This window comes from Camelus dromedarius, chromosome 18 (genome assembly GCF_036321535.1).
Source record: "Camelus dromedarius isolate mCamDro1 chromosome 18, mCamDro1.pat, whole genome shotgun sequence".
Classification (NCBI taxonomy): domain Eukaryota; kingdom Metazoa; phylum Chordata; class Mammalia; order Artiodactyla; family Camelidae; genus Camelus; species Camelus dromedarius.
Genome location: NC_087453.1, coordinates 20,777,481 through 21,036,635, shown reverse-complemented (window position 1 = coordinate 21,036,635; position 259,155 = coordinate 20,777,481). Strand labels below are relative to the sequence as shown.

At 46.8% G+C, this 259,155-nt stretch overlaps 9 protein-coding genes and 1 long non-coding RNA gene across 16 annotated transcripts; 8 read left to right on the top strand and 2 right to left on the bottom strand.

The window, feature by feature from the left end:
- Positions 1–4,811: 4,811 nt before the first annotated feature.
- BPIFB4 (BPI fold containing family B member 4) lies at positions 4,812–30,348 on the top strand. Its single transcript, XM_010982494.3, has 16 exons — positions 4,812–4,917; positions 5,859–5,921; positions 6,264–6,783; positions 7,733–7,837; positions 8,571–8,714; positions 11,054–11,117; positions 11,576–11,636; positions 12,731–12,822; positions 14,415–14,615; positions 15,960–16,013; positions 19,600–19,770; positions 22,079–22,146; positions 23,928–23,970; positions 24,641–24,704; positions 26,665–26,741; positions 30,325–30,348. Exons 1-16 carry the CDS (start codon positions 4,812–4,814, stop codon positions 30,346–30,348), a joined length of 1,857 nt encoding a protein of 618 aa, XP_010980796.1.
- Positions 30,349–50,311: 19,963 nt separating this feature from the next.
- On the top strand, positions 50,312–59,139 carry BPIFA2 (BPI fold containing family A member 2). Its single transcript, XM_031434444.2, has 7 exons — positions 50,312–50,468; positions 52,182–52,326; positions 52,923–53,030; positions 53,964–54,116; positions 56,288–56,369; positions 58,423–58,506; positions 59,053–59,139. The coding sequence occupies exons 1-7, from the start codon at positions 50,312–50,314 to the stop codon at positions 59,137–59,139; spliced, it is 816 nt and encodes a 271-aa protein (XP_031290304.2).
- Positions 59,140–68,516: 9,377 nt separating this feature from the next.
- On the top strand, positions 68,517–76,353 carry LOC105092519 (latherin). Its single transcript, XM_010984242.1, has 7 exons — positions 68,517–68,604; positions 69,779–69,908; positions 71,521–71,625; positions 72,472–72,621; positions 74,377–74,458; positions 75,098–75,161; positions 76,313–76,353. The coding sequence occupies exons 1-7, from the start codon at positions 68,517–68,519 to the stop codon at positions 76,351–76,353; spliced, it is 660 nt and encodes a 219-aa protein (XP_010982544.1).
- Positions 76,354–86,048: 9,695 nt separating this feature from the next.
- On the top strand, positions 86,049–94,800 carry BPIFA3 (BPI fold containing family A member 3). Its single transcript, XM_010982597.1, has 8 exons — positions 86,049–86,082; positions 86,254–86,392; positions 89,439–89,589; positions 91,426–91,533; positions 92,202–92,351; positions 93,483–93,567; positions 93,988–94,051; positions 94,578–94,800. The coding sequence occupies exons 2-8, from the start codon at positions 86,269–86,271 to the stop codon at positions 94,610–94,612; spliced, it is 717 nt and encodes a 238-aa protein (XP_010980899.1). The 5' UTR covers positions 86,049–86,082; positions 86,254–86,268; the 3' UTR covers positions 94,613–94,800.
- Positions 94,801–102,240: 7,440 nt separating this feature from the next.
- On the top strand, positions 102,241–106,801 carry BPIFA1 (BPI fold containing family A member 1). Its single transcript, XM_010984357.3, has 7 exons — positions 102,241–102,384; positions 102,553–102,712; positions 104,182–104,289; positions 104,613–104,762; positions 105,622–105,706; positions 106,288–106,351; positions 106,735–106,801. The coding sequence occupies exons 1-7, from the start codon at positions 102,252–102,254 to the stop codon at positions 106,770–106,772; spliced, it is 738 nt and encodes a 245-aa protein (XP_010982659.1). The 5' UTR covers positions 102,241–102,251; the 3' UTR covers positions 106,773–106,801.
- Positions 106,802–129,439: 22,638 nt separating this feature from the next.
- Positions 129,440–148,045, top strand: BPIFB1 (BPI fold containing family B member 1). The gene is made up of 15 exons (XM_010982688.3): positions 129,440–129,554; positions 132,084–132,219; positions 132,900–133,007; positions 133,944–134,093; positions 134,835–134,916; positions 136,013–136,076; positions 138,457–138,542; positions 139,562–139,741; positions 140,658–140,711; positions 141,211–141,369; positions 143,500–143,567; positions 144,462–144,507; positions 145,430–145,493; positions 146,476–146,552; positions 147,972–148,045. The coding sequence occupies exons 1-15, from the start codon at positions 129,440–129,442 to the stop codon at positions 147,999–148,001; spliced, it is 1,419 nt and encodes a 472-aa protein (XP_010980990.2). The 3' UTR covers positions 148,002–148,045.
- A 4,153-nt stretch (positions 148,046–152,198) lies between these two features.
- Positions 152,199–171,135, top strand: LOC105091289 (uncharacterized). The gene is made up of 16 exons (XM_031434406.1): positions 152,199–152,239; positions 153,717–153,840; positions 154,824–155,040; positions 156,979–157,083; positions 158,124–158,255; positions 159,087–159,171; positions 159,278–159,341; positions 159,696–159,781; positions 160,569–160,751; positions 163,055–163,108; positions 164,085–164,237; positions 165,313–165,380; positions 165,623–165,667; positions 166,056–166,116; positions 168,774–168,853; positions 170,983–171,135. The coding sequence occupies exons 2-14, from the start codon at positions 153,732–153,734 to the stop codon at positions 166,081–166,083; spliced, it is 1,329 nt and encodes a 442-aa protein (XP_031290266.1). The 5' UTR covers positions 152,199–152,239; positions 153,717–153,731; the 3' UTR covers positions 166,084–166,116; positions 168,774–168,853; positions 170,983–171,135.
- An 11,991-nt stretch (positions 171,136–183,126) lies between these two features.
- On the bottom strand, positions 183,127–230,390 carry CDK5RAP1 (CDK5 regulatory subunit associated protein 1). Of its 4 annotated transcripts, XR_004130942.2 has the most exons (15): positions 230,321–230,390; positions 227,452–227,779; positions 225,491–225,594; positions 224,958–224,992; positions 223,820–223,920; positions 222,375–222,585; positions 220,815–220,935; positions 217,149–217,379; positions 216,032–216,129; positions 215,263–215,318; positions 214,014–214,144; positions 211,586–211,735; positions 206,447–206,587; positions 201,893–202,038; positions 183,127–184,953 (listed from the first exon to the last, which is right to left on the bottom strand). XR_004130942.2 is itself a non-coding variant. In XM_031433979.2 (14 exons), the coding sequence occupies exons 2-14, from the start codon at positions 227,756–227,758 to the stop codon at positions 184,933–184,935; spliced, it is 1,707 nt and encodes a 568-aa protein (XP_031289839.1). In that variant the 5' UTR covers positions 227,759–227,779; positions 230,321–230,390; the 3' UTR covers positions 183,127–184,932. The 4 variants fall into 4 exon arrangements, 3 of the variants coding, with proteins under 3 accessions (XP_031289839.1, XP_010981193.2, XP_031289838.1); XM_031433979.2 differs by lacking the exon at positions 201,893–202,038; XM_010982891.3 differs by lacking the exon at positions 183,127–184,953 and having other exon boundaries at positions 201,775–202,038.
- Positions 230,391–230,463: 73 nt separating this feature from the next.
- On the top strand, positions 230,464–232,446 carry LOC116147392 (uncharacterized). 2 transcript variants are annotated; one of them, XR_004130943.2, is made up of 2 exons: positions 230,464–230,538; positions 230,820–232,446. It is a non-coding gene; the product is annotated as an uncharacterized LOC116147392 (long non-coding RNA). The 2 variants fall into 2 exon arrangements; XR_010376632.1 differs by having other exon boundaries at positions 230,464–230,578.
- Positions 232,447–234,925: 2,479 nt separating this feature from the next.
- SNTA1 (syntrophin alpha 1) lies at positions 234,926–257,634 on the bottom strand. Of its 3 annotated transcripts, none has more exons than XM_064475768.1 (8): positions 257,232–257,634; positions 254,237–254,422; positions 242,130–242,334; positions 239,022–239,229; positions 238,743–238,873; positions 236,514–236,742; positions 235,643–235,830; positions 234,926–235,558 (listed from the first exon to the last, which is right to left on the bottom strand). In XM_064475768.1, exons 1-8 carry the CDS (start codon positions 257,539–257,541, stop codon positions 235,447–235,449), a joined length of 1,569 nt encoding a protein of 522 aa, XP_064331838.1. In that variant the 5' UTR covers positions 257,542–257,634; the 3' UTR covers positions 234,926–235,446. The 3 variants fall into 3 exon arrangements, with proteins under 3 accessions (XP_064331838.1, XP_010981303.2, XP_064331840.1); XM_010983001.3 differs by having other exon boundaries at positions 236,546–236,742; XM_064475770.1 differs by lacking the exon at positions 257,232–257,634 and adding an exon at positions 256,882–257,178.
- Positions 257,635–259,155: the final 1,521 nt, after the last annotated feature.

The window sequence follows — 259,155 nt, the reverse complement described above, 5'->3', positions numbered from 1 at the left end:
TTTTTGCCCTCATTCCAGAGTTGTGGAGACTGAGGCACAGAGAGGTTGAGTCTTGCCCAAGGCCACATAGCTAGGAAGTGATGAAGTTAGGACTTGAAGCCAGGCCCCCTGACTCTTGACCCAGGTCCAGGCTCTGAACCTCCATACTTAAAAATGGGCGATAGAACAAGACATGCAGGAACCCCCTCCCTTGGCAGCCCCCCTGCAGGCCTGTGAGCTGATAGTTCATGAGAAGGACAAGGGCTGAATAGTGGGGCTGGTTCTGTTTCCTGGTCCTGACAGCTCCCTGCATGAGCCCCTCACATGACCCCTGGCCTGGCTGAATCACCTTCGGAGTGGGTCACCTCCCAGGGCCTGGTCCCGCCAGTGCCAGACAAAGGTGCCTTTTGGACGCTAAGCCCAGGTGATCTCCCTGGCGCCAGAGCTACACTAATCCTCTTGGGGCCGAAGTGGGCAGGCCAGTCTTATGGCCAGCAGGGCCTGGCTGGTCTCAATACAAAGGACAGGGACAGAGCCTTGGTGACTGACCTTCGTGTGTGCACCGCCCTCTACAGTTCACAGTGGTCGTTGATCCCTGACCCCCCAGTGTTGGAGAGGGGCCAGTGGGGAAGGCACAGTTGTCTTCTTTGCATTGTATTTCAATTTAAAAAGGTAATATTTTTGTTTCACAAGCATTTATGTCACACTAAGTACCAGGCAATTGGGAGCCAAAAAGGGGGATTACTGAGCCCCCATAAAGTTCCAGGCACATTCCACATGTTTCCTCTGTAATCTTCAAAACCCTGCTGGGGAAGTACGATTATGCCCATTTCTCAGATGGGCAGACTGAGGCCCTGGAGGAGAACTTTCCAGGGCTGAGAGGGCAAATGGGATGTGGGAATACAAGTGTGTGTGGTTCTTGGGGTCCCTGCCCTGGAGCCCTTCTGCGAAGACTCCACAGATGATAAGATGGTCCAGGGCCTAGACTCAAGAGCGCCTCCCACCTCCACTCCCCTCACAACTCTCACAGACTTACTGCTACACAGAGCCAACAGGGACCCAGGATGATGGGGATAAAAATGCCACCTACTGAGCACCTACTGTGTTCAGCACTTTACATGATTAAGTCACGTGACCTTTACAACATCCTTTTGAGGACAGGCTGCTCTGCTCACCATGTCAAAACCAAAGAACCAGAGGCTTGGCGAGAACTGGTAGCAACATTCGAACTCAGCGTTCAGCTCCAAATCTTGTCTCATCAGTGTACCTATCGCAGATGGGGAAATTGAGTCCCAGAGAGGGGTTGCCCAGGGGCCAGTGGTGACACTGGTGAGTTTGGCAGGACTTGACATCAGCCGTGCCTGCCTTCAGGGCCCCACAACTCCCAAGGTGTTCAGGAGAACACACATTTATTCTCAGCCCGGTTTGAAAGCAGGCCTCGGAGGGGAGAGAAACATGCCCCCTCACCCAGAGGAGTTCTCAGGTGAGCCTGGTGGGGGAAGGAGGAGATGACATCAGTTAAAAGTGGAGGTCAGACCTAGGTTGGGTCTGGGGGATGGGAAATGAGAAGGACTCAGAGAACTTTCCAACTGATGTGGAGAGTAAGAGCATTCATTCATTCATTCATTTGCTACACTGGCATCTGTGCCCATGCTGGGCTAGGAGTGGGGCACAGGCTTGCTTTGCCCAGAGGAATGCCATCATCTCAGTGTGGGCTTCAGAGGGCCCTGGGTGGTCCAGAGGAAGGGTCGGAGTTGGAGGTTGTCACAGAAAGCTTTCCAGAGCAGCTGGCGTTTCTGCACTAATGTGACCAGTGGAGTCTGGAGAAGAGTATTCTATGGCAGAGATTGCATGTGCAAAGGCCCAGAGGCAGGGAGGCTGTGGGTGGAGTGGTGATGGTAAAGGAATGAGCAGCACCATGTAAGCAGAGGAGCAGTACTGAGTGTGGAAGGCAGATCTGCCTTGAAAGCTGAGGCAGAGCTCTGGGCTAAGGTCCCAGCAGGTCTTGGAGGGGACAGTGGCTGCTCTGAGGCGTGGGAGTAGGCACTGATTGGGACAGGGCAGGATGAAACATTCTGGGGTGATGGAGATGCTCTATATTGAGATACAGGTTGGGGCTACATGCTGTATAACATTGTCAAAATTCAACAAATAAACACTTAACATTTGTGCATTTCACTGTTTATAAATTTTACATTTCAAGAAAAGAATCATAATGGCCTACAAGTTGAAATGTTTTGAGAGGAATGCACTGTTAACTACAATTTATTTTGAAAGACAGTTTTTAAAAAAGATGGGTTAGTTGATGGATAGGTATGCAATAAAGCAAGTGTAACAATGTTAAAGGGAGATGTAGCTGGTGGGTGTGAGGTGACAAGTACGTGGGTGTTCGCTGTACAGTTCTTTCAACTTCACTGTATGGGTGGACATTTCATAATGAAATATTGGGAGAAAATCTTCTTCAGGTCAAGAGAAGCCTATTGCCTTGTTCTCTTTGCACCTGCCCCAAGTTTGAAGAGTCAGATCCATATTCACCTCCCTGAATCCTCAAATCAGCCCTGTGAGACAGGTATTGTACCCATTTATCAGATGGAAACACATAATGAGAGGCACAAAAGAGGGAAGTGGCTGGCTCAGGGAGTTCAGGGTTGAACAGGATCTGAACCGGGGCCAGCTGGATGCTGAGTCCAGTCCAGGCCTGTGCGGTCTGCCCAGGCCCTCTGAAGTGTGCAGTGCCTGCTTTAGAGCTGGAAACTAGATGCTTCTGGAGGTGTTTCCACCTCCCCCATCTAGGGGCCCAGCTAGGGTCTCCAGGAATTTGCCCAGACCAGGGGATGATAAACCCCAGCTCATGTGACACCATCCGGGGCTGAACACAGCTCTCAGAATTAGCCACAAACCGCAAACTCTTGTGGTTTTGGGTCTCAACGCCCAATTTGCAGAGCAAATTTGGATTCGGATTCTGGTCTCTTGTAATTACACGGTGTTTCCCTCCCTGGGTCTGGGACCAGACTCTAGCTGCTATATAAGGCTGACCTGTGAGCAGATTCAGCCAAAAGCAGAGGGCCCAGAGAACAGGACCTCTCAAGACTGAGCTGCAGGGACCTCCCGGGGGTAAGAAGGAGATCCCTCCCTCTTGAGTGTCTGGGCAGGGGGCAGCTGAGACCTGGGGAATCAATGAGGAATATCCCAGAATGGAGACCTGCCTAGATGACCCCTCTCTGAGCATCAGTTATCTTGCCTGTAATGTGGGCGCATCAGGAGATCCTCTCAGGGATGAACTAAGGGGTTGAGTCACTCCAATTACATGGTTAAACCGAGCTGCACTCATCTTTCCCAGGGATGCTGGGAACCTTTGTTATGTCCCTGAGACCGCTCATCTGCTTGTTGATACCAGAAATCCCTCCATTGATGCCTGTCTTTTTAACTGGAGGTGGTGATCCCTCTTTGAACACAGAATTCTCTGGGCAGTGAGATTAGGATGAAGTGAGGAAGCCAGAAAAAAAAAAAAAAAACCCGACTCTTACACATATTAGTCCTTAATGTTCTAGTATAAATGAGTGCCTCTGACACTCTCCTGGGAGCAGATAGGAGTGGGGAAAGAACTTGGGGGCTTTGTGAACTTCGATAGAAGTAGGGGCAGGGGAAAGGGAAGAGGGTGCATAAATGGAGGGGCCTGAAGCCAGTAATTTCACAGTTTGGCCCCGGTGGGAGGCCATGTCCTGCTCTGATTCTCTGAGGCTGGAGAGTGGATAGACTGGGCTGGTGGAGCGAAGGAAGTAGGTGAAGGCATGGAGACAGCAAAACAAAGTTTCCTAGAGGTTGACCTGCTCATCCCCAAATGCATCCTTCACTCCTCCAATCTCATAATACTTCACACCCACTTCTTAGAGGTCTGAAATAATAGTCCCAAACAATAGCTACTGCTTATTGAGTGTCAGCTATGTCCAGGCATGATGTACTGGTGACTAGGAAGCAGGGGGTTCAAAAAGGTCAAGCTCTTGCCTAAGAACCCAGATAGCGCTGATCCAGAGCCCTTAATCTTAGCACATGATGCAGAACCATCTCCTCCAAAGAGGCGAGGAAAGGTATTTGCTGGCTGGCTGGCTGCATGGAAGTGTGACTAGATGAATGTGTTGATAGATGGATGGACTGATGGAAGGATGTGTGGATGTGTGGATGTGTGGATAAAAGGGAGGGAGGGAGAGAGGAAGGAAGGAAAGATGAATGAATATATATGACTGGCTTGCTGGATCATATATGACTGGTTGGATCATGGATGAATGATGGAGAGATGAGAAGAAGGATGGATGGATGGATGATGAATAAGAGGGGGAGAATGGATGGCTGATAAGTGGATGAATGGACAGATGGATGGATGAATGGATGGGTGAATGGAAGGATGGGTGGGTGGGTGAATAAATGAGTAGATTTCTGCAGAAATCTCTGGAGAGATTTTCCCAGAGTCTGCCTTGTAATTTGCTATTTTCATTGGCACCCTCATTACTCCTCTCTCTTCCTAAGGCTCCATTTGGGAATTCTCATCTCAGGAAGTAATAAAACATCCATGCTGTGAGACACTTTGGTTAATGGGTCTGCTCTGTGCCTCCAGATTCATTGCAGTTTGAAAAACTTGGAAAGTGGTATCAGGAATTCTGGACCTGCCTCACTGTGTGATCTTGGGTCCATTTCCCCTGTCTCTGGGCCTCAGGGTCTTGATAGGACTCTTGGTTGTATGGGTGGAGGTGCTAACTCCACTTGCTGGCCAGGGTGGTGACACGCAGCCATGGCCACATGATGCCCTGTCTCCTTAGCAGAGAAGCAGTGTCATCATGTGGACGGCATGGTGTGTGGCTGCTCTGTCCGTGGCAGCGGTGTGTGGCATCCGCCAAGAGACAAACACTGTCCTCAGGGTTACCAAGGATGTGCTGAGCAATGGTGAGTCCAGCCCTGCCGGGGGTGAGGGGTGGCATGGGGTAGGGAAGCCCAGCCAACTCTGAAGTTCCCAAGGACTCTTTTCCTCACTGGTAGATTTTACATAGGGTGGATGGCTGACTTCTGTCTGGGTCTTAGTTTCTTTGGTTACTATTTCCTGAGCACCTGCTATGTGCCCGACACCACATTGGGGACTTTATGCTTGAGGCAGTAGAAAGTAGTGATTAAGAGCTTGGGTCCTAAAGTCAGGCTTCCTGGGGTTTAGATACTGACTGTGTGACCTTAAGTCTATGACGTGAGTTCTCTGAGTCTCAGTTTTCTCATCTGCAAAGAGGGTGTAATTGTGGTCCCCATCTCAGAGGATTGATATCAGAATTAAATAAGATAATCTTTTGAAAACTTAGCACAGTTCCTGGTTCACAGAAATCCCTCAAAAGTGGGAGCTGTCATTAATCCTGCCTCCAATTCTTGGGACCTCATCTGGCAAACGAGGACACATTTCCTGCCCTACTTCCAGTCCAAGGCAATCATGAGAATAAAAAATTATGTCTTATTTCTTAAATGTAACAGGCTTCCATTTCTTTATCCATCAAATGGGGACAATAATTCTGGCCTTGACTGTTTCCCAAAAATCAGCTAGGGTAGTGCACGAGGAAGTAGGTTTTTTAAGCTGTGAAGTGTGGAGCCCTTGGAAGGGAGGATTCTGAGAAAGATTCACCCAGGTTTGGCTGAATGCTGTCGAAACCCAGATAAAGTGCTAGCAGATCAAGGCCAGCAGCTAATGAGCTCACCAGGACGTCACGGCTGGGTTGGTCTGGAGGAACCTTCTTGTTCGACCTTGGCATTTTACAGAAGGGGAAAGTGGGGCCCAGAGAGTTGAGCAATGCTCCGAAGTGGGGGCTGGAGCGGAGGAGCCCCTGCCTGACACCTCTTCTTCTCTGCAGCCATCTCGGGCACCCTGCAGCAAAGTGATGCTCTCCGCTCGGCCATGAGAGAGGTGCCCTTGGGTAAAGCTGGTGGTGATGGTGGTGGGCCTCTCCTAGGGGGTCTGCTTGGTGGAAGTGGAAGTGGAGGTGGCGGGGGAGGTGGTCTTCTGGGGGGCCTGCTTGGTGGTGGGGGCGGAGGGAGTGGTGGTGATCTGTTGGGTGGAGTTGGAGGAGGGTTACTGGGTGGCGGTAGCAGCAGTGGTGGCGGGCTCCTGGGCGGCAGTGGTGGGGGACTGCTGGGTGGTGGGAGTGGCAGTGGTGGTGGGTTGCTGGGTGGCAGTGGTGGTGGTCTCTTGGGTGGCGGTCTTTTGGGTGGCGGCCGGCACCATTATGATGACTACAGACGAGCTGAAATCTCCCGAGGTGTCGGTGGCGTTCCCTACAATGACTTCCATGTCCGAGAACCACCCCCAAAGTATACCAATGGCAAGCAGCTTGGTGGTAATTACAAGTATGGTCGCATTGAGGCTAACGACAACACCGCTCAGCTGGGGGGCAAATACCGATACGGGGAGATCCTTGAGTCTGATGGAAGCACCAGGGACCTCCGAAACAGCAACTACCGCCATGCTGAGAATGCATATGGCAGCCACAGGGACCACAGGCGGTACAGGTCAGCTGAAGGTGTGGCAACCGTGGGCAGACTTCACCGAGGGGAGCTGCAGCCAGGAGAGATCCCACCCGGTGTAGCCACTGGGGCACTGGGCCCAGGTGGTTTGCTGGGCACTGGGGGCATGCTGGCAGCTGATGGCATCCTAGCGGGCCAAGGTGGTCTGCTCGGCGGAGGTGGTCTCCTTGGTGACGGAGGACTTCTCGGAGGAGGAGGTGTCCTGGGCGTGCTCGGCGAGGGCGGCATCCTCAGCACCGTGCAGGGCATCACGGGGTAAGGAGGGGCCAGGCTCTCCCTGTCAAGCTCCCTGAGCACCTTCAGCCAGGACAGATCACCCCCAGAGGCCAGTATTTGGAAAAGGGAGGGTCTTCAGAACTCCGTAGACTTTAGGGCTTGGCTCTAGGACTGGACATCTTGAATCCCAAGTTGTATGGTTTGGGGTCTGGTCAATAAACAGTTCTGAATTTGAATCCCAGCTCAACTTTTTATATTAGTGTATGACTTTGGGCCATTCTTTTCCTCTCTGAGTCTCAGTTTTTTCATCTTTAGAAAGGTCATAGTAATATGGTCTAGGAGGAAAAAAACCCAAGGATTTAAAATCATACATGCATTATTATAATTTCAATTATGCCCAGCCTCCTCCTCAGGTTCACTATTTGATTCAGTACTTAGAACACGTACTATGTGTGGGCCGCTATGTTGGCACTAGGGACACAACCTCATGGTTAGCCAAGAAAAGACATGTCCTCATAGAGCTTGCAGGCTGGTGGGGTATATGGCTTTGACAAAGAAGCCTGGAAATAATCATACAATTACAACAGTGGTAAGAAGATAATGGAGAAATGAGGATGTGTATAGTGGGGAGATAAGAGGAGGCTTCCTGGAGGAAGAGGACCTGGAGCTGAAATCTAAAGAATGTGTAGGAGGGAACTGGGCAAAGAAGGGCAGGAACAGGCAGAAGAAATAGCATCTTTACGTGAAAAAAAAAATTCAAAGGAAATACATGGAACTGTAAACAGTGGGTCTCCAGGCAGTGGGAATTTAGGGTCATGGCATTTTGTTGCCTTTAACTTCTCTGTGTTTTTAGAACCACAGGTCTTTTTAGAGTCAGGAGGAATGAATGGGGCAAAGAAGAGGCAGGTGTAGGGAGGGCGGTCCCAGGAGAGTGGGGTGGCAGGCAGTGGTGGTGGCTGACTCTCACCGCTCTCGCCCCACCACGCAGGCTGCGCATCGTGGAGCTGACCCTCCCTCGGGTGTCCGTGCGCCTCCTGCCTGGTGTGGGCGTCTACGTGAGCTTGTACACCCGCGTGGCCATCAACGGGAAGAGGTGTGTGCCCTTGGCCCTGGGGGATCCCGGTCACATCTTGGCTGGGAGATCTTGGGCAGGTCATCTCCCCTCTTTGTCCATAATGCGGGGACTAAAAGACCTAATGCTTCACCAGCTCACGCATGGCTTATACCTTTGGACTCAGGTCATCTCCTGAGCAGTCAGCAGTGAAGGCAGCCTGTGTGGATGTTAAGATCTGGAAGGCTAGAGTCAGGGGACAGCCTGGATTCGAATCCTGACTCTCTTTTAATCTGCATGACCTTGGGCCAGTCCCCTAATGTCACTGAGCCTGAGTGTCTTCACCTGCAATGAGCATGATAAGGTGGCTGCGGCCACAGTGAGGGAAGGTGAGCAAAAGCCTCCCTGAATAGTGCCTGCCACGTGGTTGGCGCTCATTAGAGGCCCTCAGAGGGTGGAGTTTTGCATCAGTTTATCGCCATGGGACGAGGTCATATCTCCAAAGCTAGGTGATTGGGTGGTCACCTTGCAAACCAGAATTTATACATGGAGTTCATTTATTGGCCTGTTTCCAGCCTTTGAAGCTCTCGTAGACTAAGGGGAGATAGATTCATTTATAGATAACTTGAGGGACTGGGGAAACCTTCTGGTTTGGGACCCCTGGAGAGGAGAAAGCAGCACAGCAGATAGCAGGGACAGCCAGGGCAAAGCCCAAGGGGTGAGGTAGTGGTTGGGGGTTGACTCACTGCCTCCCTGGCCCCGTGATCTCCTCCAGTCTTATCGGCTTCCTGGACATCGCAGTGGAGGTGAACATCACAGCGAAGGTCCGGCTGACCATGGACCGCACGGGTTACCCACGGCTGGTCATCGAGCGATGTGACACGCTCCTCGGGGGCATCAAAGTCAAGCTGCTGCGAGGGTGAGTACCAGTGAGCAGGGGGAATGCCTTTGGGGATGGTGGAGTGGTCTGTCTTGGGCAAACCATGTGGCTAAGAGCAGAAGATCTGGAAGCAGCCTGGGGTTCAGATCTCTTCAGCTTCACTGTCCCTTGCTGTGTGACTTCAGGCAACTCTGTCGCCCTCTGTGAGCTCCACTTTCTTTATCTGTGAAATGGGGGTAATTTCTTCCCCTTTGGAATTAAGATAATGAATGTAAAATACTTAGTGAAGAATCTGGCACATTTAAAGAGTTTATGAAAACATGCCTCATGGGGTTTTGTGTCCATTTGTGCCCCAACTCCCAGGGAAACTTCCCAAATGATTCTGTTCAATATGACCTTGGTCAGGTGGTGAGTTTTTTCTATTACACACTCCCCACAAAGTGGCCAAGTCCACACCCTCACTCCAGGGAGGTCCAGGTGATGGTCTAGACGTGGGCGCATCAGGGCAGTTCAGAGCTAAGTCCCTTTCTCTTCACTCCCTGACCCGCATCCTGAGAGATGTTTGTTCTGCTTTGAGGCCCCTACTCCTTCCCCTCCTGTCTTACCAATTTCTTGGCCCAATCCCCCCAGCCCGCATCTCGTCTAAACTGAGGAATCAGAGAAATTCACTGTACAATGAGAAACCCAAATTTCTGATCCATGTGGACTTCTCTGAGTCTTTGTTTCTGCCCCAGGATGGCGGAGGCAGAGAAATCAGCTCCTGGTGTTCTGGTGAGGAGGGGGAGAGAAATACAGAAACCTCACAGGTCCTTAATTCATATTTTCATGAGGAAATCTATCGGATAGTACATGGTTCAAAAATATAAAATGATAAAAAGGCACAGATCCTTCCCACCCTGCCTCCCATCGCCCCATCCCATCGAGCTCACCATGGTGGTTTCTCAATTCTCCTTCCGATATCTTTGCACAAATGAAGCAAAGAGGAATGTAGATTCTTTCCCCATCCTCATTTTAACACAAATGGGCACATACTATAAACATCATTTTGCACTTCTCTCTCACCATTCATCTATTGGAAGAATTTTCTGTACGAAACACAGAGTGTCTTTTTGTTTTCCTTTTCACAGCTGCATAATACTCCACTGTCTGGATGGACAGTCGTTTATTTGCCCTATCCCCTTATTGGTGAACATTGTCTAATCTGCTGTAACAAATGAGGTTGCAATGAATAGCCTCTTACATATGTCCTTTTACATGTGAGCCAATGTGTCTGTTGCATAACTTCCCTGGAGGAAACAGACTGTGCCCTGAATATACACAGATTAACTTCAGACTATCCCCCAACACACATGTGCACGTGCACACACACTTGGGTAAACATGCGTGTGCATTCTCACAGGCCTTCTCATCCAAGGAGAATTAGAACCAAGACAGGGCCCCTTAAGGTGAATCCACTTACAGTGGAGACCATAATGCATAGTAACCTTGGGAGAAATGACCTAATTTGGACTGTATCTGAAGAAATTCTTTGCTTTGCACAGCATGAGACAGTCAGCTACATCCTGGGGGTGGGGGTGGGGTGCACAGACAAGGCAGAGGTGGACCGATTTGCAAGGGGTCAGGCTGTCAGTGATACTTTTGTGTTAGGATAGCCATGTTTCCCTCATATTCTCATCACTACAGAGCCTCGGGAAACAAATACCTGCATTACAAGTCTGTCCGTCCGCCCATTTATATGTCTTGTCTATGCACCAATAATCTCTTTCCTTCCTTCACTAGCTGGTTAGGAGTGTCAGTTTAGAGCTGGGTGATGCACTTAGAACTTGCTCTGGGTCACTTCTCTGGACCTCAGTTTCCTTGTCTGTAGAATGGGTCATATTTCCTAATCTTTTCAGCACCAATAACTCATTTTCCCTTGTGGACCAGTATCTCTTCTTCCCTCCCTTCCACAAACATTTACTGAGCACTGACTTTGCGCCAGATACTGTGCTAGGTGCTTGTTTTCCCTTCAGGAAGATTATGCAAAGCTGCAGCAGAAGCCCATTAGAGGGACAGATGTGCAGGAGGGAATGACATTTGCAGTTAAAAATCAGAAACACCCCAGCCTGGGCCTGGCCCTCTGGAGATCTCAAAGAGCATTTGCTTGTTTGTTGATTGAATGAATGAATAGATGAATGAGTGAATGAATGAATGAAAAGCCAAGCAATTTGCCTGGGTAGCCTGTCCAGCCATGTCTAGGGCCAATGTACACTGCCCTTCTATCCTTCAGAATGATTTTCCAGCACCCCAGGGCTCCCACTGTTCCAGCAGTTCCTGGACTAGGGCCCCGAGTGTAGACAAGCTTGGTGAGCCTCCTCGTCCCATTCCTCTCTCCCCAGGCTCCTCCCCAACCTCGTGGACAACTTAGTGAACCGAGTCCTGGCCAATGTCCTCCCGGACTTGGTAAGAACCCATCCTGGGATGGGGAGTGGGGAGCACAGACTTTCCTGAGACAGAGGGGCCACAGACTGGCCTCCATCCCTGGGGGTATGCGGGTGACCCAGAGGGATGGAGTGAGCCAGGGGGCTGGGACATGTTGTGGGGAGTCTGGGAAGGGCCCTGAAGAATGTGGGGAGGCAGACTGGGGGCGAGACAAGGAGGTGAAGCTTGAGAATCACAGTTCTGGGCTTGAATCCCAGTTCCGGCACTTCCAAGCTATGTGACATCTCATATCACCCCCTGAGTCTCAGTTTTCCCATCTGTAAAATGGGAATTGTGAGACAGCCTTCCCCATAGGGCTGTGGGGAGGACAGTGCCAAGCACAGGGATGCAGTCAGTAAACATTGGCTATTGTTACTGTGCACATCCTCCTCCCCAACTACTGCACAACACCGGAACTCAGTGACCTCTCTCCTTTATAGCTCTGCCCCATTGTGGACGTGGTGCTGGGTCTTGTCAACGACCAGCTGGGTCTCGTGGACTGTAAGTCCTTCTTGCCTTGCTTCATTCAGCCACTGTCTACTAGCACCTGATCTGGGCCCAGCCCGCAGAAGTCACTGGGGACACAGCAGTGCCTGGGAGGAGAGCCCAGTGTGGTGGAGTGCTGTGTGACTGATGCCAGGAGAGAGGGGGATACCTGGCCTTTTCTCTTGTCCCCAAACATCCCCCCAAGTCCCAGAGGGACCTCTTGGACCCCAGGGCACTATGGCTCTGGACTGGGAGTCAGGAGGCTGGATTCAAGCCCTGGCTCTGCCCTGGCAGCATGTGGACTTGGAGAGACTCTTCCCAGTTGCCTCATCTCTAAATGGGGGAGTTGGCTTCAACCACCCAGAGAAATTGGAGAGTGAATAGTAATAGATTGGCAAGTAACAGACGCCATGGAGACTCTAGAATCATGCTCCATCACCAGCCCTTAATCCAAAATTTCTGAGTGAACATCCCCTGAGGCAAGCCTGCTCCACGTAGTTGTGCAGTTGTGCACTCCATAATTCCAGGGACCTCTTTTTAAGCAGACCACAGCACAATGGTGGCACTGAGTTGTGCAGTGCACAGCCTCGACAGCTGTATAGGGCAGCCCTCTGGGATGGTGCTCCTATTTCTCTGGGACTCTAGGTAGTTTGAGGATGGCTTTCCCAGACAGGTAAAATTCTCTCCCTTTGTGTCCAGGAACAAGAGAGGAATAGTCCAGGAGGTGGGGTTGTTCCTCATAAGCAGTCAGGGAAATGCCAGATTCAGTTAAGCCTCCTGTTGTAGAACCCTAAGACTTCTTCCCTGGTGTACAGCACTTCACAGTTTACAAAGCTTATCAATATCCACCATCTCTTTGGCCCCCCAGTACAGTCTAAGGAGTTCTACTAAGCCTATTTTATAAAGGAGGAAACAGATTCAGAGAGGCACAGTGTCTTGACTGAGATCACACAGCAAGGAAGAGGCAAAGCTGGGATTCGAACCCAGAATTTTTACTCTTTCCATGGTGTCTGGAACTGGAGCCCCATCACCCCACCCTTCTCGGGGCACAAAGAGGGCGTCTGGGTTGGTGAAGGGGACCTTCCTGTGACCTCCACTTTTGTCTGCAGCTCTGATTCCTCTGGGGATATTAGGAAGCGTCCAGTATACCTTCTCCAGCCTCCCGCTTGTGACTGGGGAATTCCTGGAGCTGGACCTCAATGTGAGTGCCTGGGCTTTGGGGCTTGGGGACGTGGCCCTCTCCTCACGGGCAGAGCTGTGAGAGTCCCCCAGGCTGCTGCTGAGTGCCTGGGAAGCAGCATTTGAACAGGACCCTTTCCTGATTAGATGAGGACCTTCTAGGAGTCATGTTGGAAAATCCAATCGCAGCCAACACTTATCGAGTGCTTACTATATGCCGGGCATATCTCAGTGCTTTCTGTAGATTAATCGTATGAGGTAAGCACTTTTATTGAGGAAATTGAGGCACAGAGAGGGTAAGCCACTTGCCAAAGGTCACACAGCTAATAAATGTGAACCTGGGATCTGAACCAGGCAATCTGGCTTCTAGCTACTAGAGCTGCTGTTGTAGGCTTGGGTTTGCTGCAGAAATGAATCTGGCTAATTGCATGCTGGTAAGCATTAACAATGGGCTTTTCATGATTTATTTTTAAAAGTCCTGATTTGTAGTGTTTTGCTGATTTCCATGGTATAAGGACTCCCACCATGGCCAATTTCAAGCTACTAACATGATTCACTAAACGTGGTGTTGAGAAGAGATGCCTGGAACCAGCTCTTGTGAGCTGGTGGCATCTGGTGGCTGCCAGCTGAATGGCTCCTAACTATGCACGAACGCACACGCACACATATCTCCCCTGGGCTGCACGAACGTGAGTGTCTCCTCACCTGCTCCATCAGACACAGAGCTACGGGTACACACCCAAACCCTCATGCACACACACACCTGTGCGCACATATCTACGCACTCCTGGTATATTCATAAACACAGAGTTATTCATGAGATATTTATCAGTTACCAGCCAGTCTCTGGGCTGGGGCTGGAGGTGCAGTAGTGAACATGACAAGAGCTCTGGCCTGATGGAGCTGGCAGCCTATTGGAGGGGACAGGCCATCCAAGAACTGTTTAAACCAATGTACAACTAGAGCTCATGAGTGCTGTGAAAGAGATTCCCAGGCCATCAGAGCCTAAAGCAGGCCTGGGGAGGTCACAGAGGGCTTCCTGGTGGAGGTGACACTTGAGCTGAGGCTAGCCAGATGAGTGGGATGTAACAAAGAAGAGTGTGGGGGAGAGAACAGCATGTGGGAAGCCACCACGGTGGGAGTGCTGAGGTGGGGGCAGGGATGGACAAGGTCCTGGGGGCTGCACCGCAGAAGGCGGGGTGTTGAGGGGCAGAAGTTCCAGGGCAGACCCCATAATGCCTTGTAGGCTATGGAGAGTAGTCTGGTCTTTCAAGAGTAGGTGCTCCAGTGTGTATTGCTTGGCGAAAAACTTGCTAACTGGTTATAGCAGGGCTGAGCAGAGCAGACTCTATGTCATACATGTATTTCAAATACACGGTGCTATGTTGTGGCTTAATTATAAGTTGTCACTGCGTGGGAACTACAAGAGATGCCATCCCATCACAAAGTGAATTTATGAGGGCCACAAACCAAAGAGTCACTAAGACCCAGTGGGTTTAACCAAGGAATCCTGCCTGGAGGCAGATGCAGGGCCTCACCCCAGCCTTCAGCCTCCCTTCTCCACTCTTCTCCCTGCACCTCTCCCTGTGACCCCTTTCCTCTCTGCTTCCCCAGACCCTGGTTGGGGAGGCCGGAGGAGATCTCATTGACTATCCCCTGGGGCGGCCAGCCGTGGCCCCCAGGCAAATGCCAGAATTGCCCCCCATGGGTGACAACACCAACTCCCAACTGGCCATTTCTGCCAACTTTCTGGGCTCAGTGCTGACTCTCCTGCAGAAGCAAAGGGCACTGGATATTGACATCACCGACGGCATGGTGAGTCAGGCCCGCGGGGTGGGCTGGGCGGGCAGCACGCTGCTCCCCGTTGATCCTCCCTAGCTCCCATGGCCTTGGGGAAATGGCTCTAACACGAAAACTGCAGATACTTATCTCCAGTTCAGGGTATCGATTATGTCAGCGTTTACCAAAGTGTGCTGTCTGGGAGGGTGGTAGGTGATTCACAGACATGCCACTACGTGACATCAAAAAGTTGATCCCTATTTTACTCAATATAATTTTATTCCAATCCTTTTTTAAAAGCATAATATAATCCATATATCTGTATCTCAAAATAAATGTTTCGAATCTTTTTACTTGGTAAACACTGATGCTAAGTAATTATTAGGAGCACAAGAATAAAATATCACCGTTAGCTATGTTCCAGAGTCATTTTCTCTCCAAATTTTTCAAAAACTGTCAAGCCTTCATAAAAGTTGCAAAAGAGTATAATTAATGTCATAATATCATTCACCTAGTTTCACCAGTTACTATTTTGCTGCATTTGTATCATATCTATCTGTTCATCCATCTGTCCATCCATCCATCCATCCACCTAACCGCCTGTCTTATCCATCCATTCATCTGTTTTTGAACAATTTGAGTTTTTGGAGATTTCATGACATTTCACTCTATAAACTTCAGTGTGTATCTCATAAAAACAAGACGCTCTCCAAAAAAATCATACACATTATGTCAACCTTGATTCTACCTGGAGCATAGTCTCCTTTTGGTGCCAGTGTATCGTAAGCCTCTCTTAAACTTTTAGGCATCTTCTTAAACTCAGAGAGAACAGACCCACACCCCAACCCCCCCAGACAACAATATCCATGCAGAATGTCATGTCATTGTTTTGTTCTTATTGCATTTGGTTTTACAGCTGCCATCTCTTTCTGCCAAGTGGTACTGGCTTCCCACTTTTTAGTATTTGATATTTTAAAAAGTAAGTCACTTAAAGAAGAAATTAGGTAAATATTAGTACAGGTAGTCCAGGTATACAGCAGAGTCATGCATTTAATGGTCCCTGGGTTACGCACATGGATACGCTGATGCTCACCTTGACTTAATAAAGAATCACATTTTTAGAGGAGAAGGTCTCAGGTCTTGCCTCCTGCTCTAAAAGTCCTGTCTGGTAAGCTTAAGTGGCTGGCCAGTCCACTTTACCACAAAATGGCTACTGTGGTGGCAACCGTTAGACAGGCAAGGCCTCCCTAGGAGTCTTTAAGGAGGAGGAGATGCTCCCAGGGGTTGTCTGAGAGGGTGTAGGAGTTAAACCACTGTTAGAAAATCCTGTCTGTCTCCATAGCCTCAGGGACTCACATAACCCTTCTTCTTTTCCTGCAGTTTGAAGAGCTTCCTCCACTCACCACGTCCACACTGGGAGCCCTGATTCCCAAGGTACGGAAGGCTGATGCCTCCCCTTGTCCTCAGCCTCACACTCCCTCTAGCTGTCCCAGAATCTGGGTGGGAAGGGAAGACTCTCAGCACTCAGGTGGGGTGCTCCACCCCCGACTCCCACCTTGGGAGTACAGTGACAGAGGCTTGGATCCCAGGCCCCTGTGAGAGGAGGACACAGAGGGTTGAGGTGGAGAGAACCTGAGCTCTAGCAGGGGACTGGCCTGCACGGGTCTAATCCCAGCCTGGCCACTTCCTTGCTGTGTGTCTTTAGGCAAGAATCTTAACATCTCTGAACTTTAGTTTCCTCCTCTGTTAAGAAAGGATGCTCATACCTATTCCACACATTCATCCAGGAGGGTGAAGGAGATGAAGGTGATAAAGCATGTAAAGATGCGGACACAGGGCACCTGTGGGTACCTGGAGGCCTAGAGGGAAAGAGCCATATTTTTGGAGTAGACAGATGAGAATTTGAATTCCAGCTCAGCACATCCCAACCTCACTCCCTTAGGCAAGTGACCTCTCTGAGCCTCAGTTTTCTCATCTGGGAAACAGGGGCAAACATGCTCACCTCACAGGGTGGCTGTGGACCTAGGATTTGAACCTAGGCCCAGGGTAGGTGTTGAAGAAGTGTTAACTATTTTTGTTCTTGTTAATAGCGACAAATTCTTGAATTAAAAAAAAAAAAGAGCAACTGCACTCTTGCTGGCTTAGCGGCCACACATCGTTGGAACGAAGGCCTTTCTGATCCCAGTTCTTGTCCCAGCTCTGCTCCCAGGCCTTTTATGTTACACATGGCAGCAAAGAGCTTCCTATGTAGAAAGCATCACACAGCTGCAAAGGACTGGTTTAATTTACAGCCACGTGAGACATTTTTCATCTCCTTTCTACCTGTGCTGTCTGGTTCTGGGTTGAGTTCAAAGGAGGCGGGAAATGAGACCAAACTCAACAAATGGTCACTATCGCCCTCATGTGGTTAAAAGGTGAATGGCGGGGCACAATTACTAATGTGAACTGCGGCAGCTCCAGGGGGGCAGGTGGATCCTCAATTAGCTGGACCTTTTATTTATTGGACTACTTTTTTTTTTTAACATTTTTAATTGAGTTATAGTCATTTTACAATGTTGTGTCAAATTCCAGTGTAGAGCACAATTTTTCAGTTATACATGAACATACATACATTCATCGTCACATTCTCTTTTGCTGTGAGCCACCACAAGATCCTGTATATATTTCCCTGTGGTACACAGTACAGTCTTGTTTATCTATTCTACATTTTGAAATCCCAGTCTGTCCCTTCCCACCCCCCATCCCCCTGGCAACTACAAGTTTGTATTCTATGTCTATGAGTCTTTTTCTGTTTAGTATTTATGTTTTTTTAGATTCTGCATATGAGTGATCTCATATGATATTTTTCTTTCTCTTTCTTGCTTACTTCACTTAGAATGACATTCTCCAGCAACATCCATGTTGCTGCAAATGGCGTTGTGTTGTCGGTTTTTATGGCTGAGTAGTATTCCATTGCATAAATATACCACCTCTTCTTTATCCAGTCACCTGTTGATGGACATTTAGATTGTTTCCGTGTCTTGGCTATTGTAAATAGTGCTGCTATGAACATTGGGGTGCAGGTGTCATTTTGAAGTAGGGTTCCTTCTGGATATATGCCCAGGAGCGGGATTCCTGGGTCATATGGTAAGTCTATTCCTAGTCTTTTGAGGAATCTCCATACTGTTTTCCACAGTGGCTGCACCAAACTGCATTCCCACCAGCAGTATAGAAGGGTTCCCTTTTCTCTACAGCGTCTCCAGCATTTGTCATTTTGAATGATAGCCATTCTGACTGGTGTGAGGTGATAGCTCATTGTAGTTTTGATTTGCATTTCTCTGATAATTAGTGATATTGAGCATTTTTTCATGTGCCTGTTGATCATTTGTATGTCTTCCTTGGAGAATTGCTTGTTTAGGTCTTCTGCCCATTTGTGGATTGGGTTGTTTGTTTTTTTCTTATTAAGTCATATGAGCTGCTTATCTATTCTGGAGATCAAGCCTTTGTCGGTTTCATTTGCAAAAGTTTTCTCCCATTCCGTAGGTTGTCCTTTTGTTTTACTTATGGTTATTGGAACACTTCTTATGTGCACTGAACTTTTTGGTTCATGAAAGTTTTTAAGAATCCACCCTTTCATTTGGTTCTAGTCCTCCCCTCATCCATGAAGTCAGAAGGGACCAGCAACCCAGTTTCCAGGTGGGGAAACAGGCTCAGAGAGATCACCCAACATGGCAGCAGCACGGCTGAGCCAGAGCAGGGGCCTCCATACGGGGCTGGGTCTGCGTAGGGGGACGCAGGCGAGACACAGAGGGATGTCTCCTGGAGACCTAGGTTGGGGCAGAGTCACCAGGAGAGGTTTGAACAGAGCTAGGATGAGCATCCTGGGTCCCCTGTTGCTGTGGAGACAGAATTCACGGTGAACTCTCAGAGTCCCTGTGAAGGCAGTGTTACTAATTCTTGGAGTTTCTGCATGTAGGGGTGGAGGTGGTTGGGAAGGCAGGCCCCTTTGGGGAAGTATCCTGAAAATCTTTTTGTGCAAAGCCAAACTACAAAATCATTGATTTGTTGAAAGCCAATTTGCCAAAAGGCGAATCCACCAAGAGCTTGCTGACAGACCAAGAGCTTGTCCAAAACAGATTCACCTTGAAGGTGTTCAAGAAAGTGAAGAGGGTCTTCTTAGGACTAGGACCCACACCTCATATGGAAAAGTTTCCATTTAAATTGTTTTTTTTTTAAGTAATTTTGTGGGGTTTTTTCTCATTTATTTATGCTCATTTAATATATTCAAGAAGAGCGTTCCTGAAAATAATTTTTTTGGTAAATCCGTTATTTAGCAAATAAGGGAAGCTGGTCATTTGATGAATTGCCCCTTTAGTAAATTTACTTTGAGAGAATCAATTTGCAGCAAACTGGCTCAGATCCCACCCCCCACCCCCACTGTGGGTCTCCAGAGACCCCAGGAGATCTGGTGGGTGGGCAAGCTATGCCTTGCTCTGCACTTCACTGTGAGGCATTCCGAATTCAGCCGGAGGGGAGAGAGGTCCTGGGCTTCAGAGTCACACAGACCTGGCCTAGACTCTCAGTTCTCCAGGTGGCCTTGGAAAATTTGCTTCAGGTTTCCCTCTGAGCCTCAGTTTTCTCATCTGTAACATGAAGGGAAAATACCCTATGGAGTTGTTATGATGATTCAATGAGAGTAGGAATGTCCAGCACTGGGCCCAGTGCCCCCACCCCCACCCCAGGACCCCATCTCACTAAGTACCAGGTTTTGAGCATTTCCACGTGTCAGGCATTGAGTCTGAAGCTTTTGCTGACATGATCACATTGAATTCTCACGATAACCCTGTGTGAGAGGCTTGGAGAAGGCAGCCCCTGGTCCAAACCCCACAGTGATTGGAAGCTTTCCATGTGGTTCTTGGGACTCAAGCAAGGTAGTTGGGTCTGGAGGGATCGAATGTGGGACCCCTTGCTGTGTATTTAGACTCCCTGAGCCACCCCACCACCCAGGGCCCCACTCACCCCAGCCCGCTGCCCCCAACAGGTGTTCCAGCAGTATCCCGAGTCCCGCCCCCTCACTATCAGGATCCAGGTGCCCAACCCACCTTCAGTGACGCTGCAGAAGGACAAGGCGCTGGTGAAGGTGTTTGCCACTGCCGAGATCATGGTCTCCCAGCCCAATGACGTCGAGACCACCATCTGCCTCCTCGATGTGGTGAGTCAGGGGTGTTGTCACGAGGTCTTTCGGAGTCCGAAGACTCCTTCAAATCCCCATGGGCCCTACCACCGTGACAACGAATCTGGCTTGGGGTCCAGATGATCTGGTTCAAAACCAGTCTTTAGCACTTTTAGCTGGGTGATCTGGGGTAAGTCACTCCCCTCTCTATGCTTGATTTTCTCCTGCACCACGTGGGGACGGCGCCAGGGCATCAATGAGATGCAGAGAAGCACCTGAGATACCCTGAGGGCCCAGAAGTGTTGCTGTTATTCTCACAGGTTGTACATCATAGCGTGTGGCAAAGTAGCCTGTGGTCACTTGTTCAGCAAGATTTATTGAGCATCTGCTATGTGTTACGTTTTCTACAAGATGCTGGAGAAAAGGGAAACAAGACAGATGGTTCTGGCTTTCTTGTCCTTGGTACCTAGTACCTAGCAGGGGAAAGAGACAAACACAACGTTTTCCAGTTATTTTATAGAGGGAATCCTCTTAAAATCACATTATTCCTCTCTCAAACCCGAAACAAAAGCCAATGCCCTAACAGTGGTCCACAAAATCCTTCCAAAGCATCCCGAGGTCACCTCTCAGCTCCTCGGTGTCCCCCCAACATGCCAGGCATGGTCCCACCCAGGCCTTTGCCCATGCTCTTCCCTCTGCCTGGAATGCTCTTCCCCCAGACATCTGCGTGGCCCATCCCTCACTTCCATTAGATCTCTGCTCAGATGTCACCTCCTCAGAGAGGTCTTCCCAGACCCCCTTTCTCAAATACCTCCACCTCTCCCTCTGCCTCCCTTGCTTTACTTTGCTCACAGCCTTAATGTGACATTATTAAATGCATTTGTTTGTTAGTTCTTTACTAGGCAGAGACACAAAGTGTCTTATTCCCTTAGGGATCCCCAGAGCTTAGCACAGGATCCGGCACATAGTAGGTGCTCAGTAAATATTTGTGGAAGGAGTGTGTTAAGTTGTACGGAGTGCCAGTTCCCGTTCCATGGTTAAATCTTTAGGCTCAGACACTTAGGCTTCTGTCCCATCTGCTGTATCTGCCTAATCTCTCCTCCCAGGGCCGGAGACAAAATGAGCCACCTCTTCTCTGGGAAGTGGGTGTTCTCACCTGAAGCATGTGTGGAGTCCACTCTGGGCATTGTGGCATTGACAGATACGAGATTAAAAGGGCTGATTCTCACCCGGGAGTGGAGAGGGCTGCCCCTGATCCAGTCCCTTTTTGACTAGTCCGTGCTGTGCAGAGATTTTTTTTTCCATCAATAGCCCAAACATTTCATCTGGCTCACAACCCTGCTGTGACTCCTCTGCCCCCAGGACACAGCCCTGACTCCTCTCCAGCCCACTAGCCCTGCCTGTTCTGGCCCCATCCCTACTCCAGCCTGCAGAAGCCCTCTCACTCCTCGCTCTCCGGCCTTCTCCCTGTTCCTCTGCCAGCTTCCTTCCTGCCCCAGCACTTCTGCTCATGCTCTTCCCACTGCCTCCATCACCCTCGCACCCTCTTTTCCGTCTGGCCAAATCCTACACATCCTTCAGGCCTCAGCTCAAACGCGGTTGCTGCAGGATGATTTCCCATGCTTGTGTAGGTCCCTGCCCTATACATCCAGACCCCCTGTTTTTTCTCCGTCGTCCCAGTTATTATGAATAACATCACTGATGTCACCTGCTAATAACATCACCTGAATGTGCTGGGAGTGTCTTTTTTTTTTTTTTCATAAGATCAACTTGTTTTATTTTATTTGCAGGGAGGGGGATGGGAGGGCAGGGAAGCAAAGAGGGATCCTCCTCCAACAAGGCTTCTGCTTGGAGAGGAGGACAAGTCTAGACCTTGTGTGCCTTCTTGGTGGGGCAGGGCAGTTATGATTGACGGTGATGATACCCAATCCCATCTTCAATGGCTCATCTGAAGCAGGTCTCCCAGGCTACAGGCCACTCCCACCTGCTCTGAGACAGCCCAGAGAAACTTGGTAAACACTCCCCTGCCAACCATCAGCTTCTCGCGACAGCTGTCTTTCTGAGTGATGTTCCCTGCTTGCTGTTACCTACTTGCGAACAACAGTTAATGCAGACAACTTACGATTGCCAACTCCTTCCCTCCAGAGATGGGGAAAACCCATTACATGGTGAACACTATTGGGGGTCTTGATTTATAAAAGGTCTGACCCCAACCCCAGGGAACCACTGTTCTCGTGGTCAGTGTTGACGAAGCACCTAGCCAGTGCCCGACACGCAGCGAGCGCTCAGCCAGCCATGGCCAGAGTGCGACAGCGGTGACGTTTCATTCTCCTCCCCTTTCCTCCAGGACACAGACCTCTTGGCCATGTTTTCCGTGGAGAACGATAAGCTCATGATCGACGCCAAGCTGGACAAGTAAGGGGTTTTGCTCCCTCGGGCTCCTCTCCTCGGAAAGGCCTCTGGGGTGCTGCTGTGTCTGCTGCCAGCTCACCCGGCAACCAGGGACAGCTTGGAGGTCTCCGGGCATGGCTGTCGTGGTAGAGCCAAGGGGCTGCAAAGGGGAAAATGGGCCACTGGCGCAAGCTGGGCTGGGGCTGGAGCCATGTGCTTCTCAGATGGACCCACTGCCAACAATCACGTGGATAATGATGATGATGGTGTGGTGGTGATGTTCCAGGCTCTGCGCTGGGTACCCATATATCTTACCTGGCTTAGCCTTGTGGTGTTGGGGCTGTTAGTCTCCCATTTTAAAGAGGAGAAAACTAGGGTTAGAGAGGTGGATTTACTTACTCAAGGCCACAACTCAGTAACAGAGAGGGGCTTTGAGACAACCCAGGTCTCTCTGACCTGGAGCTACAAGGAATGGTTGGTTACAAGCACAGGTTCTGGAGCCGAGCAGTATGGGTTCAAATCCTAACGTGACCACCAGCTGGCTGTGTGACATAGGCCAAGTGACTTTGTCTCTCTGAAATTTGGTTTTTTCATCTGAAAATGGTCATAATTGTCTCTACCTCTTTGGACTTAAAATAATAAGAACTATTATTTATTGGATGCTTTCTATGTGCCAGGCATTGAGCTAAGCCTTCAGTGTGTCTTAATTCATTTAATTCTTGACATTGGCCTGTGTCTAAGTGCTACTATTACTCCAACCTCAAGATGGATGGGATTGTGTGTAAATTGTTCAGCATGTGCCTAGATCCTTGTTAGGTTTTCTTCTTACAACAAATTCTTATCAAGCCCAACAATGGGAGTTCCTCATGACGTGATGCTGATCAAAGCCATTCGGGAATTTCTTAGGCCAGACACTGAGACCTGGATGGGGAGAAAGGCCAGCCACGTGAAAAGCTGGGGTTTCCAGCAGTGAGAGCAAGGCAGGCAAACTTCCAAGGGCAGGAGAGAGCTTGGGTGTTGTAGATGGAGTGACCATGGGGAACGGAGGGATGGGAGTGGAAGTGGGGAAGGAATCCAGCATTCCACCAGAGTCTTCTCCCCTGAGAAGCCTCATTTGTTCATCTCCGGTTGGACATCAGTGGTTCCAATGGCTCTCTGCTCTGTGGGCCAGCCTGATCCGGCCTCTCTCAGGTAGGACTGTCGGTTTGCAGGTGAGATTCAGGCACAGCGAGGCTGAGGTCCTCAGAGTGCAGAGCAAGACCTCAAACCCAGGTCTCAGACCTCACTGCTCAGAATAGCCCAGTGGCCACAAGCACGGCTCAGGACGCGAGCCCAGCTCAGGACGTGAGCCCGGGCTCTCTCTCCCTAGCTCTGGGCGATGCCAAGTCCCTGGGGAGTCCCTGGTTCCTCCTCCACGGGGTTGCCAAAGGGTCAAGCGAGGTCGTGGTGATGCTCAGATGTGCGTGGCACTCACCATGCACCAGGCGGGATTCAGAGGGCTTTACTTGAATTCTCTCATTTAGTCCCTGCAGCCACCCACTCTGCAGAGGAGGGAATGGAGGCGGGGGGAGTTAAGTGCTTTGCCGAGGACACCCAGCTGTGATGTTAGCCTTGCGTATGCGGCATTGTATCTGGTTCATGGTCAGCGCTCCATACGTGGCGATCAGCTTTGTTCTTAATTAACTCCTCCAGATGGACAGAGGCCTCCGTGAGGATGTTGGTGGAGGGGCTTCTGACGGTTTATTGAAATATTTATGATTCTTAGTCAATCACTACTTGTAATGCGCTGTTTTCTTTATCTGCAGGACCAGCCTTAACCTCAGAACCTCAAACGTGGGCAATTTTGATGTAAGCACCATGCTCGGGCCCCAGAGTGAGATCTGGGAATAGCATGCCCGTGAGGCTGGCTGCGGCCTGGGTGTCTGTGAATCCCAAAGCCCTGGTTGTATCAGTGCTGTCAGGCCTCATTTTTCAGATGGAAAAACTGAGGCCCACAAACCGAGGGAGGGGCAGAGTCCAGACACACAGCTCCTTCTACTCTGCCTGTGATGCTGTCCCATTTTGACAGACTGCCCACACGGAGATCACTTGGCCCAAATCCCTCAACTCCAGGGTGGGAGGTGGTGGGGGCCCATGGAGGCTGAGCTGGGGTGGGAACCTGGAGTGTCGGCTCCAGGGCCCAAGGGCCTTCCAAGTCGCCATTGTGGTGTCAGAGGGAGCCACCATAGACCCCCTGCTTCTGGGAAGGACCTGGGCCTCCCTCTGTCCCTGCCTCACCGTGAGCCTTGGACCAGCTTGTGCCCCACTCTGGGCCTCAGCCCCCACAGCTGTACAGGTAGCAGGCAGACCAGGTGTGCCTTGAGGCTCCCAGCATCGTGGTTCCGGAGTCCAGGGGCTCTGACTGCCAGCTCCCAGATTCTCCCAGCGCAGCCTTGCCACTTCCTCTCTGACTGCAGGGCGGGGCCTCGAGGATCCTTTTGGATCTGAGCAACCGAAGCCTCTTGTCCTCCCTCTGTAGGTTGGCCTCATGGAGGTGCTGGTTGGGAAGATTTTCGATCTGGCATTCATGCCCGCGATGAACGGTGAGAGCAGGTGCCTGGGCCTCCCCGGGGGACACATGGCTGGGAGACTGGGCGGCTACTGGTTTGTTGGACATATCTGATGTGCAGCCATCCCACCTCAATAGCATTTCTGAGAACTTCATTGTAAGCTTATCTATTTCAGCCTCTGAATGCAAATGTTGCCCTGAGTCCATCAACTTCCATATTTGCTGCTTTTGCTATATTCCTTACCTCCCTCTTATTTGGCTGATTTTTCTGATTATCTATGAAAACTTCTGCTTATATATGAAAATTACATGTGTGTACATTTGAGAAAGTCCAGGACAGTTTAGAAAACAAAATATCACCTCCCAGAGGCAATAATCGCAACATCTGGGTATATTTCCTTCTAAACTCTTCTTTCTCTGTTTTTTAAAATACAGCTTAAAGTATTTCTGGGTTTATTTCTTTATATGCTCATTTTTAGTTGTGGTAAAACACACATAACATAAAATTTACCTTCTTAATCATTTTTAAGTGCACAGTTCAGTGTCATTAAGTATATTCACCTGGTTGTATTCTTGACTTATTTTTCACTGTGTATTTTTTTTACTTATACAGGGACCACATGCACACATTATTGTGAAAAGTTCAATCAGTACAGATAAAGCTGAAGTTGCTCTTACCGACAACCCCAGCCTCCTAAGCCAGAACCGGCCCCCTAGGCAGTCGCATTGTCAGTTAGAGGGTTTTCTTGCCCAAATTCATAAACAGAACAGACTGAGCATGGTGCCTCCTCTCTGTGGCTACTTGTTGAACTACGGGGCCACTGGAGGCTGGGACAGCAGCCCTGTCAGTTACCCTGTTAAGATTGGAAACCCCAGTCCCCAGCCCTCATGCTCCTCAGCCCCAACCTCTCTCTCCCCTACTTCTGCTTCCTGCAAGAGAGGATGAAGAGGGGGCAGCATCAGCTCTGTCAGCTGGGTTTACTTGGAGAGCTCTTGATGTCAAACAGACCCTTACTCTGGGAACCATCAGCAGATGAGACTGAATCTGAATCACAAGAAAGTGCTGGTCACCAAGCCCGTGCTCAGTCCCTGACAGGAAAAGGCAATGTCAGGAGCTGGGCTGGGCTGACCTGGAGCCCAAGAGCTGGAGACTCTCATCCTGGCTTGGCCACTAAGAGGTGGTATGACCTCGGTAGCTAGGCCCTTAATCTCACTATAATGCAGTTCATTCTCAAAAGTGAGAGATTGGATTAGATCCGTGATTCCCAAAATGGGTTTCATAGAAAACTAATCTTACAAGATACTCTAAGAAAAGGGTTCTGGGCCAAGCAAGTTTGGGAAATGCTGAATATATTCCTCTGGGGGTAGATTCACAATGCCCTTAGCTTTCTGAAAAATCCTGCTGGAGTCAGGAAGTCTGTTCAGTCTGACTCAATCCTGTTTCCCCACCTGCCCTTTTCTGCCTCCCTTTCTTGTTTCCTCTCTTCCTTCTTTCTTTCTAGAATATTCATCAGCAGCTCCGCTTAGGCTCTGACAATCTAAACCCCACAGTACCTCCCATGGCGGTCACCTTGAGGCCCCCATGCATCCTTCCATGCCCTCATTCTGCAAACCTCTGTCTCCTCTTCTGTGCCCGGCCCAAGGCTATAGGGACACAGTCTTTTCCTGAAGAAACTCACAATCTGGTGGCGGTGACAGATGTGGAGATAGAGAATTAATATTTTGTGATTTCTGGAATGGAGTTGTTCAAGAAGAGTGGCAGGAGCCCAGAGCTGCTTGGCCTAGGGTGGAGGATGCCTCACAGAGGTGACATCCAGAATCTCAGGCAAGGCTCAGAACTCAGCGGGCGGGCCAGGGCGAGAGAGTGTGCTCCTGGCAGGAGGAACTGCCAGGCATGAAAGAAATGGTTAGTCTTCCTGAAAATACAGGTGGTTTCCTGGAAGGCTGATGCTTCTTGGCCACACTGACTGTACCTGATCATTTTTTCCCCACAGCCGTGCTGGGCTCTGGCGTCCCTCTCCCCAAAATCCTCAACATCGACTTCAGCAATGCAGACATCGACGTCTTAGAGGTAAGGGGAGATAGAATCTCAGTTCTGCTTTCCTAGCCAGCCCCAGACATGGGGAGGAGAAAGACAAGGGAAGAGAAGAGTGGGACCACAGCCACAGGGGCCTCTTCCTTCAAAAGATGGGGCTCAGGGAACATGAAACAAAGCTGCTCAAGAGACTTAAGTGAAGCTTTTCACACCACACTCTCATTTAGTCCTCAAGACAGATATCATTGCCCCCACCTCACAGATGGGAATACTGAGGCTCAGAGCAGTAAGGGGTCTGCCCAAAGTGGAAGTGTGACATAGTTCATTGGAAAAACTTTGATTGAGCACCTACTCTGTGCCAGAAAACATCCAAAGGACAGGGGACATGTCAGTGAACAAAACATGCACGATCCTGGCCCTTGCAAAGCTCGCCCAGCCAGTGGGGAGAGATGGGCCTTTGGGTAAATATTCCTGAAATAACCACTAATTATAATCATGGCTGGTGCCTTGAAATTCAAATAGAGGGAGTTTTGTTCCCACTACAAAAAAACACATATGCTGAGTGTTTGAAATTTGGAAAATACAGAAAAGATTAAACAAACACATGTTTATCCTCCTAGATTTATTTGCAACTCAGAAATGACCACTTAGAACATTTTGCTGTTTTCATTCTAATATTTCTGGAATTCTCTTTTTCATATTCTTTATCATTATAGGTTATTACAAGATATTGAATATAGTTCCCTGTGCTGAACAGTAGGACTTGTTGTTTATCTGTTTTATATATAGTTGTTAGTATCTGCAAATTCCAAACTCCTAATTTATCCCTCCCCCACCCCTTTCCCCCCTGGCATCACTTATATGTGGAATCTAAAAAAATATGGCACAAATTTACGAAACAGAAACAGACTCACAGACATAGAAAACAAGCTTATGGTTACCTGGAGTTTTATTTTCAAACATGGCTTCGATCAGGGGCTCCATCAGTAGAGTGTCGGAGTTAAAGAGTGAGGGCACTGGAGCCCAATGGCCAAGGTTCAAATCCTGACTCTGCCAGTTTCCAGCTGAGTGACACTGGGCAAGCTACTTAACTTCTCTGAGTCTCAGTTCCTCCTCTGTAAAAAGGGGCTAATCATAGTAACTACATATAGGGCTGTGTTTAGGATAAAAGGAGATTCTGTGTGTAAAGTGCCTTATACAGCACTTCCCTGGTACGTAGTAAGCATTTTAGAAGCGTCCATTATTATCAGTGTCGTCATTGCAATAAAGAAGGCTGTAGTAAACATCCTAGCACCCAGAGCTGCTTCTGGCTTGGATTTAGTTCCTTAGAACATACTCCTGGAACTGGAATGAATGGGCTTTTGCTCCAGATTGACAATTTTCTTTTCAAAAGGTGGCATCTATTTGCAAAGCCACCAGCCGTGTGCAGAGAACCCAACTCCTTACACTCAGATCAGGCTTGGGCCTCAGTCCAGGGGGTGGGCCCCCACCACCTTAGGGGAGCTGTCAAGGGAGGTGGCAGTGACCTTGGATGGGCAATGTGGGCAAGGGTCAGATGCAAGCTTTGGGACAGTCCCCAGGGGTACCCACCCTGGTCCCTTCTCTTGAGCACCTGCAGGACCTCAGTACCACTCTGGCCTCAGTTTCCTCATCTGAAAATGAGGAACAACACTACCCATGTCGTGGAGTTTATGGTGAGAGATTAAAAGAGATATAGCATTTTAGTGTTAACTGTTACTGACTTTTTAAAAAGGGTTAGGAAATGTGACCAGGATTGGCATAAATTTATCATCACCATCATCATCATCACTGTTTCTGCCATTTACTGAGCATGTGCAGTGCCCCCTACACTGTTTTATATGCCTTGGGGCCTTACCACAGCTCCGGCTGATGTTTGCCCTCACATCACAGGTGAAGGACCTGAGTATCAGAGAAGGTAGGCCACTTGCCCAAGGTCACCCAGCTAGAGAGATGTAGGGTTTGCACTGAGATAATGGAGGCAGCTCAAACCAGTGGTTCTCAACCAGGGCTGTATTGCAACCAATCTCCTCAACCTGAAGGGATTTTTTAAATTAGTGGGGATGAATCTTACTCTGCTGAATAATCATTCTCTGCTTCAGTATTTCCTATCGAAAAACGTTTTATTTTATAATAAATGACTTAATTTTTATTTCTTCTTTATATTCCAGTGAGTGAATTTATATACTGTTTTTTTAAAATATGTGTGTAAGTAGACTGTATAAGTATGAATTTTGTTTCAGAATAATAAAAGAAATAATACAAGAACTTATAATAAAATGTAAAATGGGGTGTTGGGTCTGAAAGGTGGAGAACCACTGGTTTAAAGAAAGACTCAGGAAAAATAAAGACTCAGAGGGTCTTGAAAGCCCTCTGCAAATGGTACCTATTCTTATTATTATATGAGTCTAGCCATTTATTTTAACTTTTTATTTTGAAATAATTTTAGACTTTAAAAAATTGCAATAATAGTACAGAGAGATCCAGAATACTCTTCATTCAACTTCCTCTAATGTTAGCATCTGATACAGCCAGAGCACAATGATCAAAACCAGGAAATTAACCTTGATACAAAGCAATTAACTGCTCAACAGGCCTCATCTATCAGGCTTCCCACTAATGTCCTTTGTCTGGTTCAGGATCCTGGATCCTACTTTCCCTTTGGTTGTCATGGCCCCTTGGTGTCCTCCAGTCTGTGACAGTTCCTCAATTTTCCTTGTATTTTATGATCTTGACATTCCTGATGAGTCTGGCCCATTTTGTGGGATGTCCCTCAATCTGGATTTGACTGATAGTTTCTCATGGTTAAATTTGGATTATGTATTTCCAGCAAGAACTCCACCGAAGTGATGCTCTGTCCTTCTCAGTGTGCCACGATGGCGCACCTGATGTTAGAATCTGATTATGAGAGATGTTCACTTTGATCTTGTGGTTAAGGTGGTTCCTGCCAGGTTTCTCCAACAAGTTACTATTTTTCCCTTCGTAACTAATAAATATCTCATGGGGAGATACTTTAAGCCTATGCAAATATCCTGTTTCCCATCATACTCTCCCCCACTAATTTTGGCATTCACTAATGGTCCTTGCCTGCAACAGTTATTACCATTGTGTTTGCCCAGTGGTGATTTTCTATTTCTGCAATTCCTTTTACATTTATTAGTTGGAATTCTGCTGTAAGGAAAAAATGCATTTATCTATTTACTCAATTTTTTATATCAGTACAGACTCATGAGTATTGATTTCGTTCTGTGGACTAAGTCTACTACTTTTACTATTTATTTTGTTGTAGATATTTGTAATTATGAACAGTGGATTTTGGAAGAATGCGGAGAGGGGCTCAGGCCTGCTTCTTTTGTTTTGGAAAAGAAGGAAATGAGGGGCAGGAAGGGAAGTGTCTTGCCCAAGATCCCCTAAACAGGGCAAGATAATGACATGGCCAGGACAATTCTCAGAATGCTTTAACCCCAGTTGTCCCCACTGTTGAGAGTTACCACTTCCCAGAAATGTGACTTGCCTGAACCAAAGGCAGGCGACTGTCTGTTGAGGCTGCAGCCAGGAGCCACACCACCCCCTAACTGGGTTTTCTGTTCTGCCTTCTAAGGACCTTCTGGTGCTGAGCGCCTGAACGACAGAAGCAGAGATGCTGCCACAGCCCCGGAAGGAGCCAGAACCAGCCCTGGAAAGGCTCGGCCTGACACAGTCCACAGCTCCAAGTCCCTTCAGCCCTCACAACAGGTCCCTCCCCACCCCTCCAATCCTCTTCTCAACTGGAACCCCACCCCCTGCCCCCTGAGAAAGGACCCAGCCATTTCCCCTGTTGACAAACAATCCCATCCGGCTCAGGGAAGGAGGTCACCTGGAAGACTGAGGCCTCTCGGACCCTGTGCCGGACCCCAAGTCGCATACTTCACACTTTCAATAAAAAATTCTACTTTCCCTGCAGCTGGGGTGAATCTCCACAAAGGACTCTTCCTCAGGGTTTGGGTGTTTCTTTCCTTCAAGACTTTGCTGGGAGCATCTGGCAGATGGAGCTACAGCTGCACAAATTGAAAGATGTCAGACATCTCTGAGGACCCTGCAACAAGCAGGAGGGGCCTTAATCAGTTCTCACTGCCTCTTCAATGCTCAGCTTGGCTGATCCCTCATGCCTCAGTCCCCGCCCCCCAAAATTCCTCAGCACATGGGGAGGGCCAGGACTCAGGAGCAGCAAATTCAAAATCGTCAGACTGACAGCACACTGCAGAGAGGCTTTCAGCCTAACTTCCATGTGCCGAGATGACAAGGGTCTCCTATCCTCTCCCAGCTTTCAGTTGCCCTTCCTTGCCCCTTCCTTTCTATGTTCCCAGCATGTGACTCATCCAGGCCCAGAAGTGTAGATGGTGTATCTCAAGTTCCAGGGGAGAGATGAAAGGGGCAAAATAAGATACCCTCCTGCCCCATCCCCCTGAGAGCTCATGTTTGTTGGATGCTTGCTACCTGCTAAGCCCTGCATGGAGGCTGTGGGACTTGATCTCATTTAACCTCATGAGAGCACCATGAGGTAGGTCCCAGGATGGTCTGTATTTTGCATGTGGGGAAACTGGGGCACCAAGAAATGCAGTGACTTGCCCGAGATCACACAGCTACAAAGTGTCAGAGCTGAGGTTTGAACCTGATGATTTAGCTCTAGGGTCCATGCCCTCTCCACTTACCACACTGCCTTTGTTCATCAGTTGCAGGGGGAAAACCTGAATTTGGTCCCCAAGCTGTGCAGTTGACACAGCAAAGAGAGCATAGAGAGTTAAGCACCAGCATTTCAATATGCTTCTCCCAAGAAGAGGGGCACATCATTTCCGCTCACATTTCATTGGCCAAATCAGGTCATATGATCCTGCCTGACCTTAAGGGGTAGGGAAGTGTGATCCTTTCCTATGTTCAGCAAGAAAGAGAAACCAGGTATATTGTGAGCATGGTAAGGTTTTCCACACTCCCCGGTCCTCCTGGGTAGGGGAGACTGGAGATGTAGCTGAGAGTTAGTGAGGATCCTGTTGCCATAGAGATTCTGCAGAAATCTAAGGCACCTCCTGCCTTCAGGTCCAAGCTGGGGAGGCACAGATGCAGCAGCAACCCAGAAAATGAGCAAGGAAGCTCCCTAATCAGTTCTTTATAAGCACGCCCTTGGTTTCTAGAAATAAAGCCCAATGACTGTACATGCAAAGAAACCTAGACCCTGGCCATGTATTGTCCACTCAGAGTAACTGCTCCCCAGTTGCCACACCAAGGCTCCCAGAAACCCTGTCTGCCAGACAGTGAGGGAAACAGCCAGTCTCTTTACATTAAAAATAATCAGACAGCATTCTACAGAGAGGTTCCCCTGCCACAAGACAGCTTTATACATCATCAGTCTCAACTCTGGCATCAGGAGGTCATTAAAGAGCAAGAATTTTGAGGGGAAGTGTATAGCTCAGTGGTAGAGCACATGCTTAGCATGCACTAAGTCCTAGGTTTGATTCCCAGTATCTCTGTTAAAAAAAAAATAGGAAAAAACCCTAATTACCATCCCCCCAAAAAAGCAAGAATTTTGGAGTCAAGAGAATGGGATTCAAATTCCAATCCTGTCACTTGGTTGACTTGGCAAGGCCCTTAGACTTCAGTTCTCTCATCTGTAAAATGGGTAGTAATAATAATAATAATAATAATATAACAATAATAATAATAACAACACTCTAAGGTGAGTGTGAGGCTATTTAAATGAGATCATTTTTTCCTGAGGTGCTTAGCACTGAGCGTGACCACTGTAAGTGCTTCATGTGTGCTTGCTGTGGTTACAGCTATTTTCTAAAGTGTGAGGCTTTGGGACCCCTTGCCTCTGTTGACCTAGAACAAACAGACTGCCATTTCTTTAGCAAAATTCAGAATCAGCAGGAATTTGAGGTCTACAACCATGGTGAGCTATGTGCAAGTCTCCCCAAAGCAAGGGGAGGAGATCGCTATTACAGAGGGGAAAGGAAGCTAGGCCGGCTCTAGTAAACAGAGTCCATGCTTTTCATTGCCTGACTTCTTGCCAGGAGTCTTTCTTCTTGTTGTTGATTCTGCTATTGTTGTGGGATCTGAGAGCTCCCCCTTCTGGTCTCCCAACTCTATTTAATTGAGGTTTCTGTTTATTAACTTTTTACACCTCTGATCAGAGCTAAACTGAGGACAAGGAGGGGCATTTGGCATTTTGGGAAGAGAATGCCCAAGGGATCCTTCCCAGAGCAAGGCAGGGGCTGTTCCCCCAAACAGCTCCACATCTATATTCAGAGCCACAGAGCACATTTAGAGTAGTTTTAACAGAATTATGTGATCCTCAGCTTCTAGCCTTGAGAGGGCACAGAAGTCCCTTATACACAATTAAGACACTTTTCCTCCCAGTGATTTTTAAAAATACTTGCCTTTTTATTTTTGTTTGTTTTTGTTTTATCTTTCACTTAAATTTCAGGGAGCTAAACTATTGAGTTTATTCCCAATAGTTTATGGTAATTCAATAGTCTGTTGGGTATATTCCTGGCTGCATCATTCATTCATTCATCCATTCATTCACTAAGTGGCTACTAATTCTGCCCTCCTGAGAGTTATATCCTAGTCCACAAGACACTTTTTTTTTTTTAAACTTTTGGGTGGGGAGCTGGTTGTTTATTTATTTATTTATTTTTAAATGGAAGTATTGGGGATTGAACTCGGGACCTTGTGCATGCTAAGCACATGCTGTACTACTGAGCTATACACCGCCCCTAGACCTCTAATAATAAGATCGAAGAAAACAAGAAGTAAATTAGTATACAAAAGCTCTTTTGAGATTGTATTGAGGGTTATAAAGGGAATAAACAGGGACAAATATCAGGGAGGGGAGAGGGAGGGGAAGGCACCGTTGGGTTGTCAGGGAAGGCCTCTCTGAGGAGGAAATACATCATCAGAGACCCGTCTAGGGGTTTTCACAGTGTATCACCCTTCTTTTCCCCAGCATCCAGGGTCTCTCTCTCCTCGTCTCCTTGGTAACACCTAGCTCCCGGGAGGGGAAAGGGGAACTCAGAGAGAAGTGGGGTGGGACTTCCTGTCCAGCCGCCTTGGGAAGGGCTAGTGGGGAGGAAGTCCCGCCTTAGAGGGCGGTGCCTGAGGAGGGTAACCGGAACTTGATTCCTAGGACCGTGATTGGTTATGGCTATTCTGTTCTTGCTTCCAGTGTTCTACCTCCCTCCTGTAAATCCTCATGAATTCACCCATTTGTTTCTATTTTTACCTCCACCTTGGTCTTACTCCCATCATGGTTCCTCCGGACCACTGCTCCAGCCTCCTCACTGGCCTCCCTTCTTCCAGTCTTGCACCTACTATCCATTCTCTACTCAGCGGCCAGAAGGCTGTGTTTTTAAAACTGCACATCCAATCACCTCCCTTCTCTCCTTCAAGATCTTCTATGGGCTTTTCATGGCACCCAGAGCAAAATCCAGATCCCTCACCACTGCCCACAAAGTCCTGCAGGGAGGTGGACAAAGAAGGAGAGCTGTCCTGGACAAATTTCCGGATAGTCATCACAGCCTGTCTCGGGCCACCTCTGCCTCCCTCTGGGTTTCTCACCAAAGCTGGGTCCCAAGCCGGAGGCAGGAAGGAGTTAGGAGTGCCCCCCGTCAAGCAGGAAGGGTAGCCTATATCCCCCCTGTGGGGCTAGGGAGGATCTGACTCATTTGTGAGCCCTCTTGCTGCTTCCCTGGGAGTTCTCCTTGATTATGGTAAAAGCCAGAGATGATGACCAGAAAGAGCCCTGCCCTTTGAACCCCTGAGACCTGGGTTCAAATGTCACTCCAGCTACCAGCTTGCTGGTGACCTTATACCAGCCCCACCCTCTCTCTGGGCCCCTCTTCTCCTGCCTGTAAAACATGCACAATCTAAAGTTCTCTCCCTCAATAATGATGTTTGGGAAATGAGACGGGGAAGAGACCAGAGGCCAGAAGGGCCCCTGGCAAAACCCTGGCCACTGCAGGTCCTTCTCATGGTGGCATCTTCTAATGTCTCCTTTGCTGTCAGTTGCAGAGACCCAGCTGTCCTCCTATCGCTAGGATCAGCTTGAGACCCCTGCCAGGACTACAGTTAGGATGTTTAAGCCCTGGAGAGTCCCTGTGGAGCTCTCTGACCCCATCTGGAGAAACTGTCGTCTACCCACCAATGATCTCCCACAGCCAAACCACAAACAGTCCTTCGTTAGAGCTTGGGTGTGGATTTGCTCGAAACTGGTCAGATGAAACAACTCTCCAGAATGGGTGTTGACTGAGGCCAAAAAGCCTGAGAACCAAACCAAAGGAGTGATGCTCTAATGAGGGAAGGACAGGCAATGAACATCCCTCCCCACTGAGGCAGTTGGCCTGGTTTACAGCTTAGGGTCTGAGTATTACTGAGGACCACTGAAGCTGAGGACATGTCCAGCCAATAGGATGATGGCATTCCAGTGAGGCGCATAAGCCCGGCTGAAGGATTGGCTTCAGGCTTTTGGGACTCAGAGTGAACGAGTGCTGCTGTGAAGCTGCCTGTGACCCTCTAACCCTGCCTCCACCGTTCCCACTCCTCTGCACTCTGCTTTCCTCTCCTGCATAAGTTTTGCTCCAAAGCAATTTTTCAGTGTATAAGGTACATTTCAGGTCTTCCTGTTAAAGAAAAAATTGAAGAATAAGATAATACACATTTGGAATTCCAGAACGTCAGAATCCTGGCCTCAGAGACCCTTAGAATCCCAGGACCTTCCCAGTGGGTGGGAATGAGCAGGAATGTCGGGCCAGCTGGTCCTGCATAACTGAAGCCCTGAACCCTTTCTTTGCATGACACTGTCATGATCTGGTGTATGTTTCACGGAGTGGGTGGCTCCTGTTGTGGCACTTTGGTGTGACAGTGATGGGCACAGGCTTTGGAGGAGGTAGACCAGAGTGCAAATCCTGCCCTTCCCATGGACTCTGAACCTCAGTTTTCTCTTCTGCAAAATGGGAGTGAGAATAACACCTACCTTACATGGTAATCCTGAGAAAATGCATGAGGAAAGTCTAGGTGCAGAGCCAAAGACAGTGTATCAAACTGGTTCCACTGATGGATGGTCCAAAAACTACGAGGCAGAGGGGGAAACTTGTGCAGAGATGTGGAGGGAAACCTCAAGAGGCTGTGAGAAACCCCCCTCCTTGCTTCATTCCTGCTCTTCAGAGCCCCCACTATCAAAGGGCTGGACATTGTGTGAGTTTCAGCTGCACCCCGACTGCTGCCCCAACCAGTGCTCCCACCCTCCTGGCTGTGGCTGAAGGAGTAACAAAAGGGGAGGCAGGTGGAGGCATGGAGGGGCAGTTCCCACATGGTACCACAAGATGGAGCCATGATCCTGCTAATCCATGTTTCTCACTCTATGAAGATAATTTGTATAAAGCAGCATTTTTTCAGGCAAGTGCTATGCTGAACCCTTGGCTTTCGTAATCTCGTTTAATCTTTAAAGCCATCCCTCAAAGTCAGTATCATTCACTCCATCTTAAAGATGGGGAAACTGAGGCTCAGAGAAGTGATATGACTAAATGTGTGGGCTGGGAGTCAGAACTCTAGGCTCAAATTCTAGTTCTTCAGCCTCCTGGGACACTTAACCTCTCCATGCCTCAGTCTTCCCACTTGAAAATGGGCTTAATAATAGCTGTAACAGTTAGTTATTATTACAGTAACTGAAAATAGTTAATAGACCTTAGCTGTTTGTTGATTTTTATCCTAGGTCCAGCCCTGTGCTGTGCTGCTTACGTGGCCCATCTCACGTGGGCCCCATGACCACCCTAGGAGGTGGCTGTTAATATTCGTGTTTTGTAGATGAGGCTGAGAGAGGTCTGCTGCCTGGCCCACTTCCACACAGCTAGAAGGAGGCAGAGTGAATTTGAACCCAGGTCTTCTGGCAGAGAGCAGGAGGAATTGGAGGAGGCAGGGGTGCTTAGGGCCTCAGGGAGGAGAGATGCCCTGGGTTCTTGTCCTGGCCCAGCACTTCCCTGCCATGTCCCTGCTGAGTCCCCGCTGGTACCACAAGGAATTGGGATTCCTGAAGCTGGGCTTCTTCACTACCCCCTGGTGCTATGACTCTGCCCTGGGGGGAAACTCAAGGGGAGGAAGCCAAAAGACCATATCCTGGAGGTGCCAGACTGGGGCACGGGGAACCCTCAGTGAGGGGAGGGTCCCAAGCCTCCAGGTGTCTCTCCACACAAAGTGACCCCAGAGCCCGGTCCTCTCTAGGCCTCCCTTGAGCCCCCGGCCTGAAGACACCCTGACTGTGGTGGCTCATGGGGCCCTCCTGGCCAGTGACACACATGACAGCAATGGTTTTCTCAGCCTCCTTTTGCCAGAACCATCTCTGTGAACAACTGGAGGGTCCCTGTGGGCCTGGAGGAAAGTCACGTTGAGCCAGATGGGGGGACAAAAAAAGAGAGAAGAGGAAAGTGGCTCAGCCTTTGGCTCTCCCCGAAGTCTCTGCGGGGCGCCCCGCACCAGGTGTACCTCCTCTGCTCCAGAACCAGTGAGCCTGAGGGGACCTCCAGTGGTCCCCTTGCCAAAGGACCCACGGTGGGAGGCTCTCAGGAGTCGCCCTCACCACGACATTCATTTTTTCAGGTCACATCTGACATAAGTCTGATTTATGCAAATCTGAAGTGTCCCGCAAAATACGAATGAAGTTTCACGTTGCACAGTTAATTTTCCTTTTTGTTAAGAATGCACAACAAACCTACAGCCAGCATAGTACTCAACGGTGAAAAACTCAAAAGCTTCCCACTAAAATCTGGGACAAGACAAGGATGCCCACTATCACCACTCCTATTCAACATAGTCCTGGAAGTCCTAGCCACAGCAGTCAGGCAAGAGAAAGAAATAAAAGGGATCCAAATTGGAAAAGAAGAGGTAAAAGTGTCATTATATGCTGATGACATGTTACTATATATAGAAAACCCTAAAAGGTCCACACAAAAGCTACTAGAGCTGATTGAAGAATTCAGCAAGGTAGCAGATTACAAAATTAACGTTCAAAAATCAGTTGCATTTATTTACACTAACGATAAATCAACAGAAGAAGAAAGTAAAGAAACAATCCCCTTTAAAATAGCACCCAAAGTAATAAAATATCTGGGAATAAATCTAACCAAGGAGGTGAAAGAATTATACACAGAAAACTATAAACCATTGATGAAGGAAATTAAAGAAGGCTTTAAAAAATGGAAAGATATTCCATGCTCTTGGATTGGAAGAATCAATATTGTTAAAATGGTCACACTGCCCAAGGCAATCTACAGATTTAATGCAATCCCTATCCAATTACCCAGGACATATTTCACAGAACTAGGAAAAAATCATAATAAAATTCATATGGAACCATCAAAGACCTAGAATTGCCAAAGCATTACTGAAGAGAAAGAAAGAGGCTGGAGGAATAACTCTCCCAGACTTCAGACAATACTATAGAGCTACAGTCATCAAGACAGCATGGTATTGGTACCAAAACAGACATATAGACCAATGGAACAGAATAGAGAGCCCAGAAGTGAACCCACAAACTTTTGGTCAACTCATCTTTGACAAAGGAGGCAAGAATATACACTGGAATAAAGACAGTCTCTTCAGCAAATGGTGTTGGGAAAACTGGACAGCAGCATGTAAAACAATGAAGCTAGAACACTCCCTTACACCATATACAAAAATCAACTCAAAATGGATTAAAGACTTAAACATAAGACAAGATACAATAAACCTCCTAGAAGAAAACATAGGCAAAACATTATCTGACATACATTTCAAAAATTTTCTCCTAGAAGAAATAAAAGCAAGAGTAAACAAATGGGACCTAATTAAACTTACAAGCTTCCACACAGCAAAGGAAACCAGAAATAAAACAAGAAGAAAACCTACGGAATGGGAGAAAATTTTTGCAAGTGAAACCGACAAAGGCTTGATCTCCAGAATAGATAAGCAGCTCATACACTCAATAAGAAAAAAATAAACAACCCAATCCAAAAATGGGCAGAAGACCTAAACAAGCAATTCTCCAAGGAAGACATACAAATGATCAAAAGGCACATGAAAAAATGCTCAATATCACTAATTATCAGAGAAATGCAAATCAAAACTACAATGAGGTATCACCTCACACCAGTCAGAATGGCCGTCATTCAAAAATCCACAAATGACAAATGCTGGAGAGGCTGTGGAGAAAGGGGAACCCTCCTACACTGCTGGTGGGAATGCAGTTTGGTGCAGCCACTATGGAAAACAGTGTGGAGATTCCTCAAAAGACTAGGAATAGACTTACCGTATGACCCAGGAATCCCACTTCTGGGCTTGTATCCAGAAGGAAATCTACTTCAGGATGACACCTGCACCCCAGTGTTCATAGCAGCACTATTTACAATAGCCAAAACATGGAAACAGCCTAAATGTCCATCAACAGGTGACTGGATAAAGAAGAGGTGGTATATTTATACAATGGAATACTACTCAGCCATAAAAACCGACAACATAATGCCATTTGCAGCAACATGGATGCTCCTGGAGAATGTCATTCTAAGTGAAGTAAGCCAGAGAGAGAAAGAAAAATACCATATGAGATCGCTCATATGTGGAATCTAAAAAACAAAAACAAAAACAAACAAACAAACAAAAACAAAGTGTAAATAAAGGACAGAAATAGACTCACAGACAGAGAATACAGACTTGTGGTTACCAGGGGGGTGGAGGGTGGGAAGGGATAGACTGGGATTTCAAAATTGTAGAATAGACTACACTGTATAGCACAGGGAAATATACACAAAATGTTATGATAACTCACAGAGAAAAAAATGTGACAATGAGTGTGTATATGTCCATGAATAACTGAAAAATTGTGCTGAACACTGGAATTTGACACAACATTGTAAAATGATTATAAATCAATAAAAAATGTTAAAAAAAAAAAAAAAGAATGCACAACAGAACAGGCCACAGGCTCTCTGTCTTAAGGAGAAATCAAGGTCCCTCCCTTGACGTCATATCCCCTACATCTCCCTCCTTCCCTCCCTCCCCATCACAGCCAGGTTCCTAGGAGCTGGGCTTCTCAGCCTTGAACATGCACACAACTCCCTTGGGCTCTTGTTAAAATGCAGATTTTGGTGGGTTGGTCTGGGCCGAGGCCTGAGAGTCTGCATTTCCCACAAGCTCCCCGGAGAGGCTGATGCTACTGGTCCACAGGTCAGCACTTGAGCAGCCTGGGACATGTTCACCCCTTCACCCACCCAGTTTCACTGGTCACCCTACCAACCCAGCATTCACTAGGCCTTCAACAATCTCCACGTGGAAGAAACCAGTAGACCCTTGTCACCCTCATGTTGCTTGACCACAGGGTAGACATCACTTCCTTCTGCTTGAAACCAGTCCTTCCCTTGGCCATACTCCCCTGCTATCCTCCTGCCTCGCCGACAGTTTGGCCTCTGCCTTCTTTGCAGGAAGAATGTCTTCATATTGGCCAATCGGTGTATTCTTCACCCCAGCCACTGTGATTGGCTCAGAGCTCAGCACGTAACCCAGCTGGGCCAATGGGGATCAGCCCTAGGCTTTTGAAGCGATATCAGGAAAGTGATAACCCTCCTTCTGCTAGGGTTGTCAAGAGACAGTGTGGGCCTGGAGCTGCTGGTGGCACTTCCGTGGCCCGTTGGGGAGAGTCAGTTTGAGAATGAAGATAGTGAAGAAGAAAGCAGAGCCAAGTCACAGAGAGAAACATAGCCCTGAAACTTTCCTTTGAGCACCGGGATTCAGCCATGCCTGAAACCCATAAACCTTCAAGTTAACAGGAGCTAAAGACTCCTTTTGACACTTAGGTTAGGTTGGATTGTGTTTTCCATTACAAACAATCCAAACAATCTTAACAGGTGCAATTAAACACATTTCAGCTCATTCTGCGTAAGCCATAGTAGGAAACAAGAGATGAATCTTAGACCTTGACCTTCCAGAGATGACAATCCTGTGTGTGTGTGTGTAGAAAAGGATGAGACCCATTCAAAAAACACAAGGCAGAAAGTAACAAGGGCCAGCAGGCTGGATCAATGAGGGCTTTGTAGAAGAGGCGCCGGGAAGGATGGGGAGATTTGCAGGGTGTGACATCCTCAGCCCTGGTTCCGGGCACTGGGAGGAGGTGGTGCAAAGCAGATCCAGGAAGCCAGAGAGGATGTCCTGGGATGGCCCAGAAGAGACAGGAGAGCCTGAGAGTGGTGGTGAGGGTAGAACCCCCAAGACGGGTCCCATGAGGAAAGGTAGAGAGTTCTGCTATTTTCTCCCCACTTTCCTCCCCTTTGAATTCAGGGGCCATAACATGAGACTCCAGGACTCTTCTTATTCTCCTTTTTATTCAGTGCATCCCCAGTCCCTCCCAGCCAGATTCAGCACCTGCTTTCAGAGAGGAGGTTCCGAGAGCTGACTTGCCTTGCCTGAAATCACAGCCTGTAAGAAGTAGGGTCAGGAAAGAGACCCTGTCCTGTCTCCCACCCTTAATCCTTCCCCTGGGCTCAGCTATCTTTTCTGAGCACTTACCACATGCCAGGCATGGGGCTAATAGGCTTAAATCTTATCTACTCCCCATACCAACTTTAGCAAATGCACTCTCATGAGCTCTACTTTGCAAATGAGGAATGGAGGCTCAGAGAGTTGATGTAACTTGCCCAGGGTCACACAGCTAGAAAGCAGCAGGGCAGGACTCCCACTGAAGTTTGGCCAATTATCAAAAGCCCCTGTGAGACAGATATACTCAGAGCTATGTTTGGGGATTCTGCCAATGTCTTTCAAATTATCTGTCTCCGACTACACTGTAATGTCATATCATTTCTCCTTTCAAGTCCCAAAGTGCTCAGTTCAACCTAATTCAGTGTTTATGAAAGGCCTTCATCAGGACCAGGCTCTGTGCCAGGGACAGCAGCCAAGGCAGCAAGAGGGAAAATTCTGACCAGTTGCATGAAGTTTTCAATGAACAGAACAACTTCAAGAACATTCCCTGCTTTGGGGAAAGTAATTGGTGGTATGTACGTTTGCCTCTACTCACAGAGGGTGGGTACACATGCACAGGAGTGCTCTTTGGGGCCCAGAGCTTGGCATGGGGCAGGGCTGGAACAGAAGTGCCACAAATACGTGATGAATGAATGGATGATGGGATGAGTGGGTAGATGGAAGGATGGGAGGATGGAAGGATGGATGGAATTCTTCTGGCTGGAATCTATTCAACCAGTTGGTCAAACTGTTGATTAACTTGTTCTTTTCACTTTAATTCAGCATTGTGTTTATTGGGACCTACCACAAGCCAGGCCCTAGAAGGCTGCTGCTGGGGACACAAAGATGGCAGAGCCCCAACCTGGCAGAGGGGAAAGGGCTAATATACATTCTTTAATCAACAAACCTTTATGGAGTGCCCCCTCTGACACAGAACAGAGGCTGGATGATGCTAGAGAAACCGAGAAGAGTCAGAGTGCTTCCTACCCTTGAAGGGCTCACACAGTCCGAGAGGGATGCCAATTACTAAGATGTAAATGACAGTGTAATGTAAGGGCTCAGAGCATGGGCTCTGGGACAAGTCTACCTAGGCTCAAATCTGAGCTCACCCACTTACTAGGTGTATTACCTCTCTGTGCCTCAGTTTCCTTGTGTCTAAAATGGGGATAAAATTGTACTTTCCTCTGATTGTTTGGAGGAGTAAACCATGAGGTCATGTTTCCTACCAGTCATGATCTGCTCGCAGTGGCTTATCTACTGCCCTGGACTGTGGCCCATCTCTGGGACAAGGACCAAGATCCATTCCTCTTTGACTCTAATACAGGGCTTGGCACTCAGGCAGTGCCCAATAAATGGTTTTTGAATGGACAAGCGGTCCCAGCACAAAACTAATGAGTGAGTGAATGAATGAATGAATGAATGAAGGGATAGATGGGTGGATGAGGGGTCTGGTTCACTTTAGCAGGAGGGATCTGGAACATGACACAGGGAGAAGAGAGACAAGGGGTCAAATTCTGGGAGGTCAGCTAAGGCCAGGGAGGGACTCAGGAACCACTCATGTTAAGGGGCTTCTGACCTCATTCTTTTGCCCATTCATTAATGCATTCATTCAGACAGTCAGTCAGTGCCATTTAGCCGAGCCGGGTCCTGAGAGGTGATGTGGTCCCTGCCCTCAGCGATCTGGTCTGATGGGACATAGCTGACCTCCCTCTCCTGCTCCCTCTCTTTCTTCTCTCCTCTCTCCTTCCTCCCTCCCACGAACATTTGATTCCTACTCTAGTTCGGATCCTATTCCAGCTCTGAGGGACCCCAGATGAAAAAAGATAAGGTGCCCAGACTTCAAGGGACTCAGGGAAGAAGGCAGACCCATTGAACATTCCTCCCAACTGTGTGTTGAATCTTCTCTGGGAGATCTGGGCAAAGTGCTCAGGGAACACTTCCAGGGGGAGAAAGGAGGACCACAGCCTGGGGTGGAGGGCTATGAGACCCCCTGTGCATCCATCTGTCCCTAAGAAGTTCCTCATTTTCTAAGGGCTGGCACCTGGGGAAGCTGTTTAACCCAAAAGATGGTCTTGACACAGAGCCCAGGGTTTAGGAAAGTTTGTGAGCTGAAAAAACAAAACGCGTTACCTACAAAATCAGAAAAATGTCAAAATTGCTGAAAGTTTAATTAAAGGTCTTCAGGCTGTAACACTGACAACTTTATTCATTGTTATATTTAGCAGTCGTGAAAATGACAATATGTTTGAAAACATTTGTTACTTTGATCTTTCATATTTGCCAAGAATTCCCAAGGAGGCAGTTCAAGTGTAAGAAACTGGGGCTTATTGTAACTTGGATGAATTATTCCTACCTGACTGATTTCAAAAGCAAAATGGCCATCCTTTCAAAGGCTTTTTTAATAGCAAAATAAAGAAATTACATTTAGCAGATGGGAGCTGGTTGCACTTCCTTACATTTGCCTTCGTGTGGGGAAGGGGCCGGGAGGGGGAGCCTGTGGGCAGAGCCTGGGAGCTGAGTGGGAGCCCTGAGCCTCAGCCAGTCCTGCCCCCATCTCTGTGCAATCTCAGCCCCACCCTCGCCCTTTCTGGCCTCAGTAGCCCGGATAATCTAGAATCTTTCTGACCAGGAGGCCATATTTGGAAAAATATACAAGCTCAGAGCTTAAGGGATGGGTCAGTGGGACCAGGAAGCTGCCATGGCTAGGGATTAGCAGTCACTCAGAGGGTAGGATGCCCCTGGCCTGGGATAACTAATCCTTAATGCCTTGCTAGAGATTCTCAATGAGAAATTCATCCCACAACCCTCGAGGCTGGGGCCTTTGTCCCTGAAAGGCAAATACCTTCCATGCAAAAGGACTGCGTGTGCCCTGGAGAGGGAGGAGGAGGCTGACACACAGGAGGTGCTGTCCTCGCTTCTCTTTCCAGGATGAACAGACTAGCCAGCCCTGGCCTCAGATGGCCTTTTAGGGTACCATCCTCCCCACCCTCCACCAGCACCCTTTGTGTGTCCCCCACAGCCAGGCCCTGCAGGGTTCTGACAGTGTTTATTTGGGCAGGAAGGGGCACCAAGAACCCCTGCGCTGTGTTGGCCCCAGAAAGCACCATCACAGCGAACTGGAGAAGCCTTGAGCCTGGCAGTAGTGCCCAGAATCGAGAAACAACAGACCCAGAGAGGCCACAGCTGGGGCAGAAGCCTGCCTGGCGGCCAAGCCCACACTCCCAGCCCCAGCGCAGACCTCACTTCACCAGAACAAGGAGGGGCCGGAAAGGAGGGGCGGGTCGTACTGCAGCTACAGGGCCAATGTCTGGGGAAAGGCAGATGGCGCAGGCAGGGAAAGTGCTTGAAAACAGAGCAACGTGGCTCTCCCTCGAGGAAAGTCACCTATGGGCAAGGTCCCGGACCTGTGTATAACAACAACAACAAAAACAACAACAACAACAACTCAGTGAACATGTATGAACAGCTATTGTTACAAGGCATTGTTAAGACACTGGGGACACAGCAGGGGACCAAACAGAAGAAATCCCTGCCTCATGGGGCTCCCATTCCAGTGGAAGAGCAGGAAGAGCACATCTTTATGGGCTGCTCACCCAGGGTTATACATGTCAACTTCTGTACCCTTCAGACCAGTCCTGTGAGGTAGGTACACTCATTGTGCCCATTTTACAGGTGAGTAAACTGAGTCTGAGAAGGTAAGGTCACAGGGCCAGTAAGTGACAGAGCTAGGATTTGAACCCAGGCCTGTCATGCTTTTAAGGACTGCACACATTGCTCCTTGTCACCCTCCCAATTTTCCTGGGCTCCTAAATGCTGTGCTAGGTCAGCACTCACTGCTATTTGTTACAGTAATAATAATGATGATGATCGCTATTATTCATGGAGCACCTTCTCCAACGAGGACTGAGCTGGGCTCTCTACTGACCTTTCCTCATTTAGTTCCCCCAGTAACTCTTCTGAGGTACTTAGAACTCTTTCTCTCTAATTCTCATTTTCACACACACACACATTCTAATTCTCACATTCTAATTCTCATTTTATGGTGGAAAAAAAGAGATCTCACAGAGGTTGGGGCACTTGCCTGCTGTCACACAGCCAACAAGAGGAAAGGCTGGGATGCACATCCAAGGCGGACTCCAAGAGCAAGCTCATAGTACTGTTAGAAATAAAATGCATTGATTTTAAACCATATACATTTTAATTAATCAGCAATAAAGAAAAATACTTCTGTAGACTGTAATGAATATTTGTTGAGCATCTACTGTGTGCAAGGTCCTAGGGCTGGTGCCCTGTGGTCTGGACCCTCATGGCCCCAGAGAGGGTGCGGTTATCACTCTGCCCAAGGATCTGGTGGGATTCTTGCTCAGAGCAAGAGTGTCGGGTGCTCCAGCTGGTAGGAATGCAGCAAGTCGGCCCCAAACTTCCTTGACTACCTCTCAGAGCCCCAAGGGGTTGGCTGTCTAACTGGGAACCTCTCTTCATTTTGTAGTTGGAGACCCTGGGAGAAAACAAGCATCTTGCTTGGAATCACAAAACAGGTTATTAGCAGAGCCAGGACTGGAACGCAGACAGCAGTCTCCTCCTCCAACCCCCTCCACCAGGCAGGGCCCAGAGTTCAGCCCTCCATGAACATGTGGTGCTCCTGTGCCCATCACTGGCTGGAGGGACCTTGAGAGATCGCCTGGTCCCGCACTGGCAAACGTGCTCCCCTCCTGAATTTGTGGCAGACATCACTCACCTGTCATTCACTCCCAGCCCGGAGCTGCCTCCAGGGGCTTCCCGGTAGAACCTCCATCCAGTCCCTGCAATCAGTCATACTATAGTTCGCAGACCTCCCTAACTCGGCCCCAGATGGGAAACAGAGGCTCGGTGAGGAACCGCACCTCCCGAGGGTTATACAGCAGCAGCCGACGGAGTTAGAACTGTGGACACCGCTATCCTGGAGGCCTGAGTCCGTTTTCTCTCATCTGGTCCCTACTGCACACACAAATAAGAAATGCAGTTGCCATTAATTAAGCATTAAGGGCATTGGATGCTTAATCTTCTCATTTAATCTTCTCTGTAACCCTGTGGAGCAGGGCCAGGTCTACAGATGGTAGAATTGAGGCAGAGAGGAGTGAACGGACCAGAAACCAGCAATCATTATCATCGTCATCCTCCTCATTGTTACGGTGTGTCGGGGGCCCACCACGTGCTAAGCCCTTCCCACATACTATCCCTCGCATCCTCACAACATGCCTGGGAGGAGAGTCCTTTTGTTAGTCCCATTTCACAGCCAGGGAACCTGAGACTCAGGGCGATGAAGCCCCTTGTTCGGGTCACATAGCCAGCCAGAGGCAAAGAAAGATGATTCAAACACAGCCTGCCCAACTCTAGAGCCAGGCTCTGACCACCACCTCGCTGCACCCTTTTAATTTCCATTTTGCCACCGGGATCCAGGCCCAGGGGTGTTTACCCATTTTACGATGAAGCAACTGAGGCCTGAGGCCGACACCAGGTTTGAAGTCGCTGTATCACACCCGGCCCCCTGGGCTGTGTTCCTGAGGTGGGAAAAACCCTCTTCACAAAATTTCAGCACAGCCCTCAGCTCTGTGTCCTCAACCAGGGGAAGAGGGACCTCGGATGTTTACAGAACTGGGCAGAGACAGTCAGGAAAGGAGGTGTGCTGACTGGGCCAAGGCTCTGCTACACAGGGTCTTCCAGGTCGCAGCCCCAGACTTGGGCACCTGGGAGGCTGCCTCCTCCCTGCTCTGTGCTCTGATGGTGGAACCACAGTCAGCGGGAGGAAAGCGAGCTCCCTAAGCCTGCTTCACCCCGGCTGCGTTCATGTGGAGGACGGGCTTACAAGTCCCTGTTGAGCTGCAGGTGTGCCAGTGGAGGAGATGGACACTGGGTGACCCAGAGCTCTCTTCCAATGCTCCCGGCCTGATGCCAAGGATGCGCTTCCTGGACCCTGTTCCGGCTTGACTCTGGCGCAGTGCACCAGGCGTTACAACCAACTCAAACAGAAGAGGCCAAAGGATTAACAGGATATTCAAGTGAGGGCTCTCTTGCCCCACCAGCTGTTTTCAACGTGATGTGGGTGAAAAGTCCTTCCCTAGGGACCCAAATGCTGGTCCTTGTGAGGCCTGGGCAAGCCACCTCCCTTCTCTGAACCTCTGTTTCCTCAACTGGAAAATGGGGCTTTCCAAACCTCCTCACGGAGTTGTTGTGAGCACCAATGGCGAAAGTGGACTGGCAGTGCCATGCCCAGGGCCAGGCTCTGGCCTGCACCTACTGGGTGCTGGGCCCTGGGCCAAGGAACTTGACTCACTGCTGCTCCCAGAGGCTGTGAGCTGGAACAGCTGATCTCAATGGGAGAGGATGCGGGCGTGGGTTCACTCTCCAGCTCTGCCCTTTGCATCTGTGTGGCTGTGAGCAAGTCATCCTCCCTTTCTGACCCTCACACTCGTCCCCCAAGAAATGGGGGCAGTAACATCCCCCAAGGTTGCTGAGAGGATAAAACAAGATGAAGTATCAGCTCTTATCAGAGCTTATCAGCACCTAGGGTTGTGAAGGTCATATCTGGGCTGAGCTGCGGCTCTGGAGGATGGGGTGGGGGTCAGAGCTCACAGAGCTCAAGGTAGAAAGTACCTGTGAGCCATTTGGTCCAGTCGTTCCCATTTCTGGTGGACCACCCCTGGGGCAGCCTGGACACTGGCTGCTCTTGGGCTCCATCCTGGGGCCCCTGACCCAGATTATCTAGGGAGGGACTCAGGCATCTATAGTTTAAACAAACTTCTTAGGCAATTTTGTTTAATCTTTTTTTTTTAAGACCATTGTACAGAGTAGGAAATTTCAACAAAACTAAAAGATATGCAGTGAAAGATGAAAAAAATGAGGTTCAAAGTCACTGTGTAGCCTTGGTCCTTCTCCTTCTCTGGACTATATCCTCCTCAGACTTCCTAGCAAGGTTAAATTGATGAACTCTAAGCTCTCATGTGGCTTTGTTGTCTGTGTTGTTTCCAGTGTGGTCATGTGACCCTCAAGCAGCCAACAGAAGGGAGGAGACAGATGACGTGTGTCTACAAATGTGTGAGTCAGGATTTATAGTGGGTTTGAATGGCAGAATCCAACTCACGCTGGCTTCAGCAAAAACAAAAAGGAGGAAGGGAGAAATATATTTGAACTGAAAAGTTTGGGGCTTAGTGGACTTCAGGCACAACTGGATCCAGGCACTAAAAGGATACATTTACTCATTCCCTTTGTATGGCTTTGTTCTCCAGTGGGCTTTGACAGTTAATTGTATCTAAAGACTTTAAGGACAAAAACAGACCCAAGCAATCTGTGGCTACCCAAAGTCCCCTTTGTGGGTAGTAAGCTCTTTTGTCCAGAACAGTGGTAACCTGGTCTCCATGACTCTGTAAAAAGTTCCTCTCATGTAGGCAGGGAAATGTCTGTTTTCTTCATAGTAGTCTCAATTGTGCTGTCTTGTTCTTGCACGTGTGTGTGCATGCATGCGTGTATGCGTGAACGTGGATATTCACCTATGTGTAAGTACGTATGTCCTTGTTCAACACACACTGTTTGAAGAAGGATCCAGAGGACCTCGAGAAGAAGAGGGGCATGATTTCTCCCCACTTTGGTAGAGTTAGCCTAGACCAGACTTGGGGGTCTCCCAAGTGCTTTAGCAGAAGTGAGCCCTTGAGGGTGTGGTCAAGTCCTATACTTATGTGAGCTGGGGCCAAGGAAGCTGCAGAAGAGTGGGTAACCCTGAAGATGCAGCTCCTTAGAAAGTGGGACCTTCGAGGTGCATGTGTGTCTCCCCCAGGCCCACCCCCAGGGGAAAAGAGCTTCTAGTTAATTTCACCTCCAAGCTCAGCCGTGAAAGATAACCCACATCAATGGGAGAAGCTGGCTTTGTCCTGAGTGTGACCCGTGCTGAGAAACAGCACGCAGCACCAGCTACCATGGCTCCAGGAAGCCACGGCCAGGTGGAGGTGAGGTCTTGAGAGGTAAGGACAGGGGGAAAAAGAAAGAGGCAGGAAGCCGGAGGGAACCATTTTCCCATCCATTCCAATTCAAGCATCCTGAGTGACCTTTGGGTTGGAAGTCTCTCTGTTCACTCTGGACAGAGATTATTGTCTTTGGAGTCTCTTTAAATTGGTCTGAGACCAGGGCTTGCTTCCATGGGCAGCTTCCCGTCCCATGGCCATCATATAAGATCCATCACCATACCACCAGACAGAATTCCAGGAGACTTGCAGGGGAGCAAGGATCTTGTAAGTATTCCCCTCCGAACCTGTGGGTGGTGAGCTTCCTCCTTAATGTCACCCCATATGGAAGTCTTTGGAAGACTTTGGGGACAAGAGGCAGAGGGAAAGTGTCACTTGAATTAGCTAATATTTTGAATATAGCAAATTAAGAAATAGATTATATCAGGAGAAGTGTCAAACGGATGAGCATGCAGGGTCATGATGTGATGTCCATTTCTTTGTTCCTACTTTTATTCGGTAAATCTTTCTTTGTTGTGTCATATGAGGTGCAGGCCTTTTACTATGGGCTGGCAATTCAACAGGGAAGTAAGTCACAGTCCCTCTCTGAGAAGTTCGCAGCCTGTTGGGAAAGGCAGACAAGTCGTCACTAGTTTGTACCCAAGGCTCTGATCAGAGAATGAAGGCAGCAGGATGGTGGGGAGGGGCTCCTCACCTAGGCTCTGGGGAGGGGCCTTGAGTGGGCTTCATAGAGGGCATGAAGTCTTACTGAGCTGGAGGGTCAGTAGGAAGTGACTTAGGTAAAAATGCAAAAAAGACGGAAATGTGCTGGCAGAGAAGCCAGCATGTGCAAGGGGCCTCTGTGTAAAAAGCATTGACTTGGAGTCAAGTATGGCTCTTCAAATCGCAGCTCCTCCACTTACTTGCAGGGCACATTGCTCTAGCTTTCTGACCTGGGCTGCCCATCTGTAAGAGAGGAGATAACCACATCTATCTTAGAGGACCATAAAGTGTAAGAGTGATAGGTGCTTATCAGAGATCCTTTTTCCTTATGGGTAATTCTCATTCCTGTTCCTCCCATGATCTTCCACATATCAGGACAAGATGTTTCAGCTTTGGAAACTTGTTCTCTTGTGCGGCCTGCTCACAGGGACCTCAGCGTCCTTTCTTGATCATCTTCTCAAAGACTTGAATACTGCTGTGAACAACCTGGAATCTGCTCTTGATAAAGGACTTGAGACCGTTGACAATAGGCTTGAACGTGAGTCAGCAAGTGTGGTTTACTGAGAAAGGTGGCTTTTTGATCCCTGGTTCATTCATTTATTATTTTTCTAGAAACAAGCAATGTTTAAATGAATGTCATTTTATGTATTACATCATGGTAAACTTTTCCAATATATGCATAAGATAAATTCCTAACAGTGAGATTTCAAAAGGTATGCACATTTTAAATGATAGCAGACATTGACAAATAATCCCCTGTGTTAACATTTTCCCCAATAGTCTGCAAGAATATCTTTTTTTCTACTCCCTTAACACCACTGGTACAGACAACTTAAATATTTTGCCAGTCTCATAGTTGAAATGTTATAATTCATTTCACTTAGCATTTTTCTAACTATGAAAGAAGTCACTTACTTTCATATTTTATTAGCCATTTGCATATTTTAAATTAAATATTTTGTTTCTATTTTTAGCATATTCCTTGGTTGGGTTGTTCAATTTTCTTATTGATTTGTATTAACTAATTGGAAATTGGGCCCTACCTAGCCTAGGTAGCTTTAAATCTAACTACATTTATATTTAATCATATCTCCGTTTATTTCTGATTTCTTAAAAGAACTTGGCCTTTTTTTTTTTCATTTTCTGGAAACATTAGCAGCACACTGACAAACATTCTGTATAAGAGAAAGTAATTTTTGTAAATGGCTGCCTTTCAAACCTTGCCAGGGCGTAGGCAGCCTTCAAAGATACAGAAGGGACCCACTTTCTAATTTCATTGCTAATAAAACTGAGCTTCAAAATAGAAGAGTCTGGATCAAGGTCACCTAGTAAATTATAGGACCAGATGTAGTTTTATTTAAATTGGCATTCTCTGTTTGCATCAGTCTAACTAGGTAGATGTAGTCCATTGCAGAGCCAAGTTGCAGTGTTATGATTATGTCTTTTCTTGTAGTCTTTTGTTTTTCCTTGAGATAGTTATCGCCTTGCTGTTTCTCATTTGAATTATTTTCTACACATATATTCTTTTTTAAAATTTTTATTTTTAATTGAAATGTAGTCAATTTACAATGTTAGTTTCAGGTGTACAGCAAAGCAATTCAGTTTTACATATGCATACATATATATACATACATATTTTTTCAGATTCTTTTCCATTACAGCTCATTACAAGAACATATATTCTTAATTCTTTTCAAATGTGCCATTCTACATCTGCCATGTCATTTATTCTGTCAAATCCCTCTTTTCTCTGAAGACCCCCGTTGGAAAAATCTGTCCTCCTGCTCCTGTGTGAATCATTGCTTTCTAGGCCTGCAGCAAAGCCGTCATCCAGGGACTCCCATTTTCCACTTTCAGGAGTTAGAGCCATATTTTTTCCTTGATTCTAGATTTTCCATTTCTTTTAGTTTATTTCATTTGTGTCACCATCTCATTAGAGCAACAGAACCCCAGGTCACTCCTAGGAGCTGGTGTACGATCAGTGGATGGATTGCTTTGTTGATGAATGATGAGTCTATATTAATATGAAGGCAGCAGGAAGGAAGAAGGTCTCCCTAGCTGTGTGACTTTAGGCACATTTCTTAACCTTTTGATCCTTTATTTCTTCACCTGAAAGTGCAGGTAATAATATAGACCTCACAGAGTCGTTGCAAAGGTTAAAGAAATAACACAGTCAAATAGTCTCACTTAGTATCTGGTACACAGTAGCTGCTTCGTTGTGTGTAACGCTAAATGGAGATTGTTTTTGCAGCTATTACCCAGGAGTTGAAGGCCGAATTGGGGGTACTCCAGGAAACCAAGTCTTCACAAGAGGTCAACCAGAAGATCGAGAATGTTGAGACCTTGTTGAATGACGTCTTTGCTACTGTTTTTCAAATTGTGGAAACGATTACAGGGTGAGTTGGTGCTTCACGGTGGAGATCTTTGCTCCAAGAAAAGAGAATACATATCTTTGGGGAGGTAAGTTCAAGATCAAAGACAGAAAGGTGAATAAACCTTGTGTGTCCCTGCAGAGTTTGGGTAAATTAGAGGCCGAGCTGCAGGGCCCACCTAGGCATCTCATGGGTTTGGGGTTCCACAGTCTGTGACTTCAGGGTCAGGATGAAGGTTCTCTTCACTCTTACCTCTACCTATTTGCTGAGGTCTAAAATGCTGAGTGTAAAAGTCTGAATCCCCTCAGGAAAGAGGAAACTAGAATTCACACCATGTAGGAGGCCTCATACATGGAGTTTTGGAGTCAAACAGTTCTGGGTTCAAATTCTGCCTCTGGCACATATTCACTCTTGGAGTCTTGGGGGAAATCACACCTGTCTGAGCCTCAGTATGCTGTGCCATCAAATGAAGAGAATCCAAACTCTAAACAGGGCTGTCGCGAAGACCAAAGAAGGCAAGGTCAGTGAGGCTCAAAGGCTGAGCACAACGCTGGCATAGAGAAGTGCCCAGCAAAGGCTGTCACGACAGGTGACGAGAGTGAATTGTGGTTTTTGCACAGGTTGAAAATCAGTGACATCAGCATCCTGGATATCGAACCCGAACTGACTTCTGATGGCAATGGCGTTATCCTGAGGATTCCCGCCACCTTTAACATCTCCCTGACCCTGTGAGTACCGTTAGAATCTGAGACTTGGTAGTTTAGCATGGCTGATGGTTCACCAATCTGGAATCAGGCACTTTTCCACACTGCCGCCTCCGTCTCCCCATCTGTAAAAGAAGGGGACCTTTCCAACTCTAAAATCCCAACCTTTAAAATGTTTCAATAAAGGCTGACCATAATGAAATCTCTGTTTTAAAAAATCCTCCATGAAGTATATTTCTGAAATCATAACATTTACCTAATTATGAAATTTGAAAAATTGAGAAGAGAGGAACATTTATAACTTTTTGGGCAAAGTATCCTCCAGCATTATTTTGTATCTCGAGATTCTCTTTAAATATGAGGGACCAGTATGGATAAATGCATAGAGTATTGTACAGTATATAATAACAGGCATGTGAAAACCATATGAAAATATAATTTTAAATATTTAAATTACTTTAAAAGATATAAAAAGATAAGAAGATGAGCATATGTGGAAGAGTCTTTATAAATTAAATGCACTGTGATTGCATCATTCATTAGCTATGAGATCTCGGGGTAGTTATTTAACCTCGCTATACCAAATATTTCCTCATTCTGAAAATAGAGATAATAATAGTACTTTTCCCTCATGGTGTTGTTGTAATGATTAAATGGATTAATCCAGGTCAAATAATTTGTCAAAAGAGCCTAACGTATAATTTGTGCTCAATAAATGTTAACTATTTTTATTTTAATTATCAGTGTGATACTGTATAGACATTTCACATGAACCAAACCCATGTGGCCCAGGTGAAGAAGCTCCCAATGTAAATATGTAAACTCCATAAAGAATATAGACAATATTAACATTATCTGTGGATATCCCATACAATGCCCACACAGATAGAGGCACTCACGTGGGCAACATGAAGGGACTTCCAGACCTCTGTTCACTGTGAATCTTGTTTCCTGCAGGCCTCTTTTGGGCAAGATCGCCGACCTGAGTGCTTCCTTTGACCTCCTGACTACTGTCACAGTTGAAACTGATGCCGAGACCGGGGTCTCCACGGTGGTCATGGGGGAATGCACTGTCGATTTATCCAACTTCTCACTCACCTTGCTAGACAGGTCAGGCCCACCCAATCTCAGCCGAGCTGGCTCCCAGGGGAGTTGGGGACCCCTCATTTCAGCCTATTCCTATGCCTGGGAGGTGGCATAGGGTGGTGAAAAGAGTTCAGACTCTGGAGTCAGGCAGATTTTGGTCCAAAAACCAGCTTTGCCACTAACTTGTGACTTTGTAATCATTTTAGCCTCTCTGAGCTGCAGTTTTCATATCTGTAAACTGATATGAAATGTAAAATGATAATAATACCTATTCACAGGCTACTGAGCTGACCAGATGAGATATGCAAGTGTTCGGCATACAGCCCGGCACATACTAAGCCCTCAGGAATAATAATGTCCATGCTGATGTTCTGTCTCCTTCTTCTTCCCCTTACTGAGACAGGAGTGTTGACCTTTCCAGCCGTAACCGTGAATTTGCCTATTTCACCTTTTAGCCTTACCCGTTTTTGCTTCATGCTTTTTGAAGCTCTGTCATTAGGTGAATGCACATTTAGCGTTGTTATGTCTTCTTGAGGAATTGACCCATTTATCATTATATAATGTCCCTCAGTAATAATAACAACAATAATAAACTGTATTTACCTTCTTGCTTCCAGTGAAGAAGGGAGAAGAGACGTAAATGCCTACCATGGGCTTTAATTTCAGACTGTCCCCAGCCATCCTCCACCCCCTGGAAAATTCCCAAAATGAGATCTGAAGACTTAATCCTCTCCATTTAAATCATTGATCCCTGTTAATCCATAAAATTTACATCTTAAAATGTGTGCTTGAAACAGCATGTTTGGCCCAGGGAAGAGGGTGGAGGGAGAAAGGTTGACCTTGACCATGGCTAAGAGAGGAAAAATGGTCTGAAGCTGAAGGCTGGGGCAGGTTGGCTTTGGAAGGGCACAAGGCTGAGCCATGAGCAGAGGTCAATCCATCCACCAAGGACTCTGATCACAGGTGGCCTAAAGACCTCCCCAAACTGAAAAAAGTCTATTATCACTTGGAAAGGCTGGGATGTGAGTCCAAACATCTGAGCCCTGCTGGACACTGCCTTGCTTATACCCCCAGGGAATTCATCCTGCCCCTCTGGGTCTCAGTGTCCATATCTGTAATATGGTATTCCACTCTGCCGCTCCAAGTCGTCTCAGGGCCTTTCTTTCCACTTCAGATGGAATCCTACGCCCTCTCTGCTTGGTCTGAAGCCACTATTAAATCACTGCATCCTCCCTCTTGCTCACTCTGCTCTAGACACATTAGCCTTTGCTCTATGTTTTGGACAAGCTCTTCCCCATTCCAGGACCTGTACCCGGGCTGCTCTGGCTACCTTGAACACCTTTCCCCCATCCCATCTCAATGTACTTCTCATCCTTCAGGGTATAAAACGAGGCTCCTCCTATTCTCTCCTGTAAGGGTCTACTCTTGCCCTTCTGAGTACTTGTCACAAGCTGTCATATATTTAATTGTACATTTACTTCATTTATTCTTTCAGCCAGAAATATATTGAGCATCTGCTACATGCCAGGCAGGCACCCTTCTGAGCTCTGGAGAATTTATTGATGGCGACAGACAAAGACCCTGTTCTCGTGGACCTTATTCTCTTGAGGGAAAGGCAGACAGATGAACATTCAGTCCAACAATAAAGAGCCCACAAGGAAGATGTCAGGTTGCAATGATCCCTGGACAGAGCAGCACACTTAACAGGGCACTATGATACAAAGCCCTCCCTTAGGCGAGCAGTCAGAGAGGGCTGCCTTGAGGAGGTGACAGCTATGTTGAGAGCTGAAACTGGAAAGTCAGCCTTAGCACAACTTACATAATATTTAGGATCCAAGTTAGAAGCTGCTTGTGCTTTGCTCATCCTTGTGTCCCCAGCCTTGCTTGGTTCCTGGCACATAGTTAGTACCCTATAAATCTGTGTTGAATGAATGGATGGATGGATGGGTAGATGGATGGATGGGTGGACAGATGGATGGATGGATGGATGAGGTCTCCAGGTTGTGATAAGGCTTTCATGAGGTACTGGGGTGGCCTACTGGTCAGACATAGGGTTCTAAGTGACAATCGCCCTGTATAGAAGCTGAAGTCATCTGACTTCAAGGTGTTCCACCATCTCCCACCCTCTTCTCATCTCACCTGCTTGGCTGCTCTGCCAACTCAACTGTGCTTTATCAATTTCCTTTCTTTTCTAGCCGACTTCCACTGGTCAGCAGAATCGTGGACACCCTGACCAAAGACCTGAGAAAGATCGTGTCCCTCGTAGTGCAGAAGGAGGTGAGTCCCCCACTCCTGGGGGCCCAGAGCCAGGCCTGGTGGAGGGCAGGTGTGACATTCACAGGCCTGGCTCTACTCTCTGACATCTTTCCTTCTGAGGTGCAGACTTCTCCTTGGGCTGTCAGCTGGTACCTCCCGTCTTTTACTCAGCCTGGCGTGGGGAGGAGGGGAGCAAGGATTTAACATTAGCTGAAATCACTGAGTCCCACACTTGAACCATTTGTGACACCCATATACTGCCAATATGCCTTTTAGCAAATATTTTCATTTAATCAACACAATTTTATGTAAATTTATTTAAATGCATTTATTTTTTAAATCTTACATCCCTATCATAAACAGAAATTAATATCACTTATCATGTAATTTAAAAATAAGCATAGACCTATAAAATAGGTTTTTTCATCTGTGCATCACCCAAAACTATTTGTACCAGGTGCAAGTTTCCTAAGTATCATGCAAAACCACATGTGCTATGTGCCTAAAATTCCAGAGATTTTAAATTAGTCACTCTGGAAGGGGACTGGGAATCTGGGTTTATGCGGAGAAATCCTCCAGGGGGCTGGCTCTGTGATTCACTGAACTGGAGGGTCACTACTCAAAGTGTGGTCCTCCCACCAGCCGCACTGCCCTCACCTGGGCACTTGTTAGAAATGCAGGCTCTCAGGTCCCACCCCAGACCTGCTGAATGAAGAACATGCATTTTAACGAGATCCTCAGGACTTGTTTGCTCACAAAATCGTAAGGAACACTTCACTATAGTTCCTAGGGCCTATCTGACTCTTTAAAATTCCAAAGTTCCAAAGTTCGAGGTTTCTAAGAATGTAGGGTTCTGGGATGTGCAGTCTAAATTCTTAAAGTTCTAGGATCCTAATGTTCTAAGGGAATCTAGCATCCTGTGGTTCTCAGATTTGGGCCTTCTAGGTTTCCATTGTTCTAGAATCCTAACGGTCAAAAGTTTTAAGACCCCAAGTAGGGAGCATCTCTGCGGGTGGCAGGCAGTGTGCTCCCAGCGGATAATGATCAGTTCCCTTCCTTTTCTCTCTCCTTCCTTCCCGTCCTCTCTCCTTCCTTCTTTCTCCGCATCTTTCTCTCTGTCTCTCTCCCTTGCTTCCTATGGTCCTCAGTTGTGCCCGGAGATCCAAACCCTCGTCGAAGACCTGGATGTGAATTTTGTTAACGAGATCATCGGTAGGTCAGGGCCTGGGGAAGCGGGCGCGTTGCCTCTGCAGACTTCCAAGGGCAGGCATGCAGCTCCACGCCTGCACCACAGGCAGGTCTGGTCAGGGGACCCTGGAGAAGCTGAGGACCCACCATCCTGAGCAAGTCAGGAGAGTGCGGCTGGAGAGGTCCCTGCAAAAGTGAGGGCATTCTGTAGGCCTCTGAGAGCTCCCTATAGTTCTGCTTCATTAAACCTGCAGAGCCTGCTGGGCAGAATGATGCAAGAAAGAAGATGGGGCAGCTCTGGGTTCAAACACTTGGCAACTGCGGGGTCCTTGTCAAGTGGCTCTGCCTCTCTGAGCCTCGGTTTCCTCCCAAGTGAGACGAGATTGCGGGGTTAGTGAGTGGATTGAAAGAAAAGACATAAAGAACCTAATATCCAGGGGTCCTTGCTGATAAGCTCCGCCCCTTCTCCTTCCCTTCCTATGAGGATTTGTGGCTTCTCCTCCAGGAGCCTCCAGGGTTCCTTTGACCTTTGGGTCTCCAGGCCTGCCTGGGGTGGCTGCGACCATGAGGCAACACAAATAGGGTAAGGGCAGGGTCCTAGAGGTGGCCCTTCTCAGAAACAGCCACAGGCCCAGTTCCTTGGGCAAGCACTCTGCTTCCCATAAACCATCTCATTGGAACCTTGCAATGATCCTTGCAATGTGGGTGGTACTCTCAGCATACCCATTCTACAGATGAACAAATAAGGCTCAGAGGTGAAGTGACATGCCAGAGGTCCCATGGCTGTCGGGCTGACCCACTGGAGAGTGGCAGCCACTGGGGTCCGGTTTCTATTCAGCTTTCCGGTGGTGGAGACTGAGCCCTGCTCCTGATTTTGTTCCTTCAGCTGAACTTCAAGAGGAGAACCAGCAGCCACAAGGCGAAACTGAAGCTGGTGTATGAAGAAACCCGCTGTGATGTCCGCCTGCTGGTGAGGGCCGGGCTCTGAGCTGAGCAAGGATGAGGGCCCTCCACAGGGGCCTGAGGGGAAGCAGAAACAGACTAGGCCCTGGTGATTCATCTTGGTCATAGACCGAGCCCTGAGCCTTCATCACATACCCAGACTGGGCTCTGATTCTGGTCCCTAACTGAGCCCGTAACATAGTGAGACTAAGCCTTGATTCCAGTAGTTGACTGAGCCCTGATGTTGGTCCCACATTGAGACCCAACCCTGATCTCAGTCAGATCCACGATCTTGATCACAGACTGAGCCCTAACCTTGAGTCATCCCGGCCTCTGATCAGCCTTTTCACATCTGCCGTGGTTCCTAAGGTGAGGTCATGGGAGGAGGAGAGGACGAGGATGGGTCAGTGCCAGGTGCCAGGGAAAGACCCTAAACCACAGATGTCAGTCCCTCTTAGACTTAGACCTTGCAGGGTGTCATGGGAAAAAGCTTGGGCAGCCGTGAATGGCAGGTGCCGGTAAGGGCCCCCCCCCCCCGCTGTCCCTGCCCTCTCCCCCTGTGGTGTCATTCCAGACTGGTTCCAGAGGCTTGACTGAATTCTCTTTTACCAGCTCCCTAGGGGACGGTGCTGCCACCGATCCAACCCAGGGGAAAGCCTGAGCCGGCTCGAAGGACGCCTTTCAGGTGCTCCTCCTCACGGCTGGGACAGCGGCCCCTGTGCTTATTCGCTCTACCCCCAGCAATTCAAAAAAAAAGCATTTCTGCACCTCCTGTGTGGCCTGCTTATTCCTTGCATGGGGATTTGGGCAGAGGCAAGTTATGTGCCACTGGAGCAGCAGAGCCTGGAGCCAAAGCTGGAAGGGACATTTGGGATTATCCAGCCCCACGTTATTGTCTTCCAAACACAGACACTGAGGCCCAAATGGGCAAGAAACTTACCCAAGGTCACGTAAAGACAGCATCACTCTGCCCCTGCTAACACGACACCATCGTGGTGGGCTGCCTTCGCCAGCACACATGACCTCGTTAATTCCTCACAACATCCTTATGCTGGGAGACACTGGTCTTGTCCCTATCTGACAGATGAGAAAACTGAGGCTCATAGAGGCGAAGTGACTCATTGAGGTCACAGAGTAGCAAGTGGCAGGCCAGGATTTAAACCCACAGCCCTAAGAGGTGACTTGCTGGCTCTCAGATCACCTCTCCCCAGCCCCAACCAGGTCCCACTCTCCTGGCCCAGCTCTCTCCCACCCAGGACTGATGGGATCTATCAAGGGATTCTTTCTCTGCAACAAGCAAGCCCTCAGTTTCCCCTCTGCCCTGGAGTGAGGAGGACGGTGCCCCTTACTCACAACTGCATTCACCCCTGCAGAGGTGTGACGCGGGCTGTGGCCTCAGGTTCCCAGCAGCCCCTCCTTTCCCGGAGGGCCTCTGACTTTCCTGGCAAAAGGCCCAGGGACCCTTTTCCCATTGTGCCAAGCAGCCATCTCGGTACACAACTCTGTGAAGGAAGGACCACTTCAGTGTTCTCACGAGGGGAGCAAAGTCAGGAACGACCTAGGTCTCCACCTCAGTGACATCCCTCTCTCACTCTTCTTATTTGTCTCTGCCCCCCAAGCCTGTGAGCTCCTGAAGGGCAGATACCTCCCTCTTCTCAGCTGCTCCAGCACCCAGCAAAGGGCCAGACGCAACAGGCATTAACCAATGTTGAATGAATGAATGAATGAATGATTCGCTTTTTAACTGTACACAGTCAGTGCCATCTCCAGGACAGCTGAGTGGGTGGTGAAAAGGAAAATTCTCGCAACCCAGAATTGGGGGTATATCGGAGACTTGTCATTATTTTCTGGTAACCAGAGCCAGTTGGGACAAAAGTGGCCATGGCCACTCGGCCCCACTGATGACTGATGTGGCCAATGAAGGGAAAAGAGGACAGGTGGAGAAGGGAGGGAGCATTCTCCAGCTGTGATCCTGGCATTCTCAGGACCAGCTCTGGCTCCTCACCCACGCGGCACAGACCCCAAAGAGGGGTGAAGATTTCCTGGAGGCAGTGACACCCCATGAAGGAGGCTTCAGGGAGGAGAAGGATGCTTTGAGAGGGTGAGAGGCTGTCTGCCATAAGGAAACATATAGGACAAAAACAAAACCTGAGCGGACTTTGAGTCATCCAGAAACCCGAGTGCCAAACTCTAGTGCAGACTCTTTTGAAGGCTTAATCCAGTTAAGTAAATGCTGGATCTCTTCAATGTTTGCACATTCCTTCAGGATAATGTCTCAGGATCAAAATTATCACCTCTATGCCTTGGAGCATTTTATGACCCCAAGAATACATCACAAAATTATCTACCAAACCGGATCTTTCCTATTTACACTACGATGGCAGAGTATATACATTTCACCATGTATTTGCCAGTTGATAGACACTTTAAAAAATATATTTGCTCTTCAAATGACGAGAGAATAAACTTCATTACATTGGAAAAGCCAAAGATCACAAATTAGGAGAGTCAATTTTTACATCAATTCAATAGACTATTTTCTGAACTTTAAAAAAAACTGAGAAATACTTGTGTTTTATAGCTGGGTGAAAATACAGATGCTGGAACTCTGTTTAGTTGGAATCATAAAGATGCAAAAAACCGAACGGGGTGGGGGGACTGAAAAGTGATGCTGAAATTTGACAAAAGTTCATTTGTTAGAGGTGACTCTTATTTCTGTGTTAAAGTTTATGCAAGAAATAAAAAGGATTTTCAAAAAGTAGGAAGATGGCTGAGTGTCTAGGTTAAGTCAAGCCCCCTGCAGGGTGACGGAAGCGGTACCTCTCCGGGCCAGCACAGGCCACAGTGAGGGCCCTCCTGGGTGTGCAGCACCTATGGAAGGGGCTGGGCAGGGAGAGACCAGGACCTGCTCCTGCCTCCAGGAAGCACACAGCCTCCTGGGGGAGCGGGTTTAGGAAGAAGCGACAGAATGCTGAGACTCAGAGGAAGGACTTCTGACCCAGCCTGGAGGCAAGGGGCAGTCAGGGAAGCCGTCCCAGAGAGGCTGCTGATGGAGCTAAAACTGAAAGGATGACAGAGAGAGAAGGGAGGGGAGGGCATTGCAAGAGATAGGAACCAAATGAGAGAAGGCTGGAAGGTGAGAATCAAACTAGTGTCACCTGGGGAACCACAAGCCCTCCGTTCTGCTGGGGCATCAACTCCAGAGGGTCAAGTGGAGGGCAGGGCCTTGAATGCCAGGCTGGAGTGGTTTAGACAGAAGTCAGATTTCTTTGTTCTTAGCACACTTTCAAAAATTGAAGACCTCCAAGAGCTTTTGTCTGTGTTGAACTCGTCCATCAGTATTTGCTGTAAAAGAAACTAACCCTGAGAAATTTTAAAAATCCATATTTATTGATTCCTTTAGAAATAATAATAATAAACTCATTGAATTTTAACGAAATGACATATTTTTATGAAAAATAGCCCTCTGTTCCAAAAACATCATTAGCCAGAGGAGTGGCTCTGTGTTACATTTTTTTAAATCTCCATGACGTCTGGCTTAACTGAGGACAGCTGGATTCTCACATCTGCTCTGCCTGCAGTCTGTTTCAAAATCACATGTCATGGAGTGTCTAGAAAATTCCAGCCCTCACTCGTGAGAGAATGAAAGTGAAGAGGCAAATAATGTATTTGAATTAATTTAGAATTTGTTTGGGCCTTGCAGATCCCCTGGAAAGGAACTTGGGGCCCCAGACCACACTTTGAGAGGCACTGGACTAGTTGCTGGGGAGCCATAGAAGGTTTCTGAGCCAAGAAGAGACCATCTGAGCTCTCAAATTGAGGAAGTTTCCGTCCCAGGGCAGGAGCTGTTGGGGTAGATGGCTAGGCTGTAAGCGGGGAGAGAGGGTGGCTGCCAGGGAAGGGGTGATCACGAGAGAGGGATGGCCTTCCTGTGACTCACTCATGCTGAGCCTTTGCCATCCTGAGCCCCCTGGACTAGGTTCCACGGCCAGAGCTGATGGCCCAGGAGCCTGCATTCTGCCCTCTTCAGTTTGGGAGGGGGACAGTGTTGCAGGAAGGAGCAAGACCTCAACTTTGGTTCCAGAAGAGGGAACAAAGGACCATTTGGCGTCTACTCAAGTCTGCAGGCAAAGTCAACATTTGTCCCTGTTGTCCTGCAAACCCTGGCCCATCCAACCGAGCCTCTGCCAACGTGGCCGCCAATGGGAGCAGCTGTGCTGACAGTGGTACCTGTGGATCCGATTGTCACACACTGATCAAGACTTCCAGACTGTCTTACCACCTGATCCAGCAATCATGTTCTGTGGTATTTACTCCAAAAAGCTGAAAACGTAGGTCCGCACTAAACCTGCTCATGGATGTTTATAGTAGCTATATTCGTAATTGCCAAAACTTGGACTCAACCAAGATATCCTTCAGTAGGTGAACAGATAAACTGTGTTCCATCCAGACAATGAAATATTATTCGGCGCTGAAAAGAAATGAACTATCGAGTCATGAAAAGACATGGAAGAACCTTAAATGCACGTGACGAAGTGAAGTAAAAAGACTACAAACTGTATGATTCTGACACTTTGGAAAAGGCAACCTATGGAGACAATTTCTAATAAGATCAGTGGTTGTTAGGGGTTGGGTGGGAGGGAGGGATGAATTGGCAGAGAACAGAGGGTTTTCAGGGCAGTGAAACTGTTCTGTACACTATAATGCCAGATACACATCGTTACACATTTGCCAAAACCCACAGAGTGTCTAACACCAAGAGGGACCCTCGAGTAAACTATGGACTTTGAGTGATAATGATGTGTCCACATAAGTTCATCATTATAATAAGTGTCCCTCTCTGGTGGGGGATGTTGATAACGGGGGAGGCTGGGAGGGGTGGAGGAGCAGGAGGTATACAAGAACTCTCTGCATTTCCAACTCAATTTTGCTGAAAACTTCAAATTGCTCTTAAAAATGAAGTCTATTAAAAATGTTGAAAATTTCTAGGGTGGAGACACCAAGCCTGGTGTTGTGCTTCCATCAGAATCTGATCCAGTGTGACTTTTCAGCCCCCTCTCCTGGGCTTCCTGGCCTACGTTCCGTAACAAGGAGGCAAGCAGCAATGTTTTGATGAGCAGTTGTGCTGAAACATTTACTGGGAACTCTGTTCTCCTGTGACCCAGGTTAGAATGGCATTCTGGCTCTGACATGTATCAGCAGGTGGCAAACACACTGGATGAAACTGAATCATGCTTCAGAGCTCAGCTCTGGGGTCTGCCTCCCGGTTGTGCATCGACTTTTCCAGGGGCCAGAGGCACCTTACTCAGCTTCTCGGAGCACAGTCTGTGCCTGTAATGTAGTATTACAGCATCGATCCAAACCCTCTCACAGGGTTTGGAGAGGTTGATATAAGATGTGATGTGCAAAGTACGAAGCACAGCGTCTGGGGAGACAGCAAAACTTAGACACAGCTCCTAAGAGCTGACAAATAGTGGCAGAAACTTATATACTCAGACCTAAGGCTGAACAGGGGGACAAACGAACAGCTTTGGAATCAGAAACTCATTTCTACCAGGGAAGTCTAGAACAGCTTCCAGGTAAGGGTGGAATTAGAGCAAGATTTCAAAGAATGTCATTCATTCACTCATTCATTCATTCTTTTAATGCAAATTTATGGAACTTCTGCTGTTTTTTGGGCAGGCCATAGAGACAGCTTGAGCAAAGGCCCTGAGGCAGGAGGAGCAGGACATTCCAGGGAAACAAGTAAGCAGCTGTGGACTCAGCGTGCATCTGGGGATGGTTGGTGGAGATCAGCAATACTAGGGGCCCCAAGGCTGGGCCTCTGCAGGACTGTCCAATCTTTGCCCAGAATGGTTAAGTGACTTAATGTGGCAGACAAGGAAGAACACCGCCAAGTTCTCCCTTCAAAAGGACCCACCGCAAAGAGGGTGGTTTGCTGACCATATCTCAACGTCTGTCTATATCCAGTCACACAGAACGAAGACTAGAGGGAAATGAGCCAAAGTGTTAGTAGGGCTTAGCCCTAAATAGAGACATTGTTTTCTTTATGCAGTTCTATATTTTAAAAATATTCTTTTAAAAACATGAGTTCTTTGAATAATCTGAAACACATATTTTAAAACAAGTTTAAAATTAAGCCTTGAAGGAGGGTCCCAGTTTTTGGAGCAAATGATGGAGAGTGCCTGTCCTTGGAGCCTTGAGGAACAAGCCTTCTTAGTGCAACAGAGAATTATGACTTCCACCCAGCGAGGAGGCCTCAGCTATGCTCTACAAGGAGGAATGTTTGATGTGAAGTCAAGGTTATAAGCCTGCGCATAAGGCAGAACTAGATTCAGGTCCTGACTCTACTGCAGACTAGCTCTATGACTTTGGGCAAAATTTTTCCTCTCTTGAGTCTTAGTTTTCTCATCTGTAAAATGGGACTAACAATAGTTCTTATATCATAAGGATGCTATGAGGATTCCACAAGCATTTTTGAAAATTGCCTGTCAATGTCAGCTAGTATTATTACAGATGGGGAAACTGAGGCCCAGGAAGGGCATGGGAGCTGCCCAGTGTCAAATAGTAAGGGATGGGCAGAGCCAGGCTAGAACTGAAGGCTCCCTGAACTGAGGCCAGGGTACCCTCTCCCTTGCCTCCATTCAGAGTAGACTGAATGGCTTCCTCCCTCACCATCCTCGAGTCCACCTCACTCATGGCACAGATGAGAAAACCAGCTCAGAACAGGACAGGGACATGAATGAACCATGAACCCTGTCTCCCGCCTGTGTTAGTGCTTCCCGAGTTCCCTACACCTCAGCATATGGTGACATTCATGATGTACAGTTCGAAATCTGTTATTGACACATCCATCAAGTGGCTTAAGTGATTCTCTACCCATTTAATCCCCTGGGCCTTCTATGCAGGAATGTTTGCTTTGGAGGTGTTGGATGGACATGGTGAGATGGAGGGCTTCTCATCCGCTTCCCAGCTGTCCATCACTCAATGCCACGTCTCCCCCTGCGATGGGGTCACTCACCTTTTATTAAGTCTGCCCCAGTGCGCAGCCCATCGGGAACCAACTGACGGAGACGCAGGGCATCTCTACAGCGCACCGGAGAAATCCAGGTGAGCACGATGCAATGACCCTCTCCAACCTGCCTTTTCATCAGATACCAAACCAGATTAAACTTCTGATAAATGTCACCAGTTACAAATTGTGACCATTTCTAGCAAAGAACACAAAGAAACAGTGGCTTAAATAATGACGAGACGTCCGGAGGTAGGCTGTTACACTGGCATGGGGGATCCTACCAGCTCTTCCCTCTCTCTGCCTCCCCCAAGGCTGTGGCTTTCCTCTTTGTGCTAATAAAACAGCTGTGGGGCTCCAGCCATCATGCCTGATATCCAATCAGGGAAAAGCAGGAGAGGAAAACAAAAGCTGGGTCAGCCACATTTAATGAACTTTTTAAGAAACCCCAGCCTAAAACTTCCATTGACCATCCCTGGTGGCAAAGAAGGTTGAGAAAGAAAATTTCTTTGTTAGGTCCCTTTCTGCTCTCAAAAATAAAAGGGTTCTGTAAAGAAAGAGAAAAATGGACAGGTGCCTTCAGCTCACCAAGTTTCCATTTCCCGCTCTTTAAAATAGGTCCATAGGACAGGGCTGTTGCCAGGAATTTCTGCAGACCCCCCAGCACTCTTTGAGCATCCTACGATGCCCCCTGGCCATCCTCTCCTCCTTCGGGCTCTGTTAATCTGTGAATCTTCCAAAGGCATCAGCAGGACCAAGGAGGGATAAAGAGAAACATTAGCTTGCAAAATCCAAAATTAACTTCCATTTAGTGCCAACAGGCTAAGCAACTTTCAGAATGCTTGTTGAATCCTATAGTAGCTGTACTTAGTATGTGTAGGGTAAAGTACACACGACTGAAAGTCAGGAGAGCCAGGTTCTAGCCACTAACTATGAGTGGCCTCAGGAAAAGCATAACCCTGCTCTGAGCCTCAGTTTTCTATCAGTGAAATAAGTACTGGGGTGTGTAGGAAGAAGTCCAGATGAGTCCTTTGATTTCTATCCCTGAAACCCCTGCAGGTCCACAAAGAATCTCTCGGAGTAGCCCTGAAACGGACTCTACCTACCTGGGATCCCCACAGGTACCACCGCAAGATGTTAAAGGCCTCAGGTCTCTTTCTCATCCTCTAGGCTGTCGTCTCCTCAATATTTGAATATTTGAACCACCTGTGGGTCTGTTATATTGTATGTTTTAATTTCTTGGATTTCAGTCCATCTTCCTTTTTTTTTAAGCATGCCTTGTGATTTTTTGATTGAATGCTGGACACGGTGATGAAAAGTTGCAGAGGCTTGAAATGATGTTATGTGTTTCCAAAGATGAAGGAAGATAACAGACAGAGTATAAATGGATTGCTTTGGTCCTGCTGAGGCTTAGATTTATGTTTTATTAGGGTGGAACTATTTTGGCTTTGCTCCTACTCCTTGTGGGGAGCCTTTATTTCTAGAGCATGGCCCTTTTTCCTCCAGCAAAGTCTTCTGGATCTTAACTGAAAGCCCAAAGTGTCTACCAAGGCTATTCCACCTCAGTGGTCCTTAAACTCCAATCAACTGTCTCCCCATCACCACACAGCAGAGGTGCTGAAATCTCTGCTCAGCTTTTTAACTTTCTGCTGCTGTTTTCTGCCTTGGAGTCTAATGATTCTGACACCAACTACCATGTGTGGGGTGTTTTCCCGACCATCACCAAGCGATTCTCTGACACCCGCTGGGTGTCCTGTAATTTAACTCAGTTCTGAGACTACCTACCCCGAGATAGCATCAGATTCCACAGGTAAAGGGTCCAGTCCCCCAAAACTGCCCCCAAATTCAGATACCCATTTCAAGTCCAGGTTGTTACCTGCGCTTCTGACAGATTAGCTATAAATCAGAGGTTCCCATGACCCTGCTCCATGGGTCCAATTAATTTGCTAGAGTGACTCACAGAACTCAGAGAAACATTTTACTTACTAGATTACCAGTGTATTATAAAAATGTATAACTCAGGAACAGTCAGATGGAAGAGTTGCATAGGGCAAGGTATGTGGGAAGGGGCACAGAGCTTCCATGCTCTCTCTGGGTGCCCCACCCAGATTCACCTCTCTGAATCCCCGCGTGTTCACAACCCATGAGCTCTGTGAACCCATCTTTTTGGGGTTTTATGAAGACTTCATAACATAGATACAGTTGATTAAATCATCAGCCATTGGTGATTGAACTCAACCTCCAGTCCTCCTCCCCTCCCTGAAGGGGGATGATGGTGAAAGTTCCAACCCTCTATCACCTGTTTGGTTCCCCTGGCAACCAGCCCCCATCCTGGGGTGCTTTCCAAAAGTCACTTAATTAACATAACAAAAGAACTTTGATTACTCTCTTCACTTAGGAAATTTCAAGGGTTTTAGGAGCTCTGTGCTACAAACAGGGACAAGGACCAAATATATGTTTCTTATTATAAATCACAGCTCACAAATCTCACAGTGCACAGGTGAGCTTAAGAGTAGTCCAGTGAGTTGAGGAAAATTTGTACACCAGTTTCAAGGCTCCCTCACTATGGTCCCTTCCTCTGAAGCCAGTGCACATCTCCGCCAACATCTCCCTGGAAAGGGAAGATATGTCCTACACACAATGTCATGTGATGAAGCAACTTGCCCTACTTCCCACAATACCACACCTGGTAAGAGGTGGAGGGCTTCAGAGGCTATTCTCATACTATGACATTATAAACCCTCATACAGGGGCCATTGCAGCTCCACTGGGGAAGGCTTCAGGGAAGACAGTATATCCAGGTGTCTTGGGCATAAATATGGTTGTATAGCCTTGGGCAGGCACTTCCATTTCTTGCTCTATACCATGAGGAAAAGCATGTCTCCTGTCTGAGCCTCAATGACCCCATCTGTAAAATGGGTCCACCTGAGTTCTGTAGCCATCCTGCACTCAAGTTCTGATCCTCTCAGAGAATGACCCACAACTCACCCTGTCTGCCCTGCTTCCCCACAGGTACCTGACCCAAGATGCTGAAGGTCTCCGGCCTCTTTGTTCTTCTCTGTGGGCTGCTTGCTTCATCCTCTGCTCAAGAAGTCCTGTCCCAGATCACCAATGGTAAGACTGTCTAGCCTTGGGTCGTGCCTAGTCTCTGTCAGACCCATAAGACTCCCCTAGAGGTCTAGGTCATTAACCAATGTCAGTTAAGTTCTTATTAGCATAGTGTCTGGGGCACAGTTAACACCATTAATCATTAGCTGTTCTGATCATCACTATGTTACTATATTTAACCCTATTCTCCCAAGAATCCCCTCTTTCCTGTCTCTTGCCCTGTTTCATCTATTAAGATCCACCATCAAACCCTCTTGTCCACCTCTCCTATCATCCCACACTCACTCACTCCCCTCCGGCCACAGCAGCCTCTGCAGCATATTAAGCGCACCCCAGGACCTTTGTACTTGCTATACCCTCTGCCTGGAACACTCTTCTCTTATCAGCAGAGTTCCTTTTCTTCCTTCAGGTCTGAGCTAAAATTCTACATTTGCAGAAAGACCTTCCTGGACCGCCCTACATGTATTAGCACCCTCACCCAATACCCTCAATTTCTCACTCGGCCTTTTATTTTTTCCTTCATAGACATAAATAGCATGGAGCAGAATGCACCAGTATGGTCAGTATGGCTTAGTGGTTAAAATGTTGACAATGTTTTATGTATTACTTGGGAGATAGTCTCTGCTCAGAGACTCTCTAAGTGTCTCCCCTCATCACCGAACCAGCCCAGTTTCACCCCCAGCCTCCTCATCAGCCAAAATCTGAAGAGTTAACACCTGGCATAGCCCAGGATCACCAGGACCAGGCTCCAGAGCTCTGGCTGATGTTCTTTCTGATTGGCTGGTGCCATGCCAAGCTGGTTGCTAAATATTTTGCAACAAGCCCCCTTCCAACACTTCTTTGCCCCCGCCTCCTGCGTGTCTCTTTATTCACTCCTCTGTCGTCTCTCTCCCCTCACCCTCCCTGGAACACCAGCTCCATGAGGGCAGAGAGTTCTGCCTGTTCTCACTGGTGCAGCCCCATCCCTGGCATGGCCCTGGCACACCACAGGCCCCTATGAGTATTCACTGAATGACTATGTCTAGAACTTGGACCAGCACCCAGCAGGCCAGAAAGACTAGATGAATGTAGAGTAAGCACCTCATGAAGGATATACTCAGAGGTCAAGTTTACATCTGAGAATCTTTGGCATCTCAACATCTAATTGGGTTTGGTTGTGGGGTGGGAACTTGTTTTTCAGCTTTGACCCAAGAACTTCTCAGTGAGGGCTTTCTTCCCAGCCTGCAGACAATTGAACTCCAAAGCTCGTTGAAGAATGTCTTCAGCCCCGCAACAGACCTCCTGGACATCAGTAGAGACAGCAATTTTAGGTGAGTGGCCCTGATCACAAACCCCAGGTCCAGGCTCTCCTGGTTGGTTGGTTTGTTAGAGCTGCCCCCACCCTTCTGAGTCTACAGAGGCCCTTTCCTCATCTAACAGCCCTTCCAGCGCTGAGGCCCTGACATCCACCCACTGGCTGGAAGAAGTTCCCACAGTGGGTGAAGGGGTGGGATGTGCAGAAGCTGGGGAGGTGGACAGACAGGAGTTTGGTCTGGGAGGAGGATGGCTGTTCATCACCCTGAGAGCACCACCAGCTCCGGCATCAACTCCTGCCTCTGTTGAAAGGGGAATTATAGCCTCTACCCCCAGAGGACTGTGGTGAACAGTATATGAAATAATGTATATAAAATGTTTGCACAGCTCCCCACCCTTAGTAAGACCCCAAGCGGCAGTGACAGTAACAGTAACCTCTATAATACGGATGTGGTAACAGAAGAATCAATGCTGTCTGACCACCAGAGTGAAGAAGACCCGGATCCCTGTCCTAACACATCTAATTTAACTGCTGATCCCACCCTCGGCCCCACCCGCCTGCTCCTGCCCGTACCCGGTCCATCTCAGTTAGTGATGGCTCCATCCATGTGGTTGCTCTGGCCAAAAATCCGGATGTCGTCTTAGACTCCTCGCTTTCCCTCACGCCCACATCCAGCCTATCAGCCCTACCTTCAAAACACACCCAAGCATCTGACTATTTTCTCCAGTTTCTCTGGTCTGAGCCACCATCGCCTCCCCGCTGACTTACTGTTGAAGGATCCTCTGCTTCCACTTTAACCTCTCCCCCTCCATTCTGCGCCACCAGTATCCAGAAGAATCAAGAAGTATGTCAGATTCTGTAAATCCCTTGCCCAAACCCTCCAGTGTCTTCTCGTTGCTCTCAGAACCAAACCCAAAGTCCTTATCACTGGCCCAACTACCTCCCTCATCTCCTCTCCTACTAGTCTTCCCTCACCCACTTCCCACCAGCCACACTGAGCCTGTTGCTGTTCCTTAAACATGCCAGCCAAGTTCCAGCCTCAGGGCCTTTGCACCTGCTGTCTTCAGCCTGGCCCTTTCTTCCCCTGGCTAATCTCATGACTTGTACTCTCACTTTATTCATGACTCCACCCAAATGTCACCTCCTCTGAGAAGGCTTCCCTGACTACCCTGCCTAAAACTCCATTCTTCCCAATGCCACCCTCTGTCACCTGATCCTGCAGGGCCTTTTCTTCACAGCACCTATCGCCTTGCACATTTTACCTGTATTCATTTACTGGGTTTATTGTTTTGTGCACACACACTTTCCCTAAGCATGTGCTATACATGGCTCCCAATCTTTTCCTTACTATTTATTCACTCATTTATTCCAGCCTGCTTGGTACTGGCCAAAGGACTGGATGCAATCATTCTGAGGTACATTAAAACAAGAGCCTCTTTCTGCTAAGGCTGCATTCCCAGTGCTTATAACACATAGTAGCTGTGCCATAAATCACATGATTAACAAGCGAGTAACTATCTTTGCACACTTTCAGTTTCTGCCCTGCAGGGGACCTGCCTTTGCATAAAGTGAGGTCTGCCTTCAGCTGGAGCTGCAACCTCCCCCTGTTGTGCTCTTTCTTCACCCAGAATACAGCTGAGAGACCCTGAACTCCTTCAGGTCTCCCTCCAGGACTCCCACAACAACAACGAGGCCGAGTTACTGGTAGCATTGTTATTTTCTATCCAAGTGAAGTAAGTAAAGCTGTGAGTTTCATGTACAGCTCTGTCCACTTTTACACAGGTGTGCAGCAGGGAAGGGGGAAGCAGCCATAATTAAAGGGCATCCGGCACAATTTCGGAAAGATTCATTGTGTGGTTGGGACGGAACGCCCTCCCTCTCTGGGCCTGGGTCACCCTGTGTGTAGAATTAGGACCTGAAGACTACTTGAATGCTCCCATCCTGGGGCTCCTCCGGGGTAAGGAGGGAGGTAAAGCAACTTTCTATTCCCTGCTTCATCCAAAGAGCCCCCACTCACTAATTTGAACTTCATGAGCCCATTTAGCTCTGACTGAATATGATTTAAGATGAGGACTTAGGAATTGGCTCTAGACCCCACTCCTCGCCGCCAATGCCTAGAGAGCTTTTTGGGTCTACATGGTGTACTTTTAGAGAGCATGGGCATTCTTCAGTACATTACAGCTTTCACCTCTCCCTGTGAAACTAAGCTGTGGTCTATTTCATTCATTTCCATTTCCAGTCTGGCCCTTGAGGCAGTGGATTTTGAGACATCTGAAAGAGTACTTTCCAAAGTCTCAGTTTCTTGCTTTTGATAGGATGTTATTCTTGAAATTAACTTTTTCCTTTCTAACTGTCCCCTGAACCAGAGGTAGTATCAGTCATACATCCTGAATGCCAATGGCTGGAGTCATTCCCATTCTCTAGTCCTGAATCACCTCTTCCAAACAATGAGGAAAGAATCATAATAGGGGGATTTTGAGGGTCCTGTGCAAACATGGGAACCCTCATTCTAGAAATAAACAAGGGTGTAGTGAGCTCTGAAATTCTCTTCCACCAGCCTTAACTCTTCCCTCCTGCAGGTTCCCAGCTCTTAATTCCCTTCTATTTCAAGTGCGGACAAATATGAAAATCCAGCTTCATTTGGAGAAGGATGTAGATGGCAGATACCTACTCGCCTTTGGGCACTGCAGGCTCGTTCCAGAAAGTGTATGGATCGAACCTAGAAGTTTGTGAGTTCTCCGTCTTTCTCTCTCTGGATCCAGCTGGTTATGATGAAGCCCATCTTAAGGCTTCACCTGAAAGATGTCACCAGCAAAACAGTACCTTCCAAAATGAGCCTTTTGTATGCAGCAGGTTGTGCATCCTATAAATAGAACATCATGTCAATGAAAAATTGTGTTTATTATAAAAATAATAACTTTATGGACATGAAGAGAGGTTTACTGCATAGCACTGAGGACAAAGAAAAGAGGATCACTTGATCATTGGTTGGTATTTAGATATTTCTGAATTTTTTGCTATCATAAGTCATCCTGAGCATTTTGATACATTTTTCCAAAAATAGAATTATAAATAGAATCATTTATTTATTGTAGATTTCTAAAATTATTGAAAAAGTATAAACATTTTTATGACTTTTAAATTCTAAGGCATATAATAGTTTTAAGACGTTTCAAATCACTTACAAATACTTGGCGAATAGAATTGAACTAAGTGACATGTTTCTGGCCGGTATTAATCAGTTTCACTACATATTCACTGAATACCAATTGTTCTCTTCAGTAGGTAGGAAATATCATGAATGCAATTATTTTCTCTTTTTTCTTTTTTTTTCCTTTTGGCTACCAGTAGTAGTCTATGACATTTCCTTTACTAGTCTATGACATTTCCTCTTCAGAGTTACCATTTTCAAAGGTTTGCACTTTTATTAACTAGAGTTTTAGTGTTTTCTTATAAATTTATAATCTCTTTTTTACAATCGTCTTTGGTAAGATTTTTCTTTTAAACTCAGGCTGACATCCACAATTAACTGAATGCAATAGCCATCACCAATGTATTTTATACTGTGTCTTTTTCACTTCTGCATTGTTTATTTTGACTCATCTCCCAGTCTCTCACAGTTACAAGAAAGGACTGAGTGTGGACTCCTTTCTGAAACCATACAGGTCTGGTACTGTCCTCTGGTCATGTTCAAACATAAGTGAGAACCAGGCCAGCTACAGCCTCCCTGACTCACAGCCATCTCCCCCTAGGAAGACTATATATGGCTCCCGTGTTTTTTGATACATTGAAGAAAATAAGTCCCGTTTTTTGCGGGACATCTGAGATGTTAGGCTGGAAGTGGTAGATCAACTGACATACATAAAAGGGTTTTATAGAATAAAGACACAGACCCATTGCCTGAGATTTAGATTTACCCTGACCCACTAGTCACTCAAGTGACTCATTAGGGACTGAGTCATGAATACAAAGATACCTTTTCACTGCTGTTTCCTGCTTCTTTTTCACCTCCCCTCACTGAAGAATGATAATATACCATTCTTTCCATGAATACACAACCATCTGGCCAAGGAGATAAGTTCTATTGTAGCATTAGATAATCAGAGAAATGGGAGAGTCGGCCAGAGAGGACTCAGGGTTGGCTAGAGAGGTCAGGAAGGACTTTCTGGAGGAAACTGGTTGGCTGGACCTAGAAGGGTGATAGGAGTTGAAGAAGGCTTTCCAGGAGAGAAAACAAAATAGACACAGAGAGGGAAATAAGAGGAGCAATGATAAGGGCAAGAGGATTGAAATTGAAAGATTAATTTTAAGGAGCCCTAAGAGGTAGGTCAGAGCAGGAGGGCAAGGCTGGGTCATGAAGCACACTGGAAACAAGGAGTAGACTTTAAGCAATTTGGGGTCCATTGAGCAAAGAAGTGAGATGAAGAAAGGAGGATTTGGGAGAAATTAATCTGTTCTACCAACTTCTGTCATTCTTCATTTAGAAACACCCGGATATCAAATTTTGTTGTGGGAAACGTGGAGAAAATCCTGAAAAACCTAATCATCAATAATTTGGGAGCCAACGTAAGTCTACAAAACCAGATTACTTCAGTTTTTGAGTCTGATGCTCGGAGGTTGGTGGATTGGCTCTTCTTGATAAATTGGGGGAAAAAATGCCCCAGAAAGGAGAGTTAGGGAGAGAGGAAATGGCATTTATTAAGCTCCCATTCTGCAACAAGACACACGTGAGGTTTTTTAGAGACATTATTTAATTCTTGAGGTCAAAATTGGCATCTGTATGACTGAAGGTGAGTTGATAAGCCTCACCAAGACTCCATTTCCTTATCTGTAAAATAAGTAAAAGTAATAATAAAATTAATAGCTAATATTCTTTAAGCTCACAGATACTGTGCCAAGTATCTTAGATGGATCTTCTTATCTCATTCTCCTAACAGTCTTATACTTCAGGTAACAATATTATCTCCATTTTCCAGATTTAAGAAGAAGTCTGAGAAGAATGACTTACCCAAGTCATATAACTGCCAATTGGCTCAGCTGACATAGGATCCTAGGGCAATCTGTCTGTCCCCCAAAACCACTTTATTACTTGATTTTTCCCTAGGATGCATTGGCTTAGAAGAAGAACTTGCCTTGATTACTCCCATTCACGCTCTGGTTGGTAGAATCCTCCTCCTGACTCTTGCATATTTCCTTGTCTTGCAGGTATGTCCCCTCATTAATTCATGGCTCTATAACCTGAACCCGCAGGTGGCTAATGAGCTGATTAGTAAGTGCTGGCAGTGGGAAGGGACAGGAACACTTTGGGAGAAAACTCCAACCCCTCCTTCACCCTTCATCTCTCGTGCCCTTACCTCACCTTGACACTTCTCCCAAATCAAAAATCCCGACCCTCCTGAGGTGGAACAGTCCCTAATAATAACAGTCCTAATGAACTCAGCCACCGTTTATTGAGGGAGTCCTGTGCGCCAAGCCCAGGGCTAAACATCTTGTTTGCGCTAGTCACTGACCCTCCACCACTAGTTAATTACATGCTACTTCCAATTCTATTATGATCCCAAAAGCCTAGAGAAGCTGAGATATGAATGGAGGCTTCTCTGGGGGAGAAAACTGTCTCCATTATCCTCCTCCTAAACTTTGGATGTTCAATTATGAACAGAAAATTGGCCTAGTTTCAGCCAAGACAAAAACTGCTTCCTTCCAGTAGTCTCTACCTCCAAGCACCCGAAGTTTCCACATCTGCCAGAACCCCAAACAATCATGCAAGATTGAATCTCAGCAACTGAGAATTCCCACATGGAATCTGCAAACCAATAGAATTGCTGGGTTGAAAGAACTCTTTCTTCCTTCACTGAGTATTTACTAATTCTACCAAGTGCTAGACGCTGGAGGTTCTCTCCCAGCAAGCAGTTTTCTGGCCTCTGCTCACATCCCTCCACTGACAGGAGCTCACTGCTTATGAGGTAGGAGGCTCGAGGCAGTTAATCTAGATGAGCCTTAAAGCTCCCAAAGGTTGGTCCGCAGGCTCCCCAAAGTAAATATGAGTGGAGTAGCTCAACCAACACCCTCACCCTGCTCATATTGGACCACCACTTTAGAGAGGTGGCCAGGAAAATGGAGACTCTGGTTGCTGTAAGGCAAACTTCCTCCATAGTCTCATTTCAGTGTATAGCTCTCAAGTGATTCTCTGGGAAGGACCGTTGTTACCAATTTATGGATGAGAAAAATGAGGCCCAGAACTATGAGTGAAATGGTCAGAATCAGCCAGTGACAAAGAGCCTCCAGCCCTAGCCTCCTGTCTCCAAGCCTTTGGCTCACTCCCCAACCCTGCCCTGCACCCAGTAAGAGCAGAGGAGACTCCCTTGGCCTCTCTGATACGTCTTCACTCCCACTGTCTGAAGTATCTGTTTTGCATTCTAGATGTGCTGCTGCAGCATAGCTCGCACCAAGTTGCCATCTAAATATCCCCAAAGTGAAGAAGCCAGGTTTGTACCAATCCGGTAAGACATCAGAGTATCTTCCATTCCTTAGTGCTTGGCCTTTACGGTCATTATAAATGTGTGATTCATTCATTCATAAAATTTCAGTTTAGGGACCTACTACGTGCTAGATACTAGGGATACAACCATGAACAACACAAAGACTCTTCTCTCCTGGGGTTTGTATCCTAGTTCGGTGTTCTAACAATGAACTAGGAAATCAGTACATAGTCAGTTAAATTCCAGAGAATGGTACTTCGAAGAAAACAAAGTAGGAGAGTGACTAGGGTGGAGGCAGGGAGGAAGGCATCAAATTAAGAGAGCATAGGCCAGCAGAAGGTGCTTTGAGGAGGTCTTTCACCTGAACCTGAATGATCAAGTGGAAATTGTGCCAAGCCCCAGGGGGAAAGAACGTCACAGGCAGAAGGATGAGCGTGTGCAAAAGCCCTGAAGGAATGAACTTGCCTTTTTGAAGCAAAGAAAGAAGAACAATGTGCCTGGAGTGTGGAAGGGGCTCAGCTACAGGAAGTGTCTTTATAAGGATGCTATTTGGTGTAGAAAAGAGGGAGCTTTTTGTAAAAGAGGATGCCATTATTCACTTATCATGTCTTTTTTGGGGGGTGGGGGCAATTATTTTGTGCTGAATACACTCTGCTCAAATGTCACCATCTCAGGTCTCTCAAAAAAGCCTATCTGCCACTCTCTTCCCTACCTTATTTTTCTTCATGACATTCATCTGACTTCCTACTGTATTACTCATTTCTTTTCTGTCTCCTGCACTAGAATGTATACTTCATGAAGGCAAAGACTTTGTCTTATTCCTTGTTTTATCCCAGGTGACAAGATTACAAAGATGGCTCACACATGGCCCTTGACCTCAAAAGCCCCCCGTGTAGTAAGGAATAAGGCAAATAAATAGGCAATTGTATATGCAAGTAAGGCACTCTGGTTGAGATTCTGTGGAAGTAGAGAGGCAAGATCCAGCAGCCCTGTCCGGGGACTTACTGGACGGCTTCACAGAGGAGGCAGGATTTAAACTGGGTGTTGAAAGACGATTAAGAGTTCCCTTGTGGGAAAAGACATTAAAGCAGAGGATACAGCTTGTGCAAATACACAGGAATTGGAAAGTATCTGTGTTCTGGACAATGGGGAGAAACTCTGGGTGCGTGGGGGACTAACTTAGTTATGTAGCATTCTAAGCCAATGCTGTTCAATAGAAATATAACACAAAACACATATGTAATTTTGAGTTTTTTAGTAACAACACTTTTAAAGGAAAAAGAAACAGATTATATTAACTTTAGCAAAAAAGTTTATTTACCCAGTATACCCAAAATATTGTCATGTCGACATATAATCAATATGAAAATATTAATATATTAATGAAGCATTTTATATTTTATTTTTGTACTAGGTCTTTGATAGCTAGTATGTATTTTATACATACAGCACATTTCAATTAGGGCTAGCTGTGTTTCAAGTGCTTAATATCCACATCTGGCTATTAGATGCCATATTGGGCAGTACAGCTCTAACCAAGCTAATTTGCTGCTAGCTGCAAAACTTTGAGAGACCTAGAACATCTCATTTTATCCCCACCAATACATCACAGAAGTCCCAAACTGTGTCCCCTATACTGTATCCAGTTCACATACATATTTTATTAAGCCTAGAAAGTATACTATAAAATTTGATATTTGTATATAAAATGTATTTTATTTATATTATTTACAATGTGTAAAATAAATTTATATTATTTATAGCGTGCATGAGTTGCCAATATTAAAAGGAAGAAATATGTCTTTTGATCAACCAAAACATCTGGCAATATTTTACATCTTTGTGTCATGAATATGCCAATGTGAGGAGGAAGATCTGTCTTAGTTGATGAGAGTCCAAGGAACATCGAGAAATTGTTATCCAGGGATAGGCAGAGGATGGGCAGCTGGACAGGAATGTGTTTCAGCACCATGGATAGTGGACAGCAATACTAATGTGAAAGAAGGTGGAGGAGGGGAAAGGCTCTCAGCTCTGGCTTACAGCTTCCTTAAAAAGAGTATGAGGTTGGCTAATATCTTGATTATCTCACACAGAGTTAGATCCGGCTGGCTGGTCTCCTCCCTGGAATGTCCTCCAAGCTCCAGGCCGTCACTTGTGTAGATGTTCATGTTGATTATTTACCTGCTGCCTAGAATTTCATTAGCCACCCTGGACCCAAAGATTCCCTACTTCTCTGGGTATGAAGGCTATTTCCCTATAAATCCTCACCAAAATCCATGTGATGATTTCCCATAATCTACCCACAATAAATTTTTTGCAGCTCTGAACTGTGGACTGTCCAGCTTCCGTAGTTCCATGTGAGCAGGAGCAAAAATAGCCAGAGATGGTAGTGGGTCTGATCATAACAAAAGTTTGCAAGGTGGGGGAAGATGCCTGGTTAATTTAGCTTTTATCTCAGAAATACCTGAACACTCCGACCCAGAGTTTCCCCAAAGCTAAGGAACAAGGCTTCCTGTTTCAAATAAGATGTTTTCTGAACTGATTCTGTGACCTCGGGTAACTACAGCCTCTGGGCCACCGTCTCCCCACTGTGAAATGACAATGTTGGTCTAAGTGCCCTCAGGCAAGAACAGTCTACAAGTTGTGGTTTATGGAAGAAAGTTTATCTCTGTCCTGGTAACTCCATTTTTCTTCTCTGTGTCACAAAACTCCTTAAAAGACATAGATATTCACTACCTTGACTTCTTTATCTTCATCCATTGCTCGGTTTTGGATAATCTGGCTTCTTCCCCCAAATCCTCAAAATAACTTGCCCTAGGTCATCTATGAACTCCTTCAAGGCCAGTACCAAGGAACGCTTATTCACTGTTCATATTCTTCCATTCACCAGCATTTAACACTTTGAATGACTACTTCAACCTACTCCCCACCTGCTCCACCTCCTCTTTTTCATCCTTATTACTACCTTTATTCATGCCTGGCACTCTTCTGTGTCTTTAACATACATTACATCACTTACTCTTTTAAATAAGCTTTGTTGGTTATTAAGATTTTGCCTCTCACTTCCAAATCTATTGTTCTGTACTCTGCTTAGTGGTGTTGGTCTGGGACTCTGCAAACCACATATCTTCTTTGCTGGTTTGCTTCTTGTTAGAGTCTGCCAATAGAGTTTGCTAGAGGGAGACTGCAAAACTGGAAGAGGAGAAAAGAAAGCTCCTCTCTCCTGTTTGCTTCTATTCCTCTAAGCATCACCTGCCAATGGTTCTTTACCCAGCTAGGGAAAGTGGGTTTGAGCTTATCCATTTTTTTTTAATGCTCCTAAAACCAGCCTTATCAAGCCCCTTTAGAATACTGCACCAGCCAACAGGTATCCCTTCCTCTGAAGTTTTCTCCCCAGTTTAATGGGGTTCCTCCTTAAAGATCCTCAAAACTCATTCCCACCACTTTTTGTTGCCACAAGACCCATAACTAAGTTCAGATATCAGCAGGCTCCAGGGGGATAAAAATAAAGGATGGAATAACTTATGTACTTAAAATTGTTGCAATTTTTAGCAAATTTACATAAGCAGACACGGGGAATATTTTAGCAATTTATTCTAAATATGTTAGACAAAGGAAGACAGACTATAGCACTGGGTTGTTCTTAATTAATTGATGGGTACATTTATCAGAGGTTCTAGATTTAATATTAGATCACACATCTGAAAATGGCTTAATAGTTCACTGTGCTGATTACTCGAAACTGAACTCAACAATGGCCTTCACTCAGTGAGGCTGAGATGCCAGAACTTCCCAGGTTTAACATAAAGTAAGGCTTTACTTTAAGTAAGTCTCCCAAAAGTTTAAGGAGATGGAACCGTTGGAGTGGATTTATCTTTTGCAAACATATGCACCAACACCATTACATCTCCTGAGGGAGCCTGAAGATCAATCTCTTTACTAAGAAATTGAGAAATACTTTAGTAAGGAGAACATCAGCATCCTTGAAGTGCTCTGTGATGGCTGTTTTCTGTTGCTTGGGAAACGCTGCCATTGAGAAGGACTCCCTGATTTCAATTGGGATCATGAGGTAAAGATAACAGAGAGCAAGTGCAGAGCTTAACTGGCAGAAAAAAAAGGTGGCATGCTTATTGTAATGGATAGCAAGGATGAATTGGTAATCAGAATATTTGGCAATTTCTAACTGATCACAGTTCCCCTATAAAGGAAATAGATGGTCCATCTACTAAATGTTAATTGATCAGTGGGATTTTCAGGTTTGGAATCCAGAAACCTGACTCGGGTTGCCAAAATGGAGAATCAGAGCCTCTAACCCAATTTCCAGTTATAAGCCAGTTCAGAATCAGGAAACCATTGATCAAAGGGAAAGCAAAAGATCTGGCAATATTGCCATAGTAAATATAGTAAATCTTTCTTCAAGTCTTTCCTCAATTGGCCTGTTAACATTTATTAGAATCATAATTTACTATGAAAAAATACTCAAACTTCTAAGAATGTGAGATACTGGCTCTGAATTTGTTATTTTCCAGGAACTCAGAATGCCTTTATGATCCACCAGTTAGAGTGGGCTTATGGTTTTCAAGTGATAAATGGGGTTCTGACACAAGTTTGATTCAGAGTGGGCCAGCTAATTATACGGACGCGTTCTGGGATTATTTCCCCAGTTCATGAATGTGTAATTGGAATAGACATAATTAGCAACTGGCAGACTCCCCAGCTGGCTCTCTGATCCATGGAGTGAGAGGAGGAAATGCCAAGCAGAAACTCCTGGAGCTTTCTCTTGTAATAGGATAATAAACCAAAATCAATTGGGGGAAATTAAAGAGACAAAGGCTATCATTTAAATTAGAGAGAAAAAAGGATGACGATACTTGTATCAGACAGGATTAATTCAGAGAAGGAGAAAGAGAAGGAATTGGCTTACATGATTACAAGGGTTGGTTAAGCAAGACCAAAAGGCATAGGTCAAGCCATCAGGAAAAGAAGATGAAGGGCTGAAGCTGCTGTCCACAAGAAATATTTCTTCTTTTTCTCCTTCTCCTCCTCCTTTTTCTCCTCCTCCTTTTTCTTCTTTGTCTCTCTGTATCTCTCTTCCTCCCCTTAGCCTTACATTAAAGATCTTCTGACTGATGGAATTAGTCCCACCTAAATTATCCAGTCATCTCATTATGGACCTTAATTACATCTGAAAACTCCCTTCAGAGTAACACCTAGATTCAAATGTGATTAAATGACTGGGGACTTTAGCCTAGCTAAGTTGACACATGGGGGAAAAAACTTACCCCACCCCCACTTAACAGGACTGTTCACTGTCCACAGCTCCTGGCATCTGGGATACACTGTTGCCCTGGAAAACATTTCTGCCCTTACACCAAGTTGTAGGAACCATCAGAATCAGCTGGCTTTTACTTGGCAGTGTTATCTGCACACCTTTATAGTTTTCCTTTGGGCTAGTCAGCAATCTTGCTCTCTACCATAATATAATCTGCAAAAATCTTGATTATTTTGATATCATGGAACATCACATATGCCAATACAATGTTAACATTATGCTTATTAGACTTGAGGAGTAGGAATTAGCAAGCATTTAAATGCATTAGCAAAATACACATGAGTAGAAAGGTAAGACAGGATCTCATGAAAACCCCAGACCCCGTTACTTTGATGACATTTCTGAGAGGACTGTGGTTAAGAGCATGTCAAGGTATCCTTTTCGAGATTAAAAAAAACAAATTGCCATGCCCTTGCAATGCTTATTCTTACAATAAGGCACAAAGCTTCATGGCCATTTTAATTTTTAAGGCAACATATACCACAATTACAAGTACTTTTCTGATGCATTTGCTGAGTAACTTCTTAAAGCATTAGATTTGAGTAGGAATGAGTGCAAGTAAAGTCTCTCCAGCAAACAGTGCAAACTTCTCTGCCACTTTGTCCTTATGGCCTAGGCAGGACCAATGATAATTTTATAGTATCTTTAGCAAACGAAGATGTGGAGTGGATGTTCTGGAAAGCTCTAAAAAAAGAAACACAGCGCACCAGGACTTTTGGAGAAAAGTACTATCCTATTCTGCAGATAACTGTTTTGATTTAGAAGAACAGCTCCTGTCTTGCTACTGAGTCCTGGTGGAGATGAATATCTAACCAGAGGACATCAAATGACCATGCAACCTGAGCTGTCCCTCATGGACGATGTGTAATCTGATCTATCAAGTCTTCATATTGGGCACCCACAGCAACAATCCTTCTCCATTTGGAACAGTATATAAGAGATTATGCCTGGGCAGGTCCTAAAGTCACAAGCAGTTTTTATGAGTAGATGACTCATATATTTGACTCCTTGTAAAGAAAAAAACACACCATTATTTTCATTTGTGTTACATACAGTACTCTCAAATATTATCCACCAATTTTGACATTTCAGACACCAGATATGTGAGTTTTTCCCACACATCAAGAAATCCTGCTGGCTATCCTACAATTGAACTCAGTTCTGACACTATCTACCTGGAGATGGGATTAAGGGCACAGGTTAAGGGTTCAGTCCTACAAGAACACCCCCTCTGTCTTCATTAGGGCTCAATCACAAGTCCAGACTGTTACCTGTGCTTCATGAGCCACAGGCTGTAGATCGGAGTTTCCCATGACCCCGTCCTTTGGTCCGATTAATTTGTGAGGGCAGCTCACAGAACCCAAGAAACTGCTTACTTATTAGGTTAGCAGTTTATTGTAAAAGGATGTAACTCAGGAACAGCCAAATAAAAAAGATGAATAGAGCAAGGTATGTGGGAAGGAGTGTAGAGCTTCCATGCCCTTTCTGAGCACACCTGCATCTTTACGCTTTTACCAAGCCCAGAACCTCACCAAACCCTCTCCTTTTGGGTTTTTATGGAGGCTCCACTACGAAGGCATGATTGATTCAATCACTGGCCATTAGTGACTGATTCAATGTGCAGCATGTCTCCCATCCCTGGAGGTCAGTGAGGTGGGACTACATGTTCCAAACCCATATCATGTGTTTGGTTCCCCTGGCAACCAACCCCCATCCTTAAGGGCTTTCCATTAACATAAACTCAGTTGTGGTTGAAAAGGGCTTGTTATGAAAAATGACATATGATGGCTTTGGAACTACTTCAGGAAGCAATGACAAAAGACCTAATATTATAACAAAACATACTCCCATGGCTCCTATATAAAAAACAAGAGTTTTAGGAGCTATGTGCCAGGGACGGTAGACAGACCAAATATATATTTCTTATTATAAATCACATAACACTCCTTGTGCTGCATTGCTTCTTATCCCCCAACACATCCCTCTGGCTTCATGTGGCTATTCTTATGGTCGGTGACTGAGAAGAAAAATATCTTGAGCTTATTTTACAGGTGGTTCTGAACACTGTGATGGATATGACTGGAATGACGTTAGCTGCTTTATTTGTCTGTTGCATGAACAAGAGCAAAGCCCACCATCTGATCAGAACTGCAAGCTCACTCCAGGCCCTAGACCATCATGGCCTTGGTTGCCATTTAGCAACCCTTCCTTCCCAGTTGTAATTCCTGCATGCTAGAATTGCAAAAACAGCCCTATGCTCATTTGCAAATGTGCTCAGGAAGGGTGGCTCCTTGACATGCTGTGCACTTCCAGTGTCACAGGCACCATCTCTGGGCTCTTCATATTTGGTGTCATTCACTCCACCAGCTTCCCTAGCTTACAGATGAGGAAACTGAGGCTCAGAGAGGTGAGGATGAGGATGACAGCAATCAGCAACTTGGTTTTTGGGCACTGCCCTGAACACAATTCCCTTTAATCCTCACTACAGCCCTGCAATATTACCCTCCTTGTTTAACAGATCTGGAAGCTGAATATACCAAGAGAGAAAGCCAGGATTTGCACCCTAGTCTGTATGACTCAGAAGCCCAGGCTCTTAACGGCATGTGGTTATGCATTCAGCTGTCTCCAAATTCAGGGCTCACCCTTGAGCAGTGCCTTCCTTCTCCCTTGACATGCACCAGGCTCAGGAAGTCTACGCCCTCCACGTCATCATTTCTTTAGACTCAGTGGCCCTGAGAACCACAACCTGTGATGAGGTGGACTGACAACCTCGTCCACCCTCAGTTCAGATTTCCAAAGAGCCAAGAACAATAGAGCCCACTCATCTCCAATTTTCTTGGCAAAAAATAACAAAATCCACGGTTACACAAGACCAGGAAGACTAGAAAATTACATTCCAAAGTAATTGATATTCTACAAACATCCCCAAGGGGAGTATGAACCCTGAGACAGGATCTCAAATCACGAAAGCCATCACCCTGAACTAAAGCTTTCAGTTTACAAAACCAGAAGTGAAGTGTCCAAGGATGGCCTGGGGCTTCTGTGAAATTTACACAGGACCCAGCCCATCCCACGCAGCTGGTAGAGAGAGTACAGGGAGTGGAAAGTACTTTTGTCTCTGAGCTTACAGCAGCTCAACTGAGGGTCCCAGACCCTCAAGACCTGTGCATCTGCAGGAGAGTGGAGGAGGGACAGGGTAGTGGGAGGTGAGGTCAGAGAGGACACCAGAGACCCTGCAAGGTCTGGAAGGCATCGCTCAGAGTTGGATTTTTGCTCTGAGTGCAATGGGAAACTTTGGAGGGTTTTCAGCAGAGGAGTGCCATGGTCTGACTCCTGCCAATTTTGACCTCAAGAATTAAATAATGTCTCTAAAAAATTTCACATGTGTCTTGTTGCAGAATGGGAGCTTAATAAATGCCATTTCCTCACTCCCTAACTCTCCTTCCTGGGACATTTTTTCCCCCCAATTTATCAAGAAGAGCCAATCCACCAACCTCTGAGCATCAGACTCTAAAACTGTGTGCAAAAGAGATTGTGGGCAGGCAAGGGAAGAAGCTGGGACAGCAAGTAGGCCACTCCCTCAATCACTCAGGCCAAGATGATGGCAGCTGAGGGGGAGTTGTTAAATGTGATCAGATTCTGGAAGGTGCTGACAGGATTTCGTGACAGATGGGTCATGAGAGATAAGGAAAGCAGGGTCAAGGGGGACTCCAGGGGCTGGGGCTGGGGCAACTGGATGGATTGGGATGCCATTTCTTGAGACGGTGAGGATGGGGGTATTTGGACTGAATTCTCTATGATCCTCAAACCCAGAGCAGCAAGGTAAACCTAATGCTTTGGCTTTAAGGCTCTTTGTCCACTTCCTGTAAATCTTATTCACAAACTATCCATCCATTCATCCATCCAATTAATCCTTCATTCCTTTATATCATTTAACAAACCATCACTAGTTTACCATGTGGTAAACATGGGAGGCATGGGAGGATTAATTAGACTTACATCCTGTACTCCAGAAACATAATTTGGTGGGGAATTCAGAGATTAGCCATCCTCACTCATTCATGTGTTCATTCACTTAGTCACTTAACCAACAATCATCAGCACTTAATTTCTGACAAGTAAGCATTGTGGTAGGCACTGCGGATGATCCTGCCCTTAAGAATGTCTTAGTCCAATTGGAAAGCCTTGGATTAGCCACCCTCACCTCTTCATTCATTTATTTTTTCACTGAAGAGTCCAGCCCTCCAGCCCGTGCAGGATCTGGGAGAGGACTCCCACTGGATGACCCAACAGTGGGCTCTACTGGGTGTCTCCAAGCAACAAGGCTTCCCTCTGGATCCCTGGCCTCCCCGCAGGGTTCCACCTGCTGCCCTCACCATGTGAGCAAGCCCCGTGGCAGCTGCCAGAGTCCATCACGACACCTCCCCTCAGCATGCTGGGGGCTAACTCTGGCGTCATCTTCCTAGAGAAAACCATGAGTCCATCCATCCAGGTGGCCAGCCTTGCAGCCATCCACCTGGGTACCATCTGACCTTTCTTGATACCCACAGGTCCCAGAACCGAAGATGCATTCACTCTGGAGTCTCCTGGTCATCCTCAGCTTGCTGGCCTTGCCCTCGGCACTGCACAAGCAGCACTGGCCTAGCCTGGTCAAGGCCCACACAGACAGCAAATCTGCTCTGGCGACAAGTAAGCTAAGCCCATGCCCTGTCCGCTGTCATGGGGAGAGTGGGGAAAGCACTATCTGGGCGCCACCACTGACTTGCTGGATGACCTGGAATCAGTCACTTACCCTCTTTTCTTCCTTTTTTCTTAGACCTAAAGTACAGAAAACTGAGGTTGAGTTGATCATATGCTTATTCATAGTGCACTATCATTATCATGAACCATGGCGAGGTCCCTATTGTGTTTAATTTTATGTTATTTTCCCCTTTATCTTATATCCTCTCTCCCATTCCCCTCTTCCTTGGCAGGCACTGCAGTCTGTTTAATATGTGTGTTCAAGTGTATCCGTATCCTTATAAAACATGCAGTGTTTTGATTTACATAAGTGGTATTGCCATATAGATTTCATTGTTTTTTACTGCCTTTACTGGACACTACGCTGTTGACATCTGTTGCTTCAGCCTGGTGCAGGAAAGTCCGTGAAATTCATCCATTTCACCACCCCTTCACCATTTCCCTAGGGATGAACAGTTGTCTCTAGATTCCTACTATTATAATCTACAATGAGATGAACATTCTCTTAGAATCTGTGGAAGAATTTCTCTGGGATATATCCTCAACGGGGATGGCTTGTCCCTAGGGCAGAAGCAAACTGAATTTAACTAAAGACTTCTAGATTGCTTCCTAGAGTGGCTATGCTGGTCTACATCCGCTCCAGTAACAAACAAGCATGTTTCCCCACACTGGGGAGAATCCACCTCTCCATTGTATCAGTCAGCTCGGGCTGCCACAGCAAGATTCACAGATCTGGTGGCTTGAACAACACACATTTACTTTCTCACCGTCCTGGAAGCTGGAAGTTTAAGATCAAGTTGCCCACAGGGTTGGTTTCTGGTGAAACCTCACCTCCCGGCTTGCAGATGGCCGCCTTCTCAGTGTGTCCTCACATGGCCTTTTCTCTGTGTGTGCACAGAGGGTGAGTGAGTGCACTCTGATATCTCTCTCTCTTTTTATTAGGATGCCAGTCCCATTAGTTTAGGGCCCCACTTTGAGGAACTGATTTATCCTTAACTCCTCCTTTAAGAGCCCCATCTCCAAATACAGTCATGTTGGAGATTAAGGTTTAAAATACACTAGTTTGTGGAGGAGGAGTACAATTCAGTACGTTACATCAACTTTCTAATTTTTTGCCAGTCTAATGCGTATTTGAACGATACCTAATGGTTTTAGCTTCACTGTATCTGATTAGTGGGAAGATTAAGCAATTTGACTTATTTTTTTTTAGCCATTGTGACTTCTTTGAATTTCCTGTTCTTATCTTCTGTCCGTTTTTCTATTTGCTTTCCTGGGGTTGTTGTTGTTGTTGTTGTTGTTGTTGTTGTCGTTTTGATCCTCTTTGATTTGAGGAGATGTACATTTATTTGTGATGTTAGTCCCTTGTCGGGTCTAGGTGTTGCTCACGTTTCTCCCAAACTGTCATCCATTATCTCTGTTTGGAAGTCCTTCATTGAACAGGAATTTTTTCAAACTCAACAAAATTTCATCTCATGGTTTATATCTGATGAGTCTTAAGCCCTTGTCTCTTCCCTAGACTTGCTCTACTTTTTTTTTTTCTAATAGCTTTATAGGAGGCCATCTGGAAGCCATGTTTATGTATGTTCATAGAGATAACAGCTTCACTTCATTCCACGTGAGTCTGTTTTCTCAACCCATCTGCCAAATGATTGAGTTTCTGAACATGCGGATCCCTTTTTGAGTTCTGTATTCTGGGTCTGTGTAGCTGTCTCTACACCAATAAGATAACACTTTAAATACTACATCTTTGTAAAATTTTGTTTTATCTAATAGACCTTTCTTCTTCCACATGAATTTTTGACTGTATTGAGTTCCCCCCAAAAGAAAAAAATCTTCTGGAAATTAACTAATTTAACACTAAATTTGTTTACTAATTTAGAGAGAATTGTCATTTTTGCCATATTAGGTCACCCAATTACAAACTTAGTGTATCTTTCAATTTGTTCCGATTTTATTTTATACCCTTTAGTAGAATTTTAAAGTTCTATAAATGGCTTGAGCATGCTTTATTAAATTGATTCCTAGAGAATCTGTGGTATTTTTTGCCACAGTAAATCTTACCTAATTTTCTGTTCTATTTTCTAGTTGGTATTGCTGGTATAGGCAAGATGAAAGTTGTTGATTTTTTAAAAATTAATCTGCTCCCCCCAAATCTTGCTGACTTCTTATTAGTTCTGATAGTTTGTCCTATTTATTCTGTTTAAGTTTCTATGTAGAGGATTATATCATCTGCAAATTGACAGTTTTATCTTTTCTCTTCTAAACCTTATCTTTCTTGTGCCTTTTTCTTATCTTGCAGTACAGCTAGGCCTCCTATAGGGATGGAATATGTCAGAATTCCCCACTAAGTATATTTTCTGTAGGTTTTTTGAATATAGTTTTATCATGTTAAGGAAATCCCCTTATATTCCTAGTTTCCTAAATTTTTCTTAATCATAAAATCAGTGTTTGTCTTTAACAAGTGTTTGTCTGCATCTAAAAATTAATGCATTTTTTCTTCTATTCCATTCACTTAATAAATTGTATTAATAGATTTTCTTATGTTGAACCAAACCTAGCTTTCCTGGAATAAACATGATTTTTTAATAACGTACCATATATTTATAACGTACTATAATGTATTTATAATGCATCAAACTAAAATTTATACTTTACAATGCAATGTGATTTTTTTTAATGTACCATTAGCTATTAGATTTGTTAACGAGTAATTTATTTAGGATTTTAGCAAATTTTTCATGCACAAAATCGATGTGTGACTTTCTTTCCTTGTACTGTTCTTGAAGCAAGTTGTATTAGCCTCATAAAATCAATTTGCATCTTCTTTTTCTATTTTCTTTCACCAAGCATAATTTCATAGACAAAGAAGGTGGGTCTCAGTGTTGTGGGCAGGGGATGACTCAGCCAATCTCAGCAGAAGCGTGGGTGCGCCAGCCTGGGCCTCCTGGCTTCACACCCCCACGTTTTCAGGACATCATATAATGTCACTTTCCAGTTATTGCCCAGGGCCTCATGAAGCACAATACAGAGAGCCGAATCCAGAACATCCGCTTCCTGGACAGTCTGAATGCCTCCGGGCAGATGGTCCCGGGGGTGGTGGGCTGGCTAATTGGCAGCAAGAGCCTCCAGCAGCATCCAGAAGGCAGGTGAGACCCTGAACCCCATCCCCTGCCCCGGGACTCTTTATAAAGCTCTGGGTCAGAGGGCAGAGCTCAAGGCCCAGAGGGGCAAGGCCTGTGAAGAGGGAGGGAAGGAAGACTGAAAGGAGGAGATGTGAGGCCCAACACCAGGATGAGCTGGGGCCCAGGACAGGGGGTCCCTGGAAGAGGAGGCATAGCAGGGTAATTTAAAAGTGAAGGCTCACAAGTAAAATGTCTGCATTTAAATCCTGGGTCTGCCACCAATTTGGGGGAAATTCCTGGACCACTGTGGACTCATGTATAACGTGGGTACCCAGAACACAGCCTGGATAAACATCTGAGGAGCCAAAGGAACCCAGATGTTTGAACCCCAGTCTATTGCTTGAATGCGTGTGCGACTCTGGGTGAGGCATCTGAGCTCCCTGAGCTTCAGCCTTGGGCCCTCATCGGTGAAATGGGCATGATCGTCCTGCCTCCTAGACCACTTAGACTCTTTCCCTGCAGCCCCTGGTGGTTGCATAGCTATTGGCATAATTAACCTCTCAGAACTGGGCCTGTCCTCCACCTCCATTTTCACTCCTTCTTCTCAATGGATACAGGCCTCCTCAGCTGCCCCGGCTCAAAGCTGCTCAACTGTAACCCTGTTATTCCAGCCTGTGGTGCCCCTGACCTACCTTCTCTCTGATTTGAATCTGTCATTCTGTCCATTGTCACCAGTGCCAGTCCTCCCCAGGGGGAGTGTCCCTTGATGTGTGCAGCCTCAAACACCTTCCTTCATTCATTTCTTTGACAGTTGTTATAATAATTCATTGAGCCCCTACTGCGTACCAGCACCTCGGCTGGGTACTGGGAATACAGTGATAAACAGACCCACAGTCCCTGCCTTTTGGGATCTTACATCCTAGTTAGTGAGAGAGACCATGAAAGTGAATAAGTCATTTCAGGTGAAGGGATGTAACATGAAGACAAACTTAGTAAGGTAAGGGGTGAGAATGAAAGGCCTGACCAGGAGGATCTTTCTAAAAAGATAACCCCTTAAGTAGAAACTTAGGAAGGACTTGGGGCACAGGGAGTGCAAAGTCCCTGAGGTCGGAAGGAGATCATTGTGTTTGAGGACGAGAAAAAGTCCTGTGTGGCTGGGTGAGCAAGGGGGAGGGTGGAGGGAGGTGGGGCTGCAGGGAGTGGTGAGGCCAGACTCTGCAGGTCTTAGGGGCTGTGATGCAGATTTTGAATCTTACTGCAAGAGCTTTGAGAAACCAGCAGAGAATGCTGGCGTTAGGGCCCCTCCAGCTGCCACCTGGAGAATAATTTGGGGAGTGGCCAAGATCGTGGCTAGGGGCCCAGAGAGAAACTAGAGCACCTCCAGGCAAGAAGTGATGGCCACCTGGACCAGATGGAAGCACCAGAAGTGATGGGAAGTGGCCCAGTTTAGGATACATTTTGCAAGCAGAGCCAACATGATTTGCTAATGGGTTGAATGTGGAGGTGAGGGATGGAAAGAAGTTGAAGACAGCTCCCAGGGTTTGGGCCTGGGACCTCTGGGCAGGTGGTGGGCCATCCACTGAGAGGGGGAGGCTGGGTCTGAGAACAGGCCCAGGGTCTGGGTCTGCAGATGGCTGTGGGTTTCACAAGACAGTTGTGTGGAACTGTTAGCGGCAGGGATGGCTTGCCGCCCAGGACTCCTGCAGGGCACTCTTGCCCTCAGAGCATCTGTAAAAGGTTCTGACTCCAAATCCCACTGCCAGGCCCTTTTAATAGATGGGCCAGCCTTGTCTGTCAGTACAAGGCCTTGAGGTCCGAGGTCCTTCACTCTTGCCGCGCCTCTGCTCTTTCCCTGTGTAGCACCAACATCACCAACATTCAGCTCGACTATGGCAGGATCCGGACGTCTTTCCATAAGGAGTGGTTCTTGGCAAACATCTCACTTGGATTTGATATTGACTTGAGACTGTGAGTCATACAGAATCGGGGTCTGAGAGGCACTGTTTCTCTTCACTTGGAACCTGGGAGTCGGGGAGGAGGGAGAATTTGGCAGCCTGGGAAAACTAGATCTTTCTGACGCCAACCAGGTTTCAAATCCTGGTTTCTGAACTCTTTTGCTGTGTGACCTTAGGCAAGTCACTTCACATCTCTGAGCTTTGGTTTCTTCAGCTACAATATGGATGGCGATCACTGGTCAGTGGAGGCAGGTCATTTGCTCATTTACACCTATGTGAGTTCCCTATGCTGATATAAAAAAAAAAGAGAGAGAAACTCTTTAATGATCTCATCACCCCTGCCTATTTCCTGTTTAAACTACACTTTAACATCTGCTGCCCCGCCAAAAAGGGAGGTCTCCTCTTAACGGTAAAGAGTTTTAGAATGAGATTAACTCTCCGCTTCTGAATTTTCAAAGGCCCACTAATCTGGTCTATTTAAAGGATTTTCAGATTGAAAATGCAGAAAAATGGCTAATAACATTTTTCTCTTTAATCACTGACCGAAGAATTTAACATGCAGGCAACACGGAGCCCACTGGGCTGGTTTGTTGAAAGAGCCACTCTTCATGTTGGCTGTTTTCTCCTCCTTCTATTTTTCTCTCTGTCTCCTGCCCTTCCCTCCATACATCCCTCCCCCAGGCCCTTCAATAACCAGATCATAAGGACACACGCACACATGAACCTCGCTGTGGAGTTCTGGCTGGAGAAAGACGAGTTTGGCCGGAGGGATCTGGTGATAGGCCACTGCCGCGTGGAGCCCAGCAGCGTCCACACGAAATTCCTCACTGAGTAAGGTCCCAGCGGCCCCTCTCCAGGGCCAAGCCCCTCCCTCACTGGCCCCAGCCACGACCGCACCACCTCCTGGTTGAGCCCAAAACAGATCTCACCCTTTCCCCTGGACCTGCTCCTCCTCCTGCATCTGCATCCCAGGAATGTCCTGCCACCTCCCAGAAGCCAGCCCCTCTTCATCATTTGCCATCAATGACCTCCTGGCACCCCTCACTTACTCCCTTTCTCTCCAGCCCTGCAGCCACTGCCCTGGCTCAGAATCCACTTCTTGGACCATTACGGGAGCCTCCTCTGGTTTTCCCTGTCTCAGACCTCACCTCCTTCACTCCATTCTCCCCTTGCAGCAGACATAACTTTCTAGCCCAGAAATCTGGTCATGTTCCCCAGCCTCAGTTCCAAACCCTCCAATGATTCTCCAATGCCCTCTGGATGAAGAGCAAACTCCTGGGTGTCACTCAAGGCCCTCCTTGTTCTGTCTTCTGCCCCATTCTGCAGCCCTGTGCCCTCGAGTCCTTCTGAAAGATGTCCCCTCCATCAATACGCCATGCATTTCCACACCAGCGTGCCTGGGCACATGCTGATCCTTTTGCCTGAATGCCCCTCCTTCTTTGAAGCTCCTCCTCCTCACTCACTCATGCTTGATGCTAGGGATACAGTAATGAGTAAGATAGAAAAATAAATCTAAATGAAGATCTATAGACTGGCTGACCCAAGGATATCAATGTCAACAGACTTTGAGTCCCTCAAGGGCAAGACTTGTGTCTTACTTCTCTCTGTAATTCCAGATCACTGAAAGCAACTAGGTCTTCAGTGGATGTTCATTCATTTATTCATCAGACATTCACTGAATGCCTAGATCATGCCAGGCAGCCACAAAGAGGAGAAAGACTGTGAACTCTGAAGTGGACTGACCTGGTTCTAATCTAATAAGCACTTACTGGCTGTACGACCTTGGGCAAGACACATCACCTCTCTGAGCTGCCCCACTGACTATTGCTTACAATGACGCCCCTTACGTGGGGCTGGCTGAGGATTAAATGGCTGTGTGAGATGTGTGCCGTACACGGCCCCTGACATTAGTATTGCCTGTATTTATCTGTTCTGTTCCGCACATAATACCTCTCTTTCTAGAGATATCCCACCAAAGATAAAACATTTTCTCCGCAACCTCAGAGAGAACCTGGAAAAAGTTATCCCACACCTGATAGAAAGTCAGGTAAGTCTGAGAAAAATATTTTCGCCTTGGGCATCCTTGAGTCTGAGGGTCAAGGCATATATATTGGCATTTCAGCAAAGAATTGGGCTTTAGAACCTGAGAAATCTCAATTAAATATTTCAGTTTTGCCATCTACTGGCTGTGTGTCCTTGGGCAAATGACTCAGCCTCCCTGAGCCTCAGCTTCCCCATCTGTAGAATGGTAACCTTCACAGTTTCAATTTCACAGAGATGTCACAAGGATGCAGGGGGACAAAGCATGGAGGAGCTGTGCGTGGCACCTGGCATGTAGTTGGGGCTCTGCACAAGGGAGTCACTCTTGCCATGATTCCTTGTGGAAATCCAATGGCCTCTGGCCACAAGCCCCCCAGTTTTCCTTTCCCAGTCCCTGCTCTGACTCTGCTCTGTGCTGGTGGCCCAGGTGTGTCCTCTGATCGATGAAATCCTCAGGCAGCTGGATGTGAAACTCTTGAAAAGCCTCATGGGTGAGTGGGTGCCTGTGTCCCTCTGGGGAGGGGGTACTCAGGATGGGAAAATGGCCACAAAAGAAGCCTTGGCTGCTGCCCCCACTGAGCCTGCTCAGGGGTGTCCACATGTGCTCTGAGGTGACCATATGATGGGGTCCATCACTGTCCCCCGAGAAAGCTCAGACAGCAGAAAGCACCCCTCAAAAGCAGGCTGTGCCCTCATCAAGTCACCCAAACCACCAGGTGACCAGAGATTCTCCCAAGATCTCCACTCAATCCTTTAGGGAGCACTGGCCCCATCCCACCTGAGCCTATCCCCTACTCCTGCTGCAGATAAAGAGATACAGTCCTCACCTTCACAGAGCTCTCAGTGCATGGAAGACACAAGAAGCGAAGAACTAGATATCACCTGAAGAGTTTTAATGCGAATGCTCCTGGCACAGGGCCTTGGTCGGCAGGGATGGATGAGAGAGACCCCTTCAGTGTGGACCTGGGGGTTGGAGGGCAGACACTTGGTGACTAACTCTGCCTCTTCTCCTTACAGAGCAGGAGACTGCTCATGAACTCAACCAATTTTGAGTCCAGCCAACCTTCCACGAGCCAGACTCCAGTGTCCTCCTGCAGCTCACTGATAATCAGAAGGAGATTCCACCTTCGGGGACATGAAGTCTCCCTCAGAGTGAGGCTTCTGCTGCCCCGAAAGCTTTTAACATAGGCCCTGTGGACCTCCTGTCTTCTTCCATAATAAATTCTAGCTCTAAAGTGTGCAGAGATCCCCTGCTGGGCCCTGAGGTTTGGGTTCCAGAAGTTAGACCTAATGAAGGTTCATCTCAAGACTAAATATACCTGGGTTAGCTCGTCAACCCAGGAATGCTAGAAAAAACACTTTCCTTTCCTGTAATTTGCAGCTAGAAGCCCATCATTGCAGAAGAGGTCTTGTTGAGGCTTCCCAGTCCTTCATTCATTCAACTTGAGATTTACTGAGCACCTAACATGTGCCAAACACTTCGCTGGGCTCCAAGGGGGTGTGGGAAAATGGTGACAGAGTGGTAAGTATAAACACTGGCACCAAACGGATCTGAGTTCAAATTCAGTTCTGCCCAATGAGAAGTTCTGTGAGGGTGTGGACATGTGCCTCAGGGTGACCAATGACCCCCAAGGCCCCAGCAGAGGCCTGGCACAGAGTGTGAACTCAGCAAATATCTGTGGTTAAACGTGGGTGAATCCCAGTGTTCTGACTCACTAGCTGTGATGGGGCTGAGACACATTAACTTTTGGTCTTCCTCCTCTGCAAATGGGAGTGGAAATCTTCCAGGAGATGGAGCAATGGGAGCCTTCAGACTGCTGGTGGGAGGTGAGTCGTGCCGGCACTTTATACAACTGGGTTACAGCATCTTCTGAAGTGCAGCCTATACCTCCCCCAACCCAAAATCCCGCGCCTAGGTACATGCACCCTGGAAACACGTGTATGTGGCCACCGCAGGACATGTCCAAGGTGGCTCATAGTAGAGGTAGTCATAATAGCCCCAAAGCAAAAACTCCCTAAATGTCTATCAAAACAATGGGTAAATAGAGTGGGTAAGTGTCTTGCAGGAAAGTCACCAGCAGAGTGCTCTACAGTAATGAACATGACCTACACCCACACACCACCACATGGATGGCTCTCACACACCTAACGAAACCAGGAGCGAAAAAAGCACACATCTCCCATTTACATGAAGCTCAAAACCAGCCAACCTGCTCCATCCTGTCAGAGATCCAGAGAATGGTCACCCTCGGGGAGAGGGTTAGTGAATGGGAGGGGCGTGAGGAGCTTCTGGAGGGTTGGTAACGTTCTGTTTCCTGATCTGAGTACTCATTATGGGGAGGGTGTTCAGTTTGCAAAAATTCGTTGAACTATTCACTTCTGTGCATCTTTCTTCTGTATGTGATACTTTAACCAAAAAAAAAGTTTGAAAAGAAAAAGCAGTTACCATGCAAGATGTTTGTAGGAGTATGTGAAAAAAATTTTTGCAATATGTTTAGCATCTAGCTCCATAGGAAATGCTTATTTTTTAATTTTTATATTTTTTAATTCCTATTTTTTATTGAAGTGTAATCAATTTACAGTGTTAGTTTCAGGTACAGCAAAGCGATTCAGTTATACATGCATATGTATATATTCAGATTCCTTTCCATTACAGCTCATTACAAGAAATAGTTCCCTGTGCTATATAGTAGGTCCCTGTTGTTTATTTATATTATATATAGTAATGTGTATCTGTTAATCCCAAACTCCTAAAGGAAATGGTTATTAAAAGTCACATAATTCATTAATTATTTGACTAATGACTATTCAATTCTTAAATATCAATTCCTTCCCTCTTCCACCCAAGGGAAGGGAAAACAGACTGAGAAATCAAGGGGGAATAACACACACGCACATTAATAATAGTAGCACACATGTGCCGGCATGTGCCGAGCTTGGTGCTATGAACTTACGTTCAGCATCTCGTCAAATCCTCACAGCAACCTCAAGAAATACAAAACTGCAACCCTGTTTATGCATGAGGCCACTGAGGCTCAGAGAGAGAAAGCCACTTGCCCAAGGTCACAGAGCCAGGAAATGACCAAGTCGACAGCACCCAGGCAGCCAGATTCCAGAGCCCACAGTCCTGACCACTGTGATCGCCCCTTCAATCTTCCCTCCTGTCCTCCTAACACCCTCCCCAACACACACACCCTGCACTGAGTGGAAAGTGATGAAACATGAATTCAGCTAGGTTGACAAGCTCAAACAAGGAAGTGTCAACAGCTCATGAGGTGAGATACTCATGTCTCCATCTTTCAGGTCAGACTCCCTAAGCCGAAATGCTTCACCAGAGATTTGTAACCCTAAACGCCCAGGTTCACACAAAGGATTCCTTTTGACAGCCTTGAGTTTACGGGGGTTTTCCTGCTTATGATTCAAAGAGCACACATGGCAGTGCTGGGCCCCGTCCTCTGGCAAGCTTACCTGGTCCCTGGGCGGGGACAGGTTTTGTGTGCCTTCCCCTCGACACCTTCCAGGGGTGGCTTTCTCAAGGGGCCCCCTTAGGTTTCTCAAATTTGGTTTTCTTTTATTTTAAGGTTCACAGAGCTGTAGACTCATGTTTCCTCCTGGAAGACCCTGTTGCACAACAGAGCTCCTTTATGACACCAGGGTCCAGGTTCGCGGGTAATTTAAGCAGAAATTTAGCCCCCAATACTCAGAAACTTGCTCCAGGCCCAGCTCATAACTGTCTGTGCTCGTGGCTTCCGTGCCCTTCCACTGCCGAGTTCCGTCTCCCAGGGAAGAAACCAGCATCCCACTCCCACGTTCCGGAGAACAGACCTTGCATACGTAGTTCAGTCTCTTGAAACATAAAATTAACTCTGCCCTTTAAAAATGGATCTCTTGATTCACAAAATGCTACCAGTACAGACTCCCAAACACCACCACAATCTGACGTGTAGGAAGGAAAGGGCGTTTCCTCCAGTTTCTGAGAAACAAACTGGGAAGGCATTGATGTCACTGACATCACCAATGCAGAAAGCACTGCCCTGAAATGTCAGCTACGTGCCTGTCCACATTTCCTGTGCCCCACAACCCTTGCCCTGCTCTAGGCAGTGGAAGAGGCAGCACCTGCGGCTTCAAGGAAGGACAACTTCAGTAAAAGCGGAGAGAAGGCTTTTGAGTCTCCAAAGCCTGGTCTCAGACAAAACAGTAGTGACAGAGAACAAATCAGTGTTGGTCTGTTGAGGGGAAGGGGAGGGAGGGCGTGACTATGAAAGGGCAGCGTGAGAGTGTTTGGGGGGGTGATGAACTGTTCTGTATCCTGATTATTATGGTGGTTACCTAGAACTATTCACACGTTAAAACTCATTTGACTTGTGCACCAAAAAAAAAAAAAAAAGTTAATTTTACTGTAGGTTTTATTTTTAATTTTTAAGCCTGGGTTTCTCAAGTTCAAAACTTGGAACATAGGGGACATTAAGAATACCAACGTTGTGGGGAAAGGTGTAGCTCAAATGGTAGAGCACATGCTTAGCATGCATGAGGTCCTGGGTTCAATCCCCAGTACCTCCATTAAAAAAACAAACAAACAAAACTAATAATAAATAAATAGATCTAATGACCTCCCCCTACAAAAAAAATTCAAAAAAAAGAATGGCAACATTGAAGGAATTGAAGCAAGATTTCCTGCCTTCAAGACTAAAAATTTCCCATGTTGGGTTGGTGCAGATTCAAGAGAAAGAGTTACTGTGCCCATGTTCCCTTCCAGAGCCTTGAGAGGGGACCCCAGGGAGAGAAGGTTAACTGGAGGGTCTCAGTGGTCCAGGCAGATGGGCTGGGGCAGTGCCCCCATGGTCCTGCTTGTGGCCCAAGGAATCGAGACGCAGAAAATTTGGGGTGTCCTGCAACAGAGTGAAAAGTAAATGCTAAATTCAAAGGGGCTTCTTGGACAGAAGGGAAGCAAAGCACATGGACTCAGCAGTCAAGAGACCAGATGGCCTATGACTGTCTCTATATCTCCAGTCAAAACAGGGACAGGGCAGCCTCTTTCAGATGCCTTGGCACAAATAAAACCCCCGGAACAGAAATAAAACCCCAGGGGGAAATGGGGAAGTTTCTGTTACTTAGCAAAATGACATTTGAAATGCTAAGTAAACTATACCTACATTAGGAAAAAAAAGAAACACATAGACACATGAGTTTATGAACCAAAATTCACGCACCTCCCCAGATATTATCCCCCGCTGGCCTTTGAGGTAAATATCACCCTCTCATTTTACAGATGAGGAAACTGAAGGTCAAAAGATTGGAATGACTTTCCCAGGGTCACAGGATCTGAACCAGAGCCATGTGAGCCCAAATCCATTTCCTTTCTGTCATAATACAAACAGCCTCCTGGCTTCAAACCAGCAGCTGTGAGCTGTCCCGAAACTCACTGCACCAACTTGAGCCCATTCCTTGACTTATCTACCTCCGTTTTCCCCCAAAGATAGCAGAAACCTGACTCAACCCACAAGAGTTGTACCAAGATAACAAAAAAGTAGGACCCCTTCGAGGATGACATACAAGCTGTGGGAAGAGTCTCGTGAGCATGTGAGTGGATATTTGGGTTCAAAGCCACAGCTCCGGCCCCTCAGAGGCATTGGCCGGACTCACAGCGAGTGGGAGCAGTTCCGGTGAGGGTCTGGCATGAGGGGAAGGCAGCGTGGCTCACTGATTACATGGGCATTAGACACGGGGGCGAATTCTGACCCTGCCACTCATTCGCTTTGTGTCTTTAGGAAGTAATCACCCTCTCTGAACCTCAATCTTCTTATCTGACATTTAAGGTTCAACAACAACCACTCCCGACAAAGACAAAATTCAAATATGAAGAGCACGTGGCACATAGTAAGCGCTCAATAAATGTACATTTCCTCCTTCTCTCTCTGCTTTTGATTATAAGGGGTTTAGTTTTGCAGGGCAAGAGCTGCTCTCACCGGATTAAGACCATGACTTCCCTGTGCCTCTGTTTTACCATCTGTAAAATAGACCCCAACGGCCCAAGCAGGGGGACAAAGGCCTTATTACTTCATTTGGGGAAGGAAAAAGAAAGGGTCAGGGCAAAGACCAGGATGCCACACAGTCCCTCAGGCCCGGGAAACTGGAAAGCCTTTTCTGCAAAGTGGGAGGCGTGGGAGCCTGACATTCACAGACGTGGGGATGTAAAATGCTCGGGGCGTGTGGAAGGCGTTCTCACCTCTCAGCCAACTGATTAAGAGAAAGGACTAGAGTGTGGATGCCTGGGCTCCATGCCCACTGTGCGACTCTGGACGTGTCACCTCACACTCAGGAGAGCCTCAGTTTCCCCCTTGTAACATGGGGTGCTCACAGCCACCCCACACAGGGTTGTGAGGATTCATGAGCAGCTGCATGTGAAAAACAGTGACAGGCCTGGTATTCAGCGGGAGCTCTGTAAGTGTTAGCTGTTGACACTGGGTTTGTTGTCATTATCACCTGACGAGTTGAGTCCTAACTCTGCCCCGTCCTTGCTGCATCCCTGGACACTTGGCCTGCCAGGCCTGTTTCCTCCTCTGCAAAGGAGGAGCAGTAATCTTTCCCTCCCGGGGTTCTATCTAGCTCCCAGCATGTGACTGTAAGGCAACTGGGGTTCAGAAGCCAGGAGACCCCTGCCCTGGAACTGAGGGGCATCCCAGATGTAGGGAAATCAGAGGCAGTTTGACTCTTTTTTGACACGTTGGGAACAAGAAGCCTCCAATTGGAGAAAAGTCAGTGGACCAGGAGTGAGAAAGAGCCTGGATATGAGACCGAGGTGCCTTCCCAGGCTCCGCCAGCTGCCTCTCCTGGTGTTCCAAGTGTGATCTTCCAGGTCACCTTGGAGTGTGGGTGCCCAGCCCCAGCCTGACTCATAAACCATGAAGTCTTAAGTTACATTCCCATCTCAAGTTGTTCTCTTGTCAATCAAACAGCTTAACTCTTCCACCTATGAATGTGATTGGCAATTATTTACTTTGGAGAGCGCTGAAAGACACCACCAGATTGCAGAATTCTGAATTGTCTAGAAACCCATCATCCGATCACATGTTTCCTGATTTCCACACTATAAAAGAGGCTGCCTCCTCGGCCAAAGCAAGCAGGAGAGGGAAGAGGAGACTGGGACAGCCACCGGGACCTCCGAGAAGCCCAGGTTAGACCTGCCCATTCTACCCCGGCTCCGAGCAGCAGAGGTGCCGCCTCCTCGCTGTGGGGTAGCACTGGCTGACCGCGTTTAGCATCACTCTTTGGGGGTCTTTCAAGAGAAACAGGACTGGCCATTTTGGGGAGATGGGGGTGGCCCTTCTTCACTCTGCTTCCCTAAGAGACCAGTAACATCGACGTAGAAGTGTTTGGCAGCAGGCTGTTTGAAGGTGCTGGGGAGCAGGTAGCTGTAGGCGCACTGCTGAATTCCACATTAGCGTTCTCTCGTGGGCCCGCTCCTCAGGCCCTAAATCCAAATCTCTATGGCAAGAGTCTTAACTTGAGGCTGTCATTGTGGATTCAGACCATTAGCTACAAACCTAAAATCTACCCAATTTTGTACATTTTTCTGAGACCAACAATCCTTAGCTTCCATTGGCTAAAAGATCTCTTGCCCAAAAGAGATTCAGAGGCCACAAGCCAAGTTTACCTCCCCAGGGAGGCCACAATTGGCTCTTCAGAACAAAAAGCCCTTCTGATTTCAGCGAGCCACAGCAATGATAGCACTTTGGTCAAATCAGCCAATTGATGGAATTTTGTCCAAAGCAGCCAAGTGTCTCCAAAGTGTGGAAACTAGCTCCAGCTTTGGACATGTTTTCTGGCTTCCAAATAGACCCTTGAGAGAGCTGGTGGGCTGGGAAGGGACTGGTGCACAAGGCAAGCAGATGTCAGGGGCTGTCCCACAAGTTCCTCTAGGTCATCTTGAGGGAGAAAAGAAAGTCATGGAAAAGATAGTGTGTATGTTTTGGGGTAGGGGTCGGGGGTAGGAGGGAGACCTACCTCCAACCACAGCTCTACCATCAGTTTGCTGTGTGGTGTTGGGAAAGTCACTACCCCTCTCTGGTCCTCTGGTTCTCCTTGTGCAATGAGGACTTTGGATGGTCCCAGTATTTCCAAACAGTCGTCTGGATGAGATGGTAGCTACAACCATGCCACCTTTGATATTCTCATGACTTGCAAGGGCTTCCACAAACCCTCACAGGCTACACACAGACCAAAAGACTTAGCAAGGATGGTGGCAAAGCAGTCCAGTTCCTCGGCCACTAGCATGTTTAAGCCTTTTAATTTGCTTTGCCTGATTCAAGCCATTGTGAGCAAGGCCAGTTGGAGAGGAAATCTGATGGTCACTTAAACAGAGGCTTCTGGGTCAGAGAGATCTGGCTTCAACTTCTATCCCCATTGTGTACTTGTGACCTTGGGGAGACTTACCTAAACTCACTAGGCCCTCATTTCCTCACCGGTGCAATGCAGGTGATGAGGGCCCACCTCTGAGGGTAAAGATGGAATCGGTCACTGAGCGTGGAGCGCTCTGCCTGGCTCCTGGCACTGAGGAAACGCTGAGTGGTGTCAGCTGTTGATATTCACTCCCTGGTGTGCTGGGGATGGGGGTAGGCGGTGGATGAATTCCTCTCTGGTCCCCATGCCACGTTGGACCTGTCATCCTGTCCATAGATACCAAGAGAGAAAATGTTTCAAATTGCGGGCCTCATTGTCTTCTGTGGGCTACTGGCCCAGACCACGGTGCAGTCGGCCCCGGACGAGAACGTGCCCGTGGATCTGACTTCGACTCTTTTAGATCTTCCTGCAAGTTTGATTAGTGGTAAGTGAGGGTCTGTGACAACTCTTTCAGGTGTGTATATGTGTGCATGTGTGTGTGTGTGTGTGTGTCCAACTATCCAGTGGTTGGGAAGAGGGGGGCAAAAGGGGAGAGGACTGAGGACTCGTAATTGTCATATCTGACCCCCAAGGACCCCATCTCCATTTCCAGCTCTCAGCGACAACTTGCTCTCTGGGGGTCTGTTGAACAGTCTCCAAACGCTTCCGCTCTTGGACATCCTGAAGTCTGGAGAGAATGCTCCCAGTGGCCTGTTGGGGGGCCTGCTTAGGAAAGCGAATTCAGTGACCTCTCTCTTGAACAATATCATTGAGTGAGTAGCCCTAAAATAGGGCCTGGGACCCCCCCGCCAGAGAACCCCCATTGGAGATGTGACGGCCCCAGGCAGTGGCCCTGAAGGAGGGAGGGTGGTGGTCTGAACATGAGGCCAGGACTCAGTCTGAGACCCTTCTCACAGTCTAGCAGGGAACACCAGCCCTCTTTGAAACAGCAATTGTCCCCAGTCCTGAGTCCCCAGCATCATCTGTAATCCTCACTCTAACCCTCTGAGGTCAATTTAATAATCCCCAGTTTACAGATAGAAAAACCAAGGCCCAGAAAGGTGCCTGTGCTCACACCACTAGAATGAGGAGATCTCCCTCTAATTTACTTTAGTCCAAAGCCAAGGCCTTTTCCTCTGCACCATGATAATTTTGTTCTCCTTACCTGTGAAATCCCTTAGAACACGGTGGCCTTTGATGTAAGCAAGAAAGTGTAAGATGCTCTCCTCAATTACATCATCATGTGATGTCCATGGAACAATCTATCCAATATGAACAATCCAGGAGCCACCTAAGAGCTCTCTAAGCAAGGAGCAATGATGAAAGGGCTTGATGCCAATGAGCAGGCAAAGTCTGGGTCCTTCATGGGCTTGATAAAAGCCACTTTCCAAATTCCTACCCACTCAGGTGTTTGTCCCTAACTCAAAGACAGACAAATAGCCTTGAGTTTGATGTTTCTATTAACCATGTCCCTGCTGGATGACCAGGGACAAGGTACTCAGTCTCCCTGGGCTTGGTTTCTCCACGTGCAAAATGAAGATTATAGTACCCACAGAGAAAAATTATTGGGAGGACTGAAGAGGGTGTAAATCGCTTGGCACAGTGGTTAGCTCAGAGAAAAGAGGCTTACTCCCATCCTCTCTCCACTCCCCCCTACTTCCTGCTCCTTGATCTCCATGATAAACATTGTTAATTGAGCTGCCATTGAAGGAGGGGCAGAATAAGTGATTCCTACCCACAAGTGTTTGTGAAGGACTTACTCCAGTTGCCCATACATCATCCTCTCATCCACTTACCCACCCATACACCCATTTGTCCATCCTCCCTTCCATCTAATCACTTTACTTACACACATCCACCCACATACCCATCTACCTACCTGTTCATCAGTCCACAAAGTCAACCAATATGGAGTAGCCCTTTTCTTTGTAAGGCTCTGAGCTGGCACACGGGCTGCAAATATAATCCAGACCCAGTCTCTATCCTGGAATACCTCATAGACTTGCGGTGAGGAGATGGCCATGTGTGTGTCAGGATCAGACCCAGGGCAGAGCTAGGGAACATCTGATGTGGGACTCAAAACCCATGTGTCTTGTGCTGCAAGACTCCCCTCCTGTCTCCTCCATCCCACCTCTCAACCGAGAGCTCCACCTCTCGGATGGGTAAGATTGGGTTAAATGTGCTTTCTAGGTTTAGGGCTGGAGAATTGAATGTTTCCCCTCCAATGTTTCTCCCTGGGCAGTTTGAAGATTACTAATCCCCAGCTGCTGGAACTTGGCCTTGTGCAGAACCCTGATGACCGTCGTCTCTATGTCACCGTCCCCCTGAGCCTGGTCATCAATGTGAAAACGTGAGTGGGCCCCAAGGGGGCATGGAAGGATGGCTCACCAAAGGAGACCCTGATGACCATGGGTAGCCAAAAAAGGGTGTTGGAGTCTACATAACAGACTGATTCTTCAACTTTGGTTCATTTGTTGCCACATTGAGTGACCTTGGGTCACTTGGGAAATTCATTCAACCTCTTTGAGCCTTGGTTTCCCCTACTGGAAAATGAGATGAGTACAGCCGTGGGCAAGATGGAGTGAGGCGAGGCTGGCATTCCTGTCAAGGAGAAAAGCCTCTTCTGCCTTGGGATGTGGTTGGAACAGATGCAACAGACGATCTCGTCTGCAGGCCCCCGGTCGGAAGTCTGTTAAAGCTGAAGGTGAAGCTAAACATCACTGCAGAGGTCAAAGCTGTGGAAGATGACCACGAGAATGTCTACCTGGTCCTTGGCGACTGCACTCACTCCCCCGGCAGCCTGAAAATCTCCCTGCTTGATGGGTGAGGCCAGAGGGGTGGCTGCTCCTGCCCAGAGACAATAGGATGGGATGATGGATGGATGGTTGGGAAGATGGAAGAATGGGAGAATGGATGAGTGGAGGATGGAAGGGAGAGAAGACGGATAGAGGGATGGATGGGTGGATGGCTGGATGAATGAATAGGTAAATGGTCACTTACCCCTTCTTAGGCTAGGCTGACCAGTTTTATGCTGGATTAAGCAAGGAGAATCTGTGTTCAAGCCCCATCTTCCAGTGGGGAATGGGGAGAGGTGGAGAGCTTCCTGAGTGAACCTGGGCAGTGCTTCCCCAGCTTGAGTCTCAACTTACTCAGATAACTGTAATATGGAGCTGCATGGAGTTCTTGATGGAATCCCCGAAGATAATAGTTGTGAATGTGCTTTGTCCCAAGAAGGGGTAGAATAGCTATGGAACCTGCCTGAGTTACTTACTTCAGTTACTGTAGCAAGGGAGACAAAGGCCTGAATTTAGGAGTTTTCTCCGTCATGGCTAATATTTAGTGAACACGTAGATCGTGCATCACACTTATCGTCTCACTGAAGCCTCATGATAATGACATACTAAGTACTGTTCACTCATTTATGGATTCCACAAAGTCTTACTGAACAAAGTCTACTGTGTGCTGGCACTTTGTGTTTATTCTCTATGTACCTGGTGAATGTACTGCTGTCGGGGGTCACTCCCTTTGCATGGGCCCCTTGCCTGCCTGCATGTTGGTGTGGATGGACGAGACCCCGTTCCTGTAACTCCGTGCTGAGACTGCAGTGGGCACAGTGACCCCTCTGAAGGCTTCTCCTTACCAAGCCCAGGCCTCTGCACTGCCCGTGGCTTTTCTCTTGCAGATCTGGCTCCCTCCCTGCTCAAAGCCTTCTTGACAGCATCACCAGGATCCTGGATAAATCCCTTCCTGAGCTGGTGCAGGGCAAAGTAAGTAGGGTAAAAATGGAGGCTCCTTATCCTTGGCTGAAAGTGGCCCCTGGGATTAGCTTCTCTGAGCCCTTCGGCTGGATAAATAAATTCCATCTATTGGTCTATCTGTCCATTGATCCATCTGTCCATGTTTCTTCTTTCCATCCTTCAAAATGCATTGACTGGTTTCTGCTCTGGGCCAGGCCCTGTGTGTGTCCACACTACAGCTGAAACAGATTGGCTCCTGCCCCGGGAAGCTCCCAGCCCACCCCGCCATGGCTGCAGACAAGTGCTCACCTAGCCTATGCTTGGGTGCCTCCTACAACCAGATACTCACCACTCCCAGAGCAGTTCACCCGGTTCAGAAACATGTCAGATCACAGAATGAACAACAGCCCCCTGTGTGATCGGGCACCCCACACATGTGCCTTCAGTTTCTTCTTCTGCCCAGTATGGAAGTGTGAGCGCTCATCTGTGGGCTTGTTTAGAAGCAAACACTCTCAGACACAGAAAAATGACAGAAAATATCCCCAGAATATCAACCTTGGGGTCTCCCTAAGGTGCCACTTGGCCTAACTCCCCTCTCTACCTCGGGACAGGTCTGCCCTCTGGTCAATGAGGCTCTCAGCCACTTGGACGTCTCCTTGGTGCAGTCCCTTGTCGGTAAGGTCCCACTCCCAAGCCCTCCCTCCCCTCTGCAGGGGCAGTGATGTCCCCCAAGGAGCCCTGTCCTGCATATTGTAGGACAGCTGGGTCCCTCCAGCCTCAAACTCTCTCCATTCCAAGTCTCTTTTTTGCCTTGAATTATCCAGATACTATTGAGGCTTAGGCCCTGTCTCTCCCTGTCGTCCCTGACACTGAGAATTGGGCTGGCTGGTGGGAGACATGTGGCCTCTCCAAGACCATTCTGAGCTTGACTGCATCTCAGAGTCCCCGTTCCCTGGCCCCAGGCCTCCAGGGGAACATGGAGGTCCCTGGACTCCTTCACACTGAGACCATCACTCTCAACTGTGGTTGCCTGTTTTTTTTTTTTTTCCACTTTCCAGATGAGCTGATCTCCGGCCAACTTGTCATCAAGGTCTAAGCCTTCTGGGAAAAGGCCTGGCCTCTGCTGAGCTGGTGAGGCTGCTCCCCACTCCCCAGGATTCAGGGGGCTGGCTGTTCTTCTAGTAGGGGCAGCAGGGGGGTTTGGGACAGTACATCCAAAGAGAGGGACCAACAGCCATGTAGACACACACAGAGGGGCACAGAGAAGCCCCCAGAAATGCTGACAGAGGTGGAGAGACAGAGGTGGCACCACAACACAGCTACAAAGAGAAACACACACACACACACACACCAGCCCACACACTCACAACACACACACACACACTCCAGCCCACACACTCACATCAACACACACACACACACATATGCAAACTCACCACACACAAGTACATGTGGACACACAGACACACACTCACTCAAACATACACACAAGGAGCCCCCTGACCCTGGGCCTGGGCTCCGCTTGTGGCTGAAAAAAGACACCTCAGGCCCAGGGTCTCAGCCTCCTCCCAACCCTGGAGTCAGGTTTGATGATGGGTCAATACCAACAAGAGTCAGTGACCTTGACTCTCCATTCCACTTGGGGTCTTCTCCCAGCAGAAACATTTCCTGCAGCTTGATCCACTGCTAGGCTCCCGAGGGCTCACAGCAGGCTGGCCCAAGTCCCAGACAACGACACGGCCACGTTTGGAGACCAGAGCAGCCTTCTCCCCAAGGAAACAGCTCTCCCTGCTTTCCCACCACGCATGTGTTCCTTTCCACGTTCCTTGCAAAATAAAATTGCTTTCTCTGTATGAGGAGCCTCGTCACTCCTCACCATCACTTGAGGGCTCAGAGGCTGGAAAGAGGCCTGGTCTGGGGGGGTGGAGCCGTGGACCAGAGTTTGGACCTTACACTGGAGATCTTACTGGCCTTAAGCAGAACAGGAAGGTGTTCGGATGAGTGTGGATTTCAGAGTGACTGCTCTGTGGTCCTTAGGATGGGTGGACAGGCCTTTGGGTAGACATAACTCTCCAGGCAGAGATGATGACATGCCAGGTTACCACACAAGATGTGAAAATGGCAGAACAGAGAGGTGTTCAGGAGGTGGACTTACAAGGGTGTAGGTGAGTGAGCAGTGAGGCTCCCTCCCATGCCTCAGGTGAGGGATCCCAAAGGTAACTGTAAATGTGGGAGATGAGTTGATTCTGGCAGGAAGGTTATCCTTTAGCTGTGGCCACACTGCCTGGAAGTGCCTGGGAGACCCCAAGGGAGAAGTCCAGGAAGCCAATGGGTACAAGCCATCCACCAGTCCTCTTCTGCATTGGTGCATCCAGTCACACTGGCCTCTTCTCTGTTCTCTCAGCAAGAGGGTGACAAAGATGGCAAGGAAGAAGTGTAGGAGGAAGGACAAACTGGTCCAAAGTGTTCATTGCTGAAAGACTTGGGAAAGATAAGCACAGGAACGGGTCATTGGAGTTGCAGGTGAAAAGATGATTGACGCCCTGGGTAAGAGTGATATTTTTAGAGGAAGTAGCCTGACTTTAAAGGAACGGAGAAGACAAGGGATGTGAGGAAGTTGAGACTGAATGCAGATAAGATTTATGAAAAAAATGGACGCAAGAAGGAAGAACAGAGCAAACCAGATTGGGGAAGTTTGTCCCCCAAATAAAAAATAAATATGCTATCATTGTTTGAGGTCCTTAGAGGACCTTTCAGCTTTCAGCCCAATCCTTTCACTGCACAGATGAGGCCTTGGGTTGTATGTGAATGACGTGCACAAGGTCACAGAGAACAAAAAGGCAAATTAAGGACTGACACATCATAGACTTCACAGAAAACCTGTCCCTTGCTCTTTGGGAGAGCCCCCGGCCTTGTGGGAATGAGCAGATTCAGAACTGCAAGAAGTTTACACAAAATTACCTTTCACATAGGGAACAGTATGAGTCTTCTGGTGAGGATTTAAGGGGGGAGGCATCTTCCACACTCACAGAAGTAGAAGATCTTTGAACCCAGGGTGAGTAGTTAAGATCTGTAAGCAGCTGAATGATTGTTGTGACCATCTAGTCAATGACCTGAAGTACAGAAAGACCTTTCAGACTGGAAACCAGCAACCAGAACCTGATGGGGCTTGGAGAGAACCCAGGCACCAGTTATTTACCTTCCTGTCCCTTCTGGGCAGACATTAGGTCAGGACTGAGAATCCCCCGTGACGGAGGCCCCAAGAATCACGGTGGATAGGGACAGGCATGCCCATATGGTCCTGCTGCCCTCTGACCACGGCACCAAACTGCACTCCCGCCTAGATATACACACACTGCCCATCTCTGGATCCAATGTTCCCACTGCCCCCCAGACTTCTTTCTAAAGCCCACAGATGTGTCCTTCCCTCCCCGAACAATTTCAATTCCTAATTAACTATTCTAAGATTCCCCTGGATACAAAATAATCTGCCAAGTGCCTAGGTTAATCAGAACACATTTATGACTTTTAATAGCGACATTTTCACATTTCAAAAACTCTCCAGAAGGATGTCAGTGGCAATGGCAGATTAAAGGCCTCCAACAATTCTTTCCTATATGAAAACGGTCAGAAAGTGGGCAAAAATTGTCAGAACCAATTTTTTCAGAACTCTTGAAATTCTCCAGACTTGGAATAATCTGGGATGGCGAGGCAGCCATTCAATAAAAATTGATGAATCTTGGTCAGAACAACAAGCTTTGTGGCATTTTAGCTTACCTATCTCCCATGCTCTAGCTCCACAGTAGATTTGAAAGCCAAAAGTCCACACTCTTGGTGAAAACCGGTAGCCTGGCAGGCACGGAGGCAAGCAGAAGGTGGTTGATTTGAACAACTTCAAAGCCACCTTCCCAGAGAACTGTCATTAGTTGACTGTCCCTGGAAGACCCCATTCTCCAGGCTGTCTTTACTTGACCTGACTCAGAGTTCACACAGTCAGCATGAATAGTCTTCTCCCCAAGGACATTTGTCAAAATGGTACACAGACCTTAAGATCGGGTCCCCAGAGAACCCTCCTACACTGCTGGTGGGAATGCAGTTTGGTGCAGCCACTGTGGAAAACAGTATGGAGATTCCTCAAAAGACTAGGAATAGACTTACCATATGACCCAGGAATCCCACTCCTGGGATTATATCCAGAAGGAACCCTACTTCAGGATGACATCTGCACCCCAATTTTCACAGCAGCACTATTTACAATAGCCAAGACATGGAGACAGCCTAAATGTCCATAAACAGAGGACTGGATAAAGAAGAGGTGGTATATTTATACAATGGAATACTCTTCAGCCATAAAAACCGACAACGTAACACCATTTGCAGCAACATGGATGTTGCTGGAGAATGTCATTCTAAGTGAAGTAAGCCCGAAAGAGAAAGAAAAATACCATATGAGATTGCTCATATGTGGAATCTAAAAAACAAAAACAAAAACAAAAACAAAAAACAAAGCATAAATAAAAAACAGAAACAGACTCATAGACATAGAATACAAACTTGTGGTTGCCAAGGGGGTGGGGGGGGGTGGGAAGGGACAGACTGGGATTTCAAAATGTAGAATAGATAAATAAGATTATACTGTATAGCACAGGGAAATATACACAAGATCTTATGGTAGCTCACAGAGAAAAAAATGTGATAATGCATATATATATGTTCATGTATAACTGAAAAATTGTGCTGTACACTGGAATCTGACACAACATTGTAAAATGATTATAAATCAATAAAAAATGTTAAAAAAAAAAAAAGACTGGGTGCCCAAAAGTCTTTAACTCTCAAGTTAGTCCACATTCAGTCTTCAGCAATTTGTCATAATTGCCATTTTTTAGTTGAAGTATAGTCAATTTACAATGTTGTATTAATTTCTGGTGTACAGCACAGTGATTCAGTTATACATATATATATTCTTTTTTATATTCTTTTTCATTATAGGTTACTACAAGATATTGAATATGGTTCCCTGTGCTACACAGTAGAACCTTGTTGTTTATCTATTTCACGTATAGTAGTTAGTATCTGCAAATCCCAAACTTCCAATTTATCCCTCCCCCCACTTCCCCCTGGTAACCATAAGTGTGTTTTCTATGTCTGTGAGGCTGTTTCTGTTTTGTAAATAAGTTCGCATGGATGGACCTAGAAATTATCATACTGTTAAGTAAGCCAGAAAGAGAAAGACAAATACCACAGCATCATTTATAGGTGGAATCTAAAAAAATGACACAAAATTACCTTTCAAATGTTCCTACCAGTTGGGAACAGCTTCTGCTTCAGGCTTTCATCCCTTGCTTTCACTTGGGACGAACATTGACACACATTCAGTCTTGCCCCTGCTCTCTGTCACAAAACAGTCAGAAGGGGTCCTCTCATGTTCATGTTTTAGTTACTGCTGCTGCGTAACATATCACCCCAAAATTGAGTGGCTTAAACAATACTCATCTCATGGTGTTCCATGGTTTCTGTGGGTAAGAAATTCAAGAAGGCTTAGGGGAAAGTTCTGGTTCATAGTGATTGTGGCTGTACCTGTAATTGATTATTTAATCCTCCACGCAGCCCTTTGAGGTAGGTACCGTTATTATTGGCCTCCCTTTGCAGAGACATAGAGAGGTTGAGTAAAATCCCTAAAGTCACCCAGCTGGGCGAGGTGGGGCTGGGGCAGGGGCAGGGGCAGGGGCAGGGCCCAGGCAGCCAGACCCACAGGAGGGAGATCAGAGGAGCTCTCTCTCATTCCCCATCAACATCCCCATCCCCACCCCGACTCTGTCCCCCAACACCAGCCCACAGCCCCCATAGGCATTGCAAGGAGAGGCAGGGTGAATAACAAGAGCAGACTCAGTGAGCCTTGACTCAGTGCCAGGCTCTGCTGGAAGCATCCCTTACAGATTAATTTGATTAATCCTCCCAATAACCCTTGAAGTTTGTATTGTTATTGCCCCGTTTCACAGATGCAAAGCCTGAGACACAGAAAGATGGAGTCACTTGGCCAAGGACACGCAGCTGCTAAGTTGTGGTGCCAGGATTCAAACCCAGGCTGTCTGGCTCTGGTAGGCTCTATCTTATCTCTGGATAAATTCACTCACAGTCTTTGCCATTCATCCTGAGCTCTGTGGGCCTCCCTTGCCCAATGGCATTTCCTCTCTTATTCTACAGAGGCCACTAAAGACTCCATGGGACACACATGGCAAGTATCAATGAGCTGGAGTTGAGGAACCAGGGGGAGAGGAGACTTCATGTCTCACCATAACCATGAACGCTCTGGAACACAAGGGGGCGGCACTGGCCCCATCCAGCACAGGGTCCTGCCTGGCAGAGGCGGTCCCAGGAGGAAAGGAGGAAGGCAGCTCAGCCACAGTGACCAGCCACGCAGAACCACAGTGTCAGCCTTGAATGTCAGTCAGTGGAAAGCAGGAGGGAGTGTGCTTGACTTCCTGCCCTGACAACATGCATCACATCTCTGTTTGATCATCAATATCAAACTTCAACAACTTGACTTGTTTTATCTCCCCCACCAACCCCATCCCCTTACTCACAAGGGCCTGGGTCTACTGTCTCTCAGCTTCCTTCTTCTCTCCCAAGTCTTCATCATAAAACGTCAGCAGTTTCTCTGCCACCTGTTTTCATGCCTTCTATGCCCAACTCTTCATTTCCTTCTTTCACTAATTACCCTCAACAGTAACATCTCAGAATTTGCTCACTTCTTAAGAATTGAATTCTAAATTTTTATGGTATTAGTTAGAACAGAGCAAGGCTGTGCTTCAGGAACAAAGGAGCCCTGAAACCTCAGCAGAGCGACTCAATAAAGTTTGATTCTTCACTCGCACATTCACCCCATGCGCCAGCTTGGAGCCATCCCATCTGGAATGTGCAACCCCCTCAGTCCCCAAGACAGGGCAGTGAGGGCCAGTGGGCAGGACATCGTTAAGGGCTGGGCCAAAAAGCAGCAGGCATCGCTTCCTTCACATTCCACAGCCAGCCATTCTCCTTCCACAAGCCTCCTTCCCAGTCTTCTCATCCAAAAAGAGGGGATAATTACAGAACCTATCTCAGAGGGGTACTTGTGGGGATTAAATCAGCTAATACATGTAAAACGCAAGTAAAAGCTCAAGAAATAAGCCATTATTAACATTCATGCCAGCTTTTTCCTGGAATAGCATCTCAAGCAAATTATTTGAGCCTCATTTCATCATTGGGGAAAAAAGGTAGAGGGAGGTGTTATAGTATGGTATGTAGCATTATTGTGAACACAAAATAATGCGTGCAAGACCTGACACATAGTAGGTGCTCAGGAAACATTGCTGCCCTGAGTTAGCTTCAAAATCTTTCTAGAAGGAATCATTGGTTCCAGTGCAGATCAACCAGGATCTAGATCTGATCTACAAGAGGGAATCAGCAACAAGGTCAGTCAGGCAGCAATCAGCACAGAACTACCAGGAGTGATGTGTGTAATAAGGAGTTTATTGTGGGGAGCCCTTATCCCTACAGCTCACATGACTGTGGGAGCAGGTTGAATGGGCTCTATTAGGCTGTTGTCTTTGCATCTGATGGTGGAGCCGGAAATCAGCAGGGCAGGCAGACAGGAAGGGAGGATGGATGTGAGTGGGGAGAAAAGTAAAGACAAACTGGAAGCTGCATCTGTGTCTCCCCATCTCCAAGGCTCCAAGGTCAAAGATGCGGGGTGCTGGGGAGGGTTCCTGCTCCTCTGATGGACCCATTTGAGAACCCGGGCACAATTCACTCCTCTTCTTTGTGACTCAGTCTTCTAAGCTGTGAAATGGAAGACTTTCGCACTTGAGTCCTTGTTCCAGATAAAACTCTTTCCCCAGGAAGGGCACTATTTTATTTATGCTGTAGCTAAATACTTGGCTTCCTTAGTTTCCCCCTTGTATTAGTTATCTATTGCTGTGTAACAAATTATCCCAAAAGTTTGTGGCTTAAAACCATAAACATTTATTATATCACAGTTTCTGTGGGTCAAGAATATAGAAACAGCTTAGCTGGGTGGTTCTGGCTCTCCCATGAGGGTCTCCCATAAGGTTGTAGTTAAAATGATTTCAGGATTGCATCTTCCAAAAGCTTGACCAGGGCTGGAGGATCTACTTCCAAGATGATTTGCACACATGGCTGTTGGCTGGAGGCCTCAGTTCCTGGCCACTCGGATCTCTCCACAGGGCTGCTTGAGTGTCCTCAACATGGCAGCTGGCCTCCCCCAATGCAAATGATCCAAGAGAAAGGGGGCTGCTGCAGAACCTTTTATGCCCTCGTCTTAAAAGTAACACACCATCACTTTCTGCCATATTCTCTTTTGTAGAAGGGAGTCACTAAATGCACTCCACACCCAAGTGGAGAAGAATTAGTCTCCCTTTTGAAGAGAGCAACAAAGAATTTGTGGACATATTTTAAAACCACTATTCCCCTCTCCATTCCAGATCTTATCCCTGCCAAAGGCTCAGGAGCATGTTTTCCTAAGCAAATGAGCCTTTTCTCCTCAGATAAAATCTTCAGCCTCCCTAGAAGTGGCTGCAGGCCAATGTTTGGGTTTTGTATTATTGTTGTCTTGATCATTTAATAGCAATTTTCCCTTCCCATTACATCGAAACCAGATAAAAGCAGAAACATTCTAATTGAAGTGGAGCTGAAGGGCACAGTTCCAACATCTCTGCCCTCTGTGTCTCTGCTGGTGGTGATGGTCCTTCCCCTGGAGTGTGAGTGACTTTAGACAGAGCACGAAATAACTTGGAATCACAAAGGGGAGAGGTTTTTGTTCTCTTTTTAATTCTTCTCCCCTTCTCTGACTGCAGCTAGAACAGTCTCAATTGGGAGCTAGCCTGTCGTCGATAATTTGAGTGAATCTGCTATGATCTCTCTTGAGAGAGAGAAAGATCCCCCAGTTCTTCTCCCCACATTATCCAGGAAAACCTGACATTTTTCCTGTTTAATTTGTAACTACTTTATGGTTACCTTCTATTTCTGAAAGTTGATTCTGGGGGTTTTAAATGAAAATTGAGATGTTTCCTATTACAATAGATTTAATTAAAAATAGAGACAATCCAAAGGAGAATATTAAGTGGATAAAGGTAATGTGGCAGAAATCACAGAGGTGATATGTGAATGACCGGAATCTGGGGAGCCTGGGGACCAGTCCTCCTCCGATGGGGACCTGTTCTCCAATACCTAGCTAGCCTAGCTACTGGACACTCTGAAGCCATAAAGACTTCCGCACCCTAGCCTTGCACCAGCGCTCACACATATGCCCTGTGACCACTAGAGGGAGCTGTTGCATGGCAGCCCAGCAGGTATCTTGAAGATGAACATTTATTTAGTATTAATAGGGGGCCCAGCACCTTGCTAAACCCTTTAAATGCAGGATCTTATTTAATCCTCACAGACAGGGTGGCTCTAAGGCTCAAGGTCATACTACTTGCAAGCAGTGGCTCCAGGATTCAAATCCCAGACGTCAAACTCTGGAGCCCAAACTCTGCCAGAGTTTGCAAACTCATAATCCTCAAGCCAATTCTGGCACATTGTTTTCCATTCTTATTTTAAATTACTTTAAGTGCTGATTATTCACCAATTGGCTACTGATTTTAAATGCATTCACCTTTTCCCCCAATTCATTATACCAGATTGTCTTACGCTGTTAAATGCTCGGCCCCAAAAGTAGCGTTGCCTGATCTACCAATATAAATACAGGACACATAGCTGAGTTTGAATTTCAGATAAACAATAAATTTTGTGTGTGTGTAAGTATGTCCCAAATATTGCATGAGACATACTTAAACTATAAATTATTCATCTTTTATCTGAAATCCAAATTTAACTGGGCTTCCTGTATTTTTTTCTGGCAACCTTACCCTACCGGCATTTGCATTTCTAACTCCTGCCCTGTATCCCATTCCCTCACAGTGGGGACCATTTACTGAGCATCCACTCTGTGCTGGTTTTGAGTGGAGCCCAGAGCAATCAAGGCCTCTGCAGCAGCTCCAGGCTGCAGTTCAAGCAGGACTGTCGCTTAAGCCATGTGATCTGGTACTAGAAGTATCTGTGATAAAGATGCCACGTGGAGTGTTTGACAAACCCCAGTGAGAGAGTCATAGAGAAGACCACTGGAGTTCTGGAGCAAGGCCATGCCATCTTCAGCAGAGAACTGGGCGTTGTTAGAAAAAAAAAAAACCCAGCTCCTGACCTGCTACTGGCCCCTGGTAGAGAAGGGCCACCTGATCATAAGCCATCAAGTGACCATGAGGCCAGAACTTCCCATCATGCACTAGATACTGTTATGCACCAAGTCATAAGGTCAGGCAGGACAAACAGCTCTCCATCATCAGGTAGAAGTAGCACATCTAGCTTGGGCTCGAGGTCCAGGGGGCATAAGTAAGCTACATGAATAGGTGGCCCAGACACCCATCTCCCATGTCACCTACTAGTGTTGCCCCTACACTTCCTCCTTGGTTCACACCTATGGCCAAGTGACCAGCTTATGGAGGAGGAAAAAAACTTAGCCTGGTCCATGAAGGGGTCGGCTCTGTATCTGTACCTGTGTAAGCTGAAAGTGGATGCCGTTTCAATACCCCTGCTTAGGAGTGACCTTGAAAGACAAGGATGCAGGGGAAATCCTCCCAGCGGGCGAGGCTTCAGGCTGAACACTTGGTCACTGAGTTTGATAAAAGAGAGAAATGGCCAAATACTTATAGTCTCGTGGCTGAGGCAAATGGCTAAATAGTTTAGTCAGGGACCTGGAAGAAATAAGATTTAGAGACTGGGGATGCCAAGTCTGATCAAGTAACTGCCACTGAAGGTATATATGACCTGCCACCAACAGGGCCCAACACTGAGCGCTTGATATGGTACCATCCATTCAGGTGACCAACCAGCTGCTTGGCCCAGCAGAAGGGCTGAGGATCAGGACCACTGAGAATGGATATGAGTATCAGTTAAGTTCTCATGATCAACTGCAGCATCACTTTTGTAAATTTCCCATGAATGATGACAGGACCAGTTTGCTAGAGCTGCCATAACAAAATACTACCGACTGGATGGCTTAAACAGCAAATTTATTTTCTCACAGGTCTGGAAGCCGGAAGCCCAAGATCAAGGTGTCGGCAGGGTTGGTTTCCTCTGAGGCCTCTCTCCTTAGCTGGCAGGTGGCTGCCCTCCAAGTTGCTTGTCAGTTGCGTTGTAATCAAATCTTTAACCATGCCGCGTTAAGTCTTGTCATTTATAAACAACCATTGTTTTACTCTGGGATGCTGTCTCCTGGGCCACAATCCTCATTCTGCCCCAAATAAAACTTAACTCACAACTCTCATGTTGTGTGATTTTATTTCAGTTGACATTATAAAATGAAGAGCTTCAGGAAGATTCATAAAAAGGGACTTTTAAACAACATGTATCTGATAACCTTTAGATCATACTACTGGACTGGTTTAAATTATAAAACTCTAATGGAAAATCTGATGACTTCATCCAAATAACAGGAATTAATTACATGGGACTGAATGAACTGATAAATATAATTGATAACTTTATGACTTTTTGAGAAATATCCTGGCCTTTTAACTTTATTTTCCAGAAAACCTTTCCTCTTATGCTATGACCTACCACAAGCCGATAATGTATGCCTTTATAAACAAGGATGAAACATTTGTCTTTTTCTATCTGCCTGATCCTTTCAGAATTTGACTTCTCCTGCTGGTTCTCCTGTGGATTATTGCAACCAGATTTTATAGTAATCATTGTCTTCATGTGTTCTTTGTTTCCAGATTGTTACACCTTGTATGACTTTATTAATGTTACTAGCTGTATTGCTTATATTCTGCCTATTTTATAAGATTGTTGTCTCTTACATTACCCAGTATGTAACTAGGCTTTCAACAAAATTGATGACTAGACACCTTGAGGGAATAGATCACATTTATAACTCTACATAGAATAATTTTAATAGTGTGATTCTAAGTATGGGAAGAAGCAACAAGGGAAAATATTTCTCGATAGTAACAGACTAGTAAGACAGGCTATCCAGAGAACTTTAAATCATCAAAAGGGCCTGATCCAGAAATTAGCACCCTGAGTGGTGTATCAACAGAATCTTCGCCTCATCTAAGAATAAGCTTTCCTAGTGCCATGGGACAAAATTGGTCATGAAATGTCCCCCAAAATATTGGTCAAATTTAGGACCAAGGGGGAGCGCTGTGAATAAAAAATATTGCCAGCTATGTCAGTAAACAAAGAATACTGTGGCCATCAAGTCATCAGCTGCTACCGTCACCTCCAGCAGTGAGCGGAGGGAACTCAGAATGCAGACAAGCAGGCAGCCCACCTCTGCTGCCACCCCCAATGTTGCCCCTGAGGGAACTCAGGATGGGAAGGAAAAGGATACTGGCCTTCCATAGCTAGGTGCATATCAAAGGAATGATTTCGATGAGCCCAGAACTTTACACCTTCCCATACATAGAAAAGCACTAAATTCCTTAACTTGAGATATCTGGTTTTATATAACAGTAATCTTTTGATGTTCTGACTACCTGGACTTTGTTGCAAAAACTCATATATCCTGGCTTCTACCTTGCCGCTTTGGAACAGCCTCTTAGAGTGATCTGAAACGCTGTGTCCCAGGCTCGAGTCCTCAGAACATCTGCTGAATAAAATATCACTCTCAACTTTTAGGTTGTGCATTTTATTTCAGTCAACAGAAGTGTCTACAGTGCTTAAAACTCCAGAGAGTACTTACAAAACAGAAACAGACTCACAGGCATAGAAAACAAACTTATGGTTACCAAAGGGGAAAGGGGTGGGGAGTGATAAATTAGGAGTTTGGAGTTAGCAGATACAAATTACTATATATAAAATAGAAAAACAACAAGGTCCCATTGTAGAGCACAGGGGACTACATTCAATGTCTTGCAATAACCTATAATGAAGGAGAATATATATATGTATATATATATGTATATATATATATATATGTATATATATATGTATATATATATGTGTATATATATATATATATATATATGTAACTGAATCACTATGCTGTACAACAGAAACTAACACAACATTGTAAATCAACTAGACTTCAATTTTTTAAAAACTCCAGGGAATACAGTGGGTTGGGATGAGGAACATGTATGCCTGTGATTCACTCAATATCCTTCTGTACTGGTAGGAATTTTTATCCTACAAGTGTATGATTTTCCCCCAACATTTTACTATAAAAATATTCATATAGGAAATTTGAAATAATTACATAGTAAGCACACACAAAGAACACCTCAATTCCATAACGAACAGTTTGCTATGCTTGCCCTGTCATACCTGCTGCTCTCCATCCTTCCATTCACCCAACCTTTCAAAGTACATTACATTTCAAAGTAAATTGCAAGTAGCAGTTCACTTTATCTTGAAACACCTCAGGTTACATTTCATTAACTAAAGTTCATGTTTATGTTTTTTAATGTTAAGGTAAAATTCATACAGAATGAAATGCACAATTATCTAAGGGTATCTATGTATCATTTTTATGCCTGATTTTTCTTAAACTTTATTAAAAGAGTGCAGGCACTGGCATCCTTTGCTCCTCTTTCAGCCAGTACTTACTTGGCCCCTACTGTGTGCCATGCGGTGTGGCGATGTGCTGGGGAGGCACAAGGGACACAACTGAGTGGCAGTTCTCATGAACTCCCCGTCCAGTGGCAGGGGGAGGGGAGCAGACAATAAGTACATAAATTATTATGTAAATAAGATCACTGCAGGCTGAGTGAAAGAAGCCAGAAGCAGCACACACTGCATGTTTCATTTACATGGAGACCGTGAACAGATGAACCATGAACCAACCTACGGCGGGAGAAAATCAGAACCCACCCCCCACAGAGGTCTGGGAGAAAACTGGCTGGAAAGGGGCATAAGAGAACTTTTTGGGATGATGGTGAAATTCTGTATCTTGAAAGGGGTTTGGGTTACACAGATGTATGTATCTGTCAAATCTCAGCAAATGGGCACTTAAGATCTGTGCTTTTCATTATATATTGAAAGTTTTTCCATTGCAGCCCACAGACTGGGCAGTCCCCAGGATCACTTTAATGGTTCCAGAGAGTTCTCTGGCTAAAGATAGGGGCCACATCTGTCGGGCAATGTTGATAGTCTTATCAAAAGTGACATTTCCTCTGCTCTTAATGTATTTCTGCTCCTTTCTGTCTCTGTGTAGTTCCTTGAGGGCTGTGATGATCAGGTACCTCTCAGTCTGGGACTGTGTGTTCTGAACGGTCAGTTCCACTGTAATCTGCAGACCTTTCTAGCCACAAGTTGTCTTGGCGATGTCATCACTAACCTTTTTTTTTTTTCATTTTTATCGAAGTATAGTCAGTGTACGATGTTGTGTCAATTTCTGGTGCACAGCATAATGTTTCAGTCATATATCTACACACATATATACATTTTCATATTTTTCATTGTATGTTACTACTAGATATTGAATATAGTTCCCTGTGCTATACAGAAGAAACCTGTTTTTAATCTATTTTATATATAATAGTAAGTATCTGCACATCTCAAACTCCCAATTTATCCTGTCCCACCTCTTTCCTCTCCTGGTAACCATTAAGTTTGTTTTCTATATCTGTGAGTCTGTATCTGTTTTATAAATAAGTTCATTTGGATCTTTATTTTAGAACCCACATATAAGTGATATCATATGATATTTTTCTTTCTCTTGCTGGCTTACTTCACTTAGAAGGACTAACTCCAGGTCCATCCATGTTGCAGCAACTGGTATTATTTTATTCTTTTTATGGCTGAGTAGTATTCCATTGTGTGTATATATATTTATATGCATGTATGTATGTGTGTATATATATATATGTATATGTATATATATGTGTGTGTGTGTGTATATATATACATATATATATATGTATATATATACCACATCTTCTTTATCCAGTCATCTGTTGATGGACATTTAAGTTGTTTCCATGTTTTGGCTATTATAAATAGTGCTACTATGAACGCTGGGGTACTTACATCTTTTCAAATTAGAGTTCTCTCTAATGCCGAGCAGTGAGATTGCTGGATCATGTGGTAAGTCTATTTTTAGGTTTTTGAGGAATCTCCATACTGTTTTCCATAATGGCTGCACCAAACTACATTCCCACCAACAGTGTAGGAGGGTTCCCTTCTCTCCACATCCTCTGCAGCATTTATTGTTTATGGGCTTTTTAATGATGGCCATCCTGACTGTCATCACTGTCATCACTGCTTCTGAAGACCCAGGGAGCCAATTTGGGAGGCCAAAGCAGTTGTGGCACCCACTTTCTCATGGGCACACAACTTTGATCTTGTTGGGTAGAATGTGGGCATCATGGAGGAGCTGGTATTGGATGAACCCAGATGCCAGACGACCAGAGACAGGTGCACCTTGGCCTCCTCTGAGCCAAAGTCCAACTGCAAGCAAGTGTTGAACTCTAGGTTAGGATATGGGTGCTAAGTACTTAATGGGAAGCCTACTGACATCTGCAACTTAGCTTGCAATGCATCACACAAATATAATGAATGGGCAGAATTTCAGTGGTAAAATTTAGTGTTATCTGTAAAACAAACTGCTCTATATTTTAAAGCTTTCTTGAGAAAATATTAGGGCTCTGGCTACAGTGCAGAGGGGAAATTTGAGGGGACCAGACCAGACTCAGGGAAGCCAGTGAGGAGGCTGCTGCCACTGCCCCAGGTAAGAAATGAGGAGGCTTAAGGTGAGGCCAGCAGCGGGTGGTGGAGAGGAGGGAAGTCAGAGACACCATTTCTGGAAAGACGCAGGAGGTGAAGGGGAGGTGAGAAATGAGTGGAAACAGTTCAGAAGAGAGGCCCCCTGTGAAAGCCTGGAATGGCCTCTCTCAAAAGCGGCGGACACTGAAAGTGCAGAGAAGCAGAGGCGGGAGGGGGCCGGAGGGTGTCCTGAACGTCCCCTCCCAACACAAAGCGGAACAAGGAAAAGAGTTCCTGCGATGCCCCCACCTCCAGTTGGGTCTCCTGGTTCGCCCACTAACTCCCCTTTCTCCTCTCCTAGGGGACTGGGTGACTGAGCACGGAAACCTCCCGGGGGGTGACTTCGAGGAAGGTGCCAGTGGGTCCCTGTGCTCCCCTCCCAGCCTCCAGGAAGTCGAGATAAGCAGAGCAAGACATTCATAATCCAGGGAGCTCTAGAGTCCAGAAAAGGTGCCAAGAGGTTTGAGAACTCATTCAGTTCGTGTTTTGGAGCCTCCACTCGTGCCACTGGCCACAGCTGCCCACACGGTAAGAGATTTGTGACCCGGCTCACACACACTTTGAGATCCAATCCTTTCTTGAGGCATGAGAGGTAGCTTGACGCAGTGTTTTCCAGCAGCAGAGCTGCCCCTGACACCATCACCGGGAGACAGTGATTCGCCTCATGCTCTTTCTCAGTCCTTCGAGTAGGTGAAAGGCTCAGCGGAATTCAGGTACATCTCCAACGCCTGTTCTCCCTGGGCGCCTCGAGCCAGCGACATCCCCAGCCAGAGCTCCACAATGTGTTCTGTTTGTTTTCACTGTGACTTTAGAAAAAGTATGTCACAAGGTTGTTCTATAACTTTGGGGAGTGTTATACAGTTTCCTGTTAGAAGTAGAAAATCAAGTGTATTTAAGTTTCAAATGTGATTCCACTCATCAAAATGCATGTTGAGTAAATAGTAAACTTAGGGGTTGGCAGATACGGCAAAATGTAACTGCAGGTGTGACACGCAAAGAAGGCGGTACTCAAACAACAGGCTTGTGGGGATGACGGCTGGAAGATTAGGAGCACAAGTTTCGGAGTCAGATAGACCAGAGTTCAACTCCTGGCATCTTGTCCCGGTCGCCGTGTGACCTTGAGCCAGTCTCCCCACCTGTGTGTACCTGCATTTCCGCATCTGTGCAATGAGGAGAATAGCAGTGAACGTGCGGGCTGGAAGCTCAGTCTGGCTGGTAGTGAGCTGTCCCTGTCCTATACGTCAGGCAGCCTCTCCTTTCATACATCATTAGCCCCCTAAACTGTTCCAAACTTGGGAAATGTGAAAGTCGAATGAGGAGAGATTTACACAAGGGGGTGTGTGAGTGTGTGTGTGTGTGCGAGGTGTTGAAGGAGGGCAACCAGTTCCCAGGGGGCTAAAGCTGCTTAAACTCTCCTGACACTGTGGGTACCGTTCCCGCATCCCGTAAGCATTCTCTGTCCTTGCGACTAAGACAACTGAACACTGACAGTGTTTTTCCATTTCTTTGTCCGTTTCTGGTTCACTCTCTGTCTCCCCAGGAGAATGTCCCAGGAGGGCAGGGGGCAGTCTGTTTGCTCCCTGCTATGTCCAAAGCACCCAGAACTGTGTCCGCACACAGAGGGTGTATGTGTAGTCCAGTTAGCTGACTGCCCCACTGACTGCTGACTGCATCTGACTGTCCCACCAGACCTGAGTTATTAAAGAGAATGAAGGAGTCGGGAGAAATACTGGGGACAGAGCCCTAAAACTGCATGAGTCCCCACACACAGGAAAGTCTCACGCTCCAGGCGTAGGCATCTTCCTGGTCCTGCCCTGGGCTGCTGCTGAGGCTTCCATCACCATCCTGAGCTTAGAGGACAGGGGTAGGGTCGGGTGGGGCCAAGCCCTGAGAGTCTGTCTCTGAAAATGTCCATTTGTGGGGAGATGAGGCTGAAGCCCTGAGTCCCCCCAAACTGAGGCTTCCCATTCCCTCACTTCCCTTAGAATCAAAGCACCTGGTCCAGCACAAGCACTGTGGCCAGGCTTAGATCACAAAATGGCTATTGCCACAATGGCCCCTCTTATGTCAAGGAAGCCTTTCTGGTTCTCTCTCTCCTGGGGTCCCTTAACCTGTCTGCTTATACAGACAAGTCCCCACCCCAGACTCACTGTTTCCAAAACCTACCTCCTTTCTTTGCCCCTCCAACTGGAAAGCCTTCTTCTCCTAACCCACCACGTCAGCCTCTTTTCATCAGCCCAGACCAAAAGCCACCATGAAACCTTCTCTGAACTATCCCCCTCCCCAATCAGGCAGTGCACCTCCTCCAGGCTGTTGGCAACTGTCACCTTCAAGACGGGTGTGGACCAAGCTTCCTGCTCTACCATCTGACACCCTCTGCCTGTGTGCCACACATTGGCCTCCGTCACAGACCTCCCAGCTGGGCCCGGGCTCACTGCCATTACAGCACAATCGCGCTGTCTGGGTTTCCCTTTGCTAGAGCACTTACTTACCGGGGCCCAGCTGGCCGCCACCTCATCGCGTGCTCCTGCATTGGTGGGAAATCTCAGTGCTCAGCCCTCTGCCCACATTGACTCTCCTGCGACCCAATGCCTGTCCTTTCTGTCACTTTAACTGTGACAGGACAGATCTGTTCTTTGTTCCCCCACCCCTCCCAGAGCTAGGAGTCTGGTGTAGTCAGGATTGTTTGCCTTTACTCTAATCTATTTCTGTCCCACAAAAGAGGAATTATACCTGCAAGTTTTCAATACAGATTTCTTTTTTCCTTTTCCTGGTGGTTCCAGGACTAGCGTGACCAAGCTTTTATTTCAGCTATTAACCTTGTCCCCTGGCAGTGTTCCCCCGGAATCCTGACTTGGTGGGGGCTGTGGCCCAGCTCTGGGAAAGGAATGAGCTTCCCTCCACTCCTTTGTTCTCTGTCCAACCTGTATTTACTCATCTTCAAGCCATTTCATGGGGTTGTTTGCTGAACAAAACACGAAGTAAATGGTAAAGGTCACCTCTGATGATAAAATCAATAATAGGCATTGTTACCATTTTGGTGCATTTCCTTCCAGTCTTTTTTCTAGCTGGAAAGAATACTTTTAATAAACACACACACACACATGTGCTTTGACCCCTAGCAGAGAGCAGTCATTTTTCCCTCGCAGAAGCCGCTCTGCCCCGGTGACTCAGTTCAGCAGCCCGTATCTCTCAGACAGGAGACAGAATCCAGTCCAATGCATGTCCCTGCTCCAGGGTCACCCTCCCCCAACCCCCGGGCCTGCACGGTGGGGGACAGACATGCCCTGCTGTCCTCGGTGAGAGATTTGGAGGAGGGACCATAGCTGTCTCCTAAGAAATGTCTTCACAGATCTTCCTCCTTTACCCTCTTCACCCTTTTGTAACCTCCATCTGGATCAGAAGCCCCCACAAGACGGACCCAAGAGCTGTGCCTGTGGCTCTTGGTCACCAGCTTGCACTGTGGTCTGGCCCCTCCCCTTGGTTTATAGCATCCATAGAACTGTGGAGCCTCAGACAACACTTGAGTTTTCGGAGTCAAATAGACATTAGTGAGGACACTCACGAATGGGCAGCGGTCAGGCAGCTTCCACAGGTCAGATACTGCCTCTGAACGGGGCCTTAACGGTCAGTAATGTTAATACTTCAATCATGATAACAGTATTTCCCGTTTACTAAATTCTCAGATACTCCAAGCATTTCAGTTTATCTTCTGTGACCCTGAAAACAGTCCCGTTTTACAACTGAGGGAAAAGAAGCTCCCAAGGAAGCCGTTTTCCCACAGCCGCACATCTGATAAGCCCAAGAGCAGGGATCAACCCATGTCTGTTGGATTCCAGACGCTTCCCGGGCCCTGCTGCCCAGACAGGGCAGGAGAGCGTTTTCAGAGGGGTGGCTGAGGCCTTCCAGGAGAAGGACATAGCAGATGAGGCCGAGACAAAGAGGCCCTGAGCAGTCCCAGGGCTGGGGTGTTGAGCAGCACTGAGGGCAGGGCGGTGCAGACCCATGGTTCCCAAATGCGCGGGGCCTGCAGGGGCACCGGGCCTGCGGGGGCACCGGGCCTGCTGACCCCAGCGAGCGTGTCAGATCCAAGAGGCAGAAAGCGGGAGCTACTGCGGGCCCAGGCCCTGGCACTGGCTCAGGCCTCCCACACAGGTGCATTGTCCATGGGCAGCAGCATAACCAGCTGAAGAGCCCAGGAGAAGGCGCTTACCTCTCTGGAGATGTACTCAAGGACTGGCAGGGTCCCTCCAGCAGGACTCTGGCTCCAGAAGCATTTCAAGTGGGCACTTTGCAGACATGGCAGGACGGCCTGCGCTCTTGCCTTATTCCTTCTGACAGCTCCAGGAGAGGGGGGCGGCCAGCGCCTGGCCGTGCACTGGATGGCCCCGTGCCCCTCACTGTCCCGTCTTATCCCCCTGCACATGAGACAGGACTCAGCAAGGGCCCACCTGGCTCTGAACCACAATCCCAGCTTCTAGACTGAAGTCAGGCAGCAAGGATGATTCCAGATTATGCCAAAAGGCCCTGTTTGGGTCCTCCTCCCTGATACCAACCTGGAGTCCCTGGGGGAGGACAGTGCAGTGAAGAGCTCTTGGTCTGGACTGGACAATAAACTCAATCCCAGCTCTGGAATCCTGAGGCATGGACCTTGAGCAAGTCACTCACCTCTCTGGGCCTCAGATACACGGGGGAAATTCAAGGCTGCTGACACCCCACTCTGGGTGACTGCAGGTTAAGGGAGCCAAGTTCTGCACCTAGGCAGCGGGTGAGAGGGGTCCTGTGGGCCTATTCATTTGTCCCCTCGGTTCACGGTCATTATTCATTCTTTCCACAAATAATCCCTGAGATTCCTGGAGGCACAGGCAAGGCCAAGTTGGTGTTAATTGTTGCAGAATGAATGACTAAGAGCACGTGCTAAGTCCTGGGTGAGCACACACCTCAGTGCATGCTCTCAGCAGCCTGTGAGGGAAGTGCTACCATTATCCCCATTTCACAGATGAGAAACTGAGACTCAGAGAGGTTAGGGAATGTGCCCCGGGTCACACAGTGTGGAGATAGTGGAGCCAGGACTCAAACTCAGTCTATCCCAGGACCCCCTGTGTCTGCCAGGCCACAGGGACGTCCTTAGATAGGTTTTGAATCATTGCTCTGCTGTTTGCTGATGCCTCCATGGTAAAAACAGGGTAACAGCACTGACGCTGGTGGAAATAAGACTCCACTGATAACACTGGAGTGACACCTGGTGCTTAATACGCTGTCACTGCTCCAGTTCTCATCACTGTCCCCATGGGAGTGGCTGCCCAGGAGGCAGGGAGCCCCTTGCACAGGCCACAATGAGCCTGGTCCAGCTCCCTGCCACGTGCCCAGTGCCCCACCCACCCCTCAGGTCAGCCAGATCCTCCTTTCCCCAAACCACAGGAAGCTGGAGTCCCAAGGCTGATTCCGGCCAGGACTGTGGTTCACCAATAGCCACAAATATTTACCTTGGAGACCTCAGCCCAAATGCAGAGGGTGGGCAGGATATAAGTCTGGACTTCCAGATAAACTTCACAGATGAGGAGAGCAGCGGGCCGAGGACTCCGTGTGTCCAGGTAAAGATGTAGGGAAAGAACTGGAGGCCTATGTCATCAGGAAGGGTCTTAGCTGGAGACAACTGTGGGGGTCAGGTCGGAGCAGGAGGGAGGCTTGGCCCTGGGGTAAGGCCCCTCAGTCCATGAGGACCCTCTGAGGGTCAGGACCGGGCGTAGAGAGGTACCCAGCTCCAGGGCCCAGAAGACCAAAGAGCAGTGATGAAGGAATTGGACAGGCTGAGTCTTTTTCCCTGGCCTCATCCCGATGACAGAAGCCCACTCTGCACACACCAGTTGCTCTGTGCCCAGCCCTGTGTTGTGGTGATTCTGGGGATAAGAAGCATCGGGGCAGTCCTGGCCCTCAAGCCCTCAAGAAACTCCTTTACGAGACAATGTGGTCCAGGCTGTGCTCAAGGAAAGCCCAGGGACAATATGGTGGAGGACAGTCAGGGAAGGCTTCCTGAAAGAGGTGATATGTTGGTTAAGAAGCTGAGTAGAAGTTGGCTGGACAAAGGAAGGGAGAAAGGTATTCTATACAAAGAGAACAGCATACACAAAGGCCAAGAAGTGAGAAGCCACGTGTGCAGGGGGTTGGTGGGGAGGGTTTATGGTGATTGGATGTGCAGAGGAGATAATTTTCCACAAGAGGGGGTGCTACTCTCCTCTTGGTTCCCTGAGTGCCCCTGATCAGAGGAGGACAGAAGGGTGTGAGAAAATAATGGAGGAAAAATAGAATTAAGGTAATTGAAAGAAAAAGGTTATGGCTTGGGGATGGGGGGTTTCCCAGGTAAAAGAGCTGGATGCAGGTGTCACCTCAGTCTTCTGGCTTTGACTGCAAGGCGGTTCCCTCTGACCCCAGTACTAGCAATAAAAACTGTCATAATCACAGCAGCAAGTAGTGAGGGCAGGCATCCAACTCAGGTCTGTCTGACTTCCAGGTCCATGATTTTCTCTTCCACCCTTGGGTTTCCTGACAGAGAAGAGGGGTCCTGTGATTTGACTGGGGTTCCCATGGCCCAGACCTCCATCAGGGTCACATTCCCTCCTTCTTGCTGGTGTCCCAGAGACCATTCATTCATTTAGCAACCATTTATTTATTAAATACCTACTAGACCAGGTGCTAGGGATACAGTGGGGAGCAGGTAGACCCAACCCTTCTTTCCGGAGCTCATGGCCTGGTCAGGGAGGCAGATATTGAATTGTTCTTGCCAGCGCCTCAAAGAGCCCACCCTGTTCAGCCCACGGAAGATGCACATCATTCCACATTTGTCTTTGGCAACAGGAAGCCCATGTGCTAAGCCAGGCAAGGGCTCAGGTCTCTGGGTCAGCATCCTCCATCTCTCCGAGCAAGAAAGTCCACAGGTGGCAGAAGCTTCCATGGGGGCTTGAAGGCAGAGCCAGGGTGCAAGCTGGGAAGCTCAGGACGAGGTTACAGCCGCTGGTGTCCCATCCCCTGGAGAAGACAGAGCAGCCCAGGGGCCAGAGTACCCTAAGCTCCTCTCCCAGGAGCCACCCATGGGCCTCTCACCTCTCTTTGCCTTCCTCTCCCTGGCTCCTAGCAGCCACCCACTCCCTCTGCAGGCCCCTTCCTGAGTTTCTTGGATTAAGCAAAGCCCTCTGAGTCCTACCTGAATTCTCATCTCTCTCCTGCTTCCAAACTTCCTGTCCTGGGCATGCACCAGCCACCAGGGCAACACTTCTCCAGGGTCTGTGGCTGCAGGAAAGGGAAAGTTTGACAGAGAAAGGGATGCAGAGGTAGAGTTTTAAAGAACAAGTAGGAGTTCGGCAGGCAGGGGACGAAGGGGGCAAGCACTACGGGAAGCAGGCAGAGCAAGGGCAAAGGCAGCGGGAGTGAACAGGGATGTTCTGGGAGCTCCAAGCAGCTTGCAGTGACTGGAACTTTACAGAGCAAAAGGGAGAAGGCAGGAAGTGAAGCTGGCTGGGGTGGGAGGGTTTGAGTGCCACAGTGACAGGGTCGGGGAAATCAGCAGCAGAAGTGTTTTGTCTTGAGCACTGATAGTGGGGATCCTTCAAGAAAATAACATGTTTTCCAAAAGCTTGCCATTTGAAAGGCACTGTGCTAAACGCTTTCTAGATACGAACTCATTTAATCCCAACTTTATAAGTGGAGTTATGACGCACATTTGCCAGATAAGAAAACTGAAGCACAGAGAGATTACGTTGATTGTCTAAGGACAGAGGCCCAGTTGGGCTCCAGAGCCCACTCTCTTCACCATCTCACTAAACAGCCTCTCCTGGACCCCACGCCCCCGTCATCAGACCTGGTGGGCCTGGCCAGGCCTCTCTGCCCGGCTAACTGGGCCCTCTGTGCTCACCTCAGGTTCTGCCACCTGCTGCCTGCTACTGACCAACCCTCAGGAAGATGGCCAGCCCACGAACCTTCATCTTCCTCTGTGGTTTGATGGCAGCCAACTTGGTGGGAGCCAACTTCAGCCCTCCTGCGGTTCTCAGCCTCAGCCCAGAAGTCATCAAAGAAAGTAAGTCTTGGCCACCCTGGCCTCACCACCATAAGGCAAGGGGGCAGGTGGAGCAAAGGAGGAAGGGAGCTCCCCATCAGTGGGAGTGTGCAAGGCCCACTGGGATCCCAGATCCTGGGTGAGACTTGATTGGGTAAGTTACAAAGACTGGGAGTGTCTTTGATCAAGAGTCCACGACTCCAAGGTCCCCTTCTTCTTAAATTCCATGATTTCAAAACCCACTACTCTGTGGTTCCCTGGTCTGTGGAAGGGGTGTGTGGCCTCCGAATGTGACGGTGCAACTACCTCTCTGCCCACTCTTGCTTAAACCCCATTGCCAGAGCACCTTCTCTGAGTTAGACCCAGGGCGCAAGTAGTCGTCAGAGCAAAGCCCCTCGGCTGGGAGTCTGGCTGCCTGGCCCTGGCACAGCCTTATCCCACTCCAGCTCTGTGGCCCTGGCAAGTCTCCAAGCCTTGGTTTCCTCCTATAGAAGAGGGCCTTCCTCCCCGGGTTGCTGGAATCACCCAGTAGGACAGGAAGTGACAAGAGCTTAATGACCTCTCCAGCTGAACTTCTCAGTCTCATCACGACTGATCTTGTGGGCCAAATACGTCTTTATTGTGGTGGGCTGTCCTGTGCATGTCCTTCCTGTGTTTAGCAGCATCCTGGGCCCAGCTGTGACCACCAATAATGTCCCCATACATTGCCAAATGTCTCCCAGGGGACACTGCCTCAGTTGAGAACCAGTGCTCCAGTGTTGTCCCTTGAGAGGGAACGAACCAGTCAGCTCCGGAGGGACTGAAGCACGTAGAGCCCAACCCTCTGCGTGCAGTGGGCCCCGGCTGTGGCTGGATGGGCAGGGCCGGGCCAGGTCCTGCAGGGCCAGACAGGCATTGTAGCCAGAGGAACTATCCCCAAGTAGGGATGGGGAGCAGAGAGGTCTGGGTGCTGGGCGGGGAGGCAGAAGTACCCCAGGCCAACACTGAATTGCAAGCACGTGGAATTTCAGCCAGAAGGAGCTTGGAGAGGAGCAGCCAGTCAGGTTCCCCGAGCCACAGAGTCTGAGTTGAGAGTGTGCCAGTGGGGGGATTTCAGGCAATCCCGGGAAACACATGCAGGAGATGGGAAGCAACCCAGGTAAGGGCAAGCCAGTTACCACCGCAAGCTGAAGCTCAGTCCGACTGGGCATCTGCGTTATTCATGGCCAGGCAGGAGGCAGAAACCATGCAGTGAGCCCAACAGATGGGTTTGTTTAAAGAACTATTAGCAAGAATTGGAATAATGGGAAATTGGCTAAGGAGGAAAAAAGAGAGAATTCCAAAGGATACCCTAGGGATTGGGACACAGCAGGGGGCTCAAATCCATGTACAGAAGAAACCTGAGGGGAGAATCCTCCCCAGACCTCGTGGAAGAAGAGGGGTTGAAGCCCCCTGAGCTGGCCTGGGTCAGAGCCAGTTCACGGTTGGCAGGCTGAGGCCAGCTGGCAGAGAATAGCCTACCGGGGAGCCAATGGAATTCTCTGGGAAGCAGACCCAGGAGGAAGGGATTGCTCTTGACTCCTTGGGATGCTGTCTCTGGCAAACTGCCTGGAAGGGAGCTGGGGTGCCCGCAGTCACTAGCTGCCCATGGGAGTGCTGCTCGACTTGCAGCCGGGAGCCCTGGGAGGTGACACCACTGGAGTCTGGCAAGAGGAGCACACCAGCGCCAAGAGGGGAAGCTCCTTCCTCCTCCATGTCCCCCCACTGACAGGACTTAACACTGCACCAGCCGGGCAAAGAGGATGTTTACAGGGACGAGCTCCATTGTCACAGGGCAGACAAAAAAGCTAGCTTTGTCAATGAGAATCAATAACACACAGGGACTCTGGGACATAGTGGGGGACACACACAACTGAATCATCCTGCCCAAGAGTTGAGGGAGCTGGGGTATTTATACACCAATTCCCATCAGTCATTGGCTGTGGGCTGCTTCCAGAGTATCAGCTCTCCAGCACTCGGACCTACTCTGTACACAAACCAAAAGGGCTCTGGCTGCCAGGGAAAAAGTACAGTAGGGACTTGAACCCAGGGCACCTGGCTCCTCCTTTCTCTGCTCAGCACCTGGGGTTCTTTGGACCACAGGCTGTAGGATATGGATGCCAGAGAATCAGTAAGTTTGTTTCAGCAGCGAAACAACCCCAAACAGGGCCTTATGAGTTCCCTGCCTCTTGGCTCTGGAGTGTTTGCCCCTGGCCAGTGAGAGGGATGCAGCTTCTTGTGCCAGGTGTCCTGGCCAAAACTCCTGGCAGAGGCTGGCGATGTTCAAGGGTGTGAATGGTCCCACATGTGTCCCCATTGCAGACTGCCTATGAAAATGACCCATCTGGACCATCATCCTCAAGTTCACATCTACACAGTGGAGATGGTCAGAATGGAGTCATCTATATATACCCTTGCCTTATGTCCCAGTCCAAGTAACCCTGAGTGATGTCCCCTCCCAGCCTGGAGCCCGCCCCAAGCCATTCTTCTCTCCCCTCCTGCTGGACCCTAATCTCTGGGCTCTGCCTGCAGAACTGGCAGAGAAACTGAAGAATCGAGATGCTGTCAACACTCTCCAGCAGCTGCCACTGCTCAGTACCATACACAACGAGCCAGCCAGTGGCATCATCAGTAGACTAGTGAAGTCCGTCCTGAAGCATATCACCCAGTAAGTGCAGCAGAACCAAGCTGGGAGCTCGCTCTCGGCCCACACCTCTGCCCAAAACACACTTTGCACGCTCAGTTGATCAGCCAGCAAGTATCAGTTGGTGTCAACTCTGTGTCTGACCATGAAGAATGAATCAAACAAAGCCTCTCCCCTCAGAGGCTCCCAGAGGAGTTAACAATAACCATAAGAGTGACATAGGCACTCTAAAGAGGGGCGACCCCCGAGGAAGGTCGCCTGGGGTGGGACGGTGAAGAGACAAGGTGATGTTTCTCAGTAGAGGTGACAGGTAAGTCAATGACTTCATGCTCACCAGGAGACAAGGAGAAATGGCATTCTGGGCAGAGGGACCAACCTGAGCAAAGGCACAGAGGGTGAGAGTCAGAATGGCTGGTGCTTAGACCCCAAGGCGAAGAGTGAGAGGCCAGCTGGCCCAGGCACAGAGGCTCTTATAGGTCAGCCTCAGGAGCCCAGATTCATCTCCTAAGTGAAGGGGGAGCCATGGAAGTGTTCTGGGCAGGGGTGAAGGGAAGGGATGGGGCAAGACCATGCTGAGGAGGAGTCAGGGCTTGAGTCCACCTGCTAGCTGGGCACTGGGTGGGGGCCAGAAAAATGGAGGGGACTGGTCTGGGGATGATGATCAGTTGAACATATGGCTCTCATTTCTCTTTTGTCCCATCCAGGCTGAACATCACCTCAGCTAGCATCCTCCAGCTGCAGGTGCAACCCGGGGCCAAAGACCAGGAGCTGATAGTCAAGGTCCCCCTGGACTTGGTAGCTGCATTCAACATGTGAGTGTTCTCCCCGTCAGACACAGCGGGCCTGACAGCTTCACCTACTAGGTGCTCCCCGCCCCTATCCTCCATGCAGGTGTCTGGAAAAGAGACTTCCAAGCAGAAGGAAAAGCAAGTGCAAAGGTCCTCAGGCAAGAGTGCACTTGCCTTGTTCAGAGAAAGGCATGGGGGGCAGGGAAAGGGGGCAGAGTGGTAGGAGGTGAGGCCTGCAGGCAGCTGTGGCCAGATCATGCAGGGCCTTGTGCGCCAAGCTGAGGACTTGGTTTTACCAAGATGGGAGCCAGGCAGGGCTCTGAGCAGAAGAGGCACATGACATGACATTCTTAAAAAATCCCTCTGGCTGCTGTGCATGGGGGCGAAAGTGCAGGCAGGGAGGCTATCCCGAAGACACGGCAACAGCTCAGGAGGAGACAATAATAGCTTGGACTGGGGTTTGGAAGCAGGAGGTGGTGAGAAGTAGTCGGATTCCAAATATGTCCTGGAGGTGGGTAGGAACAACAGGATTTCCTGATGGATTGAATGGGGGCTCTGGGCGGGGCCGGGGCCAGGGGAGATTGAGGAGTCAAGGCTGCTGGGCAACGGGCAGCTGGAGTGGCCAGCAAACAAGGCAGGGAAGATCGGGAGAGGAGCGGGCTTGGGGAAGGGTCCAGAGTTCAGTCTGTATACATTAAATCTGAGATGCCTGTAAAACCTTTGAGTAAGGAGTTAGGCATAAGTTTGGAAGCTAGTGGCATATTCAGAGGATTTAAAACAGCAGAGGATTCCAAAAACTGAGCCTGGGAACCAATGAGGTAAACATTTGAGAAGATGAGGAGGCCCCAGCAAGGAGACCGAGAAGGGAGGTGCCAGAGCCGGGAGACAGAGAAGGACAGCAGGCTTGCTCCAGCCTGAGGCTGGGATGGAGCTCCCAGCAGTGGGTTCCTCCACTCACAGGCCCCTGCTTAAGTCCTTCATGGAGATGCACATGCAGTTGGAGGTTGAAACCATCATCCAAGTGGAGACAAGCAAGGCGGGCCACAGCCATCTGGTCCTCAGCAACTGCTCCGACATCCGCAGAAGCCTGCACATCAACCTGCTGAAAAAGTGAGTGTGGTCACCTCCCACTGGCCACCTCCTAGCACATCTGGGAGGGAAGCCAGGTAGTGGCCTTGCCCCCATTTTACAGACGGAGAACACTGAGGCCCACAGAAAGAAAGGGATTTATCCCTCCTGACTCCTGATCTGGGGCTCCCTCCAGGAAATCTGTAATAGCAAAGAGAGTTCAAGACACCAGGGGACAAAGCAAGAAGGATGGGATTTCAGGCATCATGCCAGAAATTGCGGCAAACATTTGAAGGTGGAGAGGAGGCTCTTTCCTAGGCCTCCTCTAACCAGTGGGCAGGGCTAAGTGGAGCCATGGGTAAAAACTGTGGAGTCAGGCAAACGCATCTCCTTCATCTGCGTCCAGGTGACGCTGAGCAAGTCACCTCCCCATACCTCGCTTTCCAGGCCACAGTGAGAGGATTAGATGGGGCAGCAGCCCTCAGCAGTCAGCAGATGCTCAAAGACATGGTGCTTCCCTCCATTCCTCCTTAGCAGGCCAACTGCCCTCATCCCAGTGTCTAGCACAAATTTCCAAAGACAAGCCCCAGCCCCCATCCCTAAGAACTCTCTGCCACCATCTACACTGGACTCTGGGTCTATACCCAGCCCTGTCTCTACCAGGACCTGTGCCTCAGGCAAGTTCTTTCCTCCCCTGGACTCAGTCCCCTCTTCTGTAAAATGGGGGAGGGGGTGATCATCTCTGACCCCTCCTAATCTCTCTCCTCTTCTCCTCTTGGGAAGGTACTCCTTCCAGGTCAACTCCTTAGCCAACAAGTTCATAAACCTCCTGGCACCAGCCCTGCCCAAACTGGTGAAAAGCGAGGTAAGTGGCTTCAGGGTATCTCTGGCCTGTGAAGACTGCTCCCCCTGCGGGGCAGGGGTGGAACTGCAAGTTGGTGCTAAGGGACCTGAGTCTCCTTGAGTGGGAAGCTTCTGGGCATGCGTCAATCTGTCAGCAGTGGATGGTCGAGGTCAAGGTAATGAAACTGCTATAAGTCAGCCAGGAGTCCTTGAACAGTGATGTGCTGATAAACTGTCAACAATTTGACTTAGGAGGGGCTGAAGGAAGGGAGCCCTGATGTGTAGCATTTACTGATTTCCCTGGTATAAACACTCCCTCCATGGCTAATTCAGGCTACTAATGTGACGTCACTGAGCAGAGTCAGGAAGAGATGCGTAGTAGCTCGCTCTTGTATGGCATTTCCTCCATGCAGATATGACAGGCGTAAACTCGAGAGCAACAGATAATAGTAAAACACAACAAAACAATCAGGACGCAATGAGTTTTGCACTGTGGGGTGTTCACCAGCATCCCTGGCCTCCACCCACTAGATCCCCCTAAACTGTGACAACTAAAAACATCTCCAGAAATTTCCAAGTGTCTCGGGAGACAAAATTACCCCCTGCTGAGAACTTCTGGAATTTTGAGGGGAGAAGAGTTCAGGGGGCAAAGAGATGTGCTGGGGCTAGAAACCCACAATAATTGTTCACAAGTCTGGTTGGGTCTGTCTTGCTGGCCTCTGTTCTAATCTGACGTGTGGGAGGGACTCAGTAACGACTGTTTGAATAAGTGAAGGAAGGAATGCGTTCTCCATTTCCCTCTTACGAAAATGTGGGTTCTTGTGAACTCAGTGAGTCTGATGGGGAGGGCAGCTGGCAGGCCAGGCACACCCTGGACACAGGGTAGGGGACAAACCATCGCAAAAGATCCCAGACGACACCAGGGGACTGTGGTGGGCTCTGAGCAGCGGTGATGGCTGGGGGAATGGACCTATCACCGAGTCCTCAACCCCATGGGTGAAAATCTGGCTGGCCATGGGCACAGCGACCAGCCCAGCCCAGGTGAGCTGGGCCCAGGTGACCGTGGGGCTGTGTGCTGGCCCCTGGCTGATGCAGGCCCTGCATTTGTGCGGTTGCAGCTGTGTCCTGTGGTCAAGGCGGCCTTTGAGGACATGCGTGTGGACTTCCTGAACCTGGTGAGGGGTAGGTACACCACTCTCTCCCGCCTTTTTCCTTTACTGCTGAGCTGGTTTGCAGGCCCTGGCTCGGCCCAAGGCAGTCCTCCCCAGATAAGGCCTGAGCAGCAACCCAGCCCAGGAGCAAGTGGGACAAGCATCATTTGACCCCTGCCCAGGGTGAGCAGGCAGGAAATCCCCACAGCTGTGACTTCAAAAGCACATAGTATGTGTGAGGTTCTATGTGAGCCAGTGGGCGCCCCAGATAAACCCAAGTTCAAATCAAGTTCTGCCACTGACTTGCTCCATGGCTTTGAAAAAGCCAACTCCACCTCCTTATTCTGTTTCCTCATCTGTAAAATGGGGCTTATATGTCCCTACCTCATAGGATGGTTGGTGAGGATTAAGAGTTCACAGGAGGCCTGATCTCTTTTTTCCCAGCCGGCCCCATGCTCTGAGGCCGCCGCTCTCCCTTCTGAGTAAGATGGTCCACGTTCTGCCTGTGGCATGTGTATCTCCTAGGCCTTTTCACCTGCCTTTTGAGACGGCCCACACTCTGTCTACAGAGTGTGTATCTGCTTTTACTTTAAACACCCACCCCCATGCCTCATGGCCTCTCTGGCCTTCTGAGATGGCCTGCATCCTGTCTATAGAGTGTGTATCTCTCCGTCTTCACTCTATATAGCTCACTCTTGAATTCTTTCCTGCTTGAAGCCAAGGACCCTCACTTGGTGGGGCTTGTCCCAGGGACTTGACCAAGACCTGCGACACAGCCATCCTCTCTCACTCCATTTTTTCCTTTATCATTTCCTCTACACTCTCCTCTCCCTACACAGTCTTTACCCAGAATATCTTATCCTTTACCACAGAAGCTGTGTTCTGGGAAGGTGGTCGCAGGCTGATAGCCTCAGAAGAATGAACAGACCCTCCAGAGTTTCTCTGAGATGCCAGGTGGATTCATCAGAATTAAGCCTGGAAAATGCCCTGATTGTTGTCGCCTTTCTGTTCTACCCAGTTTTTCCATAAAACCTCAGGACACCAGTCCCAAGATGGATTCACAGTCTCTAAGGCACTAGCCAGCTGTGCCTCCCCTTTGCCTGGCAAAGCAAAAATGCTGTTCTTTTCTAATTCTTCCCCCCCTCCTCTGCCCAAAAAAAGAATGTACAGAAAAGTTCCAGGCACATAGCAGGTGTTCTGCCTGACACAGAGAGGGGCTGGATTGATGTGGGTGGATGGATAGATGATACAGAGACTACTGGAGGCTATTGGAGAAGCAGGAACAAGAGAAGAAACAGGTTGTATCTTCAGATCCCTCAGAGTGAAATTCTGAATTCTTGGACCCCTCAGAGAGGGGTGGGTGGGAAGAAGAAAATTCTACCATCTACTTTTTTGGGATCTGAAGAGGCTCATTCAAAGAGCCACCAGAGAAGAGTGGGAAGAGGAGAATCAATAGGCATTCAGCTTCCACAGAGCACCTACTTTGGGCCAAGACCTTGGGCAGCGTATTTTATATACATGGTCTCACTGACTCCTCAGACAACTCTGTGTAGTAGGTAGGGATCATTACCCCCACTTCACAGATCAGGAAACTGAGGCTCAGAAGTTAAATTATTTATCCAAGTTCACAGAGGAGATTAGTGATAGGAGAAGGCTTAAAACCCAATTCTTCAAGTTCCAAGTCTGGTTTAATTCAGATTTGAGCCAAATTTACTATGTAGCAGTCCTGTACAACTTATGATGCAGGTATGCTATTATTACCCCCACCCCATTTTAAGATGAGGAAACTAAGGTTCAGAAGCAGGAGGAGGCTTGGGGCAGGGCGGGAGGTCTCCTCTGGAGTAGGCGGACCAAGGACCAATTGGCCCCTGCACTCTTGCGCCCTTCTGTGGTCCTCTCTCCATTCTCCACCCAACAGCCGGTGGCAGATGGGACACCACCGCCACCTGGCGGCCAAATGGGGAATCCCGAGGCAAATGCAAGTGATCCCCTGGACAGACTCAGACCCTGCTGAGGTGGGTCAAATCACACTGGTGGGGGAGGTGGAGAGTTATAAACAATAGGTCAGTTTTGTTCCAAACCAGGGCTTTGGCATAGGACCGGCTGGGTTCAGATCCTTTCACAGTATACCCTTGAGCAAGTCATTTCACTTTTATGAGCCTTGGTTTCCCAATCTGTAAAATAAGGTCATCGTGAGGATTAAACGAGCTAACACAAGTAAAGGTTTAGCGCAGTGCCTGGTGCATGATATGCGCTCAAAAAAATGTCAGTCATGATCATCATTATGTTTATCATTGTATCAACATTACTCCTGCTCCTCCCTACTTACCCCAGCCTTTGCAATAATGCAGCTCTAGCCAAAAGCAGCCCCACACCACCCCATCCAATACTTTCTCTTTGTTCCTGAGCAGTGTCCATTTCTCTCAACTCTAACCACCTGGAGTTTGATCTTCTGTCTTCTGCCATCTTCAGTAATGCTGTCCATCTCATCCTGGGGGTGAGTGTCATGGGACCTCAAGGGTAAGTGGGGACATCACTGCCCTTCTCTGACTGCCAAGGATCAGACACCATGAGTCTGTTTCAGGGGAGAAAACACAGGTCACGGTTAGGACACACAGGTGGATTTAGAAAAACCTCAACAGGCTGAACATGTCCCTTGTAAACCATTCTGAGCTGAGGGAGAGAAATCAGCAGATACAATCTAAGGGCCACATACAGGACATTGACCCAGTGTCTTGATTTCCTCTGACCCTTATTTCCCCAGTCAGGGGCCAGAGTGTGTGCACTGGGTCTCCTGGTCTTTCTCTCAAGCAAGCCCCTGCCCAATCCTCAAATATCTGGTGACCTTGAACAAGAGCCCAGGATTGAGACATATCACTGAGGATCACACAGACCTAAGTTTCTCTCCCAGCTTCACAACTCCCTGGCTGTGTGTCTTTGGGCAAGTTCCTTCACCTCTCTGAACCTCAATTTCCTCATGTATAAAATGTAATCACAATAGTCCCCAAGGAGAGGATGAAATGAGGCTGCATGGGGCCTGCAGGCAAGAGAAGAGAACTGTCAGCTCTCTGTAAAATGTGGAGCCACACACCCACACTGGCACTGGATGCCCTGGGGGACCAGGCCAAGCAAGGCAACACGAATCTCAGACTAGTTTTTGTGGATCCCTTGGAAAACCAGCATCAAACATTTCCTTCCATTTTGTTGCAGTTTTGAATCTTCCCTTCATCGAAAGGGTCCGGGAGGTATCTGAGAAGTTGAAACCTAAATGTCAAACAAGACATCTAGATTTTTTTTTTAATCAGAGATTATCTGAAGGGTGCAAGTGGAGTAGATGTTGCTAGGTACCTGAGATAAGGCATCATCTACAGCAAGGCACTGAATTCCAGGCTAAGCTTCCTGGTAGCAAATGTAAAAGGGGAAACAGGCTGAATGGTGTCATTTCCTTCTAGGTTACTACTGAATATGTAGTGGAATTAAAGTTCCAAGCCAACTCTCTGCTCTGTGTCTCCTTAGGCCAAGTTGTTGAACTCAGAAGGAAAGGTGACCAAGTGGTTCAATGTGTCTTTGGTTTCCCTGAGGATGCCCACCCTGTACAACGTCCCTTTCAGCCTCACCATGAGGAAGGATGTGGTGAAAGCTGCAGTAGCTGCCTTGCTCCCTCCAGAAGAATTCATGGTCCTGCTGGAGTCTGTGGTAAGACTCAGCATGGGACAGAAGATGAAGCCACCTCTGCTGCATCATGGGGAGTTCCTGAATCAAATCAGGGCCCCCTCAGCCCCTGAGCAGGAATCCCCTGTCAGGCTGGTTTACGTACCTCCAGTAATGGAGAGCTCACTCTTGCCTCTAACAGACCAGACCCTGCCTCTGACATTAACACTGAAGTTGAAAACTTCCCTGTAACATCCTAGTTCTGCTCCTTGGAACCTGAAATACCTCTTCCTCTACCAAATAACAGTCCTGCCCAAAAGACATCTTAGATACTGACTGGCCTGTGGCGGCAATCACACCACTGCTGTCCACTACAGGACCTCTGGCAGACAGCACGAATCTCTCAGGGCCCTCCTTCCTTCTGAGCCTAGATGATGACACAGCCTTGGAATCCTCATCACTCCCGCACAGCAGATGACCACCAGTCAGCTGGAGTGCTACCTCTTCTCAGGGGACGGATGGGGAAACTGAGGCCCAGAGGGGGATAGAGTTGGCCCAGTTATGGGAGCAGGGCAGGGCTTCAGGTCAGCTGACAGAGCCCCAAGCTCTTGGGGATTAGAAGTCAGGGTAAGGGACTGGTAAGAAAAGGGGAGTGGTCACCAGCAACCACATTCCTGAGGGTAGTAAGAATTGAATCACTTCTCTACGTCCTCTGGGAACGAGGAGCTGCCCACAAACCCACGACCCCCATCAACTCACCACAAAAGCCCAGGCCAGCTAGGACTTCATTCCCCACAGCTGCTGACCTAGGGGCTGTTTCCCACCAGGGACAGATGTGTGCACCAGACCACCGGGCTCTCTTGGCTGCTCTGGGGTTCTGGGGACCCCAGCAGTGGGGCTGCTGGAGGTGTGTCTTCCCCTCCCCTCCAGCTGGCCTGCTCTGTCTTCCTCTCCTCCTCAGCTTCCAGACCTGGACCACCTGCTGAAGTCAAGTATCAAGGTGATCAGTGAAAAGGTTGGTCCATTTACCATCTGCAGCTTGAAGGGTGTTTGCTGTGGTCTGTTCACTGGCCTCTGGGCAATAAAACACACATGGGACTGCTCTTTTCTTCCAGCACTGGTGACTGGAAAGGACCGGTCCCTGTCCTCATGGAGATTTCAATCTAACAGGACAGTTTGACCTGGATCAAATAATTACATAGATAATATTTCAGTTACAAATGTGATCAAGGACAGATTCTAGGGGTATGAGAGCACTACTGGGGCACCTGATACAGTCTGGGAAATTAGGGAGGGCTTCCCTGAAGGGAAAAGTATTCCAGACAGAGGAGGAAGCAAAACCACAGGCTGTGAGACGGGGAAAGCAACAGTCTCTTCCAGGATCTGAGGATGCACAGAGAAGAAGTGGGGAAGCCAGGAAGCAGGGCAGCGGCCAGGCCACACGGGGCCACATGGGGCCTGTGAGCCATGGTGAGGCCTTTGGGAGGCTGTACTCTGGTCTGATGTCTTTCTAGGCTGCAGATCAACTGGGGCCCAAACAGACTGTGAAGATCCTGATTCAGGGGACCCTGGATCTCCTTCTGGACCAGAACATTGCCAGGGTGGCCCAAGAGATTGTGCTGCTAATATTCACCACCAGTGAAGCCAAACGTCCCCTCCTCACTCTGGGCATCGTAAGTTCAAGTGTCTGAGACATTGGCAGCAACCTGGAGGGCCCTGCTGTTCACTGTTCCTGTTCACCCCCTCTTCTTTGCTAAACAGTTCCACCATTCTTTTTAGCCAACAGGGGTGGGGGAAGGGAATTCTGAACTAAGAATCAGAAGCTTTGGGGGCCCAACTCTTTATTAGTCAGGATCTTGGGCAGAAATTTTAAGTCACATGCACAAAAGAAATTGTATTAGCTCATATAACTGAAAAGTCCAAGTCAAAATGGCTTCAGGAATAGCTGGATCCAGGTGTTCAAGCAATGTCATCTTCATTCTGCTCTCTTCCCATCTGGCAGCCTTGTTTCCTTTTGCTACCTTCATCCTCAGGCAGGTTATCCCTTCGTGAAAGTGCCCCCAAGCTGCATCAGGCTTATAACCTATCAGCTTGGCAACTCCAATGGGAAAGCTTCTCTTTCCTAGTAGTTCCAGCAAAAGTTCCAAAGCTGACTCTCATTGGATGAGCTAGAGTCAAGTGCTCACTCATGAACCAATCAGTATGGCCAGAAAAATGAAATATGTAAATTTTCTGAGTTGGGTCATGTGCACACGCGTGCGTGCACACACACACACACACCCCAGAGCTGGGGAATAGGGGTTAGCTCTATCCAAACCACAGGCCTGAGAGGGAAAGAGGTAATTCCTCTTCTGAAGTATGAAAAGAATTAAATCATTTCCAAATAAGTTCTTAATTGATTTTCTCAGTAACCCCAGCAGGTCAGAGCTCAGAGCTTTGATCCAGGGGGACCCTGTGGGTAAAGGTGTGGGGGTGGTGGTCATCAAAGGGCAAGTGCAATAGGAAGGTATCTCAGGTAGGGCCCCTAGAAACAGGCCCGAGACAAAGATTCTTATAAAGTGATCTATGAGGGGAGAGATCCAAGGAGGAGTACTGGGCAAGGATGTGGTCTCAGCTGGAGGCTGGCTTCCGCCTCATCCCACAGGGACATCTGGAGGATGGTTGCATAGAGTCGAGCCCAGGTTGAAACAAGAAGGCCAGCCTTTTGGATCCCATTGTCAGTCATTGGTGGTCACTAACTGCCCCCAGGGGTAGGAAACGCTGAACCTCCCAGCAAGGCAGCTCTGGTCAAGCAAGGGCAGTTCCCCAGGGTCAGGCACAGCTGTGAACTGTTAGAAGCAGCATTCAGCAGCTGAGGAATGGACGCCCCCCCCCCCAAAAAAAAGGGATCTGAATGGGGCACCACCTTCATGCTACAGAGGACAAGGAGAAGAAAGAGGCAAGGCAAGATTCATGATTGAGCACTGGGTCACTGAGGCCTTCCATGCCTCACTGAGGAGGCCAGACAGTGCCAGGTTGTAAGAAGCTAACGTTACACTCCCCTTACCGGAAGGTGGCTGCAGGTAGCCATGCAGGTGGTCCGCACGCACCATTAGGGAGTGCCGTCCACAGAGCCCGCAGGATGCACGGCACCCTGGCTTCCTGTGTTGGGGGATATTCTGATCCCCCAACCTGCAGCCCCAGCCAGCCTCACTCCCTAGTGACTTCCCCTCTATGGCTGATGGCAGGCACTTTTCAAAAGGCCACCAAGCCCAGGCCTGCAGGAGAAGCTGATTCTCTGGATGCAGCTGACCTGGCGCTGGAGCCAGGCACTCAGGCTCACCTCAGCCCACAGGTCAAGATGATGTCATCTTCGGCACCTGTGTTTGAGATCTGGCTTAGCTTCTGACCTTTCCAATAACAATACTGGTTAACATTTACCAATCTGTCTGTCCCTCAGTTTGCTCACCTCTGCAATGAGGTAGCAAAAGGACCTACTTCAAGGAGGTGTGAGGATCACAGGAGATAATCAGATAAAACTCTTAAAACACCACGTGACACACAGCGAGGGCTCCATGTATACAGCTACTGTCATCATCATGGGTCCTATGTGAGGTCTCTTCGAGGGGGAGGGGGTACAGATTCCATCCCCACAGATGAGGAAGTGGAGGCCCACAGAGCTCAGAGCCTTTCCCAAGTTCACAGAGCCAACAGCTGCAATTCAGACCACGTCAGCCTGGCCCCAGAGCCTCCGTGCATAAGCCCACACCCCACAACGGACACATCCTCTAAAAGAAGTGGGGCCTGGGCTTCTCTTGTTGCAGGAAGCCACCTCGGAAGCTCAGTTTTACATGGAAGGTCACCGACTTATGCTCAGCTTTAATAAAATCAGGTAAACATGAAAATCGTTGTGAGGATTCTGGTGATGAAAATGGGTCCTGCCTGGCGATCACTGGGTTTCTTTAAACACTCGGTGTTTTGAGCCTCTTGGGTGTGAGCGTGGAGGGAAGGGTGCTCCAGGAGGGCAGAAAAGCTGTCCCACTGTGGAAGACTGAGGATGAGAGAAAGAAGAGGAGAGGGGCGTGGCCTTGTAGCAGCCCTGGGGCAGGCTGACCTCAGCCAGGGGAAGGGCCTGCCCAGCACCATCCCCTCAGCCTTGGGCAGCTGGACCCCTCCAGACAGTGGCAGTGACTGTCTTGCCCAAATGCCAAGACCCTGTGGAGCGCGGCCCAGCAGCACGTGGCTCCCAATGCCTTCTGTGCCCCTGCGTGCTCTCCCCCCGCCCCACCACCCTCCTGCTGCCCCAGAGGGAGTTCAGGGCTTGCAAACTGGAGCCTTCTGGGACAAATCAAGCCCATAGATGTGTTTTGATCAGCCCACATAGGGTTAGGGTTATTTAGTATAAATTAGTTGCCAACATATAAAAATCAGAACATCTGACCGCCATGGGCTGCATTCCTACATGGCAGCAAACAGATGAGCTGGGAGTGAGGACGCCCTTTAGGAGAAAGAGCTCCTCAGCGCACCATTGTCCTCACTCCTGGGCTGATGTTTCTGCTTGCTCTTTGGGCAACTCTTTGTTTTCTATCCCTCCCCTTTACCCCATGCATTGCAATGGAAGCACCATGAAGCAAGGACGTTATGTGGTTCACTCCTGTTTATCCAGAACCTGCACTGTCTGGTCCATAGTAGGCGCTCAGTAAATAGTTGTTGAAGTAATGCATGAATGAATGACTGAATGAATGGGACTCGGAAGGACCATTCTCACGGGCATCTTCTGTTGCAGATCTGATCGGATCCACCTGTTGAACTCGGGCATTGGCCTGTTCAAGGTGAGTTTTCACAGATTTTCCCTGGGGACACAGGGGATAGCCCAGGATGGTCCATTTCGAAAGGAGACATTTCCCAGGATTTGATCTGAACAAGGTCCCCACGGGCAGCCCCATGGTAAGCTGGCTGGCCTCCATGTTCTCAGCCACAAAGTCCAACCTCCCGGTTCAGGTGTTTACTGAGCAGCTGCTGTATGCAAGACACGGCTGAGAACACACATATTCTCACAGATGCACAGATACACTTTCCTTCTGTAATGTTTTGACTCTGAATTAGAAAACAAATCTCCAGTATTCACAATCTCATTTCTCTCATACAGACTCATCTCACTGACCCTGGGCAGCCCCTTGCCCCCACCCCCCATCTTCAGTTTCCCCATCTGAGTCAGACTGAATCAGAGATGTCAAATTGGCTGAATCCTGTCTTCTGCTGTGGTGGAGTGTTTGAGTTTGTTTGTTTGTGGCGGGGAGGGAGGGTTTTTTTCCGCCCTTGTGTTTTGTCTTGTCTTTCTTTCTTTTTTTTTTTTTTTTACAAATATTTTTTAATGGACAAGTTTCCAAGTGAAAATCAGGACTTCTGGCTTCCCTTGAGAAGTCAAAAACTCAGGAAACAGAGCAAAATTCCCTCGGGGAATTCTGCTGGAACAGAGCAGTGGAGTGAGCCCCTGAGATTGGGGGTGAGCGATGCATCCCACGAATGCACCACACCGCCCCGCCTGCCAGATCCAGGGCCAGCTGGTTTGTGCCCCACCCCCACAGCCCGCCTGGTCCCTGGAACCCTGGCAGCTCTGACCAGCAGGGAACCTGAGATTCCTGCATCTTCAGCAGCTGCCCTTGCCACAGGGCAGGGCGGCGCCCATCCTAGGAATGACTGGGAGGACTTCAGATTCTCAGCCAGATTGACAGGACCCCTTCTCTTTCACAGCCTGACATTCTGAAGAACATCATCACCAAGATCCTCATGTCCGTCCTGCTGCCACACGAGAATGGTGCGTCCCTCTGCTATCCGTCCCCTCCACCCCTCCTGCCTGCCCCCAGGCTTTAAGTGCAGGTGCTTTTCTTCTCCTGCCTGTGTCTCCATTTGGAGTCCCTTTTATTTATTTTCCACCCATCCTCAGAGCCTAGTTCTAATTCTGCCTCCTCCAGGAAGTCTTCCTGGTCATCTAGCTGGAAATGAGCTTTCCCATCTCCAACTTCCCAGCCCAATTCTTTTACTCATGCCAGAGCCTAAGCATGCGTAGATGAGGCAGGCAATGCCTCAGCCTCACAGGACTGACAGCAGAAGAGAGACAGGGGTGTAAACAGACAACTAGAGCACACTCAGTGTGCCTCAGACAGACCTGGGCTCAAGTTCTGACTCCCCTTCTTGCTGGCTGCCTCACCTTGGACAAGCTGCCTTATCATTTTGGGCCTCAGTTTCTCCATCTGTAAAATGGGAAAGATAAGAGCACCTTCCTCAGAGCAAAAAGAAGAGGTTTGTAATGGGCAGGAAGGGATGCCTGACAGTCAGTGCTTAACATTTCTTAGCCATTGCTGTTTTTGGCATTGTTATTTGTGTCACTAGTGGAGGAATCCAAGAGAAAAGGTGGCATTATTTTTATTCAGCCCCCGTCATAGGGGTGGAGAGAAGTGGTAACCTCTGCCCACCCTGCCCGTTTCAATTCTTCATTTTATTAGAGTGAGTAATCTCAAAGTATAGGCACTTCTACTACGGAAGATGGGAGCCCCTGATGGTTCTTGAGCAGGAGTGTGAAAGGATGTGAGGGGTGCCCTTTGGAGCAGCCAGAAGCTGGTGCTGGAGACAGTGAAGGGAGAGATGGGGTAGGTGGATGCCAGAGTTGGAGAACAGGCGAGCAGAGGCAGAAGGGACAGTCTGAGTCGGACGTGCCAGGCTTGGGAACGGTAAGCCTGCCCCTGGCCGCCTAATCCCACCCCAGGCCCACCAGTCTCTGACCACATTTATGATTTCAGGCAAATTAAGATCTGGAATCCCATTGTCAATGGTGAAAGCCTTGGGATTCAAGGAAGCTTCATCTTCTGTGACCAAGGTGAGCGGGGTTGAACATCCTGCCCCAGGGAGGGCACCATCGCAGGGAGAGCCGTGGGCTGGGAGGGGAGGCCTGTGCTCCAATCCTGACCCCTCTGGTCATTTGTGGGGGACCTTGGGCAAGTCCCTTCTCCTGTCAGGTCCTCACGTCCTCATGTGTAAGTCTAAGAGGGTGGCTGTCCTAGCCTGGGGTCCATGCGCCTCTAGCTTTCTCCATCCTACCTCATTCTGGTAGGGGGAGGGGGGGAGGCTTTGTTAATTGGTTTCAAAGGCAAGGTGACATTTGACTTACTTTCAGCTGCCCACCCTCAAAAACCGTGCCCACGCTTCAGATGGCTTTGATGGAGAATTATGAGGGCATATTGTGGACGATACCAAAAGAGGCTGGGTCTAGACTCAGGGACCAGAGGACTGGTTCAAATCCCAGCTCTGCCCCTCTAGCCAGGGGACCTGAGGCAGGTCCTTTGGTCTCTCTCAGCCCAGTTTCCTCACCCATAAAACCCAGCAGATGTCTGAAAACACAGTTCATGCTCTAGTGAACCACATATCATGATCCAATTATAATATAAGCAGTTTATCTGACACATACTGCATTGATTCATGTTGGATGGACAACTGGTGTCCACATAACTGGATGGCTAGAGCTTAGTTTATTTCATATATCTCTTATTAGGGGAAATTTAGCAACTGTCCTCTTTTTTTTTTTTTTTTTAATCAAGTTGCAAAGCGTAATCCATCATTTGCAGTTTGGGTTGGAAAGGTATCATCTCACTCTTTGGATCTGTTTCCAAATTTCCTGTTTTGCTCTATTCGCTTGTTTTGGACCAGCAGCACATTGGTGTCCCTTTTATAGCCTTATTATAGAACATGTTTTTATTTTCACTTTTTTAGAACATGTTTTTAAATATAGTCAAAGGAATGAATAAATGGAGAGATATGAGATAAAGCGAGTATGGTTTAAAAAAAAGTTAATGGTAGAATCTAGGTGATGAGTCTGCATGTGTTCGCCATAAAATTCTTCCAACCTGGCTGTATATTTGAAAATTTTCATAAGAGAATGTTGGGGGAAATCTAATAGATTATGTTCCTCTAGTCACACTTAGTTTCTCAAAAAAGAGCAGAGTGTTATTAAAAAATTTAGCTGCCTAGGAATCCGAATTTTACAAAACTTCTTGGGAGTTTTGTGATCTGCTGGGCTTGGAGACAATGGTCCTGTATAATCTCAGATAATTTACCTGTTCCCCCAACCCCGGCATGGTGTCCCTGTTCTCACACAAACCTTCCAAGAATTCTTTATGTGTGAGTTCAGGGTCATGACCCCCGGTGGCAGTGATCACCTTGTGGAGGACAAACCAGCAAAAACCACAACAGGGCAGGATGTTAAAAATAACCTTTTTTGACTTTTCTCCTCCAATTCCAGGATGCCCTTGTGATCACCCCAACCTCTTAGTAGAACCCCGGACCACTCTCTTCTCTCCCAGTGAAGACTTGGACGCTGGCCACCCAGGGCGGGCTGGGGCTCAGTGGGAGTGTGGGAGTCTGCTCTGTAGACTGTCCCTCTCTGAAATAAAGAAACACTTGTCTCTGACTCCTGCCATCTGGAGTGTGTCTTTGTCCCAACTCAGGAGTCATTTTTCCCCTGGCAGGTTATGAATTGGACATCCAAGCCACATCTAGGTCCTGTTCAGGCACATTTGAGGCAATCTAGGCCATGCCCAAGCTATGCCTGGGCCACATCAGGTCACCCATGGACAAGGTCCAAGGTCTTGCCCACCTCCCTGGCCTTCAGAAATAAGAAAGCCAGTTGTCCCCTCCTGTCTTCCATGTCAGCCTCAAGACCACCTATGATAGGACAACCTTTTCCGTGGGGGACACACATTGTGTTGACCTTGGCAGTGTGGTGGGTCGAAGGCTTTCTGAGCAGTGTGACTCTGGAGGCACACTGTGAGTTCTGGCCTGGCCCCCACTTCGCATGGTTGTTTGACTCTGGGATGTATCTCCCACTCTGTGAGCCTCAGTTTACTTCTCTGTAAAATGGGAAGAGTCACAGTCCCTACCTTGGAAGCCTGTGGTGAGGATGAAATGAGAGAAAACGGTCCCTGGCACATGGGAGGTGCTCAGACAATGTCACTTGTGGTTGATGTCATTGTCACTCCTGTTAGCTGGCCTCCAGGATGTTGGGTCTTATCACTGACATCCTGCTGGGACAGTGCGTGACTGCCATTGTCTCCCTGTCCACCCTCATGCCAGCAGGTTCAGGACAGACAATGAGGCCCCTGTCCTCCAGAGTCTGGGCCTTCCCCAGCACACAGAACCCTTTAGTCTCACGAGGGGCCTGGCAGGAAGGGACGGGGGTGTGTTTCAGGAAAAGATGTTACCGAACTTCAGAGTAAATACAGGCATAAGGACAGCTCACAGTGTGGAAAGGCAGCCAGGAAGGAGTTTCTCCTGTCTCCAAGCCCTGGGCTAGGCCATGAGGGACACGGAGGGGCCGGGACAAGACTCTGCACCAGGTGCTTACACCAGGGTCGGCGAACACTCCCTGGGCAGTTGCTAAGCGCCAGGCCCTGTGCTCCCCACGCATCCTCGACTCCCAGCCACACTTTGTGGTCCACGCCCCACACACCACATTCCACTGTTTTTCTAAATCATATGAAATCTGGGTCTGAACCCCACCCCCAAGGGAGATGACAAAGCCCATCCCCATCCTGTCTGGGGTAGGTCTCCTCCGGCCCCCTAGGGTCTTACAAGGTTCTGTTGTGAGGGCTTCCAGGGAGCCTGGAGGACGTGGCAGGGCCTCTGGTCTTCGGTCCTATCCAGTCCCGATGGAAGGGTCTCCATTCCAGCCCACAGGATCCTGTCAGAGGTGAGCAGCTTGGACACCACAGGGCTACTTCTCCAAAACAGGCATGGCCATGGCTCCCGGGTTCTGACCACCCCCAACCTCTTGGGCTTCCTGGAGGTTGGTGGATAAATAACCCGGCTTCCTCATCCCTTGGGAGCAGAGAACAACTCCACACTGGCTCCCGGCATCCCAGCGGAACTAAGCCCCAGGTGCCCACAGAGTCACTTGCTTGATAACACACCTTTATGAGCCGTCTCCCCCTCTCCTCACTTTCTCCCTCCTCTACCAGTGTCTCCTGGCATCACCTCCCAAATCAACTACCTGCCCTCAAATCCTGGTCTCAAGGTCTGCTTCTGGGGATCCCAAACCAAGACAAGCGTTTGCCCAGCAGATACAGGGGCTAAGGGTCTCATGGACCTTCACTCACACCACCCCCACCCCCCACAGCTTCTGGCTCTCCCACTCGATAAATGAGGAAGCTGAGGCTCTGACAGCTCAAAATGATGACCAAGCAGCTCCTAACCATTACCCCACACTGCTTGCCTCTGCCCTCTGCTCCCTCATCACATCACTCCCCCTCGGCTCTCCACCCCCATAAAGAAGAGGAGGGATTGTCTTCTGTGCCAGCCTCCTTTCGATTTGCAGCCTGAAACACAAATACCCTCCATGCACCCCTGAGGCAGGAGCCCCAGGCCCAGAACTCCAAGATTCCAGCACCTTCCTGATCTGGGGAAGGGGAAAGACCTCTGCTTCTCTCTGAGTCTTAGCAGCAGCCGCAAATGAAAAAACACCAAGGGATATCTCAGTAACTCTTCCTGCCAATAACAAAGGAGTTATTATCTTTGTCTTACAGATGAGAACTCAAGTAACCACAGAACTGGTGAAATGGTGGGAACCCAAGCCTCACCCACTTGGCTCAGCCTCCCACCGGAAGCCACGGCTGAACAACAACCCCTATTAATTCGTCCTCAAAATAACAGAGACAACTCACAACCTCTAGTCCCAGAGGGCTACTCAGTTCCCAGCACAGTGCTAAACACTTCCTGTAGATCAATTTTCCCATTTTACAGATCAATAAACTGAGGGTCAGAGACAGTAATGATGTCTAGTACCTCTCTGTGTCCTTCCTATGGCTTCCCTTTCATTGAGGAGACCCCCAGGAAATCTCCCATCTCTCAGCAGAGATTAGTCAATGAGGTAAACAGAATGAATCCATGGCACTCCAGCCAAAAATCTTCCCTCCTATCCTGTTCAGAGAGGCCAGATCTTGGAAGGGAGAGGAGACCTCCATGCTTCCCTCAACACCCCACACCAGTCCCCAGTGGCTTAGAAAATAAACCTTAGAGCCTTTCTCTGCCCCAGGCAAGAAGACGACATTTGGCAGTAATGTTGAGACCCAATCAACAGAAATAAGGGAGACCTGCCAACTTTTAAAGCATCTTACAACCAAAAGTCCATGATTTTATGACTCTGAGATCATAGAATAAGTACATCTGAAATATGGTACCAAACCACAATAACATTAGCCATTGGCTTTTGATATCAGCCAAAGTCAGACGTTCAGAACTAGGTAACACTGACCTCGTATTTCCTGCACAGCTGCTGCCTTCCAGAACCAGCCCTTCTACCTCAGCCCCATGTGTCCAGCTGAAGAATGGAGTTTAACACCTGCCCTGACCACGTCTCTGATTGTGAAAGGGAAAGGAATGAGCCACAAGGAGGACCCTGTGGAAAATCGAAAAGCTGCCTAGACATGAGTCATGCCCACCATTGGGATGACTGCACCGGACAGCGGTTAATGAAGGAGTCAATGCTGACACAGCCAGGTACGTGCACTCACAATGGTGGCGCAGGATTCCCCACGTAAGAGAACCTCTAAACATAGTATTTTGGTTGGGAGTGAGGACTCGAGGTCTTGGAGCTGCATTATGTAGTAATATTGAATTTCCCCTTCTTGGATAGCCAGTTTCCTCTCTGGACCCTGATGTCAAATCCCAGTTTTGCCACAGACATGCTGTGTGACCTTGAGCAAATCACTTAACCTCTCTGAGTCTCAATTTTCTCATCTATAAAATGGAAATTAAAAGAAGCAACGTCTTTTGAACCCTTCTTATGTGCCAGGCCCTGTGCTGATACTTACATTAATGAACCTTCACAATAACCAAAAATCATAGATGGATTTATTTTTTGCAGACATGAAAAGTGAGGCTCGGGAGGGAAAGTAACTGGCCCACAGTTACACAACAACTGAGTGACGGTGGGGATTTGAACCCCAGCCCGTCTGGCTGGAGAGGCATGGCATGGATGACAAATCTGGAAAGGACATGGGGAGTGGCCACAAGGTGGTCCCTGGGCCCCTCCCAGTCCTACCTCTCCCTCTCGCCCACTCTCCTCCATACACCCCCTCACACACCCTTACTCCCTTGGATTCTGTGACTGCTACATCCTGTAACAGGAGCCACCTTGGGTCCCTCCCGAGAGCTGGAGGCCCTGCCCAGGTTCCAGCGCTCTGATGTTGCTTCTAAGGAGAAGGGCCCATCCCCCAAACCACTGGGACCCCACCCACTTCCTCCCTGGGGTCTTTTGGTCAGGCCCAGAGCCTGTCCCTTTGGCCTCAGAGAGCAGTCAGAGTTTTGGCCAGAAGCCCCTAACCATGTGGTGCCAAGAGGACCTGTCCCTCCACTGAAGGGTTCCTCTGAGCACAAGTCTGGCCAGGAGGCTGGACTTCCTGCCATGTGCCCACCCACCCGAGCTTCAGAGCTCAGGTTATAAAAGTTGTATCTTTCTGAGAAGCTGGAGACAGAGGCCAGGGAGAGATTCAGCACAGCCCTATTCTTGGAGAGGTAAGGACAAGGAGGCTAACGTGGGCATTTCACAAATATTTCTAGAGCATCTACAGTAACATGGTGAAAGAGATTCTCAGCACCAGGACCACCTGGGTTCAAATTCAGGCTCTGCAACCACCACCTGTGTGACCTGGGGCAAGCCATTTCTCCTCTTTGTGCCTCAATTTTGTCATCTGTAAAATGGGCCTACTATCAGTGACCCCAGCCCATTCTGGTAAGGACTCAATAATGCAATGAAGCTGGTAAAGCTCTCAGCATGGGGCCTGCCACTTAGTAAAGACTCACATAGAAGTCGGGGCTGGTATGACTCAAGGGAAGAGATGGAGAGGCCTGGGAGACGGTGAGAAGTACTAAGAGCAGGAAGGGAGGAGAGACCTGACTTAGGTAGACTGATGAAGAAAAGTGCCTGACATAGGTACTGCCTATATACTGTCTGGATGGGTGGTGGATGAATTTAAGATCAGCCTGGAAGCAAAATATAAATAGCTAATGCTATGAGTACAAATCTCCGAGTCCAAACTTCACATCTGCAAACACATAAAACTTCCTTTCTGTAGTACCCAATTTTATCACTGTTTTGAGCTCCTGCCATCAGGCAACAAAAATACTGGTTGTTGCTGATTCGAGGCAATGCCAGGCTATTCTCAGGCACTCTAGAGTAAGCTCAGCACTTTGGGGTGTCCAGTCCTTCCTTGCTCGGGGGCAGCGTTTACCCTCCAAGTGGCTTCTTGATGGACATGGGGGTAGGGCTGTGGCGGCTCCTTAATGGGCCCTGCTGACAGTGGCATCTGCCCTGGAGATGTCTGCATCCCACGGGTCTCTGCCTTGTAATTCCAAAGACTGCATCTGGGATCCCAACTATGCCCTTCTGGCCACTGAGGCAGGGCTGTGGTTCAGCAGGAACCAGTAAAAACATACAGATTGAAATATTGAAATATTTCCCTACTAGATGGTAAAGAGCCATGGCTTCGAGCCCTGCAGGTGCCTACCCTGGCCACTATGGTGCCCCCCCCCAACCTCCCCAGGATCCAGACACCTCCACAGTTAAAAGGGAGCACTATAACTTTCAACATCTCACAAAGTCGCACAGCCACATTAACCACTGTTGGGCTCCCTGCTTGCTAAGTGCTTTGCATGTGTTATTGAATGCATCCCCCACAACAACCTACAATTGTCCTCATTTTACAGATGAGAAAACTGAGGCACAGAGAGGTCAGGTAACTTGCTCAGGAAGTGGCAAAGCCCAGATTTGAAGCCAGCACACCTGAGGGGGAAGGACATTTGAGCAGCAGGAACCGAAAACACTAATGTGAGGTGGTAGGAAGTACACTCGGTGCTCAAGGACCAGCGGATCTAGAGCTGAGGGGAGAAGGAAGTGTGGAGAGATGGTGCTAGTAGAGGCGAAGCTGGGAGAAGCTAGGCAGCGGTCCCGGGAGAGGACGTGGAGGTGGGGCTCTGAGCTCTGTGTCCACAGGTCCTGACCAAGAGGATGCTGCTATTCTGGGAGTCACTGCTCTGCTGGGGGCTGCTGCCCCTGGCCCAAGGTGGGGGCCAGCACATGGTCTTCTTGAGGGTCAGCAGGGATCAGCTGGAATCAGGTAAATTTTAAGGGGTGAGGGGCAGGAGACAGGAACTCAGGGAAGGGCGGGTAGAAGATGGCACCACCTTCCTGCTCAAGACTTTTCCTCTCCTGGCCTCTCCCTCACCTGCAGCAGAATTTGCCTTCCTTTGCCCAGAGCTGATCCCATCTCCAAGGCTCTGCATCTCCAGCCTTTTCCATCATCACCTGCCCTGACCACCTCGATAGGCTTCCCAGCCACCTTCCTTCGTTTGTGCTGTTCCTTCTGCCTTCTACAATCTGTCCCTTCTTCTCAACATGGTGAATTCTGACTCACCCTTTAAAGCAAAGCTCTAACAATCCCAATTTCCTCAGTAGAAGGAGTCTCCTTCCACTGGATTCTCACAGCCCTTTGGTGAAGCCTCATCTGTGGCTTTATCCAAGCATAATTGTACTTGTTGTCCTGTCTGTCCATCTGTCTCTTTCCCTAACTCTTGGCTGTGAGCTCCTTGTTGTCTATCCACTTCCTGTCTCATTCTCCACAGTCCTACTTCACTGATCTTTCTGTTTCATACACTCACCAGGCTCACTACCACCTCAGGGCCTTTGCATGTGCCATTCTCTCTGTCTACATTGCTCTCTCCCCAGATCTTGCAGTAGTGGATGTCTTCACTTCATTTGGGTCTCAGCTCAAATGCTTCCTCCTCAGAGGCTCTCCCTGACCACCCTATCTAAAGCAGACCTCCCTCCCAGTCACACCCCAACTCGACTCCATTTTATTTTTGAAAATTGCTTTGCTCGCTTATCTGAGTGCTCATTTGTTGTCCATTGCCCGCACTAGACTGTAACCTCCATGGGGGCAGGAGCCCCATTGCTTCTGGTCCCTGAGCCCAGAAGAGAGTAAGCTTAATAAGTGCTTGTTGCTAAATGACTAAATCGCTGACTCAGAGCAAATGCATGTGGGCATTTGTTGAATAACTGGATGAAGGGTGAGCCCCACGCTGAGAAAGGGCTGGTCCTCAGACATTTCAGACCTGTTGTTGAAATACCACGTCCTGGACCACGTGACCAGGATCCCTGTGACGGGGGCCACGAGTGAAGGTGTCGCCATCCTGGACCACCTTCCCTTCGTAAGAGAAGGCCTCTCCAAGAAGAGTAGTGGGCTAGACCTGTCGCTGGTCAGGGACCTGCTCTCGGGGCAGAACCTCCCACTGCTGGGGGAGCTGCTCCAGGCGGGCGGGTGAGTAGCCTTCTGGCCTTTTCCCCAACAAGGCACAGTGTTCTCACCGGTCAAGTGGGACACGGGGAGGGGTGGGGCGGGGAGAGGCCCAGGTGTCTTTGGAGCTTTTCTACAGCCTGGAAAGCACACAGCAAGAGTGCTTTTATTGTCCCTAAACCTCTCTAAGCCACTTGAAATCTGCCAAGGGACAAAGCAGAGTCTCAATCAGGGATCTTAGCCTGGCAGCCCTCCAGCCCTCCGCATTCAGCTTACACCTGGGTATTGCAAACTTGCAGAGTGTCTTTAAAATATTTTAGTGAATTGCTAATATTTAAAAATCTGGAGAGTTTTAATAAAAATCTAGATTTTTGTATTAACTTGCTAGGACTGCAGGAACAAAGTACCACAAACTGAGTGGCTTAAACAAGAAAAATTCTGGAGACTAGAAATCCAAGATCAAGGCGTTTTCCATGTCTCTCCCCTAGCTTCTGGGGGTTTGCTGGTAATCTTTGGTTTTCCTTGGCTTGGAGAAGCATCACCCCATCTTTATCTTCACTTGGCATTCTCCCTGGGTGCGCGTCTGTGTCTGTGTCCAAATGTCCCTTTTCATAAGGACACTAGTCATATTAGATGAGGGGCCCCCCTTACTCCAGTATGACTGCATCTTAACTACACCTGCAACAACCCTATGTCCAAATAAATTCACATTATAAAGTACTGGGGGTTAGGAATTCAACATATGAATTTGTGTGGAGGGGGCAGGGGACAATTCAACCCAGAAGGACCATTCTCTCTGTAACAAGGATCTGGCCACACCTGGCCTGACTTCCCATGTGGCAATCATTGGTGTAGTGTCTGCAGTCCCTCAGTCAGTCCCCAGCCACCTCCTCCCCTCCCTTTCATATTACCTTCTTGGACCTGAGGCAAATGATTTGGAGACTTCTGGTAAAATAAGTACCAATATAACTGAACGGTATTTATTTATATTGGGGCAGAGGTTCCTGCAAGGTCAACCTATGTAGCCACTGTTGTGCCTCAAATCCATCTCCAAGCACAAGCAGGGAGAGCCAGACAGGACCTAGGTGATAGAGTCCAGAAGACGTTTTCTGATGGGGGTGAAATGAAATGAAAAGCGAGGTGCTGAAGAGTGGAGGCACGTCTCAGAGAGGCTGGGGAGGAAGGTGCTGGGTCCATGCCTGCCCCAGCACATCCTAAGGCCTAGGACTGGCCACCACTCACTCCCACCCGAGTATTTGCCCTGCCTCTGCTCACCCATGCCGGGAGGGCCATAGGAAAAACCCCACATGGCCCAGTCATTCTTAAAAACTCCTCTGGAAGGTTCTGTGCTGGAGCATGCAGCCTTTAGGGAGCCTGACCCAGCCAGGTCTTCCTCCAGCACTGGAACTTGTTGCTGCCCACACCAGTGGGCTCCAGATGAGTCACCAGCTTGCATCTAATGTTCAAAAAGTACGTAAAACTCTGGGCTCCTCTTAGCTCAGGGAGATGCTGGGACCTGAGGCCATGATGGGATCAGAGGGCTCATGTCCTTCCTCCCAGATGCTCAGCAGGGCAGGTGCCCCTGAGAGGAAGGCAGTGGGACCACCAGCATCATGCTTTCTCTGCCTCCCATCTGCTTGCGTGTCTTTTGCAGGACACTTATATTTGAATTCAGCCCAGTTATATGTGCACGGACAGCTCCTCCACTGCATTCTCCCCATTTTGTAGAGGGTGACACTGAGGCCCAGATAAGGAAAGGGACTTGCCCAGGTCTTCAAGGCTTTGAGGCTGGAACTAGAGCCCAGTGCTCTGCAGCTGGGCTGGGGGTGAGGAAAGGGGCTGTCCCAAAGCTGCCCACCCCTCCTGGGGCCTGCCCCTATCCCAGCCATACAGACACACACACTCCACAGACACAGGGGCCTTACTGGGCCACACCACCAACACCCTCCATGTTACTCACAGGTTGGTCATAGAAGAGGCCAAAGGACCTGAGGTCACCCTGCAAATCCTGAGTGACAGCCTGCTGCAGGTCACATTGCGATGCAAACTGTACCTCTCGTTCCAGAGGTGAGGATGTGCACTGGGGGCTTCCTCTCCGTCTCCCTCAGTTCCAGGCAGCCGTGCAAGGCTAGCAAAAGCCTGTGCCTATGTCACCAGAAGGATCACAATAATCCTTTCCACTTGAGCAAGTTTCAAAGTCATTTTCTCCGATGAGGAAATCGAGGCACCGATGGGAGAGGGACCTGACTGGGATCACACAGTAAATCTGCAGCAGAAGCTGAGATAAAACCCTCTGACTTCCATGACAGGGGACATGTGCCCCATCCGAGTAAAAGGTGGATGCTTTCACAGGATGATCCGAGGAGGGTCTTGTTCAAGCTCAGCTCGGAGTCCAGCACACCTGGACCCTAATCCCACTTACCATCTGGGCAACTTGAACAAAGACATCCGTCCTCTGGGCCTCACCCACAAAATGTTAATATCAAGTCCCCTACTGCCTTTGGCTGTTTTGAGAGTCCACTGCCCATCTCAGAGTTTAGATCGCTTGCTAAACCGTGGCTGATGCTGGCCTGGGGTTGTAAACAGAACAGCGACAGAGGGAGTGATAGTGGCACCATTTGCACATGAAACAGGAATATTCTTAAATGCCCCCGAGGAATATGTCCACTCCAGCTTTTCTTGTAAAATATGGCATTCTTTGCCTCACTTCCTTTTTTAATAGAAAAGTGAGAACAAAGAAATATATTTCTTTGATAGAGATGTGGGCACAGAGAAATATTTCTCTGCTATACGATAAATATATCATAGCCCCTATAATCATGTGCAGTAAAAATGCAACTTGACCCTTTGCCTGCTAGGTAGCAAACTGGAGAGCATGTGGTCCATCTCAAGGTCACATCAGCCCCAGGTGAGTGCCACCCGGTGAGGAGACGGGCCCAGAGTTGTCAGATCTTTTACAATTTCCACAGGTTGAACTCTACATTTTTAATGAACTCTCCTAGTTTTTCATTGGAGCCCTCCAGGCAACAATGGGCCACCAGCCTGTGACTTTTGGCCTCAGTCTTGGACTGTGGCTTGGAGCCTGCCCAGACACCCTGCCCCTACAGGATCCTGGAGCTCAAAGTCATCAAGAATATCCACATTGGGGTATGGCTAGAGCAGACGGGGAACAAGACCAGCGTGGCCTTCGAGGAGTGCCACACCCCACCAGGATACCTGAGCATTGAGGTGCTGGAGCAGTGAGTACCCACCTCTACTCCTGCGCTTCCACTGCAGGTGCAGGCCTTCCTGTGCCGCTCCTGCTGCTCAGCCCTTCACTGAGACTCCAGGTTGGGGCTGCCTCTCCCCAGCCTAAGTTGTCTAGAGTGACCAAGGGTGTCAGTGACAGGGTCATCTCCAAGGCCACCAGCTGTACACACCACCCATCAGCATCTCCTGCCTCCATGTTGAATGCCATGGTTGTAGTGTACATCCACCCAGGTCAAATCTTGGCTTGTCTGCTTCCTAACACTGGGACCCCTGGCCAAACTATTTGACTTCTAGGAGCCTCAGTTTCCTCACGAATAAACGGGATCACTCACAGAGCCCAGCCAGCTTGGGGTGGTTGCGGGGAACAGATGAGCTAACCCATGGGAGCCACTTAGCACAGAACCTGCAGCATAAAGTGGCCATTACCTATGAAATATACCCAACACAAAAGCCACCTCCTCCAGGAAGCCTTCCATTGACTTCCACTGCCAGGTGTGATCACTCCCTCCTTAAAAATCCCAGAGAACTTTATCAGACAGGCAGAGAGGGAGAATCAAGAAGAAATAAAGAGAAGGAAGACAGGCAGGAAGAAAGAAAGCAAGAAGGAAAGAAGGGGGAAAAAAAATAAGCAGAAAAGGAAAGTGGGGAAGAGGAGAGAGGAGAGGAGAGGAGAGGGATACCAGGCGAGGAAGGAAGCAGTCACCCTGAGCTTCCATGTTACACAGGCCCACTGGGGCTCTCCTCAGCCCTGCCCTGGACTCCCAGCTCTGGCCTGTCTCTCTATGGTGTCTCAGGCCCCACCTGCTTTCCCGTGTCCCTAGGATAGACCCCCTCCTGGTGAACAAAGCTCTGGCGATGGTGACAGATGTCCTGGATGAGGCATTGCCCTTCCTCCTGCAGAAGACAGTAAGTTGCTCACCCCCACACACCCTCCTGAGAGATGTGACCCCAAGGGACAGCCCCTTGACCTCACCTCGGCCTCAGTAACAACCCCCTCGTGCCTCCCTTCCAGGTGTGCCCCCTGGCCACAACCCTGCTCAACTTGCTGCTGAAAGACCTGTTACACAGCACTCTGTGTACATAGCTCCTGGTCAGGGAAGACGCTTATCTGCTGTCTCCCACACTGTGTGCCAGGCACTACTTCCTAGTGGAGGGAAAAGAGAGCACTATGACCTCGGTTCTCCCCACAAACCTGTTTCACAGTCTGTAAAATGGGATTAATCATAGGCCCACAGAGAACCATTGCAATGCATATAACCTGGCACAGAGTTATGGCCATAATGTTGTTACAAGAAGCACAGGCCCAGCCCACAAGGAACTTAAAGATAAGCAGAGAGGGAGAACGAATTTCTCCCTGCTTCGCAACCTCCCCATTCCCTTCCATCCATCCCCCAGGGAGGCTGAGCCCCAGTTTCATTTCTTTGTTGTAGCCCCAGCCAGCTCGGGCCTGGAAGACTTCCAGTACTATGTCATTACCACGGAGTTCACAGAGGAGGCCATCCTGATGAAAGTCAGGGTGAGCCAGCCCCCTGGCCAGGCAGAGCCTTGGGGGACATCCACTGGTCTGTGGGAGGCTGGGCAAAGAGGAACATGAGGTGGGGCTTCTGTGGAAAGGAGGCACAAAGAGGAGGAGGAGCAAGCAAAAGAATTGGGAGGCGAAAGAGGAGAGAGCAGGGAACGGAGAAGAAAGGAAAGACCCAGCAGGCCCTGCCCTCTGGAGCTCGTGCTGAGCCCAGGGAATCCCGCTCAACCCTGGAGAGCAGGAGGCCAAGGGGCTGCGTGTCCCATGAGTGAGAATTAGGCTCCAACAGAGGGTGAGGGAGTGGCTCAGAAGCAGCAGGACCATGTGTAACGCCCAGCTGGAAGGGACCTCTCAGATGTGGAAACTGAGGCCCAGAGAAGGGACGAGGCTGGCTGCCCTGCTCCTCCATGGAATGGTGGGAGGTGGGTCAGGAGGATGGGGGATTTGAGTGGATAGGAAAGAGAGGTGTTAACAAAGGCACAGAGAAAGGAATGAGGTTACATGGGGGCAAAGCAAGGAAGCATAGTTCATAGGTTCTCAGCATGTGTAGGATCTTGAGAAAGTCACCTCCCTTCTCTGGGCCTCAGTTTCCTCATCTATCAAATGGTGACAATAATAGTTTCCATGCCATGGCACTGTTGTCAGGTTGAAATGAGATTGCACACATAAATGTTCAGCACTGTGCTTAGCACACAGTGAGCCCTCCATATATTAACTGCAACCAGTTTTTGGTTGGGGAGGATATTCCCACTAAATTTCTCCTTCTTCCATTTTTCTGAAGCTTGTGACCCGCTGCTGCCCAGCCCAGAGAGCCCCAAGGCCTGACCACCTGCCCCCATGGCCCCTCCCAAAATTAACCCAGGGCAGCATGGCAGACCTGGCCTTTCCACTGGGAACCTACAATGACATCCTGTCCTGCCTCTACACCAGCAAGGAAATCCATGTGAACTCCCAGGATCCCGTGGTGAGTGCTTGAGGAAGGGGAGTACATAACTTTATTGCTCTATTTTTCACATGAAGAAACCAAGGCCCAGCTGGCAGAAGTGCCTTTCTGGGTGGGTTCTAGGTAAGTCACTTGCCCGATCTCAACTTCACCTGGAAAACTCCTATTCAGCCTTCAGAACCCAATTTAGAAGTTCCCTCCTCTGGGAAGACTTCCTTGAACACCTAGGCCCCTTTGCTGTAACATTTATGCTGCAAATATGTACCGAAGACCTACAGTGTGCCATGCCCTGTGCAGACAGGGTCCCTGCCCTTGCAGAGATCAAAGTTTCCTGCAGGAATAGAAACTGAAGAGGAAAATGGTCAGATAAATAAAATAATTTATCTTATTTATAATAAGCAGAGCAATGGATCAGCAAGTGACTGGTGGAGGTGAGAGGGCTACCCTGGACACAGTAGTGGGTGAAGACATCTCTGAGGAGGTGGCCTCATTGGTGACAAGGAGGTGCACACACAGAAGTCTCCAAGGAGAACAAGTTCCCAGGGTTGGTGAGGGGATCAAATGAGGGGAAACCAGATAGATCACTGCTCAGAAGCCCCAAGCAGCTCCTCACCACATTCTGAATAAAATCCAGTCTCTTCTCTGCAGCTCCCAGGGCCTTGTATGATCTGGCCCCTGCCCACCTCTCTAGCTCTGTGACCTCACCCACTACACGCCAGCCACTCAGGCTGAGCTGGTGCTCACCTCAGGGCCTTGGCATATGCTGGTCTCCCTGCCTGGAACACCCCTCTCCACTGTTGGTCTCAGTGTAAATGTCATCACCTCAGAGAGCCCCCCCTTGACCACATCTAAATATCTGAAGTAAGCCTTCTCTCTCTCTCTCTCTCCACCGTCTCTCTTTCTGTTTTTTTCCCTTCAAAACATTGATTACACTGTGTATGCATGCATGAGTCAAGTTTATGTATATATATGTATACACACACACACATACACACAGATGTGTATTCTGTGTGTGCTCATTTATTTAACTTTGTGTGTTCATGTCTCCCCTATTTTGAGGACAGGGACTATGAGCCATATACTCTATGAAGGGCACACAGTGGGTGCTCAGTAAACACTGAAATATGAAATCCCAAGATCCATATCTGGAAGAGAGCCAATGTGACTGCTCCATTTTTCACATGAGGAAACCAAGGCCCAGACAGGAATAGTGACTCTCAAGTCACCCAGCAAGTGAGATCAGGACTGGAGCCAGGTCTCCTGCCTCACCACACTGTTCCCGCCCCTCCACACAGGTGTAGCAGCTCTGAGACAATTAGAAATAAACCCTGTGATTCCATGTCTACAAAAATTCTTACACCAGTGGGTGAGGGCATATGTGCAAGGGTGTTCTTTGCAGCTTCACTTGTTACAGGGTGAAAAATACAGTTAACCTAGGTGTCTATCGATAAGGAATTGGTAAAATAAGTCATGTTATGGTCATATAAGGCAGAATACATGCAGCTGTTTAAAAGAATGGGGCTGTTTTATATGTACTGATGTTGAAAGGAACAAACAAGGTGTAGGACCTTGTGGTTAGAATGTCCCCATCTATTCATGCTTATATGTGTGTAGAAAATAGTCTGTCAGGATATACTCCCAAATGTCAACAATGGTTAGCCCTGAGAATACGATTTAGGGAAAAAGGGAAAGAATTATTGGGATGGACTTTTAATTTTTACTGTATACATTTGTGTAGTGTTTTCTATAATGATTTATGATTTTCAAAAATCAATGGAAGTGGGTAGGGTATATAGCTCAGTGGTAGAGCATGTGCTTAGCACGGACAAAGTCCTGGGTTTAACCCCCAGTACCTCCACTAAAAATAATAATAATAAATGAATAAATAAGTGAACCTAATTACCTCTTCCCCCCAAAACAAAAAATCAAAAACAAACAAACAAATAAAAATCAATGGCGCATTTATAGATGAATACAAATATGATAAAGCAAGTAAAGGAAAATGCTAATAGAAGAATCTAGGTGATGAGGTTATAAATGTTTTCTATAAAATTCTTTCAACTTTACTGCATGTGTGGAAATTTTCACAGTAAAATGCTGAGGGGGGGAAATCATTGAAACCATAAAAAGTCAATCTTTCCAGATAAATCATGATGAAAAGCCAAGTGAATGGTTCCTCCCATGCTGGGACTGAGTGGTGTGCCGGTGGTACATTCAGTTGGGGACAATTACATGTCATTGAACACCAATGACACCCCCACGAGCCTGCTCAGAACCGACCTGCAGGATTCTCAAGGCCAACACCCACCTTGCCCTTCTTCCAGGCTGCCGACCTCATTCAGCTGTTGTCACTGAGAGAGCTGGAGCCTGGGCCCAAGGTGGGTGTGTTGCCAGCTTCTCCCCTGGCACCTCAGCCAGGATCTCAGGATAGATTCTGGAATGGGGGACAGGACTGGGCCACAGAGGCGTGTTCCATTTGGCTGGACTTTCCTACTGTGGACCCTGGAAATTACCACCCATTCTTCACAGGTGTTGTGAGGATTAAGGAGATGATTCCCGTAGCTCACTGCCCTATCTGGGTGACAGGCCCTGTGGCTGCCACTATCACTCACTATGGGACAAAACCCCAACCCTGCTGAGCCACACCTCCTGAGGCAGATGGAGGGGCATGCGGTAGATGTAGTGAGCAGCTGGGTACCAGGCCCGTACCCCTGTGTTGACAAAATCCTTGCAAAGCCTGTCCTCTCACCCTCCTTTTATAAGGGTGCAAACTGAGGCTCAGCAAGGTGAATTCACTTGCCCGAGCTCACATTGCTCAGTCAGTGGTGGATCCAGGATTTGAAGTCAGTCCCAGACTCCAAAATCCGTGCTCAATGTTCTGTCTCCAAAGGCTCTGAGAATAGGGCACCAGATGAACAAACAATAGTAACAGTAACCACAATAGGTAACAACAGCATGACTGGATGCCAGGTTCCATTCTAAGCACTTTACATAAATTAACTCATTTATGCAATTAGTATCCCCATTTTATAAGCATGAAGATTGAGGCACAGAGAAATGAAGAAACTTGTCTCAGGCCACACAGTGTGTAAGAGTAGAGCTAGATTCTGGCTCCAAAATCTATGCTCTTACCTGCTATGCGTGCCCAGAGAAGAAGGATGTAATCTTAACTCAAAGGAGCTCAGGGAGGGTAAGTGACCTTCCCAAGGTCACACAGCAAGTTGCTGCAAAGCTAGAATGAAAACTCAGACACCCTGACTCCTAAGACAGTCTTGTTCCCATTCCTCCAAGCTGGGGGCTGAGGAACTCCATCTTCTGTCCTGGCATGTACCATTCCGCTTTAACCTCATTTAGACTCCTAATCAGTCCAGAGGGAGTGTGGGACTGACTGTCAGCACCCCTGATGCTCCGACTGTCCACCTTGATGGCCACACAGCTGCAGTCGTCCAGCCGGGCTCCTTGGTGCTGCTGGGCCCCGGCAACACCGCCTCCGTCTCAGTTTCCTGGGTGAGTAAGCCTCAAAGTTCTTTATTCCCCAGGGGGCCTGGGTCCACTTGAGGGCCCCTCCAGGGCCAGCTGACTGAGACAGGGTAACAAGAGGGCAGTGGCAAACCTCACTGCCAAGTCATCTGCGAATATTCCATCAGTTCACACCCAAACAGCTGCGCCGGCTGTGAGAATATTAAAATACTTTAACACCAGCTCCCCTCAGTTCGGCCCCCGGTGCTCCCCCAAGGACCTCTTTAGCAACTATAGGGTTTTGCCTCCAGCATCCTCTGTTCAGTGCCCTTGACTGTCTCCCCTGGAGATGGCTGTGTTGAAAGCCCTTGCCCACAAAACCAGGGGAAAGATTAAAGAAACAGAGTTCACAGAGGGCTAAATGTGTCTGTGTTCTCTGCTCCCTGAGAGAGGTGACCCAAGCTAGAGAGGGAGGAATTCTGGGGAAATACAGCTCCCTCAAAATCTTGACCTCTCTATTCTGAGCCCTCTTGGAATTCCTATTTCCCACTCTATGGACCTTGAAATTGGGACAGGGCCTCAGATAAGGAGATGGGGGGGGAGGGGTCACCCCACCACAAGTGAGCCTAGGAGCACGTGGTATTACAACAGGACCCTGGGATCTTAGTTGGCACGATTCTGTGGCCTAGAGATCAGTCATCTCTGGCTGGTGGTAAAAAGACTGGTTTCTGGTTTATAAGGTGACTTACGAATTATAGAGGCTCAGAAACAACCCCCCGGAAACCAAGGGGTCCTCTGGCTTCCAGCAGGTGATTCTACAGCCAAAAGACTCACTGTAAAAGGCTTTCCCTCGGCTAAGCCGAGCTTCTCCTGCCACCTTGTACCCAGCCCGGCCCCCCCTTGCCCTCCAGGAGCACCCAGCACCCACCAGGGCCCTCTCCCATGGCAACACCCACACATTCACTGTCTGAACACCCGTGAACCAGCATCTGGGGCCAGGGGAGTGGACCAGGTGAGAGGGGCAAGGCCTGGACAAGTATTCACAGAGGGTAGGGGGAAGGAAATCCCTCCGGATGGAACATAAATTCCTCTCCTGTTCTGACTTCATTTCAACTCCTCATAGAAACTCCTTTCAAGGGTTGTGTTTTTCTCAAAAAATCAGGAATTAAAACTCCAGTTCTCTCCAAACAGGTAATGTGGTTTTTTTAGGTTTGGGATTTTCAGAAAAAATAAGATGGCTGACGGGGGAGGGAAGGGTGGTGGGGCGAGTGTGGTTACGGGGTGCAAGTTTCCAAGCTTGCTGCAAGTTGAATGGAGTAGTTTATAGGAGGGAAGGAAAGACGGGGAAGGTGTATTGTGACTTGAAGCTCACCGACAGTTGTAACCCCCAAGCAGCTGCCATGACCTAAAGGGTGATCTCTTTTCTCTAGTAGCATCACAGTCACCCTGGGACTTTACCCCCCGGCCTTGCAAAGCAGGTGAGTCTCTTTCCTTACCCTCGGACTCCCCGTGGTCCTGAAGTCCCCACCAGCAGGCCTGAAAAAAGGCCCTGAGTCATTGGTGTAGGGGGTTGAAAGCCTCCGTCGCTTTCCATGGGTGATAGCTTGCCCTAGAGCCCCCATGCCCCTGGGGTGGAGGAAAACCCCAGAACTTAAACGTGTCTGCTTCATTCTTCTGTACACTTAAATATTTACTGCATTTGCTACTACTATGTGTCTACGATATGCCAGTCTTGTCTTAAGTACTTAGGATATGAGTGAACAAAATAAATGTGGGCACCTGTGTACTGGAGCCCTCCCACTCCCGTGACCAGAATTTGCCAACCCAGCTGAAGCGACCTTCCTGTTCCCCTTTCATCTCTTGTAGGAGGAATGTCTGGAGGCCCTTCTCTTAGAGCTTCTGAAGAGGTTTTTGCCCCATCATAACAGTGAGCCCCACTGTGTTTCTCCTCATGCCCACATACCGTGTGCATCAACCATGCCCGAGGCTCTGTGCAGAGGTGGCTTGTCTTGTCCCCTGGGACTGGTTAAGAATTGCCCATGTGCCAGGCAGGAGGAGGGTGAAATCTGAAATCTGGGGTACAGCCAGTGAGGAGGGTGGGGAGGGGTGGGTGTGCCCTCCTGTTCTTCACCCAGGCCACGAGTGGCAACAAGAGCTCAGAAGTGGAGTGAGGAAGGGCTTCTTGGGGGAGGTGGGGGATTAGTGTTATGGGAAGTGAGACAAGGAAGGGCGCTCAGAGCGGTGGAGCCCACAGCCCCCAACTCCAGGGCCTGCGGGGGCCAGGAAGGTAGCACACCTGAAGGAAGCAGCCCAGGTAGGGCCTATGGCAGACATGTCCCGCTTTACATGGGCAGCCAGCCCTCAGCTCAGTCAAATGCCAGCAGGGCAAGATATTTTTTATCTTTGCCAGAAAGCTGAACTTTTTGCGACGTCACCCCCAACTTTAGGTATCAGTGACAAAATCAAACTTTGCCCAGACACCCTTGTCTTAGTTTGGCCTTCCGCGGAAGAAGACGGGAGGTAACAGAGGTCCGGCAGGACGTTGGGAAGTGGTCCCAGGAAGTTGGAAGGGTGTGGAAAGTGAGTCCTTTGGGAATGTAGAGCCTGGTCAGGCCCCTCTGCTCCGTAGAACTCACCACTCTCCTCTCCTTACACCTCCCTGACGCAGTCTGTGTAACAATTGCCCATCTACCCAGATGATTATTTGGTCTTTGTTCTTGTCCCCAACAAGATGGTGAGCTGCTGGAGGGCAGGGACCCCATCTTTGTTTCATTGTGTCCCCCACACCATGTCCAGTGCCTCCCATCCAGAAGATACTCAGGAAGTACATGTAAGATAAACAGCTCAGACCTTACTTGCCTCTGAGAAATCACCTGGCTCAGCCTCCTCATCTTTCAGATGGGCCCAGAGAAGTTAAGTGACTTACCCAAGGTCACATTGCAAGTCTCTGGCTGAGCTGAGTCCAGAACCCTGGCTTCCTGTTTCCCCAACATGGGCTTTTCCCTGCTCCAACTCGAGGACTCATGTCTGCAGAGTGAGGCCAGAGGAACAGGCAGGGGCTCAAATGCTGACCAGGTTGAAGGGCTTGCCATCTGTTCTGTGGCCCATGGTAGCCAGGGACGGTTCAGGGCATGAAGCGAGCAAATCTGTATTCAGGATGGGGAATCACCTGGAGGCGGGGAATGCTAGTAATAGCAGCCAGAGTCCAGGTGGGCAAGGATGCACCCTGACTTGGGATGGGGAGAAAGGAATGAAGACAAAGGGTCCCACCTTCACCAATGCCTACCATGGGTGGCTCACTCAATAAGTGTATCTTGGATCCTAGACTATAGATATCCATGGCGAGGGTCAAGAGATGAGCTAGGGGCTAGGCCTGACCCAGGAAGCCTATATAGTCCTGCAGGGTCTGAACACCCACGCCAGTGGACTGCACAATGCCAGTGTGTGCTGTTTACACTGGAGTCCTGTCCAAAGCTCCCCTACAAGATGGAAAAGAGTAAGGCCAAAGCCACTGAGAAAACACAGGAGGGCTGCCTGTAAGAGGTGGCCTAAGGGTAAAAGAATTGGCAGGGGAGAGACTCATGAAGGCCTGTGCTGCAGGCAGGGTCATCTGGTTCCAACACAGAGAGGACTGAAATGAGGTGGGTCCAGAGGCTGGAGCAGGAAGGCTAGTAAGGAGGCCTCTGCATGATCTGAGGACAGATGGGAGACCAGAGGCACCATCCTACCCGCTGCAATGGGATCAGAACAACACATTAGACCATCAAGGGTGAATCAGATCTTCCCCCGATCCCAGAGCGATGACAAGGGAATGGCATGGGGTAAGGGCTGGTCAGAGCAGAGGAGGAGCAGGGGTAGCCCATGCTAGACCCTCAAGATCAAATCTCAGAAACTCAGTTTGCCAAAAGTCAACTGGCCAAGTGGATAATTCTTTGAAATTCAATTTGCAAAATGACCAATTCTCCAAGTTTACTCCACTTAAAATTTACCAAAACCTTACTCTAAGGATTATTTTTCATTTATTTGATAAATGAGTATATTTGTGAATGTTATTTCTTTAATATAATTAAGGGATATTTTCTTTTTAGTATAACCAGACTTCTAGTGTTTTAAGGTTAATTCTTCAGTTTATAATGACTTTTTCCTAATCCTTTTCTGAGACATTTTCTGTTTCTGCCAACATTTTAGCATTCGGGGGAGCGCACAGCATTTTCAGCCATTTCCCTCAGTTAAACAAGAAGAATAAAATTCATTAATAGATTCCGAAGAAGCCTTCAACAAATTGAACATTCCTTAAAATGCTGCTAAGAGGAGTATCTGCATAAGAATGTGTTCATAGTTACTGAATATATTCAAGAAAAATTCCCTTAAGATAGATTTTTAATAAATGGGTAGGGTAGCTGTTTAGAGCCCTGGCTTTCTGGAGTGGATGGCCGATGGGGGACCGAGCAGGGAGGAAGACGAACCAAGTCCTTTGACTGTTCTGGGCAGTGGAGCAGCCAGGGGTCAGCTGGCCTGGCCCCACGCTGCACCCACAGACACCTGCCCACAGGGCACTGAGCAGCCGCGCCCTCCCCTCTCCAGACCTGCTCAGAGAACAAGGCCTCTTGTTGCCCAACATCAAGGGCATCTCCTTCGACCAGGCACGAATGGAGCCCTCCGAGGTAAGTCCTCGTAGAAGGAGCCTCCTGAGGCACACGGGGAGGTCAGAACCAGAAGGCTGTGGGGTCCTACAGGCGACTGAGCCACTCCATGTGGCAAGCCCTTTACCTCCTTACGTCACCATCTCCTCACAGCCATCCAGGGTGGGATGCCCCCTTTACAGATGAGCACATTGAGGCTGCAGGGGCTCCAAGAATCCCTCAGGGAGCCAGAGCCTGGGCTCACCGAGAGCGTCAGCGCCTTCCACAGGGCACCTTCACAATTAGCTCCTTGAAGTTGATGCTGTTACTTTTCCCATTTTACAGAGGAGGGAATGAAGGCTCAGGGAGGCAGAGAAACTCGCCCAGGGCAGCAGAGCCAGGATTCCAACTGGGGTTCATCTGACTTCAAAGCCTGTACCCGTCAGCCCTGACTACCCACCACCCTAGAACTCAGGTGATCCGACTGCCAGAACAGGGCTGGTGCCTCTGGAGCCTGCTGTCTGTGAACCACCAGAGGATGGGAACCAGGGCTAAATGACAGGGAGGTAAAAGGTAGCAGAGATCAGAGAGCAGAGAAAACCAGCAGAGGAACCATGAAGGTGCTTCTAGAGGAGTTTGCCAGCTCTGAATCTGCCCCCGGAGTCACCCCACCTCCTTGGCCCTCTTCCCTTCCTCTGTGGGTGAACCTGAGAAGGGGCTGATGGGGAAAGGCAGAGCTTAGAGATGCCCTTCATTTCTTTGTTTCCCACCTTAAAAAGATACCCATCTTAAACAGCAGCACAGAAAGGGACAATAGAGGCAAGGCAGAGAGAGTCAGACAGAATCTCCAGGTTGTGTGACCTCAGGCAAGCCACTGGCCCTCTCTCAGCCTGTCATCTCTGTCTATAAAATAGAGATAAAGATAGTTCTCCCCACAAGCTGGAAGTGAGGGCTTCCCTCACAAACACAAGAAACTGATTCTGACATTTTTCAGGATGTGACCCACCATCCCAGACACAAAGACTGAGATTCGGGACCCCCAGCTTACGTCCAATCCTGGACCGAATCCTCCCAGTTCTCAGTCCTGACAGTCAGAAAACACTAGAAATCTGCTTTCGAGAACCAGCAGTTACTGTGCAGAAGGAGACAGGAGGGGACGGCAGCAGTTTCTCTCATAAAACCCCAGCTCCAGGCCTGTGCTACTCCCCTACCCCCACCCTCAGACCCTCCCCTAGATTCAGCCCAGGGTGGCCCTACTAGGGAGAGGTCGGCTCAGGGTGACCCTAGCAGGCCAGGGCTGGCAGGTAATACAGGGGCTGGGGCTGCTCCAGACATGATGCCACAAATCCTGGCAAGGTGGGCCAGGAGGGCAGGGCCCCCTCTATAGCTCTGAATGCCCCAAACAACAAAGTCAGGGCATAGTCCCAGCAGCAGTCTCATAACCAGACCTATGTAGGCCAGGGGAGAGAGGGTGGGTAGGCTCACTGTCTCACTCACTGACTCACTGATTCATTTCTAGGCTGCCTCGCACTGTCGTGCTGGTTACATATCATACAACTCTAGAATGCACAACTCATACTATAGTTTACATGAACGACACCACCCAGGGTTGGGCAGTGCACAATCTGCACATTCTGCCATGGCTGCCCTCATCGTTCACTCATTCATTTAGTCAATATAGGTCACTGGCTGCTCTGTGCCTAGCCCTGTGCTGGGTGACAGAAATAAGTTAGATCTAGGCCCTGAACCGTCTAAAAGCTCTCATTCTTGTAGGGAAAACAGATGGATTCCAGCAACACAGTCAGGTTTGGGCATTGTGGGTGGGAGCATGTGGAAGGCTCCAGCTGGGTGAGAGGCCCACCTCAGGGTGACTCAAGCAGGACAAACTCTAAGGCTACAGAAACACGAGAGGCCCCATGGTACACAGGCTTTCAGGAAGAGCCCCAAAGACTGGCCTGTTCCTTCCCTCACAAACATTCCCAAGACCCTCTTTTCCCTCCAGTCTATCCCCTTGTCCAGTTGGTCCCTGACTCTGCCCTCTTGTCACCAGGGTACGGTGCATCCTTAGGACACACAGCCCCTCTCGGGGATGGCAGGAGCAGCCTCAGGGAGAGGCTGTTTTGTGTGTGGTGAGGACAGATGGGGCACATCTCCCTGCTTCTATCCAACAGAATTATTTGTTGCTGACCATTCCAGAGAAATAGTCCATTCTTACTGGGCCAGTCCCTCCCCTCAGCCACAAGTGCTCCAGACCCTTGAGAATCAAAGAACAGCTATAGTCACAGTGGAAAATCCTAGTTGCAATAAAGATGATTCTTGCTTGAGAAGGAGTCTGGTTTGCAGAGTTTGCTCAGGGGTTCTGGGAGGGGGCATGGCTGTTTTGGAATGTTTAAATGAAGGGTTTTTCTCCCTGATAGTTCCAGTTTCCCCTTGGCCCCTCAGAGGGGTATTCCGAGTTCTGTGTTCAGTGTCTCAGGGAAGGGAGGTTCCTCAGAAATGGAGAAAGGGCTTGAGCTTCAAAAGCCCAGGCCCTGAGAGGGGAGTAGAAAGGACGTGAGGAATCTGCACCCACCAGAAAGGTTCCCTGCTCAAGAGGGAGGAAGAGGACATGCAATATAATGTATATGTGCACTCGAACTGTAATAATTCTACCTAATAAAACTGAAAAAGAAGAAAAAAATGAATAAATAACAGGCACACATCACAAAAAAAAGGGAGAAAGAGGAAGGAAGCAGGGAAGAGAAGTAGTGGGGTCCCTGAGAAATGGGGGACCACAGGAGCCAGAGATACTTGGGAGGCCCCGAGTACAGGGGGAAGCAGCCAGACCCCCAAGCAGGGAGCTGGGAGCCGGTGAGTGATTGTGAGACAGGTGCCCCTCAGAGCTCCCCTGACCCCAAAAGGCCTGGCAGGCAGCAGAATTGATTTTCATCTGCCCCAAGAGCAGTGTCATGAGGGAGAGAACCAGGAGCCCCCCTCCCCACCACGATCCCAGTCTCATGTGGCCCAGGCAGAGCAGGCCAGTGAACAGACCAAGCACCAGAGGGAGGGCTTTGCAGTCCAAACTGTAAACAGCTCCATGGCTGCCAAGGGTAGAGAGATGGCAAAGCTGACAGATGTCCCCTCCCACACCTGGCACCTGCCAAAGCCCACAGCAGGTTAGGCCTAGCCCCAGAAAAAGGCAAACAAGGAGAAACTTTGGATTGTGATAAAATCCCCACCACAGGCAGGATGGAGGTGATAAAGGTCTGTGTCTTGGGAGTGCACAAGTGGTCAGCAGCCCAGTAACCCCAGCTGGCCTCTGAAACCAGAGAAGTTGTTGGGGAGGCCTCCTGGAGGCCAGTTCTCTACTGTGCAGCCCTAACCATGGAGGGGCCCTCCTGGTCTGGTGCAGGGTCCCCATCCTGTAGGAGGATGGAGCCTAGAGCAAACCATGCTGTGAGTTCTCTACATGACTTCCCATCTGCCTTATAAATATGAACAACAAGTCTCACCTTGAAGGAAAAGTCCCCAACAGGACCCCCAGTGCATGAGCTGTCAAGAGGTCTTGTGGCAAGAGGGCAGGACTGCCCTGCACTTTGGCCTTGTAAAGTCCCCTAGCCCTTGATGTGTCTGACACCCCTAAGATGAGGTGGAGGCTGGGAGACACTTTCCCAGAGGAAATGTGACTCCTTACCCCAAGTCCAGAATTTTCCCACGTTGCTTGGCACCCGATTGATACTGATAACAAAATAATTGAATAGAGGCTTCCTCAGGACCTTGGAGAAAGCTGGGCAGGCCTTGGCTTGCTTCTCAGCAGAAATGACCTGTCCAAGCATGAGAGAGCCTCTCCCACCACAGAAGCCCCCCATTCCCCTCCCATGACTTTATCAGATGCAACCTACTTTACAGTCTGCAGATACTCTCCTCTGTTATCCCATTAGACCCTTACAATAACACTGAATGCTGCCTGATAGGGTGTGTGTACCCCCATTTGCCAGGGTAGCACCACTTCTGATGCTGGAAGTCAAGACACTGGCTCCAAAGACCATCCTCCTACTCCCTCCACCCCATATGGCCTCCCCCTTCCCCAACTGAGCTTCTAAGCTCAGCTGGGGATCAAACAGCCCAAAACATCTCTTCTACTCACCTGCTCTGGTGGCCTAAGGTCTTCCCCAGTGGCATCACTCCTGAAGATTTTCTTAAAGAAATACACCTTTTTAAGAAGTGATCTTTAAATTTTTCAAGCTAATGATCCATTTCTTCAAATAAAAGCTTACGAAGAAACCTGATACATCAAACAGATGACAAGGGAGCTCCTCTGATTACAATGGATCTCTGCTCCACTTAGTTCCACCTTCTAATCCCTGAAGTGGGGCTTCTGAGGAAACTCTGTGCTCCAAGGCGTCAAGGCATTGAGTTACCCAGGAGAGAGGCTATCAATAACCAAGAATGCTGAGGGAAATGAACACAGGATGGATATGTTTTGATAACTGGGATGATAACCTGAAGAATGGGGGGAAATTCATTGGAAGAAAGAAAGGGGCCCAAAAGGAAGAACACGGAAGACTCTCACGCTTCCCCACTGACAACAAATACCACCATTGCCTGGCTAAAGTCTCTGATTCCTCCACTCCTAGTCCAACGCTTGGTCCTACTTTCTAACTCACTCTCACCTGGATTAGTCCAACTGCCTTCTCCCTAGTCTCTCTGCTTCTACTCTACCCCTCCCGTCTAGAATCCATATAGCAGCCAGAATAACCTTTTCAAAACATAAACCAGATCATGTCACTTCCTGGTTAAAACCCTTCAGTGGAGGGGAGTGTATAGCTCAGTGGTAGAGCACGTGCTTAGCATGCACAAGGTCCTGGGTTCAATCCCCCGTACCTCCATTTAATTAATAAATAAATACACAAACCTAATTACCTATCCCCTGCCCCCTAAAAGAATTTTTTTAAAAACCAGAAAGAAAGGGAAAAAGAAACCTCCAACGGCTTCCCATCCAACTCAGAAGAAAATCCACAGTCTTCGTCACAGCCCACAAGGCTCTCCCTGAGTTGGCCCAGGCCAGCCCTCCACCCTCCTCAGCTGCACTGGTCTGCAAGTCGCTCAGACACACCAGATCTTCCCTACCGCAGGCTTGTCCAAGCCGTTCCCTCTCCATCTTCCTCTCACACTGCCTGGGGTGGTTTTTTTTTTTTAATCCTTTAAAGTCAACTTAGAAATCACCTCATCGGTGAGGCCCTCCACTACTTCCATCTCAACCATTACCTGCACAAGGTGGCTACGAGGATGTACAAGATGAGGAAGACAGGCCAGCCCTCCAGAATCTCAGAGACCAGCGGCACAAGAAGACAAATAACATATCCTACATCAAGGCTTTGCTTTCAGGCACACCTGCGCTTGAATCCCAGCCCTGCCAGTTTTGTAGAGGAGTAAGAAGATCTCTGGGCCACAGTTTCTTCATCTCTAAATTGGGACGTGGGTGATGGTAATGTGACTACCGATGAGAACGATGACAGGTGGTTGTAAGAGTGGAAAGCTTTTTCTGAGTGCTCATTAATAGGAGTTTGGTGGTTGTGGCCCCAGATTCGTGACTCAAGTTTCAGTGTGATTTCCACGACATGACCCTCTCTCAGAAAGCTAGTTCTTCCCCATGTAAAACCCAAGCTGGCTGAATCCACGTGCAAGGGACACCTGCAGCTAAATACGGGGCCAACTTGTTGCACTTTCAGAAGAGGGTGCCCACTAGCATCAATGTGTAGCCGGTGGATGGTAAATCAGCAGATGGAAAAACAACAGAAACAAGGGGTAGCCCCTCTGGGTATGAATGAAAAGCCCCTCTTTGACTTACAAAGCAGAGACCACAGGCCTAACACTGGACATTGACGTCTGTGGGGCAAATGGGTGGAAAAGGAACAGCGCCAAAACTGAGATACCTGGTAACGTGGCTTAAAGTAAATACTTAGCCTTTGGAAACCTCTTCAGCATTTGTGACAAGGTTTATTCACATGTATAGTTGTAGTAAAATGTGTCAAGAAAACTCTATCCTCCCATTGAAAATAAAAACTTCAGTGACAATAAAATGTATTTATACCTGCCTTCATTCTGGTAAAAGCATTATAAAGAATCCATTTTTTTTGGTAAAGAAACATAACCCCCAAATCCATATTTTCTTGTAGCAAACAAGATGTAAATCAGTCGTCAAAGTCTAGGAAAATGGTATAAAATTTGAAAGGTGGGCAACAAAAAAATCTGAAAATAACTGCTGTAATAATAAATGATGATAATAGTAAATTATGGAATACTCACATATGCCAAGCCTGGTGCGAACTGCTTGACATATTTCACCTCATTTAAACCCCATGGCAACCCTATGATAGGTACAATACTATCCCTACTTTATGGATGAGGAAACTAAAGCACAAAAAGGTTGGCTAACATCCCCAGGGCACACAACAGTATAGCTGAGCCAGGACCACATCCAGGTCTGTCTAGCCCCAAAGCCTGTGCACAGAAACTTTGCCTCCTCCTAGAACACTGATTGTTCACCTCTGATAAATCCACAGCCCACTGAAAATCTCATGAAAGAGATGTATTCTAAGAAATGAAAATTAACCCACACTTCAGAAGCAACTTAAGAGTGTTCAGGGATACAAATTCCCCACAAGAGGCCCCTGTGAATTCCTCCTATTGGCAGAGATCTGAGATTGATTACACCAGAGAAAGAAATGGGCAGGAAAGCCACACATGATTGATGAGTTCCAGGAGACTAGATGACATAGACAAGCTTCTACGCAGATAAACATATAAATGTGCACACAAGGGTGTGCATGTCAGTAAAGAAACACCTATGAAAGGTCAAGATCCTGATGCTGACCAGGTCACCCACGGCTCAGCCAGGTCTGTTAAGACCTCCTCACACAGAAGTCAGTAAGAACTGGTACCTGCCTTATCATCTGCACCTGTGATTCTAGCCAAGCTGTGGCCAGCCTTGAAAGGACTCTCTCTTTCAAGAATCAGCAGGTCAAATCACTTAGAGCTTGGGAACAAGCACGTCCTCATGCCCAGCCTGATAAACCACACCTGCATAAAATAGCTTCACGTGCATCCTGGATTAGCAGAAATCAAAGGCTGCCCCACCTCCTAAGGTTTAAGGAGAGAGCCAGACAAAGAACTGGGAGCCCCAAGGGCCATCAGAGGCCACCTCCCGGATGTACCCCTTCCCAACCTCCAGGGCTGGGTTCATTCTTTGGGTCCAGAGAACCACTGGAGGCACTGACATCAAAGGTCACACCCACCAACAGGTGTCACAAATGCCACCCAAAAGATCATTCCATTTCCCTCAGGTGTTCAAGAAAAATAAGACCCAGGACAGCTGGATTTTGTCTTCTAGTTATCATCGTGAATAGCTTCTGCCTCAGCCCTGCCCTCTGAGAAAAGGTCAACTGTCATTTGTTCTATGCATCTGACATTTCAGCAAAGCCCAAAATGGGGCCTTTGGTCACTGGCACCGCAGCTGAGGTTCACAGTGCGAGGACTGCATGGCAGTTGGAGAGGGCCCTGCAGCAAAATGCTGAGCCCACCTGAAGGCAGGGACCCAGCCCAAGCCCCACTTTCCACCTCACTTCTCGCCCCAGGCAGTAACCATCCCGTTAGTCAGAATCATCTCCACCCCAAGCTGCGGTAACATCACAGCATGGTCAGACAGGACATCCAAAATCACGAAACACCGAGTGCTAGGAACTCAACAGATAAATATAGAAAAAGCCTGAGACCCAGAGAATAGGCTCTGGAATTTGGGGAGCCATTAAATGAGGTAACAGGGGAGGAGGAGCCTGGGCTAGAGACTGGACAATCCTGAAAACAAATGAGCACCACAGCAGGCTACCGACACCATCCAAGCCTCACCCCTGGGCAGTTAGGGAAAGGAAAGGGGGCTGAGTAATCTATGTTAACAACCATGCTTAAAATCCCCACCCTCCAGTCACCCTGAAAACAAAGTCCCTACCACAGAGTAGCACTGAGGATGTCTCAAGCCATAGGCTCATACTTGTTTCACAGGTTTCCAGAACAGAAAGAAATCTCTATACCTGCCTCTCAGGGGAGTTTCTTCTACCTTCAGCCAAGCTCCCTTCCTCCCACCCCTTAAACTAGTCAAGTTCTTGTCCACGCCAGATTCTTTGTACTTTCCAACCCCCGGATGTCTACATGGCTGGATCCCTCATATCACCCACATTGGGGATAAAATGTCATTCATTACTCAACACCCTGTCCAAAGGGAACCCACTCCCTCTCTCCACCATCTTTGTTTTCGTATCACTATCAGAAATCAACCTATTATCAGGATCCCCCACTAAGGTGTGAACTCCGTGGAGTACCTGTGTGTCTTGTCCCCTGCCTGATCCCCACAGCCTCCCAAAGTCACTGGCACAGAGAAAGTGCTCGGTGATATCTGCTGAATGAATGTATGCAGGAACACATGCCAAGGGTCACTGAGAGTGTCACACTACTTCAGGGATCGGAAAGAACTCACTAAAGATCCCATCTCCCCAGCTCTCCCCTGCAAAAGAAAAAGTGGGTTTCAGGGAGATAGTTTTATATCTAGTAAGAAGATTTGAGTTCAAATCCTAAATCAGTTGGACTCCTTGGTGTCCTGAGGCACATGACCTCCTCTCTCTAGAACTCAGTGTTCTCATCTGCCAAAAACAAGGGTGTGGAATGGACTAGACTAGTAGTTCTCACATCTGGGCCACTTGCATGGACCACCTGTGGAGGCTTTTCAAAGCAAATTTCTTCACCTCAACCCTTATTTATTAAAGTATTAAAGAGTTGGGGAAGGGAGGATCCAAGAATTAAAACTTTTTACAACCCCACCAGGTGATAATGATGTTTACAAGGACATCTAGGTTCTTCTAAACTCGGAAATGGTAGTATAGGGGAGGGCCAGGCCTGTGACTGTCATGAGCACTTTCCAGAGGCTCCACCCAAACCCAGTGCAGCTCCCAGAACCAACTTCCTTTCCCTGGGAGTTTGATCCATGATCATCCATTCATTTGTGGGATAGGTTGGGGAATGTCAGTCTCTCCCACCAGACCATCAGCTCCATTAGGGCTGGGACCGTGTCCGGGGTGTACACCACTCTACCCCCTCCAGGAACAGTGCCTGGTACAATATGTATTTGTGGCAAAATAGGAATGAACAAGAGCACAAGGGTCCTTTATGGGGGACTTCTCAGGGGCCTTGACAGGCTAATACACTCAGAGAATCTCCAGAAGAGGGCTCACTATGATGCTTCTACCCAGTGCAGTTGGACCCAGAGCCTTCATCATGAAGCATGGGATGGGGTGAGTATGTCATGGGGAACAAGTGCTGCCCAGCGTGGGCAGTGAATAATAGATGAGTGCATGGGAATTTCACGTGGCTTGAGTGCTGATGAAACCCAACAGACAGGGACCATCTAATCCAGTTACTGAAGGCAGATTTGAACTGAATTCCTAACCCAGACTCATGTATTAAGAGTTTTATTTTGTGTCAACTTTTGTGCTAAGCTTTTTATCTGCCTCCTCTACTCTTCCCAACAAGCTATTCCTAGGGGAGGTGAATGCCCCAAACTCACCAAGCACTGACCACAGAGCCTGTGAACACTTTTCCCTCTCCCTGGATGCTGTTCCACATCAACAATCACCCAAATGACACCTACTCATCCTTCAGACATCAAGTCTCACATAACACACCACAAGGAGGACCCCTGTGAACCCCATATTCTCTCAGAACTAAGGTCCCTTCCACCAGAGCACACCCTTTCATCACTAGGCCCTCAGTAAATGACTGTGCACATTGAAGTACTTCATTAACGTCTGTTGGTCTCAGTAAACCTCAGTAAATTGAAAGCTCTCCACCAACAGAGACCGTGTTGGGTTCTGCCAGTCCCTATATCCAGAGCACCTGGCAGCTCTGATAGCTTGTGGAAGAAATAAATGACAGAGGATGATGGAAGCTCAGAGAGATTAAGTCACTGGCAAGGGGGATACAGCTGGCAAGTGGCCCACCAGGATCTGAACCTGGAACTTCCTAACTCCAGTGCCCAAGCTCTTCCTGCTCAGTCACTCATGGGCTGATGATGGGGGGCTTGTCACTCAGTGCTGAGTGCTGACTATGCCCAGGGCCTGGCACCGGCAACACAGGGCTCTCATCAGATTGGCACTTGCCACAATGACAGACCCCTCGACTCTGCTATTCACCCAGGAACCACAAGGCTCAAAGATAACTGGCCTGTGAAGGTTTAAAATAAGAAAGGGACAGACACTTGGCCTGCCATCCTCCCCAAAAGAATTCCAAGAACCCTGAATATCTCTCAGAAAGACATTGACAAATACCAAAACCATTAGAGGTGCTGATCTTGGAAGTCAGCCTGTGTCTTGCCACCCTTATCAGCACAGTTGGATTATGTCCCTACATGTCTGATGACTTTTCCGAGAGACACTGGTCTATAAAAATGGGATGTAGCTTCCCCTCTGACAGTTGGGAGGCAAGAGCTGGAGGAGAGGTAGCTTCTGAAAACTTTCACCCGTCAACACGGAACCATCAACACTGGGCAAGGTAAGAACTCACCTAACAAATAGGCAAAAGAAAAGGTTGAAACTGTGGGGTGGAACCAAGCATAGGACAGTTCATCAAAGGATAGATAACTTGGGTTTTGCATTTGGAATCTCTTTAGCCATGCCCCTTTCCTGCTGAAAAGCCCAGCACTCTGCCTAGCATGGTAGGCATTCACAACAACCTGTTATGCAACTGCTTTTAAAAAATGGGAGATTTATTACTAGGATTATCAAGGGGTTCCACTCAAAACAATGTCCAACAATTTTTCATCAAGTTAGTCACAGGCACAGAATTTTATTATTTTTTTCCTCATAGGACATTTTTTGTTTGTTTATCCTCATTGGACATTTCTATTTCTCCTAAGACACTAATTCCCATTTCTCATAGATGAGGGTAAAATGAAAAAATAATGAAGATGTGATGAGTTTTTTAAAAAACCAAATTTATTCAATGTGAAGGATTGTCATTGGCTTCCCATTATGTCCTTCCCAACATTTCTTTTCCTTTTTTTTTTTTAAATGGAGGTACTGGGGATTGAACCCAGGACCATGTGCATGCTAAGGACGTGCTCTACCACTGAGCTATACCCTCCTCCCTTCCTAACATTTCTGCAGTGGTGGCTCTTCCTATGGTGGTGGTAGATGGCAGGCAGCTTGACTTTGGCAATGCCTACACATGGCAAGAGTAAAAATCAACAAGCCCGATTTTACAAAACTTGATTGATGAAAAAATCCAAAGAGAGGAACTCCAGAGTCTACTTGCTTCACTGAGGGAAAATGCCCTAAGACTCAATCCCCACATTACCCAAAACATTAGCAAAAGAAAGACAGAGAATCATTGTAACACAGGAATCTGACCACCAGGTCACACAGCTGAGGTCAGAGTCAAACAGCTTTCCTGCCCTGAGTCTAGACCCAGCTCCCTGCCTTCTCATTAGTACTAAGGCCCCTCAGTGGCAAAGGGTGATAATCCTATCTAGTGTCTGGATTTGCTGGGAGGATTGTACGAGATGTTGCAGGTAAGTGCTTAGCACTTTGACCAGTATGAACCTTGACCATAAGTAGATACACATGGACACATCCCAAGAAGTAGAGACAAGATTTACACAACTTACACATTTGCAACAGATATGGCTGCTTGACCCCAGCCAAGAGGAAGATACTAGGTGCCCCACGGTCAGTAGGACCACCCAATGCCCTGCACACAGGAGGGGCAGAAGTGGAAGAACAGGGTAACCCAATCACTCAGTCTACACACAAGTTAGCTTGCTATGTTATGCCTGCCACCAATATAATAGTGTGGACTGGCCAATGCTACCACTGGACCAAACCAGTGCCCTCCTGGAACATGGGAATAGGCTTTAAAAAGATAGAGAAGCCCTAAGATGGCCTCACTCACAGGGAGATGGCTCTGGCCTCTACACATGGAGCTAAAATGCTAGGATAGCCCAATGACCAAATGGGTAGAGGGTGACAGGCCTGGGACTGATTCGTCAGATGGTTTAGTCCTGACGAGACAAAACTACCAGCTGAGGGTAGACAATGGGCACAGGGGAGTATACTGCCCACTCTGTACCACAGGTTTCAGCAACTGAAAAATGAGGGCACAGGCCTTCCCTCTCAGCATTGTAGAGTTTAGAGCAGCTGATGTCCATTTACACTCCACAAAAGGACTGGCACGTGACAAGCACACACCAACAAGGACAGTACTATATATTAGCTGTCTGAAATCAAGGAGAGACCTTGACACCACTGGAGTGACAATACTTGCAGCTGGATCATTCAAAAAGCTTGAGTTCTCCATTTGGTGACTCAGACCACTCCAAGAATGTTTGAGTCAGGAAGACTGGCTGGAGGATGTGGAATCCTGTTAAGGCCACTGGGCAGGGCTTGTCCTGTACTCAAAGGCCTATAGACACCTTTGCGCAAAGTTGACAAAGATGTAGGAAAAAGGGGCCCTTCCTCAAGACATTGACTGCCATGTGCTGGAACACTGTCCCTTGAATGTAGTATACAGACTAGAACACTGACAATGTGAAAGGCAGCCTCCTACAAGAGCTAGGACCCTTGTATGAGAACATCCAAAACAAACATTCTGGTGGCCCTGTAGTCCATGAGAATGTAGTGTCTGACGAATCCCTCCTTTGCAGATCATCAGCCACAAGATGCTGACCCTGTGGGCCTTGGCCATCATGCTAGCTGTCCAGGCAGAAGCATTTGACCTACTGAACCCACCTTCACTGCCGGGAAAACTTCCTATTGCTATACCCTCTGAGTTCTCCCTTAAACTCCGTTAGGGTGCCACTCCCGAGTATCCCCGTATTCCGCTCAATTCCAAAAGGCTCTCCACCAATAAAACATCCAGCTGGGACCTCAGGAGCCGAGAATCTACCCGTGGCCAGATACTTCGTGTCTAACAGCAGACTCGGTGACTGTAAGTAAGAACTGTTCCGCTTGCACACCTTTGACTTTCCACTTGCTCACAGATGCTTTTCATTTCCAAGCCCAAAGGCTAGTTAGGCCTTCTGAACAGGTGGTTCTCAGACAGGAGGTGGTATCAGCATCACCTCTGGAGCTTGTTACCAAAACAGCTACCTGGGCCCCACTCATGGACATTCTGATGCAGCAGGACTGTAGTGGCCTGAGAACTCAGTTTCCTAAAAAGATACAAGATGATGCTGGGACCGCTGGTCTGTGGTCTCCGCATGGGGTAGCAGTAGTCAAAGCAACCCTGGAGAAAGGAGCTCTTGGAACTAGCAACCTGTCTGGTTACTTGCCCTTAAAGTGACTCTTATCACCTGGAGACTGTGCCAGGAGATCTCACAGCTTCTCACTGCTGGCTTCCAGAACTCATTCCAGACACCCATGGGTGCTTAAAGCAACAGCCTGGTTGACCAGGAGCCAGGAAATGGGAAACCACCAAATCCCTTGACCAGATTCACAATCTCCAAGCTCCCTTCTCATTCCCTCCCTGAGTCTCAGGTCCCTCCTCAGGGAGATGCGGAACTCAGTCCTCCAGCAATCTGAGAGCAGAAGAGCTCAGGAATTGCAAGCCTTGGTGAAGAAGTGACTCCCTTTGGGAGTCAGCAGAAAAGCCCTCAGAGCTCCACTTAATGGCCTTCTGTAGCCATGGCTTAGGTCGACATTCCAGGATGACAGGACAGGTGACAGAGGGGGACTTAGCACCTGCCTAGTGACTACAGGGCCCAGCCCCACAGCTCACACATCCACTGCTCTGTCTCTTAGGAACAAATGCTCTGCTCTTCCCACCATCTTGCCTTATTACAAAATACTTCAAATATATAGAAAAGTTCAGACAGTAGTACAGATGACAGCTGTATACCAAGTAATAATCTGGGGTGGTGGTTGTTAATTTCATTGTCAGACATACAAAAACCTTGAGAGAGAGAGAGAGAGATCCAGATCCAGATCCAGATCCAACACCCTTGTACCCACCACTGAGATTAAGGAGTAAAACAAGCCAGAGGGCTGATGACTCCTAGGCTTCCACTGAGCTGTATTCCTCTCCCTACCAACCCTCCTAAGGAGGCCTCTGGCCTGATTATTTTTCCCCTGCCATTTGCTTGTATTGTATGACATGTGGATATTCCTTCTCAATGTCAAACTTTGCACTACATGCTATAAAGTCTTCTAAAGTTGAACTGCTTGCATTGTTTCTCAAATTTATATTTCTGATGTGATTAATCCATGTTGTAATGAGAAAGACTTGTCCATTCATTCTTTTTTCATTTTTCAGTTTTATTGGGTAGAATTGTTACAATTTGACAGCACATATACAATATACTGCATGTAAATACAAATACACAATATACTGGACTTTCCTTAGTTTACATATTGTACTGATCCGTTTCTAAGAACAGTTTAGACTTTTAGCTTTTTAAATTTACATAGTTATCAAAGGAATAAAGCCAACCACAAAACAAGAATCAACAGAATGAAGTAATCCAATCATAAAGGGACTTGTCCATTCACTTTTACTGCACTATTGTACCTGATGAGTCCTCCACGATTTACGCATCTATTTCATTTCCTTTTTTTTTTAATTTTGTGCTACTATGAGCAAGGCTGATCTGAACGCTATCATGCAGCTCTCTGGATGCATGTGCACAAGAGATTCTCTAGGGCATAGAACTAGAATGGGGGTGTATCCACATCACAGGCAAAGGCTCTCCAGCGTGCAGAGCCCTGGGCACAGGAAGCAGCAGCAAGGCTCCAAATGCCATGGCTCCTCAACTCAACACAGGCTGATACTAGCCGACTTCTTCCTCCTGCTACTCTGCAGGGCCAGGAATGTTGTCCCTCTGTCTAATCAACTTCTTCACTGAGGTGGGCAAGGTGACCACCATCCAGCTGTAATACCTCTTCTTCCAAGTTCCTTCCTCAGGCCATCGAGAGTGGCACAGAGGTTCATGAGACTTCACGGCTCTCCGAGTTGGCTCCTGACCCTCCTTCCCTTCCCCACCATCTTCTAGGATTCCACTTCTCCCCACCCTGCTCACCTCCAGTGTGGAGGCAAGGATGTGGTTAGCACCTCCTTCCCCCTGATGACAACCATGCTGCAGGAGGATTAGAGCTGATGCAGGAGTTATCCTAGTAGGGGCAGCTTGTCAAAGGTAGCAGAACCTCCCAATGACCTACAATAGAAAAATGAGGCCTAGAGAAGAAAAAGGACTTGCATAGAAATCACATGGATGGAGAACAGGGGATTCAGATCTGTCAGCTCCACCACCACTTCCCTAGCTGCCTCCTGCCCCACTCAGCACTTAAAATCAGCCATCACTCATTTGTCCTGAAACCAATGACCCACACTGCAGGTTCCATCATGCACCCCTGGACAGGGGCAAGACTGGAGCTCAGGAAACAGAAGACCCTGCCCTAGGCTACTTGGTCTTCAAGGGGCAGAGTCCAGACTATACATATCCTAGGTTACTAGGCTCAAAAGCTAAACTAGGTCCCTTCTTTCCATGCCCAAATCACTTTAGAGTAACACAACACCAGGTTGGCTTCAGGCAGGTGCCAATAAATGTTAATTATTAAGAGGGGACAGATATATTTCTGGAACAGCAGACCGACCTTGTGGTAGGCAGAGGCAGGGATTGATATTTCCAGGAGGCATGATATACAGTGCCTATGGACCCCACAATTCCAAGGTGCTGGCTCTCCAGCTGCAAACGTTCCACTGGCTGGAAGAGATGGGCAGCCAACAGCAGGAACGTGTCTCTTGACCCTTTTCAGATCTGAACACCATCCTGCCCCTGAAGATAGAGAAGCTGCTGAAGTGTGAGGAGGTAAGTCTGGCTGGTGTGCTGGGGGAAGTGATATCCACGGTGTCCAACTTAGATGTGCTGTCTCTGTTAGACATCACTTCAGCCCTCAGTATCCTTGGAGATGGTGGCCTTGGTGGTCTCCTGGGCAAGGGAAGCAACCAGTCCCCAAAGCTCCCAGTGCCATTGGTCTCAGAAGCTACTGATGCTGTTGGTGGCCTGGTGTCCGTGAGCCAAGAGGCTCTGGGCAGTCTACCACTCATTGCTGCAGAGAAAAATCCTGTAAAAGAACCCGTCAACAACACTGGTCTCTTGACTGGCAACAAGCTCAAAGAATTTACCACGGACACGCTGAGCAGTGTGGTGCCAGAAGACGGCAACAACGCACTCAAGGGCCTGCAGGGAAATATTAAGGTGGAAGATCTCTTGATAGGGTAGGTGCTTCCTTGACCCTAATGCCTGGCACAAGGAGAAAGCTACTATCTGCAGACACTGATGTTCAGTCTCCAACAATCCCATGGAAAGGAATATTGTTTTCATGAAGCAATATTCTAACTCTGTGCTGAAAGGCTGCCCTTTCAGGGGGAAATATGATCAAGATTTCTTGAGCTTAAAGAATCAGGCCACATTTTTGAGGGTAGCAACGGAGTCTGTGGAGCTGTCCCAGGAGCCAGAGCTGTCATACTGTTTAAAAAAACAAAAACAAAAAAACTGGGCGGGTAAGGGAGCTAGGGAGTCCCGGGGATAGATGGTTGGTAGATTGTTAACTGCCTGCTTCAAAGGTACTTCTGCTACCCAGACTGATTCACTGAGCCACAACTGACACACTTGATGCTATCATTTTACAGATTAGAGGTTCAGAAAGTGACAGTGGAGAACATGACGTCGACCATGACAGCTGATGGGATCCTTGTCCATGCTATGACAACTGCCTTCATAGGTGGCAAAGGGTGAGCCTGCTTCCAAATCAGTCAACTGGGATGGCATGGACTAGAGACTAGATCCAGTGTTCAAGGGCCAAACAGAGACCACAAAGAGTAAGGCAGGATGGCAGAGGATGGGGCAAAAGGGGCACCAGGCACAGCTGCCCCCTCCTCCAGCCCAGAGGAGCAAGGTGACGAATGACACCATGGAGTCCCATTCTCAAATAGTGTAAACAAAGCCAGAAATCCAGATTTCCATGTGAAATCTGCACAATTTTACAGATCAGCAATGAAGAGAGAAACTACAGAGAATTCATTTCATACCAACATGGACACTGCTCTTATGGGAAATGTACCTTCCAAATAATCTGGACTTCCCAAGGAGAATCAGTCCATTCTGCACACTGTCCTAGGCAGCTGCAGGGGATAAAGATGCTTAAAATGCCCTCAGGAAGCTACAGATCTAAACATGCACACATGCACGCATCCATCCATCCACCTAATGGATAGTTAATAAACTCTGCTCTGTACCAGATGCTGTGCTGGGCACAGAGGGAAGACTAAAGGCGGTCCCTGTCCAACATCCCTGGAGGAGGAACAGGTTAATAGTGTAGGCCCAGGGCACACAGGAAGACCTGAGCCGGGCAAGAGAATCGCACCAGGGAGAAGACAACTCTCTGGACTAAAACACACAGCACTGATACCTGTCACCGATCGAGCTCCAGCCAGGCCCTTATAACTGAGGCTCTCTGAACCCACTGAAGCCTCTTAAAAACTTAATCAGGAAAGTAGTCCTGTTTCTAGACTAGAAAACCAGTTTAAACTAGCAAAACCAGTTCCAAGCCTTGCTCAAAGTCACTCAGCTGAAATACAGCAGTGACAAGATTTGAACACAGGCATTTTGTCTCCATAGCCCACATTTGTGACCATTACAGCTAGCAGTGTCAGGAAGAGCCATTTGTCTTCTCCAAAATATCTGACTCAAATAAGATCAGGCTCTGGTATGTGGTGGGTTTTTCCCATGATGCTGGGCACAAGAGTGAACCTGGACACAAGTCGGCCTGGTGCCCCAACAAAAGAAGACCCTTGAAGGTTGGTTAGGAGAGTGATTCTGACAATGTTTATTGAGTGCCTCTCATGAGCCAGGTTCTAAATCCTGTGTATGGAGGAATGGCCAACCTTGGGGCATGCACATTGGAAAGCACCAAACTTTCCCTCACTTGAAAAACTTAGACAAATACATGAGGATGATTCCCAAAATACCTATTGGTTTAGCCAAGCAACATTCTGTAACCAGGGCTGGTTTCACCTGCATTTTGTTCTCCACAGCCTAGCAGGACCCATAGTCAGCCTACTGGGATTTCAAGTGAACAGCGATTTAACTCTGAAAATTAAAGTTTCTACATACAATACTCAATGTGTCAACGTCCAAGTCCAGGACAAGGACATTGAGGTCAAGAAAGTGAGCCTGCAGTTACTGAAGGTGTACGTGAGACCATTTTTCTCTTTTTCTGCATCAACTAGCCTGTGTGCCAGAATATCCCTGCTGGCCCCACCCTTAGAGATGCACTCAGCCAACCCAATGGTTTGATCAATAAATGATGGCCCAGAGAGGGGTCTCTGCTTGGGAAGGGCCCACTATGTCTGAGAGCAACCTTCCCTCACTCTGCCTGCATTCCCCCTGCTAAGCATAGTTTTCATACTTAGTTCTATTTTTCTGCATAAGCAATATTCACCTAGATAAAAATTCAAAAGATACAAAAAGCCATATAGTGAAAGTCTCCCTCTCACCCAGATATACCAGCTGGCTAATTATCCTCCCTGGTAATAACCAATGGATCCCATCTTTTCTGTTGGCTTTCAGAGACATTTTTTGCACATGCAGCAAACCTGTGTTATGTACACACACAGAAATGGAGGGTATTGTATACACTTTTCTGGTCTCTGTTCATATTTTTAAAAATTGCTTGGAATCGTCTGCATCAGTATATAAATAGCTTCATGTTTTATGGCTGCCTAGTACTCCATTATGAAGAGGTACTATAATTAACTTAACAGTTCCTTATAAAGGAATAGTTGCCTTTTCAAATTATTAATTTTTGTACCCAACTCCAGTGAGTAAGGGCCCAGACAAGTCTGTTTACCAATGTCACAGTATCTGAAGGATAAATTCCTCCATATGGGACTGCTGGGTCAGATGCCTGGTATCCTTGCATATTGCTTAAAGACTAAAACTGAAAGTGAAAGGGCTCAGCGAACAAATTAAACAGCAGGACATTACTACAGTTGGTTCCTCAATGAATGAGTTTTCTCCAGTTTGGAGGCAAAACCAGAAATGCAAGAATGACATGGCTCTCCACATGTATCTCCACAGGGTCACAGATTCTCTGCCTGTGTCTCTGCCCTTGGATGATGTCATTTGTTCATTGTTGACAGTAACTATGAAAGAGAATGTAAGTAGTGGGAAAACGAAGGGCACCACCCTGCATCATATTACAGGACACAGGAAGAAGCCCTTTCCACAGATATGGTCTGATGCTGGAAGAAACTCAGAGGAGACATCAGCCCTTCAGGAGTCCTGATTCTGGGGAAGCAACATCCTCTCTGGCCCCAAATACCCAAGGCAGCAGGATAGGACAATGCCTCATTTGGCGGGGGGGTGGGGTGGGGGGGTGTTCTGCCAAAAAGGAGGCCAGGAAATAGGACAGAGAGAAGGGAAGGAGGATAGGGGAAGAAAATAGGAGGTGGGGTAAAGAGGACAGGCCTGTGGCACTTCCTTGGCCAATCTAACAGGTAAGTTCTTTAACAGATTAAAGAATCAAAATTGTGTGACACTGAGCTCAGTGATGTCAACGAACGCAAGAATGGTGAGTACAAACACCTGGCCTCCCTGGGGTTGCCGAGGTCAACGGAGGGAGATGGCAAAGGCTCCTCTGGGGTCCGATTAGGTGGCCAGCAGGAGAGGATGGGGCTGTGAACTGCAACACCATGCACCTCCAAGCACCCAAGCAGAAAATGTGGCAACTTACTGCTTCACTGAACCACTGTGACTCATTCTCCAGGAGGTGCACGACAAAGAGCCCCTCTGAAGTCTCTGGTAGCTTCCTGGTCCCAACTGGTTTGCAAAGTACATAGTGTTGAATTTGAGCTAGGAGCACACCAAGGAGGCTGAGAAGCAGAAATTCCCTCCAATGTCCCCTAACATATCCAGGAAACCAAGATAACAGGACACAGTAGGACCACAGCTGCCAAGACAGTCCAAGCAGGAAATTATTGACTTTTCCCATGTCCCAGAGTAGACGAAATACAGGGCCTGGGAAGCAAGACATTTCCTTCCCCCAGAGAAACTGGCACATCAGGGACAGTGCCATGCGGTCGCATCACCTTCCTCTCCATAGCCTCCTCCTGGACACGTGTGGAAAAGCCAACTAGGCACCAATTTTCTGCCTGGGATGGAGGGAGAGGAAAGGGTCCAAGCTGGTCTCCCATCTGGGGGGCAGAGCCCAGCAGAGAGCCCAGGGCACAGCACCCTCAGGGAACTGCAGGGGCCTCTACATGCTCTTTTCCTCTCACCTGCAGCTACTGGCTTGTTCAAGTACCACGTTAAAAGTGTCAGGACTTCTCCAGAAGGTCTTTCAATCTTCTACTCTGTAAGTATTCTTTGTGCTTACAATGAATTCTGCAGGAAGGCTGAAGACATCCCTGACCTCACCAAGTACCCTCCAAATACATGACAATCCAGCCTTCATCCCTTCTCAGATGCCCAGAACTTGACCATGGGGTGAATCTCCCAGGCTCCTACCCTAACACCTGAGCGCCTGCCACAGGGGTCAGCCGTGTGTTCACTTCCATTAGAGTCAAATGCACAATCCCCGTGAGGCATTTCAATGATGACAACCACTTCTTGACCAGTAGGACGTGCCCAGCACAGGTTAGACACTCAACAGACAATACATAAGAAGACAAAAAGTGCAGACTCACCCACCCACCCATCCTAACCACCTGGGGAATGCAGACCTGGGCCATGAGGAGTAATGAAGAGATGCAAGGTTTTGGACTCACTTCTGTGAATCCATCTATACTAAATATCTTAAGTACATATATATTTAAGCACAAAGAAACAGAGGTATTAATGATGGAGAAAGAAAAAAATTAGAAAAGAACAAAAAGGAAATATCTGAGCAAAGTAAGAAATGACTAGAAATTTTTCAAAAATTATAATGATACACAAAAATGCTTATGAAAGTTAAAGTACTGTTAATTTTTTAAACAAATTTTTTTAAAATTATTTTTTATTGAAGTGTTGTTGATTTACAATGCTAGTTTCAGGTGTACAGCAAAGCAATTCAGTTACACATATATATACGTATATGTATATTTTCAGATTCTTTTCCATTACAGCTCAAGAAATTTAATATAGTTCCCTGTGCTATGGTACTGCTAATTTTTTAAAAGCAAAATAAAAGTGAAATTAGGTATGCAAACAAAAAGAGAAATACCAGTGATGTCACCCAGAATCTCTTTTCCCTTCTTCCTACTTCTCTGAACTTTTCAAACTCCCTGCCATGTGGAATTTGCATTTTACAAACAGAGGGCACAATACATATGAAAGGAAGAGGAATTATTCAGTGGAGGCCAGGATTCTATGAAAAAGCCTTCACAGACAAGATGAGCCTTGAGCTTGCTTGACAAGGAGATCATTCTAAGACTGGGAGAACATGTAAGGAAAGGCAGGAACTGTGAGTTGTGTATAAACATGCACACACACACATTACCTGAAGCAACACTTAAATGGGGGAATTCACCTGAAAAATGAAGATGTGTGGCTTCTCTTGGAAAATCAGAGGACTGACGGTCTGAGCCACACTGTCCAGGGCTAATCAGCTGGTGAAAGCAGTGCTTCCTCCTTTGTGAGGGGCTCCTCTCCCCTGTCTCCACAAACCCCACCACTCCTCACAGTCTGCTCCATGGAGGCTGGGAGGTCAGCTGCCCTTTGCCTTCATGCTCGTCCACTCCAGCGCTCACATGGGGCCACCTCACTCCTCAACATCACAGCCGGGCCTCCCACGACACTGAAAACTGATGGTAGCCTCACATACAGAAAGTTTTCTGTTGTTCTCTCTCTAGGCCCACTTCCGCCAAAATACATCCCCTGTGCCTGGAAGTCTCCTTCCTCTAGATCCTAAAAATGTCAGCGTTTCCCTAACTTTGTCCCACGAAATGCTCAAAGCAATCATCTCTCAAAGTGCCAAGCAGAGCTCCGTTAAGGTAAGCTTCATCCACATGGCTCCTCCACTTTCCTCTTTGCTTAAGTCTAGTCTACCAACCTCTAAGTATGAGAAGGTAGAAATCAAGTGGGTTCTGGAACATTCTTCCAGAGATAAACATAAGGAAATGCTATGGGATACATGTTTTCCCTTAATGGTCATAATGGCTACATCCACCAGCCAGGCAACAAAATCAAAGTGGATCCTTGTTTACATTGGGGAAAAGGAGAGAGCAGGCGGCACAGGAGGACAAATGTTTTCTGAGTGCCTTCTGTGAGCCAGGTACAAGGCCAAGTGCCTTTACATGATGTCATTTCATCCTCACAACAGTACTGGGAGGTAGGGTTTCTTACCCCATTTTACAGGTGACCAAAGTGAGAGAAGTAACTTATTAATTGTCACAGCACGCACAGGGGAGTGGGTTTATCTACATATGAGGTACTCGTATGCTCCCAGCCCCCAAAGTGGTAGAAAGCATAGTAGCAATAGTTACAACAAAATACTAACCAAAGAGTACTTTCTATATGCCAGGCCCTATTTCAGCAATGCACAATGTTTCCTTAACAGAGTCTCTCCAAATTATCAAGTGCAGAACTATCTGCCACAAGAGCATAGAAAGAAAGGGGCTTTAAACTGGGTAAGGAGTAATAGAAAATGTGTTTCTGTGTTACATATCCCACTGTCCTTCTGAGAAAGAAAATGAGATAAAGAGAAATGTCTGGAATTAGACACTGTCTGTGTGGTCATGTCAGCTGTGCCAGGACCCAGTGAGGTGACCGACACATACTACAGGATCTATGAACACTTGAATAAATGAACTAAACACTGCATGGATATCTCATAATGCAATGTCCTTCAGTCCTTCCTCCTCTCCACACTCTGAATGATGACTTCTTTACAACAGATGAATAACCTGGATGCAAAGATCACCAAAATAGCCTACATCCACCAGCCAGGCAGCAAAATCGAAGGCACTTACTGGGTTGACGTGGAAGAGAATGGTGAGAAGTTTGCCACTGGGGAGACGGTGAGTGCTGACTAACAAATCAGAATTGGGTTGTGAGGGAGAACTAGCAGGAGGGAAGGTCACGTGGAAAGAAGAGTATTCTGTACGGGGCGCTAGTACCAAAACCGTGAGGGCCAGAGTGCCTGGCTGTGCCTCTCGGGGAGGAGACCAACCAGGCTGGTGGGCTCAGCCTCGAGGGGGGAATAAACACAGGTTGTCTCCTGAGACCAGGTCATCTCCACTCCAGTCCTAACCTGTGACCTTGTTGGTCATATCACAATATGACATGTTTGTTGAGTAGCCTGGTGAAGGTACTATTTTTTAACGCATGTTTGTTTTATATTAATGCAGACTATAATCATCTCCCATAAAGGCAAGATTTCAAAAGACAAATTGACAGCAGGCATCAGGATTCTGAGGTACTATCTATGGCTACAAAATCCCTCTTGACATTTCTCAGATAGGAAGCAATATCTAGAGCCCAATTCAAACCACATGAGTAGAGTAACGGAAAGGCCCTCGGGAAGTACTTGGATAATTATAGGGAAATCAGATGGGAGTTTTACTCACATGCGGTTCTTTATCTTAAACTTCCTATTTCTCTTCTGTATTTAACATTTTATAAGTAACTTTAAGAAGCAATGGAGCTAATACCCAAACTCTATTTAAGAATTGGCTAATATTTTTTATTTGAAAATAATTTTCCTTGTATTTTGTTTCCTGACAGCTCTAAATACAGTGTGATGCCCCCTGAGGCTGTAAGTCAACTTGGTTTTCAAAACATTTATTTATGATAGGTGAAACATTATTTTAAAGCCAGGCACTCGGTGAAACAGAGACGCTGCAAAGGAAAAGGTCACACAGACTAGATCACAGACACAATGTGCAGCAGGACTGCAGGCTCCAAACCTAGGTTCTCTCTGGGAAGCCCTTAAAGCTTAGTCCCCCAAGCTCATTACTGGAGTCCTACACTCAGCCAGTGACCTGAAGGAAGGCCTAGAGTCTGTGCTTTTTGTAGTGTTGAGTGAGTCTGATACACCAAGAACTCTAGGGGTCCACTGGAAGGATGAAAAGATGACCTAGATTCTAACTCTGCCTCGGCTCTTGGGAGCTTCTCAGAAGCTTCTCAGAAGCATATCCAGACTCCAGTGACCTCACACTTCCCACCAGACATTTTCAATCCATGCTCTACAGAGCGAGCACATGGCGCACCAGGGAGGGAGGGCAGCAGGGAGAGTGAGGGTGGGACCCAGTGACCAGGCTCCAGAAAGAGATATGGAAACTTATAGAATCTTCACCAACTACCCCCACATTTAAGACATTTGATCTTCCACGTGTTGATACCTTCATTCAACAAATATTCAGTGAGCATCACTACATGCCTGGCCCTAAATTTGCAGCATGAAATAGCTGAGGTCCCAAACTCCAGGACGGACCCTTTAGTTTAAGTGAGAGGACAGGGACAGATTGGGTGGAGGCGCACAATGGGCACCCAGAGGTGAACAATCTTACGACTCTGTGTGCACTATGTCCTATGTCTGCCCTGAGATAGCGGGGAGTCAGTCGAGAGGTAGACTCTGGGAGTTGCTGCAAGCCCAGGGTTGCTTCATCTCATCTGTGCCAGGCAGCTATGTGTTAAGCCAAGGTCTGTGCAGGGGAAGGAGCACAGAAGGTATGAATCTTGACCTCATGTAACTACCTGCCTGACAGGGAACAGACATTCATGCAAACAGCTGCCAACTGAGCATGAAGAAGACAGAGTGGAGAAAGCATGAACTGGGAGGCAGACTGTGGGTTCACTGTAAATGATGCCCGAACTAAGCCTGAAAGTGGGGAGCAGGAGTTTACCAGTGAGCAAAAGTGTGTACTGGGTAGAGGGAACAAGATGTGCAAAGGTAGGCAGCATGGAATCACAGGCTTGTTGAGGGGAATGCAAAATAAAGGTAAACAGAGCACCAGCAAGGAGGACCACATCAGGGATGGACTTGGAAATGGATCCAAAGGAGGCACATTCAGCAACAACTGATCCTCCCCAAGACTGAATTCCTGTTTGGCCTAGGGGCACGCAGCTATACTGCTGTGCCAATAGCAAGGTCTGGAACATAACAGGAACCCAATAAACACTGGTCAAGGAGACACCCAAGGCATCAAAACCTACTGAGGGGCCTTTGAAAATCCCCAAAGAATTAAGAGGCCTGAGGGATAGATTGAGATCCATCTCCCCACATAGCCCTGTCCAATTCCAGACTTCTTCCACCTAAAAAATAGCCCACGTGTACAGAAGCATCCAAGACTACTTCCGCCGATGTGCGAACTAGCTAGGGGACTAGTAGATGTACTACAAAAATGCTCCTCCCATGTCTTCCAGAAAAACAAGGTACAAGATGTGTTATCTACAGTCCTGGAGAAATTACTGCCTGCCATTACTGGTATGTGGAACCAATAATGTGAACACTACAGGAGTCAGTGTCACAAGAAAGGTACAAGGATGGGAAACCACTCTGCAAAGTGTACCACAGCAGCAAGCAGATCTGGTCACCATCTGGACCAGAAAGCATTGGTTTTTAGATAGGGACTTTAGCATCTTGAGATGGCAAAATATGAAAACCAAATCAAAACGTCTCTTCTACAGGTCCAAATGAAATCCAGCCCACCAGGTGTTTTCATAACAACAGTATCATGCCACTTAGAGGAACCATGGACCAAGTCACCTAGTCACACAGATACTAGGGTTTGAGAAATTAAAGGGTCTGAGTTCATAACCTTTATGACCATCAAGAGATATGATACAAAATGACATCTGTATATATTTACGACGAAATGTACAGGATTCAATGTATTGCAAATGAAATCAAAACAGCAGGGCATAATTATTCTGGTTTCTCAAGGTAGTGAGGCCAGACATGCCAGCATATCTCTTGGGTATTAATTCTCTATCAATACATAATAATATCCATCAGATAAACAGTTCTACGGTCCTTGAGAACTCATCCTGACACACACAAAAGACTGGAAGAGGCTATGTCTTAACTCAAATCTCTGCATTGACTGGGCAGGGGAGAGATTTCTCCTACAGCCATACACTATCCAGAGATAATCCTCCAGTTGACTGTGCCTAAAACAACCCAGCCTAATCGTTGTTTGTTTCAACTTAAAAGATGCTCCTTCTTTATTTCAGAAAATTTAAATCAATGGAATGTTCCACCAGGAATAACCTCAAGTCTTCTAAACAATACTAAGGTTCAAGTACTTAAGTCGGTAAGAGAAAGAAATACAAATATTTTCCTTTGGCACTAAAGCCCACTCTGTGCTTGTCTTCAGAGTAATGGATAGGGCCAGTGGGCCCTGGCATCACAGTCTGTTCTGAGCTGCCCCACCAGCTCTACCTAGTCTCTCCACTCTTTCTCAGGCAGATTAGCTGCCTATCATCCTAGTCACCATACAAGTCCTAACACTGAGACACTCTGGATAGTACATAATCAAATAATCTGCCTATTGTCCCCACAAGGACTCTCACACTTACCTGAATACGCCTCCATCTTTCCTCTGAAAACATCCCCACTACATATGCCTGACTCATCCACACCATCACTTTGTGACTGTTGGAGACTCTCCTTCTCTGCTACCCCAACTCAAATTTCCCCTTCTTCCCATCTATCTAATCCTATACCCAGAGAAAACTGAAAAGAGAGCTTGCTTTCTGAAAAACAGTTTAAAGAATGGGATTTCTATGTAAATTTATCACTAGGAAAACAGTGAAAGACGAGGGGTGGAACTAGGAAGATAGATGAGAGAGTAAAGAAGTTTAGAACCTCCATCTCCCACATATGTTCCATTCTTGATAAATATGCACAATGAGTATGCAACCCAGCCATGAACGTATCTTCTTTCATGTTGGTACAAACCTCAGAAACTAGATATTCCTATTTTTACTTAACCCCCCAAAGTCCCTGTATCTGTGGCCAAATCAATTACTAGAGTGTGGTAAAATCAGCATTTGCCTTAGTGTTAGTTTTCTACCTCTGCTCTTATGCTCCATAACTATGAGTTGCCTGGACACATCCCTTAGCCTCCCCCAAGTCAGCCTGGAGTTAAGGGACTGGATCAGATGAACACCAATTGTGTTTCAGCTACAAGTGAAAGAAAGCTCAACCAAAACTGGTTTAAGCAACAACAATAAAATTATAAGGATGGCGCTAGCTTCAGCAGTGGCCCAAGTGAAGACACAAGAATCCATTTCTTGGCTCTAACTGCTTCTGGGTGGGCTCTATTTTGGCTCTGCATTGGGGGTCCCCCCACTACCAGGAACTTCACCCTCCATTTCTTTCTGGAATAACTCAAATGACAATCATCCAGAAATAACCCCTGACCTGACTTGTTCCATATCCCCATCCGTGAAGCAAGTGTTGTGATCAGGAGGATGGAGCACACTGGCTGGCTCAGCCTCTGCCTGCAGCCAGCTTATATATTTAAGAATATAACTAGCTGTCTCTTTTGTCTCCCCACAGAAGGATTTTCGGGCAGCAAACTAAACCCAGCACCTGAAGCCAGGGCATGAAAGCAAAAGCACCCTGTAAACCCTCTCTACAAAATACTGTGGAAACGACATCTTTTTGATTAAGGAACTAAGTAGAATTAGTGTCCTCAATATGTTAACTATGCTTTGGAACTTCACCAACATTACCTTGAATTAACAAATGCAAGAAAAGCAAGAATCCAGGGATTTAGGGCACTTTTGTAATCATCTCACCAATAATTAAACTGTTTTCATGCAAAAAAAAAAAATGACTCACTTGTCTCCAATTCCTATAAATAGGAGTTTCGTTGTATGTTTATGACTAGTAAAAGCACTATTTACTAGAGACATAAAAATTAATAATATGAATGATGAGGCAACAAAATCCAGGGTTACTTTATCTGGTGCACTAGGGAACAATCATGACAATGATTAAGACTTTTCTTTCTGAATCTCTGCCCTCCTCTCCCACATTCCAAATGTTCTCTTCTGCCTGTTGGCCCAACATGAAAATCACACAGGGGCGAAATCCAACTTCCCCATCATCACGTGTTAAACACTGAGGAGCACAGTCCAAAGGCTAAAAGCTGAATGGAACAGAGCAGATAAGAGCCCAACAATACCATAAACCGGGCAGCTCAGGGACTATAGGCCATGTCGAGTGGCTGTGAGAGGAAAGCCAATCCAAGTCAGGTCAGCAAGTGCAGAGAATCCCAGAAAAATATATAAGAGGGATGCTGAGAAACACAACTGTGAACTCTATACCAGGCAGAGACCCTCTGCCCTGCACCAGTGTCTGCATAACTATCTGCTCTGGAAGCCAAAGAGCTCAGATTGTAGACACAAAGACCAGATAGGGAAAGCAGGGCCGGAGACTGGGCTTGCCTCAGAGCAAGGGACAACACCCCATAAAATGAAGGCCACATTACACTACTACCTTCAGCCATTTGTCCAAACCTTAGCCCTTGATTTCTCCCCAGGCCAGCAACTCCAAAGTCAATCTCGTTTCAGTAAATGGCAGTACAATCCACCCAGCTTTTCTAGCCAGACACCTGGGAATCACTCTTCTCTCATCAACAGACTGAGTCCTATTGTTTTGCCTCAAGAATACCTTTCCCACCTGTCTGCTGCTCTCCATCAACATCCTGATCCAAGTCACCACCATCATTCACCAGGGCAACTAGTCTCCCTGCTTCTGCCCTTGCTACCTACGATCCACTCTCCTCTTAAAAAACTTCCAACTATTGGTTGAGTATACGGAGAAATCAGAACCCTTGCACCTTGCTGGTATGAATGTAAAAATGGTTCAATCTCTGTGGAAAACAGGTTGACTGTTCCTAAAAAAGTTAAACATAGAATTTACATATGAGCCAGTAATTCCACTCCTAGGCATATGCCCCAAAGAACTGAATCATTCAAACAAACTCTGTACATGATTGTTCATGGTAGCACTGTTCACAGTAGCCAAAAGGTATAAACAACTCAACTGTTCATCTATGGATGAATGGATAAACAAATGTGGTATACATATACATGGAATGTTCTTCAGCCATAAAAAGGAATGAAGTACTGATACACGCTACAATGTGGATCAACCTCGAAAAGATTATGTTCAGACACATAAAGCCAGACACAAAACATCACAAATTGTACAATTCAGTTTATATGAAATATTCAGAACAGGTAAATCCATAGAAACAGAATGCAAAGTGGTGGCTGTCAGGACGGCAGGGAGTAGGTAAGGAGGAGGAACTGTTTAATGGGTATGGGGTTTTATTCTGGAGTGATGGAAACAGTCTAGAACTAGACAGAGATGGTAGTTGCACAACACTGTCAATGTACTAAATGCCACTAAATTGTTTTCTTTAAAATGGTTAATTTTATGTTATGTGAACTCCACCACCATTTAAAAAACAAAAAAACCTCCCAAATCACATTAGCAACAAGTATACCTAGCATCCAAATGTTGGTTTCTATACTATTCTTTATAAAAGTCATCTAAGCAGGCGCTTTAGAGAAACAGCTAATTCTAGGACTGGAAAGGAAATATAAAAGATAACCCTAGAACATCTCAGATGCAAGTAAGAAAGTGCTCAAAAAAACCCATCATGATGGAGGTATGTCAAAGGGATAAGGGACCAACTGAGTTTCCAAAGTTGAAATAATCTGACCAATGAAATGATTAAAGCAGTATTGGATTATAACCCAAAGCATAAAGTAAATATCCACCAGTCTATACAAATATAAATAAATGATTCAATAAATATATGGGTGAGACCAGGCAAATTTCCTGTGCAGAAGAATCCTAAATGATTTACATAGCTACTCACCCGTAGGGAGGTAGGGCATAATCTCCCACTCCTTAAGTTTCTCCTGTACATAGTGACTTTCCTCCAAAAAGCATAGTATACAAAGAGGGGAAAAACGAGCAACTGTAAGAAATCTTACAAACATTACCTCAAGCCAGGTGATCCAAGTTAACAAACGCAGTGATAAATCATATTAATAGTATGGGCCCTTATGATGGGATGAGAATGGCACTTTACCTCTGTGATCTTCCTGCCCAAAGCACATAATCCCGGTCTAAACATGAGAAAAACAAAGCAAATCCGAACTGAGGGACACTCTATAAAATATCTGACCAGTTTTCGTCAAAACTGTCAAGGTCATCAAAAGCAAGGAGAATCTGAGAAAAGGTCACAACCAAGAGGAGCCTAAGGAAACAGGACTACTAAATGTGATGTAGTGTCCCAGATGTGATCCTGGAACAATAAAAATGGGTAAGGGGAAAACGGAAGCTATCTGCATAAAGTATGGGCTTTAATAAATCATGTATTACTATTGATTTATTAATTGTAACAAAGAACTATAAATTAAGATGTTACAATTATAAGGGAAAATTGGGTGTAGAGTATAGAGAAACTCTCTGTACTATCTGCAATCATTCTGTAAAACTAAAACTGTTCTAAAATTAAAAGTTCATTTAAAAATAAGAAACAAGATTACTAATAAAAAGAAAGAAAAATAAAAGGGCACAAAAGCCAATCTGAAAAAGGTTCCAATGCGCAAATTGGGATCAATTTGAGAAAAACAATAAATATCAGAGTATAAATCAAAATATAAAGTAAACATCCATGGGTCCATTCTGACGTAAGTAAATGATGGGATAAATAAATAGAGGAAAAGAAGCATTTTTTCCTATAGGATCCCAAATAATATGTTAAATACCCCCACTTTGGGAGGTAGAGCTTAATTCCCACTATCCTTTACAGTGGACTGGACTTAGTGGCTCACTTCCAAAGAGTCAAAGTATAGAAAAGGAAATACAGCAACTTTATATTGAAGAAACAAGCAAAACAGCACCTTAACCAGGTGATGTTCATATCATGTACGCTCTGGTATAATTTGATGAGAAAGGTACTAATCACAAGAAAATATCCAAAAAATCCAAACTAAGAGACATGCTACAGAATTCCTGACCAGTACTCTTCAAAAGTGTCAAGGTCATGGAAAACAAGGGAAGACTGAGCAACTTTCACAGATCACAAGACACTAAGGAGACATGCCAACTAAATACAATGTGGTATCTTGGACTGGATACTGGAATAGAAAGATACACTCATTAAAAAAGCTGGTGAAATCTGAATAAATTTTGTATTTAGTTAATAGGGATGTGCCAATATTAATTTCCTAGCTCTGACAAATGTACACTGAAGCTATGTAAAATGTTAACATCAGGGAATGCTGTGTGATGGGTGTAGGAGAATGCTTTATACTCACTATACAACTTCTCTGGAAGTCTACAGTATGGGAAAATTAAAAATAAAAGATAAAAAACTACCCAATACCTCCCCACTGTATGTAAATAAAATCCATCAGGCCTCAAAGATTCTGGACAATCTACCTAAAGTCAACCTTTCCCATCTCATCTCACATCAGATCAGTCTCTCCCTCCCTCATAACATTCCATCCACAGTGACCTCTCTATTTTTTCAACTCATCAACTCATCACCAGCTCTTTCTCCTGACATCTGCAACAGATTATGTTTCCAAAGATGGCACCAACAGGATCTGCCATCCCACATATTCTTCTAGAACCCAGATACTTTCCATTAAGAGGAGGAACCTAGTTTCCCTTTACTTGAATCTGAGTGCAAATGTGAGTTGTTCACAATTAACAGTAATTCCTCTTTTTTTCCCTGTATGATTTAAAAGTAAATTACATAAAACAAGAATTATAAGTCTATGTTGAGGAGCACACAATGTATACAGATGTATTTTAGAACAATAATAACATAGAGAGATGGGATGGAACCCTGTAGGAGCCATGTTTTTGAATTCTATTGAAACTAAATTAGCAGATACTAACTACAATATATAAAATTTTTTTAAAAAGTTTATACGTATAGCACAGCGAACAATGTCTTATAGTAACCTATATTGAAAAAGAATATAAAAATGAATATATGTATGTATATGTATGACTAAACTATTACGCATTTCTTGAGTTGATGATGAACCTTGAACATAGAAGTCAATCTTCCCGGGCTGTACCAGAAGGTGAGGAAGAGGTTGCTAGCTTGGGGTTCCTAAAGGTTGCCACGTAGGTCAGTGGAAGGAGTCTCAAAGGAGATATGACCAGACACACAGTAAAAGCCTCAGCATATACTAATATACGCAGCTTGTTTTAGAAGCAAAATCTTTCAATAATTGCTCTCATTTGCCAAGAGTTTACTATGTTCCACAGACTGACTAAACTCTACAAGTGTAATCTCACTGAACTCCAGGAGGTAAGTGTGTTATTATTATCCCCATGTCATAGGAGACAACCAAGGCACAGAAGAATAAAGTAACTACTAAAGTTCACACAACTCTGAAGCAATGAAGCAGGGACTTGAACCAGAGTCCTTCAGACTCCAAATATTCTATGCTACCATCTTTTGGATTTTTTTTTTCATTATCCCCACAGAATGACCTAATTTTGGTAGTAAATGGGCTAATAAATGACTACTAGTAGGTAATGTTTTCTAAAACACCAAGTACTACCAAATCTGAAGGCAAAGAATAAACTGAGAGACTAAAAAAGAGGTCCATGAGGGAAGTTCTCAGGTAAAATACGAAAATAAAGTGAGGAAGCAGGAGATGAGTCAATGATACCAAACCAAAATGTTAAGAAAAATCTAGAGCAACTTTTCCTAAGCAAATGGCTCTCTCCACCTTCCCCTCCCCTCAGTCTCTAATTCTTAGGATTGAGGGGAGAAAGCCAGAGAGATTTTCCAGTGTCCACATTAGAAACTGGGTTGGGAAACACTTAACCCAGAAACTATGAGGAAAATCTCAGAGACGCTAACCAAGGCACAAATGAAGTAAAAGTAGATAAAAAGACCCCTTTAGTTTAGGTAAATTTAATGACTGCAAAAGCTGTTCACATAGCAGTGAAGAGATGCATTTTCCACTTCATAGAAAGTTGTTTCACTACTTGTAGCTTATCTCCAAAGCTTTGTTACCTCTTTCATTAGTGACCAGTCATATCTCCCTTCCTGTTGGGAAGGACTGAGGCCAACCACTCAGGTCAGCAATATGTTGAGGAGTCCTTCAGAGTGGTCCTGCAGAGAACATGTCCTTTAAGTGTCTGAGAGCTGGCAGAGGTGATCTGAAAGAAAACCAGTCAGAAGGCACAGTAACCAGGACTGAACTACAGGGACTTAATGTCAATCATCTAGAGGAGAAGCCACCAAAAGGGATCTAATGGAGATGACAGGCCAGCAGAGATTGCATGGTTCCTGTATGCCCTGAATCCTGGGAGGAAAAGATGTCTGATGCTATGATACTGGGTATAATTTAAGAAGTCCAAAATGGTCAGTCCCAGACAGCCACTTCTCCCTTTTCTCCTGGGAGATGGCTCCTCCCCAGGGCCAACCTGAAGGTCCAGGCGTGAGCTGCCTATCACAGACGCTGCCCTCCTAATCCCAGAGATAAGCTGTGATCCAGGCTGTACCAGTGAAATCCTTCTCTAGGATATTTATGGCCAAAATTTGGTGACAAAGGCTCTTTTTTCTCTAATTGAGAGCTGGAAGCATGTGACCCCCAAAATTACCAGTGGCCTCATTTCTGACCATGAGAATGTCAGTCCATTAGTAAATATTTATTTAGTGCTTACTGTGTTCTAGGACTTGCCCTAGGTGCTGGAGATACCAAGATGAACAACATAGGTATTTTCCCTGCCTTCAAAGGAGCTTTCAGGAGAAGACAGACAATAAATGTATAAACAAAGATAATTTCAGGCACTGAAAACACTATGAAGATAAAATGGGCTAATGTCGTAAACACTGACAAGAGCAAGGCAGAGGGAAGCTGCTTTTAGCACTACAGTGGCCAGAGAAGGCCTCTCTAGGAGGTGACATCTGAAGAGAACCTGAAGGGCTAAAAGAAGGCAGCCAGGCAAAAATCAACAGTCTCTCAAATAACACAACATGTGCAAAGTTCTTCACACCAAAACTAGGTCTGAGAGGCAAAAAGGAGGCCACTAAGACTAGAGAAAGAGAATAAAAAGAACAGAAGGGACATGAGGTTGGAAAGGTAGCTGGGACAGATCATATAAGGCCTTGGATACCCTGCATTTCATGCTGGCTCCAATGAGAAACCACTGGAAGGCTTAAGCAGAGGAGTGAGTGACCTGATTTAGAAAGATCACACTGTAGTCAGAAAGACTACAGGAGGGCAAGAATGGAAGCAGGAATAAGAAGCCTCTGAAATTCTCAGGTACTGTTGGTGGGAGTATAAAATGGTACAATCATTTTGGCTATTTCTATTATATACACCCTATTACCCAGCAATTCCAAGCCATATACCCAACAGAAATTAATATACATGTGCATTAAAACACATGCATAGGCATAATCATAGCAATTCTATTCATAATAGCTCCAAACTGGAAGCAACCAAAATGGCCCTCAATAGAACAATACATAAACTGTGGCACAGTCTTATAATACAGATAAATATAATCATGGATAAATTGCACAATATCCATGTATCAAAAATCTACACTGTATGATTCAATTTTATAACAATCAAGAACAAGCAAAATTAAACTATGGTACTAGAGATTAGGATGTAGGGAAGAAGAGTAACTGGTAGGAACATGAGAGGGGTTTCTGAGGTTCTGAAAAAAATTTTTTTTAATTAAGGTGGTAGTTAGGTGGGCTGGGTGACTGTGAGATTCATCAAGTAATACACTTATAATGTGAGCAATTTACAACATTTATGATATGCTTCAATAAAGTAATTCATTTTTAAAATACAGAAACAGAAAACCAAGGAAGAGGCTACTGTAATTGCCCAATCAAGAAATGATGGCTTAGAGAAGGAAAGGTCCAAGAGACATTCCACAGGTAGAGCTGAACAGGTGGACTGTCGATGGGGAGTATCTAGGATGATTCCTATATTTTTGGTTTGAACAACTGAGTGGTGCCATTTACTGAGATGCGAAGGCTTTAAAAGAAGAAAATTGCAGTAAACTGGAAAGAATTCATTCTATTTTGGCCACATTAAGTTTAGAATGCAAGAGAGAAAGGACATAAATGCAAATCTGGAGAGGCTGTGAAGGGATAAAAGCAAAAAAGCACAAAGAGCAGCATGGCAGAAGACGCAGATGCTTCCTACTCAGTCCCATGTGAACAGATGGCATGGAGAGGCAGAGGTGCGAGCTGGTGAAAATGAGACAATGAGATTTCACCTGACTGTATCTATTTTCTCTATGAAATATGAGGCAAAGACATCAGCTGAGACTACGATTTAGATAAGTGAGTGAAGATTTAGGGAGAGTGAGAGTGGAAAAGTCAACCTACTAGGGAAATACAGTAAGATCAACATTTCAGGGCCATAGTGAGTGCTCATTTGAGTTTTACAGTCATGAATGTGAAATGAGTGCAGTTGGCTTATGTGGAAGAGACCATTACTTGTGTCCCAACAGTTTCTCTTCTTCCTTAGTAACAGAACTGGCAATTTTTAACTAGGCACATTGTCATTCAGAATGAAGACCACACTTCTTAGCTTCTTTGTAGCCTGGTGGTGTGTTACTATGGCAGAAATAGTGTGTGCAACTTCTGTGAAGTGTCCTGAAAGGAAGAGAGCATGCCTTTCCACTTTCTTCTTCCTCCTTCCTGCTAGCTAGGATATGGACATGATTGCTGGAATAGCCATCTTGAATCATGAGGTGACCTAGAGAATGGAGGCCACACAAAGCAAAGCAAAAGACAGAAGGAGCCTAGACCCCTGATGATCATGGAACCATCACAATCAATAGTCCTAGACCTTCCACATCTGGATTTTTACGAGAAAGAGAAGTCCTACCTTATTTAAGCCACTGTATTTTAAGTTTTCAAACACCATCGTCTGACCTAATATACGTAATACAGATTAACTGTGTGCTCTTCCCCAGCAATGTTCAGCTGCTTGGGTGCAGATGCAGAGTAAGCAGATAATCACTTTCACCAGGGTTGGAGGTTAGCCAAATAGGCACCACCGAAGAAAAGGAGACAAGAAAGTGAGATTTATGGGGAAATGGTATTAGCACAGTCCAGAGACTCTATGTGGAGAAAGATGAGAATAGCAGACATGAGAGACAGAAAGAGCCAACAGACTGCTGGTTTCACAGCTTCTCCTTCATTTTGATCCTTCCACTAAATCCACTAAAATTTGTGGAGTTTATGTCACTTGGGAACAACAACAACAAAAAAAGGGTCCCAAGTAACCTATCTTTCTTGACAAATGGAATTTTTCCATTTCACAAAAGAATATCATACTAACACTACAACCCAAGCCTCCAACCTCATCCTTCTTTTCTAGCTACCCTTATCTATAATAGAAAGAGAATCGAAGAGGTATGGGAAAGCAATTGAAAATCAAACAAGCAAACATTCATAAAACAAGACAGTGTCAAAGAAAGAAAGAAAGAGAAAAAGAGAAAGAGAGAGAAGACTGAAAAGCCTATGACAGATTGCACCCAGATCATTCACATTGCTGCCAAGTAAGAACTACCCCACTTAGGAAATCCCTAGGTAATGCTCAAAGTAAGACAATCCCCAGTCAGGACAAGGTCAGAATGAGTGGAATCTTAAAGCCCCCAACTTGCAAATTGATTGTTTTGGTCAGATGGAAAGAACAGAAAATTTCTGAGTGGTGGCAAAATTTCCCAGCAAATCCACAGAAGTTACACGCCAGGGAAATCAGCATCACTCAGCTGCATGCCATGAACCATGGCTCCTATGACTCAAGATAGAGAAGACAGTAAGAGCAAGGACAGAAAGCAGCACAGAGGGTGAGGCACTAAGGAACAGGGGGGAGGACATAATACTGAACAACATCAGCAGCAGAAGAATCACCCTCTCGCCACCTCTCTCTTTTGCAGATGCCTCAGAGCTCAGTGTTGGAAAAGCAGTCTTGATCCTGCCTACCTCATCAGTACATGTACTGCCAGCCTCTGGTTCCAGGGCAAAGTGGACATGAGGGAAAAAAGAAGATGGCAAATAGCAGACCTGTGGCAGTGTGAGAAGAAAAGGAAGAAGGAAGAAACACAGGAAGGAGGGAAGAAAGGAGGAATATCCCCAGTGAAATGGGGAAAGGAAAAAGGGGAAAATCTGACAGCCATTCAGCTGGACCTGCTAGTCCAGGGCAGGGATGCAGGAAACTGGAGCACATGTAAGTCAAGGGCATCAGAGACCTTCAAAAGCATACTGATCTCTGACAGAAAGAACCAACAACTCACTTAAAATCACTTACACTTCCTGGCCTCTCTGCAGCAGAAAACTACTTGCCCCAATGTATTCCAACCTCACCAAATTCCCAGAAAGAACCCTTTCAGGGCAGGAGAGAAGAGAAGAAACACAAGACGGCCTTAGACAGGAGCAGTCTAAAATTTAATCCAAGGTGCTCTTCCATAGCTCAGGTTGAGAAACATTTTTACTAAAGAATTTCTCCAGGAAAAATTTCATTCCCCCAAATTATTCAACCCAACACCCATTTCACAGTGCAAGTCAAAAGCACGAAAGGACACCTACCTTCACCAGCACATAATCCCCAGGCTGAGCTCGGACCCTGAGCCCAGAGTTAGTGACATCCTCCATCTCTGCATCAGGAAAGATCACCTTAAGGTTTCCATCATTCCGGCCGCACAGGTCAGTAGCAGAGCGTTTACTGAGCTGTGGAAAGAACAGAGGAGAGTTTATGACTCTGTCACAGTCATCAGTTCTTAGAGGATAGAAATTATGTCTTCTATGTCTCAGATCTCCATAGGTCTGATCCATAGAGCATTCCTTATCAAAGGAATCACTGTAGACTAAATGCTTTACTGCTATTTCACCAACAAGGGCAACCAATACACAGCACACAACAGAAACTCAATAAAGCTTGCTGACAATATATTAACAAATGACTCAATCAATGAGTATCATTACAGAATTACCTTCCACAGCCATGGACCTCCAAAAGGCCTGATGCCAAAGACATATGAGTGATATACTTGGCAAACTGATTCCCATTTTACACAGTCTCAAAGTAATCGCTCAGGAATGTTCCAGCATTGTCTGGCCTGAGTTTTTTGTCCCAATGAATAGGTAGACTCAAAGCCAGAGTCTCTATCACAACAAGCATAAGATGGGGCCAGAATAATAAAACCAGTATAATGGTACTACCTTCCAGAATATACACAGGTCTTTCTCTTCCAGCTATGAGGAAGTGACAAAAACCAAATTTATCCTCAGGCCTTACATAACCAAAAACTGAACAAAATATATGAAGCACCTATTTTCAGGTACTGGAAAACAGATTGTGCAAAACTATGAGCCTCAAGAGGGGGAAAACAAGTGAGATGGGCCCTCCAATCACACCTGCATTCTGCCAGAAGACACATGCTAGACCAGAGAATGCAACACAGGGAAGGAACTCTCAAGGCAGAGCATGGTAGTTCTCTCTGGATTGAGGAAAGATGGATCAAAGTCCAAGGAGTCTGAAACAGCTAGAAATTGTGGAGCAAGTTCTAGAGAGGAGGGAGCTAAGCAGAAAAAGAGCTACAGAAATGTGTGTAGGGGTCCCTTGAATCTTTGCTGAAAAAATAACATATCCTTGTGTGGAGTGAAACACCATGAAGTCACACAAAGAAAGAACCTGGGAAGTATCAGCTGATCAGCTCCCAGAGCTCACACAGGGCTAGGAACCATCTCACCTACCACCAAATAGTCCTCACTGATTCCTTGGGACATGCAGTAGCAACTCCAGAAGAGCCACACCTTAGTACTGAGGCTAAACTATCCCTAGAATAAAAAAACTTTTCTGACAAAGCTTAAAAACAAGACCTGAAAGGATCAAACTAAACTGCAAGCAACATAACTACCTATCAGAACAAAGACCAATGCAAAACCCAGACACTCAAAAATAAACATCACAATGTCCAACATCCCAGTCAAAAATCATGCCCAGAAACAGAAAAATGTGACTCATAATCAAGAGAAAAGTCAGTCAATAAAAACAGACCTAGAAATGATAGTAATGACAGAATTATCACAAATATATTAAACAGCTATTATAATTAAGTTTAAATACAAAACTAACTTTCAAAAGAAAACAAGAACACAGGAGAGAAGTAGATTTTTAAAAAAAACCAAATGTATCTTAGAGATGAAAAATACCTAAAATTTTTAATTCAATAGGTAATAAGCAGATTAGACACTGCCAAAGAAGAGAATGAATCTGAAGACAGAAAAATAGAAACTATTCAAAATGAAGCACAGATATAAAAAAAGATAGGAAAAAAAATGAACAGTATTAGTGTAAGCAGCTGGACATATAGGTGATTGGAGGAGAGGAGAAACAGTGGAGATGGGGGGCAAGAAGCAGGAGGAGTACAGAAAAAAATATCTGAAGAATAAATGAAAAATTTCCAAATTCGGAAAATAATAAACCTACAAACTAAGTAGCCTCAACAGATCCCAAACAAAACACAAAGAAAGCCACGCCAAGGTACACCAAATTTCTAAAAAAACAGTGATAAAATGACAACTAATGCAACATGTGATACTGAACCAGATCCTTTTCCTATAAAGGACAGTTCTGAGACAAGTGGAGAAACTTAAATGGGGTCTAAGGATTGGATGGTAGTAATCTAGGGAGATTAATTTTCTGATTCTGATGGTTGCACTAGTTACAAAAGAGAATGTCCCTGTTTGCACAAGATATACAGTACAGTATTTGGGGAACTGGGGGCATCAGGTGAGCAACTTATTCTCAAATGATTCAAAGAAAAAAGTTCTTTGTACTATACTGCAACTTTTCCATTAGTCTGTGATTGTTCTACAACAAATTTTTTAAAAGAGTGTTCAGATTTCATGATTTGAATAAACCAACTGTAAAAGAACATTTGTAAGACCAGCAGGGAAAGTAGAACACTGACTAGATATTTAGTAATATTAAGAAACTTGTCGGCTAATGATCCAATATGTCAGCCAGGGGTGTTCACACAGTTGAATATTTCCCAATGTGTCTGCCACTAGTGTCTGTGTTCCCCAGGTCTCTCCAAGACCAACAAAATTCCTGGAAAACTCAAACAGTTCATATTGGACTTACATTCTGGAAAACTGCACAGAGAATTCCATCATGGTCCTGATCCAACTCATACTGCCTCAGGAGAGGAAGTGCAAGATATAGCAAGCATCCCATCTGAGAGCTCCTTTGAGAAACAAGCACCAAGCAAATGTAGGTACACTTTATTGAGGGATTAAGATAAGCTTTAAAAACTTGGAAAACAATTAACAAGTCTTTTAAACAGAAGCATCACCTTATGTGGTGGAAACAGGAAACCTACATTTTCATAGTTCTATGTGTATTTTTATTTTGAATAAACTGAAAGAAGTTTAAAAAAAAAACTATTGTCAATTATTTCCAATATGATAATAGCATGTCTGTTTTTTTTAAAAAAGAATCCTTATCTTTTAAAGATATATACTGAAATATTTACTGACAAAATAATATGGTATCTTGTAATTGCTTCAAAACTACTCAGCAGGAGCAGTAGAGATTAAACAAGATTAGCCACAATCAACACTGTACTGAAGACCGTTGAGTATACTGATGGGTATGTGGGCATTCATATACTATTCTCTCTATATCGACATCTTTTTATTAGATTCTCCATAATTTGAAAAAAAAAAAAAGGTGGGGTGCTTACAGACTCCAGAATGAGACAGACCTGGGTCAAATTCTGGCTTTGCTACACTAGCTGTGTGACCTTGGGGAAGTTATTCTACTTCTCTGAATCTCCTTTCTCTATCTACAAAAAAGGGCTAATAACAGCATTCCCTCCAAGGACTGCTGGGATTCAATGTGCTGATGACCATAAGTACATAGTTCCTGGCAGACAGTAAATGCTCAGTGTATGTGACTTATCATCATCATCTTCTCTGCCACTATGAATACTGCAGCCCAGTGTTTTTTAACTGGCCATGACCAGAGGAAAGAAAGCTTCTTCTAAGAAAAAGTAAAGATTTCAACTGCTGGCCTTGAAAAATCCATTTATTCTCTAACCCCAAGTGAGTACTGGCTTATGCTGGATGCATTAAAAAAACAAAATCAAAAGGTTCATTCAATTACCATGGGCTCTCTGTGGGACTGATGAAGTCATGGGCAAAGATTACTAACCTTTGAGTACTTATCCATTCAGTCAAAAGACATGTACACTATTCTGCAATAGACTCTGTATGAAGAGAGCTGGGAATACAACAAAACTAATTCCTACTAGATAAAATGTGGATTACTAATAGACATATTCACGTACAGACCTGCAGAATCACAGCTGACACTCTAAATAACAAAACATTTAGTGAGACAAACACCTTTGAGGTATTTCACCAGCTCAGCATTAGTACCTGCTGGAGCAGAACACAGGAAGATTCCTACCCCAAGCTGTGTTGATCAGGTTTCCTCTTCTGGAAATTTGAATTAGAGCTGAGAGACACAACTTTGGTCTATGAATAGCTGAAACTCTAACATGACACATAAACTACAGGGCTTCTGTACTCTGCCGTACAAATGAAGAATCAGGAAAAGCTGGTCTGAGGAAGAGAGAAGAAAGTCTGAGCCTCAGGGCTTCCCAGACTGGGTATAGTCCCTTCCAGACACCTGGCAGTATTCCTGCCCTCGGGCTCCACAAGACTCTCCTGAAGTTTTATACAAAACAGAATTCTCTTTGGCTCAGGCTGAATGGTTTGAACAAATTTCCCACTGTTATTCACAACCAGAGCCCTAAGAAACACAAATACCAAGGAAATAGTGATTTTGATGCTGCCATATCCTAAGTCATGGAGCAGGACTCTTCTTTCTCAAACCACAACTTGTGAGGGGTCACAGGAAGAGCCCCGTCTCTCCCTCTTTCCCCTCCACTCCAGTGGCTGAGGCATGCAGCTTTACAGAAGGTCAGGTTCCCAAACTCATCCCTTATCCTATGTGTTTAGTGCTCTAAATGATGGCAAGGGTCCCAGGCTTGACCACAGAAGTCTAGAGAACCACAAACTTCCTGAAGCGCAGTACATTTCTAAGTAAGTGTGATTTTTAAAAGGACTGAAAATGGACAATAAAGTTGGTTCTAAAAATATACATATGATACTGCCTCCAGAAAGACAGAGTAGAAATACTTTTCCCTAATTCTTCCACTAAATACAAAAATATGCTTCAGGAACAAAGAAGAAATCAAGACATTGTAAGGTGAAGGAAAACAAAGAGAATCTGCTGCCAGAGTGTCTAAAGGAAGTTCTCAAAGCAAAAAGGAAACAATAAAAGAAGGAACCCTGGAACATCCAGAAGAAAAAACAGATGACGTGATGATAACTTACAAAGAAAATCCCAAGGAATCTACCCAAAATATTCCTAGAACTATTGATCACAGGATACAAGATAAACTTACAAAAATCAATTCTTTCTATACAGTAACAGTGAACACATGGATACTCAAAATTAAAAATACAACAGCAACTACAATAGCTAAAAACAAAACAGAATAAAACACTTGGGTGTAAATCTAACAAAACACATACAGGAGTCTATGCTGAAAAATTCAAAAACTGCTAAAAGAAATCAAAGATCTAAATAAAGGAGACACACTATGCTCTAAACAAACAAACAAACAAATATATGTATACATATGGCCTCACCCCCTCCACCAGCACCAGCTGGGTACAACCCACAAAAGCCTTGTTGGCTTTTGTTGCTTCTTCTCGGAAGACAGTGATAAGTTCTTCCAAACGCCTTAACTTGACCTCTTCCGGGATATCATCCTTCAGTCTGTGATATGCCCGTGTCTTCTATTTAAAAAAAAAAAAAAAGAGAGAGAGAGAGAGAGATGGAGGTCACCAAGAACTTGTAGAATCCATTCTTGAGGCACAGAGAGGAACATGCTTATCTGATTTGCAAGTTACAGACACATGTACAGGAACTCAAGCCACACTACAGGGGTTCTCTAGCTCTGGAGCCTTCTAAGAGAAAAAGATAACTATGCAGTAGAGTCATGTTTTTGCAAGGATTAAATTTTAAATTTAGCACATGAAAATTATAGACTCAAAACTGTTCTTGGTATTTCTATAGGACACATATACTAAATAAATCATACACCAGGTTACTCAGCACCTGTTTATAAAGACGCAAGATACAAAGCAGAGTAAATGTTTATCAGTAGGTAACCAGTAAAACAAATTAGGGTTTATTCACATGATGGAATATTAACACAGCTATGAAAAAGAATGAGATAGCTCTATATCTACTGATATTACTGCTCTCCAAAATATACTCTTAACAGAAATAAGCAAAATACAGATCAACATGTATAATAATGTTGGTGTAGAAAGAATACAAATAAACATATTTATAAACACATGAAATATCTCTGGAAGATTACAGAAGTAGTTGCTAAGAGCACCTGCCTTCAGGGAAGGAACTGAAAAACTGGGCAACCTAGGAAGAAAAAAGAGTAACTACTTTGCCCTACATACTCTTTTGACATTTTGAATTTTATACCATAACCATGTATTACCTAGTTAAAAAAAAAAAAGATATTTATCCTTGAAAAGCTTTTAAATCATCCAAAATCACAGAGTATATACATGTTAATATATATAAATATATATACACACACACGTTTATATATATAAATGTGTGTATATAACTTTATGTACATGAGCTCATAATATATACAGTCGGAGAACCACCAAGCTAGACAAAAGTGGAAAGTCTATACACCAAAGTCTGGACATTCAAATCAATCTGCCTTTAAGGGAAATACCAAATCCAGAAGAGAATGAAGAATGGGATTCTCTTACAGGGTTTACACTATTCCGTCTTATTATTAACAACAACAACTTACCTCTATTGCATACTTACCTATTACAAAGCACTATTTTAAGTACTTTATATATATTATCTTATTTAATCCTCAAAATAACCTGATGAAGGTTGGTACTAATGTCATTCCCTTCCACAGATGAAGAAAGCAAGATCACATAGTAAGCTGGGAGAGGCACAATTTGAGTGCTTGTTCTCATCCACTACACTACTTGACTAAGCCTCTATAATCTTAATCCTAACCTAGGAATTAGATCCCAAAGTAAACATCATATTCAATGCCCATAGGATATGTTTCCATCACATGCTGAAAACTCATTTCCCAACTCTAGCATTAAAAGGAGTATCTCTTGCATGTTTGTAATGACCATGCAAAAGAAGCAAATTGGAACACAACAGCTCCTCTGATGCTTTCTCCCTGAAACAATTCTGTAAGAGACATAAATATACACATCAGCCCACTTATACTGCCTACAGAACACCAGGCAGTAGGCTTTAAAAGACATGAATTTGCTTGGTTGATGGCAGCTGAGTGACAGTCATGGTTCAATCATTCATCAGACAGCTTTCCTGAGTCCCCTGGCCACAGAGGTCCCTCAGCCTCCAGCCCAAACACAGGGCAAGCTGCTCCTGAGGTGACTGGGGATGAGAAGTGACCCATATAAATTCATCCCTACCATCAAGAAAATGGCAGACACCCAGGACTACCCCATCTCTGAAGGAAACATGCATTACTCTCCCTCTCCTTCCTCATCCCCTTCTGCTTTGTCTTCCTGGGAATCTGTTACAGGAGAAACTCTAAAGTGGACATCAGTGGGTTCACTTGGCCTAGAAAACCGGAAATTAAAAACAGCTGAGGAGGGCAACGAGGGGCCTCTATAAAACAAAGCAGACCTGCAGGCCAAAAAAGAAGTTCTACATGTTAATAAATGATTTCAGGTTTCTTGTAAAGAGAACAGTGTCCCTCCTTCCACATTCAAACTCTAAAAAACCTAAACATAATTTCTACTGAGGAGGAATATTGGCACAAGTAATTGTTTTTCATCTCAAATTGCTAAATTGTATAAAAAAGTAGACAGGTTTATTAGAAACAATACAGAAATGAATGGTAAGACCCTTGTGGTTTCTCAAGGACGCCTTGCTGCTGCTTTCTTTTCTTCCCAATAATCCGCAATCAACCAGAAACTGCTCAGGAATGATGCCAGTCTCAGCACAGAAGTAGCTCCTCCCCATCCCAGGGCTCACCTGTCTCATGCTGTAGGCAAAGAGGAAGCCCATGTTGTACTGAACTTCCTGAAGCAAAGACACGGTCTGGAAGTGATCTTCCTCCGTCTCACCACAAAAGCCAGCAATGAAATCACTGCTGAGGCTCACACCTGTCACGCACAACAAAGGACAGCATGTCACTGCTGCTTACCTTCAACAGAGGCCTTTGGCACTTGTGGGTCCCAGAAGGAGGGACAGAAACTGTAAGGCCCCCCCTGGAGCTGCTCAACCCATGTGCAAGTGAAAGAGAAGTCATTATAGGACAAGAGGGGAAAGGCCTGCTCATGTACAGTGTTCTCATGCCAGAGCCCGGCTTCTCAGTCTACATTCCCCTCAGCACCAGAAAAGGTACTTTTCACTTCACATGTTGGATTTAGGGACATAGTTGGAGCCCATTTTTTTCAACTATGTCCTGTTTTTACTGGTGAAGACCTTATAGTACCTCATACAAACATATACTTTTGAAGTTAAATACAATTGTTCTAACACACTTTATTTAATTATCCCAACAATCCAAGGAGGTGAGTACTATTAACTCCATGTAATAGATGAGGAATCCGCAGCCCAAGCACTACCCTGCCCCATCCACATGAAAGTATCTGTGCACAATGCAAGTTACAATAATCACAAATTCATTTAAAAAAAAAAAAAAGTAGACCCCGCCAACAAATCTAAACTAAAAGACTACAGAGTAATTTTATTAGGAGGAAGGGAAAAGAGAAAAGGGAGTAAAGGTTATGATAATAGGAAAGGAAATTACCTCTAAGTACACATTTTTAAAAATATCAATTGCCCCCAAATCAGAACTGGGGGGAGCGTACAGCTCAGTGGTAGAACGTGTGCTTAGCATGCACCAGGTCCTAGGTTCAGTCACCAGTACCACCATAAAATAAAATCATAAAACCAAACTAGAACTAATTGAGACCATGCCTTTGCCAGTTAACAAGAAGAATCAAGGTCTCTTCCATATGCTCATAAACACAAAAACTATAGAAAAGGAACCTCTTTAGCCTTGAGAACACAAGCTAATCCACACCTCTGAGTATTTCTACCAAGACCAAGACATTAAGAAATCAGAAAGGAATAAAGAGAAAGAGAAAAATGCAGAGGAGCAAAAGAAGTGTAAAAGGTGACACGATGCACTCCACAGTGCTGCCTGTATCTGACCAAGAAGACTGTGGTCCCTGGTAGAGTAACAGGCTCAACAAAATATGTTTCTTAAATGTACCTGGAATAGACTCTCTGATATGATGAACTAATTCCACATAAGCTTCTCTTGAGTATCTACAATAAAGAACAAAAAGAACAAGCTTAAATGAATCAACCTTCTTTAAATGAATGCTATATAAAGGTAACACTATGAATTACCACATGTAATCACTTCTCATTCACATAAGACAGTACAGGACTAGGTTAAAGTATCCAAAAGAGCCCTTTTAATCCAAATCCTGTACTGTAACCTAATCCAGAGCTTATAAATTCTTAATTCAAGAATATAAATTATTTTAAATAGCCCTTTTTATTTAACTAAGAAATGAAGACAGATTAAACATTTAAGATCTCTAAAACTCTTTGCCAAATGTGGAAAACAAGGCAAGTCACCAGTTCCATACAGCTTGCATTTGTCACATTTTCCTTTCAGTCTTATCTCTGCATACTGATTATTCCCAAAGTAAAGGAGTGCAGAGAGCTACATTTAAATTCCAAGATCTAAAAAACTTGATAAATGTTAAAAGCTTAAGGATTAAAATCTCAGTGTGTCACACAGTAGGTACATAATAAAAAACATGCTAAACAAACGAAATGAGTGATCCAGTCCTTAGTCTATATTTATAGAGTGAACAAAAGCAAGTTACAATATCCATGGGTTTACTCATAGAATAAATATTTACTGAGCCGCTACTATGTGCCACATACTATGCTAGGTTCTTAGGCACTGCTGGGTCCTTAAGGAAACAAGGAAAGGTGTGAGATGCCCCTCCCCAAGCAAGTCTGACCCCCTCCGCATAGCCTCCAATACACGGCTGCTTCCACTCTGGGCTGGTAGGTGGATCTGTTTACAGATGTTGTCTCTCTCATGAATCAGCTGCAGAACCTGAACAAACAGAACACATTAAAAATCATCAAAGTATCACCAAAGAATCTTGCAGAAAGGAAAATCATCCCCACTGTTTCTCCACCGAGGTTAATTTTCAAGAGTTAAGAAGCTGTTTAAACCAAACACACAAATTATCCAATTCTTTACTTTTGCAAAAGCCATGTAATGTCTGTCCCAGACGCTTCACCTCATGGCATCTCTGCTTTCAGAGAGAAGAAAGTAAGCAGAGGTGAGAGCTATGGGGCTTTTTAGGGGTAGTGCTGACACAGACAAGAAAGGAAAAATGGCATTTGTTTCATCTAGCTTAACAAACTAATTAGCCACTTTAAAAGACACCCACCAAGAAACTGAAACTAGGAGAAAATACTTGAAAAAATACATTGACAAATGATTTGTATCAAGAATATATAAAGAACTTTCACAACTCAATAAGAAGACAAATAATCCAGAGGGAGAAAAGTAGGGGTGGGGCCAAAAAGACAGACATTTTACCAAAACAAAAAAACCTCCCCTAAAAAATTTCACATGTGAGCTACATCCTCCATACCAATCACTTTGCTGAGTACCTTCCACATATTATATCTATTTCCCAGTAACCCAAAGCAAGAGGTGATTACTAACCACTTTACAAAAGAAGATTAGCTGAAAAGGTCACCCCTACTAATAAAGCAGTGGAAAAGCCAGGATTGAATTCAGCTCTGTCTGAGGCCAAAGTCTGGACTGTTTTCCATTGCATCACATTACCTCCCTACCTGTCCTTCCCACACAACCTTGTATGGTCTTAACCTCGTGCGGTCTTAACCTCCCATTAATATCAGTCCTATACCTGCCCCCAACTTGGTGGACTCTAAATCTTTCCAAAGGACCAGTAGATTCAAGAGGGCAATACAGCAATATATCATAGGATCCCCTGATCCTCTGAGGGCAGAGGCCTCTGCTGACTCCTACTGGGTCCAACTTTTGGCATGCTTACGGATACTGATATCAGTTTGACACAGTAAACTGTCAATACACACCTCATCAGGAAAATCCTTGGGGTGGGGAGAGGTAAAACGGATCCTCATTTCAGGATCTATTCTGGAGACCTGATCTAGAAGGTGAGCAAAACGAAGGCCCCCTTGCTTGGTTTTATAGTTGCTGGAAAAGCCACGGCTGAGGTTGGTGGACACTGCATTGTTGAACTGGACCTCTGAAGTGTCCCGAAAACTATTAACATTCTGACCAAGGAGTGTCACTTCTTTCAGGCCCTGAAAAAGGAAAAAAAGTATATCGAAAACAATTGAAAAGTTGTCTAGAATCTTCATGCCAAATCACTAATTAAAACTAGCTAAACCTACCAAGAGCCATCATAAATGTGTTCTGTCATTAACCCAATCATTTCATATTTGAGCATTTTGTCTAAAGAACTGAACTTCAGGATAAAACTTTATATAAAAATTTGCAAAGTATTTTTTAGAATAGCAAAACACCTGGATGCAAATCCAATGTTCAATAATAATGGTTAGGGGGAAAGATACAGCTCAAGTGGTAGAGCGCATGCTCAGCATCCAAGAGGTCCCGGGTTCAATCCCCGGTACCTCCTCGAAGCGGAAATCAATGAAGAAATCTAATTACCTCCCCCTCAGAAAACAATAATAATGGTTAATTTATAACAGCACAAATCAAATTATGACACGATTCTGTCAGTTGAATGTTACATAATCATCACCTGGTAGTATTCTTCCCAAAAATATTTAGCTTAAATCAAAACAGGCTTTTACACCTAAGTTTCAGGTTACCAGAATTCAGGGGAATATTTTAAATGACAATATGAGGAAGCAATCAGACAAATCCAGACATGTTTAATGCATCATTTAAAGCAAACAACAATAAAGTGAAAGGACTGTTTTAGATTAAGACAGACTGAAGAAATATAACAATCAAATGGAACTACACAAATCTTGATTGGATCTTGTTCTGAAAATAGAACAGCAATAAGATGTTTTTGGATAATTATAAAGTTGAAGATGGGTTACATATTAGATATTAGTTAACTGTTAAATTTTCTACATGTGATAATGATATTATGGTTATGAGGGGAAAACTCTTTATTCTGAGAAGATGCATACTAAAGTATACAGGGTTAAGTGACCTGATGTCTACCACTTACTTTCAGATGATTCAGAAAAAAATATATGTATATAGCTATAGCGATAGGCAGACAAAGAACATATGACAAAATGTTAATAATCATCTTTATTGGACTAGACTTTCAACTTGTCTGTATCTGAAATTTTGCATTATAAAATTTCAGAAAGAAAGAATAATGATTGCTATAAAGACTATCTTTTGTAACTTTACTTTGACATAATTTCAAACTTACAGAAAAACTACAATGGTACAAAAAACTCCCATATATTCTCTGCCCAGATTCAATGACTGTTAACATTGTGCCCCATTTGTTTATCATTCACATTCACACAACCATATATACACGCTCTCTCTCTACACACACATACGCAAGCACACATTTTTCTGAGACTTCTAAGTTACAAGCATTAGACTCTTTCACCTCTAAATATTTTAGCATGTATTTCCTAAAAATAAGAACATTCTCTTACACAGTCACAGGGCAATTGTCAAAATCAGAAATACTGATACAATACTATTATCCAGTCCACATTCGACAAATTAAATTCTTACTAACTGTCCACACTACGTCCTTTATTATAACTTTTTTTAGTCTTTATTCAGTAATGGCATGTCTAGGAATTATCTTATGGATATAACCATTAAGACTGACAAAAATTAATGCATAAAGATATACACAGCACTATTTTACCAGGGGAAGAACTGAAAGAAATTTTAAAGCTGCTGTCCTACAAGTAATTCCAGTGCATCTATACCACAGAAGGCCCCACAACTACAAAAATAAAGCTAAACACTGCTAACGACATGAGAAAATGCTCAATTATAGAGAGGATACAAAACTGCTTAGGCAGTGAGATCACAACATTTTTTATAACTTTTTTTCTCCCTGATCAGAATCCACTCCAGGATCATGCAATGCATTTAACTGTCTTAACTCTAGCCTTCATAAAGACTATTTATTTTTATAAGTTGTGACATAATGTTAATTTAAAACATACTAAGTGCATGTGGATCCTGGACTGGATTCTGAAAAAGAAAGAAGACATCAGTGGGGAAGCTGGCAAAAATCAGAATAAACTCTAAAGTTACTTACTAGTAATGTACCAACGTTAATCTTTCAGTTTTGACAAATGTACCAATGTTAAGATGTTAACATTAGAGGTAACTTCATCTTTGCAACATTTCTGTAAATTTAAAGTTATTCCAAAACAAAAAAAAATATTTTTTTAAGCAGTGTATAAAACTAAGTAAAATACACGCACATATAAAAAGACATAACGACCAAATGCAAAAAATGAACAATTGGGAAAATGTGAATATGGGTGGATTAGGATGAGATGATATTTAGCAATTTTTGTTAATCTTGTTAGAATTAATGGTATTGAAAATATCCTTATTTTTCACGGATGTATAATTACTCAAGGGTAAAAAGCCATGCTGTAATTTACAATACTTTATCAACAACCCACCTACTGTTCTCTTCTGCAGGGCTGGAAGACTAGGGTCTAGGGTTAGAGAGAGAACCCCTCAAAGACTGAGGAACCAGATCCCAACAGGAGGAAGGCAGACAGTATCTTCCTTTTGGCCTCTGATCTGACTCACTATCCTGACCAATCCTCTGTCCCTCAACTAGTGAGCTGGCTCAGTGATAAAATGAACAAAAGATTTGGGAATACCCTAGAATACACAAACTGATAAATCATTCTCTGAAAACTTACTATGTGTCAGGGTAGTTTAAAAATATTTAAATTAGTATATCCTTCCAATAACAATCCTTCCAATAACCCAGCAAAGAAGGTATTATTTTACCCTCTTTTCACAGATCAGGAAACAGTGTTTTGAAGAAGACAGTCAAAAAAAAAAAAAAAAAAAGACACAAATGAACTTATTTACAAAACATATACAGACTCACAGACATAGAAAACAAACTTATGGTTTGTTAAGGGGGTGGGAAGGGACAAACTGAGAGTTTGAGATTTGCAAATATTAACTACTATATAAGAAATACATAAATAACAAGTTCTTTCTGTATAGCACAGGAAACTATATTCAATATCTTGTAGTAACCTATAACAAAAAAGAATATGAAAAGGAATATGTATGTATATGTATGACTGAAACATTATGCTGTACACCAGAAATTGACACAACATTGTAAACTGACTATACTTCAATTAAAAAAAAAAATTTGACACAACATTGTAAAATGATTATAAATCAATAAAAAATGTTAAAAAAGAAAAAAAAAGATAGTTAAATGACCTGTGCCAGGGCAACAAGCCAGAGAATGGTGGAACCAGGACTCACAATCATCTAATTCTAAACTCATGCTCTCTCCATTCTACTGTGCTGCCTCCTAAGCAAACATCTCAGTGGATCTGCCTATAATTTGTGGGCAGCAAACCAAAGAGGTATACCTAGGTATTTCTTTCTGGCCAGATATTTTTCTAAACTTGTATAGCTTAGAGAGAGCACAGACTGCAAGACTAGAAAAGTTGTCCTCATCCTCCCACAAACATGCTCACAGTAAGAAAGCCTGGAGAATTTTTCACCTGCTCAGAAAGCTTCCTCACTTCCTCTAATATAGAGGCAACAGGCCGACTCCTCTCCCGGCCACGTGTGAAAGGTACAATGCAGTAGCTGCACATGTTGTCACAGCCTCTCATGATAGACCTGGGGAGGAAAGCACCAGAACTTAGTAACAGGAGTAGGATGACTTGGTCCAACCCAAGGAGCAGGTCACAGCTCCCTTGGCATTATCCTTTGGCTCTGAATTCTCTTGGCAACATGCTCACATTGGACCAATCTAAAGATCTACAAAACAATAAAGCAGACATTTTTTATTGTTAAAAACTATTATCTGATAATCACAGGATATAAACCAGACTACATGGTAGATATAATGGTTAACCTGAGGTGAAGGAATGGGGTGCAGATGTACGACACCTGGACTTTCTACTATTTATATTTATACAATTTTGAACTTTTAAAATCCAGACCAGAAAAAATAGTATTAAAACCACATATAAGGAGTGGAGACCTTGGATTTAAAACACAAGGTTCTGCATTTCTTACTCATTTCTGGCCCAAATCATAAGCATCTAAATTATACCACCCTCTTTTATTTGCATCCTGTATATGAAAACCTCAATTTATCTTAAGGAAATAATTATAGATAGGTATGTATCAAAGATGTTCACTGAAGAACTATTAAATGTTAGCTATTAACTTTTATTAAGCATTCCAACAACAGAGTATTAGATAGCCATTAAAATGAGAGGCTGGCGAACTTTTTCTGCAAAAAACCAGATAGTAAATATTTGAGGCTTTGCAGACCACATAGTAGAGACTTATGCTCCTCACAACTACTCAATTCTGATTCAGATACTGTAGTGGCAAAAGGAGCCATAGATAATTTGTAAACAAGTGGACATGGCTGTATTTCAATAAAACTTTATTTATAAAAGAAGGTTGTAAGTCTATTTGCCAATCTCTGTTACAGGAAGTCTAATGACATAACAAATGTCCATCATTTTAAATAAAAGAAGGCTGTAAAACCAATACACCAAGAGGCAATTTTTATAAATACACACACATGCAGAAGAAAGGACAGAATGATATACATCAAAATGATAACAGTGTTTATCTTAGGAGGTAGGAGTATAGGTAATTCTTACTCTCTTCTTTATGTTTTTCTATCTCTCCACATATTCTTCAACAAATATGAACTACTTTGTCACCAGATCTTTTTTTTTTAAATTAGAAGATCAGGGGAAGAAGAAAAAAAAGATCAGGAAAGCCCAAGATACTTTCTTGAGTGAAAAAATAAGAGTGTAGAAAGGAGGGTAAGAAAGATTCCACATTATGTAGATGAATGCAAATGCAAAAAATACTTCTGAAAGGATCAGGCAAGAAATTACTAACATGGCTGCCTCTGAGAGGTAGTCTTGGAGACTGAAGACGACAGGTATAAGAAGAGTCTTACTACATCATTTTTTGTCTTTTGTACTTTTTCCTATGTGCATTAATTTTTCTCAATGTAATAAAGTTAACATGTTACTTTAAAAGTGAGAAGGAGAAGCTGACTCCCTGTCTCTTGGTCAGGGACTCACACAAAGGCAGAAGTGGCACTGGGGCTCATCTGGACTGGCATGACATCGGCATAGGTCTCATCCAGAGACAGCAGCACGTTGGCAGCTTGCTGGCCTGATTTGGCAACAGCAAGCAGCCGAGGAAGGTCCCGATAGGCATCTGGACCAGCCAAAATATCCACCATCTTCTCCCTGTTGAGAATCTCTTCCTTTAATCTCTCAGCCATGCAGCCTGGGAGGGAAAAGGAAACAAGCTAAGCATCTGTTTCCAAATTCATCTCGTCTCATGGCTTCTTCTCAAGGACACATCGTCCCCAGGTGGATCAGAGACTAGAGCACAAAAATTTCTCCAAGAGTTTAGCATCATCCCTCAAATCTGCCCAACACTTTTATAGCTCTGGAACCTGTATCTTCCTATACAAGAAAACCATGAGAAAAGGGCTCTAGAGCAATTCAATTAAGTGCCTGGAAAAAAACTAAACCACCATCCAAAAACTTATGTAGCCACCTCTTTTTTCAATTGAAAATCACTTGGTGCTACAAATGAAAACTATTTTGCATCAGGGACTTATTATTTAAAATAAAACTTGGGGGGAGGGAAGTATAGCTCAGTAGTAGAGCACATGCTTAGCACATAGGAGGTCCTGGGTTCAATCCCTAGTACCTCCATTTAAGAAAAAAACCTAATTACCTCCCCCCTATAAAAAAACAAAATTAGTTTTTTTAAAAATAAATAAAACTTATATACAATAGACTTATGCCCTATACCCCTCTTGTTGCCCATTAATACTTACTAAAACCTACAAGAAATGAGTTAACCATCTATGCTGATCTCTTTCATAACCAAAAAAACATTGCTATTAGTAAGACTATAGAACTTAAAAGACCATTTTATTACAAACACCCTTTAAAAACATTTGTTTAAGAACTATTCTTGGTTGGGCAACTATGCTTATAGCAGCATCATTCACAATAGCCAAAAAGCAGAAGCAAGTCAAGTGTCTTATCAATAGATGTGGTATATAAATACAGTGGAGTATTATTCAGCCTTAAGAAGGAAGGCAATTCTGACACACGCTACAACCTGGATGAACCTTGAGGACATTGTGCTAAGTGAAAAAAGCCACAAAAATACTGCGTGACTTCATTTACATGAAGTACCTAGAGTAGTACCTAAAATTCATAGAGGCAGAGAGCAGAATAGTGGCTTCCAGGGACTGAAGTGAAGGAGGAATGGGGAGTTGTTATTTAATTGGTTTGTACCTATTACTTTCAAGGCACTAAGAAAAGCCCTTTATGAACTTTATTTCATTTAATCCTACAGCCTCTGACATGAAGTACAAGAGTTGAATGGGATGTATGATTTCTTCACCACTGGGAATCCAGCCTCTAAGGGAAACTCTAGCATATAAAGCTACATGGAGTTCAAGTCTCAAAACTCACAAAATCTGCAAATTACCAGGTACCTAGAATCCCAATCTTCAGAGGCACTCGGGAGCGGAGCCGTTTTGACTTCAGAACTTTGAGCTGTTGTAAACGATTCCAGATGGTCTGTTCAGCCTTTTCCCTACAGAGATCAGAAGAGGTAGACCTGAATCTGAAAATAAACTACAAAGCAATATAAAAGAGTAAGACAATGAGAAGAAGACAAAACCAACCTTCAAACCTTTGAATGAATATCTACCTTTGAGGCTTAGGGAACATAGGCAGGGAGCGAACTGAAGAAGCACCACCTGCTGTAATTCACCATTTCTAAAATCAAATCCTCCCTGCACATTTCCACAACCTGACAAGCCTTTAAGCCAAACTCAAAAACAACCTACTTCACAAAGCCTTCCCCAACTCTCCTCTGTTGGAGAGTTTGTTCTCCTATCATTTTAACTATATTTTTCTCTGTACCCAGCAACTTCTCCTTTTGACTGTTTGATTTCTTACCTAGTGCTTTCTGCCAGATGTAAGAGCTATTTGTGCATCTGTCTTAGTTCCCACCTCAGACTAAAGTCCTCAAAGCCAGGCTCCTTGGAAGAAGGGTGCATTTCTGAATCTCCCTAAGTACCAAGTCCAGTGTCTCACAACAGAGACCCTCAGAACAAAAATGCTGGATTAATTGATAGTATAGCCAGCTGGAGAAACAAAACACTAATGTGCCTTGTACACGGAAACAAAGTAATAAATAGGGTATGTTCACTTCTGATGGATGTCCCCATCTCCATTCAGAAGAACTCCATCCCTAGCCACTGACTGCATCTAGCCCTTACAATGTGAGCTACATCATAAACATGTGCCATTGGCTGCAAGAAAAACTCTAGGGAAAGTTGGGTGACTCAGGACACTCTCAGTTTCCCCATCAATAAAGCGAGTTTTATAACAACACCTACCTCATAGGGTTGTTGTGAGAATTAGTGCACGCATAGCGCTCAGCACAGGACCTGACACAGAATACGTGCTCAGCAAATGCTGACCAGTTCTATCATCACTATCTCTCCTGCTGTAAAACTGCAGATCCACTGGCTCATCTCCACAGGTAGCACCAGGCTGGCACTGTTGGCTCTGGCATTATTATGTTAGACATATTCACTCTCTAGTTAAAGAACAAATTCCCACCTGATAGAACACGTGACAAGGAGGATCACATCAGCCTGAGTGGAAAGCATGGAAAAAAAGGAAAATTAATTATCTGTGACATTAGCCTTGTAGAATCACTGCCCACAGCCCTTTGTCTTTTAAATTATGGTAGAACTCATATAACATAAAATTCACCATTCTGACCATTTTTAAATGTACAGTTCAGAAGCATTATGTACATTCACACTGTTGTGCAACCATCACCACCATTAACCTCCAGAACTACTTCATCTTCCCCAACTAAAACCTGTGCCCATTAACACTAACTCCCCATTCCCCTCCTCGCAGCCCATTTTTAACCTAGTTCTCTGCCTAAAGATGAGCACCACCATAAAAGTTTCAAAAATAACTGGAACAGAAGTTCACCTCGGTCCCATGCTACACACTTTCCTCAAGGGAACTCACTCTCACTAGGCCATACCCTGCTCCTGAAATGCCACCTAAGAACCAACACAAATGCAGAATCTCGTCCAGGCCCAGGCAACCAGGGGAAACAGGACACGTGTGTATACCTCTTGAAGGTTACTGGTCCGCAGGTAGCCACTCTTCTGTAAGATGGACCAGGCTATCTCTGTGTCATTCACATTCATCTGGCAGCCATAGGTCTCAAGGTAGACTGCATTGAGAGGGCAATTGCATGGTAAGCAGACAGAAAGGGAGCACATGTCTCAGTCTCCTTCCCAAATGCCCCAGAAACACCTGAGGCAACTGGTTTTCCACCATGTCCCCTGTCGCCTCAATTCTAAGATACCATCAGTTGCCAGATATACCCCCAAATTAATGACAGCCTTTCAGAACAAAAGAAATACTATGTTATATACACACGCCAATTATAAGCCATGTCATTTAAAATATGGGAAAAACATGCATCTAAGAATCAGAATAGCTATAAAAACAATTAGAAAAAGGAGGACTAGCTGACAGCAATGATTATCAACCTGGGGGAAAATAATTTAAATCCACATGTTATGCTCCTCTTCTCAAAATGAGGTTCTCCAGCCTCGAGGGGTAGCAGCAGTGGCCAGAGGGTACAGAAAACCACAAAATAAAAATGAGGCAACTTCCTACAGTGACTTCAAACATCTTAAGCAAAAGCAAACACGGCTATAATTTCATAAAACACATTTGCACAAAGTTTTAAGAACATTAATTTCACACTCTGGCAAGTCCTTTCAAACTGAATTCCTGTATCAACTTCCCTGCCCCCACCAGCACACTGTAATCCACAGACCAAAATAAATTCTAAATGGAGTTAAAAGTTGAAAGACAATCACATGAAAACCAATGGAAAATAACAGTAATTTTTTAAAAAAAGAAAGCGACAATTAGGACATTTTCTTAAAACTTCCTTGGCTCACTTTCCTTGTCTAAAAAAAGAAAACACCGAATTTACGTCAGGGAGATTGAAGGGAACAACAAATTATAAAGGACCACAAAGTTCCTAGCAGGAGTCACAAGGTATACAGACTGCTTGATTTACCAATTCAACTCCTAGAAATTTATTCTAGAAAAAAATTTTTTAAAGAAGTAAAGCTATCTATATATGTGTATATGTATAGATATATATGTGACACTTACTACAGAGTTATTTATAACATAAAAAATTTTGAAACAACCTAACGTCCAACAATTGGAAAACATCATGGTATATAGCACATGATGTTTTACACCAATTTTTTAAAATTCAATTATGAAGACTGTAGTATTTGGAAGAATGTTAAATAAAAATAGCACATTACAGAAGTTCAAAATCGGTAGATACTGACAGGTATATGTAGAGTAGATAAACAAGATTACACTGTATAGCACAGGGAAATATATACAAGATCTTGTGGTAGCTCACAGCGAAAAAGAATGCGACAATGGATATATGTATGCTCATGTATAACTGAAAAATTGTGCGCTACACTAGAAATTGACACAACATTGTAAACTGACTATAACTCAATAAAAAAAATGTTAAAAAATAGCACATTACAAAATAATTTGAACCATATGACTGCAACTAAATTATTAAGAATCATAAAGGGATTTTTTTTTTTTGAAACAGTGCAAAAGAGGAGAGGTCTGGTTGTCTCAATGTCTCTTCAAAGTTTTTTAAAGGCATAACTGCATTATGTTTCTAAGAAAACCTCTGACTGAGCATAAAGAATGAATTTTTATAGCACCAATCATGAAACCTGCCTCATAACTTAAGATAATCTAAAAATCAGAACAGTGATTATAGAGTTTCCAAAGGTAAACAAAAAGAGGACTCCCCAGGACTTCTATCCCCCGGTTGCATGTACCAAAACTGAAAGATTCTTTATATTATTGTTACTTGGTGGAGTTTGAAGATGCCATAACTTAGCAGCCTTCCCACTCTGTTAACCCTCCAAAGCCAAGACTGTAATAAAAGAACAGTAAAAATCAGGCCATGGATGCTGGAACGGAGCAAAGCAGGAAGCCTAAAGAGAAGAAAAGTAAAACCAACCTTTTCTCTGTCTTCCTGAAAGTTCATCCACTGTGAGATACGGGGGTGGGTCGTCCACTTCTGAAGACGGTTTCTCTTGAGGAACTGAAGCATTTCTTAAAAAATGCTGAAAAGTCGGTCCAGTGGCCAGCCTGGAGCTGAAATCTTTCCAAACTCCATCCTCCTGTTGCCTCTCTGGACTGGAACATGCAGTACTGGGGAGACCACTGTGTGCCCTGCAGGTCCTGAGCAGCACCCAGGACACGGAGGCCAAGGGCCCCCACCTCTGACATCTCTGCATGCGGAGGACACACTGTAAAGGGTGCATGGCACAAAAACAGCCCAAAGTCTACAAAAGAATGACAGTCATCACCAACATTTATTGAACACTATGTATAGGGCACTGCTCTAAGCACTTCAAGTGTACTAATACATTTAATCCTCACAAAAACCCAGAAAGAAGGTACCCTTGATATTTTACAGGTGAAAAAACTGAAGCAATTTGCCAAAGATCACACAAAGGAGTGCCAGAGATGAGATGCAAATCCAGGCAGTCTGTTTTCAAAACAAAAGTGTAGTAGAGATGAAATGAGAAGCCCTGACAAAATAACAAAGCAACACCTTATGCCAGAACAGTTCCAAGGACTTTAAGAATATTAACTCTTTAAACTTTCACAGCAATCCTGAGCAACACAGGCAACAGACACTATTATTATCCCCACTGAGAGGAGGAAATAGACACAGAGAGGCTGAGGGACTTTCCTAAGCTCCCATAGCCAGTAAGCAGCAAAGCTGGGATTCAAACACAGGTCTGTATTACTGCAAAGTCGGTGGCCCTAGCCACCTTGCTACACTGCCTCCCCATACTGTGAAAACCACTTGCTGAGGGCATCTTCCTTTGGGTTCCTTCAAAAGGAAAGTATCTAACATGAGGGCAAGATCAGTGACTCCTTCCACCCTCCAAGACTTTCAAATTACTGCCTTCAGACTTCCCACTCTCTCACATATGGCTGTGGGGATGGAAAACAGCATAACCTTTACAGAGGGCAATTTGCCACCTTCCATCAAAATTACAAACACACAAACCCTTTGACCAAGCAGTTCCATTCCTAGGTATTAATCCTACAGATATTCTCCGACATGTGCAAAATAACATACACCCAAGGATATGTGATGCAGCAGTGTTTCTAATAGCAAAGAAGTGGAAAAGATCATTAGGGGACTAGTTAAATAAGTCATAGTACATCCATACAATGAAATAAGATGGAACTCTTAGACAGTAAGCTGAATCTATACATGACAAAAGAAAGGTAGCAAAGTGCTATACTACCTGTACTAGGCACTACATGAATCTGTGGAGGAAAGAAGGCATGAATACTCAAGTACATACCTGAAAATGCACACATTATCTCTAGAATGCATAAGAAACAGTGGGTGCCTCCTAGGAAGGAAACTAGGTGACTCAAAGCACAAAAGGAGACATAATTTCCACCACATATTCTTAATGGACCACACATCTCCAGCCTGACTGCCTCACTCCAGCCATATCAGACATCTTTATACTAATCTTCACTAACTTCTAGGCTTTTACACATGCTGTTCTCTCTGACTATCTTCTCTTAACTGACTTGACCAACTCCTATGCTACTTTTAGGTCTCTGCTTCCTCCTGAAAGCCCTTCCTGGCCATCAGCCCCAAAGTCTAGCTTGGGGTCCTCCTCTGGGTTCTCAAAGCCTCTTTCTAACTCTCTATCACAAGACTCATCACACTTTGCTGTTAATTACTACTTATCCCTTATAAGCTGGGAGGTCCCTGAAAGCAGGGAACAAATTTCATTCATTTCTACATTCTCAGTATCTCCCATTCTAGTAACTGGCTCATGGCAGGTATTATACATGTCAAATGAGTAGGTGTGACCTGTTACTTCTCCAACCTTATCACCTGCTGTACATGCTACCAGCACTTCAGGCGGGAGCAAAGACAACCTACTTTCATGAGACAGAGAACTTTTAGTGTAAGCTTTAAAGTCACCCATTTCTGCCCCTTACTTGTTGTGAGACATTGGACAAATCAAATTCCTGTCCCTGAGCCATCAATTCCTCCTCTGTAAAATAAGTATAAAAATGGTACCTACCTCTCAGAGGTGTTATGAGAATTAAAGATATTGAAATCTAACTTGACATACAATAAATAAATTTTCAGTAACTGCACACTTTCAACCCACATCCTTTTTCATGGTGGGTATAGAGCACTGTGGTTAAGACCCTAGAGTCAGAGTCTGTCTTGCCTGGTAACTTTGGGTGCCTGGAAGCTTCTTAAGTTCTAGGAGCTTCCATTTCCTCATGTGTAAAACGGGGATAAGAGTACCTATTATAGTACCTATCTCTATGTCTGCTGTGAGGACCAACTGTGACACTCCAAATAAAATACTTGCATAACACAACGTAGGGGCCACTGTAAGGCCCTACATTAACTGACAGTCGACAATAACAATGAGACAACAGCCTCATCTCAACATAAATAAACACAGAGCATCCCAAAGATTTTACTGGATGGTTATAACGTATCGGGCATGGTGCTAAGCGCTTCCCATGGATTACCGTATTTAACCTTCACAGCAACTGTGAGGCAGGTTCTACTGTCATCCTCACTTCATAAGTGACAAAGCTAAGGCTCGGAGTTGGGGGTGACTTGTTCAAGGTCACAAACAAGTATGCAGCGGGGGTTGGGGTGCGAACCCTGACAGGGTGACTCCAGGGTCAGTGCCGTAACCACCGCGCCATCCTCCCCTTGAACACCGCGCATTCCCCAGGCTCCGCCGCCGCTCCATCCCCAGAGGTGGCTGGTGGGCGAGGATGCAGGCCACCTCCTCCCGAGACGCGCCGCTCACCTCCTGCAGCCAGAAGGCCGAGCGTCCCGCAGCGGAACCACTTCTCAGCGAACCGGGATCCCGTCTCAGCCCTCCGCGGCTGCGCGCGCACACGCGTAACTTCCGTTCCGCCGCAACTTCCGTCTCGGGTGTTCCGACGGAAGTGCTTCGTCTGTACTGCCCGGGTGGGTCTAGGGGCTTGGCTTTGAAAAACCTTCACTGCTGTGCTGAACCAGAAGGTACCCCCTAACCCGCGTGTGGCAACTGAGCGCTTGAAATGTGAGGAGTGTGAGTGAAATGTGTTCTAAATGTAAAATACACACCAGCTGTCGAAGAAAATGCAAACGACGTCACTGAAAATTTTCATATTGATAACGTGTTCAGATAATATTTGAGATGTATGGGGTTAAATAATTATATTATTTAAGTTAGCTTCACCTGTTTCTTTTTACTTTTTTAATGTGGCTACTGGGAAATTTTTAATTATATACGTGGCTCACATTCTATTTCTGTTGGACAGCGCTGCGCTATAGGATAAAGACTTCCGGATTCCTGTCTCCAACATGGACCCCGGCCTCTCCTCCCGAGTTACAGACCCATAGTTCCGCTGCCTACGTGACATCTCCCTTTGGGTGTCTTACGACCATCTCTGACGTACACATCCTCACCCAAAACCTGTGCCTTCCCAGTCTGGCCCATCTCAATAATGACCCGAGCACCCTCCCACTTGCGCTAGGAGAAACTGAGGAATCATTTTTGTTTACTATCCTTCAATCTCCACATGCAATCCGTTAGCAGGTCCCATCATTTCTTAACTCCAGAATGTCCCAAATCTGTCCACCTTCCGTTTTTCCGATTTTCCGGTGCTGCAACTCTAGTCCAGGCTAGCATAATCTCAGAAACGATTACAATAGTCATTTTACAGGCAAGAAAACTGAAATTACAGAAAGTAGCCCTGTGTTGAAGCTCACACAACTAAAATATGGCAGAACTGGGATCCACCCTCAGGCCAGTCTGATCCCAAAGCCCTCTTCTTACCACTGACTAACTAATTCAGGGTCAGACTGCCTGAGTGCAACAAGGCTCTGTTGCTTATGACAGCCATAGCCAAATTAATCACCCCTACTGACTTCTAGTTTCTTTGCATATAAAGTGGCTGCTGTGTGGAAAATTCACTGCATTCTGGATGGGAGGGTGGGGAGACAAAATCAGGACAATATTTAGGAGGCTGTGGCAATTGTCCAGAGATTGTGGAGTGCTGGACCAGTGTGGTATCTTGGGGCAGCAAGGATGATGGGAACAAACCCGGGTTTCAGGAGTTTGAGACACACTACAATAAAGTTCACACTGTCTCCTTAGATGACTGCTAGGCACCAATTCAAATATCCAAAGGCAAACACAGCCCAAGGATTGTATTATGGTTCTTGTTTTTTACTATGGTTCTCCAGATAACCTAAATGTGATGGTGGGAGGCCACACCTCCATCCCAATAGGAAGTTATGTTGAGGAGGGAAGCCTTCCACCCACCCTGCCAAGAGCAGACAAAACCCCTTCTCCCTCCCTGATGACCCAAGCCCAAACCCTGTACTTTGAGACATACCAGTTCCCTGCTTCAGGTCCTACTTACTGTTTCACCATGGCCCTTCCCTCTTCACTCTCAGTCTTGTCCTATTAGAATCACAGGAGAGAGGAATTCTAGAGCTGGAAGGAAGCCACTGTTAGGGCTTCCAGTGTGGAAGTCAGGGAGGGGCCAGGATTTGAACCCAGGTTCTTGACCTCTGAGAACTGTGCTCTTTCAAATCTGTACCTTCCCCGAGCAGCCCAAAAGGGAGGTGTCCCACTTTGTGGCCAGAGCAGGAGACAGCAGGTCAAAATATATCAGAGCTACCCCTTGCTAGTTCTGAGGGATGTTCTCTGGTGCTATGCACACCAGCCATTCCAACATCCCTACTATTCTACCCCACATACCAGGCCCAGATGGTTAGGGACTATTTCCCACCACCCTCCCCATTGCCCACCACATTCCCACTACAAGAGTCCTTTCAGTTGCCATGTTGTAGAGTCTTGAACAGTGCTGTGTCTTGGGCAAAGAAGGTGATGATTAAAAAAAAAAAAAAAAAAAGATCCCCAGGCATTTGGAAGGCTCCTGTTCCACCCGACCTTGGGAATCTGTCATCTGGGATGCTATTCCCCCTCCCACCTGACTAACTGCTGCTGGTTGATGACTGTTTTAATTGCTACTGAACAATTATTCCTCCTCTCTACCTTCCCCACCAATGTCAGGTCCAGTGAATTGACTTCTTTTAGCCAATGGAATGTGGACAAAATGCAAGGAATGTAAATGTGCTTTGCACCATGCTTATCTTTGAACTCTAGTGACTTGCCAGGAGGAGAGCATGCCCTGGGAGTTCATGCCCCTTCATCCTGAGCTCCAGAAGGAACAAACAGAGCAGACCTGAGCCCAACCCACAGCCTGGACCAAAGCCACCCAGTCAAGTCCAGCTTCTAACAGTCAAACTGCAGTCAATGTGCAGCCCCAGAAGCATGAAAATAAACACCTGTTGCTGTGGTCACTGAGATTGGGGTTGGTTTTGTCCATAGCATTATTGCAGCAGTAGCTAATTTTTAGCATGCTTCTTTGGATGGACGTCAGCTTCAGATCTCCTCCTGAGAGAAACCTGCCCTCACTTCCACAGCAGGTCAAGGGGTGGCCTCTCTGGTATTTCATGCCATGCATCTACCCAATCAAAGTCACACATTTGACTGAGAGCTTCTGATGAATTTCTTTTCCCTGTGCATGGGGACCTGTCAGTCATGCTCCCAGAAAATCAGCTCCTGGCCCCAAGGACTAGCACAGAGTAGGTGTGCCCTGTATGTTTCTCAGATGAACAGTGGATTGACAGATGTGTGGGCAGATTGAGTTGGACAAAGCTGGAATAACTCTGCTTTCCTGCATTTCCCCAGGTTTCTAGAACCAACTCTGGTTCTGGCTTGTTACGTGACTTCATATGGGCCTCAGTTTCCTCATGTGGAGCCTAGAATTAGAATTGCTTAGTCTAATACAATAGCCACTAACCACATTTGGCTACTGAGCATGTGATATGCAGGTAGCATGAATGAGGAACTAGTTTAATTCCATGCTAATTAATTTTAATTTAAAGACTGATACTCAATTAAGTTATTAGAAAACGTTAGTACTTTTGGAACTATTTGATTATGTGAATCTACTTTTTTCAACTGTAAATTTTATGAAATCTGTATACAAAGATTTCCAAGGAAAATTTGGCATCTGAATAGAGATGTACTATAAAATACAGATTTTGAAGACTTTGTATGAGAAAAAGAATGTAAAACATTTCATTAATATATTTTTATATTATGTGTTGAAGTGATAACATTTTGTATCTATTGAGTTAAATAAAATATATTATTAAAATTGTTTTCATCCTTTTTTCTTTCTTTCTTAAATGTGGCTACTGGAATATTGGTAATTACATATGTGGCTTGCACTATATTTCTAGTGGACAGGGCAGGGCCAGAAAGTCTGTAAGGTAAACAAGGTCTCTGAAGTCAAAAAGACCTAGTTGGAATCCAAGCTCAGATATTTCATAGCTGTATGACTTAGGTCAAGTCACTCTCCCACTCTGAGACCCAGTTTCCTCACTTGTGATATAAAGATTGCCATGCCTATCACATAGGTTTGTGGCTAGGATCCAATGAGGAAATGTATACACAGTGCCCAGAAGATAGCAAGCACTCTGTAAATGAAAGCTCTCATTACTATTGGACAACTCAAGCAAGTAGGGCTCACTTACAGCCAGCATGGTACAGCTTCCAAAGAAACATTCCACGAAGTACAGTCCAAGCATCCTCTTTTCTGCAGGAAAGGGGCCAGAGGCTCTCTATGATGGTTGTTTGTTTGTTTGTTTGTTTGTTTGTTTGTTTTTTATATGATGGTTTTAAAATAGGTCCACAAATTCTTTGACATTACTTTCTTCAAAAGGTGGGGCCTAATTCCCCTCCCCTCAACCTCAAGTGTGGGCTGGGCTTAGTGACTCACTTCTAATGAATAGAATAGAGCAGAAGTGACAGTATGTGACACCCAAGACTGGGTAGTAAGAGGCACTGTGGACTCCTCTTGATTCTCTCTTCTGTGTCATTCACTCTGGGGAAGACAGCTCCCTTGTCCTGAGCACACTAAGTGTGCAGCCCTATGCTTAGGCCCATGTGGTGGGGAACTAGGGCTTCCTGCCAACAGCCATGAGTGAGAAATATTGGAAACAGATCCTCTAACCCAGCCAAGCCTTCAGATGAGTGCAGCCCCAGCTGACAGCTAGATTATAACCTCATGAAAGACCCTGAGACAAGAACAACCCAGCTTAGCCACTCTCAAATTCCTAACCTGCAAAACTTGAAAGTTAATAAATGTTCATTGATTTAAGCTGCCAAATTTGGGAGTAATTTGTTATGCAATAGTAGATAACCAATATACTCTTTTCTGGCTCTGTGGTTAAAGGTCTGCTTTTCTCCAAGGAAAGGGGCTCCAGTCCTAGGTCTGGTCCATCTTGGGACTGCAGGGGCCACCACAGGACCCACAGGACAAGGTACAAACCACAGACACTGGGCCAGGCTGCCTATGTGCTCACAGGCTGTTTATTTATCCAAGAGTAACGAGGAGAGGGAGAGGATGAAGAGACAAACCAGATGCTCCAAGGTGGTGGAGCTGAGGGGAGAAATGAACAGAAAGGCTCCTCCTCTTTCTCTTGCCACAGACTCCAGGGGAATCCAGCTTGAGGTGGGGCCACTGGGGATGATTTTGGGGCCCCTTAGGAGGCCTGGCAGTTGTTGGCTGGAGGTCAGGATCCCCACAGGGGCAGGTCCCAGGCTTGGAATGGCTTCTGTGTACACAAAATATCTATCCACAAAAGGCACTGGTGGGGGTGGGGGCAGCAGGGAGGCCACCCCATCACTAGCAGGATCCCCTGTGTCCTGAGTCTGGGTCCCAGTCCCCAAGATTATCCCATCATCCCGCAGGGGCTGTGTCTCTGCATTCTTGTTCCTTTCCTCTCCCTTCCCTCAGCCCAGCAGTAAGCAGGCATCAGCGGAGGGCCAGGTCAGACCACGTCGTGGACACCCCCTCTTCAGGGCTAATGCATCTGACGACCTCTAGGCCAAGAGTCCCAGGCGGGTGACTTTGGCCGAGAGGAAGGAGTGGATGATGAAGACCATAGTTTTGGGGCACGAATGCAGGTCCAGCTGCTGCAGGGTGGATGAAGAGAAGTGTCAGGAGCCCCATCCAGCTTGGCCTCCAGAAGAGCATAGCCCCCTTCCCCTTCCACTCACAATCTCTCCTTCAGCACCCCCGAAGTCCAGGAAAAGGAGACTGGCACCATCATCCGAGGACATCTGCAGCTTCTCAAAGGGCTGTCGGAGCAGCACAGCTCGGGCCGCACCTGGCTCAGCCGCCCACAGTGTGAAGCCTTTGTCAATATGCACGGAGAGGCTGCAGGGACGGCCGTTCCACGTGCAGGCTGCGGAGAGGACGTGGGCACAGGGAGGATGCGTGGGCATGGGTGCAGCAGCACCTCAGAGACCACAAGCCCTCCTCCAGCCCCCACTGGCAGCTCCAAAAGTGAGGCTTGCATACCACTGTGGGTGGGATGCTCACTGTCTGTCGTGCCATTTGTACACCCACCCTGTAGAGAGATACCCACACTCTAAATACAGAAAACCTATACCCCACTTCCAGTATCACTACCCGCAGTACCAGAAGTGGAAAGGGGGAGCATCAACTCTGCCACGGACAGGAGGCCCACTGACTAAAAAAGGTATCAGCAGACCCACCAAGTGTGGCCTTTGAAGACCTAAAGACATGTAGAATTGCCCAGTTAAGTGTGAATTTCCAATAAACAATGGATAATTTGGACATGCATATCCTAAAACATTATATGTTGTTTGCCTGAAATTCAAATCTAAGTGGGTGTCCTGTATTTTTTCTGGCAATCCTACTCCAAGTGCCATCTCTTATACCCTCATCAGTGGAATCACAAAGCCAGAACAAGAAACCCCCGGGAAAAGAGTCTCACTACCTACCAGGGCACCTGCATGTCCAAAACAGAGGGCCCTCAGAGACCCCAAATCCCACTTTCTATCCCCCTCCTGAAGCACCCTAGAGAAGGAAACTTGAATGCCTCTGGGATGAGAGGCTCATTACCAGAAAAGCACTCCCAGATCCACCTAGCCCACCTGTAGACACCTCCTGCACACCCTCAGCGGCCCGGTGACAGCCATCCACCAGCTGGCGGGTCCAGGCAGCCAGCTCCTGCGGTGACTCCACGCTGAACAGGTGAGTATCCACACCATGGCGCGTGCCCGTGCGCAGGGCAAAAGAAAGCTCTGCATCGTAGGGCACCGAGCCCTTGGAGGGGCCTGAGTGCACCAGCCTGGGGGCAGGGGGCAGAGGGCTAAGCATGAGGCCTTGGGCAGTGGGGAAGTAGTTCTGGGCCAAAGGATTGGTGACCTGGGAAGGGACCCTATGGCTCCTTCACCACTTAATGGGGGGACAGAACTTTCAGACAGGCGCTGATTGACTCACAGGAGACCATCTCCTGCCACCCTCCCCTTAGCCCCTCAGCTCCAGCCCTACTGGTGTCTTCAAACACAACAAGAACCCTCCTGCCTCAGCACTTCTGCACATGCTGTTCCGTCTGCCGAGCACTCTCTTCCCTGGTTATCTGCACTGCTCACTCCCTCACTTCCTTTAGACCTTTGCTCAAAGGCCTCTTCCTTTGAAAAGACTTCTTTGACCTCCCTGTCTAAAACAGCACCCTGTCACCCACTAGCCTTACTTTTCATCATGGTACCAGAAATTGTAATTATTTGTTATTATTTCAGTCGGTTTTAGACTGTCATTTTCACTAGACTATCACCTACGGTACAAATTGTTATCTAATTTGTTCATTACTCTATTCCCAGCAACTGAAACAATGCCTAGCATATAGGAGGTGCTCAGTAAACACTCGGGGCCTGAATTGATGAGGCACTTGATTAGGCAGACAATTCATGGCTTGCTTGTCCCTGGTAGGCAGCAGGCTCCTGACACATGTGCCAAAGCCCAGCCTGGGGTGAGGAGACACGGACAACACGGGCCCAGACCCTGTAGCTTGACTCCCACGAGCTGTGTAACCTTGGGCAGCTCACTGCCCTTCTCTGGGCAGCAGACCCCAGAGTTCCGGCCCTTAGTCCTTCTTGCTCCTTACTCCACACACTCTCCAGGAGCCTCGGTTCCCCCTTGGAGCTGCTGCTGATACCCAGTCCCCCACTTTCCAGCCCTAAGCCACAGACCCACAAGTCCTCAAGATTCCTAGCCAAGCTCCCTACCTGTCCTCCACACACTTTGGACTCAACTCAGCATCTTTCTCTGACCTCCTCCCTTTGTACTCCCACCCCCAGTCCCACCACCAATCCCACCGCCCACCCAGACACAAGCTCCAAACCTCCTTTTCATCCATTCATCCCAGACACCTCCCTCACTCTCCCCATCTGGCAAGTACTAAGCCCAGTTAATTTTACCACCCATGTGTTTTCCAATGCAAATGCAGCCTTTCTCCTCCATCTGCTGCCTCCACCCACCTCCATCATCTCTCCGGAATAACTGCAGCAGCCTCCCAGCTTCCATCCCCCTCCTCTAGTGCACGTTCCATGTGGCAGCCACAGGGATGCGTTTAAAACACAACCCCAGCCACCTCACTGTCAGGCTGAAACTTCCACTGCACCACAACTCTTAAGATAAGGCTAACATTCCTTAACCAGGCAATAGGGGATCTGTAAGATCAGGCTCTGCCCATGCCCTGTCTCATTTCTCTCCATTTCCTGCACAGAATCTACATGCTGGTTACAGCACACTCATAGCTCCATGAACATGCTGTAGCCCTTCATGCCTCTGTACCTTTGACTGTGTTGTTCCCTCTGTGTGAGATGCTCTTCCACCCTTTCTTAAATACAAAAATTCTACCCATCTGCCAAAGTCTAGCTCAAAAGGTACCTTCTGCTTGAAGCCTTGCCTGACCAGGCCAGGTAGAGTTAAATGGTTCCTACAACCCTGCGTTGTGAAGGCTGTTTCTGGGCCAGTCTCCCACACTAGCCTGGGTGCCCCCCGAGGACAGAGACTATGGGGATCAGCCCTGCACCTGGGCCACGCAGCTCAAGGTTGGGCAGAGGAGGTGTCAACGCACAAGTGACTGATGGGACTCACATCCTTCCGTTCTGAGCCCCCACTTTACAGATGAGGAAACCAGTGCCCAGACAGGGCGGACTTGCCTCAGATCACCTGGGGAACAACTCAGGACAGAATGGGACTGGAATCCCCAGCTTCTGAGGTCTGTCTAGAACATCAGCCCTCGAGCTCTTGGTGGGACACACACTCCTGCCTTTCCGCCGATACCTTGTGGTGATGAGTGGGGCGGTATGGGCCGGCCGGCTCAGGGCCTCACGGGTCTGGGGGAGACAGCAGTAGAGGAGCAGCTCCTTTTCAGTCAGCAAGGCCAAGGTGGGTGCGGTGCCCCCATTGGGCAGCTGCAGGGGGCAAAGCAGTGGTGAGGAGGGACGACGAGGGGAAAGGGCAGAGGGCCAGGGTGGAGTGGGACAGTGAGGGGCAATGGGACTGGGGTCAGCTCTGGGAGAGGGGAGGAGGGGGAAGAAGCAGCCCCAGCCCAGCAGGCACCTGCTCCGTCAGCCAGCCAATCTGCTTGAGGTCCTGGCTCCCAGCTGCGCTGGTGGCTGACAGCAGTGCCTGCAGCTCGTCCTTGACCCAGGGCATCAGTGTGTTGACCTGGGCTTGGATGGCAGCTGCCCATGATTTTGCACTAGCCTCATCCTTGGCCCTCAGGAAGAGGGTGTCTTGGCCATCTGCTGAACAGATCTCCAGATACCTGCAGGCACAAATGAGGTGGAAGAGGGGCCTATCCACTGGACTACTGGGCTGCAGCTGCCCAACCCACAAATCTGGCCCAAGAAACCCCATCTATTGCAAACCCAGAAGAAACCACAGGGATGTCCATGAGGGAATCCATAGCATCACACGCTGCTGGGGCTCCAGCCACAGTTGTTGGAGCCTCATGGGGTCCAGGGATAAGAGACTCAGACACACACACAGGGGAACATACACATAAATACACACACACATTCAAACATGGGTGTAGGGGCCAAAATAATCACTGTGTGAGGATTCATGATTTTTCCCTTTTTTCCTGGTTTCTAAGGAGGATTGTCTTGCTCCCAGGTTCTCTTCTGTGGTGCAGAACCAAAGTAATGCACTAATCAAGGGTAGAAAAACACAGAAACTGGAAAGGCTTGGTAGGCTGAGTTCGTCTACGTAAAAAGAACTGGAGGAATGGAGAAGGGAGAAGGGACAGGAGACCAAAAGCCATGCTTGCCAGCATAGGGGGAGGGCTTCAGGGAAGCACAGGAGGAGTTAGTGACAGGGAGAGGACTTAAAAACATTTTGTGAAGCATTAAAATTTCACTCCCCTTTGGCTTTCCTGTAACCGATGAAGCAGGGCAGAAACTGGGGGACAGCTCTCACACATTCATTCCAACCCCTTCCACCTACGCCTTCCTCTACTACACAGCTCCCTCGCGGCTGGGGCTGGCCCTTGACCCAGTTCTAACCAATAAGAAGAGAGAGGGGTCTGTGGGGGAGGGTGTCCTTTCCCAGATGAAAGGTATAGCATCCCTAACCATGGTAGTTAGTTTCCAAAGATGGACTCCACCAAATCCACCCCTCCCTGTACACACCGTGCACCTCTCTCATCTAGAGGTGAAGCTTATTTCTCCTCTACTTGACCTGGTGACTTGGTTTGACAATAAAATGTGTCAGAAGTGCCTTCTGGCATTCCCAAGCCACCATGAAATCCAACCACCCTAAGGCCCACTACCCAGAGAGGAAGAACAAGCCATCCATGGAGAAAGGCCACTTGGGAAGGGAATCTTTAGCCAGCCCCAGCTCCTCCAACCATCCCCACTGAGGCAGCAGACGTGACGGTGAAGCAGCCTTCTTAGACTTCCAGCCCCAGCAGATACCACATAGAACAAAAGAACTGGCAGGCTGAGCCAGCCCAGATTACAGAATTGTGAGAAATAATGAACTCTTATTTTTAACAGTTTAGTATTAGTGGCTTATTTATCTAAGCCACTAAATTTTAGGATGCCTTGTTATGCAGCAAAAGAACAAAATCCCAGGAGGACAGCTCCTTTGTCCTTTGCCTTCTTCCTGTTTAGAATATGGCCACAGACTTGGAGGTGTAGCCACCATCTTGCTTCCAAGAAGACGAAAATCCACAAAAAAAAAAAAAAGATGACAGAGGAAGAAGCTGGAAGCCTGATTTCTTGGGGGCATTCTTGAGCATTAATAGCAGCCTAAACAGCTGACTGCTGTTTAGGAAACATGTGGGAAAATTAACTCATTTATTTAAGCCGTTGCTTGGTGGGGTTTCTGATACTTGCAGCCCAATGTAATCCTAACACTAAGTAAACGTTTGAAATCTTTTTCACTGTAATTTGGTTCCCAGAGTGTATCCCTTTGGCTTCACCTCTTGTGCTGATATAGAACCCCAGTTATATTCAAGTTACACATACAGTGGCACATGTGTGCACCGCTCATGCACATGTACACACATGCATCAACACACACGAATATTAACACTAACACATGCAAACATGTATGCACAAATCTACACCATGCCCATGCAGATGCTCCCATATACATACAAACACTTGGCCATCTACACATACACACACATAGAAATGCATGTACACACATGCTTCAGGTGCTGTTTGGGATTAGGCTGGGAACTATGATTAACCTAAGGTTCTATGATTCTCAGGAAGGACTAATATCACCTCACCTTCACCCAACACAAAGTGCCCCTTCAGTGCAGCACCTATAAGTGACCTGTGAATCACCAATTCTTGCCTCATGGGGCAGTCTAGGGCTGGGGCATCATGTAGGGCCAGGAGATTTGGATGCTGAACACTCATCAGCCCTTGAGGCCAATGTTGGGCATTTGCCTGGCATTGAACCTCAGTGGTAACCAGGACCCACAGCACAAGCCTTTTATGCCCATGCCATATATACACCACCCAATACTGTACACCCCATCTGGTCAACATATATTCCATTCAACCGCCACCATCACTCAAGCACTGAAGCTACTGAAGCAGAGAGGACTACCTGGAATGAGACAAGTTCCAGCACTTCCTGGCTGTGTGATCTTAGGCAGGTTACTTCCTCTCTCTGTCGTCATGTATAAAGTGGGGGTGAAACCATAGGACTTTGCGCATAGGGTTGCTATGAGAGTTAAATTGTGCTGGTATCAATTTTACCATCAGTGTTAAGGGCTGCTCAGATATGAAGGATGGATGGTAACCTGCCATGGCCCTGACACGAACGTTACCAGACAGCTCAAAACCTCAGCCAACTTGGAAGAGTCTGGAGGGGTTCGCTGAGTTCAATATCCCTATTTCACAAAGGGGAATCTAAAGGTCAATGAGGAAGAGGGACTAGTCCAAGGAGAATCAAGACCAGAATCCAGGGATCCTCTGCAGATCAAGTTCCTCCTCAGATGTGAACTGCCCAGAGAAGGAAGAGAGAAGCAAAGCACACCATCATCCCCGTAACTTCATTCTTGCATCCATTCAACTAACATTTCTTAAGCACCTACTACATTTGGGCATGGTGCTCGTCACTTGCAACACAGGGGAATCGTTCCTTTGGTCCCACCACCTAACACGAGGGCATGTCTGTCTGAGCTGCCCCCTGTGCTAGGCTTACCTGGTCTCTGGGTCAGTGGGAGTGCACCTCCTTGAGACATATGCCATCTTCAAGGACACGCGTTTGGCATCACTGAGGTCCTGGGGTGGGGGGCCAGGGGAGGAAGACTGTCGCTGAAGGGGTGAGGCAGGAGGCGAGTCCCAGCCAACCGAGGTCCTGCTGGCAGAGTTCTTGAAATATGGTGAGACCTCCTTCATGTATTTGACTGAAGGGGACAGGTCAGCAGTTACCAATGTGACATGGGCTCCCATGCAGCACACATCACAATTGTCATTAATTCATTAAGAGTTTAATTTATGAAGAATCCACTATCACTATCCTCCTCTAGACTATAATCTCTGACAGGTACCAAATTCTGCCCACTAATGAAAGGGACATATCCTCCCTTTCCCCATCTTTTCCTCTGACAGGGTTGAGCTGGCTGGAACACAGACTGGAGAGGCAACATCTTGACCAGGAGAACATGAGCCACGCTTTAGAAGACTGGCCAATAAAACAGAAATAAATGGATGCTGAGGCTTTGGAGATTCCATGTCAGACCTGACATGTTACCTAAGAAAGCAAGGAGCTTCTAATATTTGAGCCACAATATGTTATAGCGGTCTGGTTACAGGAGTATGGCTTGTACCCTGGCCAATGTAGATGTCTAGGGGCCCTCTTAGCTCTAACCAATCATCACTGAGTGAGTATAGTGGACTCCTCTTAGAATAACTTTGTCCAACAAAGCTTTCAGTGATTAAGAAAATGTTCTCTATATACACCATCTAATACAGTAGCCACTAGCCACATGTGGCTAGTGAGCACTTGGAATGTGGCTAGCACAAATGAGGAACTGAGATTTTTATTCACTTCCTCTACCCAACTGACCCATAAAGTCATGCTCTAATATGTGACCCTGCCCTCCTGGCTATGCTATCTGGACCAGGGGTCAATACCAACCCAAACTAAACTACTCAAATTGAAACTGTTGAGGGATCCTAGACCGGTGTCTTGAATAAACCTGAATGCTATGGGGGCAACCAGCTTCTGCTTTGAGGACAGAGAAGAGGAGAGAGCTGGTTTGTAGGGAGAAATAATTAATGGAGGGGAGGGTATAACTCAGTGGTAGAGTGTGTGCTTACCATGTATGAGGTCCTGGATTCAATCCCCAGTACCTTCATTAAATCAATCAATCAATCAATCAATCAATCAAATCCCCCCACCAAAAAAACAAAAATAAAGTGAGATGATTTTTAAGAAGAAATACATGTTAAAAAACAATGAGATAATTAATGGAGATGCATGTTGAGAAACAGTGGGAGAGCCCTGCCCGGCACCCGCTAATGTTCCGGTATCTGATATTCCTCCTCTAGAAAGCCAGTCTGCCATCCCAACAGGAGTTATGATATTTGCAACCAAAAGAGTCTTGAGTGGAGCCTGGATCCCATACCTTTCCAGAAAAGGCAGATCTCACTGACAAAAGCAGCTAGAAGAAAAATGCAACATGATGACAGGGTTGATATGAAAAGAGCTTGATGGGAATAGAGATTCATAGACAAAAGTCAGTTTTCTTGAGCACCTACTAAGTTCCAGGTGTTGCACTACCACTTCTCTATCCCTTACTCAAGGAAGACTTCACCAATCAATCATAGTGTTCTACAGCAGTCATTACCAATCAATTAAGGCTGATTGGTAATAAAACATTTGGTCATTCTTGCTCTATCAGTTAGTTGAGTTTGGCCACAAATAATAGAACATATGATAATACAGCCTTAAGCAATAAAGACATTTATGATTTCCTGTAACAAGAAGTCTAGAGGAAAACAATTTCAAGATTGGTTCAGTGGCTCCATGACACTGCATTCTGGGTAGGCCTCTCTGCCATTCTCTTGAAATTGCCCTCATGACCACAGGATGGCTGCCACAGGCTCAAGCCAGCCGTTCCTTACATGACAAAACCCAAAGCAGGAAGGGAAGAGACAGGCAGAAAAAGGACTGTTTTCTCACACCTCCCCTTTTATCAGAAATGTAAATATTTCCATGAAGCCTTATATCTCATTGGCCTGACTAGGCTGCATACCCTCTTCTAGAACAATAATTAGTACGAGGGAATAGTCATGACTGATTTAAACCAATCACAATTCAGCCTTTGGGGCTAAGCATATTCCCACCCAATTAAATCAGGCTCTGTTAGCATGGAAGAAGGGGAAATGGTTGGTAGGCAGGCAACCAACAGCGTCTGCCACATCTGTCCTGGCATCTGGATTGTTCCCAATTCTGATGAGCAGCAGTCTCCTGTCTCTAAAATGAGCTACTAGGAAGACAGTGTGTATGTCAAGGTGGTTAAAAGACTTGCCCAAGCACTGGTCTCTCTTCCCTCAGCCAGGCTGTCCCCTTTGCTGCCCTAGTGAAGGATGCCTATGCCCTTGGGCAGCCTCCCTTCCTCTCCTCTCAGCCACCCCTACCCCCTTGGCCATCTGGCTCACCAGCCATCTAATATCTGCAGTCAAGGCCAGTCAGTATGCTCTACCTGTGAGTGGACAGGCCAGGAAGGGGTAGGGAAGCAGTTCTTGGCCCAGCTTCCTGGAAGAACCAGTTAAGAAACTATTTCTATCCCAGAAGACTGCCCTTGATGCTCAGATAGGATCCGAGGCAAACAGGGATGAAAGTGAGAGGGAGTCACAAACCCTATTGGGGTTGAAAGAGAAGTTATGTTGAAAACAAGAGCTAGTTTTTTTTTTTGGTTTTTTTTTTTTTTTTTTTTTTTTTTTTTTTGAGAGAATTACACCTAGGTCTAAAGTTTGGGAACTAAGACTAAAAATGACTCATCCTCATCATTACAACAATGGCTTACCCTAGGACTATGTCTCAAGGGGCAATGGAGGAGGGACAGCTTATCTGACAGCCAAACCATTGCCCCCGCTCCTCTTCTCCTTGCTAACAGCACGCTGAGCCCTATAGGCTGGGCTTCTCCCCAACCCAGGGGGAGAATCTTGACTGGTCAAAGCTAATCATGATCATTCCATCCCTCTTGCTTGTGATTGGCTTAGAAAGGAGCAGATGATACAATTTTGTCCAGTGAGTTGTGAAGCGAAGTATGCTCCCTCCCCTTCCCCTCCTCCAGCCTTTAGAAGTTGCTGGGAGGGGTGGTTGGTCCTGGAGCAATGACAGTCAGTTTGACCACAGGATTGGGGTCCACACATTGAGGATGCTGAGGCCTTAAATTAATCCACTTGGAGCTATGCTGACTTTAGGTACTCTGGAAGAAAACACATTTTCTTCAATGTTTAAACCTCTGTGAACTGGGTTCCTGTTACCTGCAGACAAAAGCATCCTAACCAATACAGCACCCACCCACCTCCCCACTCCTTACCCCCTCACCTCCACTCAGGATGCAACTGATATTTCTCCCTACTATAACTAGCCGCACCCCTTCCCTGCTCAAAGCCCTGCTCGGGCTCCCTGCACCCTTCACCACCTCAAGGTTCTCCAGGACCTGGGCCCTGCCTTCCTCTCTGGCTTCACCTCTTGCCATAGCCCTAATCTCACCCTCTAATCCAATCATACTAACCTCCTCAGAGCTCTCAGAAGCTGCAGGAGCTTCCAAACACCTTTGAAAATGCAGTTCCCTCTGCATAGAATGCCCTTAGTACATGGTGTAGAGACAAGCACTCCTAGATTTGAATTCCAGTTCTGTCTAGCTGTATGACCATGGACAAAGTAATTCCCTCTTTGGCCCTCAGTCTGCCAGTCAATGAAAGAGGAACAATGTCAACCTTACAGAGATGCCAAAATTACATGAAATTATATAAAACATGTGACACAGGTTCTGCCCAGCCTTAGAACTCTGTTGTGATTTTGTGTGTTAGGGCTGTCTCTCTCACCAAAATGGGAGCTCCCAGAGGACAGAAATGGGGTTTGATTTGACACCAGAGTCAGTGTCCTGTGAATGGAGAAATAAACGCCAGGACAGGACAGGTTCGTTCAGCAGAAGGGAGAAGGCGCCACAGCCCAGGCGTTCCCGGCTCAGCGCAGACATTGCCCCTCGAGGGAACCTTCCCAGACGCCCACTCAGGATCCTCCATGCCCATCACCTCTGCAGGCCCCTGGACCCCAGTCTTCTATGTGTCTGTGTGGGACTCTGTGTATGCCACCAGGCTGAGGGCACTGTGTGGGCAGCAACCTTGACAGACTCAGTTCTGTATCCTCCGAATCCAGCAGGAATCTCCTGTGCTCCGCACTCAGATGAACTTGTCAACTTTGAAGCCAGAGAAACTACAAGAGGCCCTGCGCACCCAGGCCGTCCCATATGTGGATCCTCCTCCTTTCCCACAGGAACGTGCTATAAATGGACAGCACACCAGCTGGTGTCCAAAATGGGGCTTGGATTTCACAAACCAATCAGCTTGCCCCAGAGTAGGGGTGGGGACCTGGGGGCCCCAGAGTCTGGCCATAAATAGCCCAGCTCTGAGGCCTCCTCCCTGCTATGATTTCTGCCTGAGTCACCCGAGCAGGCAGGGTGGGGCTGCCCAAGGGTGGTGGCCTGCAGAGCTGAGGGCAAGACCATGGCCTTGTGGCCAGCATTCTTGAGACTCCAAGGACAGGCTCAGCAGGTGTCCACACCCTCCCCAGCCAAACCCCTGGCCCAGGAACCTGGTAAAGCAATGATACGTGGACCCTTCCTCTTCAGGGAAGCTGAGACAGACACACACACAGGACACCCTGCCTCTTCCAGAGGCCCCGATTCCCAACTCTGCCAAGGAGAGAAGCCAGCCCTGGCCTCGAGGAGCCAGGAATAGATTCCACTAGAAACACAAGGAACAGAGACAAAGCAGGACCTTTCGCCTGGCCCAGGACAATTGGGAGGGAACATATGTGTTGCAGAGAGAAGAGAATACATCTGTTTTGGCTCAGCACAGTATCCCCAGGACTTATCCCAGTGCTCAGTAAATGTTTGTGACTGAATATCTTGGCTTTGAGTCTTGGCTGAAGCCTGTCCTCTAAGCTCAAGCTGTCTCTTGTCTGTTCAGTGGGTGGTCACTTACTTGCCCCTGCCTGAAATTACATGATATATCCATTTGCTTCTTAGTCTACAGTCTCTCTGCTCTAACCAAAATGTCAGTTCTGTGAGGGCAGGGACCTGTTTACTTGTTTACTAGGGTATCCCCAGCTTCTAGAATAATCCTGACATATACCAGGTAATCAGTAAACAAGAAATGGGTTAAATGAATGAATATTAACAGGCCTGGGGCTTCTAAGCCTGGACACAACATTGAATTCAGCTCTAGAATGAGGCAGGCTTACATTTAACTTCCTTGCTCCGTGAGCTTAGACAAATGACTTGACTTCCGTAATGCTCTATTTCTTCATCTTCATAATGGGAGTTAAATATATCTACCTCCAGCATTTTGAGAGTCAATACTTGTAAAGTGCTTTGCCCTGCCTGGCAAAGACTAAGTCTTCAATAAATAGTAGTGTGGTTATTATTTCTGCTGCTATTCCTAGTATGATAATATAAGGGGATGGGTACAAAAAGTGGTGACAAAGATTTCAAACCAGGTTCTGTCGCTTACTATCTGGCATTGGCAAGTCCCAAGGTCTCTCTGAGCCTCAGTTTCCTTGCCCATATAATGGGCACTAATACACCAGCTCTCTGAGTAAGATATTGTGAGGATTTAAATCCAGGCTGCCCACCTGCCCACCCAGGATGGTGTGCAGAGGACTTGGCATTGCAACAGGCTCTGGAAAGGATGACCTTTAAGGTTCTGTTGGTCCAGCAATAATGCACTATAAATAGTTCCCAGCCACTGGCAAGTCCTGCAGCAGCACTGCCCGGAATGCCACACTCTGGAACATAAAAATCTCACCTTTCACACCCTTGTGCTGTGTAGGAAACACCGTCCATCAAGGTCCTAAAGGTCCATGAACGCTTTGACCTTGCAATACCCTTTGCAGGAATCCCGCTTCAAATAAATGTTCACAGGTGCACAGAGGGGTCATGGCCCCATTGTCTGTGGTGCTTGAGGCTAGGAATAACTTGAATTCCATGAATAGGGCCTGCCAAAAACAGGATGTTTCTGACTGGCAGACTGCTCAGTCTTGTTCACAGCTATATCCCTAGTGCCTACATCTAGTCCTGGCACAGAGCAGGGGCTCAGTAAATATTTGCTCAATGTATGAATCCCAATAATGGGATATTATGCAGGTTAAAAGGAATGAAACAGAGCTACATGTGCTGAACCGGAAAGATGTCCTCAATTTGTTTAATGCTAAAAACAAACATGGAAATTTTTCTCTGGAAATGTGCGAAAATAGTAACAGTGGTTATCTCTATGAGAAGATCATTGCTTTCTACTCCTTTGTGGTTTTTTTATAAGCTTATATTATTTTTTACATTTGTTAAAACTCTAGTTCATTTTTCAAAAATACATCACCACATTCCAAACCATCTTAGCCAGGATCCAAAGATAAAGCTTTCATCAACTCAGGATACCTACTTGGATCTTAGCAATGGGAGAAAGAAGCACTTATTGAGTGCCTACTATATACCAAGCATCAAAGCTCAAATCTTACTAACACATCTTTACCTAATCACACCAACTCAATGGGACCAGTCCATGTCCTATTTAACAGGTGAATAAACTGAATAAACTGAGTCTCATAGGGATGACATGACTTGCAGTGCAGTATGTATATTTAAGAACATGGGTTTTGACATCTGACAGATCTGACCTCAAATTCCATCTCTGCCACTGTGTGACCTCCAGCAAGTGGCTTCACCTCTCTGAGTTTCAGTGTTCTCATCTGTACAATGGATGAACAATTTACCTTGAATTATAGAGGTGGTTTTGAGAGTTCAGTGAGATAACATGTGGAAGACACTTACTTAGCACAGTGTCTAACACATTGCAGGTGCTAATAAACAGCAGACATCATCACTATTATTAACATTCTCCTCATTATCATTATTATTTCCTCCACCTCCATCAGCAGCCAGCTTCACATAGCTAATCGAGGCCAAAACCTGCCTCCAGAGCCCCACAAGCATTTTAATCAAAGATCTGGGGAACACACCAGGGCTGGATTAAGCCAAGTTTTGTCTGTGGGGGATCACATGGCCCAAAGCCCTGTGTGCGTGTGCACACAAATTAATGTTTTCTTGAGAATAATAATTAGAACAACAGGTCTTTGCAGCCATGGGAGGACTGGACAGGGGCTCCATTCACATCTCTGTTTCAGGTCAGGAGTCCTTCAGGCATCTCTGAGGCACAGCATCCCTCGACTAAGCTGAATAGGGTGGACTCAAATTAGCTGCATCCATTAATAATATCCACTTTTGACGGTGGTGATGTACTGAGCCAAATTTCCAACAGGACACCTGGCAGTGTCCATCTCCCAGGGGATGAGCCAGCAGGCACTGGGCCTTGGAGTTCTGAGGACTCATAATGGAAACTGTCAGGAGTCAGTCAAGCCCTGCTTGAGCCTTAAGCCCCATCTTAAACATTGACAAAAGTCAACTGCAATTGATGAGGTTAAAGGCAAAGTAGGAAGGGTCAGAGATGTCCCCTAGTGATCACTCTCCCCAAACTCACCAACATGTAATGTGATCTGGGCATGGTGCCAGGCCTGGGGCTCTGAGATAAACTACACATGATTCCTGTCCTCAGAGACCTTCAATTTTACTGGAGAAAACACCAATGCTGTTGACGTGATGATGATAAAGGTTGACATTTATTGAATGCTTACTATGTGGAAGACATCGTGCCATGCACTTCAAATGCATTGTTTCATCCTTATAAATAGCAAATAAAAAACTGAGTACCTACTTATGCGCACTGGCCTTGGCACGTTACCTACATTATTTTTTAATCTTGCAAACAATCATGTGAGGTAGATATTATCCAAGGCAGAGGCGATAGTGGCCTCTACAATTGGAGAGACCTAGGTTTGAATTCTTTTTTTTTCTTTTAGGTTTGAATTCTGAGCCTGCCAATTTATTAGTTGTATGACTTGAATAAAATTATTTATTCTCAATAAACCTTGGTGATCTTGTCTGTAAAACAGAGATTATAGCAATTCCTATTACTCTCCGTGTCTTTATGTACTTATTACTCTATGCCTGTATCTTTTAAAAGCCTGATCTTTATGTGAGACCTTTTCCACTTTGTACAAAGCACTAAACTTGACTTTATTCATTTTTGCTGTCCTTTAGTATTATTTTTTAATGCATCACAGGTTCCCTGCTGCCCCTATCTTGCCAGCCACACTGAGGGTGGGGGGCATTTGGCTGTCCCTCCCCTTCCCCCCAGGCCTGGTCTCCAAGGGCCCAGGCTGGCCCAGGCTCCAGATCTGCACACAAAATGGGCCTCTCTAAGCAGCAGTCAGAAGCGTGTTGGCGGCCAGCTTGGGCCCAGATTCTGGTCACAAACACATTCCTGTGGCCAAGAAGAGGCTCAAGACATTTGTGAAAACCCCTGAATTCACAGAGGGAAAGGTCCAGGAGACAGGCAGGGGTTGCTGAGGCCCCGCTGAGACCCTGACGTAGGCCAGGGAAGCAGGATTCAGGCTGGGAACCGCAGTTTGCCAGTGACATCTTTCCTTCTATGATGTTCTCAGGGAATTCTGTACACATCAAGCGCAGGCCTTTGGAAAGATGCCCGGCTGCCCTGCCAAACTCACAACCAAAGGACAGGCCACCCTTCTGTGGCCCCTTGGAGGTGACCTTAGAAGTAGGATGGGGGGTGGGAGTGGGGAGAGGCATGAACAATGTGACCAGTGATTGAGGTCTAGCAGGGAACCTAGGCCCAGAGAGGCTTCCAGGAGCTCTGGCTCCAGACTAGGGCAGTTGCCCAGTCTCCACAAACTCCCCTAAATCTCAAGGATCAGCCACAACCCAGCATCCTAGCTTCCTCACATCCTCCAGGCTTCTCAGATCACCCCTGCAGTTCAAAGATAGTTGACAGCAGGGCCCACCCCAACCCCTTTGCTGCCATGGGTGGAATTACCTCTTTCCACAAGCCTGTGGGAGAGCAGCTTGAGAGACTTCAACTAATAAAAAGCTGGGAAAAACTAATAAGAAGGCCAACCTCCAGACTCTTCCTTTTATCCAAGCCTGCTTAGGTTGACCCACCCCCTTCTCCCTCCTGTTCACAGCCCCAGCCTCCTTGCTGCCCTTCTGTATCTACTTTCATCTTTTTCCAAACCAAACCAGGTTGATGCAGCTAAAGCCCAGAGCTGACCATGTGCATCACTGCTGAAAGCTCTTTAATGGCTCTCTGATTCCTTCCAGAGAAAGTCCAAGCTCCTTAAGTCTAAAAGTCAAGGTCCTGCAGGATCTGTCAGTCTGAGTAGCCTCCTCTTTCTCCACTCACTTCCTCACACCCTGGGCACAGATAAAGCTGAATTATTTCCCAGGCAATTCCCCAGGTAAGTCCAGTCATTTCACAGCTCCATTATTTTGCTCACCTGGCTCCCCATCCTGGAATGCGACCCACATCTGCTTATTGTTCATAAAGTGCCAGCATCTCCTCCTCCAGGAGGCCTTTCCTGACCACCCAGAGAGAGGTGACCACTGCCTCCTCCAATCCCTGGGCAGACTCCACCGCAGCACCTATGACAGGTCAGGGATCTGGTAGGTTTGCTTAGCCATCTGCCCCATGAGACTGAGAGTCCCCTTGAAGCCACTGAGTAGAGCAGTATAAAGGGAGGAGGGAGAAAGACAGCAGGAAAGGGCTCTCATCTAAGAGAGACGAAAACAACAGGAAGATTATAAACAACTTTATGCCATGAAATTTGACAACTTAGATGAAATGGACAAATTCCTTGAAAGACATAAACTACTAAAGTTCACTCAAGAAAAAAAGATCATATAAATTACCCTATTAAAGACATTAAAATCACAGTTTGAAAAACTTTCTATAAAGGTAGCTTCCCTGCAGAATGCTACCAAACATTTAAGGAGGAAATAATACCAATTTTATATAAATGCTGGGACAGGGGGAGAGTTGCTAGCATTTAGAGAGTGCCTATTGTGTGCCAAATCCTATGCTGGGCAAGAGGCAGGTGAGGCTCCACCCAGAAACCTGGGGCAAGGTTTGCCAAGGAAAGGTCTTGCTCTATGAAGAATCTCCTATGAGTGCTCAAGACCATCAGTCCTGGGATGGTACACATGTTACTACTCTTCCCTACTCTATCTGCAATAGACATTGCTAATCAGTTCCAGCTACTTTCTGCTGAGTCCAGATAAGGCCTCCTAATCTTTCTAATATGGAATTCCCAGTAGCCACTAGGGAAGCTGATGCTCAGAATGAAAGCTATTAGTCATCTTTGATCTAGTCTAACCCCAGCAGATATGGAAACTGAGGCCCAGAGAAGACAAGGCTCTTACCCAAGGCCAGATTCATTACAGAGCAGACGGGATTTTAGACACTGACTTTTAAGTAGTTTGTGTGGAAGAGAAAGTATTTATATTTTATCTTCCCCACCCAGTGATGAGCTCCTTCAGGAAAGGGCCTAGGTCTGGTTTAGCTTCTGACCCAAGTTTTGGCACACCAGGTACATAGTAGGTCCCTGGAAATGTTTCCTGCTTAGTGAGGAAGGAATGGAATGAATGAGTTAGACAGAAGGCTTGAGTATTAGCTTCTAAATCAGGAGATGCTTCAAATATCTAACACTCAGAGATGCTACCTTCTCAGAATGATCCACACTGCTAACCCAGATAGCGGCATTCTCAACCTAAAGATGAGGAGGTGAGAGGGACCTCAGTGTGGATTATAAGTGTGTCTATGGTAGAGATGTTACCATCTATGGACTAAACTTTCAAACAGCATAAACTAAAAGCTTTTCAAGTTAACCAAAATATGTCATTTTAATAAATTTCAGCTGCTTCAAACTGCATTACTGGCTAGACATATCAAGGCAATGAGACACATGGGAGGAAACGTTTCTTATATCCATATCATTGATGTGTGATCTCATTATTTAACTTTGCTGTTAAAATATGATTGATATACTTAAGCTTTTAGGGACCAATACTGCAGAGTCAGCTTTAAGTATTTTTAAAATGCAATAGTAGCATTTAAATAGACACAATACATTTAAATAGATAATAAAATATAAAAATAAAATAAAACAAAACTGAGAGAGAACTGAGGTCAGGGCACAAGAATGCCAAAGATCACCCAGAGTGTGTTGGTTTCTGTGGCCTCTTGGAGACCTCTTTGGGGAAACAAAGGCAGTCTATCAGGATCTGGGCTTGGGACTCAGCTCAGCAGCTTCACTGGCCATGGCATTCTCCATCAGCCTCCGCCACCTCCCTGTGCCTGTTCTGGGCCATGAGCCAAAGACACATTCCTCAGGCCCCCACAGCTTCCGGAACTGACAGAGTGGAGTTTGAGGAAAGGGCTGAGCAAAGCAGAAACCTCCTGAGAGACATGGCAAAAGGCAGATATGGGACAATCCCAGCAAGAGACTATCATGATCGATGGGAAACTGAGGTCCAGAGAAGATAAAGGTCTCATCCAAGACCATACAGAGAGGGGACAGTGGAGGGGAACCACCAAGTTTCACCTCCACACCCCCGTCAAAAAAAAAATCTCTGATCCTAGCTGGAAGTACCTGATGTTCTGCCACATAAAGGTCAGTCTTCTCCCAAAGCAGGTTCTAGGACACCTGGGTGGGAGGAGAGCCTAGAGTTGAGAGCCCTCTCAGTTTCCCAGGAAAGAATCTTAGCCTCCCCTTCCCCAGTCCCTGCCCCGCTCTTCCCGTGAGTCATTCACTGGGTGGCAAATCCTACTGTGGACCAAAAGCCCCTGCCGTGGACCTTTTGTCCTATTTCCACAACCCAGCAAGGCAGAAGTTACATCCCTGCTTTACAGATGAGAAAACTAAAGCTCAGGGAAATGAAGTGACTTGTCCAAAGCCACAGAGCTAGGAAGTGGGAGAAAGGAAATGAAAATCAGATCTATCTGGCTCTGTGCCAGTTCTTCCCCCACCAACCCCACATGGTCTCAAGGCAGATCCCCAAGTTTTGTTTTTATTTTCAACCCTGCCCACCTCTCAGCCCCCACTGCTTGAGACTTGGGGGAGGTAAGGAAGAACTGAACATCCCTGGGGTCCTCAATGCTTACCCTCCAGCACCACCTCTTTGCCTGTCTTCTTCAGGACTTGTACAGCCTCATCATGGGTGGCAGAGGAAAGGTCTTCCCCATTCACAGACAGGATGGCATCCCCCACAAAGAGGGACTCTGTCTGGTCAGCTGCCAGGCCCTTGAAGATCTTGGAAATGAGAATAGGCATCTTGTTCTCTCGGCCCCCTGCACAGGCACAGAAAGAGGAAGAAACTGAGGCAGACACTCCAACACTTGGGAGACATATCTAGGAAGCAAAATTATTTCTGAAGGCCTCCTGCGGGGACCAGCCCAGCACTGGGAAAGAAGGGGTAGACAGTAAAGAGAATCTCAGAAAGGAGTCTTAGGAGCTTGGGACACTAATAATACTTATGTCATTTTTTAAATTTATAATGTTATAATGGATCTTCTGGTTAAACGCTTTGGGAGTTCAGCAGTATTTATAATTTACAAGATGCTTCAATAACCTTTTCTTAAATATTTGGATTTTAAGCAATTTTCCCACAGTGGGAAAGCCCATTGATAGCTTCCAACCTGCAACAAAGATAGAAGTCAGCTATTGCTACAGCTTCAAAGGATCTCTTTAGCAATCAGAAAGCTTTACAACCTAGAACCCAGGCTAAAAACCAAGGCCTTAAAGTCTAGAGATTCCAAAAGCCTATCTGAACTGTGTCTCTGATACATTTTTGATACATTATTGAATTGCTTTATTGCTAACCTCTTGAATGTCCTTTTAAAATAAGAAACAGTAATAACAGTTCACATTAGTTCCACATATCAAGTGCCAGGCACCATGCTAAATGCTCTCAATCTTGTCTCATTGCATCCTTACAACACCCCAACCACATGCTCAGATTCCTAGCAGGAAAACTGAAGTGTGGAGAGAAGCCCCTTGCCCAGGGTCACCCAGCTGGTTAGTGGCCAAGCCGGTATTTAAACCTCAGTCTCCTGGATCCAGAACCAACACCTTTAACTCTGTGGTAGACTATAGGTCAGACCCTCAGCTATCACACTACTGGTCCAAAGATGAGGTGCTAATGGCCCAGAGAGGAGGTCATAATTCCGAGGTCACACAAGAAATTGGTGGCCATAGTAGGACAGGAATGCCCCTTCTGACCCCCGCACAGGTCCAACAGTTTGCTCATTGCACCGCACAGAGCTTGGGGCCTAGGAAAGGAAGGGGTTTCTATTTATATCTGCCCTCCTCCACCTGAAAGTAGGGACTTCAGTTCATTTTGAATCTATGATCATTCCTGGCTGCCTTGGGCTGGGCTAGACCCTAGAGGAAAGATCAACATGGCAATAGGAGCATAGTCTCCATACGTGAAGAACTGAATGGAGCTAGTATTTCCTCTGATAACTCCTAGAAGTACCTTCACCCCAATCTGGAAGCATGAAGCTAGGGAGTCACATTATGTGACCTTAGACCCTTCTCTCCAAGCCTCAGTTTGTCCATCTGCAAAATGGAACTCTATATGAACTCTAAATTTCTTCCTGCTTTGACACACTGAGGATCTAGTTTCTAGATTGATCTGTTGGCCTAGCCCATGCTGGAGTTTGAGGGCAAAACTGGCGCCTACTCCCTGGTTTTCCTATTTCCCACTTTTAGATCTCTTTGGTTGGCTGCATGGGAGTTTGCCCTTCAAAGGGGAGAAATGACACTCCTGGGTACTCTCTAGCAGCCTGATAATTGAGGTTAACATCCCAGCTCTGCCACTTACTCACTGCGTGACCCTGGGAAAGTCATTTTACTTTTCTAAGACTCAGTTTCTTCACCTGCAAAATGAGGATTATGTATGCTTCCTACCTTTTACCACTTGTTGCCAAGATGAAATGGATCATGAGCCTAAAGTACTGAGCACAGTACTTGGCACACAGTGGTAGTAGCCAAGTCACCACCATCCCCGGCCCCTCACTGAGACCAAAGCGTCTGGAAGCACCAGGAACAGAGCCAGCACCAGAGCAAGGGAACAGTGCACATCCAGGGTAATATGAGGACTGACACCACCCTTTCCCAAGGCTCTTCCGGGAGCTCAGAGCCTGAGAAGTAGGTGGGTAGGAATGGTGAACCATTTAGCACTATGGTTAGTTACTTTGGGAGTTTCTCCTGGCCTCCATTTTCCTGTCATTGAACAGCAAAACTTAACCAGGTACCTACTATGTGTTGGCAGGGTGAGTACTTCGGACTCCTGTATTCATAGAAATATCCCAACACTATTATTACCCTCATTGTATAGTTAAAGAAACTGGGGTCCAGAGGGAAATGACTTAGGTCTAAGTTCACACAGCAGATCCTGGACTGAAACATAGTCTGGGTTGTACCCCCCTAAAGAAAGCTGTCAGTATTGGGGGCTGAGAGTCCCTCTCAATCCTTTTCAAGGTGTAAATGGTCAAATCAGGAAACTCAAACCCAACTGTCAGAGCTCTTCACCTAGGTACACAGCCTTCCTGGGTCCTCTGATTTCTAGGCCCTTCCTGGCTTCCTGCCTATGAGCCCAGCCAGTACCTTCACCTACCTTTCCAATGCCCCCCTCCCTGTGCTCCTGACTCCAAGTGTTACCCCTCCCTCCCACCTTGGCTGTGTCTTGAAGACTTCCACTTCCCAGCCCAAGCAGCGACCCAGGCCTCATTCCCCTTTCTCCAACCTTTGCTCTCCTCGGAGTCCTCTTGTCCTTGGTGTCCATGCAACCTCTGAGAGGGAACCAGTCTCAGGTCTCTTAGCCTCCACACAGAACTCCCCACCCACGTGTCCTTGGTGCGCCCCCAACACCCTCCACACCTGTGCCTTCCAACTGCGACCTCTGATTCTCAAAACCCTCTCCGACCATGGTGCTCCAGATGCCTTCGTTTCCCTCTATTCTCGCAGATCTCCTTACCCTCGACAGAAGTCCTCCAACTCCACGTCCTCAGTACGCGCTGCCAGCCCCTGAAACCCCTACGCCCTCGGCAGTCCCACAGACACCACGACCCATGCCCTGGGTGCCCCCGCGCCCACCTTTGATGCTGATGCCCAGCCCGCCCGCGTCGGCCTTGCGCACGGTTACGCGGCGCCTCTGGAGCAGCAGCGCCTCAGGCAGCTGCGGGGGCGCGGCGCCCGGTTCAGCGGCGCCGTTGAGCTGCGCGGGCTCTGGCTCCCGCTGGGCGCCAGGCTCGGGGCCGGGCTCGCCGTCGGCGGGGCTCACAGTCAGCACGTCCTCCGCTAGACTCAGCAGCACCCGCTGCCACCCCTCGCCGCCGGCCCCCGAGCCCTCCCCGGCGCGCAGTTCCAGCAGCCCGGTGCGCGGGGCGCGCCTGCCTGACGCCATCTTCGCCTCAGAGCCCCCGGACCGAGCGCTCGCCCTGCCCCGCTGTGCCCAGCCGGCTCCGACCCAGCGCCCAGGGCCGAGGGCAGCGGGGGCCGGGCTGGGCCAGCCGCCACCCTACCCCCGGCCGCTGGGGGTGGAGCCTCGAGGGGCGGGACTATGTAGGGGTGTGGCTAACGGTGAGGGGAGGGGCCACAAGCAAGCTGGAGTGGGGCTGGGGAGAGGCCCAGGACCCCAAGGAAATAGTGTGAAACTACATGGGGGTGGGGTCGTAAGGGGGCGGCCACGAGTTAATGCAAGGAGTAGGCGTGGTGGGGAGCTGGGCGGGGCCATCAGGGGCGGGGCCTCGTGTCAGGGACAGTCCTAAGATTCTGTGGAGGAGACTGCACTGGGTATGGCAGTAGAGTGCCAGGAACCATAGTTTACCAACGTGGGAGCACAAGAAATATCAAACAAACAACCCAATCAAAAAATGAGCAGAAGACCTGAATAGACATTTCTCCAAAGAAGACATACAGATGGACAGTAGGCACGTGAAAAGATACTCAATATCGCTAATTGTTAGAGAAATGCAAATCAAAACTACGATGAGGTATCAGCTAACACCTGTCAGAATGGTCATCATCAAAAAGTCTACAAATAAGTGCTGGAGAGGGTGTGGAGAAAAAGGAACTCTCCTACACTGTTGGTGGGAATGTAAATTGGTGCAGCTATTGTGGAGAACAGTATAAAGATTCCTTTAAAAACTAAAGAGAGTGTTACCATAGGATCCAGCAATCCCACTCCTAGGCATATATCTGGAAAAGATGAAAACTATTAATTCAAAAGATATATGCACCCCAAATGGTCATAGCAGCACTACTTACAATAGCCAAGACATGGAAGCAACTCAAATGTCCATAGAGAGATGAATGGATAAAGAAGATGTGGTATATATATATATACAATGGAATACTTCTCAGCCATAAAAAAGAATGAAATAATGCCATTTGCAGCAACATGGAAGGACCTACTTCATCCATACTAAATGAAGTAAGTCATACAGAGACAAATGTCAGATGATATCACTTATGTGGAATCTAAAAAACAATATAAATGAATTTATTTACAAATAAGAAATAGACTCACAGACAAAGAAAACAAATTTATGGTTACCAAAGGGAAAGGGGGAAGAGGCATAAATTAGGAGTTTGGCATTAACAGATACATACAACTATATATAAAATAGATAAACAACAAGGACCTACTGTTAAAGCACAGGGAACTATATTCAATATCTCCTTATAACCTATAATGGAAAAAATCTGAAAAAGAATATATATGTAAGTTAACTGAATTGCTTTGCTGTACACCTGAAACTAACACAACATTGTAAATCAACTATACTTCAATTTTAAAAAAAGAGAGAGAAAGAGACAGAACCATGAATCTGGTGCAAGGCTTCGAGTATTGGGGTGAGGCTGCATATGGTGGAGAGCATGACTCCAGAGACAGGACTTGAGTTTAAGAGGTAGACATCGAGCAGGGAGGGACTTCGCAGGCGGGTTGCTAGTGGAGGAGATTCGGATGGAAACACGGTGGTTTCCCACTGTGGGGCTGGAGCTTTGGTCTGTGGGG

Coding starts and splice junctions, on each gene's coding strand:
- BPIFB4 (XM_010982494.3), top strand. CDS start 4,812: ATGTGGACGGCATGGTGTGTGGCTGCTCTGTCCGTGGCAGCGGTGTGT. Junction 14,616..15,959: donor TTGACATCACCGACGGCATG/GTGAGTCAGGCC, acceptor CTTTTCCTGCAG/TTTGAAGAGCTTCCTCCACT. Junction 23,971..24,640: donor CAAACGTGGGCAATTTTGAT/GTAAGCACCATG, acceptor CTCCCTCTGTAG/GTTGGCCTCATGGAGGTGCT.
- BPIFA2 (XM_031434444.2), top strand. CDS start 50,312: ATGTTTCAGCTTTGGAAACTTGTTCTCTTGTGCGGCCTGCTCACAGGG. Junction 53,031..53,963: donor TTTAACATCTCCCTGACCCT/GTGAGTACCGTT, acceptor TGTTTCCTGCAG/GCCTCTTTTGGGCAAGATCG. Junction 58,507..59,052: donor GCTGTGATGTCCGCCTGCTG/GTGAGGGCCGGG, acceptor GTGTCATTCCAG/ACTGGTTCCAGAGGCTTGAC.
- LOC105092519 (XM_010984242.1), top strand. CDS start 68,517: ATGCTGAAGGTCTCCGGCCTCTTTGTTCTTCTCTGTGGGCTGCTTGCT. Junction 69,909..71,520: donor AGTAGAGACAGCAATTTTAG/GTGAGTGGCCCT, acceptor TTCTTCACCCAG/AATACAGCTGAGAGACCCTG. Junction 72,622..74,376: donor TGGATCGAACCTAGAAGTTT/GTGAGTTCTCCG, acceptor TTCTTCATTTAG/AAACACCCGGATATCAAATT.
- BPIFA3 (XM_010982597.1), top strand. CDS start 86,269: ATGCATTCACTCTGGAGTCTCCTGGTCATCCTCAGCTTGCTGGCCTTG. Junction 86,393..89,438: donor CAAATCTGCTCTGGCGACAA/GTAAGCTAAGCC, acceptor GTCACTTTCCAG/TTATTGCCCAGGGCCTCATG. Junction 91,534..92,201: donor TTTGATATTGACTTGAGACT/GTGAGTCATACA, acceptor TCCCTCCCCCAG/GCCCTTCAATAACCAGATCA.
- BPIFA1 (XM_010984357.3), top strand. CDS start 102,252: ATGTTTCAAATTGCGGGCCTCATTGTCTTCTGTGGGCTACTGGCCCAG. Junction 102,713..104,181: donor CTCTTGAACAATATCATTGA/GTGAGTAGCCCT, acceptor CTCCCTGGGCAG/TTTGAAGATTACTAATCCCC. Junction 106,352..106,734: donor CTTGGTGCAGTCCCTTGTCG/GTAAGGTCCCAC, acceptor TCCACTTTCCAG/ATGAGCTGATCTCCGGCCAA.
- BPIFB1 (XM_010982688.3), top strand. CDS start 129,440: ATGGCCAGCCCACGAACCTTCATCTTCCTCTGTGGTTTGATGGCAGCC. Junction 139,742..140,657: donor TGGTCCTGCTGGAGTCTGTG/GTAAGACTCAGC, acceptor TCTCCTCCTCAG/CTTCCAGACCTGGACCACCT. Junction 141,370..143,499: donor CCCTCCTCACTCTGGGCATC/GTAAGTTCAAGT, acceptor CTCTTGTTGCAG/GAAGCCACCTCGGAAGCTCA.
- LOC105091289 (XM_031434406.1), top strand. CDS start 153,732: ATGCTGCTATTCTGGGAGTCACTGCTCTGCTGGGGGCTGCTGCCCCTG. Junction 159,172..159,277: donor CCTTCCTCCTGCAGAAGACA/GTAAGTTGCTCA, acceptor CCTCCCTTCCAG/GTGTGCCCCCTGGCCACAAC. Junction 160,752..163,054: donor TGAACTCCCAGGATCCCGTG/GTGAGTGCTTGA, acceptor CCCTTCTTCCAG/GCTGCCGACCTCATTCAGCT.
- CDK5RAP1 (XM_010982891.3), bottom strand. CDS start 227,758: ATGCACCCTTTACAGTGTGTCCTCCGCATGCAGAGATGTCAGAGGTGG. Junction 217,380..220,814: donor TGAGGAAGCTTTCTGAGCAG/GTGAAAAATTCT, acceptor TTCCTTTTTCAG/GGCCTGAAAGAAGTGACACT. Junction 211,736..214,013: donor TTGCCTACAGCATGAGACAG/GTGAGCCCTGGG, acceptor TTTTTTAAATAG/AAGACACGGGCATATCACAG.
- SNTA1 (XM_064475768.1), bottom strand. CDS start 257,541: ATGGCGTCAGGCAGGCGCGCCCCGCGCACCGGGCTGCTGGAACTGCGC. Junction 254,423..257,231: donor GCTGGGCATCAGCATCAAAG/GTGGGCGCGGGG, acceptor GTGCCTGTGCAG/GGGGCCGAGAGAACAAGATG. Junction 242,335..254,236: donor CAAAGAGGTGGTGCTGGAGG/GTAAGCATTGAG, acceptor TGTCCCCTTCAG/TCAAATACATGAAGGAGGTC.